This window comes from Delphinapterus leucas, chromosome 19 (genome assembly GCF_059928025.1).
Source record: "Delphinapterus leucas isolate spDelLeu-1000000601 "Yukka" chromosome 19, BTC_Dleu_Yukka2, whole genome shotgun sequence".
In the NCBI taxonomy this organism is placed as follows: domain Eukaryota; kingdom Metazoa; phylum Chordata; class Mammalia; order Artiodactyla; family Monodontidae; genus Delphinapterus; species Delphinapterus leucas.
The window spans coordinates 49987421-50237364 of NC_143147.1; the positions used below are offsets into that span (position 1 = coordinate 49987421).

At 51.0% G+C, this 249944-nt stretch overlaps 6 protein-coding genes and 2 pseudogenes across 15 annotated transcripts; 2 read left to right on the forward strand and 6 right to left on the reverse strand.

Annotated features, from left to right (window-relative positions):
* Positions 1-13992: 13992 nt before the first annotated feature.
* On the forward strand, positions 13993-48878 carry RARA (retinoic acid receptor alpha). 3 transcript variants are annotated; one of them, XM_022557698.3, is made up of 9 exons: positions 13993-14221; positions 25508-26048; positions 39894-40042; positions 41355-41496; positions 43632-43792; positions 44027-44203; positions 45491-45695; positions 46501-46659; positions 47297-48878. In XM_022557698.3, exons 2-9 carry the CDS (start codon positions 25871-25873, stop codon positions 47512-47514), a joined length of 1389 nt encoding a protein of 462 aa, XP_022413406.1. In that variant the 5' UTR covers positions 13993-14221; positions 25508-25870; the 3' UTR covers positions 47515-48878. The 3 variants fall into 3 exon arrangements, with proteins under 3 accessions (XP_022413406.1, XP_022413404.2, XP_022413408.2); XM_022557696.3 differs by lacking the exons at positions 13993-14221; positions 25508-26048 and adding an exon at positions 28376-28453; XM_022557700.3 differs by lacking the exons at positions 13993-14221; positions 25508-26048 and adding an exon at positions 33879-34543.
* Positions 48879-53996: 5118 nt separating this feature from the next.
* GJD3 (gap junction protein delta 3) lies at positions 53997-55898 on the reverse strand. Its single transcript, XM_022558094.2, has one exon. The coding sequence runs from the start codon at positions 54852-54854 to the stop codon at positions 53997-53999; it is 858 nt and encodes a 285-aa protein (XP_022413802.1). The 5' UTR covers positions 54855-55898.
* A 4299-nt stretch (positions 55899-60197) lies between these two features.
* LOC111166281 (large ribosomal subunit protein uL15 pseudogene) lies at positions 60198-63162 on the reverse strand (annotated as a pseudogene).
* A 3012-nt stretch (positions 63163-66174) lies between these two features.
* Positions 66175-92095, reverse strand: TOP2A (DNA topoisomerase II alpha). Its single transcript, XM_022558093.2, has 35 exons — positions 91926-92095; positions 90900-91055; positions 90593-90683; positions 90116-90179; positions 88466-88611; positions 88175-88272; positions 87708-87920; positions 87190-87363; positions 86900-87001; positions 86648-86785; positions 85138-85276; positions 83961-84118; positions 83535-83660; positions 82778-82888; positions 82528-82633; positions 82327-82436; positions 81981-82073; positions 81458-81572; positions 81246-81367; positions 79889-80037; positions 77913-78144; positions 77593-77727; positions 77268-77468; positions 76894-77089; positions 74887-74978; positions 74619-74783; positions 74411-74494; positions 73342-73524; positions 72933-73023; positions 69662-69814; positions 69319-69442; positions 69155-69198; positions 68595-68735; positions 67954-68153; positions 66175-67279 (listed from the first exon to the last, which is right to left on the reverse strand). The coding sequence occupies exons 1-35, from the start codon at positions 91944-91946 to the stop codon at positions 67151-67153; spliced, it is 4602 nt and encodes a 1533-aa protein (XP_022413801.2). The 5' UTR covers positions 91947-92095; the 3' UTR covers positions 66175-67150.
* A 16629-nt stretch (positions 92096-108724) lies between these two features.
* IGFBP4 (insulin like growth factor binding protein 4) lies at positions 108725-121030 on the forward strand. Its single transcript, XM_022557950.3, has 4 exons — positions 108725-109330; positions 116560-116717; positions 117486-117620; positions 119849-121030. The coding sequence occupies exons 1-4, from the start codon at positions 108982-108984 to the stop codon at positions 119981-119983; spliced, it is 777 nt and encodes a 258-aa protein (XP_022413658.1). The 5' UTR covers positions 108725-108981; the 3' UTR covers positions 119984-121030.
* Positions 121031-132390: 11360 nt separating this feature from the next.
* Positions 132391-153783, reverse strand: TNS4 (tensin 4). 8 transcript variants are annotated; one of them, XM_089901233.1, is made up of 14 exons: positions 153677-153766; positions 150027-150473; positions 149340-149868; positions 143143-143545; positions 141563-141984; positions 139963-140082; positions 139511-139636; positions 138330-138422; positions 138160-138237; positions 136724-136795; positions 135679-135847; positions 134812-134880; positions 134576-134602; positions 132391-134108 (listed from the first exon to the last, which is right to left on the reverse strand). In XM_089901233.1, the coding sequence occupies exons 3-14, from the start codon at positions 149776-149778 to the stop codon at positions 133967-133969; spliced, it is 2160 nt and encodes a 719-aa protein (XP_089757359.1). In that variant the 5' UTR covers positions 149779-149868; positions 150027-150473; positions 153677-153766; the 3' UTR covers positions 132391-133966. The 8 variants fall into 8 exon arrangements, with proteins under 8 accessions (XP_089757359.1, XP_089757360.1, XP_089757361.1 ...); XM_089901234.1 differs by lacking the exon at positions 150027-150473 and having other exon boundaries at positions 141563-141963; positions 153677-153783; XM_089901235.1 differs by lacking the exon at positions 150027-150473 and having other exon boundaries at positions 139963-140049; positions 153677-153783.
* Positions 153784-161571: 7788 nt separating this feature from the next.
* LOC149746756 (methylsterol monooxygenase 1 pseudogene) lies at positions 161572-164140 on the reverse strand (annotated as a pseudogene).
* Positions 164141-198654: 34514 nt separating this feature from the next.
* Positions 198655-211554, reverse strand: CCR7 (C-C motif chemokine receptor 7). Its single transcript, XM_022558072.2, has 3 exons — positions 211424-211554; positions 205811-205860; positions 198655-202948 (listed from the first exon to the last, which is right to left on the reverse strand). The coding sequence occupies exons 1-3, from the start codon at positions 211431-211433 to the stop codon at positions 201869-201871; spliced, it is 1140 nt and encodes a 379-aa protein (XP_022413780.2). The 5' UTR covers positions 211434-211554; the 3' UTR covers positions 198655-201868.
* Between the last annotated feature and the right edge of the window lie 38390 nt (positions 211555-249944).

The window sequence follows — 249944 nt, forward strand, 5'->3', positions numbered from 1 at the left end:
CACTGTGCCACCCGGAAGCCCCCACATTGTGACATGTTAAAGACTCATTGAGTGTCTTGGGCACTCCCAAGCTTGTGGAGGTGGTAAGGAGAATGTGACTACAGGCTGTGAATATATTTATTTTCAAGTTGCATTCTTTGTCTTCTTAAGCAGTCACATTTCAGGAGAGCTCAAACTTTCAGAAGGCAATGTGAAAATTGTGAAAATCCTCCCCAAACTGTCCCACTGTCCTAGCTGCCCTCAGATGAAGCCACTTGTTTCAAGATGCCTTCGTTTGGGGTTGGATTTTCAATGACACCTCATTTTCCCAGTCTTCTAGGTAAATGCATCCATATGGTTACTCAAGTCTCCCCTTTCTTCTGGGTTTGGTTTCCAGTGGCATTAAATGGCAATTTGTGACGGGGACGCCAGAGGGCACCATTATAACACTGACTGCCTTGAAAGTGCAGGCATAGGGCTGGGGTAGTTTTGAGAGAAGGGGAAAAGAGAAACAAGTTTGCTTCATTTGGGAGGTTGCTGTACTTTTATAACTCGAGCAAATGCTTGGAATGCAAACCATGTGCGCTATGAATGGTCTGAGAGCCAGTGACCAAGTCTGCTGCTCCCTGAGCTCTTCTGCCTCCTCCCACCTTCCCAACATGGCTTGGGTTTGAGAACTTGATATGTGTACAAATGATCTGTTGGCCACTGTTTCGTTCATGCTGCCCACTGTATCCTTGCAATGTGATCTGGTCTACAGCAGGTGGTATGGGATAGAAGGGCACACAGAGAGAGCCCTCTGAAATGAACACTACCCACCGGTGTGTGTAGCAGCGCATAGTCTATAGACAGGAGTCTGACTGTCTCACCGTCACACTCCTTCACTAGAGCATTCATTCCCTCTGAGAGCAATTTGTGAGGGGAGGACACAGTTCTATACCTAGAAGCTTGGAAAGTGTCTGGGGCTATAAGGGTTAACCAGCATAATTGCAGAGATTGTCCGAAGGCTGATGGAAAGCAGAGACTGAATGGGATTGAGAACAGATGCGAGGCTTGATTTAAATTACATTTTATTGGATGCTGCAGCCTTAAGAGACGTGACTGCTTTACAGTTTGTTTCCACACTGTGGGCAGCTGCTGTCTGTTCTGTGTCCACAGTAGGATCCTGCCCAAAAAGGAGCAGCCTCCCCACCTCGTTGTGTTGGAGGCTTGGCGCCTTCCTCTTAACTGCAGGGCTGGAGTCAGGAACATGGCTTGCCTCGCAGTGGGGCTGCTATGCATCCTCCATGGCTCTGAGCCAAGATCGCGTTTGCAGATTCAAAGGGGCCAAATTTCTTTCCCCTCTACCTCCTTTCTCTCCCTTTCCCCTGGTATTTGGAAATCAGGTTTTCTGTGTACTAGTTTGTTAGTTTCCTTTCCTTCCATTCTCCCCACACTGTCAATTTCTAGGTCATTGATGCTCTTAAGACTTCAGCAATTGGAACAGGGTTGGTTCTGTCAGTGATGCGTGAAGCTGACTTAAGAGTCCCTGCTTGGCTTCCGCTGCCCTTGTGGGAGCAACACCTGATGCATGTTTGTCAGCGAGGTCTTCAGTGTGATTCAGACAGCTGGAGCAGACTGAGAGGGGGAAGAAAGTCCTTTTCTCACTGAAGCTGACAGCTCTGGGAAGGTGGTGGGATTTTTAAGGGGCTGGGCTGAGCCTGTGGTTACTTGTTTTTTGCCAGGAGCATAGGCTGTTTCACAGGGAGTAGTGGCAGAGATGCTGACCTGCATTCTTCCTCTTGAAGGCGGTGGGCTGTGTGTCTGTATCCTGGTTTATTTATTTTTCTTCACAGTAGCAGATGAAGCTTCCATAGAGTGTTGGTGGGTATTGCCACGGAACGCACACAGACACAATAAAACTGGCATGAGTTTCAACCCCAGAGCTGCAACTGACATTTCTGGCTCAGTGAAGACCTGCCTGTGGCTGGATGACTGGCAAGACAGTGTGAGGTCCAAGCTATCCAGAGATCCAGAAAGTCGGCAGAGCTCTCTTTCTTCCCCTTCATTGCTCCCTGCCTTTATTCAGTGTCCTTTTAAGATGCAGCAATAAGAACTGGGAAGGAGGAAAGAGATACGACTTGGGGCTTTTAAAAAATATCTGTGGAGAGGTTACCTTGACTACTGAGGGAGACCAAAAGAGAGAGCCGAGATGAAGGTTTTATTTACATTTGTATCTGTCCCCAGCACTTAGTACAGTGCCTGAGACCTGGGAGGTATTCAGTAAACTTGTTGAGTGAACAGATACATGACCAAGTAAGATGCTGCCTCTCCCTCCATCTTGGGGACAGTTCTAATCTGGAGGCAGACATTGCTCGTGCTTTTGCACCGAGGTGGAGCAGGCCATTGTGAAAGAGGGGTGCTCCATCCTACAACATGTGTCAGCACAGCATTTATCAGCCTCACAGATGCGTTCCAGTGGCTCCCTCTGATGTGGTATTTTGCTTGAGGCAACTTCCATGTTGCTCCCAGGAAGCCTTGGCTTTGGAGGGAGAGTCCACCTACAGGCTGGGAGGAGGGGGTGCCTGTCTGGATGTTCCCTAATGTCCCTAGAGATGGGCCAGAAGCTGTGCCTCTAGTTGGCAAGGTATCAGGGAGGAAGCCACCTCTGATGTCCCACTTTTATTTTTTTGCCGTACGCGGGCCTCTCACTGTTGTGGCCTCTCCCGTTGCGGAGCACAGGCTCCGGACGCGCAGGCTCAGCGGCCATGGCTCATGGGCCCAGCCGCTCCGTGGCATGTGGGATCTTCCCGGACCGGGGCACGAACCCGCGTCCTCTGCATCGGCAGGCGGACTCTCAACCACTGCGCCACCAGGGAAACCCTCTGATGTCCCACTTTTTAACTTCTGGGGAAAGATGTGATCTCCGGTTCCTCCCGAAAAGATCAGGTGCCCTCGAAGACATTTCTGTCTTAAGCTACGAACAGCAGCAGGTCTCCGTCTCCCAGAAGAGGTGGTTCTGTAGCGGAAGAAACCTTGCCCTCTGGCCTCCGCTTGATTTCAACCCCAGCCCAAGGCGCTGGCAGGAGAAGCTAATTGGGTGCAAGGGGCCTGGGTGAAGGCTGTCTGAAGACTGGCGAAAGGAGAGAGCCAGCTCTTTTTTTAAAAAGCTCTAATTGAGTTCTGAACCAGCCTGGCTCCCTTTGATCCCTCCTCTGTTTCCCACACTGCCTGAAAGAGCTAGATCAGCACTTTATAACAAGGGTGCGTCTGCTCCACACACCCCCACACACCCCCACCCCCACCCCCGTGCTCTCTGCTGCCGCCATCCACTGCTTGTCTCCTTCAGTTAAGATAATGAAGATGCTGAGAGATAAAATGTGTATTTAATAAGGGTGGGGGGAGGGAGGCGGGAAGGGGCAGCTGGGGCCTTCCCTAGTTTGGGGCCCCGCCAAGACTCAAGCTGAAGGCGCAGCCAGAGTAGGACTTGGCCCCAGGGTGTAGGGGTTTCCGGGCCCCGATCCCGCTGACTTCACTGCCTGCTGCTTGCCCTAAATTCCCCCACCTCCACCCTCTCAGCCCCACACTCCTTTCTTTCCTCCCTGCTCGCTCCCAGTGGCAAAAAGGGAGTCTTTGGTGCAGTGCCCCCCACCCCAAAGTCAGCTGCAAGGTCGGGCTAGGGCAGCCCCTCCAGCCTGGGCCTGTTGAAGCTGTGGGTTCACAGTATGGCGTGGGCGGGGGGTGAAAAAAGCTGGAGTTAATGAAGACCAGCTGTAGCCTGGGTTCTGCCCACAGTTAGCTGCAGGCCATCCTTTGGTGGTGGTTGGAGGGATGGAGGTGTGTGACCTCCATCCCTGGGCACAAGGATATCCTGTGGCAGCTGAGGCTTGTGCTGCTCTGTGAGCGTGGCTTTATCCTTAGGTTGTAAGAGAGTAGTCTGTTTCCCTCTTCCTCTACTCCTCCCCTCCCCAAATGACACTCAGCCCTTATTGAGCTTTATAACTGTAGTGGTGGCCCAGCTGAGATTTGAATATCTCCAGGCTCTTCTGTAAACACTCATTAACTGCCTGGGAAGAAGCGAGAGCCCTGTTTAACAGCTGGGAGAGAACTGAGGCAGATTAGGTGAAAGGCTTGACCTGAGCTCACCCCATGGACTCCACCCCAGGGCCCTCCAAACTTCCCGTCCAGCTCCTTTCCCCAGTTCCTGCCTCTTCTAGGAAGAAGCCATGCCCTCTCCCTTCCCTCGACTCTGTCCCTGACTTCCCCTGGCCCTTCACCCCATGACATATTCCCTGCCCTGGTGCTGGAGATATGTGCAACTCTCCTTGCAAAATGTTCTCCCCCCAGCCCTCTGCAGCTTTCCCATCCACCTTTCCGTGGCCCACCTGGCCCACCAACCCTGAGTTCTCCCTCTGGAGAAGGTGGGCTATCCTAAACGGGGTCTGTAACCTTGAAGTTGATCTAATTGTGCATAAGAGGCCCTCTGCCCCTCTATATTTATCCTAAGTCGTACCTGGGAAAATATTCTTTCTTTTACGTATTCATTCTAGTAAAGTCTCAGGATCCTATTAAGGGCTGGGTAGGGGCCCGAGTTGACCCCTAGGTTCTGCATTCCCTTCATTCACTGACAATTGCCATTTCTGCTAATGGATGTAACCCAAATTCCCCCAGCCCCACCTGCTTATACTCTCACCTGGCTCTGTATATCTGTACACACTCCCAGATCTAAGGATATAGAACTGCCAGTTTCCAACTGCTATCCAAGTCATACTGCTCTTTTTACTTGCTGGAAATCAGGACTTTTACTTCCCACTTGGCGTGGCCTTCTAGGCAGTTAGGAATAGTGGGGGAGAGAAGGGGAGACTGTGCTCTGTCTAGGAGGGGGAGGGTAGAAGTGAGCTCCCATCCAAAGTGAACTCCCCCTTCCCCAAATTCTCGATAGCCAAGCTACTTGGGAGTGATTAGGAAAGCGATCTTAACCCCAGCTTCAGTCCCAAAGCTCAAATTCATCTGGTCAGGGCAGGCAGAAGAAATGTCGTCTTCTCCTGTCCCATAATATCCTCAGCTAAAATCAGCCATGTGCTGTGTATTTGACACTGGGGACTCTTGCTGTCCCAGCCCCTGACTCAGACCTCGTCTTTCTACAGTGAGTTCTTTCTGCCCCATCAATTCAGCTCTGCATCCGCTGACCCAGTCAGGGACGGTGGGAGAGGGTGGGGAGAGCCTCCTGGTTGGAGAGTGGGCTTTAGGACCCAACGGGAACCCGTGCCTCTTGCAGCAGCCTAACCCAGAAGCAGGGGGGAATCCTGAATCGAGCTGAGAGGGCTTCCCCAGTTCTCCTGGGAACCCCATCGCCCCCCGCCGGCACGCACCTGAGCAGGTAGGACCACGCACACCCCTTCCCAATTCTCCCTCGGCCGCCTTCCGCCTGGCCTCTCCGCTTCTGATCTGGTCTTTTCCCTCTCGGCAGTTCAGGCTTTCCCCATGCCTCCTCCCCCACTGATCGCTGTAGTCCAGGGAGGTGGGAGCCTGGGAGCTGAAGGGTGTCTGGAAGCTCAGAGCCCCTGCGCCCTTGCTGCACGCCCCTCGAGGCATTCCCGTTCCCTATCTAAGAATGGCAAGTGGGGGGAAGGTCTGCCCGGGCCCCAGCCCCTGCACCCTCCTTTGCAGTATTGCCTAATCCCCCTTCCCCCACCTCACCTCGAGGGGAGAATTGGCAGAGCTGGGGTAACAGAGAGCCGGACAGGGAGCCTGACGGGGACCCGAGACTCCCTGGGAGATTTCTCTCTTGCTTCCTCTCTGCCCCCCCAGCCCTAAGAGCTCAGGACTTTGCCCCCCACTCCCTACTCACCTTGTAGAACCAGTGCCCCCTTCCGGGCTCATTGCACATTTGAGTGGCCAAAGGCTTTGCTGGAGGGTAGTGGAGGTTGTGAACAATTCTGTGTGTGTGTGTGTGTGTGTGTGTGTGGCCTTTTTCTCTGGGGAAAGTTCTTTCAGGCTAAAGAGCTGTCTTTCCCATCCCTGCCAACACCTCAACACCTATGAAAAGCGCCCCCCCACCCCCGCACTGTGTGTGTGTGTGTGTGTGTGTGTGTGTGTACCATATGGTTGTAAGATCTATAATCTTAGGATGGAGGTGACTGGGTGCCTTGAGACATCCCAGAGTGTGGCCCAGGCCAGAACAGACTCAGCCCAGATGGCTGGGGAAAGGGGTGTGGACCAGATCAGGGAGGCCGCCCAGCCATGCCAGCTCCCTGGGCTCCTTGGCTTTCAGAGCTCAGGCTCCTGGTGTTACCCCAAAGCTTCTGCCCTCCTGCAGGCTCTCGGGGAGAGGGTTGGATGATAGCTACCGTTTACACTGACTTGTTTGTCCCTCTCATTGGGGGCTGAGAGGCCTTGTTCTCTGAAGATCTAGGGCATCTCCTTCTGGCTTGGTGGGTTTGCAGGAGGGGTGTATGGCTTGTCGGGGTAACCGTGTTTGTAAGTGTGGGTGTCGCCTCTGGGCGTAGCAGACTGGGGTGGGGAGCAATGGAAGAGACGGGTCACGTTTTGAGGGAACCCCTCTAGCTCTCTGTGTGGTAGGTGAGTGGCACATCCCTACCTGGTAACTCTGTCTGGGTGTGGGGTGTGTTCTGTGTCCCTCCATGACTCCCCAGATCCCCGAAGGGTTGGTTTTAGAGGAAAACTTGGATAATAGCGTGACTTCATTCTGCTCTTGACCCAGGAAGGAAAGTAAATTCTGAGTGTGAGGTGTGAGCGGTGCACTGAGAATCAGGCCTGAATGTGAGACTCAGCTCGCTCTTTTAACTATGTGCATTCATACAGCTCTCTAAGCCTCTGGTTTCTTCATTTATAAAAATGGCTATAGTAACAAGACCTGCTTGCCTAATAGAGATATGGCCATAAAGACCTCATAAAGCAATGTATCCTACAGCCCAGTGCAAATGGTAGTAATGGCGTGGGGGGGGGTGGGGGGGTTTCTAGGATGGGATTCTCTTTCTAATCTAGGTCATCTCTCCGTCTTCAGCTCCCTTCCCCCATCCTTGCCCATCTGGGTAATGGAGGAAGCAGACAGGGTTTTTGCCCCAGGGGCTGCAGAATTCCCCTAATGTAGGTTGTAGCTGGCCCCCAGCTCTTTTCCTCTGGGGCTCTACACCTTCTCCCCTGAGCCCCATCTCCACCTTCCTCCTGTCATTCCTGTTCAGCGTCCTTGTGCCTGTCTCTCCCCTGCCCAGTGGCCTCCTTGTCCGGCTCACTGGGCAGGAGCCCTAATCGGATTCGACAGCTGAGATATGTGTGGCGGCTGAGAGCAGGCAGGAGGGAAGCCAGTGGGAGGATGGTATGAGGGCTGCCCCTGGCACTGCCCAGGCCTCCTAGGCACCACCTTGGGCCTGCTGACTCCTAGCTTGGCTTGGCCCCAGGGAAGGGGTGCCAGGGGAAGCTCAGGAACGAACAGGCTGGGGTCTGGAGATAAGGGAACTGGAGAACACACCTAGGACCCCAGGACCTCTTTGATATTTAGTGCCCTTAACCTCAGCATTTCGGACTTTGACCGGGAGGAGAGGAGAGTAGGTGAGAGACCGGCTGGCCCGGCCCGCTGCCCATCCCCAGGGCTCTGCTTTCTTCTCTCTTCTTGTTCAGAAATGTGTTTGCTTGCCCCATCCAGCCCCTCTGGCCGGTTCCTCCTTAAGGGCCACATCTGGGAGCTGCTGGGGCACCATGTATCTGCCTCACTCTGGGCTGTTTTCTCCACTCCAAGGTATTTCTCTCATTCACTTTCTGGGCCGGGCGCCAGGACTCCTGGGTTTCCCGCCTGCCTCATGGTGCAGGGCTGCTCTGCAGGCCTCCAGAGAATCGCTAAGCTGGTTTCCTTCCTCCTGCGTGGGGAGGGCCTTCTCCCAGGGCTGGGAGGTGTCAGAAATCCCAGGTGGGTTAGGGGTGGGGGCACTGTAGCCCCTGGTGCCCCAGCACCCCGGCCCCTCCCTCCTAACCTCTGACTCAGCTTCAGGGCAGCATCTGCCCAGCCTGGCAGGCATGGCCTCTTCTTGCCTCCAGGCTTCCATCTTTCCGTGTGGGAGCCAAGATCTAGCCTCTTGAGCTTTTTTCCCATGGTATCTGGGGGGGGGGGTACCGAAACCCCTCTGTCTGCACCCACACGTTTGGGGGGGCAGGGGATTAGTGTAATTGAGGCTGGGGCACTATTTTGTCTTCCTTCCAGCTGGCCAGGATGAAGAAAACCAGCACAAACTTCCCCACACCAATTCCCTCTGCCCTCAAAAGACCAGTCAGTGGAGCCAGGCCCTGCCCTTTCGGTGCCCACAATGTGGTTGGCACTGATTTTTCAGAAATTGGGAAGGTTTCCCTCTAGACCGCTGGCCTCCTCTCTCCTCCTCCTGTGGGGTAAGGACAGCTCTCTGATTGTAGGCACTTCTGGGCAGGCCTCCCCCTAGAGAAGGGGTGTGGGATGCCCTCGAGATGGCCAAGTTGGCACTAGCCCCAGGCTGGAGGGCTGGACCTGATTTGGGGCTGGGAGTTTGTGGGGGAGAGCAGGACATGGGCCTCCCTGCCCCCCTCATTTCCTGCTCTTTGGGCAGCTGTGGGCGAGAAAGGCTGCAGGGACTATTTTTAGTTGGTCTGTCCCCTGGCAGGAGGGACGTGCAGAAAAGCACGGGGCAGGCAGAGGGGCTGGCCAAGGTGAGGGTAAGCAGGCGGGTGGGGGAGTGAGGCAGGGCCAGAGGGGCAGCAGACAGAGCAAGGATGCGTGGCAGGCAGGGGTAGAACCTTGAGAGGGGGAGAGGGTCCTGACCTGGTAGATGGGCTGGACTGGGCTCTCTCTGTCCAAATAGACTCAGAACCAGAGGGGCTTTAGAGGTGCCTGGACCATCCCTCCCCCTTACAGAGGGCAAGACTGAGGGCATGTGACTTGCCCTAGGACCTTCAACCAGTCGTTGGCTGCACTGGAACCCCAGCCCAGGCCCCTTGCACTGTTTGTTTTTCTCTTGTCATCGTCTCTCCCCCGACCTGGTTGTGCTCCCTCCCCTCCTGCAGCAAGGGCTGGGTTCCTGGTTTGTTTCCTTCTCTGCTTGTTTACACAGGGTCTCCGGTAAACCCCAGCTGGGTGTGTTTATAAGTCTCCACCATGTGGAGAGAGTCTGTGTCCAGGCTGGAAGGAGGTCAGGGCTGGGGTTTGTTTAGGTGGCCTGTGGCCACAGATGTGAATCAAGGTGCTGGGCAGGTTCCAAAAGTCTCACAGGCTGGCGAGCTGGGAGCTTGGAGACCCCTTTGAGAAGGGGCATCTCGGTCTAACTCCATTTTAGAGACCCAGAGAGGGCTGGGGGTTGTGCCTACAGTCCCAGGATGAGTTAGGGACAGACCAAGGGCTAGGATGCAGCTTTCCAGACTCTCCAGAGCCTTTTGTGAGTGCCCATCCTGCCGTGCCTAGGTCAAGGTGGTTGTTTGCCAATCCCCCTCAACAAAGGAAGGGGGTAGGCATGGGGAGATTGCTACTGGCTTCTGATCACAGTCAGAAGTGAGCCCTTCTGAGGCCTAGAGGCAGAGGCAGCTGGCTGGAGGTGCAGGGTAAGAAAGTTCAGTGCAGAAATGTGGTTCCTCAGAATTCAGCCTCATCCCCAGGGCCACCATGTTGCACAGCTGCAGGGGGCGCCATTCCATAGACCAGGGTATGAATGGCACCCTCTCTCTCCAGTTGTTCAGAGCCCTGCCTGTGTAGCCGCTGATGGTGCTTCTGTCCCCCACCTTCTTTCTTTAAATCAGCTTCAGATGCTGCTGGAAGGAGGTGTCCCAGACAGGCTTGAATCCAACTCCCCACCCTCCCTCCTGCCACTCGATGGCCCCTATTCCCCTGCCACGGTCTCAGTGGGCCACAGATTGGGTGCAGGGGCCCCTCCCCCCTCTCCGCTCAGTTTCTATGTCTCTGGGGGGCTTACTTATCATTCCCCCCCCCATCAGGCAGGCTGCAGTGTATGAGAAATCAATAGTGCAAATGGATTGAGGTTGTTCAGCCGGTCGGCTCCTCTTGGGCCCCATCAACTCTCCCAGGACTTGGGGAGTTACTCAGTCCACTTCTGGTTCAACATACGCAGAGATACACACACCTAGTGGTTGTAGCCTGGGCACTGAGCACGGGAATTATTCTTTCTGTCCATCGCTGTCTTTCTCATTCTCTCTCTCTCCCTCTCTCTCATATACTGGGCTGGTCTTAGCATGACAAATACCCTTGAACATTTATTGTTTTCTAGCTTGGGTGGAGTCCACTGCCAGCCAGAGGTGGGAGGGGAGCAGGTGTGTGAGGCAGGCTGTGCCCAGGGAGGAGGACGAGCTGGGGAAGGGATTGGGTGGCAGCCCACCCCATCAGCCTCTGGTAACTCGATCCCTGCACCCCACCCGCTGAACAACTTCAGCAGTTGCTGGCAGAAGCAGGGCTGGCAGAAGTGTGTATGAGTGCATGTGTGTATTTGGGGGGGGGCGGGTGGTGGTGAGAGGGGCTGTGGCGGCAGGAGGTGTTGCCAAGACATGTTAAAGGAGACTCACAGCCTGGGTACAACTTGGGTGGCAGGCGGAGGCGGGGCTGGGAGAGTGGGTGGTGAGTGATGGGCAAAGGGCAGGCTTCAGGGGAGAGGCAGGGCAGCCCAGGGGGTCTCACAAAACTTGTCTGCACTGGAGCAGGGCCTGGCGTGGTGGGGGCGAGCAGTGGGGGGGGGGCAGGGGTGGGTAAAGCCATGGCTTGCCCCAGGATGCCTGTAATGCACATAACCATGGAGGACACAGCCTGCCCCTGTCCCCAATCCCTGGGCTGTGCCTGCTGGGTATCACAGTCTCGGTGACTAAGTCACTTCTGTCCTGGGGCTGGCAAGGTGCCAGGCTCAGCTCTTCTCGGTAGGTGAGTCACTGCCCTGGCATCTCCCCCGGATGCAGCTGAGTCACTGGCCATGCCTGCTGGGCAGGTGGGCATCGTGCTTGCGGGTGAGGTTGGGGGCTATGTGTGGAGCCCCCAGCATCTTCTCTGATCTCTCTCTGGCATGCCCTGGCCCCACCCACAACTCTGCAGAGCCAGGCAAGGCTGGTGTTTCTTCCATATGCTCTGCTGAGAGGGTAAAGGAAGAGGGAGCAGGGTACTGCATGGAAATGTATTTCGTTCAGAGTAAATGGGAGGGCGTGTGAGGAAGGGATTGTGGGTTTGAATCTTAGGTCTGCCATTGACAAGCTGTATGACCTTGAGCAAGGCAATTCCCTGGTGGAGCCTCAATTTCCTCATCTGTACAATGGAAGCAGGAGCCCTGCCCTAGATGACCCTCCAGGACCGTGAGAATCAGATGTGCGGAGCCATGAGGGGGCTTTGGGGATGAGCTGGGTGGCTGCGGAGGGGGAGAGGAGTCTGTTGGGGTCGGTTCGGGTTCCAGCAGACACCTCCACCCCACTTGCATCCAGATGGTCAAAGTTTCCCATCCTCTGTTGCGATGATTACCAATGATGCAGGAGTTCCCCACAGGCCATGAAAGGGAGGCCTTGTTTTGGGGGAAGTGTGGGCTCTCCTGGGGTGTTTCACAGCTGTTTTGTATCTCCTTTGTCTGTGTGGGGGGCCTGTCACCGGGCCTGCACCTATCAGGGCTCTCTCAGATTTCCTCTAGTGGGAAGAGGGATCCCTGTCTTGGGTAGCCAGCTGCTCAGGCTCCTCCCCCAGCCCATCTCCTTCTGCCTGCAGCAGGGGAAGGGTAGGCTCCAAGAAGGAGTGTCTTTTTTAAGGAGTGAGGAGCACCTGGGACTGTGGCTTTTCTCCCTCTGCCAGTCTCCTGCTGCCTCCTTCTCCCTCCTGCATGAGGGTCCCTGGAGGGTGGGGGGGTGGGGACACTGGAGTGGGCCCAGCACAGCTGGAGTTCAGCTGGGCAGGGAGGGAGCGCCCTCAAAGTGTGCAGGCTGTATGCTTGTATACCTGGGTGCGGATCTTCTGTGCGTGAGCAACTGCCCCCTGTGGGGAGCAGGTTTGTGGGCGCATGAATCTCTTCCCTCATGTGCCTGTGGGTCTACTGCTCTGTCCAGGAGTGTGCCGCACCCGCGCCCTCTGCTTCATGACCTTGTGCATATGCACAGATGCCTGTCTTGTATGTGCTTGTTCTGTGTGCATACACGTGCATACAGGTGTGCATACAGGTGTGCTCTGAATGTGCACGTGCGTGTGCACATATGCGTGTCCTGGGTGTGCATTTGCACACCTGCATCTCCGTGTGCGCGAGCGTACCTGACCCTCTGTGCTGGCAGGTGTACATGAAGGCCACCCTTCGTGGGAGGCAGTATACCTGTGTTTGTGCACACTTGTATTTCTGTGTCTGTGATCCTTCCCGTCTAGCCTCCGCGGGAAGGAAGACTGGTAGAATGTCGGCCAGGAGGAGCCTGTGCGGGCTTGGGGGTTGGCTGGCACTAAGTCCCCTCCCAGGCTGGTCACTCATCTGGGCGGCGCCCCCTGCTGCGGGCTGGACTCAAGCTAGAACGCCTTTGCGGGGGGAGCTGGGGGGGAAGGGGTTAAGCGTCGGCGTCCACATCTGGGAGCCATTGGCGCATTCCTGCCTGCTGAGCGCATGTTTGCGGATGGATCTGGACGGGACAGGGTGGGAGGGGCTGGGCGGGCGGTTCGCACCGGCGGACGGAAATCCAGACGGGAGCGGGAGACGGCCAGGCCCAGCAGGCGGGAAGGGGCCTGGGGAAGCGTTGCCCGGACGCTCTTCCCCTGTGCCGCCGGACCTCAGGGCACAGCGTCCCGCCGACCCTGCTTGTCCTATCTCACCCAGGCTGGGGCCCCAAAGCTGGAGAGAGACAATCAGATACCACGGTCCTAGACCCGGCTGTGCAACCGGTGCCAGGGTGATCGGGGACTAAATCCGTGTCCACTCCCAGCCTGCGGTTCCTTGTCTATAAAGCGGGGGCCGTCGGGCCGGTGGGTTTGAGAGCTCTGCCAGGCGGGTCAGGGGTGGAGGCCTGGGAGTGTGGCACTTCCCCTTCCAGTGGGAAGTCCTGTGGGGTTACTTGTGGCTACTTCTCTGACCGGGGACGAGGAGGGGGGTGTTCCCTATTGATTCCTCTTTCTCTGCCCCAGTGGACTGCTAGAGGTGGGGAGATGGTCCTCCCAAACGGAGCAGCAGGCTGGGAGGGGGCTTGTGGCTTGGGGATTGGGGTCTCTGCAGAGGGAGAGTAATTCAGATCCTGCCCCACTGGAACAAGAATGCGAGCTTTCCTGGCTCCTCCAGCCTGGGCCAGGAGAAAGAAGCTTTGGGTCTGAGAGTCCCGTAGCATGTAGGGGTGCTCCTGGGCGCCCCCTACTCGGCTCTTGGAAGATCACAAGAGCCGCTGTCCTTTTTGGTGGAGGGTTCTGGGGTTTGCTGAAGGGTTGGGTTGGGTGGGCCAGAGTTCCTCCGACCCACTTGAGCTGGAAACGTGTTTGGGGGAGACGAGGTGAGCAGGTGTACTTGAGGGCGGTCTACCTGCTTTTGCACTCCTTTTTTGCCAGTGAGAAAATTAGGATTTAGAGGAAGCGACTTGCTCAAGGTCACACAGCTCTCATTTTCAAGGGGTTGCTGGACGAGGATTATAATTATGGGAGTCAGGGGCTTGACAGATAGGGCCGGAGTCACTGTATTCGCTTCCATATTACGTCGCAGTCCCTCTAACCCCGGTTTAGGTGTGAGGGGTGTGTGCGTAAGATCCTTGCACCTGTGAGTGTGGGTGTGTCGTTGGAGGGAAGGGAGTGTGATACCGCACACTGCAGTCCTTTCTCTACCGAGCCCTCCTTCCATTTTTTGCGCAGAACTCCCCCTTCTCGCTCTGAATGTCTCCTTTTGGGGCAGAGGGAGGGATTCTCCCAGATTCCCACGGTCCAGCCTTCTGCGAGGCGCGGCTCCTTTAAGACTCGCCCTTTCCCGGGTCTGTTAAGGGGAGGGGGGACGTGATACTGTGGGCCCGCCCCTGGTTGGTGATTGGTCGGAGGGCGGACGGGGGCGGGCCCGAGGGTGAGGGCCTCCCAGCTGCTCGGTACCCTCCGCCCCCCGGTCTGGGGCTCCGGGTAAAGTTTCAGCCTCCGCACGTGACTCGCCATGGCCGCTGCTTTCGCCCCGCGCCCCTGAGCCGCGGCCCCCCAAACCGCTCCTCTCCCTGGACCCCGCAACCCCTGACGCCGAACGGCTCCAAGGCTCAGGGTCAGGGCAGACGCCGTGCTCGCGGGCGACCCGGACGGATTGCTTCCCCCCACTGCGAGGTAACCTCTCCCCCGGGGATTTTAGAGAGCCTCCGGCTCCCGCAGGCATCGCGGCCCCTTGGCCTGCTCCTGAGAGGACCCGTGGGCGGGGACCCGGTGCCGGGCGGGTTCCGACGGGAACCTGGTGTTTCCTAGGCTTCCCAACCCCGCGCCACCGTGCTCAGGGTGGGGGAGCCCCGTCTGTCCGTCTGCGCCCGTGTCTTCGCGCGAAGCCGTGAGGCGTCTGGGGCCGTCTGCCGCGCGTGTCTCCGGCGCCCGAGCTGTGGCAGAACCGCTGCTGGGAACTCCTGCTCTCTCTCACTTTTCTCCTCACAAACAAGCAAAACAAAAAGACTTTCAAACCTGTTTGGGGAGAGATCGGATGCCCAACGGACTAGCCCCCTCCTTCTTTCCCTCCTGTTATCTGAGCCGCCCTGTGGTTTGGGGAGAATCAGCCCGGGGGCCCACCCCCACCAGAGGCAGCCGGTTGGGGGGCGGGGCCCATTCAGCTGGTGTCCCCCGTGGAGCACTGGGAGCCGTCAGATGGGGGACGGGAGCCAGTGCAGCCAGGGAGGGATGTCTCTGGGTCGGGTGGCACCATGGAGTCATGGAAGCTTTTGCGGGTGTAGGGAGGAAGGAATAGATTGGTCGTCTTTGCTCTGCTGAGGGTGTCTGGGACCTGGTGCCACCCAGAAGGCGGGGAAGCTGCTAGCCAGATGTGTATGTGGGAGGGGGGCGCTGGAAAATCTGCTTGGCAATGCCCCTTCTCCTCTCTGGACATTGCCCTATTGTCAGGCTACGTGAGAAGGAGGCCAGGCCTCCAGTGTGCTAGGCTGGGGATGGGGACTAACTCATGTGGAAATCAGATAAGAAAAGCCCCCTGGTCTTGGAGACACTTTTCCACCGTTCATCCTACCTTGGATAGGTTGCCCACGTGCTGGCATGGAGGGGTACCCTTGGCCCCCACTAGTGCCAGCTCCCTCTTCTGTAACCAGATTGCCTTCTGCCTGCGAGATGAGTGCACGTGTGTGTGTGTGTGTGTGTGTGTGTGTGTTTTCAGAGGAACACTCCCCCACTCCCCCACCCCATGCTGCTTACCCCCAACCCTCACTTCCGCTCCTAACTGCCATTCCTCCTCCAGTTTCCTGGTTAGGAGATTCAGGGATATCTCTTGTCCCCTTCCCTGGCTGCAGTGGTCATAGGGCAGGGTTCTGGGGAAGTGGTTCAGTAAGGTTGCCAGGTCTTGCTAGGAAAATGGGCTCAAGCCCCAAACTCTCTTCCAGGGCTTGTGCTTGATGGGGAGGCTGGGCTGGGGAAGCCCCAGGGTGCAGTGGGGGGTGGTTTGGAGCCTTGGGGCTTCCCCTGTGAGGGGTGGAGATGAGTCTGGGGGAGGGAATAAGAGAAAGAGTATTTGGACCTGGAGGAAGAAGAGGGGTAGTTGTGGAATCAGGGAGTTTGTGGCTATGAAAGATGTTGGTGCAGTGGGAGGGGCTAGGACGTCAGTTCTGCCTGGGAGTCTGGGCCATGTCAGTCCTGAGACAGAGCGGTCACTAGGGTCAGACTGGACTTGACCCTTGGGAGCTGAGGATCCTGGATCGGGAGGGTGTGAATGAGTGCATGTGGTGGTCGCCTCAGGACTTTCCCGGCCAGAGGGATGAGGGCAGTGCGGGTGCAGTGGCAGTTCTGAGCAGACCCTGGGCTTGGAGCCGCTTAATCCCGGCCACCTCCTCTTATAGCCCCCAAATCCCCATCCTTCAGGTTGACCCTAAATGCCCCTGCTACCACTCTGGGAAATCTCTCTGGTCCCCCTCCACCTCCCAGCCATGTGGCAGCCTGGCAGGAAGCTAGCTGCGGGCAGCCCCATCCTGATCACCCCCATGCCGCCCTGCTGGGCATAGTCACCCACATGTACCATGACGTGGTTCCTGCCACCATGTCTATTGTGGGGGGAAAGGGCATTGTCTGAGTGGCCCTTAAGGTCTGTTTTGGGGGTACTGACCCAGACTCCAGTTAATTAGCTCCCCTTCCCCTAAATCATTTGATCTTGGAAGCTGGCTCTGCCCTCTGGGAACCCCTCCACCTCCACCCCTGCGCCACTCCTTGCTCAGACTTGAGGGTATTAGGTGGGTTGTCCTCAGAACTATGTGACAGGGTGGGGCCTGCCCCCAGATAAAACCTCAGTGCCCCATTCCCTGTCCTCTGGGTGGCACGGGCAGGGCAGGACCCAGACTGTGCTGTATGGGTGGGTGTGTTTGGGACTCTGTGGGGTCCATTTAGGAGCTCTGTCTGGGTTTGGGGGTGATGGGCATCTGGGGAAGGTAATCCTATCCCTGTGATGAGTAAATGGGGTAATCTCCACTCGCCCAGCACCCCACACCCTTTCTAGTGGTGGTGGTTTGGGGGGTGTGGGAAGCTGGCAGGGCTCCTGGCAAGATGGCCAGGGTTGTCTTGACTTACTGGGTTTTGGGAAAGGAGTGTGGCAACTGATACCCCAGTTCCCAGGGCTTTGGCTCCATGTCCTCTCTGATGCCTGCTGTCTTTCCTCCCTCTGTTCCCCTTTCCACCCTCTGGCTGCTGTACGGAGCCCACAGGGTTTGTGGGGGGATGTGGGGTGGGAGCGAAGGCCTGGCTCTCCGTGTGTGTCCAGGGAGTGTTCTGGGGATGGGCAGGATTGGCTGAGGGAGTCTGGGTGTCCCTGCAGAGTGGGCGGCACTCAGGGACCAGGCCCAGAGTGTGAGAATGTGTCAGTGTCGGTGTGTCTGTCCTGTCTGGCTTGGGCGTGGGCGGCTCTTGCTTCGTCTGGATCTTGCCTCCCGCTCCAGTCCCCGCCCCCCCCTCCCTCTCAGCTGGGACCGCCTGCTTGCTCTCTCTCTCTCTCTCTGCAACTGGAGCCTCCCTTGCCTGTTCCTGGAATTTGGAGAGGAGGAGGAGGAAGAGGCAGGCAGACAGACCTCCCACACTCTAGCCCGCCCGGCCTGGCATCGTGGGGAAATGAAATAGGTGCGGTGGAACTAAGGTTTCCCTGCCTTCCCCAGACCCTCCAGCACACATCACAGAGTCCAGGGGGCCAGGTCTTACAGAAGGGGCCTGGGCTGCCCCCTCCCCACCAGGCAGCAGTGCCTCCTTCTTTTACCCAGCATCCTGCTGGCCAGGGCCCCTGCCTGGACCTCAGGCACCACTGTCAGCCTGGGGAGCGGGTGGGGGATTAGACCGCTGCCAGCCTGGCCAGCACCTGTTGCCAACCCCCAGCCCTGTAACTGGAGCAGGCCAGGGAGGGGGGCTGCAAAATGACAGGTGGAATTTCTGCAACCAGGCAACCCCCCACCCACTGGATATGCCTTTCCCTTCCGGCCCCGGAACAAGGAAAGCCTACCCCCCCACACCAAGTGTCAACCTGATCTGGTGGGTGATGTCCCTGTACTGCCTGTGGGGGTTATAGGGCCCGGGACATGGGCAAGGGGATGAGTTTATTGCTGTTTGCCCGATGCCCGCCAGCCGCATCGCTGGCTCGCTGGCTGCAGGGCTGGGCTGCCCTTGTCCTGTTTTCTGAGCTCGGCTGCTCTGGCTGGGCTGGGGGGTATGGGGGTGTGTGGATGGGGGTGGTTCTCTGTTAATGTTTTAATTGCATAAAAACTGGGAGCTCAGCTCCGGGCCAGTGGGGAGCCTGGGTCTGGCTAGCCGCCCGGTTTGGGCTAAATATAGTCTGGGACATCTGCAGAGAAGGGGAGGGGGGTGGCGGGAGGTTCCATTCCCCCCCGCCTCCGGCCAAGGTGCCCTCGTCTGGGCGAGCACCTTGGAGCAGGGAGGGGATTCCTTAGCAGGAAAGGCAGGGGAGAGGCGGTGGGGGCTGGGCACTGTTGAGACCTCGCCTGCCTGGAAGCCAGGAGACGCCTGAGCTGAACCCGGAGGCTCAGGAACTGGGCTGGAGTGGGGCGCGCCGGGGCGGATCCAATGGCCCTGCTCGATTCCCCCCAGAGCTGCCTGAGGTCAGGCAGTCTCTGTGTGTCACTGCGCCCCGGTGGTGTGTCACCGTGACCCACTCACTCTATGTGTGCCTGTGTGTACACACCTACCTTGGAGTAGCTCCCTCCCGGCTCCTCCCCTGGAGCCTCTGTCCCCTGGGTCCTACCGCAGGTCCCCAGCCCTCCTTCCTTGTGTCCCTCGCCCCACAGTAAACCTTCAGCCCAGGAATCGAGACTTGAGAAGGGGAAGCTGCGGTGGGGAGTTCTCTGATCTCCAGTCACGGCAGGAAGTGGAAGGGAGGGGGACCCAAAGGGGAGAACCGTGAGTGGCAGGCGGGAAGGGAGGGCCCGTCAGCCCTGCGACCGACTGCGCACACTGCAGTGGGGTCGGGTGTGTGTGTGTGGCCACCTTCCCAGCTGACCCCTTCCCTCCAGTTCCAAGTAGGGGAAACTTAGGGGACAGCTGATTCCCCAGGGGCTGCTAACAATCTTCCTCGCCCCCCCCACTGAAAAAAACTGGCTTCCTGTCACGTGGCTGTCACTTCCTGGCCCTCTGTGGTTCCCGGGATGTTTGTTGTTGGTTGCCATGGAGATGGCCGCCTTGGGCACTACCCTGGTTCTCTTGGGGAGGGAGCTGCCCCTCCCCCTAGGCCCACAGTTTTGGGGGGGGATTGGGGGTGCATGCCCAGGGGTCTGTTTCAAGCTGAGTGTGTGTGGTCTCCGATGCCCCAGATCCCCCAGGGCCCCCCAGACTTCTGTCTGTGGGAAGGAGTCAGCCACCTACTCAGACTGAGCGTCGGGGAGACTGTGACCACGTCTGGCTGTGCTTGGCTGTGGCTGACTGTGAATCTGACCGATTGTGCAGACCCTGCCCCCTCCAGCCTGGGTCCCGCAGTCCCAGAAAGATGCCCGTTCTTGGAACCTCCGCTCCCTCTCCCCTTTCCCTTTGGAGCCTTTTCCCGTCCTGTGTTCTCATGGAAACTACCTTCCCCAGGGAGTTTCTGTGGTTTCTTGGGGTCCAGGCTGGAGTAGGGAGGGCTCTGGGCAGGATCCCCAGTTGTGTGTGTTTTGGGGCCGGGGAGGTGGTGGTCTGCAGGGCCTCCTCTCCCCTCCACACACAGCCTGCACCCGCTTCACCCTGATCCCGCAGGCCCTGTGCTTTAAGGGGCTGGTCCTGGGACTTTGTGACCATCCGCCCCACCCCCTGGTGGGCTTCCCTGTTCAGCTGGGGGTGGAGAGGGGAAGAGATTCCCCCTAGCTCTAGCCCCACCTGAGTAGGTGGGTGTGGAGCGTGGGGCGTAGGAAGTTCCTGGGGGTCGCTGGATGGGGGGTGTGGGGCGGGGCACGGTCTGACTCAGGCCTGGTCTGGGGTCAGAGCCAAAAGGATATCCTGAGGCGGGAGGGGGGCGGGGGCGGGCGCGGGCGTTCCCGGCTTCCCTGCAGCCCGGGTCCCTAGAGAAGGACGCCGGGAGGGGGCTGGTAGCACTGGGTTGTGCCGACAGTCTGTCCGCCCCGGGGTAGGGTTGGGGCAGAGCTGAGGGGTTGGGGGAGGCGGGTTGCAGCCGCGCAGCCGCGCACATACCTGCTGCCCTGTGTGTTCGGCAGCCCCCGCCCCTTGTGAGAGTTATGCTTCCTGCACTGCGGAGAGGGGAGACAGTGGTGAGGGGGCAGCTGCCAAGGTGGGGGTGGGGAAAGCCCCGTGCCAGGCTGGCTGTGAGGACGGTGGTTTCCAGGCTGGGGGGGTGTCCCCTTTTGTCTGTGCCCCTTCGGTCCCCGACCCGGACAGAGCTGCCTTTGTGTGGTCCACACACTCCTGTGGTCTGGCTGTGGCCTCGGCAGCCTCATCTCTTCCTCTTCCTGTTTTCTTCCTTCCCTGTGGGCCCATCCCTCTCCTTGAGGCCTGGGCTGCCCCCTGCCCTTTCACCTGTTCTCTGCTCCAAGAGAAGACTGGGTGGGAGGCTTCAGCTCTGGTTCCGGGTGGGCCCCTCAGCCACCCTGGGCTTCGGAGGCCCTGGGCACATCTCCCAGGGGGCTCTGGGGTGCAGCCCCTGGGGTGCGGAGTCGGGACACTGCCCTGACCAGCAGACATCCCCCCCACACACACTTCCTCCTCCCAGCACCTGGCCTGTCCTGGGCTTGGGTTGTAAAGTTGCCCTTTCTGCCTGGTATTCAGTCACTGCGGGGATGATGGCCTGTGGAGGTCAGGCAGCCCTGTGTAGCTGGGGCAGAAGCTTGGGCGGGTACAAGTTGGGGAGACATCAGATCCACTTTTCTGGGACTAGGTGCTGTGTCTTGAGGCAGTGGGTAGTGGCAGCATCCAGAGGCCAGACGCTGGACTTCAGCACTCCCCTGACTCTCTCCGTAGATGTGCTCAGGCCCTGCACGTGCTTGGGGCAGGTTTTCCAACAAGTCCCAGCTCCAGCGAGGCAGGCCTGGGCTCCTGAGGACTGGTGGGGAAGAGGTGCCCTCCACTGTCCCAACCTCACCCCGCTGGTCCTTCTCAGGCCCTCCTGGGGCGGTCTCTTTCAAAATGAGGCTGGCCTTGCTGGCTTCCTGCAGCCCAGAGCCTGGAGAGCAAAAGGTAAACAGAGGACCAGAGTGGCTGGGAGGAGAGAGGGGCCTCTGGAAAAAGGGGGAAAAGAGAGTAATGTTCACCATTCTGCTGATCTGAGGAGTGTGGGGGAGGGGAGAGGTTTTGGCTTTGCGTGTATGTGAGTGTGTGTGTATTTTTCTGGAAAGTTTATAAATAGTTCCAGCCCACTGTTCTGGTTTGAAATCTGCCCTGTCCCGCCCTGCCCTGCTCTGCCAGCTCCTGACAGGGGAGGGGGTCCAGAGGGGCTGGGTCTTTGCTTCCGTCAGGGCTGGAGTCCCTGTCCCCCACCCCCAAGTTGAGCTTGAGCTTTGGGTGTCATTTGCATATGATTCACTGACTGTCTAGAATGCCTAGGAAAGCCCCTGTCCCCCCTTCTTTTATGCGCCCCAATCCTTATCCCCTCCTCTCAGCCCGTCCAGGACTGCCTGGCTTCTATTCCTTGCGAGCCATGGTAGTGGTGTAGCCTGGGAAGCAGAGAGGAGGGAGTGGGTAAAGAAGGGGGGCAGGGCCAGCTGGGTTTGGGGACCCCTGGCTCCTCTTCCCTGAGGGTAGGGGGGGAAATCGTCTATTCCTCTTCCCCTCCTCCCCTCCCCACGTCCAAAGGTTTCCCTTTTTTGGTTTGTGAAATGAAAGAAGGGAATTTGGGAAAGGATTGTGGTCAGGCCTCCACCCACACCCCGAATATTCCTCTCCCCACATTCCTGTCCTCAGTCTGGGGGGAAGCAGACCCAGGAAAATGGGTAATTCTCCCGCTCAGCCCTGTCAGCAGCTGCTAGCCCTGGCTGGGGAAGGGACAGCAGACATACGGCCCAGGGAGGCCCCGATGTGGTGCTGGCAGGCGCGGGGGAGGGAGGGGACCCGTTGCCCAGCACCTCCTGTGTGCGGGGTGGGCGCTGTGCTAGGTGCTTTCCAGGACTTTTATCTCTGAAATCACACAGCCTGTTGTTGAGGTAGGCAGTTCACAGACGAGTAAACAGATGCTTAGAGAGGTTAAGTGACTCGCCTAAGGTCACCCAAAGTGGCAGAGCTGAGATTTGACCCTTCAGACTTCTGGCTCTTTCTACGGTCTTCACAGCTCAGCCAACATTTGCCTTTTTCTCCAGATGTGTGACTCTGGGGACATAAAGAACGGGTAGCTGGGGACACCTGACACTGGGGGAGGGATCCTGGAGCCTTTTGAGGGCGAGGGAGGCCCCAGCGGGCAGGGGTGCCTGGCTGGTGGCAGGTGCTCTGGCCCTCCCCCCCACCCCCCCTTTCTGCTGTGCCGAGGCTGGGCTCCGGGTTTGGGAGGTGTGGGCCTGTGGTTTTTCTCTCCCTCAAGGGAGGGTGCCCACGGGCAGTGGAGGTGGCGGGCATAGGGTGGAGGTTGGATGTGGGTAATTTGTTTTCCCTTTCTTTGGTGCTGGTTTCGATTCTCTGACAGTGTCTTCTCCACCCCTGGGTGCAGGGGGCCAGGGCCCAGGCATCTCCCCAAGGGTCGTAGTTCCAGAGGGACCTTCTGAGGCCAGGCCTGTGCTCTTTGGCCCCGCCCCCATCATCCCTGCCCTTGCCCATCCCTGTTCCCTGGTCAGCCTGGCCCTTGGCCCATTTCTGTAACCTTTGCCCCCTCACTTGGCTCAAGGCCTTCCCCAGGGAGCTAACTGCATTGAAGTTTGCAGGCTGAGCTCCTTTAGTGAGGCTCCGATGGGGGTGGGGAACACCTTCCAGCCTCTCCCTGGGGTGTGTATCTGTGGCTGAGGTTTGAAGTATGGTCCAGTTTCAAACTCCTCAGAGGCAGAATTGAGGCATTAAGGCGGCTATCGTTAATCTCTCCTCTGGGGTCAAGGGTTGGCTCCAGAGGGTCCAGATCGAATCTGCTGCTGCCCCCCACCCCGCAAAAGCTGGGTCAGGAGGCCTGGGTTCTGGAGTGAATGGCTTCCTGGGCCTCACCTCAGAGAGGCCCGCCCCCATTTGGACGTGAATTCACCGGCGTGCTTCTCTGTGTCTGTGGACCCTGCTGTGTACTGGGGGGCCGGCCTGCAGGGAGGCAGGTGCAGAGGTTCGCCTGGCGGGGTGAGGGCCAGGGTAAGTGCAGTTTGGGAAACTGAGGCTGTGGTTGTGCGTCTGTGGGGAGCTGTGTCCCGGGCCGGGCATGCAGGCCTGGAGCCGGCTTCACTGTGTGTGGAGCCCAGGTGTGGAGGGATCGCATCTCCGGGTTTCCTCTCCTCACGTGTCACGTGCGTGCCCGCACACACCTAGGCTAGGTGTGCAAGCACGCGTGCTCTTGTCCACCAGATGCTTTCCCTGGAGCCGCGCGTGTGAGTTTCTGCAAGTGGGTGTGTGCGTATGTGAGGGTCTGACTGTCAACGCTGGTGAGGCTCAGTCAACCCCTCCCTCCCTTGCTGGCTCGAGTTTCCCTTGTGTGGCGCCCCTCAGGGTTGCGGGGGGCCAGGGCGGCAGCTGGCCAACGGGTGGGGTCCCTGCTCCTCTGACGTCTTTCTCGCAGCCCGGGAGGGAATTGGCAGGGGCGTGGGGAAGGAAGGGGGCACCTCATTCAGGAGTAAGGAGAGAGGCCCTATGGTCGTCATAATTAGTAACAGTCAAAATCATGCTCATTAACAATAGGGGAGCTGCCCCCTTCCTTGCAAGTACCTGTCCCCCTCCCCCTCCCTCAGCCCCGCACAGTCACAGGCTGGCTGGCCGGCGCGGCTAGGCCCCGAAGTCCTGGCCTCGTCCATAGTGGCCTTGGCAGAACTCCCCCATCCCAGCCAAATGTCCTCAGCCAAATGCTGGCCATGTGTGTGTCCTCTGGACTCCAGGTCTGAGCCTGGAGCCTGGAGCTTGGAGCCTGGCACGGCCTGAGCTTGGGGAGGAAGGGCTTGGAAAGGGAGGTAGTCCTTATTTGGGATCTCTGTGGCCCTGTCTTCTTTTCTTTTCTCTCTCCTTCCTCCCCACCTTTCTTTCATCTTAACAGCTTTATGGAGATATAATTCATATACCATAAAATTCACCCATTAGAGTGTACAATTCACTGGTTTTAATATATTCACAAGAGTTGTGCAACTGTCACCACAATCACTTTTAGAAAATTTTCATCACTCCAGAAAGAGCCCCCATACCATTCAGCAGTCACTTCCCATTTCCCTCGAACCCATGCCCCAGCCCCTGGTAACCACAGTCTACTTTCTGCCTTTATAGATTTGCCTATTTTGGACATTTCATATAAATGGAATCATACAATAGGTAGTCTTTTACAACTAGCATAATGTTTGCAGGGTTTATCCATGTTGTCATGTATATTGGTACTTCGTTCCTTTTTATGGCAGAATAACATTCCATTGTATGGATGTACAACTTTTTATTTATCCGTTCATCAGTTGATGGACATTTGGGTCGGTTCTACTTTTTGGCTGTTAGGAGTGCTGGTATGAACAGCCACACCCATGTACAAGTTTTTGTGTGGACTTATGTTTTAACTTCTCTTGGGTAGATACCTAGAAGTGGAATTGCTGGGTCGTATAACTCTTGTTTAACCTCTTAAGGAACTGCCACACTGTTTTCCAAAGCAGCTGCACCATTTTACATTCCCACCAGCAACGTCTGAGTGTTTCCATTTCTCCACATCCTCACGTACTTGTTATCAGTGTTTTTGATTATAGCCATCTTAGTGGATGCAGAGTGGTATCTCATTGTGGTTTTGCTTGGCCATGTTTCTTTCTGTCTGTTTTCTTTTGTCTCTCATATATGTCATATGTGTGTGTATATACACACACTCATATATAAATACATGCATATTTATTGATACTGTTTATATATATCCTCCTGGACCTCTTGTGGATGCTTCTCTTTCTCCGTCTCGTTCTCTGCTCTTGTTGCTGCCTGTCTGTCTCACTGTGTTGTGGAATTTCTGGGTTCATCTCTGTCTCTTGCTACCCGTGGTGTTATCTCTGCGTGTCCTCGGGTCCCAGCTGTTCAAACAGGGTATGGATTTGTGGATGCACTGGTGGAGGGGCATCTGGCCTTTCATCTTCTGCCCACCTCCCACCCTCTCCAGGGAGGTTGCTTCTGCAGACAGAGTATGTGGGTGAACTCTGAGATCAGTCTCCCTTGCCCCTCCATTGCCTGGGAGTAGGGGGCTTCCACCCTGGGCAGTCCCTGCCCATCATGCTGTTAGGCAATGGAGGTGATACCCAGGAGTCCTCGGTTCCCATTTCCCTATTTGTATGTATGTAAACGGGCCTCCCCTCCGGCCCGTGGGACAGACCCATCTGGGGTGCTCGGGCTTGGATTTGGGGGGGAAGTGGTGTAAGCGGGGGCCCCCTGGCTTAGGAGTCATTTTTCTGAGAAGTGCCACCGCTTTAGGGAAGCGGCTTTTCCTCCCCCTCCCTCCTCCCTTCAAGCACACGTTCTCTGCATCTTGACCTCAGGTAACCCGCTTTGGGGGAAGGAGGGCCAGCTGCCTTCCTCTGCTGCAGGAATCTTCCGGGGTGGCATGGCACCGGGGACCCTTTCCTCTCAGGATTGTGGGTGAGAGGTCCTCCTCGGCTCTGGGCTCTGTCCCCGTCTCCCCAGCCTGGCTCTGCTGTCCTGCCACCCCCAGCAGTGTCTGGGCCCTACTCCCAGGCCGTCTCTGCCAGCCAGGCATGGTGCCAGCTGTCTGCTCAGCCGGGTGCCACGGGAAAATCTCCAGCCGCCCAGGTTGGGGAGCTCCACGGGGAATGCCCGTGCGCCTGCTCCTCGGTGCCCACTCACCTGTCTTTTTTCTCTCTGCAGCATCACAGGACATGGCCTCCCCAGCCACCTAGCTCGGGCCCACCTAGGAGAGGGATCCTTCCGGCGTCCTGAAGGCCAGCTCTGGACCTTCCTGGGAAGTGCCAGCTCACAGAAGTGCGTGACCAAAGGAACGGCTCTTGGGACGTCCCCCAGCCCACCTGGCCCCCAACTGGAGTGGGGGCTCCAGGAGGCTGAGATCAGCCTGCTAGCCTTGGACCGCAGCTCCAGGACAGAAGGGGGGGTGGGCTGACCACCCAAACCCCCTCTGGGCCCAGGCCCCATGACCCGAGGAGAGGCGGCCTGAAGCCTGCCAGAGCCTTCGGCCAGACTGTCTGCCTGCCCTTCTGACTGTGGCTGCTTGGCATGGCCAGTAACAGCAGCTCTTGCCCAACACCTGGGGGCGGGCACCTCAATGGATACCCGGTGCCCCCCTACGCCTTCTTCTTCCCCCCCATGCTGGGTGGACTCTCCCCACCGGGCGCTCTGACCACTCTCCAGCACCAGCTTCCAGTTAGCGGCTATAGCACGCCATCCCCGGCCAGTAAGTGGAGTGGTGGGCATGGTGGGAGGGGCGGTGGAGGGCGGCAGGCCGAGGTGGGCCTCTTGGCACATCTCTTCGGCAGTGGCGAGGGCTCCTCCAGACAAGGGGGATCGTCGTTTGGGGGGCTTGTAGGCTGACGGCTGTGATTGTGTTTGGTGTTGCGGGGGACAGAGGGAGAGCTGAACAGTGCTGTCCTCCGGCGCCTCTCACGCCGCGCCCCCCCCCTCCCACCCAGTGCTCTGCCGTGGAGGGCCTTATAAATAGCTCCAAGGACTGGACACGGAGGCAGGAGGCGGGTAAACAAACCTCTCGACATTTGGTGGAAATGGCAGCTCTACTGAGAGCAGCGCCCCACCTCCGCCCCGCCCCATCCAGTGCTTCTGGGGGAAGGGGCTTGAAGGCATAGAATCCCTCCCCTCGCCTTGGCCAGGCTAGGTGGTGCTTCCCTTTGTGGGGAGGGTGAGAGGGAGGGGCCCACAGGCAGCCTGGTGGGTCGGGGCAGTGTCCCAGGAGGGGGCGCTCAGCCTGGACTCCGGCTGTGGATGCAAGCCTGCTCTTGGCAGGGCCTGCGTTTTCTCTCCGCCTCCGCCTTCTGCCACAGGGGTCGCCTGTTGGCTGGGTGGGGGTCTCGGTAACCTTCCCTGGCTGGCCGAGCCAGGTAGTGGGAGGTGGCGGCAGCTGTGGCCAGCTGGCAGAGTCCAGGCCTCGGGCCTGCCAGGACGCTTACAGTAACTCGGGCCCCCAGGGCCCAGCTGGGCGCCAGGCCAGGGCTTGGCGGGGGGGAGGGAGCCGGGGCCTGGCCTGGGGCAGGAGGGGGTGGAAACAGCAGAAGGGGGCCGTGGACGGCGGGCTGGCTGGTCAGCTGCTGACCTGGGAAACGTGTCCCACCTCTCCTGGCAGGCAGGTACTGAATACCCTGCCCCGGGCACCCACCGCCTCTCCCGTGGCCACTGGCAACATGCCTGGCGCCGCTGCCCTGTGCGCCCGGCTGGGCGGTCAGTGCCCCCTTCCCAGTGTGGGGGCAGCGCCCTCTCCCCGGAGCCAGGGAGTCTCTTTGTCCCTGGGGCAGGCCCTGGCTGGGCGCCTCACTGCCCACTGCCACCACCGCTTCCTGGCTCACCTCCTCTGGCTGCACGGTGGCCCCCTCCCTCCCAGGCCCCACCAGCCACTGGGAGCAGGGGCTCTAAGTCTGTGCTCCTTTAGGTCCCTACCCTTTGTGCCCTGGGGCAGGGGGCAGGCGGCTGCCACCTACTCAAACCTCCACCTTCTGTTTCCCCCCTTGGGGGTGCGCAGCCAGCAGCACTTTGACCTGGGAGTCGGAGTTGGAAGCCCCCCGATTCTGGCCTGGTCTTCAGTCTATGCTAGGTGATGGGGGAGGCCAGTGTCTGGGTTCGGGGCTGCTGGGGAAGGAGCGGGTATGTCTGTGTGGGGTAGTGCCTGGGTCCATGGGGACTGGGATTCATATCCCAGCTCCAGTGACTGGAGTGTCTGCTTCCTGCCAGGGTGGGGTTTTCAGGGAGGGAGACATCGACATCGAGGGTGCTCAGCCTGGTGCCGGTGGACAGCTTGCTCTTCCCCAGGTGATAGGAACAGAGCCCCAGACGCTCTGTCCACCTGGGGCCTGGCTCATGGAGGGTTGGATGGGGCTGGGCCTGACCCCTGACCTTGCCCTGTCTTGTGCCGGACAAGCAAATGTTTTACCCTTCTTTGAATGTTGCAAGCTTCTTCCTCTTTCTTAGAGGTGGGTGGGGAGGGTTTCCGGGTACCCCACTTCCCATCCTGCTAACCTTCATCCCCCAGGGTGGGGTGCCCACATTTCGGGTTAGGCAATGCCCTTTCCTGCCCCCTCCCTTTGTGAGCCTGTGGGTTGCCCTGTCCCTTCCTAGTAAACAACAACTTCTCTTCCTACCCACGGCCCCAGACTCTGAGCTTCTCCCTGACCTTCCCCTTCTCTGGGACCAGAGGTGTGGCCAGGAACCTGAGGGAGCCCTGCATCTCCCTCCTTCTTGGGCAGGGCTGAGGGGCCTGGAGACCCTGGCTCTCAGCACTGGGTAGCGAAGCATGACAGATCAAAGCTCAGGCATGGAGGCAGCCTCGCCTTCCCCGCTCTCCCCACCTGGGGGCTGGTGCTGGGGGTCAGGCAGTTCCTAGGAGGGGTGGACATCTGTGGACCCCACTCCTGTAAGGAGCGATTACATGCTCTGGTCCTCTGCCACCCTTTCTGTAGGCAACCTGGCACATGAGGCTCCCTCCTCCCACTTCCCACCAACACAGGTGTTTGGTAGTCCTCCCTCCACCTCCCATTCCTCTCCCCAGGTCAGGAGGAGGCTGGACCTTGGGTGTACCCTTCAAAGACCCGGGGGCCTGTGGAAGGACAGAACTGTTCTCCAGGTCACTGGGGACAGGTGGGTATCTTTTCTGCTGTCGTCTCCCAGGGAGCCGGAGGGGCAAGCTCCAGAGATGGGACAGGATCCCCCCTCTAAACCAGCCCCTGGGGCGTGGTCTCTGAGGACTGGTATTTACTGTGGAGGGTTGGGATTCAGTGTGCCTTGGGGGGAGGGTCAGGGTTGGGTGTGTTTTAGGGGTGGGGAGGTCAAGGTTGGGTGTGTGTTGGGGAGGGGGTCGATGGCTTACGTGTATTGGGTGAGAGGGTCAGAGTGCGTATGAGGAGAATCAGACCCAGAGCCCGGAAGGGGTGTCAGTTTGTGTGCTGGAGGGGGCGGTGACTTAGGGCACAGAGGGTGTAAGGGGGAGGTGTCTGTGATTGTGTTGTGTGTTTGGGGAGGGAAGGGTCTTTATTTCTTATCGCTAGTCTAGGCTGGAGAGGAAATGAACCTGCCTTTTTTGTTGCTCCCCTGGGAATTCCACGGTGTCGGGGAGCGGGGGTGGTGGGAGGGGAGGTGGAGTACGCTGTGTAGCGAGTTCTGGCTTTGCCACTTACTAGATGTGATAACCTCTCTGAGTATGTGTCCTCGTCTGTAACCCAGGGATCTGACCAGAACCTCCCTCAGAGGGCTGAGATTAGGCGAGATCTTTGCTGTAACGCACACTCTGCTCTTCACCTTGCATGTGATCATCGCTGTCTCCTTGCCGTGGTACCCTGTGTTACGACAGTGGAAAGGGACCGTGGCCCTTTCTGGGTGGGGGCTGGAGAGGACGGGAGGCTAACATCTGTGGAGCACCTACTGTGTGCCTGGGACTTTATCTCTGTTTTACAAATCTTAATCCCGACAATCCTGGGAGAGGGACATTATCTCCATTTACACATGAGGAAACAGCACCGGTGGTTAAGTGGCTGAGCTAAGTGACCTTACAGCTGGGCTGTTTTCTACCATCCAGATAGGCAGCTGCGGGAGGGTATTGTGGGGAGCCCTCCTGGGTGCGGGGAGCTCAGGGCCATGGTAAAACCCCCTCTCCCATGGCTGAAGCCCCGCTTCTGCCTCAGGACCTTCTGCTTTCACCCAGTAGGGGGCGTAGGGGAAGGCCTCCCCCCCTAGCCACGCCCCCTTTTCTGTTTTTGATCCTGAAGGCTGGAGGGAAAGACTGATAAGAGGCCTGGGCCAGATCTCCATCCTGTCCTGGAAGCTGCGGATACAATCTGTTCACACCCATCCCCGCCCCCAGATCAGCCCACTGCAGCCCGGAGAGTTTGCAGAGCTCAACGGGCACCCTCCCTCCATCTCCATCCAGGCAGACACTGTAGGAACAGAGTGTAAAAGCTACCGTTCTTATTTTGTTTCCATTTGTGGAGTGGGGGCAGGGAGGTTGGAAGCTATCTGTAGAGGAGCTGGGGATGGGAGCCCCGAAAGACTGGGTCCAGACTTTTCCTTTCCATCCACACATTTGCTGTGTGGCCCTGGGGTCTGGGGGAGCCTGGAGAGACTGGAGGGGGTGAGCCCTTCTCCTTTCCCTCTCCTCTGCCACTCCCCTTTTCAGTCTGTATCGTCCCTCCCCCCCGCTTCTGCCCACTCTTTCCCTGGACAATAGGAGGGACAGCCCAGGGAGAGGGGGGACTGCTAGCAGTGCCCTGCCTAGGGTCCAAAATGCAGAGTCAGCCAAAAGACTGTTGAACAGGGTTTTGAATGAAAATGCGGCCCCCTCACCTTTTATCTCCAAGCATTGATAGTGCACAGGCCCCCTCAGGGCAGGATCCCAGCATGGGCAGGGGGAGGGGACTCAGGGAAGGAAGCCTGTCCTCTTAGGCTGGCCAAGACCTGAGACACTGTGTCCGCCCGTGCCAAGGGCCCTGTGCCCATGGGGATGTGCCAGTGCAGGCCCTGACTACCCTTTGAGGGGTAGTGTCTGTGGAAAGAGGAAGTGTTTCCCTTCTCCAAATCACTTTGGGGCGGTGCCTACAACGCCCTCCTTCTCTCCGTTTTCAATGGTGGGGCACAGCCCATGGAGCTGGACCTCCCAGGGTAGACTGGAGGCCCTCTGCCCCGACTAGATCAGAAATAGAGGTCCTCCCCTCCCCATTTTGACTTCTGAGTTGCTGGGAACCTCAGCCCACGGCCCAAGGCCCCCTTGGCAGAAGTCTTAAAGGACAGCTCTTCCTGCGCAGCCTTGGGCAGATCACTCAACCTCTCTCGAGTCTGAGTCTGTTTCCTCCTCTTTAAAGCAAGACTCCTAATTCGTTGCTTGCTGGGCAAGTTGCTATGAGGCCACGGTGACCTGCTTGCTGGTGAGGGCCTGGGTGAGCTTCAAGTACCCTGCAAAAGCAGTGATGACGAGGGTTGGGTGGAGCCGGGCATTGTCTTGGGGGATGGCTACCCTGTACTGGGACCTGATGTCCGTCTGGCCCCGGGTCTCATGATTTCCTGTTTGTTATCCCCTCCAGATGGGGTTGGGGACTGGAGGGACCCCTGCCTGGCACAAGCGGAGGCCACTTCAGTTCTGCCCATACCTGCTGAGGGCCTGCTAAGCACACAGTCCTGGAGGAGTTGTGGGGGACACGGCAGAGGAGGACGGGGCCCCAGGCCAGCCACTCGGTCCTCCCCACATCCCCGCTGCCCCCCCCCCAGGCGGCCAGAACCTTCCTTTTTCCCTCTTCTCCCATTGCCCCAGGACACTGTGTTCTGCTCTGACCTGCCCCATGACCTTGCTGTTGCCCGGAACAGGCATCTCACCCCGACTTCTCCACTTCTCTAGCTCCGGAAATCCTATCCATCTTTCAAGGAATATCTCGAATACCGCCTCTTCCCAGAAACCTTCACATGTTCCCGCTTCCTTGCTCACGCACTCCCTCCTTTGAATGCCCGCAGGTCCTTATTTTTTCTCTTAACAACACTCATCTCTCTACCATGAAGTGACTCTCTCCACCTGGTACCTGCAGTGAGCTGTATCATTTGGGAGATCTCTTACTGATCACCAGGTCTTTGATGGCAGGGACAGTCCCAGATCCCTTAGTACCTTGAAGCTGTGAACACAAGGCCTAGCACATAACTGGTGCCCAGGATCTACGTCGTTTGGGAGGAGATACCAAGGGCTGTGGAAGCAGTCTGCCCTCCTCCCCAGCAATCTCATCCACAGCCAAGGCTTGCACCCAGCGTTCCATCTGCAGCCCAGACCTCACTTAGGTGAGACCTCACTTTGGAGCCCAACACCCACCCGTCCACCTGCCCAGTAGACTTTTCTACTTTGCACTCTTGGAAACTTTGCTGTAGCACAAGCCACACACCAGAGTCCTCTTTGCTACCTCCTTTCCCACACTACCCCCTATCCGCCCCCCACCCCCCGCCACATTGATGACTTGCCTCTATCATCACTGCCAGTTTCTTGGGCTGTGCTACTATTGTGTGCTGCCTGGACTGTTCTAACTGGTCTCTCTTGCCCTCCTACCATCCATTCTTCATACAGCTTCACATGGTTAAATCTGATTTATAACACTGTAAATCAGATCTTGCCTCTCCTTTGCTTGGAACCTTTTTGTGGTTTCTCCCTGCATTTGAGATAAAATCCAGCAAGCTCACCTGGTCTGGCCTCAGCCCACCTCTCCAGCCTGGTCCTCTGCTCCTTTTTCTTTTGAATTTTATGTTATGTCCTCTGTTAGTTCCTTGAATGAACTCACCAACGTCTGTAACCCCAGGACCCTTGCACAGGCTCTTTTACTGGGATTCCACTCCTTCCTACTCTTTACCTAACTTCTAAACTTCTACTCTTTCTTTAGGTCTCTGCTTTGACCTTCCAACCTAAATTAGGTGCCTACATTAATTCTCTTTCAAAGCATACTTTATGTGCTTACTTGTGTCATAATACCAATTATCTCAGTTTGCAATTATTTATAATATGCAGTAATAAACATAAATATATATATTTGTGATTATTTGCTAAATGGCTGTTGCACCATAAGGTCTGCAAAGGCAGGCTCCCCAGGGTATCCACCTGGGAGGTGCTCAGAAAATAGTTTTCCTTGAATCGGCCTGGCGTGGTGGGAATATGGGCTTTGATGGCAGAAAGTTCAAATCCTCACTCTTTAATAGCAGTGTGATCTTGGACAACCCACCTAACCTTGCTAAGACCTTAGTTTCTTTATTTGTAAAATAGGAATAATACCACTTATCTCTTAAGAGTTGCTGTGAGGATTAAATGATCACATATGTTAGAAACCTGGCTTTTAGAAGGTTCTATCCTCGGGAAGCACGTAAATTCCTATCAAATGAGGGAGCTCTGCTGCAGGGTCACAGGGAGCAATAAGATACTCTCTTCTCCTGGGGCATCCCCCCCCCCCGCCCCGCGCCTTCCTGCACCTACCCAACCCAGGTCTTTCTTCCAGTGAAACCGGCATCCCGAGGGCTTCCGGGAGGAAGTGGTCAGCTGAAAGGCACCAGCCCCTCCTTTTCTCTCTCCAGGGCTAGACGGTGCGGTGGGGGGCCCATGCTGGTTCCGCCTGTGGGAGACACCCTGGGCGGGGTTTTGCTCGACTGAAGCACGCCGGGCGTTGCGGGGAGAGCCCCCTCTGCACGCGTTTGTGCCAAAGCACCCGAGCTGCCGCATCGGGTTCCGGCGGGCGGGCGGCCGCAGTCACACATGATGTCACAGACAATGACACAAGCCGGGTGTCTCATTCCCACGCGGTGCCCGAGCTGCACAATGTCATACCCGGGATACCCGGCACGGCGCTAACACTTGGCCACACGCACCCCAGACCTTCGCCTCCTGCCGCCACTCTCCGCGTCTCCGGGGGAGCGGCCCGACCAGGCAGGGGGCTGGCGGGTGAGCCCCGCGGGCAGGCTGGCGAGCGGGTGATGTCACGGGCAGCGGTGGGTGGGTCACCCGGAGGTGAGGCGCCGCCAGGCGAGTTCAGAGAGAGTTCAGCCGCATTGCATTAGGCAAATGAGGCCCGGGCTGGGTGGGGGGTGTGTGTTGGGGGAGGACAGCGGGACCATCCCCCTCCTCCCGCCCACCACCTCCCTCGCCTTGGCATCGCGGGGTCGGGGACTGACCAAAGCACGGGGGAGGCTGGGAGCCGGAACTGGGACGGGGGAGACGCCCGCCCCTCTTCCGTCCTGGCGCAGCCCCCTCCTCTCCCGGTACCCAGCCTCCGTCAGTACTCCGTGCACTCCTCCTCTCGAGCCTTTTACCCCTTCCGTCCCTTCTTCTCTCCTCCTCCTGCCCGGGCTCCCCGCCACTTGCCTTCCATGGCCCGCCTCTCCCTCTCAGTTCCCGGTTTGGCGCCCGCTGCTGCCGGACCCGCCGGGAAAGGGTTAAGGCAGGGGCGGTGCCTGGACGGGACGGGGCGGAGGAAAGGGGGTGGGACTGCAGGGGAGGGGGCGCGTAGGCCGGGGCTGGGGGCCCGCGGCGCGCACCGCCGGAGACCGAGCGCAGGGCGGCCGCCCCTTGCCTGGTGGAGGCGGAGGCGGAGCCGCGCGGTCCCCACCCCACCCGGAATCCTCGCCCCGGAGAAGCCCGGGAGCCCCGGCTGGGAGGAGGAAGTGCTCGGTGACTCCTCGCCCCCGGCCGGCGCACTCGGGGAGCCGCGGGACGCTGCCTCGGACACTATGAGAGTCGCGACGGGAGCCCCCTCGAGGTGAAGACGCCGAGTTCCCGGGCCTCGGCCGGGCGTTCCCGGGGTCAGCCGAAGGACCCCCCCCCAGTCCCCCCGCCCCCAGTACACACAACTTCCCTGCTTTTCACCTGGGACTCGCAGAGCGCCCGGCCGACTTGGACGCGGGACTAAGGGCAGAGGGCGGCCCCCGGCCCGGGTCTCCAGTCGGGGCGGGGGGGACGTGCCCCTCGCCCCCAGCAGCTCTCGGATGGCGCCGCCCGCTGAGTGAGGGAGGCGGCGCGCAGGACTTATCCGCCCGGACCTCTTGTCTTCGCGGGGAAGATGTACGAGAGTGTGGACGTGGGGGGACTCACCCCCACCCCCAATCCCTTCCTGGTGGTGGATTTTTATAACCAGAACCGGGCCTGTTTGCTCCCGGAGAAGGGGCTCCCTGCCCCCGGTCCCTACTCCACCCCGCTCCGGACTCCGCTTTGGAATGGCTCAAACCACTGTAGGTACCGGCCTATCCCTCCTATTGTGGGAGCTGGGGGGTGAGGGTGGGCTGTAGGGCTTCCGCTCCACCAGGAGATGCAGGCCTGGGGGCGTAGTGAGGGTCTTGTCTCTACCCTACCCTCCACTTTCCCTTGTCTCTCTTGCTGAAAGTAGGGTGCCCTTGTTGGACAATTGGACTCCCCCGAGTAACCCTGGGCGCTATTTCTGTTGTATTTGGACTGAGGAACTTTGGGGGTTCCTCCTTTCAGGAAACGTTTGTTCATCTCTCCTTCCACTTTTTGCAGGGGAAGTGAAGCCCCTTGTCCCCAGTTTATTTTCTTCTTGCTTGCAATCCGATAGCTTCACAGCTGAGTGGTCCTTTCTCCCACCCTGAAGGGTGGGGTAAAGGTCCTATCTGTGGGCTTGTCTGCTTCTAGGAGGAGGGGCCTCCTCCCCAGATCCCACCCCTGCCAAAGCTTTGGGGAGAGCCTGTCCTGGGCGACAGCTGCTGCCCCCAGCTCTTGGGTGTCAGGGGAGCGCTCCATTTCTTTGGTGTTGGCAGTGGGGTGTGGCAGGAAGGGGCAACTCCGTCAGATACCCGTCGGCCAGCCTAACCGACCCTTACACCTTGGGGAAGGGCACCTGTCCATCTGAGGGTTGTCCTGGCCCTAGACACTTGGCTGGCACAAGCTTCTATGCCAGGAAAGGAGGGGAGAAGCTACTCTGGTGGGAAGAATCCCCCTCCCCATAATCCTAATACGGTTTGTTCTCTGGAGGATGAGTTTGATTTTTTTGTGGGTCTGGGGCTACTCTGGAAATGAGGGCTGCATCCCCTCCCAACTCAGCCGTGTCCTTTTGTTACCGTGTTTTCACGTGGGGATGGGGCAGGCACTGGGCTGTCCCTTCTTAAGAGGGCCGCTGTTGATGAGAACCCTGGAGTCCTGGCACCTCCTCTCCTCGCCGTCCTCTGGCTGGGTTCAGGCTTCCCTGGAAGGGAGAGGCTCTGTACGCGGGCGGGAGCTGTGCGTGCCTGGGGTGCACACCTGGGCATGTTTATACCCAGCTGTGAGGTAGTGTACCTGGTGGGGGAGAGCGGTGCTTAGGGGGTTATTGTTACTTGGCTCTGGTTCTGTCCTCTCCCCTGCTCTGGGCTCAACTCTTCCCTGGGGGGCTTCTCCCACCCTCCCGGCCTGGCTGCCTCTCTTTTGCCTGCCAGGGAGGAGGGGTAGAGTGGGTCTCTGGGGGCCTGGCAGATTGCAGTAGGTTGAAGGGCAACCCGCAATGCCTTTGCTCTAGGAAGAGAGACCTGAGGTGCAGAGACGCCCATCTCTGCCCCTTTCAGAGCCACCTCACCCCCAGCCTTTATTGTCCCGCCCCCTGACCTTTGCCTCTGGGGCAGATTGCCTGGGAGGCTGCAGGCTGCAGACCGTGGGAGGGAGGGCGGGGTGCGCGTGGGTGCACTTTAGGAAAAAAAAAAAAACGGACAGGCGAGAGGTGTGACACACACTGGGACCCTTCTTCCCATCCTTCCAGAACTGGAGGAAGGTGTCCCCTGCTAAGTGGGATACTTGGGGCATGGCTGCCATGGGCACTCTCTCCACAGCCTTGGCCACTTTTGCCAGAGGACTGGGGAGGAGATGGGATCCGAGGCCTTGGGCTCCAGCCCTTGGGGGCAGCTCAGCTCTTTCTGGCCCCAAACTGGCCAGGCGAGGTAGGGGGAAGCCTGGAGGCCCGCGGGCAATGGGGGAAGTGGAGGCCTGTTCCCCCGCACCGTGTGTGGGGCAGCGTGGAGCCAGAGGCCCCGGCTCCCCGGTTCCCGTGGTGGGAGTGTCGGATCTGTGGCAGTGGGCTCAGCCCCCAAGGCTTAGTGGGCCGGGAAAGTGGCTGGGAGGGTTGTGGTGGGGTACAGGCTGGGAGGGCCTGGAGGCTGGGGGTGGTGACTTGAGTGTGTCTGGAGTACACGGGCTCATGACCGAACCCCTGGGTGTGTGTAGGTCCTCTGGTGACAGGAGCCCTCCTGCCCCCTCACGCCGAGTTCTCCACTGGCTGCTGCCACCTCCACCAGAGGTGGGAAGAGGCTGCACGTGGGCTGGGGGAGAAGACCTTCGCGATCCTGCAGGGCCCCGGGGACCTTGCCTCCCTCCCCCAGAATCCCCGTTTTGGGGCGCCAGAGGACAAGGGGTACACAGGATGTGGCTCTCCATCTGTCCCCCACCAATCTCGCGGCTCACGCCTCCGCCCGCTCCCAGACGTCCAAGAATGTGAAGCACGTGGATGCCCGTAGTGGGGGGAGGGGGGGAGATGCTTATCCGCGGCCGCTGGGTAGGGGCCTTCTGCCGCCGCCGCCGCCGCCGCCGCGCTACACCCAGAGTCACCCCCACCCTCCTCTGGGGTGGAGGAAGGGCGGGGCCCAGCGCCGTGCGCCCCCTCCCCGCCCCTCCCCGCGGGCTGCCAGCGGAGCTGCGGAGGAGCGGGCGCCAGCAGGATTGGGAGGGGAGCCGCTGGCCGGGGGCCCGACTGATTTCCTGCAGATCTCCTCCAGGAAACCGGCCCCTTGTGCGGGCCTGCGAGCGGCTCTGGGGCGCGGGGACTCCGGAGCGTTCTGCCCACCAGGAGCCGAGCGGGGGCGGGGGAGGGGCAGCCTGGCAGCGCGGGCGGGAGGGGACGCCTGGCTCCCTGGGCCGGTGCCATCCGTTCGCTGGGCGCTGGAACTTTTGAGCTGAGAAGGTGTGGTGCTTCTCCCGCCTCGTCCTTCTGCAGGAAGAGGAGAGATTTGTGGACTGGGGCCTCTGGGGAGGGAGGTGAGCGGGAAGGGGCCAGGCCGTGGCAGTCCTTCCCCCGCTGGGTGTGCAGAGTTAAGGCTGCGTCCTGACTCTTGCAGAGGCTGGGAGCGTCCTAGAGTGCCCCTGCTCCCCTTGGCTGCTGGCTGGTGGCCCGGGAGGTGGGGACTGAGCCGGGGCTCTGGGTTCAAAGGGCACAGTGGGAAACCTCAGAGCTGTTACCTGGGTGACAGGTGGGGATGTGCTGGGCGTGGGGCGTGCAGACCAGTGTGATAGCCTCAGAGGCAGCCAGCTGCTGTGGGGCGGGCCGCAGGGAGGCCTCAATGAGCCCAAACTGTGTACCCTCACCTTCGGTCATCTCCCCCATCCTGCCAAAAAGCGCAATTTAAAAAGCACATTCTTCCAGTTTCATAAACAGCCTCTGGACTTTGCCTCAGCTCCAAATTTCTACAGACCTTTGCCTCCCCAGTCAGTCCCTGGTCTTAAGCTGCCTGTCCCTCATCTGGGTACCCCCTGTGTCTCCCCACGGCCCCCTCCCCTCAACCCCACTCCGTACCCCAAAGCTCCCTCTGTCCTTTCTCCCCCTCTCCTCTGGTCCATTTTAGAGGTCGGGCCTTGGGGGAGGTGGGTCCAGGGCAAAGACTGGATGGGGAGGGAGAGAGGGAGGGGGAGGGAGGTCGGAGCCTCTTCCTCTCTGGTCAGAACTCTGACTGGGATTCTAGGCCATGGTCCCTCCCCACACCCCCTTGTCCTTGACACCCCCCACCCCCCACCAGTCTGGATTGTCTATTGTGACTCCTTTTACGTCTTGGAAAAAGTTAGCACAACAAAGGGCTCCTTTGTCGCTCACCCCTCTGCCTCCTGGCCTCACCCAGGCCCCCCAACCCCGCCCCCCCCCCCCAGCAGCTGTTCTCAGACCTCTCGCCTGTCTGATTTGCTTGTCTGGCCTCTGGGAGAGTGAGGTGGGGAAAACCAGGCCAGGACGGTTCGATTTGGGGTGAGGAGCAGAGGGTGGGGGAGGTCAGCGAAGAGTCTGGCTGGGTGCGGGGCTGGTGTCGGCAGCCACTGATCCTTTGCTCCAGGCTGCCCTCTGGGCAGGGACAGGGACGTGGGGCCACAGCAGTGCTGGTCGGCCGGGCTGACCAGGGAAGTGGTGCCCAGGCCCAGCTAAGAGCCGGGGAAGCCCTGCCAAGGTTGTTGGCCTGGCTCCCTGTCATCAACCGCCTGGCAGTCCCTAGTTGAGTTTGCAGGTAAAGGGGGAGGGTAGTAGCATGCAGCTAGCCAGCCCCCCACCGCTCCCCACCCCCATCCACGTGCTTCTTTTCTCTGTGCCTGGGCTTCGGGGCCACATGAGCCATGAGGTGCCATGAGGTGCTTGGGCAGGAACTCTGGGCCCCTTTGAATTCCAGAACCTCGTGTGCTGGAGTTTGGGGTGAGACTAGATAGGATTCTGGGGTGTGGGAGGAAGCAGGGATCTATCTCCTCAGGGAGACATCCTTGCCCCTCCTTGGCCCTGGGCACGTGGACTTAGCAAAGCCTCAGGAGGGTGCTGGGTGGCCGCTTGGGAATCTGGGGTTGACTGGGTCACAGTTCTCATCCAGGACAGTACACCCCCAGCTGCCCTGGCTTCGGGCACAGACAGCCCCCATGCAACCCAGCCCTGTTCTGCCTGGGGTGATGGGCATGGGGCCAGGCACTGGGAAGGATTTGTAGGGGGAGCTGCCCTTGCTGGCTAGGTCACCCTCCTGGCTGCCCTCTTAGAGCTGAATAACAGGAGGGGAGGGGTATAGTAACCGGGACACAGGACATAGTATCGTATGGAGGTCAGACAGACAGAGCATTGATGGGAACAGACCCCCTTTGTCATGCTTTTCCCCCCAGACAGGGGGCACCCAGAGCAATGGGCTTCCGGGACCCATAGGGACTCTTCTCCCTGTCTCCAGGGGGTCCCCCTGCTTATCTCAGGGAGTCCCCACCTGCTGTGCCCCAGCATTTGTGACTGTGCACACCCTGCTTTGGGTCCCTGGCCAGGGGATTGTTTGGGTGGAGGAGGGGCTGTGGCTGCAGGCAGAGGGGATGGAGGGGGGAGCGGAAGCAGAGGGGGTGGGGGAGTGGCCGGCTTTGAATATCCTGTTGACCCCAGTTTCCTCTGTCCCCAGCTTGTGTCCTCTTCCCTCCCTCCTCATCAGGCCTTAACTCCTTCCTAACGTAGGGGAGATGGGGCCGGGCTGCCCAGGGTCCAGGGCTGTGGAACCAGGCTGACACCCACGCCCAAGCGCCAAGTACTGCCACATCCGCGTACAAATCTGATGGTTTATTATCTGCTCCTTCTGGTTTTGAAGGTGGGGTCCTGCGGAGGTAGGCAGGACTGAGGGGGTGCTGGAGCTTCATCGGCAGCCTCATTTCCCCAGTCGGGCTGGGAAGTCCCAGGTTTCCTGAGACTGTGTCCCTTCCCCAGAGTTTGACTCCTGGCAGCAGTGGAGTGGCTGGGAGAGGCTCCTGGGAGAGATCAGGAGGCAGGGTGGGCACTGTATTAAGGATGGTGACCTGGGTCTCTCTCTAACCGCCCTTCTCCTCTTGTCTCTCTAGCCATTGAGACCCAGAGCAGCAGTTCCGAAGAGATAGTGCCCAGCCCCCCCTCGCCACCCCCTCTCCCCCGCATCTACAAGCCTTGCTTTGTCTGTCAAGACAAATCCTCAGGCTACCACTATGGGGTCAGCGCTTGTGAGGGCTGCAAGGTGAGTTGAGGGGGTCATTGGGAAGGACATCCCTGATTAGATAAATAGGATGTTCCCACTGCCGAGGGCTGGGACTGTGCCAGTGGTGGTGGTGGTAGTGGGTGTCCCTGAAGCTGCTGGTCTTACTTCTGTGCGGGAGGTGGCAGCAGCCTTGGAGGAGGGGAAGCCTTCAGCAGAACCTCCTTCCCCGTAGATGAGCAGGGGTCCCCCAAACCAGAGGTCCCCCTCCTGTCTCAGCTCTTTTCCCCGTCATCTCCATCCTCCAGCTGGCAGGGTGTACACCCGCTCTGCTACCGATGCCCGGGTTGCCATGGTGAGCTAGCTGCCGACTGGCTCTTGGCTGGGGACCCAGGAGGCCTGCCCTCTGTGGCCCTGCCTGAACCTCGCCATGGCAGCCTGGCAGGAGGCCGTTAGGAGCAGGCGCCTTGCCTGGGCCTCTCCTTCAGGTGCCCAGGATGTGGGCTTCCCAGAGTCTGGCTGGATTTCCACGTGCCCATGTTTGGCTCCAGGGTGCAGATGTGGCTGCCACCTTCCCAGCAGCTGTGGGCATGGCCTCTCCTCCTTCCCTCCCCAGGGCTTGAGCCTCTGTACCTGTTTCTTCACCAGAGATTGGAGCTCAGAAGCTGCGCAGCTTTGAGGCTTGGGGCCCTGGGCTGCCCCTCAGTGTGGGGCAGAGATAAGCGCAAAGCACCAGGCCTTGGACTCTTTGTCTGCCTGTCCTGTCTGGTTGTTCTTGGTCTGCCTTAGCCTGTCTGTCAGTCTCTCTGTTAGCCCGTGTGGGCAGCCCCTGACCAGCCTGGTCTACCTGTGATCAGTCTGTGCGCATCTGCCTGGTTAGCGAATGCGTGTTTTGCTGCCCTGCTCCTGAGCGCGCTCTCCACCTGTCTGGCCAGCCTGTGTGTGTGTCTGTGTGGCCCCTCCTGCTTGCCTTCTCTTCTTGTGCTCTGAGCCCAGGGCTGTGGGTTCCAGAGCTCTGCCTCTCTCTCATCTAGCCCCATCTGCCCCTTTACTTGACTCACCAGCAGCCCGAGGTCCTTTTCCCCAGGAGAGAGGAAGCTGGGTCTATGCGTGTGGGTTGGGGGAAGCCCTCTGCCCACCTGCAGTGTTGAGGCAGCAGGTACTGGGATTCTTCTCGGGGTATCCTTGTAGGTGGACCCTTCTCTCTGCCTTATCTGGCCTACTCAGGTAGTTGATGTCCAAAGCCCTTGGGGGCAGCAGCCACCTGGCCCTCTGCCCCCACGGCTGAGGCCACAGGCCAGCGCTCTTCCTACTGAGGGTGTGGCTGACCTGACTCCCTGCCCTCCATACCCAGGGCTTCTTCCGCCGCAGCATCCAGAAGAACATGGTGTACACGTGTCATCGGGACAAGAACTGCATCATCAACAAGGTGACCCGGAACCGCTGCCAGTACTGCCGGCTGCAGAAGTGCTTCGAAGTGGGCATGTCCAGGGAGTGTGAGTGCCGTGGGCCCTAAAGCTGGGCGGTCAGGGGCATGTCCAGGGAGTGTGAGTGCCGTGGCCCTAAAGCTGGGCGATCAGGGGCATGTCCAGGGAGTGTGAGTGCCGTGGCCCTAAAGCTGGGCGGTCAGGGGCATGTCCAGGGAGTGTGAGTGCCTGGCCCCTAAAGCTGGGCGATCAGGGCCATGTGCGTGTGTGTAGATGTGAACGGCCGTGCTCGTGACGTGGTGTACAGGCTGGTGCTTGAGGACGGTTCACCTGTAGCTGCAGGGCCCTGTCTGTCTGTCTCGCGAGTTGTGTGTCCATGTGCGGACAGCCCTTCCTGTTCGAGTGAGGCGGGCTGTGTGTGCTTGTTCACGTGCATGCATGTGTTTGCGCCCGCTGCCGTGCTTCCAGTCCCTGCGTGGCTTTGGGGTGGGGCTCAGAGGCCTCCCCGAGTCCCTCCGGATTGTGCATCTCAGGACAGGGGTGCTGCTGGGTATTTCTTGTGTGTGGGGGGGGCGGGGGAGGTGCTGCAGGCATAGGGATCTTAGAGCCTTTGTCTGGTGGAACCTGGGACTGGGAGTTGGAAGAGAGAATTGGGACTTCTCCGATCCCAGAGGAACGGGGGCTTCCAGTTTGGGCTCAGCTGAGGCCCGATGGAGGGAGAGAGGGAGGGCTGGACAGGGAGACCCTCTTGTGTTGAAATCATGGGTGTTGCCGTGGTGACCGGTGATTGATGATGTCAGAGATAAATGACGCTGACAGACGCCTCCTTGTCTGCGTGGCCGTTGCCATGGTGCCTGAGCCATGGGGGATGGGGTGGGGGAGGGGGCTGCAGGACCCTCTAGCCCTTTGTGGGCAGGGCAGTGGAAGAAGGAAGCTGGGAGGGGACGAGGGGGGGACACGAGCAGCCCCAGACAGGAGCAGAGGGATCCTGCAGCACCCGGCCACCTCCTGCCTCAGGAGGAAGGGGCTGCGTTGTCCGGAGCCCAGGAAGTGGCTGCTGTGCGCTGCAGAGCGGGTGACAGCTTGGGACCCACAGGCCTGGGACCCTTCCCTGCAGGGCCCGGAACCTCCTTCTCCCTCTGCTTCTGCCACCTTCCGCTCCCAGAGCTTTTCATCACAGAAGGGCCAGGGTGGGGACCCCCTCTCTCTTCCACCACCAACTCCCCCTTTCCCTCCCTCCTTCTCCTCTCTGGCTGCTCTGTGCCCCGGAGCTGAGCAGCTGCCATTTCAATAGAATTAAAGCTTCCGAATGATAAACGTCTTGTCACAGCTGCAATTTTCTCTTCCCAAATTATCCCCCCACTCTCTCTCTCCCTCTCCCTTCTCTCCCTTGCACTTTATTGAATTTGCAGAATCGACATGAGTGATCTCCAAATTATGCCGGCCCCCCCCCACCGCTGCCCCTCCCCGGGCCCCCCACCCCCACCCTCTCTTCCTCCAGCGTCAGCAGCCGCCGGCACTGGTCCTGTGAGTGATTGTGTGTCTGGGATAATCGGCTGGTAACGACCCCACCGCTTCTTTAAAGCCGAGCGGTGTGTGCGGCTCAGCGCCCCCGGTGATTTGTCAGCTCCCCCGGCTAATGGGCCGAGAGATTCTCCCACCCGGGCCCCCCACTCTCAGGCTGGGGAGCCCTACTCTTCGCCTGGCCGCCCAAAGAGCTCTCCGAGCCCATCCCCGGGACCCCAGGGAGACGGCTGCCCGGAGGGCTGGGGGATGGTGGAGGCAGGAGCCGGTCCTCCCTGGAGGCAGGGGGAGCGGGAGGCAGGGAGGCCGAGCCCAGACGTGGGACACTCGGCACACGTGCCTTCAGCCCTGGACCCCCGCGCGTGCGCACCCGGAGTGTGAGCTGGAGTAGATAAGTGGGAGAGCAGGCGTGCGTGCGGTGGTCACGGGGCCCTGGGGCAGGCCTCGGTGTGTGGGCCGGGTGGGCATGGCGGGGGGCGGGTGGGGCACCGTGTGTTGCCGTCCCGCCTGCCTGTGCGCTCGCGTGTGTACGCATTCATGTGCGCGCCCCCGCCGGGTGGCCTCCTTCGCAGCCGCTGCTCTCGGTCTGGTGGGAGGAGCTCGGGCTGGGGATGGACGGGCTTGGGGACGAACCGCCGGCCGCACTTGCTCTCTAACCGCGCGGCCTGGCCCCTCCACAGCCGTGAGGAACGACCGAAACAAGAAGAAGAAGGAGGCGCCCAAGCCCGAGTGCTCCGAGAGCTACACGCTGACGCCGGAGGTGGGGGAGCTCATCGAGAAGGTGCGCAAAGCGCATCAGGAGACCTTCCCCGCCCTCTGCCAGCTGGGCAAATACACTACGGTACGGCCCCCCGGGGGCACCCCTTCTTCTGCCAGGCCTGCCCCTCCGCACCCCTGCCTGGGCCACCGCCGCGTCCCCGCCACCCCCACCCCGCCTCCCCTTCCTCCCCGCTGCCTCCCATCAAGGAGCTCTCAGGAAGTGAAGGCAGTAGAGGGCAGGTCTGCGGGGGCTGGTGGAGCCAGGCTGAGAAGGGTGCCATGAGGGGAAGGCCCTCACTCTCCCCCGTCCTCCCAGAACAACAGCTCAGAACAGCGTGTCTCTCTGGACATTGACCTCTGGGACAAGTTCAGTGAACTCTCCACCAAGTGCATCATTAAGACTGTGGAGTTCGCCAAGCAGCTGCCCGGCTTCACCACCCTCACCATTGCGGACCAGATCACCCTTCTCAAGGCTGCCTGCCTGGACATCCTGGTGAGGGTCTGCACCCTGCCCACCTGGGCACTACCCCCGTGTCCTTGGAGGATGTCCTGCCACTCCAATAACCACCTCCCTAAACGTCCATCTGGAATCGACCTGTCCAAATACCCACCCACCCAAATAGCCACCCTTCCTCTCCGCCATGTGTCCACTTGTCCACTTAGCCACTCAGCCCCCGGATGTGCCCTGGGTCACCCGTATAGCTATACACGCATCCATCCACCCTCAGTCCATCTTTCCATCGGACCTTCCTTCCAACCACCCATCTTCCCATCTGTTCAGTCTAATAAAGATTCACCTGGGACCCTGTGTGGCCAGGCCTTGAACTGGGTGTCAGGAACAGAGGTGAACACACCACTGTCCCCTCTCGAAAGTCTTCTATTGGTGGAGGCAACAGATATGTAAACAGAGCTTGCAAAACTGTGATAAGCGCTGGCTGGAGATGGGGGAGGGCTGTCCCCTCCCTGAAGGACAGAGAGCCACACTGCTGGATCCTAGGGAGGACGCCCCAGAGGAGGTAGCATCTAGGAGTTTGTAGAAGGGGCATGTGAAACGGCTGCTGGTGTGGGACCAGCTGGATTCAGGGGACTGCAGGGCATCTGGTGGGGCCAGAGGGTGGGCTGGACTGGAGGCAGGATGGGGGCGGATGGGATTGTCAAATCCAGGGCTGGAGGGAGGACTGTCCTCCCTGTCTTCCCTGATGGGCTCAGCCCACCTGTCCCTTCTGGACCACCTCCAAGGTGTTCGAGATGTAGAATGTTGTGGTGGGACGTGACCAGGCTGCTCTTCCTGATAGGGGTGGGGTGGCAGGTGGGATACAAGAGGCAGGATCAGGGTTTGAGAAAGTTGAAGACAGTATACATTTATGGAGCTCTTGTTGTGTACCCAGTCCTGGGAACTGTAGGCATAAATCCACTGTGGTCTTTGCCTTCTTGGAAATTCTAGTTTCCCTCTTAATTCTCTGCGTGGAGACAGGATGAGCTAGATCAGCTGTCTAATATAGAGGCCACTGGTCATGTGTGGCTATTTAAATTTAAATTAATTAAAATTAAATTCAGTTCAGTTTTTCAGTTGCACTTGCCACATTTCAAGTGCCCAGCGGCCACATTGTGGCCGGTGGCTACTGTACTGCACGGTGCACACGTAGAACGTGTCCAGCATTGCAGAAGGTTCTATGGGACAGCACTGGTCTGGCTGCCTGCCAGGTGGTCCTCGGGGGTTGCTGGTGCTAGAAGTGCTGGGGGATGTGAGTTCCTGAACTAGAGAACCCTCTGCACCCAGATCCTGCGGATCTGCACGCGGTACACGCCCGAGCAGGACACGATGACCTTCTCGGATGGGCTGACCCTGAACCGGACCCAGATGCACAATGCCGGCTTCGGCCCTCTCACGGACCTGGTCTTCGCCTTCGCCAACCAGCTGCTGCCCCTGGAGATGGATGATGCTGAGACTGGGCTGCTCAGTGCCATCTGCCTCATCTGTGGAGGTGGGCAGGGGGCCTGGGTCTGGGGACCAGGCCCAGGGTGGTGGTACAACCCCCAGAGCCTCCCTGGGGAGAAGCTCAGGGATCATCAGATCAGAAGGGGACCTGTCAGACACTTGTCAGACCCCTGTTAGAGGGGGAAACCGAGTCCCAGAGGAGCAGGGTCTGGTCTGCGGCCACACGGCAAGGGAGTCGTGATGGAGACCTGGATTCTGGTTCCGTTTCCAGGCAGTGCTCCTTGTAGGGGGCTTAGGAGTGAGGACTTGAAGGTCAGACCACCCAGGTTCAAGTCGTGGCTAAACGTGTGACCTTCAACAGGTTGCTGAACTTCTCTGAGCCTCTATTTCTGTAAAATGGGGGCAGTAATGGTCTTCCCTTCATGAAGTTGATGGGAGGATTAGGAGGTAATAAATAAGGCACAGTGTGCCCAGAGTAAGACCCAGTAAATGTTGGCTGCTGTTATTATTTTATTATTATGAGTTCTACCTTATCAGGCTGGTGTCTAGAATAATGGGCAGGAGTGGGAGACCTGTCTCTACTTAAGGTGGCACTGCCTGTGTTCAGGGATCCCACCTCCATGAATTTGGCTCTCAGGGGGACCTTTGGGCAACCCCTGTCCCCAGCCCCTCTTTGCTCACATCTGAGAGCCTCTTAGGGCCTTTTTGTGTGGGGACCGCCCCCGCCCCCCAGCAGAGAAGCTCAGCCCGTGGTCTGGGCAGCCATGCCCTCTGGTGGTCAAGGCTGGGAGTGCAGCTGTGATCCTCGCTGGGCTAGGGCAGCTACTAAGCCGGCATTTCTGCTTCCTCAGACCGGCAGGACCTGGAGCAGCCAGACAGGGTGGACATGCTGCAGGAGCCGCTGCTTGAGGCACTGAAGGTCTATGTGCGGAAACGGAGGCCCAGCCGCCCACACATGTTCCCCAAGATGCTGATGAAGATCACAGACCTGCGAAGCATCAGTGCTAAGGGTGAGGCTCCCACACCTGGAGATGCCCCATGTGTCTGCTGGGGCTGGGCCTCAACACCTGGCCCAGGACCCACCATGTCCAGGGTCAGGCCTCCTGCATCTGAGCTGACATCCCACGTCTTTGTGCCCATGTGATGCCCCACTCACCGGACCCCACCCTGCCTAGGTGACCCCTGCCTGTGAGCCCCAAGGTGGCAGTGTCATCTTTGCGTGGTGGTTAAGGGCTCTGGAGCCAGACTGTGTGGGTGTGTGTCCTTGAGCAGGTCAGACAACAGCTCGGAGCCTCAGTTTCCCATCTGAGGAGTGGGGATAATGATGGTGTTTACAGAGTTGTTTCGAGATGTCAGTAGGAGAGTCCACAGCACACAGCGCATAGGAAGGGCCCAGTGTCAAGCCCAGGCAGTCTGACCCCAGAGCCCGAGTTTGGGACCACTTTGCCCTGCTGCCCCTCAGCCTTGGGGGCTTAGGAGGGCTGCTTTATGTCAAAGAGCTGAGCCCCGAGTTCAGTGCACGGTGGAAGCTGATATGGGTAGTATTGACCCTCCCACCGCCTCCACCCTCCCTCCTGGAGCCACACTTGCTTGTGGGGCTGGAGGAGCAGGGCGGGCATGCTGACCTCTGTCCCTCCTTTCCTGCAGGGGCTGAGCGGGTCATCACGCTGAAGATGGAGATCCCGGGCTCCATGCCACCTCTCATCCAGGAAATGTTGGAGAACTCAGAGGGCCTGGACACTCTGAGCGGACAAGCGGGGGGCGGGGGGCGGGATGGGGGCGGCCTGGCTCCCCCGCCCGGCAGCTGCAGCCCCAGCCTCAGCCCCAGCTCAAACAGAAGCAGCCCGGCCACGCACTCCCCGTGACTGCCCGTGGACACAGCCCTTGCCCCGTGCCCTGGCTTTTCTCTGCCTTTCTACCAACCATGCGACCCCTGCCAGCCCTGCCCCCCACCTGTCCTCCCTTCCCTGGGGGACCGGAGGGAGGCGGTGGCGATTCTTCGGACAGAGGCCCGGGCCTGCGATGGACTGCCCGCTCCTGCAGATGTCAGGGCTGACATCGGGGGCAAGGACTGAGTGAGGACCCCTGGTCCCGGGCCTTAGGATGGGGCCCGGGGGCCTCGTGTTCATCAAGACACCCCTCTGCCCACCTCTCCACATCTTCATCACCAGCAAATGCCAGGACCTGGCTCCCCCATCCTCAGAACTCACAAGCCATTGCCCCCCCGTTGGGGAACCCCCCTGCCTCGGTTGGTGACAGAGGGGGTGGGCCGGGGTGGGGGATTCCCCCTGTACATACCCTGCCATACCAACCCCCAGGTATTAATTCTTGCTGGTTTTGTTTTTATTTTAATTTTTTTTTTTTTTTTGGTTTTGATTTTTTTAATAAGAATTTTCATTTTAAGCACATTTATACTGAAGGAATCTGTGCGGTGTATTGGGGGGAGCTGGATTCAGAGCTGGAGGGGGGTGGGTCCTGGGGGAGGGGAGTGGCTCAGAAGGGGCCCCCTCTCTCTCTAAGTCCCTGTGCCCCCAAGCCCTCCTCCCCAGCCTTTTCCTCTTCAGTTTTCTCTTTAAAACTGTGAAGTACTAACTTTCCGAGGCCTGCCCTCCCCTCTCCCTCTGCCTAACCACTGGGCGTGGACAGTTTCCCGGCAACCCCTGGAAGGAGGGGGCTCCCCCAAGAGATGGGGCAGGGGCAAAGCAAGGGGGCCTCAGAACATAAAGGCGTGTGTTTCTCAGCCTCGTGTCCTTGGCAGAGCTGCCTCCCCATCAGAGCCCACATCATTGAAGCCCTCCAGCCCCCCCCCCACCCCCGAGCCCCGTGAAGGGGCTGGCCAGGGGATCCGAGCTGCCCCTGCCCCCCAGCCTCACAGCCACCAGCACCGCCCACAGGGCTCCCAGATACACACACACACACACACACACACGCGCACACACACACACACACACACACACACTGGACAGACGGGCCGGCAGACACTTGTGGCCCGAGTTCCTCCATTTCCCTGGCCTACCCCACCCCCGTGCCCCCCCTTGCCCCGCAGGACGGGCCTACAGGGGGCCCCCTCCCGTCACCCCAGCACCCCTGGGTTTGGGGAGCTGGCTCTGCCCTGCCCTCCTTGCTCCGGGGTTGGGGTCTCATCCCCCCAGAGCCCGCTGGTGCACCTGTTACTGTTGGACTTTCCACTGAGATCTACTGGATAAAGAATAAAGTTATATTTATTCTACACGTGCCTCAGAGCCTCGCTGCCTCGCCGCCTTCTCTCGGTGTCTGGGCAGGGGCTGGGGGTTAGCTGTGGGTGCTGGGGGGGGCCAAGCCGCCTTCAGAGCCTGCCTTGCTGTGCTGGGATCTTTGGAGACCCTATGGAAGGAGATGGGCCTGCCCTTAGAAAGCCCTTGGTCTAGGGGCTTTCACAGCCCGTTAGGGACCCCAGTGTGGAGTGGGGGGAGGGGAGAAAGGGAGAGACTGCCTGCGCCTTCAGGGAGTCCTCGGTCCGAGGGAGAAAGCCACCTCGGCCCTCAGAGTCCCTAGCCCTTGGGAAGCCAGAGGTTGAGTCTGGGGGGTCACTTAGTGGCAGAGTTCTATTTTTGGAGTGACCACAGATGACCTTCACAGCAGGAGTGGCAGTTGGCATGGGGACCTGGGTCAGGGGCTCATTGCAAACTAAGAAGAGCTCAGGATTGGGATGGAAACTTGGGAGGCCAGCCCTCTTGTCCCTCTGCCTCCAGGAAGAATTGTCCTGCCCTCCCCTGTCCACCCCTAAGCTCACTTCTGTGGGCAGGAGGCACAGAGGACAGACAGGTGACAGGGCACTTGGATGCTCCTGGTTGAGAGGATGGAGTGTGACAGGCCTTGAGGGTCCTCAGAAGCCAGTTTCCCCCCCTCCCCCGCCACTACACATCAAGGCCCAGAGAGGGCAGTGCCTTTGCCCATGGTCACACAGCAAGTTAGTGGCAGATCGGGGAACAGCACTAGGGGCTCCTACCTCTCAGCCAGGGCTCTTTCCTGGATCCCTGAAGCCCTTGAAGAAGCATCAAGCACTGAGATCTTGGGGGCGGGGACGTCTGGGGAGGTGGCAGTGGAGGCTGCGTTTGGGGAGGGTTAGCAGGGCGCCTGGGCGAGAAGAGATTCCTGGGCGGGAAGAGTTCCTTCCACGGGGGTCCACCTGCCATTTATACTTCAGCCATCAGGTGGCGCCAGATCCTCACTTATGTCACAGTCTGGCCCAGGCTGGAGAGGGTGCTGAGGACAGAGGCTCTCTTCCTCTAGCAAATACTTTCTAACACTTTCTAACAGGTTTCTTTATGAACCTGACATATTTAACATAACATACCAAACACATGCTTTAAAAAGTCACCATGCTGGCACACTATATTGTAAAGGAGAAATTCAGGGAAAGTACTGTGAATTTCCATGTGTCAATGCTTGGGCCCAATCATTGGGCAGATAGGACACAGTCTTATGCTTGCTTCTCTTTTTTTAATGAACATTTGGATTTAAAAGAAGTAAGAAGGTCAGAAGCTATTCTGTACAAGGAGCCCAGGAAAATTAAAGAGTATGGGTGGATAAAAACCAAGAACGAATAATAAAACCATGCCAAAAAAAAAAAAATCCCAAACTAAACCCTTAATGTTTTATATGTAAAACAGGGTCAGGTAATTATAAAGAGGCTGTTCACTATGTAAATGTCAGTGGGACATTCTAAAGGAGTGTGTGACAATTCTTTATTGTGGGGGGACATTGGCATTCTTAGCCCCTACCCGCCAAATGCCAAGAGGGTGCCCCTCACTGTGACGACTAAAGCAGTGACGCCCACACTTACAAAGCGCCCCCCTGGGGATAGTAACTTTGCTGCTGGGGCTTGAGGTTGCGCTGGATGGTTCATAGTTCACTGTAGAGCAGAGTTTCTTATCTACGGCACAAGTGACACTTTGGGCTATGAATTATTTGTTGAGAGGGGCCGTCCTGCACACTGTAGGATGTTTAGCTGCATCCCTGGCTTCTATCCACTAGTTGCACCTTCCCTCAAGCTGTGACAACCAAATATATCTGCAGACGTTGCCCAATGTCCCCTGGGGGGCAAAATCTCCCCCAGTTGAGAACCACTGCTGGAGTCTGGTCATCGAGGGCTGACGTGTGCTTTGCCTATGGGAGCACAGGGCAGAGGCATTTAACCAGGCCTGGAGCAGGGCTTGGAAGGCTTCCTGGAACAGGTGCTCTCTCCCAGCTAAATCTCTAAGGGGAAGAGTTAGCCAGGTGGAATGCAGAGGTAATAAGAAGCTTCTGGTGATCAGAAACTATCCCCAGCTCTGTGTTTTAACCATTTTGGGTTTCGGTTGAAAAGGCAGAACAGGTGAAGCTGTAGAGGCTGGGACGGGCTGGTCAAGGCCAATTCAGGAGCTGGACTTGATCCTGAGGGCAATGGCAGTGAAGGATTTGAAGACAGTGAGTGAGGTGTTCAGATTAGAATTGCAGGGGGCGGGAGCAGAGGCTAGGAAGGGAGAACCCCAGGCCATCGGTGACCGGCTGACCCTGGGCAGCCTCTGAAGGGGTGGAGAAGAGTGGCCAAGGGGAGGAAATGCTTAGGTGGTAAAACAGGAGGACCAGGTGATTGATGGGATATGGAAGGCGGACAGAGGACGGGCTCTGGCAACAACAGACGGAGGTGGCCAGGGTGGATGGGGACCCCAGAAACTGAGAGGAGAGCTAAGGAAGTTGGGGCACCATGTGAGTTGCTGGTGACCCCCTCCACGCCCCTCACTCCACTCCTGCCACACCAGCCTCCTTGTTGGCCTCCAAGACCTCCAGCTTATTCCCGCCTCAGGACCTTTGTTCTCTCCATTCCCTCCAATGGGAATGCTCTTCCCGGAGAAGCTTCACGGCTAGTAACTTGGTATGTTCTTGCTCCCCGTCACTCCTCAGGGGTGTCATGCTCTCTCCGCTTACTCTTTACACTGGCTGGTGGTACAGTCTATATTTATTGTCCACCAGAATGTGAGCTTCACAGGGGCAAGTTTTGTTCACCACTGGAGCCCAACACCTGAATCTGCTAATACAGCAGCCACTCGCCACGGGTGGCGGCCGAGTCTTAGATGCGCGGCTGGTCCAAATTGAGATGTGCTCCAAGCGCAGAATACACCCCAGACTTCAAAGACTTAGTACAAAACGAAGAATATAAAACATCTCCTCGATACTTTTTTTATATTGATGGTGTGTTGAAAAAGTACTTAAAGAAAATATATTACTAAAATGAATTTCACCTGTTTCCTTTCACGTTGTAACGTGGCTAATGGAAAACTTGGAATTATATGGGTGGCTCACCTCCTCTTTCTATGAAACAGTGCTCATCTTGAACACTGCCTGGTATACACTAAGTGCTCAAGAAGTATTTGTTGAATGAATATATATGGAAAACAGCTGGACATTCACATCTGAGTTTGCGTGGAAGGGTCCAGGCGGCAGACGCAGAACTCACTGTAGGTGGGGGGATGGTGGCACACATCGTGAGCGTGGATAAGTGCTTGGGCCTGGGGAACACCACCAGTTCCTCATCCAGACCAAGTTTACTGAGCACCTACTATGGGCCTGTGAGGAGGAGAGAGCTATGCATCCAGCAGTAGTGCTGCCTTGGGGCCTCCAGCCCTGGTTTGGGGGTTGGGCTGTCTGTAAAGGAAGCCATCTAGTTTCTTCCCAGGTGAGACCAAAAGGCAGGTAGGCATTAATTAGCTAGCGGAAGGGGGCGGTGCAGAGAGGGAGGCTGCTCCAGGCAAAGGAACAGCATGTTGAAACACTTAGAAGCAAGATTGGGTACCATGCTTGGTAGGAACAGAAAACTCGGTATGGTTTGGGGCATGGTGACCTTGGAGAAGCCAAGGGGAGGGGGCCTGATGAAGCAGGGCCAGACGTGCAGGGCTTCAAAAGTCTCGTTCAGGTGCTGGACTTACCCTGAGGATGGGGGAGCCCCAAGGACGTAAGTAGGGGAGCTATTTAGAAAGACTCCTCCAGCTGCTGTGTGGAGCCAGGCAGGAAAGCTGAGGAAGAGGCGTGAAGGAAAAAGGAGGACAGAGAGGAAGCAACCGGGGACATGGAAGACTGGGGCGCTGGCAGCCTGCTCAGCAGGGTCTGGTGGAGCCCCGGAGGTGTGGTTAGATGGTGGCCCCTGGAGTTTTCAGTTTGCTGCTGGCTGCTTACGGAGAGCATCCCCACTGGGGCGGTGAAGGAGGAAGAAGATGTGGGCAGAGGAGAGATAGGAGGGGAAAAGGGGGCAGACACGTAGACAGATCCTTGTATTTCCCCGGGGGTGGGGCTGCGGTGGGAGGGAGGAGGGGAAGCGGGTGATGGCTGCAGGAAAATGCAGGGCCAGGAGCACACGTTCTGGGGGAGGTTTCTTCTGAGGATGTTTATGGACTGGGGTAACAGCGGCAGGGTGAAGAGGGGGAAGCTAGAAAACAGTCCTGCCCTCTGACCCCACTGCCCACCCCCACTCTATCTCCATGAAAGGCGGGCCCAGCCACCTTGCCCAGGCCACAAGGTTGAGAGTGTAGATGGTGCCCAGACTGAGGCCTCCCCTCCCGCTCCCTTCCTGTGTGGGATCCTTCAGGAGGGCAGATCATCCTGTGACACCCCTGCAGGTAGGGAGGGAGCCACCGTGGCTGCTGCTGGCACTGGATCCTGGCCACTCGCACAGTGCGTGTCAGAGGTCACACACACAGCTCACACAGGGCGCACAGATGCATGCACATACGCAGAACGCACACAGGGTAGGCCCACACACGCGCAGAGAGCCTGCAGAGGATGGACATGTGCTTATGCACACGCGTGCACAACCAGAGCTCACCCAGGATATATGCATGCATGCACACACACGCAAAGAGCTCACACAGGTTTTACGTGTGCTTGGGTACCCACAGCTCACACCGTATGTATGTGTACATGTGTGTGTACATACACAGAGGGCCCACACAGAGGCCATGCTTCAGTCTGAACAAGGAGAGGCCCCCAGGGATGCTGGTATCACCGTTGTTTTTGTCCCCAGTAAAACAACCCGGGCTCCACCGGACCCTCCACTTTGCACTAGCTCTGCCCTCCTCTTGTCCACTTTCTCTCAGCCCCCCCCCCCCCCCGCCAGCCTCCTTCCTTTCTGCCTGGATGGCGGCACCAAGGACCGGCCTTAGTTCATTAGATGTCCCCAGCTTGGCTGGGAGCTGCGGATGCTGCCCGGCGGGCCATGCCCCCTGTGTGTCATCTGCTGGGCAGGGGACCCTGCGAACAGTTGCTGCAGAGCTGCTTCTCGCTCCGGGGTGGTGGGGTCTGGCCTCTGACCTCACCCCCGCCCCAGGTAGCTCTAGATGGCCAGGTCCTGGCGGACGGTGGCCAGCGATGCCTTGCTGCGGCCGCTGCCGCCCTCGCTGTCGCAGGCCGGCGCCCGGTGAGCATAGGAGGGCGGGGCGTAGGGGTCGGGGCCCGGGCGCCTGGCGGGCAGGGCGGGCGGCGGCGGAGGGAGCAGCTGCTGGGCCTCCTCGTGCGCTCGGTTGCAGCGGTTGTCGCGCTCGGCCTCCTGGCGACAGTGGCCGGCGCGCGGGCGGCCCTTCCAGAGCAGGTGGCCCAGCTCGGCCACGCTGAGCAGCGCCGAGAGCAGCCCCACGGCGAAGTAGAAGATCACGAAGACGGTCTTTTCGGTGGGCCGGCTCACGAAGCAGTCCACCGTGTGTGGGCACGGGGCACCGGCGCACACGAAGTGCGGGGCCACGCGGAAGCCGTAGAGCAGCGCCTGGCCCGCCAGGAAGGCCAGCTCGGCCAGCAGGCGCAGCGCCACGCTCAGCAGGTAGCAGCGGCGTGCGCGGCGGCCCCCCGGGGTCCCCAGCGACCCCGCCCCGCCGGCCGCGCCGCCCGGCTCCTTGCTGGCCCGGTGCACAGAGTAGATGACGAAGAGCACCGGGGGCGCCGACAGCAGCAGGATGTGGAAGAGCCAGAAGCGGTAGTGGGAGACGGGGAAGGCGCGGTCGTAGCAGGTCTGGCGACAGCCCGGCTGCAGCGTGTTGCACACGAACTCCTCCTGCTCGTCCTCGAACACGGCGCCGCCCACCGTGGCCAGCACCAGGATGCGGAAGATCAGCATGACCACCAGCCACAGGCGGCCCACGAGCGGCGACTGCAGCTGCACGGCGTCCAGCAGCGAGCCGAGGAACGCCCACTCCCCCATGGCGCTGGGGATGGACGCGGGGCGGGCAGTCAGAGGCTGAAGGATCGGGATCCCCAGCCCTCCGTGCCCGTCGGGGTTGAGTCAGTTGGACCTCCTCTAACTTCGAGGTGAGCCACGGGGTCAGCCAGGCCTGGGTTTAACAGGGACTTTGTGGGAACAAAGGGCTTAGCAAGGGGGGCGGGGGCAGGAGGGGTTAGGTGATTCTCCACTATGGGCGCTGGGGAGGAGCTCCACTTTGGTGCTCTAGTCAGACACCCACGGGCCTGCTGGGTTGGACCCTTTGCTCCTCCAGAGTCCAGGTTGGTGGGAAAGGGCCTTGGAGATCAGCCCCCCCGCCCCCTCCAACGGCCTCTGACTGCATTTAGAAGCGGGAACCCAGCAGCGCCCTCATGTGCTCAAGGATGCTTTCTGTGGGCAAGAGTGGTGCCCCAAACCCAGCTCTCCGTCGGACCCAATTTGGTACCCCTGGGAGAAGTGGAGCCAGCAAACCCAGAAGGACCCACCTCCTTCTTTCTCCGCCCATTTTCCTGCCCTTTTTACTGCAGTGAACTGCTCTCAAAATTAGGGAGCGGACACAAAGGTAACCCCACTTCCATAACTCTACCCAATGTCCTAGGTGTCCCCTGCCATCTGAGCCCAGTGTGGCAGGAATGCCGGCCCACCTTCTCCCATCTCCTCCCTGGTGTCCCTCTGTTTCCAGCCTCCCATATCTCCCGAGAACCCCCCAACTCCCCCCACCCCTCACAGGTCCCACAGGCCCCTGATGCCCCCAGACTCTCACCCGTACGTAACCACTCGCCCTGTAGCTGACGCTGGGATGTTAAAGCCGAGTAAAGGACCTTGGGAGATGGCTGGGACCTGTTCCTCCTGGTCCCTCTTTCATTTTCCCTTTCGGATTTTGCCGGGATGGATGACAAGACAGGATGGCTGAGAGGGGCTAGCTCTCCCCTTCTCTTAAAGGGACAGGGTGACCCTGTTGGCTGGCTCCACCCCTGAGAACAGACCCAGGGCCACACCCCTTGCTGGGCTCTGCCAACCTTCCTTTCCATCCCCTCACCCGCCCCCACCCCACGGCTGTGTCCCCAACTGGAAATGAGGGAAGGGGTTAACCAGAGCTGCCTCTCTCTCTTTTTAAAATAAATTTATTTATTTTTGGCTGCGTTGGGTCTTTGTTGCTGTGCGCGGGCTTTCTTTAGTTGCAGCGAGCTGGGGCTACTCTTGGTTGCGGTGTGCAGGCTTCTCATTGCGGTGGCTTCTCTTGTTGCCAAGCATGGGCTCTAGGCACGCGGGCTTCAGTAGTTGTGGCTCGCGGGCTTCAGGAGTTGTGGCTCACGGGCTCTAGAGCACAGACTCAGTAGTTGTGGCGCATGGGTTTAGTTGTTCTGTGGCATGTGGGATCTTCCTGGACCAGGGCTCGAACCTGTGTCCCCTGCATTGGCAGGCGGATTCTTAACCACTGTGCCACCAGGGAAGCCCCAGAGCTCCCTCTATTGCCAATCACCAATAAATTCCCCCAAACTGGAAGGTCTAGGTCCACTATCAAGTGACTGTCCCGTCTTCAGGGCTGGAGTGAGGTTTGCTCCGGTGTTGGAGGCACTGGTATTTTTTTAAATTAATTAATTAATTAATTTATGGCTGTGTTGGGTCTTCATTTCTGTGCGAGGGCTTTCTCTAGTTGTGGCGAGTGGGGGCCACTCTTCATCGCGGTGCGCGGGCCTGTCACTATTGCGGCCTCTGTTGTTGCGGAGCACAGGCTCCAGACGCGCAGGTTCAGTAGTTGTGGCTCACGGGCCCAGTTGCTCCGCGGCATGTGGTATCCTCCCAGACCAGGGCCCGAACCCGTGTGCCCTGCATTGGCAGGCAGATTCTCAACCACTGCGCCACCAGGGAAGCCCGGAGGCACTGGTATTTTAAGAGGCAGCAGACACCTGGTAACTCTCCTTCTAGCTCTGCCACTGCTAACCTTGGACCAGTCGCTCAGCTCTTCTGGGCCAGAGTCTCCTGGCTTGTCAGCTGGGGAGCCTGGGCCGGCTGACCTCCAAGCTCCCTTCCGGCTCTGCGTCTTAATGCTAAGGTCCCAGCCACGTTACAGAGAACAAAAAAGCCCGAGCCTGGAAGAAATTCCCTTTTGGAAAAACCTTGAAGTATCAAGAGTGTCTGGCTTTGGGGCTTAAATAAAAACTTTTGCTTCCTTCCTGCTTTTCTGTAATTTCCAGATTTACTGTAATGAGTGTGTCATTTCATAATGCAAAAAATAAATAGAAAGCAAGGCTTCTTTTCCCCCATAAGGCTCTGAACTGAGTCACCTACTGCTCTAGGTGGCAGGAGAAGCTGTCCCATAGGGGAGGGGAGTTAGGATGACCAATGGTGACCTGAGCGGCCAGGGAGGGGACACTCCCAGGTTGAGCACTTGTTTGTTCTCTCTGCCTTTTCAGGAGTCTGCCCAACCCACACCGTTCCACTCGTCCACCTGTGCAACTGCTCCGGGCCAGGCCCTGCGCCCCACTTATCGCGCAAGTTAGCTCGCTTAGCCCTCCTGGTGAGCCGGCAGCAGGGCGTCTGAGACTCAGAGCGCTAAGCCACTTGGTACACTCACGCGGCAAGAAAGAGCGGCTCCGGGCCGCACGCCCAGCCTCACTGGTTCGGAGACCGTGTTCTTAAGCACATCGTGGAACTGTCCCCTTTCCAGCCTGGCTGGGCTTCCCAGGTGGTGTCCCAGGGCCTAACAGTCCCCAGGGCTTTGTGTGGGGCTGGTTGGGTGCCGTGCCAGGACTCCTCTTCGGTGACACTTTCTCTCCTCTTCAGCTATGGGGGCCGATGGGGACCCCTGGCACGATTTCAAGAAGGGGTGGGAAAGGTATCCTTCACCCACGCTGGCTCAGGGGCCTGGCCCAGCCTGGAAAAACCCTAGGTTACTGCTTGGTAGTGCTGGGGTTCCCTTGGGACTGGGCCTGGGTGGGGAGACACTGGCCTGGACCAAGTCCAAAGGAAAGAACATGCTGGGGCCCATTCCAAAAACAGGATGTGATGTGAGGGCACTGCTGACCTCCCCATTCCCAGCCTCCACCTGCTTCTGGCTAAAGCTGCTCCCTGCCCCCTGCCCCCCGGCCACGGGGGCTCAGGGACATACCTCATCTCCCCTGGAATGGTCCCTGCCCTGGACGCATGGCCACTGCCGGGTCAGGCCACCAGCCCAGCCTGGAAAAGTCCTCATCAGACCAGACCCATTTGCCTGTGGAGAGTGGAAAGTGGCAGAGGTGGTGGGCTGGGCTTGGGGGGTGGGGGACATGGAGCCCATGGTCACCCTGTGCTGTCCCCAGTCCCTGATACCACAGGGCCAGACACAGGAGACTCTACAATCTCCGGGGCCCATCCTTCTTCCCAGATAGCACCGTCCAGCCTGGGAGGAGGTGTCGCTGTTGTTGCCCAGAGCTGGCGGCACGTGGCCCTGTTCTTGGCCAAACGTGAGGTCTGGGGCTGGGCTCAGAGCCTGTCCTGCCCTGGTCCACGTTCAGTCTCTGTCCCAGACACCTCACCCTGACCCGTCAGGCTGTGGAGCCACTTCCCATGCATGTCCATCACACACGAACACACACATGCAGGCACACGCATGTTGGCACCTGGTAAATTAATACTCGTGACATCATCAACACACGGCTGTATTTCCTCTCCCGTGTCCCTCTAACATTTAAAAAAGTCTTTACATAAATACTGCCTTTTAGTGAGCCCTTTCCTTGCTGCCCTAACTGGAATTTAACCCCTGACCTCTATCCCCTTTCTTAGCTTTATTTCCTTTGCACTGACCACTTCATAACATACTTTATATTTTTCTTATTTATCCTGTGTAGCATCCGTCTCCTCCGTTAGCGTGTAAGCTCCATGAGGGCAGGGATTTTTGGTGCTTTATACACTGTCTTGCCCCCAACACCTAGAACAGTTCCTGGCACTTAGTAGAAGATCAGTAAATATGTGTGGGGCAACAGAATGAATGAAATGGGGTGAGAGGATTGCGGAAGGTGCAGAGCTCCTCTGCCCCAAGAAGATGAGGACGCTTCTGGTCCGTTGGACACTCTGGTCTCTTCTAGGGCTTTGATCACTTAAATGGCCAAGGGTCTTTGGAAATCTTGCTGTGCATCGGGCCAGTAAAAGTAATTGCAGATCTGAAGGCAGCTTGGAGTTGGCTTGTTTTTACTGATTCCTTTTTGTCTTTCAGAGCAACTTGACTGCCTGCTCTCAAGATGTCATTATCAGGAGACTACAAGTCTCCTCAGAAGATGCTTTAATGGAAATCGTCATCTCCTCTTTAGTCATTCCAAGAGCATCCACTTTGATGTGGTTGAGAAATATCGTGAAGGTGATTCTGTGTTCAACTCTAGCCACAGCTCAGAGGCTTGGCAAACTGTCTCCTCATTTTCCACAGGTAAATTGTCACTAATGAGAGTGCCTATCAGTAGGTCAGGTGGAGGCTGCATGGAGGCTTTCTGTTGGTACCCGAAGCGAACTTGTGCCCACCAATTTTTAGCATTTTAATTCCTTACAACTGAAGGGGTCGGCAAAACTCAACAATTCTCCTCATTCATTACTTTTAAATTAAATACTCTTGACATTGTTGTAACACATATTCTACTTGTAGGAAGCATGTTGTTGCATAAAACTGTTCTACAGTGTTGTCATTTATTGCCGCATGACCATGTGTGCACACGTTACTCTTAAGTATAAGGCAGTGTAGTGACACCAATGTTCCCTAGGTGTGAGTGTGTCTACTATCACTAGTTCATTCATAAACAGGGCCGGGAATAAGAAATACACACTGCAAGAATCGACTTACCGCAAGGGAGTTCAGCGCCTTCCATGGCATATAATAGGCCAGTGAGGAGCTGCTCTTTGTTGGTTTTAACTGTTCCAGCAGACACAGCATATTCAAGATTGATCTCTTCTCGTTGTGATGCACACGACTGTGTTCTATTACTGTCTTTAGGGCCAGACTGGAAAAGTCAGTCTCTCTAATGAAAGAGGATCAAGTGAATGATTCCTAAGTAAAGAAAGGAGGATCTTCATGTGATCTTTTTTTTTTTTGCTTTTATTTAAAAAAAGTTTTAATTGATGTATAGTTGATTTACAATATTGTGTAAGTTTCCGGTGTACAGCAAAGTGATTCAGATATATATATATATATTTCTTTCTAAAACTTCTCTTCCATTATGGGTTATTACAAGATATTGAATATAGTTCCTTGTGCTTACAGTAAATCCTTGTTGTTTATCTAGTTTATATATGGTAGTGTGTATCTGTTAATCCTATACTCCTAATTTATCCCTCCCCCCTCCCCTTTGGTAACCCTCCCCTTTGTTTTCTATGTCTGTGAGTCTGTTTCTGTTTTGTAAATAAGTTCATTTGTACTATTTTTTAGATTATACGTATAAGTGATATCATATAATATTTGTCTTTCTCTTTCTGACTTACTTCACTTAGTATGATAATCTCTAGGTCCATCCATGTTGCTGCAAATGGCATTATTTCATTCTTTTTTATGGCTAAGTAGTATTCCATTGTGTATATATACCACGTCTTCTTTATCCATTCATCTGTCGAAGGACACTTAGGTTGTTTCCACGTCTTGGCTATTGTAAATAGTCCTGCAATGAACATTGTGGTGCTTGGATCTTTTCTGGATATATGCCCAGGAGTGGGATTGCTGGATCACATGGTAACTCTATTTTTAGTTTTTTAAGGAACCTCCATACTGTTTTCCACAGTGGCTGCACCAATTTACATTCCCACCAACAGTGTAGGAGGATTTCCTTTTCGCCACACCCTCTCCAGCATTTATTATTTGTAGACTTTTATTTTTTAAGGTTCTTTTCCTATGGAGGTCATTACAGAGCACAGCAGGTTATTATTAGTTATCTATTTTATATAGTAGTGTGTATATGTCAGTCCCAATCTCCCAGTTTATCCCTCCCCCACCTCCTCCTTATCCCCTGGTAACCATGTTTGTTTTCTACATCTGAGACTCTACTTCTGTTTTATAAAGTTCATTTGTTCCCTTTTTTTAGGTTCCACATATAAGTGATATCATATGGTATTTGTCTTTCTGTGTCTGACTCTACTCAGTACGACGATCTCTAGGTCCATCCATGTTGCTGCAAATGGCATTATTTTGTTCTTTTTTATGGCTGAGTAATATTCCATTGTATATATGTGCCACATCTTCTTTATCCATTCTTCTGTTGATGGACATTTAGGTTGCTTCCATGACCTGGCTATTGTAAATAGTGCTGCTATGAACATTGGGGTGCATGTATATTTTTGAATTATGGTTTTCTCAGGGTATATGCCCAGGAGTGGGATTGCTGGATCATATGGTAGTTCTAGTTTTAGTTTTTTAAGGAACGTCCATAATGTTCTCCATAGTGGCTGCACCAATTTACATTCCCACCAACAGTGTAGGAGGGCTCCCTTTTCTCCACGCTCTCTCCAGCATTTATTATTTGTAGACTTTTTTTTTTTAAGCAGTTGTTAACATTTAATGAATCTTCTACCAGGTGGCTTCAAGCTACTAGGACACATGCCCCACCCACACCCTTAATCTTCTCAACTCTTCTGCTGAAGAATTTGACCTTTACGATGCAGGCTGCTTTGGGAGCTTTCCCTTCCTCAGAACTTTGTATTGATAGTAGCCTGATGGCACCACATCAGTGATAGGAGCAGCTCGTCTTGTTCTTGACAACACTTACCTGTGTCTGCTCACCGACCAAGGCTCCGCAATTTATCACGGTTGAGAGCTGGGCAGAAGCTCTGGTTCCTCTTTAAGTGGTAATGCCAGATAACAACTTTCCCAAAGTATCCTGGGTGATATTTGTGGAAGTTGATCCTGTGGTGATGCATGCCACCAGCATTACCGCGGCCTCCCGGGTGCTTCCGGTGTTTGCTGTTGCAGCTGTGGCTCTATCTCATGTGGCCCTAAGTTTCCAGGTCTCCCTCAGTCTGGATGGCTGTAGACTTTTTGATGATGGCCATTATGACCGGTGTGATACCTCATTGTAGTTTTTTTTTTTTTGCGGTACATGGGCCTCTCACTGTTGTGGCCTCTCCCGTTGCGGAGCGCAGGCTCCGGACGCGCAGGCTCAGCGGCCATGGCTCACGGGCCCAGCCGCTCCGCGCCATGTGGGATCTTCCCGGACCGGGGCACGAACCCGTGTCCCCTGCATGGGCAGGCGGACTCTCACCACTGTGCCACCAGGGAAGCCCTTTTGTTTTCTTAAAAATAAATTTTATTTATTTATTTTTGGCTGTGTTGGGTCTTCGTTGCCGTGTGTGGGCTTTCTCTAGTTGCGGCGAGCAGGTCTACTCTTCGTTGCGGTGCGCGGGCTTCTTATTGTGGTGGCTTCTCTTGTTACGGAGCATGGCCTCTAGGAGAGTGGGCTTCAGTAGTTGTGGCACGCAGGCTCAGTAGTTGTGGCTCACGGGCTCTAGAGCGCAGGCTCAGTAATTGTGGTGCACGGGCTTAGTTGCTCCGCAGCATGTGGGATCTTCCCGGACCAGGAACTGAACCTGTGTCCCCTGCATTGACAGGTGGATTCTTAACCACTGTGCCACCAGGGAAGTCCCTCGTAGTTTTGATCTGGATTTCTTTACAGGTCCGTGTGATCTTCTCTGCAGCATTCAGAACCAAGGCTGCCGCATCCACTATCCTAGGTCATCCTGGGTTCTTTAGGTACGAAAATGGACTTTGGAGAAAAACAGAACCAACAGGAGGTATATATATATACATATATATATACATATATATATACATATATATATATATATATATACATATAATTTGTTATAGGAATTAGCTCACAGTTATGGAGGCTGGGAAGTCCCACGATCTGCCATCCGCAAACTGGAGAACTGGGAAAGCTGGGGGTGTAATTCAGTTTGAGTCTGAAGGCCTGAGACCCAGGAGCACTGACGTCCAAGGGCAGAAGATAGACGCCTCAGCTTAGAGCGAATTCACCCTCCCTCCACCTTTTTGTTCTATTCAGGTCCTCAGTGGATTGGATGATCCCACCCGCATTGGTGGGAATCATCTTAACTCAGTCTACTGAGTTACATGCTAATCTTTGCCAGAGACACCCTCACAGACACACTCAGAAGTAATATTTTAGCACCTATCTGGGCATGCCTTAACTCAGTCAAGTTGACACATACAATTAACCATCACAGGGTTTTTCAATACAGCCTGCTCAGATTTGCAAGGAGGCAGCCCATGAGTGAAAAACACCTGAGGGCAACTCCTGGAGTGGTACCAGTTCAGCATCATGTTAGAACTGGAACCCATATATTACTTTTATAACCAGAAAAAAAATTAAAAGTTATTTTCATTTTGAAAGAAAACATGTAACATCACTATTTTTGTAAGCTATAGGAAGATACGAAGAAGAAAACAAAAATCACCCAAATCTCATTATCCAGAGGAAAGCAACTGGCATTTTGCTGCAACTTGCAATAAGGCCTTTCAATGCATATTGCATTCTCGAACTTTAGTGTCCATCAGGATTAGCTGGAGTGCTTGTTAATACAAGTGCTTTTAAGTCAGTAGTTCTGGGGTGGGCCCGATAATAAGAATTTCTAACCAACTCTCCGGTCTTGCTGCCACAGTCAGTCCAGAGGCCACACGAAGAGAAGCACTGGTCCAGAGTTTACACCTCTGCTGTTCCAAGCAGGGTCTCCAACCAGTAGTATTGACATCACTTGGGAACTTGTTAGTAGTACAATTTCAGGCCTCACCCCAGACCTACTGAATCAGAATCTGCGGTTTAACAAGATCCCTAAGGGATTTGAAACACAGGTTTGAGAAGCACTGGTTTATATTTGAGCCTCATACTGTCTGAAAGATAGCTTTTCCTCCCTACTTTATTGTGATCTAATTTACACACAGTAAAATGCACCATTTTATAATTGAGTTTTGACAAATTATATAAGAGTTTGGTATCTTTTCCGCCCTCTTCCTAACAGAATGAGAACTTTCCTGTGCTACCAAATATTTTGGGAAAACATGACTTTTAACTGATTCTATAATACATGGTAAGTAAGGATGTGCCAGCTTAATTAGTTCTTCTATTGTGGGACATCTGTGCTGTTCCCGGTTTTTCACCAGTGTAAACAATGCTTCAATGAACTCTTTTGGACACAAACGTTTCATTTTTCAGACAATAATTTTCCAAAAGTGTTATTACTGAGGCAGGCAAGAACAAACATCCATTACTGTAGGAAAAAAAGTTAATTAAAAAATTTTCTATGTGGGAATTCCCTGGTGGTCCAGTGGTTAGGACTCTGCGCTCTCGCTGCCGAGGGCCTGGGTTCAATCCCTGGTCGGAGAACTAAGATCCCGTAAGCCGCGAGGCACAGCCAAAAAACAAACGCAGATTTGCTATGTGTTTGGGTTTCAGGAAAAATGGCCAGAAATCATTTTTAAAAATTCCACTGCAGGAGGAAGAGAGGGATGCAATGTAGCCTAAACAAAAAGGCTTAGAAAACTTATTGTATCACTTATCAACTAATTTTTGAATCCCTTATTTTCTCAATAGCCATTCTTTTGTAATTTATAGTTGATGTAATATGTATTTATCTAAGCAATGTTGCATATGTGTAAGGAATAACTACGTTCTATAAAGGGTGTAAATGTGTATAACCACGAAGTTTATTAGCACTAAAATTTTTAACTCCTAGAATGTCAGTGGCTTAAGGAATGAAGAGTCAAGGACTGAATTCACTTGTTTCAGTTAGCAAGTGCATTACTGATCAGGAGAGAACTTCTAGTTTCGAGAGGGAAACATTTCTGATTTTTTCCTTTCCAAAGAAGGTTTATATGCTTTTGTCCCACCATTTATTTTGTAAACAAATGCATACATAACAGACAGGGATTTCACCTTTGACTTGTAACCTGCTTTCTTCACTCAGCAATGTCCTAAATACCTTTTTATGTCAATAAATAATATGCATGATCATTCTTAATGAGCACCTAGTATTCCTCATTGTACCATAATTTGTTTAAACCAATTGTTTTGCCAGATGTCTCTTGTTGGACATTTAGTTTACTTTCAATTTTATTATTACAGAAATTTTTTTTTTTTTTTTGCGGTACGCGAGCCTCTCACTGTTGTTGCCTCTCCCGTTGCAGAGCACAGGCTCCGGACGCGCAGGCTCAGCAGCCATGGCTCACGGGCCCAGCCGCTCCGCGGCATGTGGGATCCTCCCGGACCGGGGCACGAACCCGCGTCCCCTGCATCGGCACGGGGACTCTTAACCACTGTGCCACCACGGAAGCCCTATTACAGAAACTTTAATAGGCATATTTGTATGTGGCTTTTTTTTGCAATAATTACAGATTTACATGTAGTTGTGAGAAATAATACAGAGATCCCTTGTACACTTTGCCTACTTTCCCCCAATGGTAGCATTTTGTAAAATTATGTTGTAACCAGGATACTGATATCTTTTGTTACTTGAACTTGCATTTGTGTGTATTTACATAGCTTTTTGCACATGTCCAATTCTCCTGAACTAAATTTCTTAAAGTGAGAATTGCTGGGACAAAGAGTTTGACCTTTTCGTCCAGGTTCTAGTGAAAGGGCTCATTTTCCCTATCTTTGTCAACACCACCCTTGGGGATATGTTTAGGCTATCCCTCTGTAACTCAAGACTACTTTTCTTCTAGTACTTCTTTAGTTTTGTTTTTGATATTCAGTCTACTTGAGGGACTTCCCTGGCAGAGTCAGCAAGACTCCAATGCTCCCAATGCAGGGGGCATGGGTTCTATCCCTGGTCGGGGAAATAAGATCCCACGTGCCACATGGTGTCACCAAAAAAAAAAAAAAAAAGTCTATTTGAACTTAACTTTCTGGTAAGATGGGAGGAAGGGGTTAGATTTTTCTAAATTTTTTTCCCCTAAATGATTAGCCAGTTGCCCCAATATAACTTATTGATATCATCAAGCAGTTGACTAGTTTATCAAAATATTGTTAAAGTAGGGAATCATTAAAAAAAATAAGTTTATATTTAAAGTTATTTATTGATGTAGGACCAATGCCTTTTGAGTGTGGAAGAGGTGAATTTAGCACCCATGTTTAAAAATCTCAGGAATAAATCTGGTTGGCCCCAGTTAGGTCATGGTGCCTCTCTCTCAGAACTATCACTATGGCCAGGAGCAGGCACATCAGAAAATGATCAGAATAGTTCTCAAAACCATTTTACAGTGAATAGTGAAGTAGGATATATTTTAGACCAAGGAAAAGAGTGTGGTGCAGGGGGAAAAATGGGCAACAATCATGGGTTGCAATATCTACAACATTTTATTAAAGCACAAAATTGTTGGAATTAAGCTAAATAGAAAAAACATAGTAAATATTTACGAAAAACATTGATAACACCACTCAACTCACACACATATAACGAATGCAGGAAGGTCTTAAAAAGTTTACAAGTTGAAAATTATGGAGATTTCCTCAAACTGGATGTAACAGCTCGCTGCTGAGTATGGCATCAATATAACATATAAGATCTTTGAGAGAATGCTGTCCCCGACTCTTCTGCAATCTAGTGCCTCCTAGAAATTTGTTCCTTGGGAGATTCAGACTCACAGGCAGCCAGAGGGGACAAGTCAAGAGTTGAGATAATCTCAACTTAGGGTCTAATTTTCTTCATCCAATTGACTGTGTTGAGGTTATATAGACACAGCCATGGTGTTTTTCTTCAGCTTATTCAAAAAGATATGAAGAATATGAACAATTTTTCACTGCTTAAAAATTCAGCACATAAAAGGCTGAGCGAGAAGTATTTGGTACTGGAACTACATAAAGTTCTATCTGATGGAAAATTATCTGTGAAACTAAGATAAAACAGAGAAATTCATCACGCTGTATCTCATATTTACAGGAAGTAGGCAGAGTAGAAACTTTTATGTGAAAGTGCTCCAATTTTAGCTTAATGAGTGGTCAAGCTACATTATGCTGAAGTGACCACACAACTGCCTCCAGAGCCCAGAAGAACCTAAAATCAGACTTAAAAGGCAAAAGAAAACAGACTCAATACATATACAAAGCAGAGAAAAAAACAATCCCACGAGATGGTCACTACTTAGACAGTGTCATATAAAGATAAGGGACACTTGGGCTCTACTTCACTTTGATGGTTCTGAATTAAAACTACCTTCCCCAAACTAAATTCAGAGGGGAAGAAACTGAGATTCACAAATTTAAAACCAGTCTTGAGCTCAATAAGACAATTACTTAAAATAATCACCTCACATTTTAAAACAGATCATCTTCATCTGATTCTTCGAGGTACTTTATAGGTTTCTTTGTCCGTCCCGATTTTGCCCGAGAAGCCACAGCTGAGTCTAAGTCCAGATGGAAGTCATCGCTGTCCTCCTTGGGTTTCTAAAAGAGAAAAGCCCAAGTAGTTTGTACAATGTCAACCTGACAGCAGAACTTCGATGCAAAAAATATATCAACAGACTACAACTCAAGGAGTTTTCCACCTTCTAATGAGTAGTGAGAAATTGGGACTTCCCTGGTGGCACAGGGAATCCGCCTGCCAATGCAGGGGACACAGGTTCGAGCCCTGGTCCGGGAAGATCCCACATGCCTCAGAGCAACAAAGCCTGTGCACCGCAACTACTGAGCCTACGCTCTAGAGCCCGCAAGCCACGACTACTGAGCCCGCGTGCCACAATTACTGAAGCCTGCGTGCCTAGAGCCCGTGCTCCAAAAGAGAACCACAGTGAGAAGCCCGCGTACTACAACGAAGAGTAGACCCTGCTCGCGGCAACTAGAGAAAGCCCACGTGCAGCAATGAAGACCCAACGCGGCCAAAAATAAATAAATTAATTAAAAAAAAATAGAAAGAAGGAAAGAAATAGACCGAAGGCAACTCTCTCATTGACTAATTAGTGGCGTATTTAACTTTTTTACAACTAAACTACATAGAGTAAAAGGCTAACGGACTATGGGATTTAAATTTATTTCCTTAAAAATGTGCCAAATTATTAGGAGCAAAGCTTGGTTATGTGCTTCAAAATACCTACAGCAAAAGGACTGACTAGGATAAATACCTTGCTTGTGACTGCTTTAGAAATCATTTTCTCAAAATTAGAGTCGGAATCATCAGAAGTGGACGGCTTCCTTTTGCGGTGACTCTTGGTCTTGGGGGGATTAGGCTTTTTAGAGACATCAGAATCCAAGTCTGGATCCTTTTTGGTTCCTTTTGGTGCAGCCCTTTTTTTGGCCCCTGTAGTAGAGGTGGAAGACTGACCTGCAAGTGAACACAGGAATTTGTCAGGGACACTCTTAGCTGAATTGTTCCCACAGTGAACCTTCTTTAGCAACCTGCTGACTGCTTATATTTAACATAGGAAAAGACAACCTAACAGAGATGAAAGGCATGAGAGAATCAAAGTATTCTTAAGCATATGATTTTTTGTAGGTATATGCTTCATGTTAAACATTTGCAACTGTTTCTAACTCCCATCCCTGTCATAGAAATGAGCTAACTAACACCTGGCATTTTGAGAAACATGCTATTTTTAAACCTTTTGACTAGCAGTTTTGATTATGAAGATCTAAAGATTTGTTTTCATTTGGTAAAGGCTTGATTTCAATATCTGTAGTAAATGTGGGGAATAAAAGTTGAAGCTGACTTGTGGCAGCCAGTACTTAATCCCAATATTAACCCATCTCAAAGACTGAGGCTCACTTTTTGCTGCCGTCTTCTTCACGGTCACATTCTTTTTAGGAACAGGGTTTATGGTTTTAGTTACAGCTGGGAAATCAGCAGCAGGAGCGCTTGGAGGAGGTGGTGCATTACCCTTGGCATCATCAGCGTGAAGGTCCGTTACTTCAGATGGAACGGAAAATAATACATATAAGCAATACATGAAAATCTGTTTACTGCTTTTGTCCCTGCTCTGAATTTCTATTTAAACACAAAGTCTGTGACTTTCCTGGAATATTTCAAACACACTTTTATAACTCTGTTCTAATTACCGAGTTCTTCATAAGCGAACAGTAAGTTTTTGTATCTCTAGCACCTAGCATAGTACCTGGCAAGCAAATGATTACCTTTAGTACATTTAGTTTAAATGTAGAACCTATTTACGTGCAAAACTAAACCTAATGAACAATATCAATGTAATGCTAACAAGAACCCACATTTGTTTTCAAAGACAGGACTTGGATAATGTAGGCCGGGTTAGAAGCCGGGTGGACCTCAGTGCTCCAGTAAAGCAGACATCTCAGTATTTTTACTTAACATACCTGATGTGGCACTTTTCTGTGGCTTCAGTTCTTTGTTAGTATGTCTAGAATAATAATAATAAAAAAATCCTGATGACCAATTCTAACTGTGTCAAACAACAAAGAATATATCATCAGCTATTAAAAACAATCATGATAAAATCCCTCTTAGAGAGGATGCTTACTTTGGGGAGGTTGTGGTCCCAGGTGGACTAGCATCTGATGGGACACAATCTTCATCTTGAGTGTTTTCATCAAAATCTGAGAAATCTTCATCTGAATCCAAATCCATTGTGAATTTGGTTTTTGCTGTTAAAAATATACATATACAAAGAATCAAAGAGGATAATAGGAGAAATATTTAATCCACAGATTAATATAACATTTCCTGAAGATATAAGCTTCAGTTTAATCTTCTAAAAGATGTTTTAGTTTCTCAAAAATGTAATTACTGCTCTAAGATATAACAATTTCTGGGATTATGTGCCTTGAAATAGATTGCCCATTCAAATCTTCACTCTTTCTTACTTGCTGCTCTCCGTGGCTCTTTTTCTCGGGGAGGGACATCAAAATTACTTTCGTTACTGCCTATATCTGATTCCGAATCAGACCAGGGGTTTCTCTTTTTGGCTTTCTTGACTGGTTTAAATGGCAATGTAGTTTGTTTCTTTGTCTTGGTACCTGGAAGGGAGATAGGAATTAACCATGTTTACATATTCTTTGACTCACTTTTCTCCATCTATCATCCATCCATCCTTCAAATATTTATTGAACTCTGTGCTAGTACTGGGAATAGAATGGTGAACAGAAAAGGACATAGTCCCCCTTTCTGTGGAGCTTATACTTTGGTTATCTAATCCCACATGGTATATATGTTTACATAGGGCATGTAGTATGTATGCATATGTATATAAATAAGAGGGTTTTCCAAGAAAGAGATGCTTAAGTTAACTAGCTGAAGGGAGCTGGATGACAAAACATTCCAGTTTAGGAAATAACATGTACAAAGCCCTGTGAGAAAACATAGTGCACTTAGGAAACTGAAAGAAATCCATTATGGCTGGAAAACAGAAGTCAGAGGGAGAGTGGCTGGTCTTTTTTTAAAAATCTTTGGCTGCACCCCGCGGCATGTGGGACCTTAGTTCCCTGACTGACCGGGGATCGAACCTGCGCCGCCGCCTGCATTGGAAGGCGGAGTCTAACTACTGGACCACCGGGGAAGTCCCAAGAGAGTGGCTGGTCTTGTTAAGGATTTTGTTTTAAACAGGGAACCAATATGACCAGATTTGCATTTTAGAGTTCTCTCAGACTGTAGTGTGGAGATGGGAAAGGCACAAGAACAGATGCAAGATCAACAGAAGGTTACTGCTGAAGTCAAGGCGAGGGAAACAGCTCAAAGGGAACAGAATGGCTGGGCCCGAACCTCGAGGAGCATTTAATGGCTGAGTTAAGGAGCTTTAAAGTCACTAAGTCTTGTTAATTCTTTTCCTCAAATGTCTCTCATACCAATCCTTTGCTATTTATTTCCCTCATCTAGGCCCAAAGATAAGGACAGACTCCTTATTGATCTGACTTAGTCCTTTCTTCATATTCTTCCTTCATACACCTACCTATTTCATATCTCCTAGTTGAATCTAATCTTATCCACCCTCCTCCAACAACCTGGTTTTCTAACTCTCCATAATCTGGTTTAACTATTTTCTACTATTTTCCATTCTGTTAAGGGGCCTTCTCATCGTCCCATGCATATTATATGTCCATTTGCCTTCTCCCAGTCTAGAATACCTAAATCTTACCCAATCTTTAAGACTCTAAACCAAGTTTTACCTCTTTTACAAAGCCTCTGCAATCTACATGTACCCATACTGATCTCACCTTTCTCTAAATCCCTACAATGGCTAGTATGTACTACTTTACCTTTCTTTCCTGATAAACCTCTTGAGGGTAAGTGCCATGCTTCCCCACTTCTTGTGTCCTCACAAGATTTGAGATAGTGATGGGAAACATGAATGTTCAAAATACTTATCTGATTCACTGCTTTTATATGCTAATCGATTGCTAGGTAGGTTTAAAGTTAAATATGTGCTGTATTATAAGGCCAATATATAATTTTCCACAACACAGCACACACAACATACTTTTATTACTTCTTTTTAATACTAAGATGTTTCCATTTGTTTTATTCATCTTTGTATTCCCCACAGAACTGAACGTTATCTATCAAAAGTAGATACTCAAGGATAGACATATACATCAATCAATGGAATAGTTAAGAATCCATAAATAAACCTTAATATTTATGGTCAATAGATTTTTGGCAATGGTGAAAACAATTCAACAGGGAAGAAGGTTTTTCAATATATGGTACTGGGTCAACTGGATATCCACATGCAAAAGAATGAAGTTGACCCCTTCCTTATGCCATATACAACTTAATTCAAAATTACCTAAATGTAAGAGCTAAAACTAAAAACTCTTAGAAGAAAATAAGGGGTAAATCTTTTCTTTTCTTCTTTTTCGCCATGCCGCACAGCTTGTGGGATCTTAGTTCCCCAACTAGGGACTGAACTCGGGCCCATAGCGATGAAAGCATGGAGTCCTAACCACTAGACTGCCAGGGAATACCCTAGGGGTAAATCTTAATGACCTTGGATTTGGCAAAAGATTAGATATGACACCAAAAACATGAGCAACAAAAGAAAAAAAAAAGATAAATTAGACTTCATCAAAATTAAAAACTTGTGCTTCAAAGGACACCATCAAGAAAATGAAAAGATAATCCACAGGCTGGCAGAAAATATTTGAGAATCATATATCTGATAAAGGTCTGGCATCTGGAATATAAAGAACTCTTACAACTAACTCAACAATAAAAAGATAAATAACCCAATTAAAAAATGGGCAAAGGATCTGTGAATAGACATTTCGCCAAAGAAATATAAAAGCCCCAAAGTGGAAACAATTCAAATATCTAGCAGCTGGTGAACAAATAAATATAATGTGGTATATTCATACAATGAAAAACTATTTGGCAACAAAATAGAATGAAGTATTGATACATGTTACTACATGAATGATCCTTGAAAACATGCTAAGTGAAGAAGCCAGCCACAGAAGAACGTATTATATGATTCCATTCATATGAAATGTCCAGAATAGGCAATCTAGACACAGAAAGTAAATTGGTGGTTGCCTAGAGGGAGGGGGAGTTGGGAGAAAATGGGGGGTGACCAGTAATTGGGTACAGTGTTTCTTTCCAGGACAAGAAACTGTTCTAAAACTGAGTATACTAAAACCACTGAATGGTACACTTTAAATGAGTGAATTTGGTATGTGAATATCTCAATGAAGAAGTTAGAAAAAAGTAGATATTCAGTAAAGGCATAATCAAATGGTTAACAGAATTTTTACCTCTATTTAATTTACTGAGTGAGTGTTAAGTATATCCCAGGCATGGTGTTGAACTCTAGGGATAAAACAACATGACTAAGATATGGTGACTGTCCTCAAGAAACTTTACATATGAATATATTACATATATTAAAACCTCATAACTGGCTAGAAAGTGAAATCTAATAAACTGAACACTTTCTTTAGATCCCAACAAAGTATTTCATTACAAAATGATCTCTTCTAAAATAAATCAAATCCCAAGGACAATGTTAGGGAAGTTCAAGTATACTTCAGATATAGCCCTTCTTCATGTACCTCAGTAAGAACTTTTGAACGTCTATATGGAACGTACTAGGTAACAAACATAATTTAGTCTCAACTAATTTTCCTTAAAATGTTTTAATACCTGGTTCTCTTTTCTGTTTCTTTTCTAATCTCTGTTTTAGGCCTTCTATTTCCATCCCATCCTCTCGAGGGCTTCCTTCAGTATTTTCATTCTAAAAGATAGCAAGACAAAAATGGTTAAGTTCTGCCCGTTTATTATTTGGAATAATATAAGGTCAAATATACAAATATATAACTGTCAAAGAGTGATTTTTTTCCTTTGTATTTTGGCTAAGAGCTCTGAATAAAGAAGGGTATGGGTATGACTTTTTCAAGATACTTAAACATTAAAAATATCAGGCTCATAAGAAAGGAAAGTTATGATTAGTTGATAAATTCCTGAGTATGGTATTAGAAGTTTTATGATTAGTTCAATTTTAAGTGGAAAAATATTTAAAGTGTTTTATGTATAATGCTTTCAAGAGTATTACCTTAATTTTTTTTTTAATTTTCTTTTCTGCCTCTGCTTTCATCTCTATGGTCACTTGGGGGATGACTCTTTTTCCACATGGAGAAGGCAGAACTTCTGCCCTTTGTGTTTTTTTCCCCTTTGCTTTCCCACCTTTCCCAGGAAGTCCTATTTGTTCATCTTGTTTCTCCTTTGCTTCAACAGCCTACAAAAGGTTGATATAAGAAAGCAAGTTTAGGGAAGAGATATGGGAACATATGTATAACTGATTCACTTTGTTATAAAGCAGAAACTAACACACCATTGCAAACCAATTATACTCCAATAAAGATGTAAGAAAAAAAAAAAAAGAAAGCAAGTTTATAAGCTAACAAAGACATTACAGCATCGATGCCACTTTATAGGGACAGAATAAAAGGCAACGGTTAAACTGATTTCAATTTGTTACATCTTAACATAAATTTGTGATAAGCTGTTCTATCAAGTATACCACCAACATTAAGGCACACTTTGTAAACTCAATTAAGAAATAAGAAAGGACGTGATTCCAGTAATGTACATTTATCCAATCAACCGATCACAAGCTGGACATCCAAACTGAAGTACAATAATATAAATCTACATGTTAGGCCTTTTATCTTAATTTATGAAATACTTTTTCTTATGTTAAGATAATACTGGAGAACAAACCACATTAGCAATTTTGGTAACAGAGGATCTCCTGAAACTACTGATTAGCTAGCCCTGAAGGAAACTGTTTTTGTCCTTTCAGGTTTACTTGAGGGACTGGGCTGGTTTTCTTCCGTGTTTGAATTCTCTTTATCTTCTCAGTCCCAATAGGTGAAAAATCAACTCCTGCCCTTTCCCCTCTTTGTCCAAAAACTTTTAGGTAGTATGTTTCTTGGCACCATTTACTTTATTCTAACTAGTTTCTAACAATCTGTTATTTTATGTGTTATCTTGGAATGTATCTCCATGCCTCCTATATTCTTTCTATTGCCAATTGTGAAATTTCTTGACAAAGAGGTATATTGCTAGAATACATTATTTCATTAATAAAAATTCTAACACAGGCATTATAAACTACATACCTCCAGCTCTTCAATAAAAGCAGCCAAGTCTTCTTTCCACAAATCTGATGGACTCTTTCTCTTTAATGTTTCTAGCTCTTGCTCCTTCATAAGACAGTCAGAAAATTAAGTTAATTTATGTGCATAAACAGCATTTTCCCAAAGCACACAATTTACTTTCACCATTGGAATACAACCAAGCAACATGTACTATCCATCAACAACTCACTTTTTCATTTCTTAGTTTGCACAGTTCATCTTTCTTTTCCTTGGTTAGATACCAAAGAGGCATATCAAGAAGGTAGTTGAAGGTTGGTCCAGAATCTGTTACAGAGTCACTCTTTTCAGTTTCCTTTTCATTGTCACTCTCTTCATTTTCTTCTTCATCTGGAACCTAAAGGAGCAATTAAAATGTAGCTTTAATAGGAAATGTGAAACATAGACATTAGACTATACGTAGTCTTTAATAATACAGAAAATGCTAACCAAGAAATTACCTTTTGCTGGGCTTCTTTCCAAGCCTTCACAGGATCCGAATCATAACCTCTTTGAATCAGAACTTTAATTAATTCTTTCTTAGGCTTGTTTTCTGTTTAAACAAATGTGAACAGAGATAGTAGTTTTGAGCAATATTTTAGGAAAGGGATAAGGTTTTACCATATTAAGTGAAAAGATTAAAACTGGAGATTAAACTGTCTTCTTCCATAAATTTGTACATCCTGGTGGATAGTCAGGTCTGCTCCTAAACCACTGACAAATGTAAATTACCACAAGGGGGCAGTCAAATCATATATGAGGTAGTGACTTAATCATAACTTGAATAACAAGACAATCAAAACCTTTATTTCTGATAAATATTGACCTCAATTATATTCCCTGGTCTTCTATTTATTTATTTTTAAAATTTATTTATTTATTATTTATTTTTGGCTGTGTTGGGTCTTCACTGCTGCTCATGGGCTTTCTCTAGTTGCGGCGAGCCAGGGCTACTCTTCGTCGCGGTGCGCAGGCTTCTCATTGCGGTGGCTTCTCTTGTTGCGGAGCACAGGCTCTAGGCACGCGGGCTTCAGTAGTTGTGGCACGCAGGCTCAGTAGTTGTGGCTTGCGAGCTCTAGAGCGCAGGCTCAGTAGTTGTGGCACACGGGCTTAGTTGCTCTGTGGCATGTGGGATCTTCCCGGACCAGGGCTTGAAACCATGTCCCCTGCATTGGCAGGAGGAGCCTCTCCCGTTGCGGAGCACAGGCTCTGGACGCGCAGGCTCAGCGGCCATGGCTCACGGGCCCAGCCGCTCGGTGGCATGTGGGATCTACCAGGACCGGGGCACGAACCCGTGTCCCCTGCATCGGCAGGCAGACTCTCAACCACTGCACCACCAGGGAAGCCCGGCAGGAGGATTCTTAATCACTGCGCCACCAGGGGAGTCTCCTCCCTGGTCTTTTAATTTCAACACCCGAGTGGGCAAGTTTTTAGTGCCACCCATTCAGACATTGATTTCTCTTGATTATAGTCCCCTATAATGCATTTGTTCCCTTTTTTCTATAGCACCCCTCTCCCAAAGTTTACTGCAGTCAATTTGTTAGACTTTGAGGGACACTGAGAGTTACTAGCTATAATAGAGTGAGGTTTTGAGTACCACCTTTCATCAATTAACTTGATATAGGTCACACTTTTAGGCCCTCTATATTTACTCCTCAAGAAGACTGGATAGTCTCTAGTATTTCCTAAATTCCAGTCAACTAAATACTCTTTACTTTTTATTTTTCCTTGAGTCATATCCAATATTACTTATTTTAGCTTTGTCTTAAGCAATATCATCTGGGAAATTAGGGGACTGATATGCCATCATTATTGTATTTTAAAATATCCATGAAAATGAACATGTAACTACTAAGTTAAACATTTTCATGTACCATCAGAAAATGATCCTGTGATCACTGGTAACTTGTGTTGTCATGTTTTGGGACTTGCTACTACAACCCATAGTTACCTGGCTTTTCTAGTTTACTCTGGCCAGAGCTGAGCCATTTCTTTCAACCCTCCAGCTTTAGTCAAAACTGTTTTCTTCCTGGTTACTTAAACTCTGATTTAGTTGCTTCTAGAATGTCTTAAAAAAATTCCCTTAGACATGACTTTCAGTCTTGAGTATACCATTTACTTATAATATAAGCCATTTAAAATCCTCCTTCCTTTTTTTGTTTTTCTATCAGACTGATCTCTGCTCTTTATCAATCAGTTTACACTGGGACCTCTTCTAGCTCTCTGTTCTCTTCCTGTCTAAATGTTAACTAAATCTTGATTTCTCACGATGCTCAATCTAGGAAAAGCTATCTCTTTTAAACTATAAATGCTAATTTAGGTATTTGAAAGAAATACTTGTACGTGTAACCAGTGGAAATAAATGGATTTTGCCCGCCCTCTCCATCATCTCTCTCACCAAAAATGTTTAAAGGAAGTGAGGTACGATAGTAATTTTAGTACAGGAAGTTATTGTTCCAAAAACATACCAATGATTATTTTGCCATCTATTTTCTCTAAGATAAAGCGAGCCTGATTATTCAGTTTAGCAGATTCAGCGCCAAGCATTCCTAGAAGCCATTCTTTTCTTAATCCATAATATTTAAGCCTGAGTTCAAAGAAGTCTCTTAGAATATCCAACACTGTGTCGTATTTCTTTAAACAGCCTACGTGGTCAAAAAGCACCTAGAAAAGAAAAACAAGATTGGAGTCAACAACAGATAAATTGGCTAAACTTTAATCGTTTTAGAGAAATGACTTTATCCTTTGAAACTGTAAAAGTAGCCTAAGATATCCTTTTAAAATTGATATTAATCTTTAATATAAATGGAAACATACATATTTCTCATGAAACAAGACATACCATAGAGTTGCATGTGAGACTAGTTTGGAGTTTGAAGACTTTGTGTAGTCCAACTCTCTCTGCCTCTGCCAGTTTTTCTTCAGTCATCTTCACAACAAACTTCACAGTGGTGTCTGTGTGGTATTCCCTGTAATCTGTTATCAGAGGGGGTGTCTTCTCAGTGCCATTCAACATGGGTTCTAGAACCTGTTCTTTATATGTCTAAAGAAAGAAAGAATCCTTTTGTAAGTTTCTCAAACATAGGCTCCTGAATATTCAACAAACATCAGTATAAAAAATGTTTCCCCTATCACAAAAATCAAAAAAGAAACCCATAATTACTTACCTGGGTCCATGTTCTGATGGGAAGCTCTGAGATTTCAATGGTTGTAGAATTAAGAATAGACATTTCACCACTAATCACATATTGATTTGGAGCCAGCTCTTCAATAGTACCCTTGAAGTTCTTGTAACTTGGAAGCTAAATTAGTATTTTAAAAAAGAATATTTTCTAAATGTGATACTAAAACAAATCCCAACAGCATTAAACAATAAATCTAACATTAAGCATGAAATAAATTTTCTATTTGTGTCTTTGACCATATCAACTGCTGAACTGAAACCAGAGGAAAACTAATAAGGTTCCTAGTACCACAGAATAGTTACCATTGGCAAAGGTTCTTCTCCATCCATCAAACGTCTGATGTTATTCACAACTTCACGAACATCAAAGTTGGGGATTTTGCAGGACCACCCAGTACCAATTCCTTCAGCGCCATTTATCAGCACCATGGGTATAATAGGAATGTACCATTCAGGCTCAACACGTTGGTTGTCATCATATAAAAACTTTAACGTGTGATCATCTTTTGGTGGAAATAACAACCGAGCCAAAGGGCTAAAGAAAACAAAGAATGTTATTTTAGAAAAATATTGGCTTTGACACAACTTTCACGGAAAGAACATATGTTATCTCAGATATATACATGAAAATTACTTTGGCTTTACTTGCTGACTAATATTCATTTACCAATATTATTTATTGAGTACTTTCTACATGCCAGGCACTGCAGATACAAAGCCTCAGTCTTTAAGGAGCTCAGTACAGGGAGATATTCTAGTACAGGCATTTTGTCAGGCGGTACGGTAAATGCTAAATAGAAAAATAAAGTAGCTAAGATTGATTGAGGGGATGCTAAGGAATGGTAAGCACTTTCTGATAGGATAACATTTGAGCAGAGAAGAAACTGAGAGAAAGAGTACTGCAAGCAGAGGGACCAGTAAGTCAGAGGCCCTGAAGGCATGTTTGACTATAGGCAAAGAGGCCAGGTGTGTTTGAAGCAGAGGTAGTAGGAGATGGAATCAAAAGACATGGGGAGTGGGAGCACATATCATATAGGGTCTGGTTTGCTAAAATAGGGCTTTAGTTTTTCTCTGAATGAAGAAGTTGGAAGGTTCTGAACCAGAGTAACCTATTTTAAAAAATCAATTGGCTGTCAAAAGAAAGAAGAATGGTAGACTATAATAGTCTGTATGAATATAATGAATGGGGTGGCTTAGTATTTTTCCAATGTGGAGCCCACAGGGATGCAAGTGTGGAGAAAAGGAGTCAAAGGTAACTCCAAATTTTGAGCCTGAGAATTAGAAGGATGGCTTTCCATTTACTGAGAAGGGGACTAAGGATATGGTTTTGAATTTAACGTTTGAGATACTTATTAGACATCCAGGTGGTAAATGTTGAGAGGGGACATGAAATTTAGAGGGTAGGGCTGGAGCTATGAGACTGGATGTACGAGGTACCATCCATGGATGGGAAGGCAGTATAGTTAGTGGAAAGAGGTCTGATGAAGGAGCCCTAGGGCAGGCCAGTATTTGGAGGTTGGGAAGATGAGAATGACCCAGTGAAGACTAATAGGGAGGAGAACCAACAGTCTGGTGTCTTGGAGGACAAATAATGAAAGAAGACTTTCAAGGATGGAGTGATTACCGTACCCTATGCTGTTGAAAAGTTGAATAAGATGACAGGTGAAAACTGACCACTCATAATGTACTTTCCATAGACTTGTAAAGGAAGTAAAATTTCAACTTGTGGTATTTAAGAAGAATCAAGTTCTTCTTTACTCCGGCTCAAACTCTACAGGGATTCCCAACCTTGGCACTACTGCCATCTTTGTTCTTTGCCGTGGGGGTGCCGCCCTGTGCATTACAGAGTGTTTAGCAATATCCCTGGCCTCAGTGGCATAGCTCCCTAGTCACGACAATCAAAAATGTCTCCAGACATTGCCACATGTCCCCTGAAGGGTAAAATCTACCCTGGTTGAGAACCACAGCTCTATATGGAGAAAGAGAATAAAATAAAAGAAATGGGAGTAAAAACATTTATAGTTTGGCAAGGAAACGATACTTCTAAGGGATACAAAGGCTAAGCTATCAAACTGAAATAGAATTTTGACTTTCTACTCTTTGCAAAGGGTAGCGTAGTTAAACTTTAAAGAGCTAGTTTCAAGCAATTAATAATCCAAGCATCTGCATCAAAAATCTATTTTCCGATTAACTGGATTTTTCTATTTTTGGTCAACTAAATCCCACAATACTTCAAGACTGGAAATGGCAATTCACAAAAAAATCGGAAGCATACCCACCTGAGCATTGTGAAGATGTATCGAGGACTAGCAGAATCCTTGCCACCATGCAGCCTGGTACCAAACTGACCAATGGGCTGCAAGAGGTTCAGATTATTGCTACCCACAAAGTTCTGAGCCAAATTGATAATGGTCATCATTAGTGACATCTGTGGGTGGGGGGAAAAGATTCATTAATCTAATCTGTAGTCTCTCGATAATAACGTGTTTGTTATCATGAGTGTGTTTCACTATAATCCTGTAAGGTTTTATGAAGTGTAGATATTTATTGGCTTTTCCCAGATAAATACATGGCAGGAGTAGTACCCTAAACCTAAGAATTCTGGCTCCAAGTTCAGGGATCTTGCCTTCCAGTAATTTCTATCAAGTCCTACTCAACCTTGAAGGTATAGCTCCTCTATTCACCCTCAGCAGAATGAAATATTTCCTCCTTTGTGTGAAACACTTTGCTCATTTCTATTCTAGCATGTATCACTATTCTATACGGGTGTGTGTGTGTGTGTGTGTGTGTGTGTGTGTGTGTGTGTGTGATATAATCCTCTGGTTAAACTGTGATTATACCTTAAAGGTAGAGAACATGTATGATTTATCTTTGTATACTTGGTACATACTAAGCATTCAACAAATGTTTATTATGTGAACACTTACTGAGTACCTGCTATATTTTGACTGAAGCAACAAGCAAGACAATCATTACCTTTAAAGTTCTAGAAACTTATAGGCAATCTAATTCTTTAAAACTGTTTTACATAATAAATGCAAAAAAAGCAATTTCAATTACAAAATAAAAAATGAACAGGTGTATGTTTGTATTGATATAAAGTCAAACAATTTAGACATATATGAAAAATTGGAAAGTTGCCCTTTCCAATTCCCAGCGATAACCAAAGTTAACAATTTGGAGTATATCCTTCAAGTATTATTCTGCCTCTTTTTTCTTTTCCCTCACCTGACAATAGAACATGGACATTCTTCAATGTTAGTACATATAGATTTACTTAAGTTATATCACTGATTCCATTCATAGATGTGTCATAATTTATAATAATTTTCCAATTGATGGACACTTTCCATGTCTAAATTTTGGCATAACAAAGTTATAGCAAACATCACTAAATCTCTTTGAGCACAGATCCTTGCATATCTTTTGATCTATTATAGTATCCTTACAGGAACATTATTTTTATAAACAGATTTGTTAGGTCAAAAAATAAGCAATTTTAGAGTTTGATATATTTCACCACATTGTTCTCTACTATGGATGTATAGCTTATACTTTCATCAACTGTTTGGAGAATGACTTTGCAGGTATTTCTGCTATAATGCTTTCTGGAAACATTATAGATTATGTGTTTACCTCACCATGATGATAAGAGGACATCTCAGCTACTGACCCAGCTAACTGGGCAACCTTCACCTCTCGCTTGTCATTCCGTTTGAAACATGTAAACAAAACCTTTCTCTGACCTGGCTTCAAACCTTTAAAATGAAAGAAGTGAAAATATTAATATCCTCAAATTAACCATTTCGGGGCATTGATTCCCATCTTATGATAAAAATAGAACTCACCATCCACCATAGATGGGATAGACCTCTCATTATCAGAATTTGAGAACAGGATAAGTTCCTTATTTATGAAGTCATTATATGTCAGATATGTGGTAGTTTGCCCATATAAGTAATCCTGAGGAACCAAAGAGAATATTACATGATCTAGTTTAAAATAAAAAATATCACTGGTCTTAACAATGCTTAATACAAAAATAAAACAAAGACACATGTTAGCATTATCACTTCTATGATAATTGTTAACTCCCTCAAAAGCAAAGAATTATGAAGTATTTTATAGGCTTTAAAGACAAAATGAATTTAATTGCTGCACAATCAGGAAAAAAGTGCATTGACTCTGTAGTTTCTTTCAGGTCCAATACATTTATGCAGCAGTCTAAATAAGAATAAGGATATTTATAAATAGTTATCCATTAACTTTTTAACTGAGGTACTTATTATTCAGTAACTTTAATTTGCTATAATGTCAATTCTAAAGGTAATAAATAGTACATTTTGTGAGATATATTTAACTTTTTTTTACCTCAGGAAGGCCAAGTAACTTTCGTTGCCTTCTATCTTCCATGAAATGAGTTAACCATTCCTTTCGATCATCTATCTGTTTTTTGCTAAAGGCCTACAAATTAGAAGATGAAAAAGATGTCACTGGCACGAATAGGTTCCAAAATATTTCTTCTATAAAAAGTTAACAAATAAACAACAAAAACTCAGTTTCCAAAATATCTGGCTCCTTTCTTTGGGATATGCTTACTAAAAACAATCTATTTTATAAAACATTTTATTATATGAAAATTTAAATGTTTCAATTGAATAGTTGAAGCATTGACTTCTAAAACTAGAAGGTATGTATGAAATACACTCAAACTCACCAGGCTGATTGCAGCATCATCTTCAGGACCTGAATATTTGAATTGGATACGATGTCTTTTCATATCTGCAAAGTACTCTTTAGCTTCTTTTGATGTGCTGGTGCCCAAACCTACAAAACCAAGAACACCAAGTTACTCCATATAATATTGTACAATGGTATATAACAAAATGAGAAGTTCTATGTGAGTTTCATTTCAAACCTTTGTAATACTTGACTTTCCATTTTTTATGATTTGGTGTAGAACTCTTCCATTCTTCAAACTCAGGAAGGCTATAGAATGCCACTTCTTGCTTGTTTTTAGACACCTGAGGTAAAAAACACATTGCTGTGGCTTTCCACACTTCTGGGTCCCCTGCATACCATCATACATCACTGGGGTTATATGTGTATCCAGGGTTGAGGAGAAGGGCCTTAAAATATCCATTATGGTATCTTAGAAATTAGTATACCTTTACAATGGGAGTGATAAATTCCTCCAGAAAACGATGGTGCAGAAGAGAGGGCCAGTTATGATGGATGAAATTAATCAGCAAGCCTTTGATATGGGAACCGTCTTGGTCCTAGAAATATTTGGAAAGCCAAAACACAAAAGAATTGTTTAGAAACTAAAAAGATTATGATCGACTTACTGGTAATTTCTCAAAATTTTTTCTATGGGGATTAAAAAAAAGGCTATTCAAATTCAGACTCACTTAACTTATATATGTAATATACATAAAATACAAACATAATATATCTTATTAGATGTGGATTAAAAATAATGAACAAAGCTCCAGTTAAGTAATTTCCTTTCATGGCAGAAAAGCAATGCAACAATAAGATGTGTTTAATTTAGGTTAACAATCTAAAATATTTGCTATCGGGCTTCCCTGGTGGTACAGTGGTTAAGAATCCGCCTGCCAATGCAGGGGACACGGGTTCGAACCCTGGTCCTGGAAGATCCCACGTACCGCGGAGCAACTAAGCCCGTGCACCACAACTACTGAGCCCGTGTGCCACAACTACTGAAGCCCGCATGCCTAGAGCCCGTGTTCCGCAACAAAAGAAGCCAACGCAATGAGAAGCCTGTGCACTGCAACGAAGAGTAGCCCCTGCTTGCTGCAACTAGAGAAAGCCAGCGCACAGCAATGAAGACCCAACACAGCCAAAAATAAATAAATAAATAAATAAAATTTAAAATTTAAAATATTTGATAACAAATCTGACCTGATCTGTCATAATCATTATCTTCCCATAACGCAGAGTCTTCAATGAATCTTCATCTTCATAGTTTTTCTTGTACTGAAGACCCACAATCTTGATTATATTGTTAATTTCAGCATTTTCCATTATCTGAAATGGATGTATAGCCAAAAAAGTACTATTTTGTTTATAAACTTTAAAAGAACAAAGAATTACAACAGTATATGTTGCTTGGGTTTTCTTGAACTCCAGTATTTTGAGTTACTAGCCTATACGTCCGTAAGCAGAAAGATCTGTTAAGATATGCTACAGTGTACCCAATTTCCTAAAATAACAAAAAAATATCCAAGATGTATTTCAAAATGCCCAATAAAGGAATGAAATACAAGCATGAAGTCCTGCATTACAAAATTAGATTTAGATTCTGAAGATAGTTTTTATATATTCTACCTGTTTATGAGAAGCTTCTCGAACATTAAGCATTTTTCCTCTAAGAGGGAAAACCCCGTACTTGTCTCTCCCAACCACACCAAGGCCTGAAACAGCCAAAGTTTTAGCTGAGTCTCCCTCTGTCAGGATAAGTGTACACTCAGTGGAGTTTCGACCTCCTAAAATAAACAAATTAATATTAGCACATTTAGTTCAACCTCAAATATACTAACTCAGACATGTGATAAAACACAAATAATTTACAATTCATAACAAGTTGGCTGAGGAGTCAAATGGAGCTAAGTAATTAGATACATAGTTTAGCTTAAGTTTGTAAGTTAATAAAGTCTTAAGCTTCTTAGACTAATTTCTCATGACAATTATACTGTTGCTAAACATTCATTTAATCATATTACATTTAATATATTTGTTGGTGATGAGGTTTAAGACATGCTACCCCAAGATATGGCACCTTGGCATACTGAATATCTCAAGCTGAGGGAATTTTGAGAAAATGGTAGAAGCAGAAAGATCTCCTGACCTCCCCGTTAAACTTCGCCCCTGAAGCATGTCGTAAGACCCTCATGAGGAGATGCCCTCTTTATACCTGGTGGAAAGGAATATTCTAATCCAAGATTGAGGGTCACCAAGAAGAATCTGAATGAAAAAGCCTTGCTAAGTTTCCCCAAGTTTACTATACTTAGCTCATAATCATTATCCTATCATATCTTTCCACAACTTTCCATTCTTCATCAAAGCTAACATAAAACCACTTAGGTTTAACCATTTCTTTGGGTCTGCATTTCCTTACAATTTTCTGGTGTCATAAAAAATCATATTAAATAAATTCACATGCTTTTTTCCTGTTAATCTGTCTTTGTCAGTTTAATTTTCAGAGATAGCCAGGGACCTAAGAAGGTTGAGAAGACTTTTTTCTCCTCTACATTAGGTAATAGATTACTGTATAAACATTCTTGTTTTATACCCCAAAATAATCATCTCAACACTACTTTTAACAGCTAAAAATTGAAATGACCCAAGTGTTCAATAACAGGGAACTGGTTGATTCTTAACAAAGTACAAATATTCCATTGAGTATTAAGTGTCAAGGGAAAAATACCCACAGTATGCTGTTAATGAATAAAACAAATAACTGAACTACAATATTTAAAGTTTGGAAACATTATTAAATGTGTACCTGCATCATTGGCATCATCAAGTTTGGGAATTCCTTTGATTCTGTTATGTTTTACAGCTGAACACTTCTTGTTTAACTGGACTTGGGCCTTAAATTTCACCCAGTTTAGTATGCTTTCTACAATACCACAGCCAATTGCCTGAAAATGAGAGGATTCATGTTAGGGAAGAAGAGTTCTGTCAGAAATCTGGAGTACAAATGAGCTCACACAAAAATAAAAAGAATTCAAAGATGAAAAGAGGTAGAAAAGTAATGTCTGGATAGAGGGTGGCACATCTTCCTGCCTCAGGTTACCACTACTGAGGGAGCTGCTTCCTTTGGGTTCATTCATTCAATAAATATTTACTGACTACATACTTATATTGTGCCAGGCACTGAGCTGCATGTGGAGATCTATTGGTTAAAACAAATTAGACATGGTCCTTGTCCTCAAGGAGTTTAGTTTACTACGAGGAAGACAGAAATAAAATGAGAAATTACAAGTGTGACAGGTGTTATAGATAAGTGAAAAGCATGTTACATATAGTAATGCATGTCCAGTGTTATATGGGAACAAACTTAGGGAAAGAAGTAGAAAGTAAAAGTTTTCCTGAGGAAATGACATTTAAGACCTAAAGTAGTTGGGGACTTCCCTTTGGTCCACTGGGTAAGACTCTGTGCTCCCAATGCAGGGGCCTTGGGTTCGATCCCTGGTCAGGGAACTAGATCCTGCATACATGCTGCATCTAGAGTCTGCATGCCGCACCTAAGAAGTCCGCATGCTGCAACTAAAGATTCCGCATGCTGCAATGAAGATCCCGCATACTGCAATGAAGATCCCACGTGCCACAACTAAGACCCGGCACAGCATGCATAAATAAATAAATAAATATTAAAAAAAAAAAAAGACTTAAAATAGCCAAGTGTAAAGCATTTCAGGCAGAGTAATCCTCTGCCTGAAATGTGAAAAAGCTCTAAGGAAGGGAAGAGTACTCTGCTTTTGAGTAATTTAAAGCCAGTAGAAGTGAAGCTTAGATAATGTAGGAAAAGTGGTACTGAGATGAGGTTGGAAATGGCAGGGTCTTGCAGGCCAAATTAAGGAATTTGGATTTAGATTTATGCAACCTAGTGGTTAGTTGGGGCCTTTGACTAAAACAGGAAATAGTTTTGTTTTCTGGGGGTGGGGGAGTTCCTTGTATGGCGATCAGTTAGTACGGAGAGAACTAATTCAGTTTTGGATGTGTCCACTGAGAGCAACTTTAGGCATTCAACGCTTGGTAAGCAGTTAGATGGGTTAAATTCAGAAGTGATCTAAACTGGTGACATGTAATGGGTAAATATAGATGGTGTACAGATGGTAATTAAGGGCTTGGTAAGACCTGGTAAGAGGTAAGAGTTGTTTTTTTATTTCCTTTTCAGAGTGAGACGACTTGGGAGGAAGCTTTATTTCTGCTGAGAAATAAAGGGGTGAGAAGGGCAATGGAAAATAAAGGAAGGTGCTTCTATTTTTTATTTTCCTCTAAGTACTCACAGCTTTGATGAATTTTTCACTCAACTGGCACGTTGATCCAAAACTCTTGACTTGTAAAGTCATGTTCTCTTTTGTCTGGGAGTCGAAGGTTGGGTTTTCAATTAAGGCATTCACAAAAATCCACATGTGATTTTTTACCTGCAGTAAAAGTTGATAATAAATCACTAAAACCTTACTCATGCCTTGCTTTATTTATAGCCTTTCTCTTATTTCTTGACTTTAGAAAAAGAACACTGTGTTAAAGTATCATACCTGATGTGCTTTTACTGCAACACCACCCTTGTTCTTTTTCTTCACCACATCAACAAGTTTAGTCACAATCTGATCAGCTACATAATCAACATGTCTGCCACCCTAATGAGGAAAAATAGCAAACTGTAAATTCATTACCCGCAAAATTATAATAATAAAACATTAAAAAAAATCTAATTTAGCTTCCTTTACGCCGAGGTAGCCAAATATTCAAGTTCATTTTATAAATTTAAACAATAATTCTTATATGTAAAGGTAAATCATGATTAATAATTCAAAAATAAAATTACCTTGGAAGTAGCAATGCTGTTGACAAAGCTGATTTGCTGAAAGCCTTTTTCACTCATTGTTAAACACACTTCCCACCTGGGGTTTACTTGTTCATGGATAATTTTCAGTGGATTGCCAGTTTCATCTACCTTATCCTTCAGATACATATCTACATAGCTACGGAATCCTTTTATCTAAACAGGAATTAAAAATGATAGTATGAAAAATTTATTTAAAGTAAATTAAAAAGTAGATTGTAAAGATTTTTCAAAACTAATGAAATGGTGTTCACTGATGGGCATAAGAGGATGGTCATTAAAAGACGCAAAAGGATTTATTTGGGAGATTCTTTGAGAAAGACTTTAGTGAACTTAAAATGAGCTAACTGATTTAAAAAAATGTAGCATAATGTTTTCTTTACAGGAACATATTTGAGAAGTGGTTAAGAAAAATATATGGGATGGAAAAAAAAAATCAGCATTGCCTTTGACAATGATCACAATAGTCCCTCATTGCCCACACCCAGGAAAGTACTTACTGGAAGCTTATTTCCATTGAGAAAGACCTTGACATCTTTAGTGGATCCAGCAATATCATATGCTCTTCTAACCATCAGTGCAACAATATCTTTGTCTAGGCTTTGCATTTTAAACTTAGACAAATCAGGGTGGAAGGTAATACATGTATAATCTTCTCCACTAAAGGGCTTGAGTTCCATCTCACCAGCTCTCCCCATGTTATCCCTCCATGTCTATGGAAATAAAGAATAGAGGAGAGAGAAAAAATTCAAGTAATCTCACAAACTAGAACTAAATAACGCAAATTTACAAGTCCTAAAAAACCCTCCCAAACAAACAAAAACCAAAAATCCCCCCACCCCCCCAATATATGTTTATGAATAATTTCCCATGATGTAATAGCTTATAATTATGTTAAACCATTAATACCAATATAAATTGCTATAGTACAATTTATAATCAAGGCACAAGATACCTATTTACTTGCCTGTTTGAACATTTTCTTGTATTCTCTACTGGCTGTTTCCACAGTAAATTTGGTACTGAATATGTTACACAATTTGGCTCCATAGCCATTTCGACCACCTGGGCAAATAAATGTAAAACACTATTTAATTGTTCTTATCTCATTAACAGCTTTATTTCTTAATCACTGGCAATGTTATTCAATTACAGAGATTTATTTCCATGCTTTTAACCTTTATGCCACAGACAGTCATTTAAAAGATGTATTTTTTTTCAGCAACCAATATGTTTTTTATTTTCCTCAATACTCTACCCGTTACTTTCTTTTCTTCATCATCATAGTTACTAGAAGTTAGGAGCTGTCCAAAGATGAGAGCTGGGACATACATCTTCTCAACTTTGTGTTCAACAACAGGAATACCTTTTCCATTATTCCATATACTAATTAAATTATTCTCCCTAAGAAAAGAAGAGTGAAAAATTTTTTATAAAACAGATATTAAATTAGTGCTTAATATTTTTTAATATTTAAATATTATTATCTCTAAAATACATGAGTTCACAAGTCTCAATTTCTTTATGACGCTTTTTCATATATACCTTTTGAACGTCGGCATGCTTAGTTCCTAACACTCCTGAAATAGGAGCCCAGAGGAAAAAAAAAAATCAATCCTTTTCCAACACCTGAGCAGACACTGATAATATTGAAAAAATAGGAAATTTTAAAATGTTAGGATAAACAAAGGGAAATGATTTATGCCCAATGGAAAGAAAAGGACAAAATTTGGAAACAATATTATTATATCACTTTTAAGGGGATCATCTGTACTGTCCCAGCACCCTTAGCTTTCCCACCCAACAAAGTACATTGCAAAACAAATATGAAAGGACATGATTAATTGTAAACTTCCCTGCTCGCTAATAAAATGCTAAAAATTTATTTGGACTTACTTATCTCTTAGTTATTTTAATTCTCAGAAGATAATATATTTTAGTTATAACCGGAAACAAACTATGGTTCTTATTACAAATAGTACTGAGTATTATCTACAAAAAAGACTAACTAAATCTAGCTTAACACTTTTAAAAGACTATGATATCAAGTCCTTAGGAGCATTTGAGTACATCATTAACACGTTTCCCAAAAAGAGTCTAAAGTATAGTTTATGTTATAACTCATCAGGCTAATAACAAGGGGAAGCAACACCCTGACTACCCACAAAGGGGGACATTTATAAGCAGAAATGTTAGATCAAATTATTCTCTATCACCACCTGCTGGTTTACTATTTGAATAGCATCATGAGAAAAAGTTGCAGCTATAGACTCCAGAATACTTAGAGCAGTTAGTGGAGATGCTTACTAAAATATTTAGGGATGAAGTGTCATAATGTCTGTAATTTATTTTGAAATGATTCAGAAAAAATATAGATGGAGCAAATATGGCAAAGTGTTGATAACTGTTGGATCTCGATTGTAGGTATCATAGATTGTTCATTTTAGCCTTCTACCTTTCTGCACTTTTGCAAACTCCCATTTAAAAAAAAGCCAGGGGGCTTCCCTGGTGGCGCAGTGGTTGAGAATCTGCCTGCTAATGCAGGGGACACGGGTTCGAGCCCTGGTCTGGGAAGATCCCACATGCCGCAGAGCAACTAGGCCCGTGAGCCACAGCTACTGAGCCTGCGTGTCTGGAGCCTGTGCTCCGCAACAAGAGAGGCCGCGACAGTGAGAGGCCCGCGCACCGCGATGAAGAGTGGCCCCCGCTTGCCACAACTAGAGAAAGCCCTTGCACAGGAACGAAGACCCAACACAGCAAAAATTAATTAATTAATTAATAAACTCCTAAAAAAAAAAGAAAAATAAATAAAAAAATAAAAAAAAGCCAACTTTACTATAAATCAAAGTAAATGCAACTAACAGTAACAATGAGCTATAAAAAACAAAAGACTAAGCAAGAGACTTACGGGTCAACTGTGACTCTAATACAAGACATTTTTGGGTCCCTTTGTTTGTTGTCTGCAGCATTGACTGAAAGAAGATAAAATACACATTGGTAAAAAATTAAAGTATTTTAAAAAACATCCTTTAACTCTAAGACATAAAAAGAAAAAAATCGCAAGCAGCACAGGAATAACATTAATGAGGTTCACTTAGCAAGTTTTATTCATAGGCCTGTTTCTAGGAAAGAAGTCAACTTCCTAGATTCCAGGAGACTGCCTCACCTTTGCCAACTGTTGTTTGAAAAGATAGGATTTCTGGCTACAGAGGGTTTGCTGGGAATGAAACTTCTTAGAAAGGATCTGACCAGTGGACCTTTGTATTAAAGAATATACTCGCCTGCATATAGCTGATTCACTTTGTTATACAGCAGAAACTAACACAACCTTGTTAAGCAATTATATTCTAATAAAGATGTTTAAAAAAAAAAAGAATACACTCACCTAGAATCTCATCAAAGATTTTGTACAAACCAGGAACAAAAGTGACTTCCCTACAGTTAATGCCAATATCTTCATCGTAAACCCACATTTGCTGGAAATAAGGCAAAGAAATATGGTTACTTTGACCATATATTTATTCTATTTTACCATCATGATTACTGTAAAGTCTTCTGGATTAGTAGGATAATATACATGATAGATTAGGTCAGTTCCAGTGACACTCCAAGTAAATGAAGTACAGAAAATTAACCTGGAAAAGTACACATTTTAACTACTTAGTAACTGCATTTAATTAGCTTGGTTTTACCTGGGTCACTGATTCCACAGAGCCAATGTAGGTGTCTGGGCGGAGCAGAATATGTTCCAGTTGTGTTTTCTTTTGGTAGATTCTTTCAATAGACAGTCTTTTCTTAGCATCTTCATTTTTCTTTGTTTTGTTGACTTGCATATTGTCACTTACAGGCTGACAATTTTTTAAAAATTGAAGAGGAGGTATTTTGAGTCACGGGTTTATCAGAAACCATAAACAAAACACCTATCATAGCGATCTGCTTACACACACTAAAACAAATCACAGCCTTTTAGTAGTTATCAGTGGAGCTGACATCGTTTTGTACAAACATGGCAGTTTAAGTTACTGCAGCCAGGTTCCCAGGCGTCCGTTTAAATTGACATATTATTTTGCCAAGTGTGTCTGACATGGAAATATTTTTACGTGTTAGACGCCATCAACAGCATACACCCCCGTCTTTCACCTACTCCACACATATTTACTGAGTGCCTACTAGGTCCCAGGCAAATAATAGATTCTAGTTCAGCAGCAGCAGCAGCAGTTTGCGAGGCTATGGGTCCCATCCTTTGGGCACGTTAACGTTTTGAACACTGGAGGGATGTATTTTGAGCACCTCGGGGCTGCCGGCAGCACGGTGGGAACCCTGTGCCTTGCTCTGCACCTTCCAAGGTCAGGGGCGTTCAATCCCATTTTCAGCCCCAGGTAGAAGAGGAGAGCATCTGTCTGTGCCGCTTAAAGCCCCACGCGGACCATGATCCCACCGATCTACTCCAAGACTAAGTGAATTCCTAGGCACAGTAAAAACACAACTGCACACCCTAGAAGCCAGGTTAGCCGATAATACTTCACTATTAGCACAAGAAAGGGGTTTCAGCCTATTCGCGATCACGCCGAGCCCAGGGGACCCGGATCGACGCGGAACACCGGCTCCCAGTCAGCCTCTGCCGGACCACAGCCCAGGCGCCTCCCTCTCTCACAGGCAGCCGAAGGGATGCCGGACCGCGTTGAGGCCCCGCGACGCGACCCTTCCGCGAGCCGTACCTGCAGTGGCGACATCTCCATGGTGACGGTCGTGAAGGACGGCTCGAGAACCCTGCAAGCGACTAAGCCGGAGCAAATTGAGACAATCACGGAGCAAACCTCTTCTCCACAGACGTTCGTCGGTTAAGAGAGCGCTTCCACTCCGGTTTGAGCGTCCCGCTAGCCCGCCCAAACCAGGTAAGCCAATCCCTGAGGCGCTCTCACTGGCACCGATCAGAAAAGCCAATCAGAGCTGTCCTTTTATATTCACCAATGAATGACTGAGCTGGCCGGGGGCCCGTTCGAATGAACCAATTAGGCAAGGGAAGCGGGACTAGAGGACATTCAAAAGGCACCACTCGGAATCGTAGCCGAGAGACGGACAGGGAATCTAGCCAATGACGGGGGCTGGCTTGTTCTCCGTGTGTAACTCTGAGGAGATCCGCTGTGGAAGTGGGAGGGGTTTTTCTGAGGTCCGAGCTGGGGTAAAAAGAGAAAAGTGGAGGGTATGTATACCTCAGGAGCTGCTAACGTCTTTCAGACCACTGAAATCTAAAAACCGTCCTCCATCCTGAGGGTTTTTTTTTTTTTTTTTAGCGAGAAGAACGGGAGTCCTAGCTCCGTTTCCTGAGGAAACAGCGCCGGCTTTCTGGACAGACACCCCGTGATTTGGTTCAGTTCAGCGAACAGGCTCTGGCGTCTGCCTCAAACTCCGTCCCCCCACCCCCCAACTTTATTTATTTATTTAATAAATTTATTTATTTGGCTGCGTTGGGTCTTCATTGCTACGCATGGGCTTTCTCTAGTTGCAGCGAGCGGGGGCTACTCTTCGTTGCAGTGCGCAGGCTCGGTGTTCTCTTGCTGCAGAGCACGGGCTCTAGGCGCGCGGGCTTCTTTAGTTGTGGCACCTGGGCTCAGTAGTTGTGGCTTGCGGTCTCTAGAGCGCAGGCTCAGTAGTTGTGGCACATGGGCTTAGTTGCTCCGCGGCATGTGGGATCGTCCCGGACCCGGGCTCGAACCCATGTCCCCTGCATTGGCAGGCAGATTCTTAACCACTGCGCCACTAGGGAAGTCCCCCCCCCCCCATTTATTTTTGAAGAAACAAAAGCTGTATAGTTGGTGGGTTTTCGTATAATAGAAGGGCATAGAGAGGCCACACAGAAGAGAGAGCAGCATTCCAGGCCCCGGGGAAGAGAGGCGTGGGGCTGCGACTGGTCAATCAAAGGGAATAATTTATAGTCACCACCTCAGGAGTTGAGGATGGTTTAGGAGCCATTCTAAGACCATAACTTTTCCCTCAGACGGCCAGCAGGATGCCCTCGTACTTGTTACTTTTGCTCTCCTCTGATTTAAATTCCCTGAGCCCTGCAGTCCAGATTTGACGAGGAAATGCCAAAGACCGAAGTGTTTACTCTGACGTCTAAATGTTTGAATGGGTTTCTTCTGTCCTCCTCAATCCACAAGGTTAAAATGACAAAAAAAAAAAAAAAAAAAAAAGTCGTTGCCCTTACAAGATGCTAGAAAAAATAACTGCACAATTAGAGTGACTACGAACCCATCAGGACCACCTCCTTCCAATCATTATTCCCCTAGTTTCAATCCCAACTCAGCAATTTGCCAGTTGTGTGGTCTTGATGGAGGCAGGCTTCTCGGTGTTTTCTTTTCCTCCTCTCAAAAAAGAGAAGAAAAATAACTGTTACCGCAGAGTGGTGTGCGTATTACAGGACATAAACATAAGGTGTTTAGAATAGTAAACTAACAGTGTCAGAATCAGGAAGCAGGGATTTTCCTTAGGTTGGCATGACAATTTGTGGATTTAATCCTTCTTTTTTTTCCTTCGAAAAGAAATCAGGTCAACCAATTGTTAAATCACCGCAGAGTATCCAATGCCCACTCTGCTGGCAAAGCCCCAGGGAGGGCCAGTGAGGAGGGGGTGTGTTGTGACAGGAAGTCAGGGATGGAAGTGGCCCACAGACTAGGGTAATTGGAAAAGCCAAAGGAATGGAGCTTTGGCATTGCTCAGGTCCCTGTCCTATTGGTCTCCTGGCCTCTGGTAGTTTCTGAGTGTTTTCAGCTCCACCCTGCTCAACACCTGCTCTGTACTGATACAGAAAGGCAGCCTCAGGCTTCCCTGGTGGCGCAGTGGTTGAGAGTTCGCCTGCCGATGCAGGGGACTCGGGTTCGTGCCCCGGTCCAGGATGATCCCACATGCCGCAGAGGGGCTGGGCCCGTGAGCCATGGCCGCTGAGCCTGCACGTCCGGAGCCTGTGCTCCGCAACGGGAGAGGCCACAGCAGTGAGAGGCCCGCGTACCGTAAAAAAAAAAAAAAAAAAAGAAAAAAGAAAGGCAGCCTCAATGCACAGGACCACCAGGGTCTCAGAGCAGTTGTAGGGAAGCCCATCCACATCCAGTAGCTTCTGCCCATCTGGAAGGCTGAGCAGGTCCTAGGCTCTGGGGCCAGCCTGTCATTCTCTGCAGCTTCCCCAAGACACAGGGTGACCCTGACAGAGACCAGCCATGCCTTCTACCTCTTGGAACACAGAGGCCCCAGGTAGTAAGGGTAGGTGGGCATCCTTCCCCAAGGATGGCAATCCAGCGCCTGCAATTCCCTGCAAGACCCATGTGGGGATGAGGCGATGGGAATTTAATAAGCAGCTCCAGCCCTATTTTCTGGTACCCAGCTTTAAATATCCCTGCAGTTTAGCCTGATCCTGACTGTGTGGGTCTTTGTTCCAAAGGCCCTGAAGCAGAACTGGGGAGTCAAAAGGAATTTGGAGTCATACATGCCTGAGTCAGAAATCTCCCTGAGCCTCAATTTCCCCATGTCATTATCCTTTATCAAAGGTACAGAGGGCTAAATGAGATATGGAAGCACCTAAGACAACCTTCCAGTCCTCCAGCCCAGGATGGTCTTGTGGTGGGGTGGGGCAGTGGGGGTGGGCTTCTCTTCGGGACACAAGCTATTTCTCTTTCAGCCCCTCCTCCTTTCCAGAGCCTATCACAGAGGGTCCTGCAGGACTTGAGGTAGGAGAGGGGGAAGACGGGAGTCTGGGACAGGTGGCCTGGGAGGCATCGTCCACAAAGAGAGAGTTCTAGGTGCCTGCTAGCCTCTAGTCCTGGGAGGCAAGAAGGGATTGGGGGTCAGTTCCAAGGAGAGAGGGGGCTGCCACCACCCTCATCCTCCCCCGACCCCTCCTTCCCCCAATTCCGCAGGGGCCCAAACTAGATTCTCTGGACCTTGCCCCCATCTTTACACCCACCTGTAGGGGCGAAGTTGAGTAACTGAGTCAGATTCCTGATTTGCTGGGTGTATGACCTTGGGCGAGTCACTCAGGCTCACTGTACCTCCACTTCTTCATCTAAAATGGGGATAATGAGAGTACCTCCCCACAGGGTGGGTAACACATGCAAAGCCCTTAGTGCATTGCTTGGCAAATTAGTAAGTGCTCAAAACATGTTAGCAGTTATTACCTCTACTCCTTTTCAAGACCTTCCTCCCAAATCCTGGTCCATTTTAACAAATCCATTCTTCCAAAACCAATTCAAAATTTCCCTCTTCCAAGGAGTCTCCAGAGAATCTTCTCAGGCCATCTTTTTTTACTGAGGCTCCCTCAAGACCTTTGGAGTACATTTGCATATGCAGATGAGTTCCTTTCATCAGTATTTCTTCTGGGTGTTGTGCGTTTCCTGTCTCTCCACTCAGTGGGGGAGGGGTCTCCATCCTCCCACTGGGAACTCCCCTTGGAAGGGCAGTGTTTCTTTCCTCTAGAATGAAGTTGATCTAGGTGTACTGATATGGAAATATCACTAAGATATATTGTTAAGTTTTAAAAAGTGAGGTAAAGAATAGTGTGTAGGGCATAATCCCGTTTGGGTAAATGTTTATGTATGCATTGAAAAACATCTGGAAGGAATTGTAAACATGGAGGCAAAGGAAAACTGTTCATGTTTTCCCTTCTATCCTATGTGAAAAATTTTAAATTCTAGACATATTATTTTTATAATGTGACAAGTTAGCTTAAATAAGCAAAATTTAAAAGATTTCCCTCAGTAATCATGGGTCTGGGTAATTCTCTGTTTCATTACCTTTTGCCACATGGCTTTCTAAGTGTTTGTTTTCCTCCATGCCCTACACCCTTCTCACTGCTGTCCCTTTTCCGCACCTCAGTGAAGACATGGCATACCTGACTATACAAGTTTATGTGAGAATGTGAGCTTCGTAGATAGAGAGGTTTTCAATATACGGGGGGAACTTGCAGTTGATTGAACCCAGTGGTGAAGACTCTGCAGAAAAACTCAATGTTTGGACCAAATTGAGGGACAGTGTGTAGTGGTGGGAAGTCCTAGCTCAGCTGTGTCGTCACTAGTTGCATGACCTTGGGCACATCTCCTCTCTCTAGGTCTCAGTTTCCCCACCTGTAAACTGAAGCCTATGCCTTCCTCAGTCTTAGAGAGGTGATGGTGAGAATGGGGAGGTTGGTTAGAGGAGGTGAGGCCCAGGTTCTCCAACCCAGAGAAGCTCCATTTTCATCTTCTATGTCCTGTGTAAGATTCTGTGCAAGATTTCATTTGAAAATGATGATCCACTACTTACATTAAAAAAACAAACGAACAAAAATGAACAAACTAAAACCCTGGGCAAATGATTTTTAAGCGGGAGAGCCCTTCTTGTTTTAACACTGTGTGATTGCAAATATAACTTTTTGTGCATTGAGTTGGTTTAAATCAGGGTATGTCTGCATCTTTGTCTTCCCCTCCCCCGCCAGTGCCCAGCCTGGAGCTGCACCAGAGCTCAAGCCCACTGGAGTTTACATTTCTATGAATTGTGCTATAAATTATTTATCAGATTCAAGCCTAGTATTATTTAAACACTTACGTTTTACTCATTTAACAGAGTGATTTTTCAAAAAGCCTAATCAGGGCTTCTCTGGTGGCGCAGTGGTTGAGAGTCCGCCTGCCGATGCAGGGGACACGGGTTCGAGACCCGGTCTGGGAGGATCCCACATGCTGCAGAGCGGCTGGGCCCGTGAGCCATGGCCGCTGAGCCTGTGTGTCCGGAGCCTGTGCTCCACGACGGGAGAGGCCACAGCAGTGAGAGGCTTGTGTACTTCAAAAAAAAAAAAAAAAAGCCTAATCAAGTGGGGAAATGTAATATAGCCCCTGTCTGGAGTAGCCTCTGCTTGGAATGATGTCTGTGATGGTTAATTTTCTGTGTCAACTTGGCTAGGCTAGGGTATCCGGTGTTTGGTCAAACTCTAGTCTAGATATTGCTGTGAAGGTATTTTGTAGATGTAATTAGCATCATCTACAATCAGTTGACCTTAAGTAAAAGGATTAACCCTTTATAATTCCAGTGGGCCTCATCTGATCAGTTGAAGGCCTTAAGAGCAGAAAACAGGTTTCCCAGAAAGAATTCTGCCTCAAGACTGTAACATAGAAATCCTGCAAGAGTCTCCAGCCTGCCGGTCTGCCCTACAGATTGCAGACTTGTCAACTCCCATAATCGGAGCCAGTTCCTTAGAATAAATCGGATATATGTAAATTTCTGAGTGCGGGTTATGTACTAGATACTATAATAAGCACCTTACATAATTCCCCCCCCCCCGATCTTTACAAAAACCTTTTAAACTGAGAAAACTGAGGCTTGGAGGGTGACTTCCTCAAGACTGTGAATTTCTACTTACCTTTCAAGACTTAGATCCAAAGTCTCCTCCCTTGAAGCTCTTCCTAACCACTCTGGCTCCTCTGTTTTCTTGGCATCCGGGGCATTTCTCTCTATTATGCAGCACTGACCGTGGTGTGTTTACCTGCAGGGCTCCGTGTTCAGACCACAAGCACTTCTGAAGGCAGGGACTGCCTGCGTCTTTGGAATCCTCAGCACCTTGTACGATGCCCATTATTCCCCAGGAGGCTCTCCGCTAACGGTACTATCAGTACTCTCATTGTCCACATGGGGGCAGCATACCAGCAGCAAAACCCCTGTTTCAGGAGCGCAGGACTCTGGAGGGCTGGCCTGGCAAAGTCAAACACTAAAGTGAAGGGAAATGCCTCTGCTTGCGCCCCCAACTGGAAGCTAGGGCCCACTGTACCAACAGTTTGCTCCATCCTCCGGGGATTCAGTGGAAAGCTCAGTATCTATTACTGATGTTGGCTGGGCTGCCGTTGGGGACACTGGGACTGTCCTGGAGCATCTGGGCCTGGACTCTCTCCCCAGTGAGGGAGTTGCAGGAAAGATAAACCCAGAAGAGGCAGAAGGGGTCAGCTGCAAGCGTCCCAGGAGAGACTTTTCCTGAGTAAGTCTGCATCCCCATGAGGTGAAAAGGCGAGGAATTCTCCACTAGGGCGAATGAATCCTACTCCTAACTGGAAAGTGGATAAAGAGTCAGCAGGCCCAGCAATCTCATTCACAAGCCCTCCTCCTCCTACGGTTCTCTCAGCTACTCTGTTCTTCCCAGATTACTTTATTTCTTGGCCTCGCCACTCAGCTTGCAGGATCTTAGTTCCCTGACCAGGGATCGAACCTGGGCACCTCTAAGGATGGGGTGAGGTGGGGGTGTGCTTAGGTGTGGTGCTCCTCTATCCACATGCCTCACGTGCACTCAGCAGAGAGGTGGGACTCAGGTTAGGTCTGTCCTCTGGAAGCAGAGCCAGGGCAGTCCCACGGGGTCTCTGTAGACACCCTCCTACCTCCTTTTCTTGGGGCTACCTGAATACAGAAGGTGTGTGTTGGGGGGTAGTGATGGGGGTACTGGCAGTAGGGAGGAGGGTGTCCACTGATGCCACTCGGAAAGAGGTGGAGCAGATGAAGGAATGAGGGGAACGGCAGGGGATTGCAAAGGACAAATTTTGAGCAAACAAATGAGAGAAGAGAGGATGAAGGGAGCATCTGGAATCATTTATTCTGAGGGGAAAAAAATACTTTCACAGGCTTCACTGACATATGAGAAGTGAGATGTCTAAGATCACACAATTCCCAGACTATTGATGTTCTACTACATACACTGCCTCCTCAAAGCCAATTAATCTCTAACAGCGGATGGTGAGATCTGAAAGGCAGATTTGAGAACATTGCTTCAGGGAGGAAGAGGAAATAAGAGAGAAAGAGGGGACAGCAGCCATGAAGGAGGGGTCCTCTGTCCTGTCCTCTCAGGGAGATCCAACTGAGCATAGATGACATTTCCAGATGGACCTGGGGCTCCAGGAGGCCCCTCCAAGCCTATGGGACAAACCTAGGGCATCCATAGAGCCTCCCTCTGCTCTTTGGCCCTGCACTGGGAAGGGGGGTAGGACACAGGATGAGATGAGCTCTTCAGTCCTGGGGAAAGACCCCCAAAGGGAGAGAGATAGGTGGGAGAGAGGGGAGGTAGGGTAGAGGGTCAGTGAACCAACAGTAGATATTCCTGAGCATCTATTACATGCCAGTCTAAGACCACACAGGGATGCGTCGGACACAGTGTCTTACATGTGAGCAGCATTTGTTATGGGAAAGGTTGTAGGGAAGGATGGAGGTGAGGTGCTAAAGAAAAGGAGGGAGGGAGAAAGTAAAGAAACAGGGGGAAGAGGAGGAGAGAAAGGCCCAGTTGCCGATGTCCAGTAACTCACATTCTACTCATGGCAATAGGACAACTAGAAAAATGATGGCTAAAACTCAGCGATAAGTGAGCAGTCCCCAGAAAGAAGTTAAAAAGGGTGTTGAGGGAGTTGCAGGCGGGCTCAGGATGGAGGAGACTGGGAGCCAAGGTGAGTGGACCTGGCTGACTTGTCTGGCCTGGAGGAAACTCTTGCCCAGAGGGTCCCCCACCAGTCCCTGACCTCCATGGGAGCCCATGTGGGCTTGGCAGCCTTGGACAGCCAGGGCTGCCCTGCGGTTCCTGGGAGCCCACCAGTTCCAGTCCCTAGGTATCCAGGGTGGTCCTGGGAGTCTTCATGGCCAGGGTATCCCTGATGTCCTGGGGGTTCTGGAAACTACTGGCAGCCAGGGGGACCAGGAGGCCTAATTCCATCCTGTATGTGGAAGGAGAGGCAGGAAGGGTGGAGGTGAACCACAGAAGGGGAGGGTATATATTTGGGGTGAGGGACTTTTTGTAGGGGAAGGCAATGGGGCTAAGCCAGGAGCCCTGATGGGAGTAGAAAGTTATCAGAGGTTTAGAAATTTTGGTCCCAACCCTGACCTTGGAGGAGAGAAGTGCCGGAGATTGAGTTCAATCACCAATGATTTAATCAATCATGCCCATGTAATGAAGCCTCCATAAAAACCCAGAAGGATGGGATTTGGAGAGCTCCTGCATCACGAACACTCAGAGAGCTAAGAGGGTGGCTGGGTAGGAGAAGCTCCACCCACCTTTCCCCATACCTTGCCCTATGCCTCTCTTCCATCTGGTTGTTCCTGAGTTATATCCTTTTATAATAAACCAGTAATCTAGTAAGTAAAACGTTTCTCTGAGTTCTGTGAGGTGCCCCAGCAAATTAATCGAACCCAAGGCGGGGCGTCATTGGAACTTCTTATATAAAGCTGGTCAGTCAGAAGCCCAGGTGACAACCTGAGCTTGTGATTGGCATCTGAAGGTGAGGGGGGGTGGTATTGTTGGACTGAGGCCTTAACCTGTGGGATCTGATGCCATCTCCAGGTAGACAGTGAGAATTGAGTTAAATTGTAGGACACCAAGCTAGTGTTGTAGAATGTCTTGATGGTGTTGGAAAACCCACACATCGGACTAGGTGTCAGAATTGCAGGGGGCATTGGGGTGGGACCCTGAAAGGGAGGAGTAGGCTGGGGTGTGGTGCTGTGTACCTCTACCCGCATCCATCTCATCTCTCTGGGCTCCAGGCCGTTCCCTCCCTCTCCTAATGCATACTTGCTTGTTTGTTTGCTGGTGGGGGGAGCCTGAGTAGAGGCTGAATGTCAGCGTGATTTGACAAAACACTGAGCTACTAATTTGTAACCTGTGTTCTGGGATATATGTCCTTTCACTTATACGGATAGCCTCATTTGATACTCCTGATAGCCCTACAGAGTGAAGTAGGGACTGGCATCCTCATTTTACAGATGAGGAAACTGAGGACCATCATAGTGAAGAGACAAGCCCACAGTGAACGGTTAATCAGGGCGCAGCTGGGATTTGAACCCCTAGCTCTGACTGCGAGAGCTCTCTGACCTATAGCTTGTGCACCCCAACCTGAGGGCAAAGCTCGTCACCATTACGGGCTGTCTGGTTTTCCCCTGGCTTTGGGACCAGCTTCTGCTGCTCTTTAGATCATCGTGACTGGGTAGGGGTGAGGAACAGACTGCACAGGTATTGAGGATTACTGGCTCCAAATATCAAGCCTCTGGGAACAGTGAGGGCTGAGGGGTGAGAGTGGGAGGAATACAGGCTTTAGGAGAGAAGAGGATGGGGGTTATGTGAAAGAGGGGATGTGGCGGGGGTGCCAGGTGGAGCTCTATCATCCCCCAAAAGGATTTAAATCACGTTTAGTTCCATGAGACCTTAATCCAGTCTTTTGACTACCTGGAGCCCCATCTATAAAATGGGTTTATAGGGTTGCCATGGTGATCAGTCATCATCATGGCTAATATGTATCTGTGCCGGGCACTGCGCTGACTGCTTTACATAGATAGTCTCTGTAGGTTCCCGCACAGCTCTCTATCAGGCTGGGCTGGTGTTATTCCTCTTTTACAACAGAGAGCGTTTAAGGATAAGAGGGAGGATGTCATTTGGCTGAAGTCACAGGGCTAGGAAATGGCAAATCCAGAATTCAGTGCCGGCGCTTTGGTTTCAGGCTCTTCACCTCACTAACCTGGCTGGTCATGGCTAATAACTAACACTCATTGGACACTTAATAAGGAGCAGGCATCATTGTAAGCATTTGACGCAGATTCATTCATTTAATCACTATAGCCGCCCTATATAACATGACGGGTGATTAATATGAAAGATGAGGGCACCCAGGCACAGAGAGATGTGCTACCTTATTCTAAATCTACTGCCAGAAATCCAGTCCAGGCAGGATGACTCGAGAGCTAGGGCTCTTTAAAAAAATAAACAAAAAAGTTTTTTCTTAAAAACATTAAAGTGTAACATACAGAAAAGTGCAGGAACAAGAAACGTTTAGCTCCGTGAACATCCACATAGTTAATACACTATGTAACTAAATAATGAACATTACCTGTACCCCATGAGACCCCTTCCGGCGATTATTCCCACCTTCTCCCCAAAAGTAACCTGATTTCTAAAACCATAGACTAGCTTTGCCTGCTTCTGAGTAAGAGAATCATACAGCATTAATCTGTTTAATGTGTGATTCCTCTATGTTGTTGGATGTAGCGATAGTTTATTCAATTATAGATTTATCTATTCTACTATTGATTCCAACGTTTGGCTGAATAATGCCGCTATGAATACTCTTATACGTGTGTTTTGGAATACACACAAATAAACACACACAGACTTTTCTATTGGGTGTATTCTCGGGGTGGGATTGTTGGTTGCTTCCAAGTGGTTGTACAAGTTTGTTTTCTTGCCAGCATTGTACGAGAATCCCCTTACTCCACATTCTGGTACTGTCAATATTTAAAATCGTTACCAAGTCTGGTGGAGGATATGTAGTAGTATTCCATTATGTTTTTCCATATGTATTTATTTATTTTAATTTTATTCTTTTTTGCGGTACGCAGGCCTCTCACTGTTGTAGCCTCTCCCATTGCGGAGCACAGGCTCCGGACGCGCAGGCTCAGCGGCCATGGCTCACGGGCCCAGCCGCTTCACGCCATGTGGGATCTTCCCGGACCGGGGCACGAACCCGCGTCCCCTGCATCGGCAGGCGGACTCCCAACCACTGCGCTACCAGGGAAGCCCTCCATATGTATTTATTAAATGAGGTATAACCAGAAGGAAGCACTCTGTACAGCGTCTTGTAACAACCTTACGAGGCTGGTATGGTTATCATCCCTATTTTGCAGATGAGGGAATGGAGGTCATAGTTACTCCTTGCCCCCTTCCTTTCTTGCAGTCTACTCACTTGTCCTGGGGGGGGTGTGTGTGTCTTCCTCACTTTTCCCCAGTGGTGTTGGGATGTTGGTTACCAAGCTTGGGAAGCTCCTCTGGCCAGGATGTTCTCCTGGTTGGGGAGAAGAGGAAGGCTGGGGTGAAGTGGGCAGGGGTGGGGAGGAAAGAAAGGGTGAGACATCAAGCCTGATGTGAGGGACCAGAGCTCTTGGCTCTGGACGTGGGGTGATGGGGCCAGAAGAGAGGTCTGGGACTAAGCAGAAGGTGCGACTGGGGCTATTTGTGAACTCCTAGTGCTGGTAGGGAGAGGGCGACGCATGCAGCTGGGGAATCGGGCCCCTGTGTGTGTGAGTGTTGGGATCTCTCTGGAACCCAGGCCCTGTCTCTTGGGTTTTACTGAATCTGAGGACTCCTCTGTGGGGTCTCTAATCCTAGAGCTCTTTTGGGGGCGATTCTGTGGGGTCAGCAGTCCCTTGGTAGAGTCTCTTTGGGATTTTCTAAGGGGTAGGTAGCACTCTTTCTCCAGGGCCAGGGGAGTAAGAGGCAGGGCTTGGAGTCTTCCAGGGAGTGTGCGGAAAGGACTCGGGGTCTGCTCTGATTCTGAGCTTCTGAGCTATCAGGCCAAGAGGCACCTGGCAAGCAGACACCTTGCTCTTAACAGGTGTCAGGGGAGGCAGGGAGGATGATTTTCCCACCCTAACATCTGTCTCTCTTGGCCCGGAGTTGCCTCTGTGTCTCTACTTTTGCAAGTGTCTTCTGAATAGATTCGCCCAGGTAGCATGTGCTTTTTCTCCCCTGCCCACTGCCCCCATCTCCACCTTCCCTGAGTCTTGAACCCATGGCTTGCTGGCGATGCTCTGGCAGCAGGGGTAGCATGGCACAGGTGGCTAAGTCTGCAGCAGGCAGTAACTGTATCTCGCTTAAGTCTTGGCCGGATTACTTACTCGCCGTGTGCCTTATCACCTCTCTGGGTGGTGACAGAGCTCTCAAAGAGCCCAGCATCATTCACTTGGCTCATCTGCTGTGCAGGCTTTGAGCAATGAGACAGAGATTCTGCCAGTGCCAGTAAGCCTGGAAACAGTGCAAACTCTGGAGGGTTGGAAGCCATGCCAACACCGGGCCTAGGACCATGTAAAAGAACTCCAGAGGTTCTAGATTCCTAGACTGCTCCAGCTGGAAAGGACTTCACAATTCAATGAGTTCCCCTCCCCCCATTTTACAGATGGTAAAACTGAAGCCGAGGAAGGGCAAGTGGCCACAAAGCTTGCAAGCAGCAGAGCAGGGTGGACTGGAGATATGAAACTGGATCCCGGCCAGCCCAACGGCAGATGGGCTCTCCTTTCCCCACTCTCTCCCCTGCCTGGGTGTTCACTTCTGGAGCTGCATGACCTGTGGGAAGGACTCAGGCTCTGTCCTCTGGACCAGACCTCCCTCTGTGCTGTGGAGTCTTTGTGGAGATCCTTGCTCTCCTGATCTGGTCTCGCCAAGTGTGGGGCACTGGTGGGCAAGGAGGCAGCCATACTGAGGTGCCATTGCTCAGCCCACACCTGGGGCGACTACGAAGGATGTTGTATCGGGGGCTTGGACATCAGCCAACATGGAGGGAAGCTGAGCTCCCTATTTGGTGTGGGCACAGTGCACAGTCCAGGGCAGCCAGACAGGGGCTGGGAAGCCAAAGTTATGGGGAGGCCTGGGGCCCCATCCCACGTCAATGTCCCCTCTGCTCTGATCAGCTTGCATGCTGCACCATAGTCTTTTGCTCTTGGCATTTGTTTACAATGCTTCCGACCAGCTGTTTTGGAAGGCAGTAAAACATAAGGGTTAATCATACAGACCCTGGAGCCAGGCTGCCTGAGTTCACATCCCTGATCTTCCACTTACTTGCTGTGTGACCTTGAGTAAGTTGCATACCTCTCTGTGCCTCACTTTCCCTATCTTAAAAAGAGGATAATGATAGTGACTAACTACTTCATGAGGTTGTTGTGAAGGGGACATAGTGAAGCACTTAGAACATGTCCAGTGTGAGGTCCACGCTCATTAAATGTTAATCTTCATTATTATGTACATTTTGCCTACCCCATCCTATGAGATGCTCCCTGGGGCAAGCCCATCAGATCGGGGGTTTCCCTGAGGACAGGACTGTGTCTTTCCCTTGGGAATAGAGCTCTTTTTCTTATTGATTATCTAAGAAGCCCAGCTGGAGCCCAGTAGACATTTGATACTGACCTAACAAGGGAGCTAGTGAGACTCTTTCTAAGCAACAAGCCAGTGAGGGTGTGGGGTGGAAGAGGCTGAAGGGAGCGAGGCTTTTCACCCCTCCATTAGGAGCATCTTCCTGGCCCCCCTGGGTGTCCAGGAGGTGAGGGACAGACAGGGATGCTGAGGGGAAGGAAGAGTTTCTTTTACCCGTAGAGCCCTGGGCTGGGGAGGACCACAGAGAGGGAGAACCAGGTTTCTGCCTCTGGGGGGCTCCCTGTCGTCAAATAGACAGCGGTCAGGTGGAGAAAGCCAATACGCAGCACCTGCTTCTCACTCCTCGGGTTCCAAAGCCCTTTCTCTTCCATTATCTCACTTTTTCTTGCGATCATCCTGTGGGGCAAGCCCAATTATTCTCTCTCTCTCTCTTTTAACAGAGGATGAAAATGACCCTTCAAGACGTTAAGTGTGTGTCCAAAGTCACAAAACTCTTTTTTTTAAAAAATTGAAGTATAGTTAATTTACAATGTTATGTTAGTTTCTAGTGTAACAAAGCTCTTAAGTGGCTGTGCTGCTACTTGAACCCAGGTCCAGGGACTCCAAATCCCATGCCCTTTATATACAGCCTCTCGCAGACACCAGCAAGCCAGAGGAGGAGGAGATACTAAACCCAGTCCACTGGGAACTTCTGGTCTGGTGGGGGATACACAGATCCTGCCACCGAGGGATCTCCAGCCACGTGGAGAAGTTAGTTTCCACCAGGGAGGGACAGGAGGGAGCAAACATTTGGTGCCTACTGTTTGCTGGGTACTGCACGGGCCACTCTTTCTTTCTCTCTCTTCCCTCCCAACCCGTTTTTCTTTCTTACCATTTTCCAGGTAAGGACAGGAATAAAGACGCAGACGTAGAGAATGGACTTGAGGACACAGGGAGGGGGAAGGGTAAGCTGGGACGAAGTGAGACAGTGACATGGACTTATATATACTACCAAATGTAAGATACATAGCTAGTGGGAAGCAGCCGTGTAGCACGGGGAGATCAGCTCGGTGCTTTGTGACCACCTAGAGAGGTGGGATAGGGAGGGTGGGAGGGAGATGCCACAGGGAGGAGATATGGGGATATATGTATACGTATAGCTGATTCACTTTGTTATAAAGCAGAAACTAACACACCATTGCAAAGCAATTATACTCCAATAAAGATGTTTAAAAAAAAAAGAAAAAAAAAGTGAAGCTCAGTGAAGCTCAGACAGTAACTTGTTTCAGGTTCCCCGGTGACCTTGGTGGCAAAACTGGGATAGAATCCAGGTTAGCCTGATGCTACCTGTGTTTGTTCCTCTAGCATGGAAGACCGTTGTTGGCTCAAGGGTCACCTCCTCCATGAAGTCTTTCCACGCTCTGGACGTCGAACTGACCATTTGTGCCTCTGGCCCACCCTGCCCCCTATAAACACCCCCAGGGCACCTGCACTTATTTTATTCATATGTCTGTCTCCCCTCACTAGGCAGTAAGCTCCCTGAGGGCGGACAGTGGTCTCGGCTGTGTCTGGATCCCCTGGATGTAGCACAAAGCCTGCACACAACAGGTGCTCAGTAAAGGTGGGTTGCATGAATGGTGGGGAGGCCTCCTCGTGTTCATTTTCCTGCCTCCCAGGAATTATCCTAGATGGTGATGGGGGTGAGCCCGAGGATGGATTGGGGGGGCTGCTGGGGTAGCAGTGTGGGCATCTGTCTCACCTGGAAATCTGTCCAGATTGCCTACACTCACCTGCATTCATGCTTCTTCGCCAGTTCTGCCCTCCTTCCTCCATGTCCCAGTACCTTTATGCCTCCCAGGTCTGCGGTTTCTAGAAGACAAGTCTGGCATTGGGATCAGAACTATTCTTCCTGGTCCCATTTTATTCTCACAAGAGCTTCAAAAGCTAGGCTAGGTGGAGATGACCTACCTCCATTGCAGTTAGGGACATTCGAGCTCCAAGGGGTGGTGTCCAAGTTCACACAATAAATTTGTGGCAGAACTGGGTCCATTGATGGTGAAGGACGGGGAGGGGGCTGGGGGCAGTTTTCTGAATCAGGGACAGGCCAGGCTTTCCCCAGGGACTTGAGGATCCTGGTTCTCTTTACCCTTCTCCAAGGCAGATGGGGCAGAAGAGACCCCAGTAGTCCATGAGACGGCGCGGAGAGAATCCCAGAATCTTGTCTTCGGCCATGACTCCCCAGCCCTCCTGCAGTCTTTATGGTTGCCAGTAGGTGCCGTCAGTTTGCAACTTTTGGTTCTGCCCCTGCAGGTCCAGCTTCTAGCCCCTCTTCCTCCTCTCACCTGGACAGTTTGTACTTGCAGAAAGTAGGAGAGGGCCCAATCCCTGTGAGATTGAAAAAACCCCTGCGCTGGGAGAGGAAGCAGGAAGAGGGTCTCTGATATGCACTTCAGCTTGGCCGCCCTGCAGCTTTCTAGGCCAAGCCAAACAAATCCACAGTAGGTCACCAGGTATGCCTGGACAGGCGCCGTTACCCTGAAATCAGCTCCAGGATAGCAGAAAGTTTTGTGGGGGAGGATGGGTAAACCCTGGGGGACCTGAGAGACCACCTAGGAGAGGAGTTCCCTCTCCACGTGCTACTCTAGAACCCTTCCTAATCCCAGCAAGACTGAGGCAAAGGGTAGGGGATACAGGCACCAACAGGATCTCACAGAGGGCCTAGCCACCCCTGACACTAGCCCAATAGCACTGCTGGGTGCATTAGAAAAAGGCATCCCTTTCTCAAAACGCTTGAGTGCCATCTGCTGGAAAGCAGTCACAACAGCTATACAAGTCTACGATGACTACCGGAGAAATGGTGCCCCCTGGAGGTGTGCAATGCGCAATGTGCACTTGAGAGTGGCAATCTCCTCAGCTGATATCCCTCTGGGAGTGGGTCTGGGCAGTAGAAGCAAACATCCAGGAAGGAGCAAGCGTCTTGGCACCTCCCTCTCCCGGTGCGAGTTCTGCTGATGCCATCCTGTGTAAGGCAGAGGGGACAGGGGCCCAAATGAACCCTGGGGAGATTGGGGGCAGGGGCAGGTTGGAAGGGGCAAGTGGGGAGAGAGCCTATCAACCTCTTAGGGCCATTAGGCCCTTCTGGGCCCCCTTTCCCCTCCTCACCAGACTTGGTCTCCAGCGGCTGGGACTGGAAGCACTGGAGTGGGGTGGGAAGGACTCTGGCCAGGGAGACTGAATCCCCGGAGCTGGGAGTCCGGGCTAGGAGGTCGCCGCGCTCTCAGTGCGGGGGGACTGCGGGGCCATCTCAGTGGAGTCCGGGGAGAATCTTCCCAGGTCGGGGGAGGGGGCCACGGAGCCGCCCCTTCGCTTTCGCTCGCCCTTCGCTGCCCTCCCGGGCTCCGGTTCAGAAGCGCTCTCGGCGCCTGCCGTGGCTTCCAAACTGCGCCGCCTTCTCCTGCGGCAGAAAAGGACTTTCAGATGTAGTAGCGGCGGCGGCGGCAGCAGCGACGACTTAGGACAGGGCCCCCTCCCCCTAACCGCCGCCCCTCCTCCTCCCTCTCCCTGGGCCCCCCTCCCCTCCCCCCTGCTCCCTCCCCCCTCCCCCCCCCCCGGGAAGGCGCTGGGGGTGTGGCCAGGGGCCGGTATAAAGTCCGGGGGAGCCGGTCCCGGGCAGCAGCTCAGCCCCCTGCCCCCCTACAGCCAGCCGCCTGGGCCGGGCCGAGGATGCGGCGCAGCGCCAGGCTCGCTCCCCTCCGGCCCGCTTGCTAACTTCCTCGGCTTCGTCCTTGTCCGCCAGCGGAGCCGCCCCGTGTCCCCGCGCCCTCCGGGTCGGGTCCTCCAGGCGCGCCGGGAGCTGCCTCCGTGTCCCCCGCTGTCCGCCCGTGCCCCGTCCTCGCCCGGTCATGCTGCCCCTGTGCCTCGTGGCCGCGCTGCTGCTGGCCGCCGGGCCCGGGCCGAGCCTGGGCGACGAAGCCATCCACTGCCCGCCCTGCTCCGAGGAGAAGCTGGCGCGCTGCCGCCCCCCCGTGGGCTGCGAGGAGCTGGTGCGAGAGCCGGGCTGCGGCTGTTGCGCCACTTGCGCCCTGGGCAAGGGGATGCCCTGCGGGGTGTACACCCCCCGCTGCGGCTCCGGCCTGCGCTGCTACCCGCCCCGGGGCGTGGAGAAGCCCCTGCACACGCTGGTGCACGGGCAAGGCGTGTGTATGGAACTGGCAGAGATCGAGGCTATCCAGGAAAGCCTGCAGCCCTCTGGTAAGGTGCCCCAGCCCTTGCACGCCCTCCCTGGGGTCCTCCCCTCCCAGAAGCCCCTTCCCCATTCGGGTTGGCCTGAAAGGCTCTTGAAAATCCCCTGTGAGCTGAGCAGAAGGCAGGTATGTGGCAGGGCCCGACTGGCACGGGACAGGGTCAGCCAAGGAAACTGCTATCAAGTCCCTAGCAGCCTGTTGCCACCATCAAAGAGGACTCTGTCCCATCCCTCCATCTCAAGGGTGCCTATTTGGGAAGAGAGGTCTCAATGGTAGTCCTGGCTGCTGGGGCAAGAGTGGAAAATTAAGTGACCTGGCCCAGCCCACAGCCTGCAAGTGAGCAGTCTAGGGCCATATACCTGGAGGATGGGGTTGGCGGCAGTGGAGGCTTTCTGTTCCTGATCCAGGGACCTCCCCTCACCCTGGACACAAGCGGAGGCCCCAGGGGTCTGCGAAGCCAGGGCTCGAGCTTTTGACATTGAGGTGGGGTGGAGTGGGACATGTAAATTAGAGTGGCTTTGGTGGTGAGGGGCATCAGAGTGGCCCTTCCGCAAAGCCCCAGGCCGGCTCACCTAGCTTTTTGAGAGGTATTGGGAAGACAGGGGTCTCTCTGCCAGGCCTGGGCACCTCCTCCTGCCCTGGTACACAGGCACCCTGCTCCTTTCTCCTGGCAGGTGCCATTTGAGGTGGCAGAAGAGAAGCAAGTCTTGGCTCCCAGCCCAGAGCTGCAGAAACCTAACGGGACAGGCAGTAGAGAGCGGAGGGATGGGCGGGGGGTGGGGGGGGTGAGACAGAAAGGGAGAGAGAGGTTTAGAAGGTCTCTGGCCCTAAACTCATTCTTACACTTTCTCTATTTCTCAGGGAGACTTTCAGTTTCTCCCTTATAGTCTTTCTGTCTCTCTCCTTCTTTCTCTTTATTCTTTTGTTCTTTCCTGCTGCATCTCTCAATCTCTAGTTTCACTAACAACATTCTCAGATTCTCCTTTCCTCAATATCTCCTGCCCGTTATCAGTTTCTTTCTCTTTATTCTATTCCTTTTCCTGTTTTTGTTGCCCTGCTTTGCTCACTTTCGTCTCAGTCTCTTTCCGTTGCTCATTCTCTTGACTCTGTCACCGTTTCTCTTTCTGTCTTTGTTCCTGTCTTTCTCTGTTGCTTTCAGAATCTCTGTCTGCCTTTCTCTACCTCTGCCTCTGTTTCTTGTTCCCTCTCCGACTCTGTTTTGCTCTCCCTGTGCCTCTGTCTGTTTCTGTCTCTTTTCCTGGTGCTTGAAGCTTCCATTGTTGCAGTCCGGATGCTGGGACTCCGGCCCCAAGCTTCCTGCCCTGGGTCCCAGACCGCTCCACTTCCTCAATGCTCTGCAGCTTGTTAGCCAGAGGAGAGCAGGATGCAGGGAAAACAGGAAGGAGGTGGACCCCAGGGGTCTGGGCCTCGGGCCTCTCGGCCCTTCCTGCCCCTGGGCAGCGAGAGATAGGTCAGCAGAAAACATTCTAGGAGAAATGCCAGCCTGACACCCAGCACATCTGGGAAGCGGGGGTGGGGGGTTTCTGAGGGTGTAAGTCACTGATCCTGGAGCAGAGATGCCAGTGCTAGTGGGAGAGGAGGGGTACTGGTACAGGACCAGACTGGGAGTGAGGGCTGAGCCCTTGGGCTCCCCGGGTATAACGGGTGCCGTTGGCTTCGTGCCTCCACCCTCCACCGGCCAGCGGGTATCTGGCACCAGATTAGGATGGCTGGTGAGCCCCTCCTCTCTCACCAACTTGGACGTGGGACAGAAGAGCCCTCAGTGGGTCTTGGGAGCCCCTTCTTCCCTGGCTGGGTAGGAACACCCCGTCCTGAAGTGGAAGGAACTGTTCCCCTAGGAGCTGGGGAGGCATGGTGTGAACAGTTTGTGAGTGTCCTGTGAACATCGTGTACACCAGCCTCGAAAGGCAGCTTTAGGCTCCTTTTGGATTACAGGGCCCAAGGCCTCCTTGCCTTGGCCTCCACCCTTGCAGCGCAGGCAGATATCGGGAGAGGGGAAGGGGAGGTCTGGGGGGCCCTGGGGAAACTAGGTACCTACTCAGCAAGCTGTGTCCATGCCCTCTTACCTCCCAGTCATCTCAGAAGTACCCCTGCCACGGCCCGGGCCACACTGCACCACGTGAAAGGCGCCTCCTAGAGTTGTGCAGTAGCCCTGCAGGGTGTCTGGTGAGACCAGGCGGCCAGGGCTCGGCCCCTCTCCCGGCTGTCCTCCTGAGCCTTCCACTGTCGATAGGCTACTGTCCCTCCTGCGTCCCAAAGCTTGGGCCTTCTTTTTTTTTTTTTGCTGTACGCGGGCCTCTCACCGCCGCAGCCTCTCCTGTTGCGGAGCACAGGCTCTGGACGCGCAGGCTCAGCGGCCGTGGCTCACGGGCCCAGCCGCTCCGCGGCATGTGGGATCCTCCCGGACCAGGGCACGAACCCATGTCCCCTGCATCGGCAGGCGGACTCTCAACCACTGCGCCACCAGGGAAGCCCAAGGGCCTTCTTGCCTGGGGAATAGTTGGGCAGAGAGGTCAATCACGCTCTTCTTCCTGCCTTTTCCTCTTGGGGCTGAGCTTCAGCAGGAGACTGGGGAGAGCAGTTACTCACCTTGCCCCCTCCCTTGGCCTGCTATGGTCCAGAGGCCCACTCTTTGCTCCTGGGGCAGGTCTCCCCCATCCCTCTCCTGGCTAACGCCCTCCCCTGTGCCCTCTGCCGTGACCCCCTGTCCCAGCTTTCCAAGCCAGAAAAGGTTGTGGATTAACACAGCTCAGGCCGCCAGAGGTGGGGGCGGGGTGGGACTCGTGTGTCAGAAGTCCACAATCCTGATTCAGTGTACTGACCCTCGACTTGTGGAATCTGGGGGAGTGGACAGTGGGAAGATTAGCGTTTGGACTGGGGAGATCCTAAACTGTGCTCTGGGTCCCTCTGGGACAGGGTTAGGGAACATGCAGGCTGGGTTAATTTTTAGTCAACACAGCAAATATTGTCCCCCCTACTTCAGTACTGGGAATCCAGTCATGTCATGGGAACAGGGCCTTCCCAGAAATTCTGTGCCTTGGGGGAGGGGGGAAGGGGGGGCATGGCTGCTTAACATTTTTTCTTTAGTTTTGGCAAAGCCAGAATTATTGGTGCCTCGGGTATCAGGAGTCTTTCCATTTAAAGACATAGGAGCTGCAGAGATAAGTTCTTCTCCTTTCCTCTAGCCAGACTGCTTCTTTTCCTCATCTATAAAAAGGGGGGACAGTGGGACCTATCTTGCAGGGCTGGGGCATCTGGCGTGGAGGAAGAGTTCAATACTGGAGCAGTGATGAGGATGGTGATGAAGAGGAAGCCGAATGGATTTAAGTTGAAGCTTAACTTCTCCTCTGATGCTGGGGCTTTGGGGGACAGCAGGGCAAGTGAGCAAAGCTGGGGGGACATGCAGAGGAGCGGAGGGGGTAGGGTGGAAGGGCCAGCTGTCCTTCTCTGACTCTTTAGTCTGAGGCCAGCAGCATGGCACAAGGGTGAGGGGGACACCCCTTGAGCCAGACCTCAAAGAGAAGCCTGGTACCCAGCATGGGTGGTCTTGGCTTCTCCAGCCAGAGTGCAGGGGAAGGAGGAAAAGGCCTTTGTTGTAGGGCAGGTGGGTGACCCTCCAGATCGTGTCTGGTTGGCTGGGCCCACCTACCTCACAGCCTCACCCTGGGCGTCTTGAGGGGAGTGGGGGCTGGAGTTGAAGGGAAATCATGAGGATGAAATCAGGCAGCAAGGAAGAGGAAATCTTCTAGCTTTGACCATGAACTTTGCAGCCATTTGTGGCAAAGCTGTGAAACCTCTTCTTTCTCTGGGTCCCTGCCCTTCCTCTGTGGCTGGAGCAAAGACCAAGCTTTCCCCTGTGGCTGGATGTCGTTGGCCTAGCTCCAGCGGGGCAAGAGGAGGTGACCTGGCCTACCTTGGAAGCCCCGCCTCCCAAACAAGCCTTTCAGATGTCGGGAGGTCCGACCTTTGCTGGGGGGCGGGCAGGTTTGACTCGGCTCCCGCGCAGAGGGGAACCCACCAGGATTGCGATTTTTCCAGAGGGCGCCACCTGGGTGAGCAGCACGAGAAGGATGGACCCCCTGCATGAGCAGGGAAGTAGCAAGAATTTAGCCAGTTTTAGAGATGGGGAGGTGAACGGTTTTTTTAGAGACTCAGGGCTATGACCCTCACCCTCCCAAGCCTAGTGCCTAGGGTGGATCCTGGGGTGGGGTCTCAGTCTGCCAGTTAAACAAGACTGGGCAAAAAGAAGTTACAGATTAAGTGGAAAGTCAACAGCCGGGGTACAGTCACTGTGCTGTGGCCAGGGCAGGGTCAGGGCGCCTGGGTGCATGTGGGTGTGCACGCGTGGACCAGTGTGTGTCTGGACACGTGATTGTTTGTGTATGGTTGTGATCCTTGAGTCCCAGCCTGTCTGTGTCTGAGCTGGCAGATAGGGACATAGTCTGTGTACCCCTGCCCCTGAGAGAGGCAGTACGGAGCCACTCTCCCTGCCTGCCGTGTTCTACTCTAAGCTGAGACACAAGCTGGTGGGGAAACCAAGGTGGGGGAGGCCGGGCAGGCTGCCTGCTGATAATGTCCCATGTGACGGGAGCCTTCCTGATACAAGAACATGAGCTATGTTTCCAAGCTCGCCCTATGCCCTACGCGTCCCCGGGGTTCAGTGAGTGGACCCAGTTGTCTTCCTTCATGGCACTTCCTAAATTAAGGGATGATCTTTCCAAATATCCTTTAATAATCCCCCGTGTAGCACAGGGAGATCAGCTCGGTGCTTTGTGTCCACCTAGAGGGGTGGGATAGGGAGGGTGAGAGGGAGAGGCAAGAGGGAGGAGATATGGGGATATATGTTTATGTATAGCTGATTCACTTTGTTATAGAGCAGAAACTAACACACCATTGTAAAGCAATTATACTCCAATAAAGATGTTAAAAAAAAAAAATCCCTCCCCCGAGTGTTTTTGTGAACTTAACTCATAGAAACACAATGTTGGAAAGTAGTCGAATTTCTACGGCATATCTCTCCGGGTCCTTGAGACCTCTGCCACCCTGACGTGCCACACCTCCAGGGCAGAACTCTATCTCCTGATGCAGCCCCGTGCATTAGAAAACTCTTCCTAGGGAACCTAAGAACATCTGGCCACTTACCAAGAGGGACAAGTGTCACTGTGCACAGCCGTGCTTTCCTTTATGGTCATGAAAAGAAAGCAAACTCGAAGGAAGAACAACAAAACCTTTCCGGTTGAAGGGGGCCCTCAAGGTAGTGTCGTGGGTTTTGTCAAATGAGCCCCTGGGATCCTTAGAGCCTTTCCAGGTAGAATGGTGGCCCCCTTTGTTCTAAGCTCGCTCCGCTTCTGTGGTTCCAAGACAAATCTATCAATTCTTTTAGGTCTTCTATTTCCTTTCTCTCCAATCCCCAGCTCCAGCCTACACACCTGCAGTGCTGTGACCCCATCCACTAGTCTTGTGGCTTTGGGCAAGGCGGACGTGGTGATGGCGGGGGGTGGTCACTGGCCAGCCTGGGCCTTCTTAGCCAGAAGCTTCCTTGGGAAGGTCTTCAGGGAAGAGCTTGGATCTCAGGTCTTCTCTCTGGTTCCTGCCTGGGGGCTTGGGGTCTATCTTCCTATGGCCCCCTTTGCACAATCCTGGTCTTCTGAAATTGATCTGCCCCTTCTTTTGCTGCCCACACCAGCCGGGAAATCTTGCTGTAGTGGCTTCTCCTTGGTTGACCTTCGGGAACTTGATCATTTGGGACAGAAGTCCCCTCCAGACTGTCCTTCTTGGGATGTTAAATAGGCAGAAGGAGGGATTATATCTATCTGCTTCATTTATTCCTTCCCTCTGTTGCTTTTTTCTAAGCCAGCCCTGCATCAGTGACAAAACCTCTTCCCATCCTCGGTGACTGAATTTTATACATAACCTTTGGTGTGGAATCTTGACAAAGACTTTCTGGGGGTCTAGATTCCTCCTTGCCTGGTTTCCCTTTATCCACGTGCTTCCCCCTGGACCCCCAGAACTAGAAGAATAAAAAGAGAACTAACCCCCCAACTAACTTTGGCTCTGCAGAAAAATACCATTTAACCCAGAGGCAGCTCTGGGACTGCTGCCATGCATGGAGGAACCTGCTAACTCCTCAGGAAAAAAAATCCTGATGCAAACCAGATGTAACCTTCTGTCCTGCTGCCAACATCTGGAATGCTGGCAGGGGCTCTGCACTCAGGCCGGCAGCAAGTTGCCAAACCCGAGCATTTCAGAGGTGGCTCTGATCTGCAGAGGGATCTTGCGATCTCTTTGTCCAGCTCAGCCCTGTGTTCTGGTTTTGGCCGCCTGGATGGAGGAGCAGCGGTTACAATTCTGGGACTTCTGGATGGGGTCTTTCTGGAGTTCGGATAGAGCCTTTAGGAGAGCCCAGGGAAAGTGTGGCGGTTCAGCCTCACCACCCCCATCTCCGCGTCCCCAGTGCCCTGGCTCTGGGCAACAGATATGCACTTTGGATGGGGTCTGAAATGTAAGGATGGGAGACTTTGGGGTGGGGGTGGGGGCTGAAGGGATGTGTGAGGGTGTTCTCTTGGTCCTGGAGCCACACAGTGTCTCAGACACACGCACACACACACACACACACACACACACACATATGCAGGCATACACACCCACTCCCACTTCTCCTGTGCAGCCAATGGAGAGAGTTTTTGGGCCAGATTTCTCATCACTCATGGAAACTTTGATTCTGGCCATTTGGAAGAGGGTCAGCAGAGCCGACAGCCCTGGGGATCCCCTGGCTGGCTCAGCGAGATGCTGAAAAGAGTAGGAAAGGAGAGAGGAAGAAAGAGCAGACCGAGAGGGGGATGGTAGGAAGAGCTGAATGCAAGCGGGATGAGATTCGGTGTGGGGCCCCCTGCCTGCCTGAGACCTCCCTGCAGGGCCCAGGGGACCGTCCTGCTGTCTGGGCAGCTGCAGCTGGTGACTCATCTGAGGGCTGGACTGGGTGGAGTGAGGGACAAATCAAGGACTTCAAGAGGAATATTCTCCTGAGGAGATCCTGGGGAGTGGGGAAGAAACCGGGGTGCTGCTTTCATTTCTTCGCACCCCCCAGAGCCCCTGCTCTTCCCCAGCGCCAGGCTGGAGAATCCCTAAGAAGGAGAAAGCAGGTGGGAGGCTGGGTTGCTGTGCTGCCTTGTCCTTTCCCATCGCTGACCTTTCCCCATCTTGGCCTGATTGCAGACAAGGACGAGGGTGATCACCCCAATAACAGCTTCAGCCCCTGCAGCGCCCATGACCGCAGGTGCCTGCAGAAGCACTTCGCCAAAATTCGAGACCGGAGCACCAGTGGGGGCAAGATGAAGGTCATCGGGGTCCCTCGGGAGGAAGCCCGGCCTGTGGTGAGGATCTCTGACCAAATGCGCATGTGCATAGGCACACACACACCACCACCATCACCAGATCTGGACAATGTCCATTCAGCAAACATTCTTTAGATGTCTGCTGTGTGCAAGATGCACCTAGTATGCATCATCAGGGCCCAGAAAGTCCTCACTCCTCTTCTTGAAATTCCTTTCCTGCTCACCAGTTCTAGACACTGGGATAGCTGAAGTTATTGTTAAACACTGAGACACTTCCGTACTGGTTGGTGAACAGCAGCGGCCCCAAGCCTCCTGATGTTTCTTGGCCCTTCCCAGGGATTCCCCACCCCAGAGCTTCTCAGGAGCTAAAGGGTTCATGCTGGCCATAGCAGGGAGCCTTGGGACCCTGCTCCAGGGTCTGGCTAATGTCCTTTCTGATGGGTGTTTCTGATGGATCCATGCCTGGGTCTTACAAGTTGTTAATTATATGATTTCATCCGTCACTCCTGTTTAGAAATTATCCCCTTCCTGTCCTTCACCATAGATTTCCTTTCCCCACAAGTTCCCTTCACATCATAGCCCTCCTTTTTAGAAGCCCTTTGGCTCAAGGTCCTCTCTTCAATGTCCCTCTGTTCTGCTCGCCAGTGTCCCCTGAGCCCGAGCTCCTCCTTTTACTTCGTTGGGCCCTGCTCAGCTTCCAGGCCTTAACCCTCCTTTCAGAGCCCTCAGTCCTGATTTGACCCCCAGCCCCGGTCCTCCTGCCTCTCTCCCTTCTGCTGAGCAGTTTCATCCTCCCCCCTCCTCCAGCCCCAGGGCTCCTGCCAGAGTGAGCTGCACCGGGCCCTGGAGCGGCTGGCGGCCTCGCAGAGCCGCACCCACGAGGACCTCTACATCATCCCCATTCCCAACTGCGACCGCAACGGCAACTTCCACCCCAAGCAGGTGGGTCTCCATCTCCGCCGACTTGGCCCGGCCTCAGCTCCAGGATGTCCAGGATGGAGGTCTCAGGAAGGGGGGAGCGCCTCAACCCAAACCTAACCCCTTGGACCCTCCCCAAACCCTCCCCCAACCTCAGGACCTCAGCTCATTTTGCAGGTGAGGAGACTGAGGCCCAGGGAGGGGTAGAGGCCGGCCCAGAGCCACGGAGCGAGTTAAAGGTAGACCAGTTACCCTGCCTCCCCGTCCAGGCTTATTTCTATGACCTGTGTAGTCACCATCTGTGATGCAGACCTGGCACTCCTGCCAACCTCTGCCTCCAACCCTCTCTCACTCTCCTTCCTCCACTCCTGTGAGTTCTCCTTTGTCCCTGGATGTCTGAGGTTTCCACGTGTGGCCTGTGGGATCTTAGTTCCCTGGCCAGGGATCGAGCCCAGGCCCTCGCAGTGAAAGCGTGAAGTCCTAACCACCGGACTGCCAGGGAACTCCTGATGGCTGAGGTTTCATCTGGGAATGGAGGGGCTAGGTCTTGAAGAGTTGAGGAGGAAACTCAGCCTGCCCCTTCCCCCAAGCTGAGCCGCCAAACCACCTGGGGTTCAGCCAGGCTGGAGGTGAAGCCAGACCTGACAGCTGGAGATGGGAACTTTGGGTGCCGCAGAGGAAGGACAAGACAGGAGACAAGACAGGAATGCAGAAACCTCTGTACCTCCTTACTCCCTTAGAACATGGGCTCTTCTGACAAGCCCCCAGGACGCTGGGATGGTCAACGAGGTTGGCCTGCTCCAGCCCCATCTCTGGCCTGTCTCAGTCGGGCTCACTCAGAAGGGTGGCATATCTGGGCAGGACACTGGGTGGGGTGCCTCGTGCTGGGTGTGGCCTGGATCTCCTCCAGCCCTTGTGGGTGTAGGCACACACGTCCTCCCACTCCGTGCTCTACAGACGAATCCACAAGGTGGACCACCACTCAGCCAGAAGGGGCCTAGCTAGGAGAAGAAAGGCTGCCCCCGAGTCTGCACACCCCAGGATGGCATGAGGAGGTTATGAAGAGGTGTGCAATGGAGGAGGACCACAAAGGTCTCCCCGCCAAACCAACGCCAAACCTCCCTCCAGCCTTTATCCCAATACCAATTTTATCCTTGTCCCAATTTTTCTTTTTCCTTTTTTTTGACCACGCCGTGTGGCTTGTGGGATCTCAGTTCCCCAACCTGGGCCCTCCGGCAGTGAAAGCAGAGTCCTAACCACTGGACCTCCAGGGAATTCCCCCTTGTTCCAATTTTTAAAAACTGTCCCCCCTCCCCGTTAAAAAAATCAATAGACTTTATTTTTTAGAGCAGTTTTAAGTTTACAGAAAAACCGAGCAGGAAGTACGGAGTTCCCATCTACTTTCCCACCCCCAGCCTCTCCTATTAACATGAGTGTGGTACATTTGTTACAACTGAGGAACTAAAATTGATCGTTAGTTATTAACTAAAGTCCATAGTTTACGTTAGGGTTCACTCTTTGTGTTATACACGTTTATGTGTTTCCTTCCCCCCGGTTTTTATCCCACTGAAAATTCTGACACTTGACCCTTTATCTTCAGGCCAGTTCTGACCCTTGAGACAACCTTCACTCCAGCTCTAACCCTGACTCTGAAATACACCTTTACCCCTATTTCCTCTTCCCCCGTCTAATCCCGACCCAAACTTTAGCCCAACTGCCTTCATTGTTCTGACCTTGACCTCTGTCTCTATCCCAATTCCGTTTCTGACCTGGGCTCTAAGCCTCACCCCACTCAAGTTTGAGTCTTAATCCCAGTTCAACTGCAGTTCTCTTGCTGATCCTACACCAACTTCAGTGTGGATAATCACAGTCTTAACCATAATCCTATTCTTAGAGTCCCAACACAATCAGAACCCAAAGTAAAACACAATCAGAACACAAATTAAAGACTTCTCCAACCTGAACCCTAGCCTTTCAAATCCAGCTGCACCTTTCAGCTCCATGGACCCAGTCTCCCCTCCAGGTAGAGGCTACAGAACTTCCTCAGGACCCTGGCTTCGGGACCTTCTGCACCAAAACTGTCTGGACCTTTCCTTCTTGGCCAGCTTTACTCCAGTGAGCTCAGAGGACCCATGTTCAAGAAAGCCTGTGCCCTCAAGAGTCCATCTTGGAGCCACTGTCTGACTTGGGGGCTGGGCTGGGACCGGGGCCAGCTGCCTGAGATCTGACCTCTCACACCCTTGTCTTGGCAGTGCCACCCGGCCCTGGATGGGCAGCGCGGCAAGTGCTGGTGTGTGGACCGGAAGACGGGAGTGAAGCTTCCGGGGGGCCTGGAGCCGAAGGGGGAGCTGGACTGCCATCAATTGGCTGACAGCCTCCGCGAGTGAGGCCTGTCAGCAGGCGGGGGGCTCACTGCCCCCTGCTGCCCCCTCCCCTGGAGGCTGCAGAGCTGACCTGGAGCCTGGGTCTGAGTCCTGGCCCTGCTTCTGGCCCAGAAGTTTCCCTTGGGGTGTGTTTGTGTGTGTGCGTGTGTGCTTATGAGCATGGGTGTGCCCTTGGGGTGAGCCGAAGCCTAGGGGTGTCCTTTGGGCTTAGATAGCCTGAGAGAGCCCTGGTATGTTTCCAAATTGATCCTGGATTCATTCAGCCCTTCAGCCATCTATAAACACTTCTTGACCACATACTACATGTCAGCTCTAGTGTTCAGCCCTGCGGGCTCTTATTTTGACTCCCTCTGATTTAGACATGTGAGGCCACCTCCTATAAGGTGAGCACAAGTCTGTAGGAGAAGAAAAGTCCCAGTCCCATAATGAGGGGAGGAAAATAGACATGTACCTTGACCGTTGTCCCTCCCCTCAAACTAGTCAGAGGGTGGAGGCCATAGGGAAAGTGTGGGGTAGCAGATGACTCAGTGGTTAGGAGACCGACTGAGACCCAATTCCAAAGCTAAAGGCCGCCAGGCTCCCCTTTACTTCCTCCCCAGGTCCCTCCAGGGGGAAGGACCTGCAGGGACAAGCCCACCTTAGCTTTGTTGCCTGGCAACTGAGACCCTGCTTTGGGGGAGGGAAGAGGTCAGCGGAAGGCCTGCAGGACAGAGGGCTGGGGAGGTGGGGCCCATCTCTGAGCAGTGACTGGGGAGGAGGAAAGAATGCACAGCTGGACTGCATGTGCCTGATGGAGAAAGGAAACCACATGCTGGGAGGTGAGGGACTTACCTGGGGTCCTGCTTCCTCCGCCATTTGTGGTCACAGCCAGGAAGTCACCAGGATGACTCCATCCTTCAGTGGCTGTCTGTGGCTCTGCTTCCCTCCCCACACCTCCTTCCCTGGACCTTCCTCCCCGATATTTCCCTACCCACTGGGCATTTTCTGGCTTGACTGGATGGAAAGAGACTTAGGGACCTACCAGCTGGCCATGATGTCTTGTCTTTTTTTTTTTTTTTTTTTTTTTTTTTTTTTTTTTTAACAAAACAGAACAAAACCAAAAAAACTGTAGACAATGGTGTTTGGTTGATTTATTTACAATTAAGAGACAGGGATGCACCAGGGGTGGGGAGAACTGTCTTACATGGTAAAAGGACTGCAAAGGGTCAGCCAATTCACCCTCCTCTTCCTTGCAGCTTCTTCCTGGGGAGCCTCTCTGTCCCCAGAGTGTGTGCTGTGTTCAGACTCCTGGTGGGCCAGTAATGGCTTCTGAAGGGAGGGAGCAAGCTGGGCCAGCCCTGCTGGGCCAGAGCCATTTCTGGGATCAGCTGGTGTGTGAAGCGGGGGCATTTCCTAGGGCATCAGGCAGACTGGGTTTGCGTCTGGATTTGATTTATCGATTTAGTGAGGGGAGGTACTGCCCTGAAGCTAGGGAAAGGGGGTAAGCTCTCCAACACATTCCACAGCTCTGACTGCCTAGATTCCTGACTGGGGGTTGGGGCTGAGATTTCCTTCTGAGGGGTTGGGAGTGGGGGTATCTTTGATCTTGCTGTGGGCTCTCAGTGCCAGCCCCAGAATGTGTGCCCACGTGGTACCACTGGATTCCTGGTCATCTCCCAATGCTCCTTACCTCCCACCTTTGTGCTGTGTGTGCGTGTGTGTGTGTGTGTGTGTGTGTGTGTGTGTTTGATCTCTTGAGGCACTCCCAGGCTTCTCGATTGCACTGGCCCCTGATGCACTGGCACCTGTGCCGTCTGAATCTTGAGCCTGGGGCCGCAGTCCTCATCTCTCTAACTCTGCCTCTGTGGCGGCATCCCACGGCCATCTAGTCTTCCTGAGGCACCACAGGCTGCTGCCAGCAGCAGGAGATAAAGAACAAAGTGCCGCTCCTTCAGCTAGGGGGCCTGCTCTTCATAGAGCCCCTTCCTTCTGGGGCCGAGGCCAAGGCATGCTGGGAGAGGAGGTTGAGTGTAGGCTGAAGATGAAGTTTTAGGTCCCTAAGCCAAATGTAGGGAGAGTATCTCTTTCCCTAAGGCATCTCTTTAAATTCCCCTTTGTCTCCAGCCTCCCTTCCTAATGCTTTATTCTTGTATCCTTGGAATGGGTGGTAAGAGGTCCTTTTCTTTTCATGTGCCTCCAAAAAAAACCTGGGTCTGCTTGGGAAGTAGCTGCACGTGTGGCCTGGGATGTGCCTTTGTGATAGGTGTGTATTTATAACGTGTGTGTGCGCGCACGTGTGTGCATATAGTGACGTGACACCTGAAATGTGAGAGTGTGGGCTTTTACAGGGCGTGTGTACCTCGGCTGGGTGTGTGTAGATGTGACGCACATTTGTGTGGTGTGTCTGGGTGGGCTGTATGAATCTGAGTATGAATGGGTGTGATGTGAAGAGAGAGGGAGTGAAATTCACAGCGTGTGTATGTCCTTCCCTCCTCCACTCATTAGGTGTCCTCGGTGCAGGGCTGGTAGGGAGCTGTCTAACACAAGAGAACAGAGGATGTGCGCTTTGGGAGTGGGAATCCCACATCCCACAGGACGCCCCCCACCCATGGTGATTGCCCGCACCATCTGGGAGCCAGGTCCTAGTTGTCAAAAAAGAAGGAAATAAAAGCAACTCTGGGGACTTCCCTGGTGGTCCAGTGGTTAAGGCTCTGCGCTTCCGTGGCAGGGGTTGCGGGTTCGATCCCTGGTCGGGGAACTAAGATGCCACATTTTTATTTTGGCCATGTGACAGGGCCAAAATAAAAGCAACTCCGTGTCAATGTGGACACCCTCTACCGCTGCCAGGCCAGAGGAAGTGAACTGCCCTGGGTAGTGTCACAGTGGGGAGAACCGGGCTCCAGAGAGGAATTGCTGGTCTAGTTTGTACCTCAGCCCTCCCGTGGCTTCCAAATATGCTTGAACAGTCACTCTAGTTGCCACAGGGGCATCAGCATCTTGGCAGAGGTGGAAGGGAGGAGGAGGCAAGGACCAAACTCTTGTGTCCTGGTGGGGCCACCATACCTAGAATAACTTTAATTTTTAATTTATTAGATTTTTAACGTTTTTTTTGATTTGGACCATTTTTTAAAGTCTTTATTGAGTTTGTTACAATATTGCTTCTGTTTTATGCTTTGGGTTTTTGGCCCTGAGGCATGCGGGATTCTAACTCCCCAAGCAGGGATTAAACCCGCCCCCCCTGCATTGGAAGGGAAGTCTTAATCACTGGACCACCAGGGAAGTCCCCTAGAATAACTTTAAACCAAAGTCCTTGAGTGGTCTGTCCTGCCTCCCTAAGAAATGTCATTCCTCCCACTGTGGTTTGGAGCAGGGGGATGGGGACCCCCTAGCCCATTGGTGCTGACTGGCATCAGGCATTCATTCGGTTTCCATCTCCCGGCTCCCCAGTGGAGATCAAGACCTGATGTCTGGCTGAGGGGTGGAGGCTGGGTTTTCCATTGTCAAGAAGGCCAGGTGGGAGTAGAGAGAAAAAAATGGAGACTTGGATTGATTCCAGTACTGGATTCAGGTGGGGGAGTCTCTGGAGAGCTGGCCAAGCCTCCTGGCCCCTTCTCCTATCCGGGACCTGAGGTTCCAGACACAGCCATTCCTTCAACCCCTTCCAGGAAAAGGCTGCTTGTTCTAACCCCTCTGCCCTCTGGGCCAGATTCCACCACTAAGTTACTCCAGGAATGTTAGGAGGCATGCAGGACTTGGGGCTCCTGCTCAGGGGTCCCCCTTTCTGGGGGGATCTGGCTGTGTGGTAAATGACCCTGAAATATTCCCAGTCAGAGAAACTCCCCCTGCATTCCAGACCCCTATGGCAATGTCACCTCTGACCTCGAAAGAGAAAGCCAAGATGATGTGGTTGGATGGAGCTGGGAGGCACTGGCAGCTGGGATGCTGGGCTGTCCTAGGGAAGAGGGGAGGAAGGGGGCGCTTTGTGAGTCTGGGGAGAGGGTCAATGAGGAGGAAGTATATTCAAGGGGGAGGAGGGAGTTAACGGGAGCAATGAGTGGAGGAGGGGCAATGGAACGGACCTCGGGGCACACACATGCGCATGCGCGGGGGAGCAGACACCGCGCCAGCCAGCGTGGTGCCTAATTAGATCCTAACTGTAGAGTAACCTGTCCCCTCTATGTCTGAGGCCCCAGAGGTTGGGGAGGCTTGGGTTCAGGGAGTAGAAGTGGGGGTGCTGTAGATAATTAGAAACATACCCTAATGAGTGAGTAGGCGCCACCAGGACCACCTCTCCCCTCACTGTCCCCTTCCCTTCCCCAGGTCTCCAACCCCCTTCTCCGTGACCTGGACAATTCCAGCCAGGCAAGGGGAGGGGCTGGTGGAGCCTGGGAGTGGAAACCCGGTGGGATTGGCTTCCTGGACCCTTACACAGTCTCTAAAGTGCAAACAACATATTTTTGCCATGCAGTGGTATTTAATTACACATAAAAACAGAGCCATTAAACTGAAATTAAACCCTTGTTGGAATCACTTAATTCAGGGCATGACAAATTGCTTTCAGTGGAGGCAGCAGTGAAGTCCCCTCAGGGAGAGATGGAGATTAGCGGCTTCCATAGCTGGCTGGGTCCCCTCTTTGTCTTGGCCCCCTTGCTGGCTCTAAATTCTGAAATTGGGGTCAGAACCTTCTAAAGACCACCCAAGCCAAGGGGAAGCCTCTAGGTTTGTTCAGGATGACAGGAATGGAGGGTTGGAGAATCACAGAATCATTGTTCAACCCAGTTTCAGACAACTCGGTCCATTTTATCCATGGGTAAGTTGAGGCCCAGGGGCCAGTGTCATCCAGAGCCAGGAGAGAACCCTGGCGCCAAGCCATGACTGGGGAGGCTGTTTTATCCTTTCACCCGGGGCCTGGAGACAGAGGTTGGGGCTGGGTGGGTGAGGGAAACCAGAGCAGGCCCTCGTCCAAATCTGGAGGCAGCAGGGAAAGCAAAATGGGTTCCTGGGGCTTGGGCTGCTGAGGCAAACTTGACTTTGTGGAGGGCAGCCTAGTGCCCAGACTTTGGCTCAGGCAGACCTGGTCACTTAACTACTTGGGTGAGGTTGGGCAGGTATGACCTTTCAATCCTGCGAGCCTCAGTTTTCCTATCTGTCAGATGGGGATGGTGATTCCTATCTATAGAGTTCCTGGGGCTTGGGGCCAAGTCCAGTAAGTGGTTCTACTGGACTTCCTTCTCAGGACCTGTGGTTCCCATCTGTAATAAAATCCAGCTGGGACCTGGTGGTTTCTAGGGCTCCCTTGCTCTGTGTTTGCAGCCCTTTCTCCTCCCTCCAGGCCCCTTCCTTCCTGCAGTTTCCCTTCTCTCCTCTGTGGCCTAGTTGTCTAACTAAGGGCAGAGGTCTGGGGTGTATGGTTAGGCCACTGGGTAGGAAAAGGCGGCCCAGGCCCCCTAAAGTTTCCCTGCCTCACCTAGTCTTCCGGTGGCTCTGTGTGAGGCCCCTCTGGGAGGTGAAAGGGGGCCACACTGTGGGGAGGGGTGCTGGGGGTGCACAGTGAGGTAGTGAGGTTGTGAGATTGTGGTCTCCCTCCCCCGTGTGCCCTCCACAATCTGGGAACCAGCTCTCCTGATTGGAACCAGATGGGTCCGCTGTGGCTGGAGGCCTGTCTCGGCAGTCCACTTACTCAATGCCCTTCCCTGGGAGGGGAGAGGGGGCGTGGGCTAAGGGGAAGTGGAGGTGAGGAGGGTCCTTTTCATCAGGGCTGGGAGAGAGACTACTTTCCTTCTCTCTCCTCTCCAGGCTAGCGGCCTGGGAACTTTTCTATTACCCACAGAGGATTATGGTGGGATGGTGGCCAGCTGAGGGCAAGTCTCTCACTGAGGCTTAGGGGGGCAGTCTTAGAATTTATGACGCCTCCTCTGGGAGCCTGAGCCCCATTCCTGAAGCTCAGCTCAGCTGCAGGTTGCCAAATAGGGGCTAACTATGCCTGTCCCCCGACTCCAGGAGTGCCCCGAGGCCATTCCTCTCTCACCCTTGGACTCCTTGGCCTTGGTAGACTGCCAAGTTCCTGCCCTGGGGGTTGGGGTGGAAGGGCTGGGGCTGGGCTGAGGCCCAGGGTTCCCGTCATCGCAGGCCTGGCAGCTACCCGGCTGCAGATGGCCCTCCCGCCAGCCTGGCAGCCAGCACAAATGCTTTACAGCTGTACCTCTATCGGCTTGCCCCGAGAGCCTAGAGACAGAGGTAGGGAGCTGGGGGCCACAGAGCTACGGTGGGTGGGGGACAGGCTAAGATGGTGGCCCAGCAAACCCAGGTTGCTAAGATAGAGAGGACAAGGAAACTTGAGGATCCAGAAAAAGCTTCCCGAGCAAGGACCGCGGGGAGGATCCTGGGTGCTATGGCCTGGCAGGTCCAGGGATCAGGGTCCCTGCCTCCCTTCTGGGTCCTGGTCTCTGAGTAGAGCCAGAAGCTTCCAAATTGAAGCAGCAGGAAGGGGAGGCCAGGCTCGTCCCCACCCAGGGGAAATTGGACCAGACTGCTCAGGAAACAAATTCAATTTTCCAGCATCATGGAAGGTTAGTCAGACAATAGAGGGCTTTTTTCCCCCAGAAAACATAAGAAAAAAAACATCATAAGAAACAAAAGTCCAGTTGCCTTCGGCTGAGCTGTTTCCCAACTTCATTTCTCAGCTTCAGGTCAAGGCTTCTCATTCAAAGTGACATGTGACTGCTCAGTGACCCTGGCCTGATTGCAGGCCTTGTGAGGGACCATGCTCCCAGGGTCTGTGACCACCTCGACTTCCAAAAGCCCTGGGTGGGCCCAGCCCCATGCACCAAGGGAGGGGCAGTGGTAAAAATAAAAACCTTCCCCCAAAGAGATTTTGGATTTAGGGGCTGGTGAGTCCTAAATCCCAGGCAACAGGCCCAGATGGGTTTATATTAAAATGTAAATGGACCTGAAAAGCTTTGAAAAGTTTTCTTTTTCGGGGGTGGGGTGCACCACAGGAAGTTGCCTTTAAAATGCAAACAGACCTTGTAAACCCCTGCTTGGGGAATTTCTTGGGGCTGGTATGAGGGGAGCTGGCCTTGCAGGCTAGGGAAGGGCCAGCCTCCAGTTGGGTCCTCTGCAGATGGTGGCCTTGTAGGGGACTCTGGGCCCTGGCAGGGGAGGAGAGGGTCAGCACAATCTAAAGTAGAGGGCAGGCCCAGAGTGGGGGAGAGCAGAGGTTGCCAGGAGACAGATCCCAAAGTTCTAGGGTGGGAGGTGGGTGGTGGGGAAGACCACACAGGAAGCCTCGGGAGAGAGCTGGGCGGCATCTCCTGGGCTGGAGAGGGGGGTGTAGGGCGGCGCGTGGGTGGGTGGGTGGGGGTTGTCAGGGAGAGGGATGGCTCCAGCCTAATGCCTGAGAAAGGTCCTTCCTAAGAAGACCGGGGCTGGGAGCAGCTTTCAAGTTCTTCTCCAGTTCACCCATTACACAGATGAGAAACAAAGGCCTAGATGGGGTCTGTGATTTGCTTGCCTGAAGGCATAAATGAGCTGGTGGCATACAGATTAGAACTCAGGGCAGTGGTCTTTTGGCACCGTCTCCCAGTGGGGGCAGGGGAGACTCTTCAGGCTCCAGAAAGGGGAAGCTAGGAAGGGCTATAATATTTGGGAGGAAGGAAGGAGGTCCTGATGGAAGATTCTGGGTGGAAGATTACAGGGAAATATGCCAACTTTCAGGCAGACAGAGGGACAGGTGACTTTTGTAACAGTCTGGGCAGCCTGGTGTAGCGGCTGGAGTGGGATGGGGACCTAATCGCTGGTGGGAGAAGAGGGGCTTGTCAGAGACACCAGAAGGAGGGGCAGACAACTCTATCCTGGTGTAGATGGAGGCAGGGGATTGGACTTGATGACCTCTGGTTCAATAAGTTCCAAATGTCATCGTTATCATAATCACTATGGGTTTGGGTCCAAATCGCTTGGGTTCAAATCACACTTTACCATTATTATGGTTGGACCCTGGGAAATGGACTTAATCTCCTAATCCACAGTTCCATATCCATCAAATGAGGGTAAATAATGATACCTACATAGTGTTGCTATCAAGATTAAATGAGATAATACACAGCAAAGCTTCTAACAAATACTGTAGGCCTGATGTGCGCCAGGCGCTGTTTTAGGTGCTGGGGATCCAGCAGTGAACATGCGGGTCTTTTTCTTCGTCGAGCTCCTGTTCCAGCAGTCTGGTACGTGGCATTATGTTAGGTGCCCAATGAGAGGTCGATAGGAGTGCTAGCCTTCTCAGAATGAACACTGGTACTCCACAGGCTACAAAGTGTGTTCACGCCCAGTGTGTCTCTAATTTTTTGAGGCGGATATTACAGTCGAGGAAACTGAGGCTTAATGCCCAGGGAAGTGGCTTGCCCTAAATCATGCAACTAATCAATGGCAGAGGGGACCTGCCACCCAGATCTGTCTGACCACCAGGCTTCTAGTTCTTGATGCATAAGAGAGAAGTTGCGTGTGTGCGTGCGCAGGGGAGTGGGGTGAACTAAGGAAAGGATACATCCCATCTCGGTATTCACGGGGTGTCCAACCCGAATGCTGTGGAGGAGATAAGCTCTCTCCTGGGTCATGTGCAGGCCTCTCCCGACCTCCTAGCCAACCGGGGGTCACCTAATTCTGCATTGCTCACGTGGGCACTCAGCGTGGTATTTGGTGACTCAGGTGAATGAGTGAGCGAGACTCCTTGTCCCTTTCCTCCCCCTCCTTATTCTCTCTTTCTGGTTCGTCTTCCTGCCCCCCTAGGCCTGCTCCAAGCCAAGTCCACTTGCTCCCCGGCAAGATTTTTTTTTTGCGGTACGCGGGCCTCTCACTGCTGTGGCCTCTCCCGTTGCGCAGCACAGGCTGCGGACGCGCAGGCCCAGCGGCCATGGCTCACGGGCCCAGCCGCTCCGCGGCATGTGGGATCTTCCCGGACCGGGGCACGAACCCGTGTCCCCTGCATCAGCAGGCGGACTCTCAACCACTGCGCCACCAGAGAAGCCCCCCCGGCAAGATTTGACTGGGAAGGGGTGAAGGCTGAGACACCTTCCAGGAAGCAGAGAGTTACAAAACGAGTCCCTGGCTGGCTCCAAGGGCACAGACTCAAGAAGAAGAGGGTCTGCTTTGCTGGGGCTGAGAGCCCCAGCCTGGCCGGGACTGGGGGGATTATGGGGGTGGGGAACATGGCTGGGGCAGGGTCCTGTATGGAGGGGCGCTATGGATTGATTTGACACTTACAAACCTCCATTATAACACTGTTACATTCATCCATTTTCCTGGATCACATGAATGAAGCATGCAGCCAGAAAACACTGCTGCATGAATCAAGGTACTGCCTTCTGGGTTGGGGGCCTTTAGCCCCCCAGCCCTTCCCTCTTGTTCCAAGTTCTCAGCCTATTGGATAGCATGTCCCCATAAATTCACAGGTTGACCCCAATGTGACTGTATTTGGAGATAGGACTCTTAGGAGATAATTTAGGAGGTTAACTGAGGCCATAAGGGTGGAGTCCTAATTTGATAGGATTGGTAGCCTTGTAAGAAGAGGAAAATGCACGGAGGAAAGGCCATATGTGCACACAGCTAGAAGGTGGCCGTCTGCAAGCCAAGAAGAGAATCCTCACCAGAACCCAACCATGCTGGCACCCTGATCTTACACCTCCAGGCTCCAGAAGTGTGAGAGAATAAGTGTCTGTTGTTTAAACCACCCAGTCTGTGATATTTTGTTACGGCAGAGTCTGAGCAGACTAATACAGGGGGAAGGGGGAGCCCCAGTCCTGTTCTTTCCCATGTAGTCCTTTCAAGCTCGGAGAGAACCCAGGCCCCAGGCCCAGATCAAGTAGGCTTCTGTCCCAGCCTGCCTCAGGATGAGAGCCGCTATCTCTTTCCTGGCCTGAACTCCAAGTCTTCACAGCTTCCTCTTCCCATCACACTCCTTCCCAGCCCAGGCCTCAGATCCTTTCTCCTGTCCCCACATCTGGTTACTTACTCCCTGTCTAAAAAGCCTCTGTTATCTCCCCATTACCTACCGGATAAAGTCCAAGCATGTTGCCGTGTACAATTCTGCATCATGCAACTTGCACAGCTGTACACAGTGGTCCTGAGTCCAACCTCATTCATTCATTCATTCATTCATTCACCAAGTATTCATCCCTTGGACATTCTCAGCTTAGCACCCAAGGCTCTTAATGATCTAGCTCCTACCTCTTTCCTTTGCTTCCTCTCTTACCTACTCCCTTGGGCACCATATGCTTCAGCCACACTGAACAGGGAATCTTTTCATACCTATGTGCTTCATGCACAAATTCATCCATCTGCTTGTCTGAGAGTGCTGAGCCAGTGGAATGGGCACACGTTTGGAATTCTTGTTCTCTGCCATTTACTAGCTGGGTGAATGTGGGAAAGTTAACCTTCTGAGCCTCAGTTTTCTAATCTGTAAAATGGGATTAAACATATATAATGCGCTTCACATTGCACTTAGCATATAGGAGCCCCCTAGCAAAAGTTGGGTTCCCCCCCCCCGTCTTTACTGTTAGACTCCTATTTATCCTTGAAGACCTGACTCAAATGTTACTGCCTTGGTAACGTTGCCCTCCTTCTCCCCAACTGGGGAAAGCTCATCTTCTCTGTACCCTTCCTGCCAGCTCTGTATGACACTTACAAACCTCCATTATAACACTGTTACATTCATCCATTTTCCTGGATCACATGAATAAAGCATGCAGCCAGAAAACACTGCTGCATGAATCAAGGTACTGCCTTCCGGGTTGGGGGCCTTTAGCCCCCCAGCCCTTCCCTCTTGTTCCAAGTTCTCAGCCTATTGGATAACATGAGAGTTAGGACCAGGGGTAGGGGGTGGGGGTAGGGTGTTAGGGCCTGAGGATGAAAGCAGAGGTAAGCCACCTGCGGGAGATGAGTATGGGGGCTGGCTGGTCAGATGGGGTAGGGGTGAGGGTGTCTCAGCTCTCTGGGGAGTCCACTCTGTAGCCAGAGAGGAGGCAGGGGTTAGAGGACATGGGAATCTGGGTTTTGAGAAATGGTTGGTGGCACAGCGGGCTGCTGTCCTCCATTCCCATCAACTCCAGCAGCAGCTGGGCTTTGCTGTGGGTCCAGCCACCGGGGGCAGAGGGGCGAGGGGATTAAATGGGACAAGAGTAAGAAGGTTTTTCTGTAAAGGGGGAGAGGATGGGTTTGGGGGTGGGTGGGTGGAGAAGGTATGATGAGAAGAAGGGTGAGGAAGGAGAGAGACCCTGGGAGGGGGAGAGGAGGGAGGGATGGTGTACTTATGTGTAGAGAGAAGGATGAGAAAGGGATGCGGCAGGGTGGAAAGTCGGGAGACATGACATTGTGGGTACGGGGGAGAGAGGCTTAAGACCCAGGACTGCAAAGCCTGGAGAGGAAACCCCTGCATGGGTGCAAAGACCCCTCCCTTCCCAGCTCCTGCCTTGGTGGAGGTCCTTCTTCCCTTCTGCCCTTGCTGGGCTGGCGGCTCCGCCCATCAGCAAAAGTCAAGTCAAGTTCTCTATGAAATCTTCCTAGAGGAAAGATGAGCTATGTAAATGCAGTAGAGGTCATTACCTCCCGTGGACTCTGTCCAGGGCCAGGGAGGGGGCTGGGTGGGGGGCTGAGAGGGGCCCCCTCTGGAACTGCAGTTGGGCAGTGGGAGGGGCGGCAGTGGCTTCTCAGTGGTGGTTCAAGGTCTCTTGGGAAGGTCTCTTCACTTCCTCCAGAGCAGCCCTTGCCACTGGGTCACACAGCTCAGTCTGCACAGAAGCAGCACCTCTCCCCTTCCCAAGGCTCTGTAGGAAAGGGACATCGGTGCAGCCCCTTCTGAACCACTTGGCGAGGCTTTCCATGGCCTGTCCACCTTGATTCCCTAATTGCAACGGGTCTGGAGAGGTCTGGGGGGGCATTACCCCAAGACTGGAGGCAGAACCAGGATGAATGATGGGGCCATTGCCCAGGTCTCCAGGACTGGGCTGGTAGCTCGGGGTTCATCTGGGTTCAAGGATTCTTCTGGACTTTTCTTGAGTTGCCTATGTTTCACCAGCCTCTCCTCTCCCTCAGGGAGCCCGAGTGAGACTCTGGAAGCTGGCAGGGCTGTCACACGTGCTCACCTCAGGCCTGGCATGCACGGGAGAGCCCGGGCCTCCTGTCTTCCTGGCACAGTGGCAGGAAAGGGGTCGCGAAGAAGGAAAATGGGTGTGTCGGACACGTGGGGTACCCAGAATGATTTAAGCAACGGCTATAAAGTGGAGGTCAGTGGAGACTGTCCTGCCATGCCAGGGGTGTGGGAGGGGTGTGGCACACGTGGTCTTCTCTCAGACACAGCTGCCACCTGCCCTGCCAGGTCCCCTTTTCTGTTCAGGTTTCCATCTCTGACGGGATAGCCCTGAATACCATAGGACCAACTCTTGTGCAAAGACAGACACTTTATTTTCCATGATGGGAGCTACAAGGCCCCCATAGATATATGGGGGGGCGGTGCTCTCTGCCAGCTCCCAGGCTGTCACCTTGAGAACGTGGGCACTGTGACCTTGAGAACCTTGTCTGGATTCCGTAGTCTCCAGGGTGGGGCAGTGCCTGACCACAGGCCGGGGGGGCTGGTCTCAGCCAGTCCCGCCAGCCCAGGGCCGCTTCAGTCCGGTTTGGTTTTCTGGGTTGAAATAATAACCCTTCAGGCCCAACTTTGGCCAAAGATAATGATTCTCTGGCAGGGCCCCCAGCTGGGCGGGGGCAGGCACTGGTCCCTCATGGAGCAAAAATGGGCTTCTTTTCTGAGTCTTATCTTCTACTCTCATAGTTTGGTTTCCTTAGGACCCCAGGTCTGCTAGACAAACAATTCCAGATTCTTGGGGGTCTTAATGGGTTAGGGTTGAGGGGGGTGTGGGTGGGGCAGGAAAGACCACCCAGCTTCTCCAAGCCTCTTGGGGTGGCTGCCTGTTTGCATTCTTGACTCTCTGCTGCCCCCATGTGGTTATGAGGTCAGTTGCCGCCACGGTACTGTAGAGGGCTCTGTGTGTGTGTGTGTGTGTGTGTGTGTGTGTGTGTTGTTGGAGCACAGAGGACTCAGCAAGACTGGGGCTGAGGCAGAACCAGAGAGAGCCAGCTCCTGTGTCTGCTTGAGTGAGCAGAGGTCTCGCTGCCGCCACCCCCAGGTGTGAGTGACACAAGTAACACCAGGGCAGTTGTGGGACAGTCGCTTATGAGAAATTGAAAGAAAAGATGGAGCTGATGCTCATTTGCAATGGAAGGGATTAGACATCAAGATCGTGAGGACAATGGAAGGGATTAGACATCAAGATCGTGAGGACAGCTGGGTCATCTCTGACCATGGGGGCAATTAACCCGCCTAGCAACCAGGGCCATGTTGGCTGAAGAATCCAGGGCAGGCGGATCTAGCTTTGCCTTGAGAATAGCAGCTCAATAAGCTGTCAGGGAAATGGGGAAAGGAACAGATATGGAGGGAAAGAGAGTCAGTCCATCCCTCCTTTGGTCCTCAGTGCTGGCAACCCATCTGCTCTCAGGCCAGCCTTGGACCAGGGCCCAGGAGTCCCGACCCCGTACCTGCATTTGGCCTGAAGCAGGGGTCACGGGTCTCTAGCTCAGGCTACTGTGTCCGGAGTGTCCAGGAGGATGGAGTCAGGGGTCTTCAGAGGTTATTTTCGTGTGGGGGTCCTCAGATGTGGGTGTGCTCCAGAATCACAGGGAGCTTGTTAAGATGCCCGCAGGCATCTGAGTAGGACAACTGATCCTGCTGTGGGCCCCCTTTAAGGTTAAAGAAACTGAGGCCCGGGCTGGGGGTGGGGTCAGGATGAAGGTCACCGCTGAAGGTCATACTGAGTTCAAGGGTTTCAACTTGGTACCGTTCTCCTCCAGTCCAGGGGGTTGGTCCATCAGGGTGGTAAGAGGCCTCTTGTTCAGGGTGGAGGGGGCATCCTGAGCAAGCCCACTGGGATGCCTAGGAAGACACACAGGAAGCTCCCTCCCCTACATCCTTTCTGGGTCCTGCAGCAGAGCACCCACCAGGCTGATGACCTGCGAGGCTGGCTGGACAGTGTCAAACTCCGCAAAGAGGTGGCACACGTTCTCCTGTGACTCGGTCTGGCTCTTGGCCACAAACCCAAAGATCCTGATGGGAGAGGAGAGCCTGAGTGAGGGGTGGGACGCAGGGAGGTACCAGGCTGGGAGCAGCTTTCCTCCCTGCCCTTCCCCAGCCCAGCACCTCATTAGGACGGGAGCCTCCCCTGTCAGACCGAGAGATCCCTGAGTTTAAGATCTGGGTTTCCCTCCTTTGGAATGGGGGCGCCTGAGGACACAACCTGTGTATTCCTTATCAGAGTCGAAGCTTCCCGAGGGCGAAGGTGTGTCTTGACCATCAGCCTGAGGCATCCTTACAGACTAAAGCCTGCGCCTCCCACATAAGCTATCAAACTGGTGGCTCCCTGAGGGCCGGGGCCTGTGCCCTCCGCCATCAAACCCAAGGGCTTTTAAGATCAGGGCGGGGCCTCCTTCCTTCCCTCCCTCCCTCCCCATGTTGGGTCCAGACCTCCCCGAGGGAGACCTCTCATGGCGACTGAGTGGACAGGAAGGCCTTACCGGGAGGGCTTGCAGTATTTCTGCCACCTGTGGGAAAGGAACACGACAGTCCTGAGTACCAATTCTTTGCTCCATTTCACAGGAGTCTGGCTGAGCTTCGGGAGATAATGGCCAGTTTTGTCCCCACTCCCACCATGTCCCCCTCATTCTGTTGCTCCTGACCCCTTGAGGTTCACAGGCTCTGTCTGGGATCCGAATCCCAGGGTCTTTTTAGTGTGGCTCAGATCTGAACTTACTTCCGTTGCTTGGGGTCCATGCCACAGAAGCGGAGGGTGGCGAAGGGGTAATGACGCCGGAAAAACACCCTGGGAAGAGGCCGGGAGAGAAGGGGAGCTGGTGAGAGCCCGTCCCAGTGTCCTGCCCGCCGCCACCATCTCCAGCTCCCTGTCTTCCAAGAAGCTGTCAGTTTGACGACCCCTGACAGGCTGCCGTGACCTTTCCCACTGCTGGGCCCGGGGCACATGTTTGCACTTCTCTCCTTTCATGAAGTGCGTCTCCCTTCTGTCCTATATGTTGGGGTTTTCTACCACCTGCTCCACCCCCACTGCCTGTCATGTCATTTAATGAAGATAGGAATTACATCTGGTCATCTCTCTTTTTTTTTTTGGCTGTGCCGCACGGCTTGTGGGATCTTAGTTCCCCCACCAGGGATTGAACCGGGGCCCTCGGCAGTGTAAGTGCGGAGTCCCAACCACTGGACCACCAGGGAATTCCCAGCATCTGGTCATCTCTTATTCCTCCAGCCCAGGACCAGGATCATGCTAGACTGAATCCCTGAGCCTGGGAAGGAGTGACCTCATTGGTCAGCCAGAGTCTGGCCTACAGGAGATGTTCCATCAGTGGCTACAGATTTAATCAGTGCCCAATGACTATTGGTTAATTCCAAATCCATCAGTCATGATGAAGCGGGACTTTGGCAGGAGGTCATTGGACTCAGGCTCAGAGAAGGCAGAGAACTTGCCTAGAGTCACTCAGCACGTCACTGACCCTGCTGGGTCCAGGAGCCTGAACTCCATCTCCATTACTGCTCCACAGCAGTCTCAGCCATTCCCTCCAGCTTACCCTACCCAGCCCTCAGCCCCAGGGCAAGGGAAGCCCCTTACTTCCTCTGGATGTCAGTCAGGGTGATGCCCTGCTTGGTGACTTTGAAGTGGACCACGGTGGGTGTGGGGAGGACATCCCTCTCCAATGTGGTTGAGATGGCCTTTTGCACAGCCAGGGCTCCGCTCAGGGTCTCCACGCTCACAGAGCTCAGGTACAGGGCATGGCAACCTGGGGGGGTGCAGATACTGCATTGGAGCCCTGCCAGAATCCACTTGGGGGTGGAGGACACCCAGGCCCTGGTTGGCCCTCTGCCCAGAGCCAGGGGATAGGAGTACCTTCCTTTTTTGGAAATCTAGCAGGGCTCCTCTTTGAGCCACCGGACAGGTGAGCAGGGAGTGTATGGGCCACTGAAATTTGGGACCAACCCCAGGGGACTTTGGGGTCATCTGTTGTTTGCATTGCTCTGGCCCCGGCCCTCCAGCAGGGGGCAAGGGAGGGGATGTTGCCCTGTAATGTAGGGGCGTCCAGGCAAGCCTTCCTCTGTCCCATGGCTGGTGCTGCCTCCATCCCTCCCCATCCTCCCCCGGGGGCCCTGGTTCCTTGCTGAGAGAAGGAAGAGGAGACAGGAATGGGGAGGGGGCCATCGTGCTCAGGGCACAGAGTAGAAGCTGTCACTCAGACAAGTGCTGACCCGTGCCTGGCCCTTGGGCGCGAGGAGGAACGACCCTTCCCCTGTAGAAGACCCCAGGACCCGGACCTGACACTCCACAGAGGCTCCCACCCCCAGGGCAGGTCCTTCAGACCCAGCGAGACCCCCAGCACATCTGTGTGCCCCCCTCAACCCGCGTGTGCAGGAGGAGGTGTGAGCCTCACTGTGCCCCTCCTCTCCTGCCCCTCTTCCTCCTGGCCCACCGCCTGCAGCCTCTCATCTCCTGGCTCACAGGGAGGGGTAGGAATGTGGCACCTTGTTAAAGACGAAGAAATAAAGCTGCAATGGGAAACACGTGTGGACCTGCGTGTGCGAGTGTGCACAGGGCTGGGAGGTGCCCTGCGGGGGGTGGGCACAGCCAAGCCTGGAGCCTCCCCCTGCCCCATACCACTCACCCGCAGATTTCTTCAGGCAGGAGGCCCGGCCGTCTGCAGAGAGGTCTGAGGCCCCATCTCCACCTCCCAATTCTGAGCCAAAGCAATGGAACAGGCCCCCAGGGGGCGAGGGTGCAGTCAGTGGACCCCCCTCCTAGGAACAGGCCTCCTTCAGCCCTTTGAACCTCTTCCACCTCCGCCCACACCTTCGGGAAGTGACTTGGCTGAGAAACCAGGTGTGATTCCTGTAATGAGGCAAACAGCCGCCTCGGGCTCCCCAAACGCCTCGCTGGCAAGCCTTTTGATCCCTCCCTCCTCCAGCCCCTGGACTGCGGCAGCGACCTGGCCTCAGAGGCCCCCGACTTCCTCATTCTTTGGGACCCCACCGGAAACCCAGGCCAAATGAAGAAAGCAGGGGGGCTCTCGCCATCACCACACCAGGGGCTCCCCTGGCCCTGACTCCTCTCCCAGAACCCCCCTAGTGGCTCTCCTGCACACCCTGAGGTGTGGGCACGTCTGGGGGTGTGTTGGGCTGTAAGCTTCAGATGGGGCTTCCTGATCTGGGTGGAGGTCTGACTGTGCCTTTGGGCAAGTTACTTAATGCCTTGAACCTTCCTTTCCTCCCTTCCCTCCTTCCCTCCCTCCCTCCCTCCCTCTCTCTCTCTCTCTATCTCTCTCTCTCTTTCTTTCTTTCCCAAATTTCACCCACTGATCATTTATTTGTTCTCATAATTCTCTTCCTTGATTTTCATGATACAGCCGTGTCCTTTGCTCTCTGTTAGTTCCCTGAACACTTTGGAACAAGACAGCAAGAGAGACTTCGGTTCAAATTCGAACCTTCCTTTTCTTAGCAGTGAAATGGGGATAACAGCAATGCCTACTTCACAGGGTTGGAGTGAGCTGTGAATGAAGGAGAGGGTGCCCAGTAAGCGTTGGACCCAGAAGTAAAAACCAAACCTCACCGAACGGGCAGATTTATGCTCCTTTCATCCTCTTGAGGAAGGAGCTACTATTTCTTAAGATCTGCTCTGCGCCAGGCACTGTGCCAAGAGCCTTGCCTGAGCTCTCTCGCTGCATCCCCACACCAATCCTAGAAGGAGGTGTGATGGTGACTGTGCTCCTTTCATAGATGAGGAAATGGAGGCTCAGAGAGGTTGACCTTCTCAAATTCTCACAGCCAGGAAGTGGAGATGTGGACGGACTCCAGAGCACGCACTTTTTTTCTTTTCTCTTTTTTTGGTTGCGTGGGCCAGCTTGCAGGGTCTTCGTTCCCCGACCAGGGATTGAACCCGAGCCCTCAGCAGTGAAGGCGCCGAGTCCTAACCACTGGACCGCCAGGGAATTCCCCCAGAGTGTGCATTTTTAACTATGACACTAAAATGATCCCTAAATAAGGTGAGAAGTGACCCGCAGGAACCTTTCTACTGAGAACAAACAGGTCTGGGGACCCAGCCCACCTTTCTTCGGGATGACGAGCTTGCAGGGCAGGGCCAGGGCCATGATGGAATGCTGGCACACGAAGGCAGAGAGGCTCCCTGCAAGGAAACAGGAGCCCAGCATAAGGACGCCTTCCCCAGGCCACCCGCCCACACCCCAGGGGCCTGGGGGCTGCAGACGCTCAGCTCACCGAAGTAGGGCTCTTCATCGGCTCCTTTGAGATGCACCCCTTTGGCAGAAGACTCGATGAGGAAGTGGCGGATGAGGTCGCTGCTATCCTCGCCTGGACAGAGAAAGCATGTGGATGGGAGTGCAACTCATTTCCTGACCCGCCTCCTCGGGGCCCATCCGGAGGTTAACTTGTCCATCCCTCTGCCTCTGGGTGGGACAGCGGGTAGGAATCTTATCCTCAAGGCCTCCCACGAAGGAGGTGCCCACACCTTTGCTCAAAGGCTTCTGTGTCCAGTAATTCTCTTTTCAGGAGACCTTTCTTTTGGTTTCAACAGCCATCAGGGATGGCTGCCGGCGCTGTTTAGATCAAATCACAGCTCTCTGGCCTGGTTTCCCTCTCTCCCTACCCACCCCCTCCCAGGTGCTATTATTCTCCACCAGATGGTCCCTGCTGGCGCCAGGCTGGCCCTGGGAGGGGGGACCACGCCCCTGCCTCCTCACCAGCCTGCAGCTTCCTGCTTTCTTTGGGCTCATTGGCAAGGCTTCCTTGATAACTAACACTGCCCAGAGGTCACTTTCTTATTTAAACAGAGAGGCGTGGTGTAGAGAATGTGGATACGGGGTTTTTAATCCTCTCGCTCTATCACTTGCTTGCTCTGGGGGGTCATTAACTCCCTCTGGGAGTGTCTGTTACCTCACCCATTTGTTGTGGGAGAGCTACAGTCCTGGGCCTTAGGTGAGGGGCTGTGACCCAGGTACCTTGTAATGTAATGATCTGTTTCTATCTCTCTCCCCAGTGAGGTCTCCCTGGTGCCTTGCACAGTGCCTGGGGCAGGGTGGATGCCCCATCGATGTGTGTTGTATGCGGGGTTAAGCTAGCACACATGTTATTACTACATTAGGTTCCCTCACAAGAAATCCGGTCTGGACAGAGGTGGGCACCTAGAAGAGAGCAGCCTGGAGGGGGGCTGGGACCATCCTCCTCTTCCCACCATGAGGGTAGAGCAGGGAATCTGGGGACTCGGGGAGCCTCAGTGCTGGGGGGCAGCGGGGAGGGGGCTGAGGTAGGCCCTCCTCCCAGGAGTCATTATGGGACTGGCCCAAGGTCACCCCACAAGCCAGGGGCAGAGCCGGGACCGGAACCCACCACACCCAGTTGCCTCCTAGAGGTCTTGAGTGAGGACAGAGACAGGTGCCTACCTGTTCGGTTCTGGGCAGGTGCAGGGGCCTCCGGCACCTTCAGGGCAAGACCGAAGGAGCCTCGGTATGAAGAACTGTCCCTCACGATGAAAGCCCCCGGCTCTTCCTTCCTTAGCAGCTCGATGGCTGAAACAATCCTTGGGTCAGAGACAGTCACCACCGAACCCGGACACCCTCTGTGCCTCAGCCCTATTGGGTCTTCATAGAGCAGATGGTACAGAATCGCCTTTGGTTCCCAGGAAGTCCTTTCTATTGTCTAACCTCCACCATTCCTGCTGCAGTCATTATTTCCTCAGGTCATGGGGTTCACGGGACACCCCCCTTCCCTGGACCTGCCATTTGCCGTTCCCTCCTCTACATGGACCCAGGGCCCCATCTGCCCCATGTGGGGTGCCAGGACCTGGACCTGATTCCTGGGTCACTCATCCCCTAAAACAGGGCTTCCCTCTTACCTTGCTCTCGGGTGATGCTTGGCTTAAACCAGTATTTAGATGTGTCCATCACAAACTTCATGGTGGGCTGCATGTCCCTGGCAGGACCTGGAGACAGACAGAGGAGGGGGACCCTGTAGACTGGAGAGAGGGGAGCTGAGAGACCCGACCCCCTCCTCCACCCAGCAGTGCCATTCAACCCACCCTCCCCTACCCCTACTCCATTGGATCTCCACATGCCTAAAGGGGCAAAATCCCTTTAGGCTAAGTAAATGTGCTCTTTGAGATGCTAAAATGCCCATTTTCCTGGGTCCCTAAGGTAGAGAGCAGTGGTTCTCAGTTTCGGCATCTTGAAAAGGTGTGTCGCGGCCAGCTGAGAGTAACTCATTATAAAAAATGTACTGAAATCTGCAAATGATTTGCCCTAGGAACAGATCAGAGCAGCTTCAAAGGCATACTCGTCACCTAATTTTCTCTTGCTTGCACTGACACGGCTTCCTGGGTGGGAGCGATCAGCGGGGTACAGTGAACATTTCACACCCCCCAGGAGTACCTTGACGTCTGTGGCCCAGTGAGGACTGAGAGGCCCGGGAGCCTCGTGGATCAGCCACGAGGGAGCCGTGGGCTCTGCTCCTGGGAGAGAAACACCCTGGGGGTGCTGAGGCTTAGCCTCTGTGCTTACTGCTTTGGGCCTTTTGTTCTTTTTGGACGCCTGTAGTCACAGACTACGGGAAGGAGGGTGTTTGCTGTTTTGTGGTTTTTAGCTGTCTGAACTGGAATGCATTGTCTCCGTTACCCTGTCCACCCCCTGGCTGTGTTCGTCATCCACCAATGTCAGAGTTAGGACTGACTCTCCCTCTCCCTCTCTTGGGTTAGTCATCGAGCCTGCTGCTTCCATATCCTGAGGGTCTCCTGGCTCTGTCTTCTCTCCTCCACCCTCTGCCCTGCCCTGGACCACTTTGTGATGAAAACCCAAACAGAACCAAAGAAAAACTGCTCTCCCTGCCAAGCCAGGCCCTGCAATCCATCTGCCACGCAGCTGCCAGAGTGATCGATTGAACGTGTGTCTCTGACCCCATCGCTCTCCTGTCTGAGAGTCTCTGATGGTCCCCTATTGCCTAAAGGGTAAAGTGCACTCTTTTGCTTGGCGTTCAAGATCTTTCCCAATCTGGGCCCAAGTTACTCCCGATGACCTCATCCCGCACCCAACATTCCAGTCATTTCCTAAACATGCCACGTGCTTCCATACCTTCGTGACCATGGCCTGGATGTTCCCTCTGCTGGGACTGCCCTTCCTCTCCTGCTCTGGGCATCGACTTCTGATCCACTTTCCAGCCTTTTCAGTTCCCAGATGAAAAGTCTCACTCCTTCCTCTGTAGCCCCATAAGACTTAGAACATCTCTTTACCTCTGTGTTTATCCTACTCTACGGTGATCCTTTGTTTTTTTTCTCTCTTTCTAGACTGTGTCCCTACTATGTGGCACAGTGCTAGGCACACAGTAGGTACTTAGTCAGTGTGTTGGTTGACCTGCTGTTGCAGAAGCAAATGCATTGGTGCTTTGTCTATTCCCCATTAGCCAAACCTCATAAAGTGTGAGGTACTGATCGGTTTACAACTTACCCTCTGGGGATGTGGTGAGAGGGGCATCTGGCAGGGTCTGGCTGTGGCTCCTGGTGGCTGGACAGGGGTTGCTGGAAGAAGTAGCCCCAGGGCAGACAAAGTCCTGGCGTCCTGGGGTCCCCTGGGATGGGGGAGATCCTGGCTCCGGGCAGCTGCTGATCAGCACGATGGGTATGTCCACCATGGAGTTGGTGATGGATGGGGGACAGCTGCTGGCATGTTCCTTGGCCAGTGGTGAGGAATGGGTTGCTCTGGGCTGGCCAATGCTTGGCGTGGGGTTGCTGGGGACCTGGAGGTCACTGGCTCTCGTATACAAGGACACTGGGCCAAGGCTGTGGAGGCTGGAGGAAGAGCTGGTTGGGCTTTCCAAGGATCTCGAAGATGACTGATGGCTGGAGATGCTGGAGCGGAGGAGGGACTGGCTGTGGCATGGGGAGAGCACCAGACAGGCAGAGTTTTAGCGGGTAGGGGTGGACACTTAGGGGCCAGAGCTAGACTCTGGAATTTAGTGATCTAGGTACCCATGGCTTTGGTCAGAGTAGTGCATACTCCAACCCCCCACCCCATAGCCCTGAGCAAAGGGTATGCCCACTTGATCCCCAAGGGATGCTGAAGGATACAGGAGTGTACCTGCATTGCAGGGTCTGTGGTCAATTAAAGTAGCCAGTGGGCTGGCCCCCTGCAGGTCACATGGGCTTAGGCTGGGCTCTATTCCCTCTGCCTTCCCAGCTAGGCAGGTCCAACTGAGTTGTCACACCAGCCCCCCCAGCACTCCCAAGAGTCCTGCACACAGGCTGGACCGGAGCTGGACCATGTCCATGGCCCATGCAGACGGAATTCCCCAGCTGGAGGAAGAGAAGGAGGCCAGCTCTGCATCCAGCCAGGCTTATCCCTGAGCTCAGAGGCCTGTGCCAGCGGGCATGGCTGTGGAATCCCAGTCTCCTTGCCAGGGACTGCCTTGGCACAGTGGCTTTGGAGTTGGTATGGGGGACAGAGGTCCTGGGGTTTGCTCTTCCTGGGCAGGATGGGTATGCGTGTGGCTCTGCTCTGAGGCCTGCAGAGACCTGGGCTGTGGGGCGATTGTAAATAATGCCCAGGCAGCTTTGTCTCCTTCCTGCTAGATTTTGCCAGGAACAAAGACGAAGGAGGTTTTTCTTTCCTGGATGGTTCATTCCAGACCCCCTGATTCTGTTTACATCCTGTGTTTGGCGTTTTTTAAATTAAAAAAAAAAAATCCTTCCTACAGATGGGCTGTAGGAAGGCTGGAAAGGATACAGGTGAGCCTCATTAATGCAGTGTGGTTCTTTTCCCGAGAGGTAGGTAGAAGTCAAGATTTTTGTATATTGAATCATATTCTAAATGCTTGAGGAAAGCTTGAGAACCAAATGGCTGTGATGGCATAAAAGAGAACATTCACTTTTATTTTTGGTACATGCCCAGATTTTGCTCAGAAAGAGTAGGGTGTCCCTCTGTGATTTTAGGATGCGCGCGCGTGCCTATGTGTGTGTGTGTGTGTGTGTGTGTGTGTGTGTGTGTGAGTTGTGGAGGCAACGTCAGAAGCTGCAGTGGGAGTGACCTACCTTCCAAACACGTAACTGACATCAGATGCTGGGCTGGCTGACAGCATGGAGACCCTGCCCCCCAGCCCCTTCTCCAAGGCTGGGGAAGCCACCAGTGGGGAGCCCAAGCCATGGCGGCCTGAGGCCTTGTTTCCCATTCCAGGGATGGAGATGCTGGGAGAGGGTGGGGGATGAGAAGAGGGGGCCCCCGCGGGGGGAGAGGGGCGCTGGTGCCCCCTGCCCTGGCTCCCGGAGAAGATGAGGCTCTCACTGTTGCTCCGAGTCTCTCGGGGGATGTCTCTGGAAAGGAGAAGGCCGCCACGGCCAGGGGAGCCGAAGGGTGGGGTGACAGATGGGCTGGAGCAGCTCTGGGGGCCGTCGTGGCACCTTGATCTGGTCGAGGTTACCTCGATGTACTTTATATCTTTGGGGAGAGAAACAGAGCATTGGTGAAACCAGGGAGACTGGACTCGCAGAACAAGGATGCTGGAAGTGTCCTCAAGACCATCTGGTCTCCCCTTTCTTTATACATACATATATATATATATATATATATATATATATACACACACACACACATATATATATACACACATATATATTCGTATGCGTGTGTGTGTATATATATATATATATTTTTTTTAATTTTTGGCCAAGCTGCGCGGCATGCGGGATCTTAGTTCCCTGACCAGGGATAGAACCCGTGCCCCCAGTAGTGGAAGCATGGAGTTTTAACTACTGGACTGCCAGGGAAGTCCCTCCCCTTTCTTATACAGATGAGGAAGTTGAAGCCCAGAGAGACATTTGTTGGACTCAGGATCAGCATTCAGCTCCACCTTCAGGGCCCAGTTTCAAAGTCACCCTCTCTGTGACATCTTCCCTTGGGTGGGGAGAGGCAGTGCCATGAACACGGGTCCTGGAGGTAGACAGACCTGGGTTTCAGATCTGGCTCTGCCACTTACTCTCTGAGAGAGCTTGGCCAAATGACTTCACCACCTAGAGCCTCAGTTTCCACGCCCGTAGAATGGGGCAGCTGTACGCAGCCTCTTAGTGTTACAGCAAGGATGAACTGAGATGAATGTAGGCAGCAGGGCACTGCATCTGGCACATAGTAAGTCCTTTAAAACTGGGAGATCCTCTCGTTCATGTGGGTTCCACTCCCCAGGCTGAAATGACTGCACCAGTCACATCTTCGGATGCCTCTATCACTCAGGCCTGTGAAAGCTATTTCTATGTCTGTGCCTGCAACGCAGGCAGGGGTTCTCAAGCTTGGTTGCATGTTAGAATCACCCGATGAGCTTTTAAAGGTCCTAAAGCCCAGGCTCCATCCGGTGCCAATTAGACCAGAACCTCTGGGGGTGGTCCCAGGCCTCAGGGTGGCTTAGCTCCTCAGCTGATTCCAGTGTGCATTGGACCACACCACTGTGGTCCCCAGCCCAGCAGCACCGCTTCACCCGGGAGCTGAGAAGTTGTGCAGAATCTCTGGCTTCACCCCAGGCCTGCTCAATCAGAATCTGCATTTTAGCGAGATTCCTGGCTATCTGGGTGCACCTTGGAGGTTGAGGAGCTCGCTTTAGGGTTAGCTTTAGAGCGAGAACTCTCTGGGGGCAGGGCATGCCGCCTTACTGAGCTGTGGGCCTCTTAGCACCCCAGGCTGCTGACTCACTCTGATGTTCTTTCCATTCCCCAGTGGGGGCATCTAGGACTCTTGTTCTGAGACCTTGTTTCTTCCTAGAGTGGGGTACCCTGTGGTTCTCCCATGGTGAGGATGGGCACCTCTCCTCCTGACTTGGGGGAGGGGAGCTGTCCTCGGTGCTGTTCTAGAAAAGGTGATGGAAGATGGGGGTTACCCAGCTTCTCCCTCTGGAGGGCTGTGAGTCCTGCCTCTGGCTTCCCCAGATGGAATCTGGGGCAGAGTCGGTGGGAAATTGCACCCTCGGCTCCTGTCTACCAGCCTCCCACCCCCTTGGGCTTTGGCACACGCACCATCCCCCCACCCAGCGTGACTGTGGAGTCCCTGCCTGCCCCAGCCCGCTCCTGGGGAGGACCTTCTGGCCCTGCTCAGGGCTACTGCTTCTGTCTGAGCCTGCGTGGGCCAGGTGGGGGTGGAGGATTGCATCAGATGAGGGGCGCTGGCATGCTGTCCCAGCAGGTGGAGGAACAGGCCTGGCTTTGTCGACAAACCTGGGTGTGAGTCTTGGCTTCGCCACTTTCCCGCCAAGAAGCATCAGGTAATTTTCCTAACTGCTCTGAGCCTCAGTTTCCTCATCTGTAAAGTGGGGATCTAAAACCACCCTTCCAAGGTTGCGGTGAGGATGAAATACACTGATGAATGGAGCCTGGAACATGGTCCATGGTGGGCTTCAAGGAGCATCTCCTGCCTGCCTGCTTCTGGGGGGCAGTATTGGCCAGATGGCTAATACTCTCTGGCTAAGGTGGGGGTCCCACTGCTGAGGGCAAGAGTAGAATATCTGGCACAATGTATTGTGGGCTCTGAAAGAGAAGGAGTCTTGGAATGGGGTGGATTCTTCTGCGAGGTTGGCAAGCACAACTTTTTTTTTTTTTTAATAGGATTTTATAGTGTTTATACCCATAATCCTCTCAAGCCTCACAAGCGCCTTTATGCCCAGTGCCAGCAGGCATTGCTTTTACAGAGGAGGAAACTGAGGCTTGGAGAAATGTGGCGGTGGAGCTCACATTTATTGTACCGTTTTTTTTTTTGTTTTTTGGGTTTTTTTGGCGGTACGCGGGCCTCCCACTGCCGTGGCCTCTCCCACCGCGGAGCACAGGCTCCGGACGTGCAGGCTCAGCGGCCATGGCTCACGGGCCCAGCCGCTCCGCGGCATGTGGGATCTTCCCGGACCGGGGCACGAATCCGCGTCCCCTGCATCGGCAGGCGGACCCTCAACCACCACGCCACCAGGGAAGCCCTATTGCACCGTTTTTAATAAAGGCTGGTATTTACTGAGTGCCGTGCACCAGCGCTGCTACAGACACTTTACCCGTGTTAGTTCTTTTAATACTCATGACTTGATCGAAGTAGGAAACATTCTTAATTCCATGTAACAGACGAGAAAGCAAGGCTCAGAAAGGTTGAAGAAACTGAGCCCTGCTCCTGTGCTCTGTTTGGGGGCGGGGTGGGCTCTTCCACGGGGAGGGATTCCTCAGGACCCTTTCCCAAGAACTTGACCGTGAGAAGGTGCCTGACTGCTTTGGAGGGGAGGGCGTCTCTCGGCCTGGTGAAGCTCTGGGTCCCACTCACAGGGTCATCCGAACACCTACCAAAGAAAGGCCTTGCTTGGGGGCCAGGCAAGTGGAGGCGGCCGGAAGGGAGGGCGGTGTCCTAGAGCTGTGAGTCACTCCCGCTGCTGCCCCAGGGTGGATGTGGCTGGGCAGGTGGAGGGCCGCCACCCTATCACCTGGGAGCAGCCGGCTGTTTACAAGCCTGTGGGGCAAGTCTGAGCAGTGCTGGGTGGATGCAGGCGCCTGGCACCAGGCCAGGTGGGTGGAGGGTTGGAGAGACGGTTGTTAAACACCCTTCACTTGGGATTGGCAAACCGCCTTGCCTGGCAGAAATTCTGGAACATAAAACGCGGGGGCCTGTTCCAAAGATGGGGAGGGGTGGCGGAGAGGATAAAGGAAGGGATATGGTATTTGCTTCCAGAAACCATGTTCCCTGTGGGACTGGTACCCCCTCCCCCTCCCCCCCAGGGTAAATCTGAAGGAAGGTAAGCAAGAGACAGAGGCAGGGAGCTGGATGAAGGTTTGAGAGCACTAGGGCGGTGGAGCCTCACTGAAGCCCTGGAGGGCAGGAAACTAGCTCCAAGGAAGAGAGAAAGGCAAGAACGTGGACTCTGGAGCTCAGAGGGCTGGGCTTTGAGCTGACCTACCACTCACTAGCTGTGTGACTGTGGCCATCGCTTCCTCTCCTTGAGCCTCAGTCTTCTCATCTGTAAATGAGGTTTCCAGTATTTCCTTCACAGGGTGGGATTATGTGTTACAAAAATCTATCTGGACATTTTTAGGGGAGGGATCGACACAAGATCACTGATGTTTAATTTTAGCTTTTGCCAAGTTAGGACAAAGGGAAGCAGTGAACGTCTGCTAGCGTCACAGTTATAGAACGTCTTCCACTCAACACCCCAAAAGTAGGATGGATGAGAGTGCAAACAGAGGAGTTCTACACACTGGATACGTTTGGCTGGATGAAAACTCACTGCGGTGCCATGGGCTGGGAGAGCTTTGTCACCAGTAGCAGTGGTCTGAGGGGAGGGTTTGGGGAGCAAGGTGCAGCCACCACAGTGACCTGCAGGCTCTCGCTCTTCTTAGTGATGGAAGAGAACTTTCTAACGGGGAGCTGACCTGCTGGTTGTCCGAGGACGTAGTGAGCTCCCAGGCATCACAGGTGTCCAGGCAGAGGTTGGAGGAGAGGATTTTTAAAAATTCCATCAGAAGGAGCGAGGGCAGAGCTAGGTGGCTTCATCAGGACCCTCTGACCACTGCTGCTCTCTGGCACCCCCTGCTGCCCAGAGTCTGGTGGACACATCCTCAAGATGGCAGGTTGTGCCCAGGGCATCTGAGGACGCAGACAACTGCTCATCGGTCCCTTGGAGGAAGGACCCTGTTATCAACACCCTTACCCTGTACAAGTGCACGCCCCACAGAGGTTGGTCTTGCCCCAGCTGGCCTTGAGTGTATGGAAGCCCTATCCTGGGGCATGAGCATTAAAGTCCTAGGCTGGCTCCTGCCAGCGATAATTAGGCCCAAGTCACCTTTCCTGCAGAGACACGCCCACGACTGGCCTTAAGAAGCAGGGAGACTCTTGAGGGTTGGAGGTGGTTCTTTTACTAGGCTTGTCAGGCAATGCTCCATGGGAGGAGCAGAAGGCTGGCTGGAGACCAGGAGCCTGGCTGCCAGAGGGACCTGTGTGCCAGGCTGACCTCCACCCCAGAGCCTGAACCTGTCCTGGGGCTGGTCTTAGTCGCAACCCCAATGTTGACTACAAACAGCCACCATTTATCATGACCTATGGTGTCCCAGGATTTGTGATAAACACCCATCAAATGTTATTTTTTCAATCCCTGCAACACCCTTTGAAGTGCAAACTCATCTCTATTTTACAGATGAAGAATCTGAGACGCAAAGAAGTGAAGGAAACAGCTTGTGTAAGGTTTGCCTGATTCCAGTGACTAGGCTAGACTGGCTCCTTCCTCAAGTCCATCAACCTCAGTCTTTTTGTTTGTAAAATGGGGATAAAATATTCGTCTCATGGAGGTGGATTGGGAAGATCAAAGGTTCAATTATTAAGTGCTCAGCACAGTGCCTGGATAGAATGATAAATGCTCAATAAGTAGAAATTCTCCTGGATCCCATCTCTAATCCTCACCACACCCTCTAACCCACGCGGATTAACCCACTGGAGGCCTCAGTCTTCCAGCCTGTCTAATGGGGCTGCTGCTCCGTGACCCTCATCCTCAAAGTGTACTTGAAACTCTTTGGGAAACTGAAGCCAGATGCAGAGATTTCTGGATACGCTTGGACGTGGTGGTATCCTGGAGTTGGCTTGAACCAGCTCATGAAAGCTGATTGTTAACTTTTCAAGATTTTTTCCAGCTGGTTGCTAAATTATATAAACATTGTAAGTTTGTGTAGTTTAATCTTTAGTAGTGGCTAAACCATTACTAAAGATTACACAAACTTACAATGAAATAACATATTAAAAACAAAAGTAATAAACACCCCAAAATTCATCACATCCCAATTATTTACTATATTTACTATTACCTATACTCGAAGTTATTTACATTTACTGTTATGGGCAAGGTGAAAATGCCATTCCTATAAACATTTCAGGGTGCCCAGGCTAGGACCTAAGAGAGATACCATAGAACAGTGAGATTCAGGGACACCACATTTATCAAGCTCTTATTTATATACATGGCATTGTATAATATGCTTATCTATATTAGCTTATTTAAATTCTCCGAAAAATTACATAAAACAGGTATCCATCACTTTCCAAACTCAAGAACCAAAGAGAATTGGACAGTGAGGGCTACTTATTTTTATCTCTGTTAGCAGAGAAAACAGGGAGGTTAAGTAACTTGTTTAGAGCTGCACAGCACTCCTCCCCTGCTCCTCTGATTTGATAGAAAACTCCTTCCTCATGAGGTCTGGTCCCCAAGCCCTCCTCCTGGCACTGTGCCCCAGTTCCTTACCCAAAGCTTCAGGCTCTTCTTTCTTTCTCCTCGAGGTAGTGCTCTGGGTGGGCTCAGCCCAGGGGCCACCAGGCCCTGGAGGGAGCAGCTGGAAGGTGGGGTCCAGTTCCAGAATCATCTGGTTGAGGCTCTCCAGCGAGAAGTCAATGTAGGAGTCAAGGTCCTCCAAGGCTCCCGAGGCCTGCTCCCCAGGGGACTGCAGGAGGCAGCCGGCTTTGGCTCCAGCCTGTGGGGCCTGCTGGAGCCTGCTGGGGGGCTCCTTGCAGGGCATGGGGGCCATCAGGGCCTGAGCTCCCCAGCCTTCTGTGGTGTAGTAAGGACACTGGGGCGGCAGGCCGGGGCTGGGTGCTGGGTGCAGCGCCCTCCTGGGTTCCTCACAGGAAGCCAAGCCGACTGCGGGGCCTCCTGCCAGCAGGGGGCTGGACATCACCTGTGACATAGTGGGGGTAGTGACCTGGCAGTTTACCTCTGGCTTCCAACCAGCCTCACATCCCACAGATGTCACTTGCCAATCAGGAGCTCTTGGGACCTGAAAGAAGCGAGAGTGAGGGTGGGAACTGAGTAAATTCTGTAGATGAAGCCCCGGGCTCCCTTCCCCCCAAACAAAGGCATATTTATTCACTCATTTAAAGGCAGGGCTGCTGGAGCCAGTCTGCCCCAGGTTTGCATCCTGGCTCCACCACTTACTAGCTGTGCAACGTTGGGAAAGTTAACTTCTCTGCGCCTCGGTTTCCTTATCTATAAAATGAGCTGATATTTGTAATATGTTTAGAATATGCCTACCACATAATAAACATTATACAAGTGATGATTAAATAAAATAACTTCAATAGACGTTTGTTGGCTACTTACTATGTCCCAGCCTTATTTATTAAATACATACTAGCTAATATTTACTGAGTAATTACTATGCACCTATGCCCCAGTATTTCCACATAAAACCTTTAAAAATCCTCATAACAACCCTGTTAGTAGATGCTATTATTATTCCATTTTATAATGGGAGAACTGAGATACAGAGAGGTAAGTAACTTGCCCAAGGGTCATCAGGCCAACAGGTGTCAGAGCAGGACTGGACCCCAGACTGTGTGATGTCAGGGCCCCTGCACTTAGCTGCTACTCCATGTGGGCCAGCTGGTGAAACAGACAGGTAAGCAGGTGAGCAATCATAAACAGTGCCATCGGGGAGGAGGGGAGGCGGGGAGGCAGAGGGGACTCTGTAGGCACTAGTTGGGGAGGTCAGGGAGGACTTCCTGGAGGAAGGGGTACATAAAGGGAGACAAGAAGGAAAAGCAGGAGCTGGCTGGGTGAGCCAGGTAGGGGTGAGGAGGCAAGTGTATTCAGAGGCCTGATGGACAGGGGAGATATTGAGCATCTGGGAAACAGAAAGAACCTAGGGTGGACGGAGGGGAAGTTGGGGTGGGGAAGGCAGGCTGGCCAGACCCTGCAGAGCCTTGCAGGCTAAGCTCAGTAGTGCTGACTCAACCCCGAAGGCAATGGTGAGCCACAGAACAGCTTTTTTTTTTTGCGGTATGCGGGCCTCTCACTGTTGTGGCCTCTCCCATTGCGGAGCACAGGCTCCGGACGCGCAGGCTCAGCGGCCATGGCTCACGGGCCCAGGCGCTCCGCGGCATGTGGGATCTTCCCGGACCGGGGCACGAACCCGCGTCCCCTGCATCGGCAGGCGGACCCTCAACCACTGCGCCACCCGGGGAAGCCCCCACAGAACAGTTTTGATCTGAAGAGTGACATCAGATGATATTCACTCCCTGGGGGCTCATCTGGGAAAAAGATGTCCCAACTTCCTCCTTTCCCTCATGTGGGAAGTTCTTCCCCTTGTCTAGCCTTAATGCCACATGTTAGTGGTTTCTTACAGGAAGTAAGAGGTTCTGGAACAGAGGCTGCCAAGAAACCTGTAAGGAGCTGGGGTAGGCTGGTTGCGCTACCACTGCCTGCTCTGAGGCTCACTGCCCCCCACCCCCACCCCGACCAAGGTACCCTCCAACGCCTCTTCTCTCTTCTTCTAAGATGCCTCCAACCACACCCTGCTTTACAGTCAGACCCTAGTGTTGGAAAAGGCATTGCGACCAGCCTGGGGCAAATGAAATGAATGTGAACTCTCGAGTCTGAAGATTCAGATTGGAATCCCAGCTCAAACAGTTCCTTAAGGTGTAACTCTGACCCTCAGTTTCCTCATTTGTGAGATGGGAATAAGAATTCTGCCTTGTGCCCTCCTGGAGGGTGGTGTGGAACCAGCGAAGTGTTGCTTGTGAAACCAGTTGGACAATTCTAAATATTACTTGGAAATAAGGGCTTATATATCAATAGAATATAATACCATCATAATAATAAATAATAATAGCTCCCGGTTTTTTTGAGCACTCACCATGTGCCAGGCACTGATTTTCCCTATGGTAACTCTTTTTAATCCTCTCATAACCCTAGGAAGTACTGCATCCCTATTACCAGCCCATTTTACAGATGAAGATACTGAGATTCAGAGAGGTTAAGAAATCTGTATCTGCCACACATCCAGAAAAGTGGTAGAGCTGGGATTCAAACGCAGGCTGTGGACTTTAGACTCTTAGCTCCTTATACCACACAGAGTTCAAATGCCGAGGAACACCTGAGGTCCAGAGAGGGGGTGTGAGTTGCCCCAAGTTCGCACAGTAAGTTAATGAGAGAAGCCAGAACCCTCTTCTCCCCCATGGCTCCTGCCAGCCCTGCTGCCAGACTTCTCCTTGGCCAGGTCCTGGAGCGGGCGGGCGCATCCCAGGCTCGGGAAGCGTGTCTATAAATGGCAGTGGAAGGGAACGGGCCTCCGAGCTCCTTTCTGGGGGCAGCTGAGGACGTGGAGCTTTGGCTCCAAGCGGCCTGGGTTTGTCAGGGCAGGATCTCAGCACATCCTGCAGGGTTTTTGGCTGGGCCTCAAAGAGGAGCCTGGGGTTACGGTCCTTGGGGAGCACACTGGGGACCTGGGTCCTCCCCCAGAACCAGGACCCGGACCCAGGATGTCTGCCTACTGATTTGGAAAGTGCTTTTGTGCCACGCTGGGCAAGTATCCGTTCCTCTCTGGGCCTCAGTTTTCCCATCTGTATAATGGGAATGTGATCATAACAGACACTTAAAACATACTCATTTCATTTTCTCAATGGTTCTTTGAAAAAGGTACTATTCCTGTGGGGCTGGAGAGGTTAAGGGATTTGCCTGGGGTCATACAAGCCACAGAACCCGGTAGTGGAACTGGGATTTGAACCCAGGTGGTCTTGGCTCCAAGTCCCACACTCTATGCCACTGCTTCATAGATTTAAGATCCCTTTCACCTCTCTCTGCCCGTTCTGGGGTTCCGGAACCCAGCGGGACAGGCCTGGGATTGAGCAAAGGGCAGGCAGCCCCTTGGGATCTTCTTCAAACTCTTCTCACTTTTAACACTCCCTGAAGCACCACTGGACCTCCCAGGGCTGGTCTCACTCCTTTATTCCTGGACATCTTCCCTCTCCTGTCCCCACCAGCACACTTCTCTAGCTCTTTCCTTCCTGCTCTAAAGGTGAAGGGAAGGTCCCTGGGCTCAGTGCTGTGTGTATGTATGTAGGCGGGCTGTAGTGGGTAGGGAGGGCCCCTTTTTATAGGACCCGCCCACTCACTGGACCGGAATCTCTTTCTTTGTTCCCAAGGGCTCTGGAGGCAGGGGGATCCTGATTCCTGGGCAAATCCCCTCATCCATTTCTTTGCCTGGATCAGCTTCTTCTCCTGACTTACTCTTTCCCTTCTACAAGCCCAGGTCAATGGAGGGAGAGGGTGGCAGAGGGGGAGGGCTGAATCTCCCCCAAAGCACCTTGCCCCAATAGCCCAATTCCCCACTCCACCCCCTTGCTCGAAGAGTGACTTTGATTGTCCCATGCTCTCCACCCAGACCCAGTGAAGCAGACCCTGGGACAGCAGGCAGGGACCCGCAGGACCAGTGCAGGCCATGCCGCCACCCCCTGGATTCCTGGTGGCCTCTGAAAGGCCCAGCACGGGGGCTCAGCTCACGACCAGGCCCCAGGGACTCTGGGCTGGGAGGCAGGAGGCTGGGTTCTGGGTCCATTCCCTTCCCAAGCCTCGGGGGCCCCCCGGGCAAGCCTCTTCCCCTCCCTGGACCACAGTTCTCTCATCTGTACACTGAGGGCTGCAGATTAAGTTCTCCCAAAGTGCAGAACTCGGGTCTGTGGTCCCGAGACCATCTTCCGCTCATGCCCAGCCTCTCCCCCCATTTCTCTCCACCTTCACTCCGAGCCCCAGGAGAGGTGGAGAAGCTGAGCCTCTCTCTCTTCTCCTTAAAGAATAATGGCACCTACCTGGTGTCCCGGGCAGGCAAGACACTCCTGCGTTCACTACTGGCTCCTGGGACGGAGAGAGGCTGTCAGAGCCCAGGTGAGGAGTAGGGGGAGGTGCAGTTCACCTCCAGCTCCGCCTTAAGAGCAGCCGGCCAGCCCCGCCCTCTTTCCTCCCTCCCAGGCCCTACACGTGGCCTGACAGCCGGCAGGCCCCACCCACAGGTCTGGACTGCTCAGGTGGGGCTGGCATGGGCGGGGGAAGGGAAGCACTGGGGGCGGCCTGGCCCTGGTGGGCACTGGGGCAGGGTGTGTGTGAGTGGGGGGGGGGGTCCCAAGCTTCCTGCTGCCCATCCCCTCCCTGGGAACCACGTGCTCAGGGGAACCCCTGCTTGGACAGGGCTTGTTAGGACCGAGGTGTACTGTAGGCATTCCCTTCACCCAGTGCCAGCCAGGGGAGGAACCGGGGCTTGGCAGGGCTAGCAGAGAGTGAAGCCTTGGCCTTGGGGGAGCAAGATGCCAGGGGACAGGAGACCCTTCCCAAAGGCCCCTCCTGTGCTCTCTGGGCTGCACTGGCAGGCACCCCATAGGGGCCCGTTGGAACTCAGGCGGGGCACAGATACTGTCTTTTCTTCTTAGCCTGGGAATAGGCTTCTAACTCAAGGGGAGGAGGCTCTGAGTGTCTAGAGGGCTTTGAGAAGGGGCTCAAAGCCTTGCTGGACTTCATTCATTCACTCATGGACTATCCCTCTGCACGGTGTTGTGGAAGTTCCATGTGGGAGTGATGGCAGGAAGTCCAAAAGTCCAGGCATTCCCTCTCCCTGGCTCCAATCCCTCCGTGTTCTGTGCCAGGGGTCCCAGAGTATTGTGAGGGGGCATCCAGCCATCGTGGGGGAGGGTCGCTGCTGGAAGAGCTGAGCCCCATCTGGGCAGGTCAGTCTGAAGCTAGGAAGCCAGCAAAGTCTCCAGCCCAGGGACTCATGGTGACCTCGGAAGTGGCTGATCTCAGGGGTTGGTGGGCTGCCCAGTGCCCCCATAATGCTCAGGGGAAGGGCTTCCGACCTGAAAGTGTTTGATGCTCTGTGGCTTCATGGAGGCGTGATGAGCTTGCGTCATGGGAGGCGAGGGAGCACAACTATGCCAAGTTGTGAAAGGTGATCCCTCTTGACGGTGGCATTGAAAGGGGTCTCTGGGTGTTCACGCAGCCCAGCTGGCCCATAGCCTGGTGAGCAGTTGTGTCTTTTTTATTTTTTATTTTTGCAGTACGCGGGCCTCTCAGTGTCGTGGCCTCTCCCGTTGCGGAGCACAGGCTCCGGACGCGCAGGCCCAGCGGCCATGGCTCACGGGCCCAGCCGCTCCGCGGCATGTGGGATCTTCCCGGACCGGGGCCCGAACCCGTGTCCCCTGCATCAGCAGGCGGACTCTCAACCACTGCGCCACCAGGGAAGCCCAGCAGTTGTGTCTTTGAATGAAGAAAATGGTGCCCCTCCCTTGGGGTGGATGCAGCTGCAAAACAGGGTGCACTGCCCACAGCAGCCTTATTCACGGGCAGCCAGCTACTGAGATGCTCAGGTGGAAGCGGCAGGTTACAGGGGGTCAAAGTGTCGGGCCAGGATTGGAGCGGTGTTGGCCCTGGCTGCCTTCCTGGGGGCTGACACCGAGGCCAGTTTTTGCAGTTCTTCAGGTCTGGGAGCCCCAGGCTTATCACCCTGCGCCTGAGGGTTACAGTCTTTCTTGGCAGGTTTGACTCTTTTGGTTCACATTTGGTTGCTTCCTTCACCTTAAGCCAGTCCCAGGAACACTGATTCCAGCCTCAGTCACCTCACAGACCCCGCCCACTCACCCCCCGCTGCCTCTGCCTCATCCCGCACCTCCCTCTGCTCCCCCTACCTTCCCCTCACCTCCTCTCGACATGCTCAGCCTCCCAAGGGGTGGGACAGAGTTTCTTCTGCATCTATGGATATGAGTGTATGATTTTTTTCCCCTCTTTTGCTTGTCGATGTGATGGAGTACATTAGCTGATTTTTGAATATTGAACCAAGCTTGCATACCTGGGATACATCTCCCTTGGTTGTGTTGTATAATTTTTTATACATTGTTGGGCTCAAGTTGCTAATATTTTGTTGAGGATGTTTGCATCGATGCTTATGAGAGATACTGATCTGTGGTTTTCTTGTAATGTCTTTGTCTGGTTGTGGTATTCGAGTGATGTTGGCCTCATAGAATGAGTTAGAGTATTCTCTCTGTTTCTAGCTTCTGAAGGAGATTGTAGAGAATTGGGATTTCTTCCTTAAATGTTTGGTAGAATTCACCAGTAAACTCATTGGGGCCTTATGCTTTCAGTTTTGGAAGATTATTAATTACAGATTCAACTTCTCTAATAGACGCAGGCCTATTCACAGCGCTTCTTTCCAACTTCAACATATAGCATTTTCCTGGCTGCTGGGGGCAACTTGGTCTACATCTACCCTTCCAAGCGAAGGGATTCCAAGCCTATATTTTGAGGGATCCTGAACTCCTCTCACTAAGGAAGAGGGAAAATCAAACAAACAAACAAAAAATGTAGTTTCTGAAAGGGCTTTTTTTTCTTGTAGAGAATCTGTTACACATTCATTCAAAATACATTCATTGGGGGCTTCCCTGGTGGCGCAGTGGTTGAGAGTCCGCCTGCCGATGCACGGGACACGGGTTCATGCCCCGGTCCGGGAAGATCCCACGTGCCGCAGAGCGGCTGGGCCCGTGAGCCATGGCCGCTGAGCCGGCGCTTCCGGAGCCTGTGCTCTGCAATGGGAGAGGCCACAACAGTGAGAGGCCCGCGTACCGCAAAAAAACAAAAAAAACAAAAAAAACCCATTCATTGAATATTCTTGTGTTTAGGCACTGGGATACCAAGATGAATGGGACAAGGTTCCTGCTCCCAAGGAGCATGCTGTCTATGGGAGAGGATGACTCATAGGCAAATAAGTCCCCAAATCCCAGGCTGGTGCTCCCCAAATCCTACAAAGGAGGGGAAATGCTTGGTCCTCTCTGGTAGCCATTAGTCACATGTGGCTATTCAGCCCTTTTGATGTGGCTGGTCCAAACTGAAACGTGTCATAGGCGAGAAACACGATTCAGATTTCAAAGACTTAGTATGAAAAAAAGAATGTAAATATCTCGTTGATGCTTTTTATATTGATAACATGTTGATAATATTTTATAGATATTGGGTTAAATAAAAGATACTATTAAAATTAATTTCACCTGCTTCTTTTCACTATTTGACATGTGTTTTATTAGTTTCCTGAGGCTGCTCTGACAAATTGCCACAAACCTGGTGGTTTAAAACATCAAAAATATATTCATTTGCAGGCTGGAGCCTAGAAACCTGAAATTGGGTTGTTGGAGAGAATCTGTCCCTTGCCTCTCCCACCTTCTGGTGGCTGCCCTGGAATTCCTGGGCTTGTGGCCACGTTGCTCCAATCTCTGCCTTGTCTTTACTTTGCTTTCTCCCCTGTCTGTGTTATCTTTTACCTCCGTCTTATGAAGACCATATGATGACATTTAGGGCTCCCCTAGATAACCCAGGGTAATCTTACCATGAAATCCTTAACTTAATTACATCTGCAAAGATCCTTTTTCCAAATAAGGTAACATTAGAAAGTTTCAGGAGTTAAGACTTGATACTTTGTGGGTGGCCATTATTCAACATGTGGCTACTAGAAAGTTTAAAATTACATGTTGATTATATTTCTGTTGTACAGCTTTGGGCTATAGTAACCCCTGTCTCCTGGCACCAGAGAAAGCGTCTCAGACTCAGAGCACATTCAAAGTGGAGGGGTATGGTGACCCGCCTGGGCAAAGTCAGAGAGGTGAGAAGGAGCCTGGGGCGCTCCCAGGACCATTGGAGTGTTCCCTGTAGCTGGAACTCAGGGTGAGGGTGGGAAGAATGCTGGGAGAAGAATCTGGAGAGACAGTGTGTATATAGCATCGACCTCCACCCACTCTTCTCCTCGTGAACCTTCCTTAGCTGGAGAAGCTGGACCCTGACCACTGTGTTCCTCAGACTCTGTTGCTGCTAGAGTTCTGATTGGGCAACAGGTTCTGTCAGTTGAACGGACTTGGGAACATGGCTTGTTGCTCAGCCTGGTTGTGGAGACACTGATTTTGGGGGGCGGCTGCCTTCTAGCATCCAGTAACCAGTTTTGTGGGTATGGAGAAGCTGTTGCTGAAATGGTCTCCTGACCCCTGGATCAGTTAGGTGGTGCTTCTTGAAGCCAATAGACCCTGGGCGGCTCCTGATTTTTTACCTTCCTGACGGTGTCAGAGGAGGTGTTTCGCAAGGTGCGTCCCATGTTTCTCTGGGAGCCATTCCTGCCAGTGCAGCCTGTTCCTTTAGCCTTTCTGGTGATTTTGTCAGCATAGAATTACCTGCATGAAACTCCTTCCTGCTTAAATTAGCTAGTGTGGTTTCTGTTTCTTGCTGGTGAGTGATGCAGGTGGGCTGACCTAGGGGGTCAAGGGCATGGAGGTCAGCCTAAGCAGCCTGGCTTTTCTGCTGTGGGCGATGGAGATACAGGGATGCTTTTAAGCAGAGCAGGAGCAGGGAGGGAGCGATGTGAACATCTTTGTGCCAGAGAAAAGATCATCTTGCTTCAGGGAGTTGCTGAAACCCTTGAGAGGGTAGCAGAGGTGCAGACCTTACTTTTCTCTGGGACTCTCTTCTCTGGGGTTAAGACAGATGTCAAAGATTGGAGAGGGATACTCTTTGCTACAATGGGGCAGAAGGCTGAACTGGTGAACCTCCTGAACATTCTAGGCTTTATTTGCAGCATGCAAGACTGAAATGAATAGCAGGAAGGGCTTCCCAACAGAGACAAGAGTGAGAACTTTGGTAACTGAACACCAGGCTCTGCATCAAGGCCCAGAGAGAGCAGAGCAGGTAGAAGGCCATACCTAGCACTCTGGATGGCTGCATTTACACTTAGTTTCCATTGCCAATTTACTGTGATGCTCCGGGAAAGACAGTTACCCTCTCAGAGCCCCTGAGCAGAAGGAAAGTCTTGTTTTCCTTCTGCTGCAGTGGGAGGGGTGGGAAGGGGAAGACTGTGGTCCTTCTTATCCCTGGGGAGGGGATTTTGGTCTTTATGATGGGGCTGCCCTTGCGAGGTGAAGCCTTCCTCATGTCTTACTCTTTTGTACTTGTGACTCCCTAGCTATAAAATGTGCATGCCTGAACCTCCACCTGTATGCCAGGTGAGGCCCGATCTAGGGCCATCTCTGTTATGAATGTCTCCACTCAGAGCAGAGTGTTCTCCACGTGGCCTCCAATGCCAGAGCTGGAGGGGCCCCTTGGGCATTGCTGTCACCCCGAACTCAAACTTTATTGTTCATACAACATCAGTAAACAATGTTGAGCAGGCATCCCCGATACCTATTTGTTTATAAATTATATACATAGAACCTAATAAATCATAAGCATGAACTATATCCGTAAATATACAATAGCATGTACATTACAAAAGTATATGTATTATAAAATATTAGGTACACTATAATATATGAATAAACTAGACATTATGTATATTATTATTTTGCACACACTATAAAACTATATAACTAGAAACGAAAGAGGTAATAAAAACTGTTTTAAAGAAATTTTTATGGCATTTCATTTTATAATGGCCTAAAATCCCTTTTTGCTGTCATAACGAGAGCGACACCATTGAATATCCTTCTTTACTTTTGAAGATCCTGGTTTCACACAGTGACTTGAATGTCTGGTACTAAGTGCGGTTTATTTCAATATTCAGTTTTAAAGGCTGTCACAGCTGAAAAGGAGGCCTCGTGAAAATATCTAGATCCAGACGGATGAGGTGCATTGTGGGCTCCGCTCATTAAACCATGACATTCATTTTTCAGTTTTCAATGCCATCCACCCATTACGCAAAGGTTCTGTTCAAAATTGACTTTCAAATTTCCATCTTCTCTCATGTCAATCAGTCCTTCCTGCAAAGAGATTGGAATGTGTTGCATTTTAATACTTTCACCAAATGGATTTTGCACTCACTCAAACTGTCCATTTGGAAGGTTTTTCAGCGAGTTCAAAATTCCTTTCTGTTTTCTTTGAAGGGTGGATATGAAAGATCTTGGGAACACACAAGGTTTTCAGCAATAGAATCATATAAACAATAGGAACACTTTTCAACGTTATCTCTAAATTCTCTCTCATACTATAGTCCTTCCAAAAAGAATTACTTCCTTAACGACTGTTTAAACTTCACCCTTATCCTCATGAAAAAAGATTTTACTTTTGGAAATCTCCGCTGGAGCACTCAACACGCAACCCTTGCTTCTCCTTCCTGAAATGTCAGATGAAATCGTGGCCTAGGATCAGGGGAAGTGTGTCTATTTTCTTGCCGTTTCTTGGCAGAAATCTTTTTAGGTCACTTGTCCTTTTCTAAGGCAGGTTAATTTAGTTTGAATCAGACATTGCAATCTGTGAATTCCACTGAACTGGGCATATGTAAATGGCAACATGTTCCCATAGGTTGGAAGTTGAGCGATAGAGTGAGGGTGCCATCCTCAGGTTCTCTGCCTGATGGAGCGGCTGTACCTCCTTCCAGACATTGACTAATGTGGAGGACACGACTGACCAGAACAGACTGAGTTGGGGTGCCTGGGTCAATTTTTTTTTTTTTTTTTTTTTTGTGATACGCGGCCCTCTCACTGCTGTGGCCTCTCCCGTTGCGGAGCACAGGCTCCGGACGCGCAGGCTCAGCGGCCATGGCTCACGGGCCCAGCTGCTCCGCGGCAAGTGGGATCTTCCTGGACCGGGGCACGAACCCGTGTCCCCTGCCTCGGCAGGCGGACTCCCAACCACTGCGCCACCAGGGAGGCCCTGGGTCTATTTTAAGTTAATTATTAGTAGAGCTAAATTCCTTTCTTACTTTTAGATAGAAAAACACGTGGACACATATATGTTGAATTCTAAAATTTTCTTCCCCCTGGAAGAAAATGGATCATTCTGGGTTACCTGTAGGGTATGTGGTCAGACCTCCCTGGACTGATGGGTCAGCTGAGGTTCGGGCCGGGAGGGGTGGGATGTTACTTAAGGACCCATTGCAAGTGGTGAGAGAATCAGACTGAGACTCAGGTCCTTGCCTTCCGGGGCTCTCCCCCAACCCGCACGGAGACATGTGGAGGCAATGCGGGGTGGTTACTGCAGCCCCATTCCCACCGCACCGGGTCCTGTGGCCTCAGGGATACCCATTCTCCTGGGACCCAGGGCTGGGACCTTGGCATCTCCTCTCCTCTGCTCTCCGGGGAGTACACTGGGTGGGCCCCAGTGCAGGTGTGCACATGCTTCCTATTGGAACACCCTTTTTCTTTCCCACCCCTTCTTCCCTCGTGACAGACAGAGTCTGCATCACTCTGACCAGGGCTAAGTCATGTGACTCCTCTGGACCAAATAATTTGTCCTTGGCTTTGGGACATAATTTGGTGATTTTTATACCTCAGGGTTAAATCTGAAAAGAAAATCAGCCACCTGTATCCAGTCACAGACAGGCTGGGGGCTCAGCACTGCGACCCTTGAGCCTGCCCAGCTGCGGGGAGGGGAGGAGTGTGGCTACTCCTAGGGACCTCAGCGCCTGTGCCTTACCCCTGGCCAGAGCAGCCATGGCCAAAGCTGCTGGATCATCTGTCCAGGGCCTGGCGGCCTGGAGAAGGGGGCCCTGGCCAGCTCGGGGGAGGACGGGGGTGCTGCTGGTAATCCTGCATAGCCCTAGGCCCAAGGTGAGCTCATCGGATGAGCAAGGCCTCCTGCTAAGCCTAGTGGGTGACTAAGAGGACACTCTGTGCTCTCACAAATCCCCGGCCCCTGCCGGTATGCCCGCCCTGTCTTCACTTCTTTTTCTTTTCTTTTTCAAACAAAATCACGTTTATTTCAATAGCTCCAAGTGCAAATACAGCAAGTCAGTACACAGAGTTTCAAGATACAGCTTTAAGTATAATGAAAACTTGATATACAAAAAAGAAAGGGTAAATAGTAGAAATAAAGCTCAGTGTTGAAAAAATTCAAGTAAACTGAAAACCTTTAGACTAAAATAATCTTTCATCAATTCAGAAATGCCTTAATTTATAGACAAGCGTAGTACGTTGCAATCAAAACGGACTTCTCAAAGAAAGAGAGTCACCGCAAACTGGTCAGCTCCAGATAAGAGCAGAAATTCCCGGCGCTGGCTGTTTCAGAGTCAGCACTCACTCACACCGTACAGATTGGTGTGGCTCAACCCATGGCATCTGATCTTTAAGCGAATCCCAAAAAAGTGTTTAAAGTTCAATGCCACTAAGAGCTCTTGAAATGGCCACTATATATTTAAAAGGTTTGAAGACCAATTTCAGCTTCAGGCCTATGGTACAACTTGGGGAAAAGACATACATTAATATTCCTTCCATCACTAAAATCCTTTTTGTAAGGTTAGCAACATGGCCTTTAAAGCTTCCTCAGGGAAACTGTACTTAAACATATAAAAGTTCCCACTAGGGAGATAATTAAAAGTTGTTAATGTTCTTTTTATCACTTAGCAACCAAGACACATGTTTATTTCCACTCCCCAGAAGAAGCAATGTTAGCTACTAGCTTCAATTCAGGAAAAGTGTAACTTGAGGAAGGTTTATGTGAGGTGTTTATTCAGTCTTTTTCTCAACCTTCTTCATCTTCTCATTGTAGGCAATAAATTGAGAGTCTGTTCCAAAAAGTCTATCCCACCATGTAAATGTCGAAGCATAGTTTCCAATGAAGTTCACGTGGTGGAAATTGTGATGCTGGGATAGAAAGGAATGAGATTTAAAGGGTTGAGAGGAATGTCATAAGCACTATGGACATCAACAGTTTCTGTAAAATAAACGGTCATCCAGGCCCAAAGAAGAATAACAGGATCACATAAAAGCATGATTCCAGGGTTTCCCTGGTGGCGCAGTGGTTGAGAGTCCGCCTGCCGGTGCAGGGGACACGGGTTCGTGCCCCGGTCCGGGAAGATCCCACATGCCGCGGAGCGGCTGGGCCCGTGAGCCATGGCCGCTGAGCCTGCGCGTCCGGAGCCTGTGCTCCGCAGCGGGAGAGGCCACAACAGTGAGAGGCCCACGTACCGCAAAACAAAACAAAACAAAACAAAAAAAAGCATGATTCCAATGAAATATCCAGTTCCAAGAATTAGGGTTTCCAGAGGATGTGCATATTCAGCTTCCATTCCAAATGGCGCCTGAAGCTCATGACAAAATTTATGAATATACTTATGTACTCTTTTGTGGTGTAAGAGCCTATGCAGGAAGTAGTGCCATGTATCCTCAATCACTGCACAGCCAAAGCATCTTGCCAAAAGCATGTACCATCTTGGCATTGTTTCCCAATCATAAGGAATATTGAACTACTCTGTAAAGTAATAGGTTCCACAAATCAAAGAAGCTGGATACAAAAATGATTAAAATATTTCCATTGATTTTCCCCACGTTTCTGGTTTATCCTTTTGAATTTTGTACTTTGTCATGTAAGGTATAAATTGAAACAAAAATCCAGGTAAACAGAACAAGAAATAAAGGACCTCATGAACTGTGAGGGATCCCCATGTTGCCATCTGGAACTTTGTATAATTATTCAACATATAGTTCCAAGCATTTTAAAATGGTTCCTGCAGAGGATTCTCAGGTAAAAGTGAGTCTCCATGTCCCACAGCCAGGGATGCTGAACTAAAGATGTTGATACTTTCATTTGTTGGCATTTTTCAAATCTCAGCAGACAGCCTTATAATTCTGCACACCACTGGGTCTGTGGCCGCCGCCTCCGGAGCTTCGCCAAGCACCCCTGTCTTCACTTCTTGAGCTTAGTTCTGTTGTCACTGACGGTACCAAGCAGCCCTTTGCATACAGCACCCCTGGAGCCACATGTGGCCAAAGCGTGTGGCCTTCATGGCAACACCCATGTGTCTGTCCTTCAAATTCAATTCCTTTCCCTCCTGGGCACATAGTAAGACTACATTTCCCAGTCTCCCCTGCAGTCAGACAGAATCATGGGCTGAGTTCTGGCCGGTGGAATGTGGCTGAAGAAATGTAAACCATGCCATGTCCTGGTCTGACCTCTGAAAACTTCACCGTGGCTCACTCTCTTCCCCTGTCCGGTGGCCGGATGTGGAGGACCCAGGGGAGGATGGCAAGGCCCTTACTACAGTGGGCTGTAAGGGGCTTGAGTTCCTGAAGAGCTATGAGTAACAGAGCCTATGCCCATTGCACCTGTCTGAGAAAGACATCTTTATAAGTGAAGCCATGGAAACACTGGAGTGGGTACAGCAGGTGACAGCCCGAGTAACAGTGTCTGACCCCAGATGAGAAGTCAGGGGGTTTGAATTCTTTAAGATTTTTTTTTTGGCCATGCCATGTGGCTTGTGGGATCTTAGTTCCCCCACCAGGGATTGAACCCGGGCCCTCGGCAGTGAAAGCACTGAGTCCTGACCATTGGACCGCCAGGGAATTCCCAAATTCTTTAAGATTTTTTAGTGTGGGAGTTACAGGTTTAGTCTCTGGAGCTGGACACCCAATTTCTCCCATAGATGGACCGCGTGACTCTGGGAAAACTGATTAATGTTTCTGAGCCTCAGTTTCCTCACTTGTAAATGTATGCGCGTCACAGGGTGTTTGGAAGGCATGCTCAGTGATGGGCACACTAGGTTCGTTGGCCCTGCTGGACTGTGAGGGGTCCTCCAAGGCAGAGGTGGCTTTTGATTCATCTCTCTGGGTCCCTGCTGGGCCTGGCACAGTGTCCAATGCCCAGTGGCCCCTGCCCAGGTGGCTCCTTGTCTGGAGAGGACTCAGACCTCTCAGCTGTACCCTAAGGCAGGCTGGGATGTGCCGTAGAGGAGAGGTACCAGCAAAGTGCTGTCCGGGGGAGATTAATTCGGCCTGGGTTTCAGGCTGAGGACTTCATGGAGGAGGTGGCATTTCATCAAGTCCTTGAAGGAGAAAGGGTGGCATTTGTATCACAGATGTTGACAACGCTTGCTCTAGGTTAAGCAAAGTTCCCATGAGTTAAATCCTGAGGTAGAAAGAGGTGGACATGCTGGGCTGGAACAGGCTCCCACTAACAGTTTCAAGGCCTGGGGGGAAGATTTCAAAAGGGGGCAGTGGTAGGCAGAATTCTGAAGATGACCCCATCCTAAGACCCCATCCCCTGGTTACTCAATCAAAAACAAATCTAGGGGGACTTCCCTGGTGGCGCAGTGGTTAAGAATCCGCCTGTCAATGCAGGGGACACGGGTTCTAGCCCTGGTCCGGGAAGATCCCACATGCCCTGGAGCAACTAAGCCCGTGTGCCACTGAGCCTGTGCTCTAGAGCCCGCGAGCCCCAACTGCTGAGCCCGCGTGCCACAACCATTGCAGCCCGTGTGCCTAGAGCCCATGCTCCGCAACAAAGAGAAGCCACCGCAATGAGAAGCCCGCACACAGCAACAAAGAGTAGCCCCTGCTTGTCGCAGCTAGAGGAAGCCCTCGCACAGCAACAAAGACCCAAAGCAGCCAATAAATAAATAAATAAGTAAATTTAAAAAACAGAAAACAAATCTAGGTACTCTATGAAGGAATTTTGCCGATATCGTTAAAGTCCCAAGTCAGTTGGCTTTAAAATATGGAGATTAATTAGATGGGTCTGACCTAATCAGATGAGCCCTTTATAAGAAGAAGAGCATTTTCTCCTCTCTGGTAGCAGAATAGGACGTTAGAGAGATTGAAAGCACGAGAAGGATTTCAGTCAAGAGCAACTCTCAGCTGACAGCCAGCAGGGAAATGGGAACCTCAGTCCTGCAACCACACGGAATTGGATTCTGCCAGCCATCTGAACGAGTCTGGGAGCGGATTCTTCCCCAGAACCACCCGATAAGAGCCCACCTTGATTTTGGCCTTGTGGGAGCAGAGAACCCAGTTGAACTCACCCAGACTTCTCACCGCAGAGCTGTGAGTTAATAAATGGGTGTTTTTGCCACTCAGTCTGTGGTCATTTGTTATGCAGCAACAGAAGACAAATACAGACGAATACCACAAGTCTAAATATTCCAAAGCCAAAAGTCAAGCTTACAAACTGTTAATCAAATATGGTCTACCCCTCTATCTTGACATATATACCTTCATAATGACCTTGAAGGCCAGGGCCAAATTCGTAGTTCTGATGATTTAGAATTCTGTGCCAGCAGGTAGCTGCCCAGGGAGGGCTTGCCCTTGGGTCCCAGTCCCTGGCCTGTGGTCTGACCCCTCTTCTCTTGTCATTCCTGCTTCCATCCGGCACCAGGAGGGGTGGAGAGCCCAGGCCAGATGACCTAAATACCATTCACGCCCCCTGCAAATAGCTGTCCCTTGCCTGGCCCTGGGGCCCAGGGTGTGGTTTGCCTTTAGGAAAAGGAACCTGGAGAATCTGAGGACTGTTCAGGCTGGAACATGATCGTCCTTGGTGTGCCATGTATGTTCTAGAAGGGAGGCCACGGCTCCGGTGGGAGCATCCACTAGGACCTTCTGACTCCTCCTTCCCCTGGGGTGGCCAGAACAGGATTGCTCTACAGCTGGGGACACAGGGCAAGGGTCTTGCCTGTCTCTCTTTAGTGTGTTAAAATACGTATAAAGTTTACCCTAAGTGACATTTGATACATTCACCGTGTTGTGCAACCACCTCCTCTATCTAGTTTCAGAATATTTTCATCACCCCAAAAGGAAACTTCCAGACCCATTAAGCAGCCACTCCCTCTTCCCCCCTCCCCCAGGCCCTGACAGCCACTAACCTGTGGTCTGTCTCTATGGATTTACCTAGTCTGGGTATTTGATATAAATGGAATCATACACTCTGTGGTCTTTTGTGACTGGCTTCTTTCAATTAGCACATGATTTCAAGTTTCATCCGTGCTGTTGCATGAATCAGTACTTCATGCCTGAAGTAGTGGCAGGATAATATTCTTTTGGATGGACAGACCACATGTGCAGTGGCCTTTCTGGCCAGGGTCTAAGATGGTATCGGGCTGGGGATTGGGGAAAGTCAGCCGGTGGTTCTGCACCTTTATTCTTTTCTCCTCTGTGACTTTTGGGGTCTGACCATTTAGAATACGCTGCTGGGGCCTGGGGATGCAGGGAGACAGCCAGTCTCACCTCCTCCCCTAGTCTTTGCAACCTGATCCCGAAATCCCGCCCAGTGGTGGCGGGGGCATCAGACACAGCTGGTGTGGACCCATCCCAGGAGGATGCCCCTGTTTTGGGGTTTCCAGCTGCCTCCGGGTCGGGGGGGCCCCAGCTGAATCCATTAAAAGCTGGAGCCCTTCTCTGGTGACAATTCTGAGGTCACACGGGGTGGAGAGGCTGCTGGTGGGGGAAGGGGTACATGGCCTCGGGAGCTGGGATTGCTCAACCACTGGGGCTGGAAGGCAGTGGGAGTGCAGCCTGGCACCGGGCGAAGTCGGCTCCACGCCCAAAGAGATGCTTAGATCTTCACTTGCGGGGCCTGTGTAATTCCACAGAGAAATTTAATGCCACATTGTTTGTTCTCTGCTCCGCAGACGCCTCAGCTGAGGAAACCACGGAAATCTCATTTGAAAAAGAATTTGGCCCCTGGAGACCCCTCCCCATTTGCTGGTGGGAGGGGGCCAAGACTTCAGTTGCCCTCACACCAGCAAACTCCAAACCACAGGAATGCGGTGGGGTCACCTGGGGACAGAGGGAGGGTGGCTGGACAGTGGGTGGGCAGTGAGCCAGTGGGCCTGTGTCACACGGGGGTCTGCTGCTTTGTGACAGGAGTTCTGGGCTCGGAGACCCCAGACCTCAGTGTGGATCCAGGCCCTGCCACTCTGGTCTGGGATCTTGGGTGGTCACGTCTGTGGTTGACCACGCTCACCTGGCCACTTGGGGACTCTGCCGGCCTCCGGCGAGGAGCTGAGCTTAGCGGTGAGGGAAGCCACAGATGGGATTGGGGGTGAGGCAGGGAGGGGAGGAGGTGAGCTGGTCTCGGGCTGTGCACCCACAGGCGTCTTCTAGTACCAGGGGACAGAAACCGCATTGATTATGGCATCAACCAGGGGTCAAGCTGTGCAGCAGGCACGTTAACGTCGTTCAGGGCACTTCTCTTTACAGCAGCCTCACAGAGTGGTCGCCGTTATCCTCTTTTACAGATGAGGAAACTGCGGAAGGTAAAGGGACTCACCTAGGGCAACAGGTACCGAGGGCAGAGGCTGGGCAGTGGGCAGTCGTCCCCGAACACTGTGTTCTTCCACATCATGTCACTAGTCGCTGGTTTGGCCCTCAGTCTTGTTTCTTGGGGCGATTACAGCCAAAATCATTGTGTATTTTTTTTTTTGACTGTTTTTTTTTTTTGGCCGCACCACGTGGCTTGTGGGATCCTAGTTTCCTGACCAGAGGTTGAACCCACGCCCTCGGCAGTAAACGCGCAGCGTCCTAACCACTGGACTGCCAGGGAATTCCCCAAATCATAGTATTTTTGAGCCGGAATGCACCTGGTTCAAGCTGCCATTTTACAGGTGGGGAAATTGATGCCCACGAAGGGGAAGCGACTTGTCCAGAGTCACCCACCAGACAGCAGATCACTGGCCCCGATGCTCACTGGCCATTTGGTCCATGTGGGTAGAGCCCAGTAGCCCTGAAGTCAAGACTGTCTGTAGTGCCCAGTGAGATAGAAACTCCTCGCTCTGCCCAGGTTCAAAGCCTGTCTATTGGTCTGACCCTACCTCTGGTCCTGAGAGAGTGTGGATGGCTCAGTGCAAACTGTCCCCACTGTCCTGACGACTCCGAGTCCTGCTGACAAGGTTCAGCGCCGTGCAGGGAGACGAAGGGCCATTATGTGCTTTCTCATCTTAACAGGTCAGTGTCACCTGTGTTGACGTGAGGGTGGGAAAGAGTCCAGCTTCCCATCTCAGCTTGGCCACTGTCCAGCAGTGTCACCTGAGCCTGGTCACTTCATTGGTTGGCCAATATTTATGGAGGGTTTTCTGGGAGCAGTTTGTGTGCTAGTTTCTGAGGAAAACAAAGATGAAATAATGCCTTGCCCTCAAAGAGCTCTCACAGGGGAGGCAGATCTGCGGTTAAACAACAATTTCACAATTTCATGACGCCCTTGCTCCGAAGGAGGATGTTTAAGATACGGTGGGAGCGTGGGGGGAATCAGGGTGGGCTTTCCAGAGGAGGCAGAGTTGAGCTGAGACTGAAAGGATTGTTTGCCAGATGGACAAGTTAGGGGATGTTGAGTTCAGAGAGTGGATTTAGCAAAGGAATGGATTTGTGTCGGGGGAATTAGGAATAATTTAGAATAGTTGGAGCGTCTGTGGTGGGATGGTAGTCATGATGGCGTGGGATGTTAGGTTGGCTAGGAGGGGACGGGAAAGCCTTTCTGCCACACAGAAGTGTTTGACTCCATCCTCAGGGCAGCTGGGGAGGCATCAAGGATTTCGATCAGGGGACAAATCCAGCCAGATCTCTGTTTTGGAATGTTCGACTGGGCTGCATCAGGGATGGCCTGATGGGGGGTGGGAAAGGCAGCCAGGGCGCCAAGGTGTGGATCTGGGTTAAAGCAGTGGGGTACCCTCAGGATGGGAGTGATGGAGAAGACCAAGGGGTGATGGGATTGAGGGGCTGTGATCAACTGGTTGTAGGCAGTGGGAAGAGGGAGTTGGTTTCTGGCTCGGGTGACTGGGTAATTGGGATTCCATTCATACCAATAGGGAAACTGGAGGTGGAGGTTTGCTGGTGGGGGTGGAGATTCACATGAATTAAGTTTAGGATCTGATGACTTGAGGTGCTCATGGGACATCCAAAGGGAGGGGTCTGGCTGATGGTTGGTTGACTTAAGGATTTGGAGGCCAGGGGAAAAGTGAAAACTGGAGTTAGAGATTTCGAGGTCATCACCCTAAATCATATGCAGATGACTTAAGGGACCACAGAATGCTCTGGACACGGTACAGGTTGATTTTGGCAGAAACGGTCAGTGCCCTGTCCATATCCCCTTGGCATTGCAACCCTGCAGCTCTTCCAGATGGCTTTCTCTGCAGTGGAAGCAGGCCTGCCCTGTGCAAGAGACAGGCCAGGAGTGTCCCCAGGAGCAGGCTCAGCCAGTGAAAGATGAGACCTAGATGATGGAAACCAGAGCTCTTCTCCCTTAGGAAGCTCTGTTCCTTGCGGTCTCCTGGAGGTCCCCGGTGGGAGGCGCTCATCAACCCCCCTCTACTGGCTCCTACCCTTCTCTGTGTCACTTTTCCATTTTCCTACCAGTGTTTCCTGGGATCACCCCCCAAGTAAGTGACTGGCACGCTCATTCTTTTTTTTTTTTTTTTTTAGCGGTACGCAGGCCTCTCACTGTTGTGGCCTCTCCGACGCGCAGGCTCAGCGGCCATGGCTCACGGGCCCAGCCGCTCCGCGGCATGTGGGATCTTCCCGGACCAGGGCACGAACCCGTGTCCCCTGCATCGTCAGGCGGACTCTCAACCACTGCGCCACCAGGGAAGCCCCCCCCTTTTTTTTTTAATTGGAGTACAGATGATTTACAATTTTGTGTTAGTTTCAGGTGTGCAGCAAAGTGATTCAGTTATACATATATACGTATTCATTCTTTTTCAGATTCTTTTCCCATATAGGTTATTACAGAATATTGAGTAGAGTTCCCTGTGCTATACAGTAGGTCCTTTTTGGTTATCTATTTTATATCAGTAGTGTGTGTATGTTAATCCCAAGCTCCTAATTTATCCCCTCCCCACCCCATGTTTCCCCTTTGGTCACCATAAGTCTGTTTTCAAAATCTGTGAGTCTGTTTCTGTTTTACAAATAAGTCCATTTGTATCATTTAAAAAAAATTAGATTCCACATGAGTGATATCATATTTGTCTTTCTCTGTCTGACTTACTTCACTTAGTATGATAATCTCTAAATCCATCCATGTTGCTGCAAATGGCATTATTTTGTTCTTTCTTATGGCTGAGTAATATTTCACTGTATATATGTACCACATCACCACATCTTCTTTAACCATTCCTCTGTCATTGGACATTTAAGTTGCTTCCATGTCTTGGCTATTGGAAATAGTGCTGCAGTGAACATTGGGGTGCATGGCATACACATTCTTTTTTTTTTTTTTTGGCCGCACTGAGCGGCGTGTGGGATCTTAGTTCCCCAACCAGGGATCGAACCTGCGCCCCCTGCAGTGGAAGCGCTAAGTCTTAACCATTGGACCGCTGGGGAAGTCCCTGGCATGCACATTCTTGCTGTAGAGTCTGCCACGGGGAAACCCAGCCCAAGATACCAGTTTGCTCAACTGGGATGAGAGTCTGCTTTGACCATTTCCTACCTGTCTTGACCCCCAGCTGGCCTGGAAGCGGCTTGCAGGTGCTTTTACCTTTGTGTCTCCAGAACCAAGACAGCCAGGTCAAGGGATGACCTGGCAAGCTGCTGTTGAATACAGGAATGACTAAACCCATCGGTGGCTTCTTGTTGCCTTTCAGAGGCCAAACTCTCCAAAAAGCCCCACAAGACTCCTTCCTGCCCCTCCATCCTCAAGTCATTCCATCCTCCTGTCTGCTCTCCAAACTGCAGGCCTCTTCTCTCCTTCCCTTAAAGTTTCCATGCTCCTTCCTCCCAGATGGCCCACATAGTTCTCTCTGCCTGTCTCTGCCCCACGCTGGGCCTCTCAAGATAGGCCTATTTAACAGCTTCTCCCCCTCCCCCTCCTTCACCCCTTCTCTCTCCTCCTCCCTCAAGCATCTTCTCCCCAGGGAAGACTTCCCTGACCACCCTTCCCCAGCCCAGACCAGATGGGGCTTGTACCATTCCATTCTCCATAGCACTCTGCCCCTGCATGCTCCCTATCACAGACTTTCGTTATGGGCTTATGGAATTAGTTAAATAATATTTATTTTAGACTGGTATTTCTCAAACCTTTTTTTTTTTTTTCTGTGCTACGCGGGCCTCTCACTGTTGTGGCCTCTGCCGTTGCGGAGCACAGGCTCCGGACGCGCAGGCTCAGCGGCCATGGCTCACGGGCACAGCCGCTCCGCGGCATGTGGGATCTTCCCGGACCAGGGCACGAACCCGTGTCCCCTGCATCGGCAGGCGGACTCTCAACCACTGCGCCACCAGGGAAGCCCTCTCAAACCTTTTTGATCATGACCAACGGTAAGAAATACATTTTATGCTGGTATCCAGTTCACATAATACATATACAACTGAAACAGTGCTTTTCCTTTTCCTTCTACTATGTGGGATACAGTGATATTTTCCATTCCATCCCACCCCGTTCCATTCCATTCTGTATTTCATTTCTAAAACTACTGGCAATGACTCACTAAATGGACTGCAACCTTGCCACTTAAAAACTGGTCTGGACACTAAGCAAGGCGCTTGTAAATTCAGGAGAATAGGGGTCCAGTTCACTTTTACTCATCACTGTAGCCTCAGGGCATAGCACGGAGCCTGGCACAGAGAGAGGTGCTCCATCAATATTTGCTGAATGACCTATGATAATGTATGAATCCGGATGAATAAGTGAATGAATTGCCTACCCCACCCAGACAGGAAAGTGTGGCTTTGATCTGATTCTTCCGTTACTGAAAAAACCAGCCCACTTCCTGTGGCTTTGATCTGCAACCTTCATTCTAAACTGCCCTGCCTCAAGCCAACAGCTCCCAGCAGCTCATTTCCTGCTTTTTGGTCACCTTATCTCCCTCTCTAAATATTCCTCAGCTTTCCCTTTCCCTTTTGGTGAGAATGCATGCCTCTCCCCACCCCTGTTCCTCCTCCCTACACCTTTGGCACAGGGTGGGGCTCACCTCTTGGGTCAGGTACTTCCCAAGTTTCAGCCCACTGGGGTGCAGAACATTTCTAGGTCAGGTGTGTCCCTCAGCTGGGGCTGGGCAGTGGTCTATATCCTGCTGACAGACTTTGTGGCAGGAGGGGAATAGACATTGATGAAAGAACCAGGCATATGTATAATTACAAATGGTGAAAGATGCTATGAAGGAAAAGCTGTGGTTGCTTTGAGAATATGTAATGGGGAACCTGCTTCTGGGAACTCAGGGAGGGCTTCTCCAAGAAGGAGACAATTAATCTGACGTCCAAAGACAATAGGAATTAGGCAGGCAAAGAGTGTGAAGGCAGAGAGAAGGAGCTGGCAGGTGGGGGAAACTGTAAGTGCAAAGGTCCTGAGGTAGAAGTGATAGTAGTCCACTTGAAGAGCCAGAGACAATCAGTGCAGCTGGTACACAAAGAATGGGGCTTACAATGACAAGGCTGGAGAAGTAGCCAGGGCCCAGCCCTTGCAGACCGGGTTAGATATTTTAGATCTACCCCAAGAGCAGTGGGAACAGCAGTATTTGAAGAAGCATGATGACACTGTTTTGAAAGATCCTTTGGCTGTGGTATGCCTGAAGGATGGGACTGGTGGTCAAGAGAGGAAGCTGGAAGACTAGTTCCAAGGTGGTGGCAGGTCCGAGAGGGTGCAAGCTTTAGGGTGGTGGTGGTGTTGATGCGGGCACGTAACTGGCTTTAAGAAATATTGTACCTAGTAGGTTTCTCAACACTTGTAAACACCCATCGTGAGTCTGCTCTGAGCAAAGTGCTCTGGGGAGCCGGAGCCAGGCTGGGCTCTGCCTTCAGGCAGCTCATTGCCCGTCTTGGAGGACAGGCTGGAGGCAGATCAGCCAGGGTGAAGTGCCAAGTGCTCAGGAGAGTCAGCTGGCACGTGTCCAAGGCGCATGCCCGGGGGGAGACCAGGCACCTGCAGTGGGTGCTTTCCTGCAAACGCTGTTTGAGCTCGTTTGAGCTCCGGGCAGAAAGAAGTCAGGGCTCTGGGAGAGGAGTTCATTAAGGTCTCCTCCTGACCCTACCAGCATTGACTGGACTCTTGGCCCCGGGCATCTTCCCTGAGCCACACAAGGGCCTGTCTCCAAAGGCCCTTTTCTGGGAGTAGTGGTACCTGGGGGTGTGCCGGGGCAGCTGAGCCCACTAGGCCAGGTGAGGGCTTCTCCTCTCTCCCTGCCTCTGAGTCACTGTCCTTGGAAGCGCAGCCCTTGGGAACACTGCTTATTCACGGAGCCTCCACCCTCCACCCTCAGCCGCGCCCCGCCCTGGGGGAGGGAGTTGTGGTGGAGTCCTGAGGTATCTCAGTGAACAAGCCTGACCCAACCCCTGCTACACCCCAAGGAAGGCCTGGGTCTCCCCCTTGGAGCGGAGCTCCCTAAGGGCAGGGCTGTTTCTTTGTCTTGAAACTGGGGCCTTGAGGAACGTTACCTCCCAGAGTCCTGGTTGCCAGGTAACTCCCTGCCACCCGCAGGCCCCCCAAGAGGCTCTGAGGAACCCTCCTGATGTACGGTGTTGTGAGTGGCGGGGGTGGGTTTGTGGGGCCGCAGCTCTGTCTCCCCGTCCGTCCGTCCTCCTGGTGCCGAGGACTGTCTGTGGTTCTGGCAGGGCTCAGGCCTCAGGCTGTGGGGCGCGTTCGCTGGCTTCGAGGTGCTTCTCCACTCATTTCATTCATAAAGCCCCAGGGCCCACTCCCTTCTGTGGCTGGCGCTGGGGTCTGGATTTATGGTGATGCTGGGGACACATGGAGTTCAGGCCTCTGATCTCGGGCTGGTTTTCCCACTGCCTTCCTTGCCTCTGGCTCCCTCCTTTGCCTCATGGGTTTGCTTCACAGACCTGTCAACAGACCTGCACAAGGAGGGGAAGAACGTCTTCCTGGAAGGTCGGAGGGAAAAGAGACTCTGCTGACCAGCACCTGGGGCTCTGGGAGCAGCCCCACCACTGATCTTCAGCACTGAGGGCCCAAGGTCATCCAATCCAGCCCCCTGCCTTCCTTCCAGGGTAGGATTCTCCAGTGTGAGCTGTGAACTGAACAGCCTCAAATCCTTGCTCTGGTCTCACGACCTCTGGGCGTCCGCCCAACGTGCTCAGGTCACAGGGCAGGGTGCATGAGGGACTAGAACACCTGCTTCCCTTAGTACTCTCGGTCTTTGGATGAAGTGTCCTGGTGGGGTAGGAGATAGATAGGCCCCAGACTGAGCAGTTGCAACTGGTCTCCTGCTGACACAAGATACCAGCAGGAGCATCGGGTCCTGATTAGGTGAAAGCCCAGCCCGACACCTGCACAGAAGGGGTCCTCAGTCTAGGGGAGGGACAAAAGGAGGAAGGAGTCACCAGCCCATAATATGTCCTGTCAACCTCCCAGAAACCTTTGTGCTGGAATATGCACGTGGCTGAGAGATGCACGTGCACACCAGGAAGGACTCTGAGTCAGAACAAATATGGGCACAAGCAAGATGATTAGCCAGAGACGACCCAGAAAGCCCATATGGGCAACTTGAGCCACCCCTATTGTGAGCAGCTCACTCCAGGTTCACCCGTACATGCTCTTCCTCATGTACTTTTCCACTAATAAACACTGTCTCAATTTCACAATCTTGATCTCTTTGCTGAATTCTTTCTTCAAAGAAGACCAGGACCAAGCATTCTTCCAGGCATTCCACCGCCAGAATCAGTGGAGCTAGAGGGCTTTAAAAGAGGCGGTGGAGTTTAACAGCTGTGCAGAGGTGACAAGAGAAGAGAAAAGGCAGTTAATTGCCAACAAGCATCATTCAGTGGCATCTTCTATGTTCAACATGGAGCAGACGTGCAGGTGAAGCAAAATCCCTCCTGGAACCCAGGGATGCTCAAGCTCTTGTGAGAAGGTCCGAGGGCACGGGGGCAGCCGATGTCTTTGAGGACCTCCGAGATATCTCACACAAACTCCCTTCTGGAAGAACTGGGGAAATAACTCTTGGTAGTAGCATCTGAGTCGGGCAGGGTCGAACCACGGCAGGTAAAAGACAGAGGAGATTCAGAAAGTTCAGATACTGAGCAGGGAGAGGTGTCCAGTGGTGGAGGCCTCAAGGAGAAGCCAGATTTTCAATACTTCTGGGGTCAAGGGCTGCGGAACCCAGGAGAAGTGAAGGTGAGACAACTCCCCTGGCCCATCTTCATCCGGCACCTGGGAACCTCCTGAATGGAAAGGGAAATCCCGATTTAAACACACACAACAGAAAATGCTTGCAAACAAACCCTGTACAAAGATATTCCTAAGAAAGAAGGGGGGATGCCGGACCCTTTCTTCAGATGGAAGCTTGCCAGTCGGTGTAGACCAATAAGACAAAGGTAATCCAGTTAAAGGGGGCTGCGCATGGAGGAGAGGGGTGAGTGCCCCAACTGTTCAGGGCCCTCTGTCCTCCTGTCCTGTCCCCTTCCCCCCACTGGGGTTCTATACCCTGTGATATGTTCCCACCTCCTCCTGGGCAGTGGAGGAAGGCCGCCCTGGATGTGGGCTTGTGGCAGAGCAGGAAGAGGTCCCCAGTGGTCCCCTGTCCAGCGTTCAAATCCCCACCCCACAGTGTGGTCATTGCCTGCATCCCTCCATTCACGGAGCCCAGGAAAGAGTCAGCTGGACAAGCTCCCTGGGTCTACCCCGAGGAGCCCATGTCCAGAGTCACTTGGGGGCTCCAGAAAGAAAAGAGGGAGGTGTCAAAGGCCGTCTGAGGCACCATTTTCAGGTGGGTTGGGGGCGTGGGGTACAGGTGTGTCTACCCCTCCCCAGCAGCCGGGGTGGCTGCAGGTTGTGGAAGGAGTCAGAAGGTCTGGGTGTCAGCCTGGCGGTGAAACTTCTTTGGGTCTCAGTTTTCTCAATTGTAAAATTGGCAAAATTCTCTGCTACACCAGCCTGGTGTTGCTGAAGACAGAACCTTCACGTTCTGTAACACGACTCCCGTGAGTGAATTATGCTTTCAGGCTGGCCCCCAGGAGCCCCCGGGCCCACTCTGACCCTGTGTATCTTCCTTAGCGTTGGAGGCATCCTCACAGTCCTCCCTGAACCTCCCCGGGATGAGCAGCTCCTTGTGGAATGTCCTCCCACACTGGGAAGTGTGGGCAGTGGACCACGGCGGAGGGGAACTCCCCGTGGTCACCTCACCGACTCCCCAGATGCAAAGACACAAACACATACGTATCCTGAGGTACTGAAGAAAAATTTGCCTCACCCTGGAGATGTTTTCCACAGAGCCATGAGTCACCCGACTCCTTCACTCTGGGCACCCTGCTAATTGATATTTGTCCTTTCAGGGACCACATCTCCCCTTGCACAGAAGCCAGAAGGCGTGGGTTCAAGTCCCTCTTGCCTCATGGATCAGTGGCATGCCACTGGTCACGTGTTACTTGCTAAACTCAGTTTTTTTCATCTACAGAATAAGGACAATGTGTCAACCAATATATATATATGACAGGATGGAAATTATTAGTATATGGGTGCTCTTTCCCAGGCATTCCCTTCTCCCTGCCCGTTGGAGAAAATTCTGGCTTGGCTGACTCGGTTTCTTTGCCTCCGTTGGCCTCTAAGGAAGGGGCTGATTTGTCAGAAAGATCATTGGGCAAATGTGGCATAGAGTTGGCAGGATAGAGAGAAGAAGAAAGAGCAGGGGCAAGACGAAGAGAGCAGGGGGCTTTGGGAGCAGCTGCCGTGTATGAGGGAGAAGAGCGGATGGGCAAGAAGACTGAAGAAGCATCGCTGGGATCTATGAAGCCCTTTTGTTCGGGTTCAGGCATTTCAAGTCAACAAACCGAGTTACTTTGAAATTGTTATTTTTTGGTTGCCACCTTTGATGATAGCACAGCTTTGAGACTGCACCCCTGGGGTGTGACCATGTACATGATACATATGTCAGATGCTTGGTACAGAGTAGGTGCCATGACTGGGGCTGTATCTACTCAACTTCGGGTGATGCTTGTGTGCACCTGCGCAGCCCCCCACTCTGGACTGGGTGTTCCCTAGTGTGGGTGTGACCGCATCAGCTGGGGAACTACTCGAGGGCTGGGACTATACTGTATCTCCCTCCCCCATCCCTCATTAGACCAGGGGTTCCTGGAGGACAGGGACTTTGCATTCTTCATGACACCAGTGACCCCCAATATGGGTAGTGTGTGTGTGGCCCCAGAACAGGGTCCCGCTTAGAGATAGTGCCATAAGAGATATGACACAAAACAGAGGTTTTGCTTGATGCATGGCCTGACACTGCCTGTGTCAGAGGTGAAGGCAGAGGGAGGAAGAGGGGAGAGGCCAGAGCCCCAAATGTTTTCCTCTGTCATGTGCTTCCCAAGAAGGCAAAGGAGAATAACGGAGAAGGCATCCTGCCCCAGCGCAGCCCCAGAACTAAAACATGTCATTCTGGAGGATGAAAAATCCTATCCCCACCCAGTGGGTTCCCATAAATCCAGGTGAGCTCTGTCTGGTCCTCCTGACTCTTGTCTCATGGGGTGGGGAAAGGGACGAGCCAAGCCAAAGTTCTGTCTCCCGGAGTTGAACGTGTTGTGTTTGGCACATGGGCAGGACTGGGGGTGGAGGTCATGATGACAACAGCTCAGAAACTCCTACAGGAAAGGAACAAGGTGTCTGCGTCATGGACAAGTTAGAATCTGTCTTTCTGGGTCATGGCTTGGTTTTTGTGTCTCAGCCTGGCCGTTGTTTCAGGCTGTCCCTAATTCAGGTTAGTTTGTTGCAATTCAATTAGATTCCAACATTTATTGCATGCCTACTATGTGTCAGCTACCACAGTGGGTGCTGGGGGGAAACTTAGGAACAAGATCAGGATGCTGCCTTTGGGGAATTCTTCTCCAGCAGAGGGACAGATGTGCACACAGCTCTCTCTGTCGCAGAGAGATTAGAACTACAGCGGAGGTGTGAACAAGTGCTAGGGTTGGGTGGGGGCACAGAAGAAAGAACTGTGAACCTTCTGGAGGGTGGGAGAAGACTTTGTAAATGTGGGAATGTGTGATCTGAACATTAAAGACTGAGCAGGCTCTCAACGAGTTAGAGAAGGAGGGAGGTGCAAATAGTGTAGAATAAAGTGGAGCGTGGTGAGAAGCTCAGTATGAAGTGGGGAGGAAGAATAGTCATCAGCATTTACTGAGCACCTACTAGTCACCAGGTTCTGTGCCAGGTACTTTGCATGTATACTGTCTCATTCAATTCTCCCAGAAATGTAAGGAGGTAGGTACCGATGAGTGAAGTAACATTTGGAGAGAACAGATGGTTGAGCCAGGATCTGAATCAGGTTTATTTGACTCCCAATTCCATGCTCTTTTTACTAGGCCAGTGGTTTCTTGAGTATATTCTATGAAATGTTTAAGATTCTGAGGAGATGCTTTAGGGACATGTCTGATTTTAGTTTCATATTTAAAATATATTTTAATCAACACACTCAAATGTGTTATGTAATTAAAAAAAAGTTTTCCTTGCATCTCTGTGCATATTTTTGAATTTCTTGTAAATGTGTCATCTCTTAGAAAGGCTTCACACTCTGCTCAGTAAAATTGTAAAAATGTAAAATTGTAAAAGAGAACCCAGTCCCATGTCCACCACCCACCACCCCCCATTACAAGGCAGGTGGGACTTCCAGTTTGTGATGGCCAACCAAATGCACATGGGTTTATCTCCTCCTCCTCAGAAATGTCTCAGAAATAAATAATAAACATATAAGTCTTTCCAAAGAAAAGAGTTGGGGGGAGGGCTTTTGTGGACAAGAGAAGTCTCAACAAATTTCTGGATGAGTGGTTTGATGGAAGAGTTATGACTGAGGAAGAAGGATGGAGATGCTGCAGGCTGGATGCACATGGCAGGATCTGCAGCCAAGATGGGAGCTGAGCCATCCATGGAAGCCTGAAGAAGTTTGAGATGTGGATATACTCGGTGCAATGAAGGGTGGGAAGTGGGTATGTGGCTGAAAATGGGGATCTAATTGAAAGTCTATAAATGGGACAAAAAATTTCTCTGCCCCTCGTACACAGAATACTCAGCCAGGTATGCAGAGTGCTCAGCTCTGCCACTCCCTTCCCCATATTCCTCCTCCCCACTAAAAGGGAGGGTCTTCTTTAAAGAAATGAAACTGTCTGAGGAAGACTAGGAGAGCTGGTTTTAAGGTGGTATCCTGAGTAAAGCACATTGCAGGCTGACATTTAGAAGTCCCCAAACACAAAGACCAGCTCACTCTGAAATAAAGCCTGCCATTCAGTTCCTCTTATCTGTGTACACAAAGCTTTCAGGAAACTTTTCTACTGCTTCATTCTTAACTATGAATGGGCAACCATAAGCCAGAAGCTATTTGAGGAAACCTGAAATACGAAGTAGAAAGAACTAAGATAAACAAACTGAAAAAGAGACCTCCAAGGAAACAGAAACAATTTATAGGTAGAAGAGAACTTAAAAAGAGAATTCAAGAAGACACTATATCTATGAAACATGAGTAGTGCTATGAAAAAGGAACAATTAAGAGAACAAAAAAAGTCCCTGGACATAAAAAATATAACTAAAATTCAGTGGAAAGATGGAAAGTTAAGGTCAAGGTAATCTGTCTGAAAATAAAGCAGAAAGGGAAAGAAACAGAATTTCATTAGAGAAAAGATAAGACACAAAAAAGTGCTGGAGGTCTAGGATTGATTAATAGGTATTTTAGGTAGAAGAGAGAAAGCAGGAGAGAATATTCAAATAAATAATTGAACAGAATTTCCCAGACCAAAAAAACTCAAGTCTTCAGATTAATAGATCTCCTCTAGTCCCCAGCATAAAGAACAAACAAGATTTTGAAATTTCAGAATACCTAGGAACATGAGAAGATGTTCACTAAAAGTTCCCAGAGAGAGAAAAAATTCACCTACAAAGGAATGAAAACCAGAAAGGCACCAGATTTCTCAACAGCAGAGCTGGATGCCAAAAGACAATGGAACAATATCTTCAAAATTCTGAGGGAAAATGACTTTCAGTTTAGAATTCAATACCCAGCTAAACTGTCCATTAGGTACCAGGGCAGATCAAAGACATTTGTAGACACAGAAGGACTAAGAGAGTTTACTTCCCACATACTCTTTCTTAGGAAGTCATTTGAGGATGTGCTTCAATAAAGCAAAGGAGAAACCAAGAGAGGGGGGAAACATGGGATTTTTGTCAGCTTGCAAGTTAGCTTGGTATGTAGTTTTAATTAATTAGTTAATTAATTTATTTAGTGTGTGTTTTCTCTTTGTTAGGTATCAGGGTTATGCCAGCTCTGTAAAATGAACTAAATTTTCTATCCTTTTATGCTCTGAAAGTATCTGCACAGGGAATAATCTCTTTCTTGAACGTTTGCCAAAAAATAAAAATGAAATATACACACACACGCACACACACACACACACACACACACACACACACACACATATACACAAACCCAACCCATTTAGGTCTTTTTAAAAAAGCAATTCTTTGACAATATTTTCTATGTTTTCTTTCAGCATTGTTTTGTGACCTTTCTGGCAGGTCATTCTGCTATCTAATATTCATTCTTATTCTTCCTTTATTTGAAAGAATGTAATTTTGCCAAGTTAGAAATTAAATCAAAGGCCCTTGCAGAGAAGTGGGGCAAGTGACACAGTTCTAGCCAATGAGATGAAAACACACATGTTCTGAATGGAGTTTCCAGAAAAGTTATTATATTCCTGATAAAAGGGGCAGACTTAGCTGTCCCTTTGCCCTTAACGTTTCCTCTCACCTGGGATGTAGATAGAATGATTGGAGATGGAGAAGAAATCCTGTGAGCGTGAGGGCAAATGCCACTTGGTAAAGATGGTGCGACAGAAAGACAGAAGGAGCCCTGGTCCTGGAGCTTCACACGGATCCAAGACTGCCTGCCTCTGCATTTCCTGTTATTAAGAAAAACAGATCCCTTATTAGTTTAAGTTACCCATTGTTTAATTTCCTGTTTTGTTTGATTATTTGTGGTTTTTTTTGAAGGCAATTCACCTTCAATTGACATAACCTTTAACCTTAAGGATGCTTCCTGGAACACAGAGGATTTTAGATTCTATGAAAAGGTATTGAGTGAATTGAAGGCTGTCATTAAGGGGGACAATTTTCTCCTCTCTGCGTTCTCCTATCAGCCCATAACACAGGAACTGACATTCTCTTGGAAGTTCTGGGATGAAACTTGTTTGACTTTCTTGGCACCCACTTCCTGTTCCTCACTGGGAGGGGAGGAGTGACCTCCTGGGTTGGCAGCGTTGGGAAAAGGTATCAAGTGTGCCTTGCTCAGCCCATTCCTGGCTCTCTGTCTAGAACTGATCGAACTACGAGCAGCGTGTGTCCTCTGCTCCTACCTCCTCCAGGCAATGAACACCGGGGCAGGCCCAGCCCCTTCTCAGGAGGGCTTCAATGGTCCAGCTGCTCTGCTGTGAGTGGGTGGGTAAGGTCAAATCAGGAGAGAACGAAAGGAAGCCCATTTGGGCCTTGGGTCTGAGCCACCTCCTCCAACCCACCTGGACCAGCAATAAAGCTGACATTTTTAATCCCTACTTGTCTCCTGTGACTATTTCTTAATTGGATCAGAACTTGGAAAAGTGAGGGGTGTGATTAAATAGCACCCACAAACCCCAACATCTGTTGAATACTTAGCCCCAGTGCGAAAAGGTACAGTTGGATGAAAAGAATGGTTTACAATTTTGATTATTATTAGACAGTATTTCTCTGTGCTTAGTTGGCTATATGTCTTTTCATCTCACTATAAAATGTGTATCACGTTATTATTGTTTTTTTAAGGTGAGAGTCTGGATTGGGAACGATAAGGGTCTTCTGAGGTTGGCTACCGCTAACTCGCTCTGCGGCTTGACTTTTCTGGGTTTCAATTTTATCAGTTATAAAATAAGTGGATTAGACTAGACAATGGTAGGAGGCAACCCAAGGCTTGACATTCTTTCATTCATTCAACACACTTTTACTGAGTAGCTAATAGGTGTTGAATGCTGTGCTGGAGGCTGGTTGTACACTGTTGGACAAAACCAACATGGCCCCACTATCTCAAAGTTCAGAATCTAGCAGGAGAGACAGACATCAAATAAACACATATGTAAATGTATAATTACAAGTTCAATAAAATTTTAATAAGTGAGAGATTGGATTGTGTACAACGTTCCTACTAATTTGCACTTAGGGTAAGCCTGGCTGGTTGGTCCGACAGCCTTTGCCTTCCACGTTGCTCACTCACTCTCCACGACTCTCTCCTTTGCTCTGACGAAGCTGGCTGCCACGATGGTGCTGCTTAATGGAGAGGCCCATGTGCCAAGGAACTGAGGGCGGCTTCCAGCCAACAGGCTGCAAGGAAATCGAGGCCTTCAGTCCAGCAACCCACCAGGAACTGGATCCTGCCAACAACCACGTGGATGAGTTTGGAAGTGGACCCCTCCCCAGTGGAGCCTTGAGATGACTACAGCCCCGGACAACACCTTGATTGTCACCTGCGAGGGACCCTGAAATAGAGGACTCAGCTAAGCTGCACCGGGATTCCTGACCTTCAGCGCTTAAGCTTTAGGATAGGTTGCAGCAGTAGGTAACAAATACTTGGTTTAATTTGGAAAAGGCCAGCCATACCTGTCAACATCCTAGTACATATATTCACGTAGTTTGAAATCATGGTGGGCACTCTAATTTTGAAGTTCTCTTTTTTCCTTGTCAATGTGGGAGAGATATCATCCTTCAGGGTCCATGGACTGTGTATGTGTCCATCAGGGTCCAGTCAGAAAACGAAAACCACATCAGTTCTCTTTACAGCATTTAATGTGAAGAATTGCATCACGGTACAATGTGAAAGGTGAAAGTCACCAATAACCAATCATGAAAATCGCCCTCAGCAAATCCTGTAGATTGTCAGGAGCTGGGGCCTTGGAAACTCCAAAGCCAAGGATTGTTTAATTTTGATGTTGGTGTTGTATTTCAGCTTCTCTTCCATTTCTTTGGGGGCAGTGGAGGCTAAGAATCTATTCTGAACAGGAACAGAGATTTCTCCCTCTCTCTCCCTCTCCGATAAACATGATTTGTTGAATTAGCTAGTTCGGGGGTAGCACGATGGTGACGCATTGTATAGTAAAAGCCTTTTCCCTGTTCCCGTCACAGTCATACAGCTGCGGTTTTCCAGGCCTGATTGCCCATTGTGTGGACGTCCCAGTTTACTAAACCACTTCCCCAGTCTGGTTCCCAGTTTTTGACCTTTAAAGAAAGACTCCAGTGCATGTATTTATGCAGATAACACTTGGCTTCCGTTTGAATTATTTCCTTGGAATAAATTCCCAGGAATGAGATGATTGGGTCCAAGGGGGAGGAACGGCTTTATGAGTGTTGCTAGGAATTGCTTTCAAAGGAGCTGTGCCAACTCAACATCGACAGTTTAGAGCGTATGAGGGGGTAGCTTCAGGGCAACAAGTTATTCATGCCTATGAAATCAGCTTTCAGGCCCTTAGAAAACCACCAGAAAGAGCTCAGAGAGAGGAGTCCAGTGAGGAGTACTGGGTTAGAAGTAGGAAGTCTGAAGTCCCGCCAGGGCCAAGGGAGCAGAGTGAGCCGTTATCAGAGTCCGTGATGGCCAACAGGTCCTGAGTTCGAATTCTGACCTTGTTACTTAATCTTTCTGACTCATTTGCTTTTATCATCTCTAAAACAGGAACTATAGTAATACTGCACCTGGTGAGGTGAGGTGCAGATGAAATGAGATATTACACGCTAAGTGATTACAGCACGTGGGACAGCGCAAACACCCATCAGGCAAGCCCTGAATAAGTATTAAGAGCAACCATTATCAGCGTTTCTATTATTTAGTGACTGAGCCTCTGTTTCCATCTCTCTGTCCTGTTACTCCAGTGGCTGACCATCTCTTCTGTGCTCCTGCACGAGACCCCAGCCAGGCTCCTCAGTTTTTCCTGTGGATCTTCTCTTCTCTCTGAGGCCAAGTAAGTAGTACACGGAGTCGATGGTCTCTGGATGCCCTCTTGTGGACAGCTGGCTTTCTTTTGCTAACCCCCAGCTAAAAAGGAAAACTGGCCCTACACTTGCGAAGGACCAGGTAGGTCTGTGTGTGTGTGTGGCGGGGGGGGGGCGGGTTGGGGTCGGGGAGGCCTCTGTCTCTGTAGATAAAACAGGAAATGGCATGTCACGGCATCCTCCTTGCTGGCTAGGAAGGGGATGTGTCTGTGAGTCTCTATACACTCACACACATACACAGGTTGGAGCTACACGTGCTGGTTTGTGTGTGTGTGTACGTGCACATGTGTGCGTATACTTGATGCTACTCTTCTTGTCATAGGGGTCTTATGGGGTTCCACTGAGACTATATGGCTTGATAAATGAAAGCACTGTGAGGGTGTGAGGCCATTATTGTGTATAATCATGTGGTTTATCCATGCACTCATTTGGACATTGAGTTCCACAGATATTTATCGAGTGCCTACCATGTGCCAGGTCTCCTGAGGTCGGGGAAGGCACCAGTGACAAAGGCAGAATCGTTTCTGCCCTCTCCCAGTCTAGTGGGTGAGTAAACCACTGAGGTGCAGGGGAGTTGTAGAGATGCCAAGGAATGCTGCCTGGAGGAGGTGACCCCGAGCTGAGCCATGTAACAGTGGGTGCTCTGGCTCTTCCCTGCTTTGGGACAGAGGGGTTGGTGCAAAGAGCACTGGTGGGGGCTTTAGAAGCGCAGGTTTTAACCCCAACTCACTGAGCAAGTTTGTTTCTTTGGGTCCCTTTCCTCCTGGGTGAAGCCAGTAGGTTGGCTATGACACCTATAGTTCCTATGGACTATGTTTTCTGATCTTTTATTCTCTCAGCCTGAGGAATTCTCTTTCCTGCCACTCTTCTGTCATACTCCACCCCCTTCCCTGAAGAAGTGAAAACCAGACTGAGCGATGGAAAGAGGAGGAACATTGATACACGCAGGACATGTGCGTGCACGCACTGCACGCATGCGCTTCTCCACCCTCACGGCCGTCCTGCTGGAAGCCCCCAACCCCACGCCACCGCTGCCTCTCTGGTCAGAAAGGACCCGACAAGGCGGAGGCTTGGATGGAGGACGGAGGTGAGGGCTCAACAGACCTCGCTCCTTCTTCACTGGGCTACTTGGGTAGGTCCCTTAGCTTCCCAGAGTCTGTTTCCAGATCAGCAAAATACCCACCTGGCAGGGCTTCTGGGATGACCCGAGTGACATCTGTGACATGCCCTCCACTCTCTGTAGGACCTAACAGTTTCAGAAGATGGGAGCTAAAAAGCAATCACATTAAAAAAAATATCTGGTGTGGGTCAGACCCTTGTCTCTGCAGGGGGGAAAGGTGTGACCATAACACCACTTGGACCTTCCCAGTGACAGTAATCGAGGGCAGGATATCAGACGTGTACCAAACTCACCATCGGTGGCTCTGCACTCTGGTTCCAGTGACAATACAGCTTATTGACTGGAGAACTTTGGCCAAGTTCCTTAACCTTTCTAAGCCTCAGTTTTCTCATCTATAAAATGGGGACTTAACAGTAGCTCCCTCCTAGAAGTGCTGTGAGTATTAACTGAGATAATGGATGTAAAAGCACTTAATATTTTTCCCGGCATGTTGTAAGTGCTCAGTAAATTGGCAGCTACTTGTATTGGTCAGGATACGCTAACTGGTGTAGCAAATAGCCCAGGATGTATAACGGGTTAGAGATGATAGAGATTTGTTTCTTGTTCTTGTAATGGTCTTAGGAAATGCCAGATTGGCAGTGGTGCTCATCCAGAGACCAGGTTGCTGACAGCTTTGCCCTTTTTAACATGTGGCTTCCAGGATCGTTTTGGCCATTGGCATCCAAGCAGTGGATGGGGAAGAGAGAGGGGAGAAGGCACACCAGCTTCTTAAGTGCCTCTTCTGCTCACATTCTATTAGTGAGAACTCATCGCATGGCCCCATCTTAGTGCCATGGGGGCTGGGAAAGAAATTCCCCCAGTGGGGAGCCACTTCCCAGGGTCAACTCTATACTATGGAAGGGGAAGAGACTTGGTAAACAAAGACTTTTATTACTTTCATTGTAATAATACTATTTCTATCCAGGGCAGAGCATAGTAAGTGCTGGCTGGGACGTGAAAGCATGGTGGGAGCCTAGGAAAGGGAGGGATGTATTCTGACCGGGGGGTCGGGCAGTGCCTTGGAAGAGAGGCAGGACTTGTACAGGGTGAGATGGAGAGAGCAGGGCAGGAAGGTCATTGTGGGCAGAAGGAATCACGGGAACAGAGTCAAGAAGCGGGGAAGCTCAGGGAGGGGGAGCGTCGGCGGCAGGAAGGGGTGGAGAGGCATTGGCACCCACTAGGAAGGCCTGGAATGGCAAGATAAGGGGCAGAAATTCAGAGCCACGCGTGGTCTTTCTGCAGTGGAGTCCAGAGGAGTGGTGCTCATGGTGGTAAAGGAGTGAGAGATGGGGGAGGAGGAGAGGAAGGAGAGAGAAAAGGGGTGGATGACAAAAGTCTGGGGCTCACAGAGGAGAGGCTGGAAGGAGCAGAGAAGGGGAGAAGGGGTCCCCCAGGGCCCCTGATTGTCACCAGGCAGCCTCCTTTCCCACAGGTCTGCCCACCTAGAGCCCAGCTTTCCACACCCTCCCTGCAGGGGGAGGTTGGGTCTCCCCTTTCTCCTTTCTTCTCCTTCCAGGAAGGAAGTGGCTCCAGATGCCATGGGTGGGACATTCCTTGGCTTTGCTCACTGTTCCCAGATTTCTCCTGATTCCTGGTGACAGAGCTGGTAAGACATCATAGAACATTGCTTAAGAAAACCCCACACCCCAGGAAAGCTGAGTCTCTTTTGAGCCACCCCAGCGCTCTAGGTGCAAGACCTGCCTCAGAGAGATGCTCTAGTGATTCCGTTCCACCAGGTCTGCTAGGCACCTGCCCCGAGCCGGCGCCATGAGAGATACACGGAGGAACAAGACAGGACTCTGACCTCAGGAGCTCATAGTCGACTGGGGGAATGAGATGTTCTTTAGAGAACTATAAACCCTGTGAAGGGGTCAAGTTCAAATGAAAAGGGTACTTGGAGGAAGCGGCATCTGTAATGGGTCACAAAGGAGACATGGGATTCTAACAGGTGACAATGGCTGGGAGGGGGCTTCAGGGGGAAGAAAGGGCACGTGCAAAGGTGGAGGGAGAGGGAAACACAGGTCTCATCGGGGGAACACAGAACTGTCCAGTTTAGTTGAAACAAGAGGAGTGGTAGGAAGCCGCGGGGGCGCTGAGACTGGGTAGGTGATTGGGGGGGTCAATGGATGGAGGAGGGCTTGTATGGGAAGTGTGCATCAGAGAGCAGGCGATGGGCAGCCTTGAGAGGTTTTTGAGCAGAGGAAGGATAATAAGGTAGCTGGCAGCCTGCTTTTTATGTGGGACACAACTTCCCAGCTGCCCTCACCCTGCGCTGAGATCCTCCAGCCTTCAGGGTGACGCTGACCACAGTCAAGGGTCCGGAGGACTTGGGAGCACGAAGACTCTGCTTCTGATCTCTGGAATCAAGTCAGGCTCACTTTTCAAGGACTGTGGTCCTGGTATCAGGCCAGAGGGAGGGGGGAGCAGAGAGGCCTGGGCTTGCCCCTTAGCTTCAGTAAACGCCCCACAACCCCGCTGCGGGACTTTGAGTGCGTGGGTAAACCTCTCTGGGCCTCAGTTTCCTCGAGGTGATGTGGAATAATAGCACATACCACTCATGGTAAACTGTGATAACCACGCATTCAGTAAATATTAGTTTCTTAAATATTGGGATTGGCACAGGTCAGGGGAGGGGGAGAGGATCAGCTATTCGGTGGTGCTGACAGCTCAGTCTGGAGAGGTCGCCCCTGTTCCTTCTCGTCCTGTGCCCTCCCTGGTTGCGGGGAGCCCTGGCCCCTTCCCAGGCCCAGCTGGCTCCTCCACCTGACCCGGGGTCTGTGCCATGCTGCCCAGTGTCACATCAGGCCCGAGGGAGCGCCAGAGGCACGTGGGCCCCAGGGAGTGACCATCCTAGAGGGAGTGACAGGCCGAGAATGAGAATGCAAGGGGCTCAGGCATCCTTGGGCCCCAGGCCGATGCTGGCATAGCCACTGGGTCTAGAAAAGGGCCAGGAATCCAGGTCACCAGACCGTGCTACACAGTCTGGCTTGCCATCTCCCTTTCCCTTTGTTAACTTTCTCCAGGAGGAGAGACGGTAGGAGGGAGCCTTCAGGATGAAGGCTCATTTTGCCAGTGTTCGTTCAGAGTCCACGAGGACGGAGGCGTTAGAGCCCCCACCTCCTTCCGCTGGTCTCAGAGGAAGAGCAGACAGACTCACGGCCTCACGTCTCTGGACCTGGCAGCTGGTGGGAGGGATGGACAGATCTTGGTTCTAATTCTGGCTCAGCCGCTTATTAGCTGGGTGACCTTGGGCACATTATTAACCTCTTCTGGTCTCAGTTTCATTGACTGTAAAATGGGAATAATAACAGTGCCAACTCTCAGTGTTGTGAGTTGACCTAATGAACTGAATGACCTAATGGTTACACAGTTAGCATATGGCTGACACATATTGAGCCCCTTAAATATAATTTTCCTCCTCCCTCCCTCCTTTCCTCCCTTCCTTCCCTTCTCCCTTCCTCCCTCCTTCGTGGGGAGTATGATGGCCGCCTTAAAAGCAGAGCTCTGAGACGGGTGACCCATAGGTAGCTGGAGGCAACCCCCCTTTCCACAGAACCCTCAGAATCCCAGGCCAGGAGACTGGAGAAAACAGGAAACTGGTAATTTCACCCACAGGTGCAGACCTCTGGGGTGGAGACTCTTCCTGCATCATTGCCCTAGGACGGAGTGGGGCTGAGACAAGCCAAGGGGCCAGCTGGATTAGGGTGGGAGGGGTGGAAACGAGCTGGACCTGTACTTTCTCCTTCCTGAGGCCAGCTTCCTCTATCAAAACTTGACAGTCCAGATGTCCCATCCCACTCTCTGCCAGCCAATTGAAAAAGGGCCAGCAGTTAATTTGCACCAGGATGTTATAGCAGTAAATGAATCAATGATATTCACACCCTAGGGGTGTTGATAGCTGTTAATGGCTTTCTGGTTCAGCCAAACTGCCTTCTTACCAGCACAGCTCTCCTCCCTGAAGCCGGCTAGGGCTCAGCTGGAGTGCTGATTGCCTGCGGGGAGCGGAGGCCCAAGTCTGGGCTCTAATCTGGGGTCTGGAATAGGGCTAACCAAGGGACACAAGCCAAGGGTCAGGGGCAGGCAGAACTGGAAGCTTTGTGACCATCAGCTGCTAGGGAGTGTGTGAGCCAGAAGGCCTTAAGAGTTTAGGTCAGACCAGATGAGACCTTGTATGTGGCCCCCTGCCCACCACTGCCCTTTGATTTAAGAAGGGCAAAGTCTAGAAGGTGGGAGGAGGTGGGGTGAGAGGCAGGAGAGGGCCTGCAGCTTCTCCACGCCCAGGAGGGGGCTGTTGTATCCTGCCCACCTTCCACATGGGCAGCTAGGACCCTCTGAGGTTATAACCGCGCCAACCTCATCTGACTGTCTTGGCTGGGAGAGGAAAGCAGTGGTGCCTCAGGTGGGCTGGCTGCAGCCTCTCTTGGCCACGGCCCTGCAGCAGAACGCAGCTCCTAGGAGGCCTAGGCCTGAGCTGAGGAATCAGCTGGGGATCTTGGCAAAAGGCAGGTCCTGAGTCTGAAGGCCTGGGGCCTGAGTATCTGCATGTCTTATAAGCTCTCGGCCGCTGCTGGCGCTGCTGGCGCTGCTGGATCAGGACCAGCAGCTTGAGTGGCGAGGGTGGGTAACTGGGAGTGGGGGTGAAGGACTCTCCAGGCCTTAGGCATGTCCCCAGGGAGCTGGCCTGTGACCTCCGGTGTCCCTTCTGCTCTGATGCTGTGCATCTCTACCACCACGTGTTGGTGGGTGGCCAGTGCTGAGCTCATCCCCTCAGCTGCTCCTCTGGGTGCTGTCCCAGGCCCAGAGGAAGGTGGCTGCCTTTGTGGGTGATTGATAATAAGACAGTTACCCATCCGCGAGAACTTACTGTGAGGAGATCTCAGCCCTTACAGATGGCAGAATCTGGCCCCAAGGTATTTTTGAGGCCCGTGGGACCCCGGGGTTTAGAGAAAGTGCAGGAATGAGAGACATTTGTTGATTTAGCAAACATGGCCACGCAGGACCTCTCTGGTCCTTTGGGGAGGGGGGTTGAAGTTCTTATGAATCCCTCTGTGGGTGCCCAGCTCAGTGCCAGAGCTGGGGGGTGTGCAGGGGCCTGGTCCACGGCCCTACCCTGTGGGAGCTTATCACCCTTGTGGGAAAGCAGATGCCTCACAGAGACTCAGATCGCTTTAGAGGCACTGTCCCCTGGCAGGAGGGCTCCGGAAACTCAGGCCTCCTACCGCAGGTAAACACCTAGCTTTGTACCCCAGGAAGCTCCCGGCACAGATGCCTCAGCCTCTCCCTCTCTCTCTCAGGGCTGGGTTCCTGTCAAGGAGACAGAGAAAGTTTCCATTGTGTGTGTTTGTGTGTGTTGTGTGTGTGTGTGTGCCGCCCACGTGGAAGTGCCCTATTATCTTTTCCCTTTTGCAGAAAATCAGGTCAGTGGTTTGCTGTTGCTAACCGCTCGGTGCAGTAGGGAGGTGACCTGAGCTGGCATGGCCTCAGCAAGCGCTGATGGCTGAGGGCAGGAGGGTGAAGGCTGGGGTCAGGCTCCCCAGCCACGGGGTCCCCCGAAAGCAGCTGCCAATCTGAGGACAGGACATCGCCAGCTGCATCGTGTTTCCCTTCCAGCATTCCTCTCCCGCGCCTGCTGGCCGGGTCTGAAGCCTTCCTGTTGGACCCTGTTGCGTAATTGGAGAACAGGGCCTGAGCGCCCTGGCTTGTGGCTGGGGGCTCCGCAGGAAGGGATGGGCAGTGTGGAGCCTGGGGTTAAACTGGGTGGGGTGGAACTCTCCTCACAGGTAATAATAACAACAACAACAAGGGCTCCAGGCCCCGAGCACTTTCACACCGGTTTCCTCACCTCGCCCACAACACAGCCTTGGAAGGGGAGTGAGAGCTATTGTCATGCCCCATTTGCTGACGAGGGTGCTCTGAGTGAAGTGAGGTCAAGAGCCTAGTTCAAAGGCATCTAGACTCCAGCCCCGGCTCACACTCCCCTCCTGGGGCCCGCGAGGGCCTGGGCCCTTCTACCCCGGGGGGGGCCCGAAGAGAGAACTTTCCCTGTTGCCCTTGCAGATGTAAGGAGACAGGGCCACGGCCGCCAGGGGAGAACGAGCGGGCTCAGCTGGGTCCTTCGGCTCTGGGTCTCCCGCATGCTGCGGCCAAGGCTGTGCTCTCAGGGCTCGACTGGGGAAGGACCTGCCTCCCCAGGCCCTGAGCCTGAATGGGATAAGGGACAGAGAGCAGAGGATCTTCCAGGAAGGGCAGCCCCTTCACCCTCTTCTCATCCTGCCCTTTAAGTTCACCGCTCCTTCGTCCACCGATCACCGCCACCCTCCCAGCGCCCCAAGTCCCCCTCTCCGCTCTGCTTTTGCTTCTGTGCTGTTTCCTCAGAGGCTCAGACAATAGAAGCTGATGATCCAACCGCTGAGAGCACAACCTCCCCTCCCCCTGCAGCCAGAAATCATCTGTTACCCATTGCTGGGGCCCAGGCTGCCAGACTGAGCCCTTTTGCTTCCCTCCCACTTTTTACTGGAAATGAGCCCCCGTCAGCGCTTCCCCCCGCCATGGCCAGGCCTCCCTCGGGAAGCTTCAAGGACTCATCTCCGGCTTTGCCTGCTCTGTGAGCCTCTTGGGGAGGTGAGCAGGGGGCTGGGGACCACGGCCACTGAAGGCCCTTCTTGTGTGGTGGAGGCGGGAGCCTTTTTGTGACCTCTCCGGGTCAACTCAGCTGCTCTGCTCAGGATACACATTCGGAGGAGCAGCTCGCCACGAGGTTCCGATCCTGACGTTACACAGACCAAGCTGGAAATTACAGAGTGTCTTAGAGGGAAAAAAAAACCCCAGGGGTTTCAGTTCCCATGGAAACAGCATCTATTTGCAAAGAAGCCGGCGTCAGAGCTCGACTGCTCTGACCGGGTGCTTGTGTGGGACGGGGGTGGACGTTGGAGGTCAAGGTCATCTATTTACTGCCCGGGACTCTCCCAGGACAGCAAGTCTGAAAGCGCGCCCTTACCTTTGCCCTTGACCAGCACTTTTCCCATAGCGGACCCCAGGCATATCTCTGCAATGCAGGGGCTTTTGGGTAGATAGAAAACGTATGAGTCAAAGGTGTGGGAAGACCCCAAATTCGCTATTCTTACATTGACTCCACAAACGGTTTTGACTTATTCTGTGTCAGGCACTGGGCTAGGCCAGCCAATCAGGAGTTGGTATGTACCTGCGAAGTTTGGTAGTTGAAACCTCCTTTCCTGGAAGGAACTGTGGTCGAAAAGGGGCACAGCGGGGACTTGTCGGAGACCACATGCTATTGGGGCACATAGGTGCAGCAGTGCGGCTCCCCTCCCCCTGCAGCCAAAGGAAGTGACTTCTGTTCTCACGTGTCAGGGGAGCTAACTCCTACATCTCGGGGGAAAAAATTACACTTAAGAGGTCAAAACTGGCACCCACACCTTGAGAGGGGATTATTCCAGTGATTGATTGTTGTGGGAAGAGTGTCTATCTTTACCATCCCCAAAGACCGATGTCTAGGCTGGAGGCTTTCATGTCTGGTCACCACCAAGATGAGGCCCTTGTTGTGTGTTAATTTCCCAGTTAGAATCATTAAGCGAGCCAATACAAAAAAGAGGGTTTTTTTTTCCTGTCACTTTGCGGTCACAGAGAGCTCCTCCATCCACGATCTCATTGAATGGAATTCTCCCAACAGCTTTAGGAAAGTTGTTAGGACCACATTGCGCCCGTTTTCAGATGGGGAAACTGAGGCTGGGGAGGAGAGGGTACTATTGAGGTTACACGGAAGGTAAATGGTGAAGCTGGTATGGGAATCGGATGCCAGAGGCTTGGCTTTGTTCCCTCCTCCCTGTCAAGGGGCCTCTGATGACCAGACCCCTGCCCTGGCTGGCCTGGGGCATAGGAGCTTGCTGTGCGCTGGAGAGGCTGGGTGGCGGGGAAGGGACCGCTCTGTGTCTGGTCTCCTAGGGGCTGCAGATCAGAAAGACCACAGACCCCAACTGTGCTGCTTGCCCACGTCCTTTTGCTCTTCAATGCCTCCGTTTCCTTCTCACTAAATCGAGGGAGTATGTTGGCGGGGTGTGGGGGTGTGGGGGGGATGCGGTCTGAGCGACCTACGGCCTTGTAAGAATTCCAGTGAAATCAAGGTTCTTTCTTTTTTTTTTTTTGGCGGTATGCGGGCCTCTCACTGTTGTGGCCTCTCCCGTTGCAGGCTCCGGACGCGCAGGCTCAGCGGCCATGGCTCACGGGCCCAGCTGCTCCGCGGCATGTGGGATCTTCCTGGACCAGGGCACGAACCCGTGTCCCCTGCATCGGCAGGCGGACTCTCAACCACTGCGCCACCAGGGAAGCCCTCAAGGTTCTTATGGCGGCCACTTGGGTGGCTATTCTTCTCTCCACGTGGGTGACTGCAATGGGGACGGGGCACAATGGCATGGTAGACTCCCCTTAGAACTGATTCGTTTCCCGATTAACTCCTTGGTGTCTGGTGCCACCTAATAGATTATTGGGCTCTCAGGAAAGGGGTAGAGCCTGGAACAGTTTTAAGTAGGGAAGGTTAGGTTTGGGGGTGGAAAGTAGAAGAGGAAGAAAACAGTTCCAGGTCTTGGGGTCCTCTTGGCTCGGGGTGGGAGAGGGGCAGTGGGCTCAAAAGGAACCTAGGGATGCTGATGGTACCCGAGAGGATGCTGGGCTAGGTCCACCTCTAACGTTTGTATCTGGCTGGGAAGGGACAGACGGGTCTGGAGTTTCTGAACCCAGGATGAGATTGCAAGTCCTGACGAGGAGACCAGATGTCCAGCGCTGGGGAGAATCCAGGAGGCGAGGCCGTAGTATCCGTGCCTACCTGACAACCCTGCAGTGAGGACATGAGGAGGGGGCTGAGGCTGGGAAGTTAAGTGCCTTGCCCAAGGCCCCGTGGCTGGTAAGAAGCAGAGGTGGGGATCTTAGGGCTGCCTCTCTTCTGGGGTGGGGTGAGGGGTGCTGTACTTTCGGGAAGGTCAGGGTCATTGTTCTTACTTCTTTGGGTCCAAGACCTTCTAAACTCTTATGGGACCACCGCTCGGGCTCACTTGCCGGGAGACTCGGCTCCTGCCCTGCTGTTCTCTCTCGCTCTCCCCCCAGGCCCTGCCCCCTCCCCATCGATCCCTCCACTTTCCAAGCTCTTCCTTTCTTTTGGTCCCAGGCTGATGGGAGCAGCCAGCTGCAGCCTTTGGGAAGGTTGGGGCGCAGAGGAAATAAATCTCTTTTCCCCCCGGGCCCCTTTCCTAGTGCTTTGCTCTGTTGTCCCCAATGTTAAAGTCCATCAAACTGTGCCAACGGGGCTGCAGGTGTCTGAGCGTCACTTGTGAGTGTCCGTGGCCCTCTGGGTCACGTGTGTGCGCTACGGTGAGTGTGCGTGAGGGATGAGGGGGCTGTCGCTGGGCGTGGGGGTGTGTGTGCACGTATTCGTACTTCTGTGTGTACGCGTGCAGTGTGTGTACTCTCCGATATAAATGTTGGTGTCCTTCCTAAACATTTGGTGAAGAATGCCTACCGGAAGGACCAGCTACAGAGCTTGCGGGGCCCAGCCTGAAACGAAAACGCTGGGCCCCTTGTTCGAAAATTATTAAGAATTTCAAGACAGAGACAGCTGAGCATTAAACCAGGTGTGGGTCCTCCTGAGTGCATGCCCGGTGTGGTTGCACGGGTCTCAGACCCATGAAGCTGGTCGTGTATATGCGTGAGTGTGCTGTTTGTGTGTGTGTGTGCACGTGCGCCGGGCGGGGGCCGGGGGGGTGGCGGGTGTTAGGGGTTGTGGGGTGTGGGCTGGGCATGAAATCTGAGCTCTTTCCTTGCAACCCCCAGGCCAGGCCCCTCCTCAGCTTGGGTCTATCAAAGGTGTGTGTTTTATTTTTGGCACTTTGGCTGCCTGCTCCCACAGTGCCCCGGGAGGCTTTTGTTTTACTGTCTTTGTTGGATGGGTGACAAGCACTTCCCTCCACCTGCTGCCAAGGTGGCCCCACCAGAAACCACAGCTGGGGGTGGGGCAGCTTCCTCAGCCCCCTCACCCATCCACTCTGCACCTCTTCCAGGCATCAGCGTGCCCAGAGCCCTGCTGGCTGACCCCACCCATTTAGTCCGGCTCCCTCATCTCACAGCTAAGGAGATGGACGCCCAGAGAGGGGAGATGACCTGCCAGTGTCGCCCAGTGAGCCTCCCAAGCATACAGCCCTGCAGGATTAGCCTGTGGAGGAAGTCTGTGGGGAAAGCAGGGCCCGGAGGAGACAAGGGGAGACAAAACTCACAGGGGGCAGCAAAGACCTGGCTGCCGCCCAGCCGTGGGGTTACATCCCTTTGGGCAGAGTGGGCTGTGTCTTTGTCATTTGATTCTCCCTCTTTCTGGGTCAGTGCTCTGCATCCACTGTGTTGAAGGCACTCAGCACAATGACTGGCACAAAGTAGGGGCTCTGTATGTATTTGGTGACGAATAAAGAGCTATTTAGTTGGTCAGTGGAGTGGAGTGGCAAGAGTGCGGGCTTGGAAGGCCAGCTAGAACTGGTTGAATTCACTTAGTAGCTTTATCGCATGGTAGCTGTGTGACATTGACAGAGTTACTTAACCTCTCTAAGCCTCTGTTTCCTCACCTGTTGTCATAAGGATTCAGCAGGAGGCAGTATACCTAGCACAGTCGTGGCACATCATAGGCACACAGTACATGTGAGCCCGTCTCCCCTCCTATGTTAGGCCCCCCTCCCCTTCCTCGAGGTCTCTTCCACCCTGAGGATCCTTGTTTCCTGCAATCCCTTGCATGACCCTCCCCTCCTACACCCACTGTCACCCAGGCTCTGTCTGAGTCTCCCAGAGTCACAAGTTCCAAAGTAGTCCATGGCCTCCCCAGGTTCGGGGGTAAGGGGACCTGGGTGCAAGTAGGGTAACTAAGAAGGAGGCTGGGGGCGGAGCAGGTGTAGCTCTTGGACAACTATCCGAGTTCTGCCCTTGACGGGATTGGAGGATTCCAGGTGGGTCTTGCTCTGGGAGGTGTAGGCAGAGGGATGTGTCTGTGAACCGCCCAGGCCCCGTCCTTCTCCCTGCTCCCCTTTCCCTGGACTCCCGAGTCCAGAGGTTGCCAGCAGCACTGCATGGGCAGGTGAGCGTCTCTGAAACGGAGGTGAGCAGAGCAGGTGGAAAGAGGGGTGGTGCCTGGGGAGTCAGCTGTCAGCGAGGATGGGCAGGAGGCAGTGGTGATGCCACTGTGGGTGACTCTTGGTGCCCGGCTTGACCACAGGCCTTTGGCCACACCCCCCGAACAGCCCCAGCCGGGGAAGAAGAACGCACCCTTCAGCCTTTGCATGTGATCGTGTTCCTGCTCGGCACTGAGTGAGGTTTGCATAAACCATACAAGATAAATGTGCACGCGTTCCCAGGCCTCTTTGTAAACATTGGGAAAGAGTTTGGGGGCATTTCATCTCCGGCATCTGTTGAACTTCACAATGTCAGATATTTACTTAGAACAATGATCAGCTTTTCTGTCCTAAGCAAGTTCTGAGCCAGGCTCGGGAGGACTCTGGGACCAGATGTGTTTCCTCACCTGTCCTCTTGCCCTCTTGCTGTCTGACCTTGGGACCTACTGGCCCGAGAGGGAATGGGGCCCTCAGCACCGGGCAAGACCTACCCCCCACCCTGCCCTGAAGGGAGATGTTTATTTACCCAGAGATGAGAACCCAGAGGCCACACAGTGTAGAGGCGCATAGAACAGCCCAGCAAGTGAATTCCCTGGGGTTGATGAACAATAGACAAAAATAAGGTTTTATCCACCTTCAAAGTGAATGTGGGAGGGAGAGAACTGACAGCCGCCGAGAAGTCTGAACTGAGACACACGCACAGACGCTGGCATGCACGCAGAAGAGCCCGAGGGAGCATTCACATCCCCTCATGCCTGAGTTTGGGTGAGACCAGTTTGATTCATTCTTAGTCTAAAGCTGCTCTGGCTGGTGAGAGAGGTCTCTGACTCTTCTCTGCAGCGGACCCCTTGTCTGTCTCTTTCTAGGCCTGAGACAAGACAAATGACAAACGACAGGGTGGTGGTGATGGTGTGGGGTTGGGGTGTGTGTGTGGCTTGTGTGTCTGTGCATGCTTGTGTGTGTGTGTGTGTGTGTGTGTGTGTGTGTGTGTGTGTGTAGGTGGGGACATCTTTCTACACACTGAGAATACTCTGCAAGTCTGGCCCCCAGCTGTGTCATCCTTAGGACCCACCCCTTTCGTCCTTCCCCTGCCTTTTGCTCACCACTCAGAGTTGCTCCCTCCCCATCTCATAGGTCTTAACCCCCACCCCCAGAGGCCAGTTTTTCTCCCTCCAGCTGTTCACCCTCAACACAGACATGCAACTGAGGACCTAACTCCCAGAGAGGATCCTTTCTTAAAAAAGATCAGTTGCCTGATTTCCTTTGGACCTGCTACCATATTTCTTTTGCATGTCATTCTCCCTGGCCCAATGTCAAGGACGGGAACTACTGAAGTGGGGAGGGAAGGTTCTCTTTAAGGAGAACAAGGACAAGAGGGACAGTGCCTGCCAGAGATGAGCTGGATGGTCTGGGATGAGGCTAGTGTGTGCCAGGGTGGATGTGTGCAAGTGAGTGTGGGAGGGCTGGGACAAGAGCTCTGGATGGAAGCTCGGGAACAGGGTTCACGTTTTAGCATTGCCTAGAGCTCGTGGGAGATCTCAGGCAAGTCATTTCCCTCTCTGAGCCTCAGTTGACTCACCTGTACAATGGGAGGGAAGCAGAGACTAATTTAAAAGTTGCCCTCCAGCTTAAAACACAGGAAGCTCAGCTCAGTGCTCTGTGATGACCTAGATGAGTGCGATTGGTGCGGGGGGAGGTGGGAGGGAGGTCCAAACGGAGGGGATATGTATACATATAGTAGCTGATTCACTTCATTGTACAGCAGAAACTAACACAGCATTCTAAAGCAATTATACTCCAATAAAAAAAAATTGTATGGGGATGGAAATGAATTTGGTTTCCTTGTGGTTAGCAACTTTTTTAAGGCTACCTTTTATTAAACATCTTAATGATTACCAACAACACTTTGGTAAGGATTTCTAAGCATTTTGCATATAGGAATTCATTTACCCCTCACAGCAATCCTAGGAGGTAGGTATTATGATCATTGCCATTATACAGATTAGGAAACCGAGGCACAGAGAGACTAAGTAACCAGCCCAGGTAGTGCAGCTGAGATTCAAACCAGGCAATCTGCCTGCAGAATCTGTGCTTCTCGCACTGCACTCGACATTCCAGGCATTGTGCTAAATGTTTGCCAGATCATCTCCGTTTTGCACTTGAGAAATCTGAGACTCAGAGCAGTTGAGCAACAGCTGAAGGTCACACAGCTGGGAAGCAGCAGAGATGAGATTCCAAGTCGGCCGGGCTCCAGAGCCTCTGCTCTCCCCCGCCCGCCTCCTGCATTCTTGCCAGATCCTTAGGCCCCCAAAGCAAGTTTATCCATTATCCCCATGTTGCAATGTCTCTTTAGACAAGTCAGCTCCTGCCCCTGGACCTCAGTTTCCCCAACTAGAGAATGAGTGGGGGGTTGGACCAGCTGATCTTTGAGGTTCCTTGCAGCTCCACTAGTCCATGATTCGAGAGATGTGGGCCTTTTGGCTACAAGGGCAGATTTGTAGCCTGAGGTTATAGCCTGGGGAGGAAGAGGGGACGAGGGGCTGGTGATGGAAAGAAGGGGAAATTCGGAGGGGCCGTGGGGCCATGAACCCGGAAAGGTGGGCCAGTTGTATGAGGCAGATGAGAGAGAGAGAGAGAGAGAGGCCCTGGGGGCTCCCCAGTGAGTCTCTTCCTTCTTCCCAGGGCGCCCCCAAGCTCAGGGTAGGCACATGACAGCATTGGGCAAGGGAGCAGGGACCAGGCCAGCAGTGAGCCAAGGTCAGAGCTTCTGAGATACAGCACTTTGGGGAATGAACATTGCTGGGGGTTTTGTAAATACTTGGAGGTGTCCAGTTATTATAAAAAAATGTATTTGAAGTTGAGGTGGCATGTTTGTGCGGTTGGCCTGGCGTCCTGTTCATGGCTGCTCTGTTACATTCCTCCCTTCAGGAACGGAGAAGGATCGCCTTCCCACCCGTAAGCTCATTAGGTTGTGCATACCAGCGGCCCCCATACCCACACACACGGGGCACGTTCCCCTCAGGGCCCCAGGCATGCTGGGGTCACCCCTCGCGCCCCACGGCTCGTGCACGGCCCATGAGCAGCGGATCCTATTAATATTAAAGTGGCTGCAGGTGCCGTTGCCCCACGTGCCAGCCTCATCCTTCTCAGGGCGCTGGTTCCCTGCTTGAGCCCAGTGCATCCTGTGGAGGAGGGTAACGTGCTTATGAGATGAGAGAACGGGCTTCATTTTCAGGCGGGCTCCATTTCCAGTGAGGCTCTTTTCACTTCAGAAAATGGATGCAATCACCTTTTCATGAGTGTCTCAGCTCCCTCCCACCTGCAGACCCTGAGTTATTGCAGTGCTGGGCCCTTCAGAAACCTCCTCTTACATCACAGGTTGGACTAACCTCTCTGGCTTGGACAAGTCGGGGACTGGGCAGGCATCAGGGCACCCAGTGACATGGATCCTGGGCCTGTGGTGGGGACAGTGGCTGTTCCTCCATCCACGCCCCTCCGGGATGGATGTCCACACCACAGAAGGCCGTTGCTGCAGTAGTGGCCAGGGAGGGTCAAGGGCCGACCTGGCGCTTAAGCATCCGGCAAAGGGTGCAGCCTATCACACAGGTCCCATCCCAAGCCCCCTGGATCCAGGATGCCGTGGTAGATGGGTGTCAGGGAGAGGCCCTCCCTCTAAACACCAGTTTTGGGAGCTCAGGGGGACTGACCAAGGCTCAGGGGCTCCAGTTCCAGACTGAGCTGGGACAGATGAACAGGACAGTGTGTAAATGCTGCTAAGGGTCAGGGAGAGTTCCCAGCCATAGAGGTCAAAGAGATAGCTTGGTTCTTTCTAAAGCTCAGCTCAGACCGTGTCCCTGGGTCACTGCTGACCTCACAGGCTTGGGTCCCGTCCTGTGAGCTCCAGAAGGGTGTTTGCAAGCTGGACACCCTGCCCTTCTGCCCCTCCTGCCTTGTTCAGCCTCGTGGGCCTGTGTCATTGGAAGGGCTCGGAGCATAGCTCAGCAGACTTCGTGGCTCTGAGCATCTCTGAACAATGAAGCCTGGGGGAGGAAAGGGATGGGGGTGGTCAGGTGGGGCGTGGGGTTTGCAAAACAAGAACACACTCATTTGCCATTTACCAAGAATTTTTTTTCCCTTTCTTTTCAAGCTGTTGTTTCCTCAAGGGAAAACTTTTATTTGTGTATGAGTAAAATGTGCTCTCTAAATGAATTGAAAGCAGAACAGGTTGAGAGATTTTTGTCCCCGTGGCAAAGAACAAAGAAGGAGCTCATTGGCTGGCGGCAGCCAGCGTCGTCCCCACCCCTGGCCCTTAAACTTTCTCCCTGCCTTCTCCCCGCTTCCTAGCAGAGCTGAGACCTGAGAAGGGCCAGCCACGAGTCATCCCTGCCCCAGCGCCCTGGCTGGGAAAATGGCTGTGGCCAGGCCTGGCCTGTGGGAAACACCACACCCCTTCAGCGTGGAGAGCCTGAGGAAAGGTGGCTGGTGAGGGGCCATGGAGGCTGCCGTTTCTTGCTGGCTCAGATGACAGGAGAAAAGAGAGATGGAGGGAGGGATTCAGAGCGTTAGTTTGACCCACTGGCATCCCCCTTCCCCTGCACAGGTGAGAAGTTGCCCCACTGTCTCTGGTCTTGGGGACAAAGCCTTGCTTTCTGGAAGCCCTCACCCTGAGTCTCAGGGAGGACTTCTTTCTAGAAGATTGATGGGAACAATGGCCAGGCCCCTTCCACCACCCTAGATCTCACTGATGCCTCTGCCCTTTCGCTCCAGGAGGCGTGAACCGCTTCTTGACTTTCACCCCTCGTTTGGGGTTTGGGGGACAACGGCCTTGGTTTTGGAGTGTTGCAGGATCTGGGATAGCTTATCAACCACGTCTCTTTGCAGCCTTGGTTGAGGTAGCTAGCTAGGGTTGGGTTTCATCTGTCTTCTGTGGCTTGGGTTTTCACCACGAGATAAAACCCAATGGCCAGAACGGCCTTCCCCTCAGCAGCTGTCGGGTCATCTGCCCCCAGTCTGAGGGGCCCCGGGAGACGTCCCTCTAGTCCAGGCAAAGGAGCCCCCTACGGGGAGAAGGTGGTGGTGGTCTCAACGTCCATGCTCATGGAGGACCGCCGGGCGTGCCGGCAGGCAGACCACTGCCGGAGCCGCTCCTGGCTGAGGCAGCCTAGGTCCTTGAAGAGCTTGAAGAGGTCGCTGCGGAACTTGACGCCGATGAAGGCGTACAAGAAAGGGTTGACACAGCAGCGGATGCAGGCCAGGCTGTAGGTGACGTCGTAGGCGATGTTGAGCTGCTTGCTGAGTTCGCAGCTGGTGCCGCCGGTGATGTTGAAGTTGGCCACCGTCTGGGCCAGGACCACCCCGTTGTAGGGCAGCTGGAAGGCTACGAAGACCACGACCACGGCAACGATCACCTTGATGGCCTTGTTGCGCTCGAAGTTGCGCGCCTGGAGCAGGGTACGGATGATGAAGAGGTAGCAGAAGCTCATGGCCACCAGGGGGATCAGAAAGCCTACCGCCATCTGGGCCACCCGGATGGTGATCAGGGCCTCCACGCGCTCGGTGACGAGGGAGCACCGCAGCGCTTGCTCAGTGCTGCTCCTCTGAATGCCGCTGTACAGCAGCTCCGGGCTGGAGAGCACCACGGCCAACAGCCAGATGCCCACGCAGGAGAGCTTGCTGATGAGAAGGACGCGGGCACGGTGGCGGTGGGCCGAGACGGCCTGGACAATGGCGACGTAGCGGTCGACACTGATGCATAGAAGCAGGAGCATGCCGCTGAAGAAGCTCATCTTGTAGATGCCAAAGATGAGCTTGCAAACGTGGACCCCGAAGACCCAGGACTTGGCCGCGCTGTACGCCCAGAAGGGAAGGGTCAGGAGGAAGAGGATGTCCGCCACGGCCAGGTTGAGCAGGTAGGTATCGGTCATGGTCTTGAGCCTCTTGAAATAGATGTAGGTCAGCATGACCAGCCCGTTGCCCAGCAGGCCCATGAAGCAAATGATGGAGTACATGACCGGGAGGAACCAGGCTTTAAAGTTCCGCACGTCCTTCTTGAAGCACACGGACTCGTACAGCGTGTAGTCCACTGTGGTGTTGTCTCCGACGTAATCGTCCGTGACCTCATCCTGGCACAGGCACACCTGTGGGGAAGGAACACGATCCAGCTTAGCTGAGTGGGTCTCAATCTCACTGCTGTGGGATTGGCCAGAGCAGTGGTTTCAAGGTGCAGTTAGCATCACCTGCAAATTCTCGGACCCCATGTGAGACCCACTGAACCAGAATCTCAGGGGCTGGGGCCCAGGAATCTGTTTTTCTAAACTTTCCAGGTGTTTCTTTCATTTGAAATCAGTGCTTCTCATATTTTAACATGCACATGAACTCGGGGATCTTGTTCAGATGATTTAGTGGGCTGGGGTGGAGCCTGGGATTCTGCCTTTCTAATAAGGAGCAAGTGTATGATTTTGCCAACTCTTCTGAGAGACTTGACCTTAACAGGTGTTAACGGTGGACTAGAAATAGTCTGGGCTTTGGGGCCAAATGAGCCTTGGGCTTGTTAAATACACTTCATTCTCCCTAAGACTCAGTTTTCTCATCTGTGAAATGGAGATGAATACTATCTCCTCCACATGGTTGTTGGGAGGGTCCTAACTCGATTCTGGCATCATTTCGTCTCCATGGAGGTTTTATTTTGCCCATTGGAAACTCCAGGAAAGTGGGATCGTGTGTCTTTCTTTTTCAGCCTCCTTTGGAACCTGGTAGAAAGAACTTTCCAGGGGAGGGGGCCTACAAAAATACTCCAGTTTTTGAGGGAAAATCCACTTGGGCTAAGGTTGAGGAGGGCCCGGAGTGAGAAGAGAGGAAGGCAAAGCTCTATTAAGAGGCCAGAAAGCCCTGGTTTGGGGCAAGCTGCCGTGATCAGGGGTGGTCAGTGACTTGAAGACTTATGGATCCCTGCAGCCCGGGAAACAGCACCCAGCATGAGGCAGAAGCTCAGGTGATGCAGGCCCAAGTGGATGGTGGGGCCACAGCCTCAGCTGTGACTGAGTCCTCTCGGGCCCAGGAAGGAAGCACGGCCCTGTCTCCACCCTCCCTCCATCCTCGAACCCTCTCCCCGCACCTCTCTCCTCTTTCTTCCTTGCTGTATCTTCTGGCAGATCCCAGTCAGCAGGGCTCAGCTGCTCAGGGCTTTTTTTAGCCTATCTGCGGGGCAGGGTGAAGGTTCAGGCAGCCTGCTGTGATTTTATCAATGAAGGAGGGCACTCGGGCTGGCTAAGCTGTGGGGGGCTGGGAGCTGGGCTGGAAGACTGCCTCAGGAAGCTCCTGGTCCCTCCCCTGGGAATGGGGCCCTGGGCAGCTCGACATGATGGATTTTCCTGCAATTGGGGAACTGGAGGGAGTGTAGAGATGAGGAAAGGGGGGCTCTTGGAGAAGCGATGTGGCTTGTTCAAGGTTGCTCAGCCAGAAGGGGAACCCAGTCTCCTGACTTCCCTGTATCCTGTCTCTTTCTCACTTCCAAATTCTGGATTCATCGCTATTCTGCTTGGCAACAGGGCAAGGACCAAATCACGCCCAGGAGCTTTTTTGGGCATTGCTATCTCGAGAAGAAAAGTCAGTGGCAAAAAAAAAAAAAAAAAAAAAGTCAGTGGCAACCACTTTTCTCTCTTCCAGGCATGATTGCAGCCTGGGAGGCCTGGAAGAGGCTGGCTGCCCTTGGCCGCCCAGGATAATGTCCAAGGCCTCAGGTCCAGGGTTCCTGGACATAAGGGGGCTCTGGGCCTTGGAGGGCAGTATACCCAGCCTCTGTGACCTGTGTTCCCCACCACCCCGTTCTGCCTTCTCTTTCCCTGCTTAGTATCCGCCCCCTGTACCAGGGGCCACCAGGCTTGATGTGTCTCTGCAGCCCCAAGCCCCACCACATCCTGCCCCATCTGAGCGGAATCCATCCCCTCAAGCAAAGAGAAGGATGAGCCCAGCTGTCCCTTATCCCCTCCCCAACCTTCCAGCCCCTCCGGAGTCCTGGAAACAGGGGAGAGAGAGGGGAGGGAGTGGTGCTGGGGAAGGGCGCCAAGCTGTGGGCTACAGCCCAAGCTCCAGGGGGCCTCTGGGATGGGGTTTCGGGAACAGTGCCCAGCTTGGGGCCTGCCTCTGGCCGGAGCTCCTGGAAAGCTGCCCCTTTGGCCTCCAGACCTGGGCAAGAGCCAAATTCTGAAGTGCTGCCTCTCCAGCTCCTACCTCAGCCCCCCCGCTCCCCCTCCAAGAGAGCTCCCAACCCCAGCAAACGGGGGAGAGTCGACTTCACGAGTTAGTTTCTTCTAACTCCGGCACTTGATTGGGCACAGATTTTCTGTCTCCACAGCTGGGGTTGAGACGCTGAAACCTGTAAACTGGGGATCTTTGCTCCTACAGCGCTCTGGGCCCCTCTAAAGGATGTGCTTCCATCCTCCCCCATAGTGAGGCTCAGGCCAGTCTCTATTTCACAGAAGGGAACTGGGGCTTCGAGGGGAGCCTTTGGCTGGAGGGTGGAGGAGGGAGACAGGTTTGGGGCGATAGGATAGTTACCAGCCACCAGGCCACGGGTTCTTTTCTCAGCTCACATATGAAGATTTACATGTGTGGGTGTGGACACATATGTGCAAAACCCAGGAACCTTTTTGCAAAGCAAAGAACTCTCTCCAAGAACTCAGGAGTCCATCTTTCTGTCTCCGGGATGGGGATATTGGAAGTGGGGTGGGGAAGGTGGGGTAACTTGCTTTCTCCCATGTTTTAATGGAAATGGAGTAAAGGAATGTCGGAGAACATCCGTGGCTTTCTAGGGTCACTCAGCAGATGGAGAGGAGGGGTGGCCATCAGCTTAACGAATGACAAATTTGTGTCTGGGTCTATTTCTTTCTGGCAAATGCCCAGCGTCTCCACCAGAACCCAGGGCTTGGGCTTCGGAAGGACCAGGCTTGGGGAGGGGCGTATGGGAGAGGGAACGGAGCTTTTCTTGGTGGGACACCTACCTGGAAGATGACGAGCAGGGCCACAACCAGCACGCTCTTCATTGGCTTCCCTGCAGGAGACAAGGTGAGAAAGTTATTGCTTGGCAGGGATGGCTCTTTGTTATGACAAAAAGCCACAAAGCCAGGGGACTTTCATCATATTCTCCAGACACCATGTTTGAGAACATGAGAACCAGATTGTGCCTTGGAGCACCTGGCCAGCTGCCCAGCCTCACTGCCCTCCCCTCCTCCCCTCCATAAGGGGTCCCAGAAAGGGGTGGGATCGGAATGCAGGGCAGCCCCTCCCCTCTTCTTGGCCCTTCAGGGCCTCTTCTGGAATTGGAAAGTCCATCTTGGCCCAGACCACCCCTCAAGGCTGAACGGCAGGCTGAGGCCCCAGGTTCTCACAAGGCCTGATGTGGGCCCTGGCTGCTCAGTGCTGCTTTGTGGCTGAGCCGAGGGCTGGAACTGGAACTTATTTTCTCCAAAGGCTGAGCAGGGGGGACAGTTCATAGGGTGATTTATATAGAAATCGTATCTCACTTAACAGTCTGGGATCTGTGCCCTCTTCACCTTTGTAGCCTCCCTTCCCCTAACTGGACCAGACCACAGGAAAGAGTCAGTAACTGTGATGCCGGGAATGACTACAAGGCAGGACTTGTTGGTCCACCGCACCTCCAGTCTCAGGAGGGTCAGTAGATCCTCCTGATCTTGGGATCCTGCTTCTAGCAGATCCTTGGGATCCCAAGCAGATCCTTGGGATCCTGCTTCTAGCACCTTCTGGAGGCTGGGGGCCTCCCTCCAGCGAACAAGGGATTCTGCTTCCTCCTAGAGGCAACATCACAGGCCCAGCGAGTCTGTGTGCTTGGCCACAGCGCCACCTGCTGGAAATTTTGTGGCATGACACCCAAATTGGCATTGTGCTCCAGGGAGCGTGCCTAGGGCCGGGATTCTGGGCTTGGGGGAGTCTTAGGGGAAGGAAGAAGGGCATCGAGCCACATAAATAAACAGGCATTTCTCCCAAGTTATACTGAACGCTACTGCTAGCTGCGTCTTCCTAAAGCATAGCTCTGATGCCGACCCCCACTCTGCCCTCTTCCTAAATTAGGACCTCTCTACCCAGCCCCAAGGACCTCTCTACGCAGCCCTAAGGATGACGCCCTGATGCTGAGCGTGGCAGTCAAGCCTTCCACTGTTTACTTGGACCTGCCTTTCTAGTTGTGTCTTCTGTTTCTGGGGACAGGCATCCACTGTCCCGTTGTCCCCAGCTTGCACCTGAGTATTTGCAGTCCTGGGTGGGAATGGATCTCTATACAACATCATGGCTCCCCTCTCTCATTCCCCTTCCTTGCCAAATTGACCCATGGGCCCCTGAGCTTGAGTTTGAGTCCACATCTCTACCCTTAAGCACACTCTCTTCATGGTCCAATGAGCTGCCCATCCTCCTTTGACTCATCTTGATGTGAAGCGCTCGAGGTTTCTTTAAACACATACACGTCTTTCGGTTACTCTAGAGAAAGCCTGCTCTGACTGTCAGTGAGAACTGAGAAACCTCAAGGTTTTGATGTCACAACGGTGAAATACGAGGAGCATGAGTTGTGTTTCTAGTTCACTCCATCAACCCCCTTTCCTGGCCCCGTCTCAGTCCTTCTGCCACTGGCTGGGGGAGGGGTATGGAGGGAGGGCTGGAGGGTGTGTGTATGTGAGGTCTCCTTCCGGGTGTGTTGGAGAGGGTCGTCGAGCAGGGATCTTCTAGGACCAGAATAGGTCGTTTTCAAGAAAGGTGACCAAACAGGAACTTAGGGGAACTCGGGTGTGTGGCAGAGGCTGCCTGGTCAACAGCCTTGACTCAGTTTACTTCTGTCTGTTACAAAGTCGTAAAGTAACTCGCTTTGGGCAACAGCTTGAGTGGGACCAGAGAAGCTGGGAATCTCAAGGGCTGAGGAGTGGTTGACTTATCTGTTGGGTATTTTCTGAGTTCTTGAGTTTCTAGAAATGATCACAACGAAAAGGAAATTCCCTAGAACTCCAACCTTAGCTCCCAGTGAGAGAAACTAGAGATGAGTAACTTTCCCAGAGTCACACAACCATCTGGTAGTGGAGCTGGGCTTTGAATCCATCTAATTTCAGAAACCACACTCCTAAATGCTCTTCAGTGCTGCCTCTCAGGCTTTATGTTCCTCTCCCTCCTAACATCCTGTGAGTTACCCCTTGTGAGGCTCATTCCATATTCCAGAAAATAGAGGCTCAGAGAGGTTAGGTCACCTGTCTGGGGTCACACAGCTGCTGAGAGATGGATCTGAGATGTTTTTAATGAGCTCTCATTACTTCCTTTCTGTTGAGGCTGCTGTGTATAGGGACCTCTGTGGAGCATAAAGGGGATCCTCAGTCTCCTCCATCCCATTGGAGAAGAGTGATGATTGGCCACGCAGTTCTGCTGCTTCCACTTCCTAACATCTCAGATCTGCCCCGCCCTTCTACCCCAACATAAGGCTTTGCTGCCACGGAGCTCCTCTGAAACACAGATCACGTTATTTAACTCACATAATTGAAAAAGAAAAATCTTCATTGGCTCCCCATTGCTTTCATCAAAAAGCCCAAATTTTTAGCAGTGCCACACGGAATCTTAAAGATTGGCCCTTGCCTGTCCCTCCTGCCTCCCTTTCTCCCTTCCTCCTTGGCACGGCCAGGTCCTTTACACCCTCCTCAACTTGCTTCTTTCTTGTCTCTATTAGCTTTTGTCAGAGCTGACCAGCTGGGAGCCTGCAGGCTGAGTCTCCAGGATATTCTGTTTGGCTACATGGAGTTCGCAAAAAATTGGATTTGGATACCTTTAGGTGGGGCTTGTACCCTCTGAATCACTTCACTGCCCTCCACTTACTACATCTACTCCCATCCCCTCATTTACAATTGAGCCATTGAGTCTGCTATCCCTGCCACATCCTGGGCCCCTTGCTCCTTGTTTTCTGGTTTGATAACTCCTACACGTCCTTCAAAACCCAACTTAAATGCTCCCCTGACTCACATTCATTGTTCGTTTCTTTAGATTTCACAATCGCCCTGCTGTTAGCCCATTAGCACTCTCTCTCCCTCTCTTGCGGTGGCTTATTGACATGTGTCTCTCCCCCACCAGACTGGTCCTGCCTGAATTCCTCCATCAATGACAGTTGACTGAAAGTACCAAGCAAAGAGGAGAGATTACCCAACAGCTCCCCCAGGCTGCAGGGTTCCCCTCCTCCCCAGCCAGGCTCCCCAGAGGCCAGGAGGGATTGGCCCTGAATCTCTTTAGCATCCCCATCTGCTGCCATCTCTGGCTGAGCTGTGAGAGATGAGTATCTTAACAGCTCATTTTTCTCTTCTCTGCTTTGGAAAATTCTAACCGAAGTCTTAGGCCCCACTTCTTGAAGATGGGGAAGGTGTCTTGGGGCTGCTCATTCAAATCATGAAAAAGGCCAACTCAGCCCGGGTTCGGCGTTTTCATTTTGTGTAACAGAAACTTTGCCCCTCACCCACCTTGGGCTCCCTGCTGGGCTGACAAAGAGAGAGAAACAGATCCTTCGTGGCCCACCCGTCCTACCAACGGCCTGGAGTCTGATCTGAGCAAAATGTCTCAGTGGTGTCCCCTCCTACCAGTATTTAGGGCTTGGCCAGCCGTTGGGGCTTTCTTGAATTGAGTGAAGCAGTAAGAACATCCCTTTTCCTGCATCAGAGGTTTCCTGCATTAAAGGGACCTCCCTCCCTGCATTAACACCTGTGAGTCTAGCACCCCCAAACCTAGTCCTGGGAGGAGACCCCCCTGCCCCGTGCTGTGCTGGGGCTGCTCTGAGGGCTCATCGAGCCAGTGGTGAACACCTCTCTCCGACTCTGTGCTCAGTCATTTCATGGCTTGAAATCGGCTGACGGCTTGAAGTCAGCTATGGTGGAAGAATTTACACTATGGAAATTGGCAAGCACTACATGTCAGAGTCTGCTCCGGGGAGCCGGTTCTCTAGCCTTTACCAGCGCACCACGGGGACCTGCTTGGTTTCCTTCACAGAGGTCAAACCAAGAGGCAGGATTGGGGTCTCCAGGGGATGACGGCTGCATTCTGGGACGGTGGTTAGTGGGGCTGGTTGTCTGGGGAGTGGGATTAGACAGCAGGCTGCTGGGAGGAGGGGAAGTTGAAAGAGAATTTTTTTTTTTTTTTTTTGCGGTACGCGGCCCTCTCACTGTTGTGGCCTCTCCCGTTGCGCAGCACAGGCTCCGGACGCGCAGGCTCAGCGGCCATGGCTCACGGGCCCAGCCGCTCCGCGGCATGTGGGATCTTCCCGGACCGGGGCACGAACCCGTGTCCCCTGCATCGGCAGGCGGACTCTCAACCACTGCGCCACCAGGGAAGCCCGGAAGAGATTTTTAAAAACTGAAATCAGAGTTCTTGATGCCATTCATTCATTCACTCATTCATTCCACAAACATTTTCTGCTCATACCCCCAAAGCACCTGGGAATCAGAGGTGCAAGAATCAGACCCTGGCTTCCAGGGGTTCTCAGTCGGTGTGTGGGACTGCCACTTTAGCCCTTTAGGATCTGTTTGCTGGGTCCACCCAGGATTCTGGGTGGGTAGAAAAAGGAGACATGAAGGCAAGAGGCTGTGGTGTGGTGGGTCGGGTTGTGAGGATAGCAGAGGGTGAACGGGAACCTTCACTTTTTAAAGCCAACCCCTTGCGGCTTTGAGGCTGCCGTGGTGCTTTGTTTGCCGGTGAGAACGAGCAGTTCAGGAATCCGGCCTTCGTAGCCTCAGGCGGGTCTGACTCCTCAGCTCAGATTTATAAATGGGGTCTCTGGAGCTAGATAAACACTCCCAGAACCTCCTCGGGGCTTCCCTTGGACTCCCTCTGGTTAAGACCGAGATTAGACTTTTGAAAGGGATGAATCATTTTCCTGGGTAGAAAAAGTGATTAAGTGAGGCTGGGGGCTGTGCTGGAGGCCCTGGCTGTGACTTCTCCCAGCTGAAGGCTCCTTGTGGTCTCATTTAGTGTTGTCCACCCAACATTTAACCAGCAAGAGGCAACAGCTTGCCCGTGGGATGTGCAGCAGAGAGACAATAAGCACAGCTTGCATTGCGTTGTGTGTAGTGTCATTTACACAATGCACTCACCTTTAGTCTGCTCCTTGTTACAACCTTAAAAGAGCAGACATTCTCATCCCTATTTAGCCTGGGAGAAAGGTGGGAATCGGAGGGCCAGTGGAGGGTCCTGAGCCCTCCAAGGAGAAATTTCCCTGATGAAACAGGTCCCTGAGAGCCTCCCCCATCACCCCAGGCTGAGACAGAACAGATGCTGTCCAGATTTCCACCAACCCCAGCCCTGCCGCCTTCTGCAGTCCCTACTGTTCTTGGAAGATGTGACCCCCCTTATCTTTCCTGGAACCAATGGTTAGCCCCTTCCCCAGGTCTGAAAGGTGCACTCTCCATGCCTGGGAGAACAGGGTGGCACTCTCTGGGAGCAGCCACTAATTCCCAGCAATGCCACCTCATTTCTCTGGGAGGCTCCCCTAGGCCTTCCACCCCCACCCTCCATCCCCATCCCACAAAGTCAGCCTGGGTGTCCAGGTGACGCTGGTACTGCTTTCTCTCACACGGGGGAGGCTCACTCACCCAGGTCCATGACACTCTCGGCAGCTGAAACCACACAGGAAGATTGTGCCCGGCCTCTGTCTGGGGAGGAAGTCGTACAAGCCCCTTTTAAGCTGTGAGAGGAACCACCCTCTTCCCTGCCCCTCCCACCTCTGCTCCTCCGTCCAATCCAGCTCCACTAAGGGTCTGGACTCAGGTGCCTCGTGGGACCATAGGGGTATGAGGGGTATGAGAAGGTGACAGAGAGTGACGGCCCACTCACCGGCCATAGGATCATGAATCATCGGGTCATTTACATTCAAAAAGCCCCCTATGCAGACTAGGGGCCCAGCCCAAGGCAGGGGAACAGGGGCCATTCAGTGATTTGACAAATGTTTATAGCCTAGTACCATGTGCCAGGGAGTCAAGAGATAAGTGAGAGATGTACCCCCATCCTTCCTTTGCCCTGCTCAGTGTCACAAGGGACTACATTTCCCAAACTACTTTGCCCTCTGGGTTTTGGGTAGGTTTGGTCAATGGGCGGCACTGAGAGATGATGGAAGGTAGAAGGGGAGGGATGTGCCGGGATGTTTCTTTTCTCCTTCCTTCTTTTCTCTTCCCTCACCTCTTCTCTTTCTTTTTTTTTTTTAATTTTGTTTTCTTTTTTTTTAAATTTAGTTTTTCTTTTATATTGGAGTAGAGTTGATTTACAATGTTGTGTTAGTTTCAGGTGTACAGCCGATGATTCAGTTATACACGCACATACGTCCATTCTTTTTCAGATTCTTTTCCCAGATAGGTTATTACAGAAGATTGAGTTGAGTTCCCTGTGCTATACAGTAGGTCCTTGTTGATTATCTATTTTGTATATAGTAGTATGTATATGTTAATCCCAAACTCCTAATTTATCCCTCCCCCTGCCTCTACCTTTCCCCTTTGGTAACCATAAGTTTGTTTTTCCTTTCCTTTTTTAATGACAACTTTACTGAGTTATAATTCACAGATTAACTCAACCTTTTAAGGTGTACCAGTCGGTTTTTTTTGGGTGGTGTTGTATATTCACAGAGTCGTACAGCTGTCACCAAAATCAATTTTAGAACATTTTATTTTATTTATTTACTTTTTTAGTTTTTAAGAAATGTTTATTTATTTATTTAGGCTGCGCTGGGTCCTAGTTGCGGCACGTGGGATCTTTGTTGTGGCATGCGGGATGTTTTTTTAGTTGCGGCATGTGGACTTCTAGTTGCAGCATGCGGACTCTTAGTTGTGGCATGCGGGATCTAGTTCCCCAACCTGGGATCGAACCCAGGCCCCCTGAATTGGGAGTGTGGAGTCTTACCCCCTGGACCACCAGGGAAGCCCCTAGAACATTTTAAATCACTCCCCCCTGTAACACCCTCCTCTTCATTAGTGAAGACTCCCCATATCCCCTCCAACCCCACCCCCAGCCCCTGGTAACAACAAATCTACTTTCTGTCTTTATAGATTTGCCTATTCTGGACACTTCACATAAATAGAATTATACTATATGTGGCCTTTGTGTCTGGCTTCTTTCACTTAGCATAATGTTTTCAAGGTTCTTCCATGTTGTAGTATATATTAATATTTCATTCCTTTTTATGGTCCGATAATGTTCCATTGTATGATATCCATACAAACAATACTCCATTTGTTTATCCATCATCAGTTAGATATTTGGGTTGTTTCCACTTTTTGGCTATGATGAATAATGCTGCTAGGAACATTCATATACAAGTTTTTGTGTGGACATATGTTTCTTTTTCTCTAGAATACATGCCTAGGAGAAAATTGCCAGGTCATATGGTAAGTACATGTTTAACATTCGGAGGAACTGTCAAACTTTTCCCAAAATGGCGTCACCATTTTACATTCCTATCAGCAATGTATGAAGTTTCCACATCCTCAACAAAATTTGTTGTCTGTTTTTTTTTTTATCTTTTGATTCTAGCCATCCTAGTGGGTGTTAAGTGGTTTTAATTTGCATTATCCTAATGACTAATGAGTACCTTTTCATGTGCTTATTGACCATTTATAAATTTTCTTTGGAGAAATGTCTATTTAAATCCTTTGCCCATTTTTAAATTGGTTTTTTTTTTATTGTTGAGTTGTAAGAGTTTTTTTTATATATTCTGGATACAAGTCCTTTATCAGATATATGATCTGTAAATATCTTCTCCAATTCTGTGGATTGCCTTCACTTTATTGATGGTGACCTTTGAAGCACGAAACCTTAAAATTTTGAGGTCAAATTATTTTTCTTTTGTCACTTGTGCTTTTTTGTGTCACATTTAACCATTGCCTAATTCCTGTTCATGAAGATTTATTCTTATGCTTTCTTCTAAGAGTTTTATCTCTGACATTTATCTTTGATTCATTTTGAGTATCGTGCATATTCCCTTCTATTCCTAGTTTGTTGGATTTTGTTAAATGCCTTTTCTATGTTTGTCCTTATTCTATTAAATATGGTGTATAACAGAGATTGATTTTTGTATGTTGAACCAACCTTAAATTCTTGGGATAAATCACTTGGTCATGGTGTATAATGTTTTTTTATATGTTGCTGGATTTGGCGAGGATTTTTGAATCTATATTTAGTGCGGATATTCGTCTATAGTTTTATTTTCTTGTGATTTTTGTGGTTTTGGTATCAGGGTAACTCTAGTTGAAGGTTTGTCAATTTTGCAGATCTTTTTAATGTAGCAACTTCTGGTTTTATTGATTTTCTCTATTTTTTTCCTATTCTCTATTTCACTTATTTCCATTCTACCCTTTGTTATCTCCTTCCTTCTGCTTGATTTAGGTTTAGTTTTCTCCTTTTGTCCTGAGTTCTTAAGGTGAAAGGTTAGGTTCTTTACTTGAGATCTTTCTCCTTTTTTCTAGTATAGGCATTTATAGCTGTAAATTTCTCTCTAAGCACTGCTTCAGCTTCATCCCATAGGTTTTTATATGCTGTGTTTTCATTTTCATTCATCTCAAAGTATTTTCCAACTTCCCTTGTCAATTATTCTTTGACCCATTGGTTATTTAGGAGTGTTTTGTTTAATTTCCACATATTTGTGAATTCCTCAAATTTCCTTCTGTTTTTTTTTTTTTTCTTATTTTTTTTTTGCGTTACGCGGGCCTCTCACTGTTGTGGCCTCTCCCGTTGCGGAGCACAGGCTCCGGACGCGCAGGCTCAGCGGCCATGGCTCACGGGCCTAGCTGCTCCGCGGCATGTGGGATCCTCCCGGACCGGGGCATGAACCCGTATCCCTTGCATCGGCAGGCGGACTCTCAACCACTGCGCCACCAGGGAAGCCCTCCTTCTGTTTTTGATTGTGGTTAGAGAATATATTTTGTGTGATCTCAATTTTAAAACATTTATTGAGATTTGTTTTATGTCCTAACATATGGTCTATCCTGGAAAATGTTCCACGTGCACCTAAGAAGAATGTGTGTTCTGCTGTTGTTGGATGAATATTCTATAGATAGCTGATACGTCCAGTTGGTTCGTAATATTCTTCTGTTTTCTTATTGATCTGCTGCCTCGTTGTTGTGTCCATTATTTGAAAATAGGGTATTAAGTCTCTGACTATGATTGTCGAATTGGGTATTTCTCTCTTCATTTCTGTCAATGTTTGCTTCATGTGTTTATGGTCTCTGTTGTTTAGATGCATATATGTTTATTTGTTATGACTTCTGGATAGATTGACCCTTTTATCATTATAACATATCCTTTGTCTCTATAAACAATTTTTGTCCTAAAGTCTATTTTTTCTTTAGCATAGCCTGTCCAGTATTTTTGGGGTGGGGACTGTTTGCATATATTTTTCATCACTAGGGTATTTCTTTCCTCTCTTTGCTTCCAGTGGCATCTCCAGCCATGGCTACATGTTTTCGGCCCCAGAGCCCATCAGCCTGTCCCTGTCTCTGTGGTGCCAGCATCTGATAAGTAACCCCCACCTTGGCTCCAACTCCTGCCCTAGTTTCTGGGCTCTGGTAGCACTACCTTTTCCCTGTGTCTCTCCAGCTCTCGGGATGGTGGCAACCTCTTGCTGTTGTTAATCTCTGGTGGCCTCACCAACCCTTGTTTGACTTTTCAGCTCTTCTATCACTTGTATAACTGGCTCCCTATGTTAAATTCCTTTTGTCTGAAATATCTAGAGTGGGTCTTTTTTGCTTCCACCCTGAAGGATAGAAGGTGATTCCTGTTCCCAAGCAGTTTAAGGTACAGTAGTCCCCCTTATCCATGGTTTTGCTTTCTGTGGTTACATTTATTCATGGTCAAGCATGGTCTGAAGATAGTAAATGGAAAATTCCAGAAATAAACAATTCATAAGTTTTAAATTGCATACAATTTCGAGTAGCGTGATGAAATCTTGCACCCTCCTGCTCCGTCCCACCCGGGATTCCCAACCGTCGACGTTACTATGGCTTGATGATCCAGGATCACCTGAAGCAGATGGTACTCATTCCGATGATACATCGGTAGCAGTCTAACACTATGTGACAATGCCCGTGTCATTCCACTTCATCTCATCATGTAGGCATTTTATCATCTCACATCATAAGAAGGAGGGTAAGTACACTGCAATAAGATATTTTGAGAGAGAGAAAGAGAGAGAGAGGCCACTTTCACATAACTTTTATTACAGTATATTGCTATAATTGTTCTATTTTATTATTAGTTATTGTTATTGATCTCTTACCATGCTTATAATTTATGAATTATATGCTTTATAATTTATGAATTAAATTCTATCATAGGTATGTGTGTATAGGAAAAAATAGTATGTATGATATATAGAGTTTGGTAATATCCGTGGTTTCAGGCATCCACTGGGGGTCTTGGATTATATCTCCCACAGATAAGGGGGGACTACTGTACAGAAGAAGTTAAGGCTAGATTATATACCTGTTGCCTCCAGTTATGACCAAGGCCAAGCATGATGTGATGCTTTACCTTACACAAGGAAAGGAAATCCATGATTGAATAGGGCTGGAAGACAGATGGACAAGTAGATAGAATAGTTTTCCTTCACCCCAGAGATTTGAAGAACATTCAGTTGGGATGCAGTGCAGTAAGCCTCGCTCTTAACCAGCTCCCTGTATGATCTTGCGTAAGTTGCTTCCCCACTCTGGGCTGCAGTTTTCCCAAGTATGAAGTGAGGATATTGGATTGCCTAGGAAACAGCTAAGCTTTAGCGTCTGAGACTCTGAAGTGCAGAGCTTTCTTGTGGCATCCTGTCTACTGCTTAACCACTGTCTGTTATTCCAAATTCCCCAAATGGACGTGTGGGAAGCCCTCGTGGAACTGGAACTCTCTGTGCATTCTAAATGTTTTGACTGCTCCCATCGTTGGTAAGGAAGGGCAGGGCAACTTCAGTTTGGAACTATTCCAGAACTTCCTCCTGAAGCCCTTTTCCATGTGCCAGATGCTCCTAAGAAAAATTGAGCTTTGAAGCAGAAGACATGTGTCCCACTCTTGCCTCTGCTAGAACTGACTATGTGACCTCAGGCAAGTCAATTCCTCTCTCTGATTCTTGGATGCCCACCTGAAAAGTAATGGGATTGGACCACATAATTTCCAGGCTCCCTTCTCAGGATAATCCTTGCTATCCCCAGGGATTTTCTTGGTTTTCTACCTAGTGTAGGCCCCAAAGAAGGTCCCAGATCAAGAGAGTCCACAGGGCAGGACTGGAGAGCTTTGTGGTAGATGCGCCATGCTCTTAGGAGAGAAAGGGAGCATCCTGACTCTGATCCCCTCAGCAACCTCACCCTGACGCTAAGCCGTGGTGCCCACCCCAGACCCTTTTCCTCCTCTCACTGTCCTTCTTTATCCCTCCAACGCTGGCTGTGCGGGCATTGCACACTTTGGGCTGGAGGCCTTCAGTTTCAGTTTCTCAGCTGGTCTCTGAGCAGGACAGTGGGGATTCCCTAGTATCTCTCAACACTGTGAGCTTCCTCTGTGCATGTTAGCGTGCAATTAGTAACTATTCACAGCCAATCCAGCTCTCTGAGAGGGACGGTATAGGAGGAACCCAGTATCATTTTCCAAATTGCATCCCACCCTTCGAGGCCCAGGCAGGCCCACCTTCACTGCCCTCCCTCCTCCGAACTCTCATAGCACTTAACTTCAGGGACATTCAAATTGGCATTTATAACAACAGCATGAGAACTGTTTTCTATTCTAGAAGAGACTTTGTGCTTCTTGGAAACAAGACTGTGCTGTGTACTTTTTTGGTTAGTCTTTGCGTTGCCTCAAACGGTGCTGTGGTTTTAAAAATATATTTTTAATGTCGTTCATTTGGTCTAGTTCAATAATGGGTCCCATAGGTGATATCCCTTGTCTCATCCCACTTGTTAAGAGCATATGTTGCACGCCTAGCAAGGGACTTGAGACTGCTGCCTCTTTCCCTCCGGAGAATCTTTTAAAAAGTCTTTTTATTAAAAAAATTTTTTATTGTCTGAAGAAACTTAAAAGTCAAAGCAGGGGCTTTAAAAGTGAAGCCCCTTACTGATGCTCAGGGGCTGGTGTCTGTACAAAGGACCCGTCCATAAGAGAGACAAATGCATTGTGCTTACTTATATCTGGGGCATCTTTGGACCACTTGGTCTTTGGTCTTGCAAAGACTGATTGTCTTACGGAGATGGAGGCTTTCCCACTGAACACCTAATAATCAGATGCTTAAGGAACATTTGATTGATTGATGATGTGACGTCAACCTTTTCCTAAGATGACGCCACTTCCTCCACCTCTCTCGGGGATTCCTTTTTTCTTTTTAAATTTACGTTGTTAGGAGCTGACTGCAGATCTCAGCAGCAGCTTGAATAAGACCCGTATCATGGCAGAGCGGAGAATAACTTGCTCCCATGGAGTAGACCCTAGGACACATGTTTTGCTTCTGACTTTGCTTCATTCATTCATTCATACGAACAACAAGTATTTGATGAACACTTACGTGCCAGGCATGGTACTGGACTCTACAGATACAAAGATGAACGCCCGTGGTCCCTGACCTTGCCAAGCTCACATGGAGCATGGTGGGTGTATCAGTCAGCTCGAGCTGCCACAGTCAAATACCACAGGCTGGGTAGCTGTGGTTCTCACAGTTCTAGAGCCTAGAAATCCCAGATCAAGGCCCAGAAGGGTCAGCCTCCCTGCCTTGCTTGCAGATGGGTACCTTCTCCCTATGCCCTTACGTGGCCTCTTCTCAAAGTGTACAAGGCAGGGAGGGAAAGAGAGAGAAACAGAGACAGAGACAGAGAGGCAGACAGAGAGAGAAAGATTTCTGGTATCTCTTCTTTTTTTTTTGAGGTACGTGGGCCTCTCACTGTTGTGGCCTCTCCCGTTGCGGAGCACAGGCTCCGGACGCGCAGGCTCAGCAGCCATGGCTCACGGGCCCAGCCACTCCGCAGCATGTGGGATCTTCCTGGACCGGGGCACAAACCCGTGTCCCCTGCATCGGCAGGCAAACTCCCAACCACTGCGCCACCAGGGAAGCCCTGGTATCTCTTCTTATACGGATATTAACCCTATTGGGTATGGCCCCACTCTTAGGAGTTTATTTAACCTTATTTACTTCCTTAAAGGCCCCACCGCCAAATGCAACCACACTGAGGGTTAGGGCTTCAACATACGAATTTGAACGGGGATTCAAACCCCACTGGGGGGAAACATTCACTCCATAACAGCGGGGGAGATGGAGAAATAAAGAGGCAATTACCCATAAGCATTAAAAGTATAACAACAGGCATGGAAATGTATACACTAAATTCAAGATGGGAAGGAAGAGGGTGCCAGTGGAGAGGGATTTTCAGGAGCTTGAACTGCGTTGGTAATGGTTGGCTTGTGGTGGACAAATGTCTCATTGTATTGTTCTTTATACCTTTATGAATTCAATATTTCATAATATTTAAAAAATAACAGGGCTTCCCTGGGGGTGCAGTGGTTGAGAGTCCGCCTGCCGATGCAGGGGACGCGGGTTCGTGCCCCGGTCCGGGAAGATCCCGCATGCCGCCGAGCGGCTGGGCCCGTGAGCCATGGCCGCTGGGCCTGCGCGTCCGGAGCCTGTGCTCCGCAATGGGAGAGGCCACGATAGTGAGAGGCCCGCGTACCGCAAGAAACAAACAAACAAACAAACAAACAAAAAAACCAGGAGACAAAATCGTAGTACAATATAGTAAGAGCTAACTAACAGGGGTGGGGTGGGGAGCGGCAAGCCCAACATGCCATGGGAGCACATAGAAGGGAGTCAGGAAGGCTATGGAAAAAGTGGCATCTGAGAGGAGCAGGGGTGACTCAGACAGAGGGAGGAGAGTAACGGTGAGAGATCAGTGGCAAGTGCCAAGGCCAGAAGTCTTGGCTGGCACACTTTGAACAGGATGCTCACTTTTTCAGAATCATTCAATTTGGGAGTTCAGGAATGGGGAGAGCCGGACTGTTTTAACTTGGCCTCCTTGCAGGGGAGATGCTGACTGTGGGCCAGGTTTCTGACCTTTGTTACCTGTGCAGTGGTCTGTTTGTGTTTGGCACACGAGATATGTTTTGCTTTGGCTGTGTCTTTGGAGTGAATCTCTCCCTGCTGTTGTGACATGTGAGACAGATGGTGTGCAATGTTTTTCCCACAGGTGACTATTCCCCACTACTCTACCTGTCCATTTGTCCATCTGTCCATTCACTGGTCCATCCATTCATCCAGTATCCATTTACTGAGTATCTGCCCTGCCAGGTATTGGGTGAAGTGCTAGGACTTTGAAGACCCGATAAACCATGGTCAGTTAATGACCAAAGAATGTGTCAATTAATGGAAGACAATGTCTCCACATTTGTGTGGGGCTTTCACGTTTCCAAGCACTTTCTTATAGCTTATGACATTCAACTCTCAGGGTTTCTCAGTTTGGTAGGTTTCAATTTTCTGACAGAGGAAACTGAGACTTCAAAGAGAAGAAGTGTCTTGATCTTTGACTCCAAGCTAAGGGGCTTTTCCCACCATGACAGGCTTACATGAGGCATGACATAAAGGGCTCAGGCCACTCCTGGAAAAAATGTTCTCAGACCAGGCTTCCTGCCCACTGCCCTGTTCTCTGAGAATGTGCGCACTGCCTTTGGGGAAGTCCTGCCTGTGAGCAAAGGTTTCTGAGAAGGAACAGGGGACAGGACCTGGAAGTCGTTATAGTCATTCACTCCATCCATCCACTGATGACCTGGTGACCTTGAGGATAAAGAACAACTTAGCCTGCCATAACCTCAGCCCTGCTGTTATCATAAGAAAGAACAGGGTAAGTCTTGAACAGGGCAAGGAAGAACAGAGACCTCCTATAGGAGGTCTAATCTGGAGAGACCCAAGAGAAAGAAGCAGACCCAGAGTCCACTGATGTAGCCTATGGTGCAGATGGAGCCCTGGTCCAAGCACCAACTTCTTGGCCCAACCCAGAGTGTCTTACGGTTTCCGGTCCCTCTGGGCTTGTAATTCAATGGGCAAAGTCCGAGATCATACCTCTTATACTCCTGCCCTCATCCCTGTTTTATTTCACTTGGAAACAGTCTGTCCCCATGTGAAGCCAAGGAGTGTGAGTCTCCACCAGTGCTGGGTAACCTAACAGGCAGATTTAGAGCCCCAGAGCCAGACAAGGGGCACCCCCAAATTTGAGAGAGTTTTTGCTTTGCCCTCACCTAGAAGTTTGTAATCAGAAAAATCTAAAAGAGAAGTTCTTTTAATTTCAGCATATGTATACATTTTGTGTTGGTTGGCCGGCCGGTCTCAGGAATTATATTTGGAGAGAGATAATAATCTTTTTAGGGTTGAGGGCCTTTGAAGGTCATGATCAGGCCTCAGGCCACCAAGAGGGAAAGGACCAGCAGGTGAGAGGTGAGGGATTATCCGGCTGCAGGGAGGAAAGAGGCCGCTCTCCAGCAGGAAGAAAAGGGAAGGAGGCTGGCGGGAAGCCTCAGGTCGCCGTGACACCTGTTGCCATGGCCCGGTGGTGGTTTCCTGCCACTTGTCAGGACGTGCCTGCGCAGAGAGCACAATGACAAGAAGATGCTTCCTGTTTTGCTGCGTGGTTCATTGCTGGGCATCGAGAGGCAGGGTTTATAGGTCTGTGTTTTTCATGTCGCCAGGTTCCTTGAGGGAAAGGGTGGGGGCAGGTGAAAGGGAAAGCAAGGGGGCAGTTTATTCTTCCAGAATTGCTCAGTGGAACCTCGTGCCATTCTAGTTTTGGCCCCCTAGATGGTGGGGCTGGCCACACTGTCCTACTGTCCCCAACAGCTCCAAGCCCGAGCCCCTGTGTGTGGCTGACAGTTGCCAAGAATCCCCCGTGGTTCCTTTTATCCCTTAGTGAAACACGGTGTTGACTTCTGTGGTGATCCTTGTCTTGGCAGGTGGCGAGGGCGACCAGAAACTTGGACTGAAATAACCTGTGCGGTGAAAGCAGGGGCGGGGAAGTGATGTCTGACAAGTGATGAGTGAGAAATCCAGCTAGCCCACTCCCCACCCCTCAAGACCGGGCCCACCATCGGGCCAGTCCTGCATGTTTCACAGCTGAGTTTGTACACTGTAGGTATCAGAAAGCCCAGGTGGCTTTATGCTTGTTTAGCTCAAGACTGCCTGTTGTGGTGGAAAAGAGCATGGGGTTCTGGTCTCAGCTCAGCCAGCCAAGCTTCCAGGAGCCCCTCATCTCCTGCTTCCTCATCTGGGGATTGAACCAGATGAACCTGGATGTCCTCTCTGGTCATCCACATTTGGGGAGTCCATTGATCATCTCCTGGAGGGTCTGGGAAGGAGACCATGTCTGCTTCATCCTCCTTTTGTGCTCTCTTCACGGCATTCAAAGCCCTTCTCAACTGGCCCAGTCGCCACCTCTGGCCTCAATCTCTGACTCTCCACTTGTACCCACTTTGTGTTCCCACCATTCTGGACCAACTTTGAATTCCCTCAAGAGCGCCAGGCACTTTCATTCTCTTGGGCTTTTCCGCATGCTTTTCTCTCAGGCTAAGATGCCTCTGGATCCTTCTTCCCCTGTTAGACTCTAACTCATCATTCAAGACCCTGCTCAAAGAGCCCTAGCCTCCTGAAGAATTTCTTTCTTCTTTCTTTCTTCCTTCCTTCTTTTCTCTCTTTCTCTCTTTCTCTCTCTCTCCCCCTCCCTCCCTCCCTCCCCCTCCCTCCCTCCCTCCCTCCCTCCCTCCCTCCCTCCCTTCCTTCCTTCCTTCCTTCCTTCCTTCCACCTTTTGGCTGCATTGGGTTTTCATTGCTGGGCGTGGGCTTTCTCTAGTTGTGGCGAGTGGGGGCTACTCTTGTTGTGGAGTACGGGCTCTAGGCACGCGGGCTTCAGTAGTTGTGGCACGTGGGCTTAGTTGCTCCGCGGCATGTGGGATCTTCCTGGACCGGGGCTCGAACCCGTGTCCCCTGCATCGGCAAGCAGATTCTTAACCACTGCACCACCAGGGAAGTCCCCTGAAGAATTTCTGATGCCTCAAGCCTACAGCATGCTGTTCACCCTGCTGTAACATCCCTCAGTCTAATTTGTATCATAGGCATCTATACATCTTCTCCCCCCTTCAGGTTGCAAGTAAGTGACACCTTATTTATTTCTTGGGTGCTTAACACAGCGCCTGGCTTATTCTTGGCGCTCAACCAGTGGGTTGAAGCATTTTTTGTTGATTTAACCCCAAAAAGGCTCAACCTAGAGCTCATGAAATAGTGGCCACTCCTTAGTTCAGCCAGAGAGGAGCTGGGCAGAGGAGGGAAGCTTAATGGGCATACATCTCTAACTACCTGCACAGCTACCTGCTCCAGCTCCTCAGAGGTTAGTGTCAGCTTTGGCTTCTTCTTTTTTTTTTTTTTGCGGTACGCGGGCCTCTCACTGTTGCGGCCTCTCCCGTTGTGGAGCACAGGCTCCGGACGCGCAGGCTCAGCGACCATGGCTCACGGGCCCAGCCGCTCCGCGGCACGTGGGATCTTCCCGGACCGGGGCACGAACCTGCGTCCCCTGCCTCGGCAGGCGGACTCTCAACCACTGCGCCACCAGGGAAGCCCTCCATAACTTTTTGAGACATAATTTACATACAGTAAGATCCACCTGTTTTAGCGTGTGGTTCTAGGGATTTTTACAAATGCATGCAGCTGTGTAACCACTACTACAGCAAGGTACAGTATATAACAGTTTCATCACCCTCCTAAATTCTCTCATACCCCTTTGTAGTCAAACCCTTCCTCCACCCCAGCCCCTGGCAACTACAGATCTGGTTTCTGTCTATCGTTTCTGGAGCAAAGACTTTTTTTTTTTTTTTTAAGATTTTTTTGATGTGGGCCATTTAAAAAATCTTTACTGAATTTGTTAAAATATTGCTTCTGTTTTATGAGGCATGTGGGATCTTAGCTCCCCCGCCAGGGATCGAACCTGCACCCCCTGCATGGAAGGCAAAGTCTTAACAGCTGGACCACCAGGGAATTCCCTGGAGCAAAGGACAAAAATAGAGCTGAGGAGATTCTACATGCAAATATCAGTGTACACTTGTTAGAGTCTCCCCGCCTTAGCCCCTGTCCTAGGGGTGGGGAAAGACAACGTTTATTGCAAAGCGATTGAAATAATCAAAACTACAATTTCCTTTCAAATGTCAGGTTTAGGGCTTAACACAGGAAGAAGGATGAGGTAACTGTTGTGGCCCAAGCTTGCTGCATGAATTCCCACTTACAGTGACAGGCAAACAGCACCTCGGACCAATGCAGTGCTGTCCACAGGTCCTTCTGATTGCACTCCTTTCTCTCAGATGAAAGATGGGCCCACAGCAGCTCTGTGTCCCCACTTTTTTGTCACCCTCCAGGTCCCAGGATCCAGAATCTCCTAGGTTAAGAGCTGGCCAGAAGCTGGCTATGTATGGGGGTGGTGGTGTAGACAGAGTTTAGGCAGGCCGTGGAGTAGGAAGGAAAAGGGACTGAGCTGCAGGCCTGGGGCTGGAGGCTGGTGGCTGGTGGCAAACTCTCCAAGGAGTCTGAAAATTCTAAATTTAAACATGGCCTTTTAGGTCATCATAAATGATATTTTACATTATGGAAACATATTTTCAAAATGGGATAGAATCTATTTTACTTACCAGTTTATTGGCTTGATGTACAATATGACATAAATATCTGGCATGTGGTATGTAGGCCTCTACTGTACCCTTGCCCAGCCGCTGTAAATGTTGGAGGCTGGCCTTAATAAAACTCTTTTTTTTCCTTTTAATTGAAGTATAGTTGATTTACAATGTTGTGTTAATTTCTGCTGTACAGCAAAGTGATTCAGCTATACATATATATACATTCTTTTTTTAAAAAAAATAGTTTTATTTATTTATTTATTTTTGGTTGCATCAGGTCTTCGTTGCTGCTCTCAGGCCTTCTCTAGCTGCGGCGAGCGGGGGCTACTCTTCGTGGCGGTTTGCGGGCTTCTCATTATGGTGGCTTCTCTTGCTGTGGAGCACGGGCTCTAGGTGCGTGGGCTTCGGTAGTTGTGGCTCGCGGGCTCAGTAGTCGTGGCACATGGACTTAGTTGCTCCGCGGCATGTGAGATCTTCTCGGACCAGGGCTCGAACCGTGTCCCCTGCATTGGCAGACAGATTCTTAACCACTGTACCACCAGGGAAGTCCTATATATTCTTTTTTAAATATTCTTTTCCATTATGGTTTATCATAGGATAAATGAAATGAATATGGCTCTCCGTGCTACACAGTAGGACCTTTTTGTTTACTTAATCTGTTGAGCTTCCTCAGAGACAGTTACCAAAGCTTCCTGCAGGCCAGGCTCCCTGGTCGTAGCCCTGTGCTCCTCTGCGGCGTTGGTGAGAAAGGAAGACAAGAAGGAAACATTTATTGGATGTCAGCTCTGTGCCTGAATCTGACCTGGGCCCTTTCCCTCACATGATCTCATTTGGGTCTCTCAACTACGCTGCTAGGTGAATACGTACATCATTGCCAATTTCTAGATGAGGAAGTGCAGGCTTAGTGACATTTAAGTGCCTTAAGTGTCCAAGCTGCGATTCCAACTCAGATCTGTGTAGCCCAAATCCAGAAGCTTCCCCTGTTGCTATTAGAGAGTTCCAACTTGCCTCTGCTCCCCTCCCCACCAGGATTCACAGGGGGCAAGGAGTCAGTCACTTAAACGGGTTGCAGTGAAGCGTATGCCACTGCTTTGGGCGTGAAGGAAAACTTAAGTTTCCAGAAACTTCTCTGGTGGACCTGCTTTTCACTCCAAAGCAGAAAAGGGCAAGGTGCAGGTAACTAGAGCAGGGGGCGTGCAAACACTCAGATAAAGGAGGTACATGTGAATTTGCTGTGGGAGCGAGAAAAAGAAAGGCAGAGGGGGAGGGTTTCAGCACAAAGAACTTTGGCTTCTGAGTCAGTTCTGGTTTCAAATCCAGGTCCCGGTACTGACTAATTGATTTTGACCAAGTTGCTTAACTACCTAGAGCCTCAGTTTCAATACCTGCGAAAATAGATCAATAATAGATGGGTTTCTTCTATGAGTCTCTGTGAGGCTGAAATGATGTGGAATCAGTAAAGGACGGGGTGGGGTGGGGGGAAGGTGTGGGTTGGCCGGGAAAAGTTCTCCTAGCTCACCCCCCCTCCCATGAGACCATTTTGGCATTCTGCAGACTTCTACAGCCGAGAAACCTAAAAATAAATTTGAATTATGGTGGGTTTAGCGCCCGAGGTGCCCTGGCAGGCACTTCTGTGTAAATAGCAGAAGTGAAAAAAAAAAAAAAAGGCTATTTCATTTCTAGTATTTGAAACCCAAGTTAAAGAACCCCTACGGTGTGGGCGACTCATAGTGGAGGGGTGGGTGTCAAGGGGGAAGGTTTGGTGTTTTTTTCTTTGTTGTTTTGTTTTTGTTCTGCGATGATGTGGGGGACTCTCCAGGGATGTGTGTCACAGAGCAGGATGGGGGAGGTGAAGGCAGGGAAGGAGGGAAATTTAATTCTGTCCCTGATGTAATAGGGCAGGATTGGGGGAAGGGGGCGTGTCGGTCAATGGGTAGAAAAGGCGACCCGACACTCAAAGGTCCCGTGGCTGTCATGCCCTTCCAACATCACGCTCCGAATCATGGTTGGGCAAGTCCCTTAATTCATTTTCAGTGAGCTTCTGAAGAAAGGCCATCTCTAGGGACTTGCCTTATTCCTGAAATGCTAGTATGTACGTCAGAGTCTCGGTTTAAAGGGTGTGTGTGTGTGTGTGTGTGTGTGTGTGTCTGTGCGTCTGTGTGTGTGTGTGTTTGTGGGAAAAGGACCCATGAAGAGGGAAAGTAAGAGACTGGCTAACCTGACCATGGCCCACATTGATGGGAGTCACAGCTTATTCTTATTCTTGTTTCTTTTAACAAAATGCTTTCCCACCCTTCAAATCGAATTTTTCACTGTTCCTGCAATCCATGTTTTATAGGCTCAGTGAGATGAAGCAAACTGCCCCACAAGTCCTAAGTGGGAGAGCCAGGGCTTGAATTGGCTGCCTCCTTCTTTATACAAGTCTGGCATTGGCCATCCTAATAATGGTGTGCAAGTTGGGCTTGGGACCTGAGGCTTGGGGAATCCAAGTCTCCCTAAATTTGCCCTATGACCTTGACTTCTGCAGCTCTTAAAATTTTAATTTATTCAAATGTATTTATTTTTATTTTTTAATTTATTTCTTGGCCGCATGATGCAGCTTGTGAGATCTTAGTTTCCTGACCAGGGACTGAACCCAGATCCCAGCAGTGAAAGCGCCGAGTCCTAACCACTGGACCACCCGGGAATTCCTTGCAAATCTTTTTTAAAATGGACATACTGACATTGTATGTCAATGTCTTTTAGAAAAGGAATGGATAATCCAAATAAGAACATACCGTACTATGTTTGGTATTTGCGTTGGTCTAGAAGTCTCTGAAGGTGACTATGGAGAAGGCGGCCAAGCTGTCTCCTGTTCCCGCCACAAATAACCAAAGAGAAGGGAGTTAAGTGGCCAAAAGAGGCTGTGGGATAGATCCAAGGGCAAGCTTCCTGACTGCAGGGGATTGATAAATGCAGGAGCCTCTGGAAGATAGAAGGGACAGCTTTCCAGTCCCCTGAGCCTCTAGCGCCTTTTGGTGTTGGCCAAACCACCACCTCCTAATGCTCGCCAGTGACTGTATTCATCCTTCTGGATCCAGCTCAAATGCACCCTCCCCCACCCCCCAGACTTCCCAGCATTGCTGTGAAGCATCATGGGCTTTTCTTTTCTACTCAGCACTGTGACTCTGGTACCTCTATTTAGCACCCATGTCGTTCTCCCTGACTTACAGCCAAGCCCTTGAGTTCCCCCCTTCCCTGAGCTCTCAGAGGGCAGGGATGGGTTCTGTTTATCTTTATCACCCATACCTAAGGCAGCACCTCACACAGAGTCAGTGCTTATTAAATGTACACTGAACTTCACAACAATGAGTTATTGCCTGTGGGTAGTGGTTTTTTTAATACCTCATTAAATTTGGCAAGCATAATTGATAATGCTTATCAAATGCATTCTGTGCAATGCCAGCATGCATAAAAATAGGTACTGTCACACTCTGTTGGTAAGAGTGTAAACTGGTTCAACTTTTCTGGGGCGTAATTTGAATTACTTAGAATTTTGTATGCCTCTTGGCCTAATTATTTTTGTTTTCTCTCTTCTTCCTTCGCGTCCCTCCCCTCCCATCCCTCTTCTTTCCTCTCCTCTCCTCCCAAGGGTTATTGAATGGCTTTTCATCAAGTATTGCTATTGTTATATTCACAGCAATGTTTTTTAAAACACTAGCCAAAAATGGGGCTAAAATTAATATGGATTTGAATAAACTGTAGTTTATGATAAAATACCATGTAACCATTACAATTGATGATATACGAATATTTGTTAATCACATAAACACAGTGACAAAAGCTAATTACAAAACAGGACTCACGGTATGATTCTAATTTGGAAAAAACAGAAGGATATATCCATGGGAAAATGTCTGGGAGGATTTATACCTAAACGTTCTAACCCTTTATTTGGGTGGTGGGATTTTAGGGCATTTTAACTTTCTTTTTATTTCTCTGAATTTTCTCAATTTTCTACCGTGAATGTGTCTTATGTTTAGAACATGGAAAAATAGTTTTCAGTGCCTTGAGTGGATTCTCTGAGTAAGCTCCTTGGTCCTTAACTTCTGCATTATAACTAAAAGCTGGTTCTTTGAGAAGATACACAAAATTGATAAACCATTAGCCAGACTCATCACGAAAAAAAAGGAGAGGACTCAAATAAATAGAATTAGAAATGAAAAAGGAGAAGTAGCAACTGACACTGCAGAAATACAAAGAATCATGAGAGATTACTACAAGCAACTCTATGCCAATAAAATGGACAACCTGGAAGAAATGGACAAACTCTTAGAAAAGCACAACCTTCCAAGACTGAACCAGGAAGAAACAGAAAATATAAACAGATAAATCACAAGCACTTAAATTGAGACTCTGACTAAAAATCTTCCAACAATCAAAAGCCCAGGACCAGATAGCTTCATTTGATAGTAGAATTCTATCAAACATTTAGAGAAGAGCTAACACCTATCCTTCTCAAACTCTTCCAAAATATAGCAGAGGAAGGAACACTCCCAAACTCATTCTACGAGGCCACCATCACCCTGATACCAAAACCAGACAAAGATGTCACAAAGAAAGAAAACTACAGGCCAATATCACTGATGAACATAGATGCAAAAATCCTCAACAAAATACTAGCAAACAGAATCCAACAGCACATTAAAAGGATCATATACCATGATCAAGTGGGGTTTATCCCAGGAAGGCAAGGATTCTTCAATATATGCAAATCAATCAATGTGATACACCATATTAACAAACTGGAGAAAAAACATATGATCATCTCAATAGATGCAGAAAAAGCTTTCAACAAAATTCAACACCCATTTATGATAAAAACCCTCCAGAAACTAGGCATAGAGGGAACTTACCTCAACATAATAAAGGCCATATATCACAAACCCACAGCCAACATCATTCTCAATGGTGAAAAACTGAAGCCATTTCCTCTAAGATCAGGAACAAGACAAGGTTGTCCACTCTCACCACTATTATTCAACATCGTTTTGGAAGTTTTAGCCACAGCAATCATAGAAGAAGAAGAAATAAAAAGAATCCAAATCAGAAAAGAAGAAGTAATGCTGTCACTGCTTGCAGATGACTTGATACTATACATAGAGAATCCCAAAGATGCTACCAGAAAACTACTAGAGCTAATCAATGAATTTGGTAGAGTAGCAGTATACAAAATTAATGCACAGAAATCTCTTGCCTTCCTATACACTAATGATGAAAAATCTGAAAGAGAAATTAAGGAAACATTCGCATTTACCACTGCAACAAAAAGAATAAAATACCTAGGAATAAACCTACCTAAGGAGACAAAAGACCTGTATGCAGAAAACTATAAGACACTGATGAAAGAAATTAAAGATGATACAAACAGATGGAGAGATATACCATGTTCTTGGATTGGAAGAATCAACATTGTGAAAATGACTATACTACCCAAAGCAATCTACACATTCAGTGCAATCCCTATCAAACTACCAATGGTATTTTTCACAGAACTAGAACAAAAAATTTCACAATTTGTACGGAAACACAAAAGACCCTAAATAGCCAAAGCAATCTTGAGAAAGAAAAATGGAGCTGGAGGAATCAGGCTCCTGGACTTCAGACTATACTAAAAAGCTACAGTAATCAAGACAGTATGTTACTGGCACAAAAATAGAAATATAGATCAATGGAACAGGATAGAAAGCTCAGAGATAAACTCATGCCCATACGGTCACCTTATTTTTGATAAAGGAGGCAAGAATATACAATGGAGAAAAGACAGTCTCTTCAATAAGTGATGCTGGGAAAAATGGACAGCTACATGTAAAAGAATGAAATTAGAACACTCCCTAACACCATACACAAAAATAAACTCAAAATGGATTAAAGACCTAAATGTAAGGCCAGACACTATAAAACTCCTAGAGGAAAACATAGGCAGAACACTCTATGACATAAATCACAGCAAGATCCTTTTTGACCCACCTCCTAGAGAAATGGAAATAAAACCAAAAATAAACAAATGGGACCTAATGAAACTTAAAAGCTTTTGCACAGCAAAGGAAACCATAAACAAGACAAAAAGACAACCCTCAGAATGGGAGAAAATATTTGCAAATGAAGCAACTGACAAATGATTAATCTCCAAAATTTACAAGCTGCTCAATATCAAAAAAACAAACAAGCCAATCCAAAAATGGGCAGAAGACCTAAATAGACATTTCTCCAAAGAAGATATACAGATTGCCAACAAACACATGAAAGGATGCTCAACATCACTAATCATTAGAGAAATTCAAGTCAAAACTATAATGAGGTATCACCTCACACTGGTCACAATGGCCATCATCCAAAAATCTACAAACAATAAATCCTGGAGAGAGTGTGGAGAAAAGGGAACCCTGTTGCACTGTTGGTGGGAATGTAAATTGACACAGCCACTACGGAGAACAGTATGGAGGTTCCTTAAAAAACTAAAAATAGAACTACCATATGACCCAGCAATCCCACTACTGGGCATATACCCTGAGAAAACCATAATTCAAAAAGAGTCATGTACCAAATTGTTCATTGCAGCTCTATTTACAATAGCCAGGACATGGAAGCAACCTAAGTGTCCATCGACAGATGAAGGGATAAAGAAGATATGGCACATATATACAATGGAATATTACTCAGCCATAAAAAGAAATGAAATTGAGTTATTTGTAGTGAGGTGAGGTGGATGGACCTAGAGACTGTCAAACACAGTGTAGTAAGTCAGAAAGAGAAAAACAAATACCATATGCTAACACATATATATGGAATCTGAAAAAAAAAAAAACAAAACCAAAAACAGTTCTGAAGAACCTAGGGGCAGGACAGGAATAAAGACGCAGACGTAGAGAATGGACGTGAGGACACGGGGAGGGGGAAGGGTAAGCTGGGATGAAGTGACAGAGTGGCACGGACATATATACACTACCAAATGTAAAGTAGATAGCTAGTGGGAAGCAGCCGCATAGCACAGGGAGATCAGCTTGGTGCTTTGTGACCACCTAGAGGGGTGGGGTAGGGAGGGTGGGAGGGAGACGCACGAGGGAGGAGATATGAGGATATATGTATATGTACAGCTGACTCACTTTGTTATAAAGCAGAAACTAACACACCATTGTAAAGCAATTATAGTTCAATAAAGTTGTTAAAAAATTCTGCATTATAATGACAATTTTACCTCTTCCTTACCAATTTGGATACTTTTTACTTCTTCTTGTCTGATTGCTGTGGCTAGGGCTTCCAATACTATGTTGAATAGAAGTGGTGAGAGTGGACATCCTTGTCTTGTTCATGATTTTAGTGGGAAGCCTTGTCAGCTTTTCACCATTGAGTATTATATTGGCTGTGGGTTTGTCATAAATAGCGTTTATTACGTTGAGATGCATTCCTTCTATACCCAGTTTCATAAGCATTTTGATCATGAATGGATGTGAATTATATCAAATGCTTTTTCTATATCTATTGAGATGATCACATGGTTTTTGTTTTTTCTTTTTTTGATGTGGTGTGTCACATTGATTTGTGGTCCTCAAATTCTGAAAACCCTAGAAAACAAATCAAAATATAGGGAGTTGGGGTTGGAAGAGCAGTTGGGAGTCCTTTGGGCCAGAGGTTCTCAAACTTGGCTACACACTGGAGTCACCCATGGAGCTTCCCAAACTCTGCAGCTCAGTCCACACCCTATGTCAGTAAATCAGAATCACTGGGTTGGATGCAGGCATCCAAATGTTACATCTCCCTGGGTGATTCTTCTGTGCAGCCAACTGTGAGAACCGCAGCTGGTGAGCTGCTCTATCTAACACAGCAGCCACGAGCCACATGTAGTTATTTAAATTTCATTGACATTAAATAAAATTAAGTAAAATTTAAAATTCAGTTCCTTAGTCACACTAGCCACATTTTAAATGCTCACTAGCCACATATGATGAGTGGCTACCAACCTGGGCAACGCAGTTCTAGATCTACTCAAATTTCAGCAGAGGAGACTGGAGAGGTTCCTGGCAGGTGGGCACCCTCCTTCTAGCAGTCCTGATGCTCGTAAAAGGAGAGGTCCCTAGGCTCGTCCTCTCCAGATCTGCCTAGGCCATCGGTACCTGTGTGCCTAGAAAGTTCCTTCTGCTTTGTCAGGTCTCCCCCATCCTCCTCCTTGAGCATGGGGGGGTTTTCTGCCACATGACTGTTCTCAAAGGCTCCACAGGCCCAGGCCCTCCTGAGCAGGCCAGTAGGCGAGCTGTTTACACGGAATCCAAGTGCTCAGTGGAGAGCAGAGCGGGGCCGAGTGTTTTCCACAGCTGCTGAGAAAGGTGAGTGAGCTGAGGCAGAATAACAAAAAGCCACTTCAAAAACACACCAGAAAAAGTCAGAGAGCAGAGACAATCAGAGGTTTGAGACACACACACCCCCTTAAAACCCTGACAAGAGAGCAAAAACAAGTCAAGGGGGAGCTTCTAGGCCTTCTAGTTTCGAGACCGTCGCGGTTGCTGACTTTGAGAACGGGGCCTGTCCCAGCCAGTTCTGAGAGGAGCTGGGAGCTGAGGCCATAGGGGCTCAGAAACCTCACCTGAGTTCTGAGAACTGTATGGCCTGGTGATGGGACAGTCCCTGAATGCTCCGTGTCTCTGGGAAGACAAGGTGTGTGGGAATGGCAGGGTCAGGCTGGCTGGGTGAGAGCCTGGGGGCTGTTTTAGCCTAAGACTAGCCACCGGTTAGAAGCAGAATCCCCCCCTGGCCTGGGCTCCTGGGACCTACCTCCTGGGAAACGGATGGATGGAGACATAGTCCGTCAGGGAATTCCCATGCATAGGTCACCTGTGTCCAGGAAACTCCTCTTTCAGGACTCAACCATGAAGACGCCAAGCCAGAAGGGGAAGCCCAGTGCTTCCTTCCCCTCCCCCCCATTCCCTAAACTCTGCCGTAGGGAAGTGAAGTAGAGTGAAGAGAGCCCTGGGGTTGGAGGACTTGGCTCAAGTCCCAAGCACTGTCACTTACTTGCTGTGTGACCTTGAGCAGGTCAGTTTACCCCTCTGGACCTTAGTTTCTTGACCAGTAAACTGTAGGGTTGGTCTAAACCAATGGTTCTCAACCCAGGCTATACGTTGGAATAACCTGGTGAGCTGCAAAAATAAATGAGACTCTGATTATTCTGGGATACAGCCTAGGCATCAGGATTTTGAAAAACTCCTTAGGTGATTCTAATGTTTAAGATTAAGAACCTCTGGTCTATCCAGCTTCTCGAGTGTATCATGCTTGGGAGTCAAAATTCAGATTCAGACTCCATAGGCCTGGCGTAGGGCTGAGAGTCTGCATTTCTCCCAAGTTCCCAGGTGATCCCCATGGGCCACATCTTGAGTCATAGCAAGTCTATCTTTAATGTCCAGGAAGCTGAATTCCAAGCTCCAGCAACTCAGTCTGTTTTTTTTTTTTTTTGGTAGTTGGCAGTAGTTGCATATTTCTGCTCATAGACATCATTTTTCTATGTTCTTTCTTTTTCTTCCCTCTCACATGAGAATTGTCTAAATTCTCACCATTTGAGTTCTGACTAGATGCTGTGGATATGAATCAAACAGGGATCTTCCCTTCAAGGGCAGAAAATGACAGACAAGGCCAGACTGTGACATGAATTCAAGGTGGGGCAGAGGCCATTTTTACTGGAAGGATCAGGAAAAACTCTGTGTAGCAGATAACAACAGTTAACAAGTATTGAGGCTCCACTTCTGCTGGGCACTGTTCAAGTGCTTTACACAGTTGTCTCAGAAACAGATTCACAGATTTCTTTTTTTTCACATCTTCTTTCCTTTTATTGAAAATGTTTTTAGAAAATGACAGTTAATAAAGGGCACAAACAAATCAACAGGGATATACTAGTGGAAAACATAGACAAGGTAAAAGTAAAGATGCTATTGGTTTCTTTAACTGGTTAAGAGCACAAAATGTAACAGGTAGAAAGTCTCTTTTAAACAAATTAAAAAGCTGTGTTTTTTTCCCCGATTCTCCCCAAGTCAGATATATACACACCCACAAAAATGGTGTGTGAAGGAAAACTGTCATACACAACAAGTTGTATCCTGAATTAAGGGAAATAGCTGTTGAACTGGGAATTAACACAATAAAGTCAGCAACAGGCTAACAATGTTAAAAATTGAGGCTTCAAATGCTGCATGGCACAAAGCTATACTATATAAACAGACTCACGTATTTCAAAAACAAATTTATGGTTACCAAAGGGGAAATATGGGGTTGGGGGAGGGATAAATTAGGAGCTTGGGATTAACACACACACACACTACTATATATAAAATAGACAGCCAACAAGGACCTACTGTATAGCACGGGACCTCTACTCAATATTCTGTAATAACCTATACGGGAAAAGAATCTGAAAAAGAATGAATATATGTATATGTATGACTGAATCACTTTGCTGTACACCTGAAACTAACACAACATTGTAAATCAACTATACTCCAATAAAATAAAAAAGAAGAATCCAAAGAGACTTTGTGTCGGTCAACTGGACCCACCGGGGGAATGTTTCCATTTATTCAACTTGTGTCCTTAATAAGAAAATGTTGCCCAGACAGCTCCTTAAGAATCCCTCTTGTCTCTTGAGTCTTACAAGAAATAAGACAATGAGAAATATGCCGCCACTGCCGAGGTGCCTATTCCGGTGGGAGAGGTTCAGGCACGAGGGGCAGAAGTTAGGAGAGGCCCCCACAAGTTCTAGCACTGGAGTCCGATGGGTGCTGCTCTTGGCACCACATATTGCTGTAGACCCAAGCTTCTTTCTCTGGCTTCCCTAGGAAATGGTTAATCCATTTACAGCATCTCTTCTGAAAGCATCCTTCATCCCAGGGGGATGCAAATTGCGATTGGCGCCGTGTCTATCCCCTTCTTCAAGAAAGGGGTTATAAATTAAACGTTATAAGTTTAATTACCAGTGTTAGAGTTTTTGATTGTGTGGAACTATGAGGTGGGCCTGGGAGAATGGATTAATTAATCTTGTGTTTAACAGACATCTTTCTTGAGTGTCCAGTGGCTCCAGTGACTTTTATCTGTATGTTGTTTACTTTTAAAACAATGTCTTTGCTTTGACCTCTTTCTTTAACAGTAAACTCATATTTTTAACAAAAAGAGAGAGGAAGAGAGAGAGAGGGAGGGAGAGACAGAGAGAGTGAGGAGAAGTTGGCTGTAAATAATAGGAGTTAGCCTACGGGAGTCATACTTTAATACATATTCATTGATTCTGTTTCCAGGTGCAGAAGTTGAAGCCATGAGATGGGTTGTGATTTGCCTAAAGTCTCACAGAAATTTAGCGGCAGAATTTGGACCATGGCTTTCCCCTCAAGGCCCTGGATAGAACCTTGAAGCCACGAAAATGTAACTGATTCACATCTTCTTGGGTCCTGTTATTCTGCACAGTCTGCCTTCCCCAGAAAACTGAGCTCCTCATGGGCACAGACCTCCTCTGTATCCTCTCTACATCCCTGCACGTCCCAGCCCCTTGGCTGGCACATCTTGGGGGCTCCAGAAGAGTGTGGGGAGTTGGATTGGGTGGTTTAATTTGACTTGTGATACTCAGCGTAAACAGCCTAAGTGAGGCAGCTGGGCCCCACCCCGTCCTCTCCACTCAGCTGTCTGTAAAGCCTTAGCTCGGATCTCACCTTATTTAAGGTGACTGTCTAGACCAACTCAGTCTCTGAATTTTGGAGCAATTCCTGTCTCCTCCTCTCAGTGAGGACCCTCTATATACTAATTTATGCTGGGAGGAGGCAGTATTGGTTCTAAGTGTAGGCTGTGGCTATACAGCCTGAGTTGGAGTCCCAGCTCCACCATTTTTAGCTGTGGCGTGTGATCTCAGGTAACTCCTCTGAGCCTCAGTTTCCCTCCCTGTAAAATAGCTCTAGTAACAATTCCTCCCTAACAGGCTCCTCACGAGGATTAATTGAGACAAGCCACACAAAGTGTTTAGTGCGGTGCCAGGCACTCAATACATTCTATTATTGTACGTTTTCACAACTAAATGTTTTGTTTTTCTGCCTTTGTTGAGCTTGGTTACCTTACCTGGGAACTGGAGGAAATAATGGGCAATCTTGGTGGATTGTTATGACAACCAAATGAGAGGTGACATATGAAAATGCTCTGTAAACTCTTAAGGTTTGGGTGTGAAGTGTGACCGCCCCCAAGATGACACAGCTGGTAAGAGGTGGCGCCCTCCTGGAATAACCACACCCACTCGAAAACACACACACACACACACACACACACACACACACGCACGCACACAGCAGCACCACCAGGAAATATCTGGGTGGTCTGACCCACAATGACATCCTTGCTCTTTGATTATTTCAGTGGCCCTTCATTGAGAACCCCCAGGCCTTCTGAACCAGCAGAGGTGAGAGAGAAAAAGATGAATGACACGTGGACTTCATCCTCAGGAAGCTTACAGCGCAGCAGCAGGGGAGTGTGAGCAAATGTTATTCTAAACAAGGCCAAGTGACACGAAAACAGTAGCAAAGTAAAGGTAGAGGGAGGGGAAGTTTGGGGGCGATAGGCGGTTTCGTGGCAGGGCTGGCCTTGGGGCTGGTCTTTGGTGGATGGGTAGTGTATTAGTTTGCTCCGGTTGCCAAAACAAAATACCACAAACTGGGTCACGTACACGATGGATATTTATTTTTTTTCACAGTTCTAGAGGCTAGAAGTCCGAGATCAAGGATTCGGCAGGATTCGTTTCTTCAGAGACCTCTCTCCTTGGCTTGCAGATGGACGCCTTCTTGCTGTGTCCTCACATGTTCACCCCTCGGTCTGTATCCTAACATCACCTTCTTTTTTTTTTTTTTCCCACATGTTTATTGGAGTATAAATGCTTTACAATGTTGTGTTAGTTTCTGTTGTACAACAAAGTGAATCAGCTATACGTATACATATATCCCCATATCCCCTCCCTCTTGAGCCTCCCTCCCACCCTCCCTATCCCATCCCTCTAGGTGGTCACAAAGCACGGAGCTGATCTCCATGTGCTATGCAGCTGCTTCCCACTAGCCATCCATTTTACATTTGGTAGTGTATATACGTCCATGCCACTCTCTCACTTCGTCCCAGCTTACTCGTCCCAGCTTACCCTTCCCCGCTGTGCCCTCAAGTCTGTTCTCTATGTCTGCATCTTTATTTCTGCCCTGCCACTAGGTTCATCAGTACCACTTTTTAAAATCCCATATATGTGCACTAGCTTACGGTATTTGTTTTTCTCTTTCTGACTTACTTCACTCTGTATGACAGATTCTAGGTCCATCTGTCTCACTACAAATAACTCAATTCCGTTCCTTTTTATGGTTGAGTAATATTCCATTGTATATATGTGCCACATCTTTTTAATCCAATCATTTGTTGATGGACATTTAGGTTGCTTCCATGTCCTGGCTATTGTAAATAGTGTTGCAATGAACATTGTGGTATGTGTCTCTTTTTGAATTATGGTTTTCTCAGGGTATATGCCTAGTACTGGGATTGCTGGGTCATATGGTAGTTCTATTTCTAGTTTTTTAAGTACTGTTCCACAGTGGCTGTATCAATCTACATTCCCACCAACAGTGCAGGAGGATTCCCTTTTCTCCACACCCTCTCCAGCATTTATTGTTTGTAGATTTTTTAATGATGGCCATTCTGACCGGTGTGAGGTGATACCTCATTGTGGTTTTGATTTGCATTTCTCTAATGATTAGTGATGTTGAGCATCTTTTCATGCATTTGTTGGCCATCTGTTTGTCCTCACTGGAGAAATGTCTATTTAGGTCTTCTGCCCATTTTTGGATTGGCTTGTTTGTTTTTTTGATATTGAGCTCCATGAGCTGCTTGTATATTTTGGAGATTTATCCTTTGTCAGTTGCAAATATTTTCTCCCATGCTAAGGGTCATCTTTTCATCTTGTTTATGGTTTCCCGTGCTGTGAAAAAGATTTTAAGTTTCATTAGGTCTCATTTGTTTATTTGTGTTTTTATTTCCATTTCTCTAGGAGGTGGGCTAAAAAGGATCTTGCTGTGATTTATGTCATAGAGTGTTCTGCCTATGTTTTCCTCTAAGAGTTTTATAGTGCCTGGCCTTACATTTAGGTCTTTAATCCATTTTGAGTTTATTTTTGTGTATGGTGTTAGGGTGTGTTCTAATTTCATTCTTTTACATGTAGCTGTCCATTTTTCCCAGTACCACTTAATGAAGAGGCTGTCTTTTCTCCATTGTATATTCTTGCCTTCTTTATCAAAGATAAGGTGACCATATGTGTGTGGGTTTATCTCTGGGCTTTCCATCCTGTTCCATTGATCTATATTTCTATTTTTGTGTCAGTACCATACTGTCTTGTTTACCGTAGCTTTCTGGTATAGTCTGAAGTCAGGGAGCCTGATTCCTCCAGCTCCGTTTTTCTTTCTCAGTATTGCTTTGGCTATTTGGGGTCTTTTGTATTTCCATACAAATTGTAAAATTTCTTGTTCTAGTTCTGTGAAAAATGCCATTGGTAATTTGATAGGGATTGCATTGAGCCTGTAGATTGCTTTGGGTAGTATAGTCATTTTCACAATATTGATTCTTCCAATCCAGGAGCATGGTATATCTCTCCATCTGTTTGTTATCTTTGATTTCTTTCATCAGTGTTTTATAGTTTTCTGAGTACAAGTCTTTTGCCTCCTTAGGTAGGTTTATTCTTAGGTATTTTATTCTTTTTTTTGCTATGGTAAATGGGATTGTTTCCTTAATTTCTCTTTCTGATCTTTCGTTGTTAGTGAGTGTGTAGGAATGCAAGAGACTTCTGTGCATTAATTTTGTATCCTGCAACCTTACCAAATTCATTGATTAGTTCTAGCAGTTTTCTGGTGGCATCTTTAGGATTTTCTGTGTATAGTATCATGTCATCTGCAAGCAGTGACAGTTTTACTTCTTCTTTTCCAATTTGTCATCCTTTTATTTCTTTTTCTTCTCTGATTGCTGTGGCTAGGACTTCCAATGCTATGTTGAATAATAGTGATGATTGTGGACATCCTTGTCTTGTTCCTGATCTTGGAGGAAATGCTTTCAGTTTTTCAATATTGAGAATCATGTTTGCTGTGGGTTTGTCATATATGGCCTTTATTATGTTGAGGTAGGTTCCCTCTATGCCCACTTTCTGGAGAGTTTTTTTTTGTGGTACACGGGCCTCTCACTGTTGTGGCCTCTCCCATTGTGGAGCACAGGCTCTGGATGCGCAGGCTCAGCAGCCATGGCTCACGGGCCTAGCCGCTCCGTGGCATGTGGGATCTTCCTGGACCAGGGCATGAACCCGTGTCCCCTGCATCGGCAGGTGGACTCTCAACCAGCCCCTAACACCGTCTTCTTATAGAGATACTAGTCATATTGGATTAGGTCCTATTCATGTGACCTAATTTGACCTTAATTATCTCTATAAAATTTTATTTAAAAAAATTTTATTATTTGGCTCCATCATGTCTTTGTTGTGGCACGCAGGCTCTTTGTTGTGGCGTGCGGGCTCAGTACTTGAGGCATGTAGGCTTAGTTGCCCCGTGGCATATGGGATCTTAGTTCCCTCACCAGGGATAGAACCCCATGTCCCCTGCATTGGAAGGAGGATTCTTAACCACTGGACCACCAGGGAAGTCCCTGACCTTAATTATCTCTTTAAAGGCCCTATCTCCAAATACATTCTGAGATCTGGAGATTAGGACTTCAACATATTAATAGGGATAGGTGGAACACAATTAGCCTATAACAAGTAGAATGTTTTTGGAGTTCCCTGGTGGTCCAGTGGTTAAGACTCTGCACTTCCACTGCAGGAGGTGCGGGTTTGATCCCAGGTCTGGAAACTAAGATCCCACATGCTGTGTGGCAAAAAAGCAAAACAAAACCAAAAAACACCTCATAAAATGTTGTGAAGTGTTGAAAAACACAAGGAGGGGACTTCCCTGGCCATCCGTGGTTAAGAGTCCGTACTTCCACTTCAGGGGGCACAGGTTCAATCCCTGGTCGGGGAATTAGAATCCCGCATGCTGCTTGGTGCTGCCAAAAAAAAAGCACAAAAGCACAAGAAGGAAAATAAAACCACTAAGAGATGACTATATCTGTGCAATTAAAAAGATAATAAATATATACTTTTCAAAATGGGCTTATACTTTATGGCACCTGTGGTTTTGTAACCTGCAATTTTCACTTGACAAATATCTCATGAACTTTCCTCCTTGTCATTAAATATTCTTCCACAACGTCACTTTTAATGGCTGCGTCGTGGCCCATTCGAAGGATATCTTCAACGTAGTCAACCAATGGATGGTGGGATTTTGATTGGCCAATATTGGGATAGAGAAGAAGTAGCCTTATGGGAGGGAATGGTATGAGCTCCAAGGGCATAGTCGTTGGTTACATACACTTCAGCAAACTGAGCCAAAGGAGTTCTCAGAATCAGGTAGATTACACTTGTAAGAGCGTATACTTTTTTTTTTTTTTTGGTGGGGATACACTGTGGGTGGGAGAGCGCTGCTGCTTCTGAGAAGCCCTGAAGGGTCCCAAGAATGAACCACCTGTACAATTTATATCTAATTAGAATCTCAGTTAGAACTTACAGGGCAACTGAAATTCAATATTTGACTCTACAGTGTGAGACTGAACTTGATGAACACTTAATCGTTTTAATCGAGATGCTGCTTTTTTATAAGTGACTCAGTGACCAGTGATGATTACTTTCCCCATCCCTCACTCCCCTCTTTCCCTTTCCACTGTGCATTCCCGATGAGGAGAAATCTTTTTTAAAACAAAGCCAAGAGTCAGGGACTTAGTGATAGAGATTTATTTGTCTTGTTTCACACTGAAGACTCTGAAGGATCCAGAAGGGAAGTTCAAGTTGGACCAGGAGGGCTTCTAGGGGACAGAGGAGGCAGGGGGAAGAGGCAGGGAGAGGATGCCACCCTTGTGGATTTCAAATGACCCAAAGAACACTTCAGTAGGGGAAAACATGCTTAGGTTTCATTTGATCTTTTGTGCAGGTGGGCGAAGAGGAAAGTGCCAATTACCTTCTTGTGATTTGATAGAGAAAGCCCCCAGAACAGCTGAGGGAGGCAGAGATGTCGGCTCCAGTATGATTGCTAAGACAACCCATTCTCAAGTGAGAAAACCAGTCAGACTTGCAGGTATCTTTGGGGGCTCTTTTTGTAGGATGTGGCAACCATTTCTAAAGCCTTAGACATCTCACCAGACCCTTTTGTTGATGGCACATGTCCAGGGACATGTTTATTCTAACCAAGTCCAGCCTGAAAGAGTGATGAAGAATCACACGAGTCCGAACGTAGCCCCAGAGAACAAGATTTATATTCTTGTGAAAATCTTCAACCTGACACCTTATCAAATCTGAGTCTTTGAAGTATTGTTTGGATATATAGTGGCACCTCTCCCTTCCCAGATTCAGGGCAGAGAGGCCATCGTCTGTAGTTCCTTCTAAGATGTTGTGTTTGTGATGCTGGCCTGCATTTTGGGGGTGACTTTATCAGTTGGCATTACAAGGAAGAAAGCAGGCCCACTGAGCTCAGTTTTACTGGCAGAAACAGGAAAAGAATAAAGAGGATAATACTTATTAACTGTGAAATGCAGAGCATATGTTGTTTTTTGTTTGCCATCCTCTGAATTCCCTGTGATCGTGGAAATTGTAAGGCTTTCTTCTGGTGACGGATTATACCGACACCCCTCCCTCGTGCCGTGGGTGTGAAAAGGGTTATGTAAATGATTGCTACTTTTAGGAACTGGCAGCCCCTCCACATTAACGAGGACATAGGAAAAGTGAATCTAGGAAGGATGCAATTCACTTCAAACCTTTCCCAAATCCACATCATGAAAACCCAGTTGAGATAATCTGCTATAAAAAAGGACTGATCACTTTGCAACAATTCACCATGTGATGACCTGAAATAGATGGTTCTTCTCGTGCATTTTATATCTTATTTTTTTTTCAAGGATGAGTCTTTGTTGAGATGGCACTGCGTGCCTAGCTCTTCAGGAAAACCACACACGCCAGGTCTTCAATGTGGTCACACGCCCCCTCATTCTGTGCAAGTGAGTTTTGTGTGTCTTTCAGCACCCACCTCCAGTGCTAGTGAGAGAAACGTGCCACCCAGGAAAGTGGGAAATGCTGCCTAGGGGCAACATCCACATTTCAGCAGTCATCCCAGAGGCTGGCAACCCCTCTCCAAATGCGTGCCAAACAGCACGAGCCAGGGTCTAACAGACTCTCTGCCAGAAACCAGGTAGCCAGGGAAGCAAGTGATGCACCTGAGGAGGAAGCCCAGGACAGTGATGCACCAAAGGCCCGATGCTGGCAAGATGCCCAGGGCGAGAGTGGCCATCAGAGCATTTCTGCATCATCCAATTATGAAAAGCTGACTATTTAATTCACTTTAATTAAGAGGGCCAGTTCCACCCCAGGGCGGAAGACACTGCCAGTGGATGCAGAGTGAGATTTGGGGACCAGGAAGCAAAAGTGCCACCTCTCCTGCATCTGTCACTGATGGCACCATGTCACTCTTCTCGTTACGCTTCATGAGTTGCCGTCCAAAAAACGCAGGTTCCCTCGGAAGGAAGTATGGCATCACTTGTGCCTTAAAGTGCTAAAGTTGGGGGACCTGGGTGGGCAAGGAGGAGGTGTGAGGGGAAGGGATGAGTGCATATATGACACAAAGGACAGTGTGTCTCATTCCCTGTTGAATGAAAATTTCTTGAGGGCAGAGGGTTTTGTGTCTTGTTCACTGATGTGTCCCCAGCACCCAGAACTGAGCCTGGCACATCATCTGAGCTCAGTAAATATTTGTGAAATGAGTGATTCTCAAATGTTGAGTTGAGCTAGTCCTTCCAATGAGGTGGTCGCTTTGCCATGAAGCCCTGTGGGGAGCAAAAGTGGTGTAAGGCTGGGTGCCTGTCCCGAGGTCTGGCCATATGCTAGCTCTATAACCCCTTGGTATTCATTCACTCATTCGTTCCATGGAACATTTACCTGCCCCTCTTCTGCAGTATACTGTGTAATAGTCACTGGGGTACAAAGATGAATGCTAATCAATATTCTCTAATACCCCCCCCCAAGTGGGGTTCTGGGAATACCATGGTGACTCAGGTTGGGGCCACATTCTTGGTAGGAGACACAAATGGGGATCATCTCACTCCATCTGGAAGTAGAGGTGCTGGGAAAAGCTTCTCAGACGACAGCATGTGTGGGCTTCATCTTGATGGCAGGGTAGGTATTTGTGAGGCTGGGGAGGGGCCAGGGGGAGCATTCAGGCTGCATGTGTCAAGGTCTGGCATCTCAAAGTCACGCTGGGGCCATGCTCCAGCCACACCTCCTCACTCCCAGCTTCCCCACTACACAAACCCACTGAAAGTGTCTTTCCCTTTCTCTTGTCCTTCATCGTTCACTCCCAGCTTGGCTCATCCCAGGGCCTGGCTCCATAGCAAATGTACAGTACAGATGTGTTATTATTATTATTTATTTATTGAAATTTTTACTTTATATTGGAGTATAGTTGATTTACAGTGTCATGTTAGTTTCAGGTGTACAGCAAAGCGATTCAGTTATACATATACATATATCTATTCTTTTTCAGATTGTTTTCCCATATAGGTTATGATGTGTGTTATTATTCATCCCAGTAAATGTAAGAACTATTCCCAGAGCTTGGTGACATTATTGGTGCTGGTATGGCTTGGGGACTGTGACTCCCACTGAACTACCGTTCGTTGGTCTGGTTCCCTTGGGAACTTGTTGTGGGAGGGAGAGGAAGCTGCGCAGGGTTAGGGCATCCCTGGGCTCTCCGTACCACAGAAATCCCGCCAGGCCCCACCGAGGACCAGTGGGTGGTGGGCCCACGTCCTTTAGCATAACACAGAGCCAGTGTCAGCAGGGCTGCCTTAATACGTTGACAGCACCTGCTCTTCGTTTGGAGGCATCCAAGCCCAGGCTGGAGACCCTCTGACAGGGCAATATGGTGGCACGTTGGACCCGCAGGCCTTTCCACCCCCTTGGTTTAGTTCTGATCTAGCCATTCTTCAGGACTTGAGTCTGAAACGTCAGAACCCAGTCACGTGGCTGCTACCAGAAGATGCTATTAAAATGCCACGAGAAGAACGTTGTTTTGGTACTTTTACATGTCAGCTGCCAATCTTTGCAGGATTTTCCCCTTCCCAGGGTAAAGCGAGAGAAGAGGAAGTGAAAACAGCAGGGGGAGAATTTTCGTACAGCACCTCTCGCCTTGCAGACAACAACCAAAACCCCCCTGGGTTTTGAACAGAGCCCTGTACTTTCTATAGCTTGCCTGCATCCATGGATTGCCCCATTCGGTTCTCAGATCTCCCCCAGGTGGGAGGCAGGATTCTGAGCTGCCCTGATTTTGCTCTCATTTGCAGACAGGATGCACTCCTGGGGTGGGAGGCGAGCGCTGGGGACAGGCTGTTCCAGGAGGAGGTAGTTCTTCAGAGCCACTCTGGAGAAGTGCTTGGGGTTTCTGAATTTCTTCGTGGAAACTGATCCATATACGGTGGGGAAAGGCCTGTGTGAATAGGCATCTGAGCCAACAGTCCTCTGGCTGGAGCCCTTCGGCCAAGGAAGACGGAGGCGATGGTCTCCCCAGCTCTGAGTAACTGCCATCGGCTGACCTCTCCCAGCCGTGGGACTCTCCTGGGTGCTGGGGATCCCTTACCCCAAAGCCCAGGGCCTCTGAGAGCTTTCGATTGCAGTCTCTGCTGCCAAGAGAAGGGTGTCTTCCCAGAGTCCAGGAGGCACGTCTCAACCTCTCGTGCTGCTTTAATAGTCTTCCATGACAACTCATTCCTATGCCTCCCAGCCAGGAGGACTGAGTGGAAGCTGAGATTCAGTCTGGGCTGGGAATCAGAACCCTCCAAAGAGCATCCCCCCTCCACTTAAGCAACTTGTTTATTGTGTTGCCAAACCAAACTTGGGTCTGCTGTGAGCAGTAAAGCCAATCTATTGATACTGAGTTGTGGTGAAGGAAAGTGCAATGTCTATTGCAGGGTGCCAAGCAAGGAGTACAGGTGGCTAATGCTCAAAAGACCCAAACTCTCCAATGGCTTTCAGGGAAAGGTTTTTAAAGGTAGGGTGAGGGAGAGGGTTGCGTGGTACGTGATCAGCTCGTGGACATTCTTCTGATTGGTTGGTGGTGAGGTAATCAGGAGTCAACATCATCAACCTTCTGGTTCCAGCTGGTCTGGGGTTATGTGCTTGTGGTCAGCATGCAGTTAACTTCTTCCATCTGGTGGGGGTTTCAGTATCTGCAAAACAGCTCAAGGACATGGCTCAGAATATTATCAATAGCCCTTGAGGAGGAACTAAAGGTCCTTGACTTTGTTTAATGGCTAAACTATTATTATTTTGTCCTGTTTGACTGGTTTCTGCATTTTCTCACTTCTCTGATTAAACTTGTTCTTTGGAACTTGGGGAAGGTCTAGGAGGCTGAAGTTTTTCTACAAACAAGAGGCAGATGGAGAACAGGGTGCGGGGTGGGGGTGGGGGTGGGGAGGTCTGTCCCAGGAAGACCCCGTAGAGTCCTGCTCCATTATAATCCCCCCCTTTTCTTTGATACTCCTCAACCTGGAGGGGGAACAGGTGCAGGACAAGAAAGGGAGTAAAGTTTTGGATGGAGAGGTTAATCATAAGCTTGGCAGAGGAACTCAGTTTTAGGGGGACTCGCTTTCAATTGCTGCTCCTTTCCATCTATGCTCTGCATTTTCCACCAGGGCCTTCCTTTCCTCCCACAGTGCCCTCTCTCCATCTCCCACTGCCCTTTCAGAGTCAGCTCAGACACCACACTTCTGAAGCCTTCCCTGGAAACAAACAGGAATGTTTGTTTCCCTCCTCTGGCTCGTGGGACCACGAGCTCCAGGGACCATGCATTTGGCTCCTGCCAGAGGCAGTCAGTACATTTCTCTCCTCTTTCTCTGAGGGCCCAGGCCCACCCTCATCTCTGAGTGTGTCCCATCACAGGACTCTAGTAAACTATCAGTGAGCATTGAATGAACGCATGGAGAAGATCCGCCACTGGCTCCTCTGCCTCTGTCTACCATCTTTTTTTCTTTAGAAGAGGCAGTTTGTCCATCTGGTTCTGAGTAGGAGGTTGGGGAGAGAGCCAGGAAAAAACATTCATAGAAAATCCTGCCCCCCACCCTCTGTCCCAGGATCTAGGAGGGCTGGAATCTCATAAGGGCTTGGGTCAAGGGTACCTTGGCAGGGTGATTGAGAATGACAGAGCTGTTTGCTGATCTGGGCAGGAGGAAGGCGGCAGAAATTCTCGCCAACAGGGTCCGGGCTTGTGTCGGGGGTGGGGGTGGGGGAGGCAGTTTCCAGGTGAGGCCAAGTAGGTTCTACCCAGGTGTATTCCAGCTTATTCTCGCTTTCTAGGGCACAGACAGTGGGGTGAGTGCAAGGAGCCAAGGTGCTGGGCAACTTCCAGGGTGGCCCCCTTTGACCCCCAGAACCATGTTTCCAAATGGATGAAGCTCAGGGACAGAGTTGATTCAACCACTATTCAAATCTCCTACAAGCTAATATCTATACTCCCTTCTCCTCAATCCAGAGGGAGGCCTTGGGTCCTGGGATAGGCGCTGGATGGAGATTTAATGTGATGGGGCTTCGTTGGCATCCCTGGAGTCTTGAAACTAGATGAACAGGAAGCATCCTATTTAAAACTTAAACGATCTAAGGCCTTTTCTGAAGTACCACGGAGGGGTGGCTGGAGTCTGTGGTGCCGTGTGAAGGGCTGTGAGGGACAGACCGGACACTGGGTGGATGCTTCTCCTTGGGACTGGAGAGCTGGGCCCTCACAGCTGGGAACCTGTCCTGGTGGCCTCTGTCCCTCCTTAGTCATCTGCACACACCCCCAGGGCTATAGCAAGCCGCCGCTCAGCCTAGCCTGGCAGCTGAATCTGTCTCCACCTCTTCATTTCGATGGCAGCCTGGAATTGTTATCCTTCACAGATCATCTCTTGGAAGCACACCAGCTCTTATTACATCTCCCAGCTTGTCTGGAGGCTGCTCAGCTAATCTGGCATCTCTGGCTGCTGCATTCGCTTGTGAACTGGGCGTTCTGACGCCACCTCTGGCACCAGTCGGGTGGGAAGATGGACAAAATAATTAAGCCCCATGAGTTGAAAGGAGAATTAATTCCCCTGTACAAACTTTTGTTTCTTCTCTTTCTGGGTAACTTCAGATGTGTTAATCCAGGACTGTTCTTTTTTTCCTTTTGTAACAGGTCTAATTTATAGCAGCACTGTTTGGGGGTTTTTATACCATATTTTTTTCATTAGAATGTAGTCCATGTGAACTTTATAACACTAAAGATATTTTCCTTGGTTATTATGAAAATGTTTTAACTATACGAAACCCAGTTTTGCAAAGAGAGGAATAAAAGATCACCCCTAATCTTGCCACAAACCCACTGGATCCAGTTTCTGTGTTTTCCCTTCCAGTTTTTGTCTGGATGCATATTTAATTATACATGAGTGTGATCCCGATATACATTTAGTTTAAAAACAAAATTATTTAATTATTCATTTTTGGCTGCGTTGGGTCTTCATTGCTGCATGCGGCTTTCTCTAGTTGTGGTGAGCGTGGGCTACTCTTCGTTGCGGTGCACAGGCTTCTCATTGTGGTGGCTTCTCTTGTTGCGGAGCATGGGCTCTAGGCGCATAGGCTTCAGTAGTTGTGGCACATGGGCTCAGTAGTTGTGGCTCGCGGGCTCTAGAGCTCAGGCTCAGTAGTTGTGGCTCATGGGCTTAGTTGCTCCACGGACTCGGTATGTGGGATGATTCCGGACCAGGGCTCCAACCCGTGTCCTCTGCTTTGGCAGGCGGATTCTTAACCACTGTGCCACCAGGGAAGTCCAGCGATATACATTTACTTTTTGAAAGAACCTAATCTGAGGGTGTATGTATTGCCCCATCTTGCTACTTATCCTTTCTTAACAACATTACCTCACAAAATAGCTTAAGTATCATAATTTATTTAATCAGCCTCCTCTGGCTGGATATTTTCTGGGCTCTGTCAGTCCTTGGGGGCCAGGCAGAGAAAGTGGGCTAGCTTCAGAGCAGAGTTCAAATGACTCTAATGATCCTTCTTGTGCCACCCCCTTTCCTGGGCCTGACTCCTGCCAGTTGGCTCCTGCCATGCTCAGGTACCCACAGAAACGAGCTCCCCACCCACTGCTCTGTAGGGAAAAGGCATTTCCAGGGCACATTTTTGCAAAGTTTTTCATTCATGCAGGTGCTCACCCACTGGGCTCTAACCATTTGTATAGACATCTCCTCTACCAGACAAAAGGCCAGGGAGCATGTTATGTTGGATCTTTTTTTTTCTAAGATTTTTTTTTTTTGATGTGGACCATTTTTAAAGTCTTTATTGAATTTGTTACAATGCTGCTTGTGTTTTATGTTTTGGGTTTTTGGCTTTGAAGCATGTGGGATCTTAGCTGCCCCACCAGAGATTGAACCTGCACCCCCCGCCTTGGAAGCGGGAGTCTTAACCACTGGACTGCCAGGGAAGCCCATGGAGCTTCATTATTAGTGCCTAAGAGGGTTCTTGGAATATAATAGATCTCAGCAGTTGTTTGCTGAGTGAATGAAAGGCAAAGGAATGATTCACAGCTCACAAGGAAACATGTAAGTGTCCAATCCCCATCCCCCCACCCCCCGCCGCGCCACCGCCCCGTTCTTTCCCCAGCCTGGGCTGTGGAATCTGACATATGGCTCTGCTTTAGGGCTGAAGGCTTTGACTCAGGGCAAAGTGCCTCATTATTCAACAGCTTACTTCTCCCTCCTAGCTAGCCCCTGCACCTCTTAGAATCTTGGTCTGCGCTGTCCCCTCCCCATCCCCCAATTTCAACCGTAAAGTGATGATGACGATTTCATAGTGCAGGGTCCCCATCCCGCCCCTACACCCAGATTTAGGTCCCTCTTTATTAAATGGGGTGGCCATCTTGTCTCAGCTTGCCCAGGACTTTCCCAGTTTAGCCCTGAAAGCCCCCACTCAGACCCAAGGAAACGGGGCGGATTTTGTCCTAGTTCTCCGCGTCCAGTTCTTAACAACGTCCTGTAGAGGGCGCTGGAGGCACAGCACAGGAGAAGGTGCGTCGGTGGATGGAGCACCTGTCTGCTCTCCCAGGTGGGAGGTAATACCACACAGACACCATTCAGACAAAGGGTTCTGCCTCTGGCCAGAGTGCGTCAGAAAACATCCTACTCCCTCCCCTCCCGGCAGGGAACGCCTGTGTCAGGGAACCGACCCTCGCTGGAGAAGAGGGAATTACCTTGTCCACAGGCCTGCTGCTCTCCGTTTCTTGCTCCTGAGAAAGCAAATCATGGATAAATAAATTGTGGTTCAGTTTCAGGCTATCAAGC

Coding starts and splice junctions, on each gene's coding strand:
- RARA (XM_022557698.3), top strand. CDS start 25,871: ATGGCCAGTAACAGCAGCTCTTGCCCAACACCTGGGGGCGGGCACCTC. Junction 43,793..44,026: donor AGCTGGGCAAATACACTACG/GTACGGCCCCCC, acceptor CCGTCCTCCCAG/AACAACAGCTCAGAACAGCG. Junction 46,660..47,296: donor GCGAAGCATCAGTGCTAAGG/GTGAGGCTCCCA, acceptor CCTTTCCTGCAG/GGGCTGAGCGGGTCATCACG.
- GJD3 (XM_022558094.2), bottom strand. CDS start 54,854: ATGGGGGAGTGGGCGTTCCTCGGCTCGCTGCTGGACGCCGTGCAGCTG.
- TOP2A (XM_022558093.2), bottom strand. CDS start 91,946: ATGGAGATGTCGCCACTGCAG. Junction 81,368..81,457: donor TATCCCATCTATGGTGGATG/GTGAGTTCTATT, acceptor TTCATTTTAAAG/GTTTGAAGCCAGGTCAGAGA. Junction 80,038..81,245: donor CCTCTTATCATCATGGTGAG/GTAAACACATAA, acceptor CCCCACCCACAG/ATGTCACTAATGATGACCAT.
- IGFBP4 (XM_022557950.3), top strand. CDS start 108,982: ATGCTGCCCCTGTGCCTCGTGGCCGCGCTGCTGCTGGCCGCCGGGCCC. Junction 109,331..116,559: donor GGAAAGCCTGCAGCCCTCTG/GTAAGGTGCCCC, acceptor GCCTGATTGCAG/ACAAGGACGAGGGTGATCAC. Junction 116,718..117,485: donor GGGAGGAAGCCCGGCCTGTG/GTGAGGATCTCT, acceptor CCCCTCCTCCAG/CCCCAGGGCTCCTGCCAGAG.
- TNS4 (XM_089901232.1), bottom strand. CDS start 149,778: ATGTCACAGGTGATGTCCAGCCCCCTGCTGGCAGGAGGCCCCGCAGTC. Junction 141,985..143,142: donor GTCAGTTACGTGTTTGGAAG/GTAGGTCACTCC, acceptor CCCATGCCACAG/CCAGTCCCTCCTCCGCTCCA. Junction 134,109..134,575: donor AAATACTGCAAGCCCTCCCG/GTAAGGCCTTCC, acceptor CTCTCCCATCAG/GATCTTTGGGTTTGTGGCCA.
- CCR7 (XM_022558072.2), bottom strand. Junction 202,949..205,810: donor CCCTGCTCGTCATCTTCCAG/GTAGGTGTCCCA, acceptor CCTTCCCCACAG/GTGTGCCTGTGCCAGGATGA.